At 37.5% G+C, this 285,833-nt stretch overlaps 28 protein-coding genes, 2 long non-coding RNA genes and 3 pseudogenes across 34 annotated transcripts; 17 read left to right on the top strand and 16 right to left on the bottom strand.

The window, feature by feature from the left end:
- Positions 1 to 112: 112 nt before the first annotated feature.
- On the bottom strand, positions 113 to 2,766 carry LOC103967709 (serine/threonine-protein kinase-like protein CCR4). The gene has a single exon (XM_009381006.3). The coding sequence runs from the start codon at positions 2,639 to 2,641 to the stop codon at positions 221 to 223; it is 2,421 nt and encodes an 806-aa protein (XP_009379281.2). The 5' UTR covers positions 2,642 to 2,766; the 3' UTR covers positions 113 to 220.
- Positions 2,767 to 18,494: 15,728 nt separating this feature from the next.
- Positions 18,495 to 23,571, bottom strand: LOC103967699 (receptor protein-tyrosine kinase CEPR2). 2 transcript variants are annotated; one of them, XM_048581570.1, is made up of 4 exons: positions 23,198 to 23,571; positions 22,991 to 23,078; positions 19,415 to 22,116; positions 18,495 to 19,098 (listed from the first exon to the last, which is right to left on the bottom strand). In XM_048581570.1, exons 3-4 carry the CDS (start codon positions 21,972 to 21,974, stop codon positions 18,686 to 18,688), a joined length of 2,973 nt encoding a protein of 990 aa, XP_048437527.1. In that variant the 5' UTR covers positions 21,975 to 22,116; positions 22,991 to 23,078; positions 23,198 to 23,571; the 3' UTR covers positions 18,495 to 18,685. The 2 variants fall into 2 exon arrangements, with proteins under 2 accessions (XP_048437527.1, XP_009379270.2); XM_009380995.3 differs by having other exon boundaries at positions 22,991 to 23,571.
- A 1,832-nt stretch (positions 23,572 to 25,403) lies between these two features.
- Positions 25,404 to 28,914, bottom strand: LOC103967719 (E3 ubiquitin-protein ligase RNF170). Its single transcript, XM_009381015.3, has 5 exons — positions 28,687 to 28,914; positions 26,778 to 26,977; positions 26,097 to 26,198; positions 25,850 to 25,901; positions 25,404 to 25,751 (listed from the first exon to the last, which is right to left on the bottom strand). Exons 1-5 carry the CDS (start codon positions 28,775 to 28,777, stop codon positions 25,639 to 25,641), a joined length of 558 nt encoding a protein of 185 aa, XP_009379290.2. The 5' UTR covers positions 28,778 to 28,914; the 3' UTR covers positions 25,404 to 25,638.
- A 2,215-nt stretch (positions 28,915 to 31,129) lies between these two features.
- Positions 31,130 to 33,686, top strand: LOC103967728 (carboxymethylenebutenolidase homolog; the record flags this gene model as incomplete). Its single annotated transcript, XM_048581757.1, has 3 exons — positions 31,130 to 31,433; positions 32,629 to 32,932; positions 33,031 to 33,686. Coding segments are annotated over 3 exons (1,146 nt in total), but the record flags the coding sequence as incomplete, so codon positions are not given.
- Positions 33,687 to 34,218: 532 nt separating this feature from the next.
- LOC103967737 lies at positions 34,219 to 37,335 on the bottom strand. The gene is made up of 3 exons (XM_009381036.3): positions 37,160 to 37,335; positions 35,523 to 35,665; positions 34,219 to 34,572 (listed from the first exon to the last, which is right to left on the bottom strand). The coding sequence occupies exons 1-3, from the start codon at positions 37,290 to 37,292 to the stop codon at positions 34,558 to 34,560; spliced, it is 291 nt and encodes a 96-aa protein (XP_009379311.2). The 5' UTR covers positions 37,293 to 37,335; the 3' UTR covers positions 34,219 to 34,557.
- A 1,308-nt stretch (positions 37,336 to 38,643) lies between these two features.
- On the top strand, positions 38,644 to 42,907 carry LOC103967747 (annotated as a pseudogene).
- Positions 42,908 to 51,463: 8,556 nt separating this feature from the next.
- LOC103967755 (patellin-3) lies at positions 51,464 to 54,399 on the bottom strand. The gene is made up of 4 exons (XM_009381059.2): positions 52,976 to 54,399; positions 52,463 to 52,587; positions 52,229 to 52,379; positions 51,464 to 52,144 (listed from the first exon to the last, which is right to left on the bottom strand). Exons 1-4 carry the CDS (start codon positions 54,287 to 54,289, stop codon positions 51,887 to 51,889), a joined length of 1,848 nt encoding a protein of 615 aa, XP_009379334.2. The 5' UTR covers positions 54,290 to 54,399; the 3' UTR covers positions 51,464 to 51,886.
- Positions 54,400 to 59,327: 4,928 nt separating this feature from the next.
- On the bottom strand, positions 59,328 to 63,809 carry LOC103967763 (annotated as a pseudogene).
- Positions 63,810 to 69,796: 5,987 nt separating this feature from the next.
- On the bottom strand, positions 69,797 to 77,672 carry LOC103967773 (26S proteasome non-ATPase regulatory subunit 1 homolog A). Its single transcript, XM_009381072.3, has 13 exons — positions 77,412 to 77,672; positions 76,408 to 76,477; positions 75,943 to 76,048; positions 75,561 to 75,672; positions 75,319 to 75,487; positions 73,858 to 74,321; positions 73,596 to 73,731; positions 73,258 to 73,503; positions 72,951 to 73,171; positions 72,550 to 72,808; positions 72,187 to 72,419; positions 70,531 to 71,050; positions 69,797 to 70,313 (listed from the first exon to the last, which is right to left on the bottom strand). Exons 1-13 carry the CDS (start codon positions 77,552 to 77,554, stop codon positions 69,981 to 69,983), a joined length of 3,012 nt encoding a protein of 1,003 aa, XP_009379347.2. The 5' UTR covers positions 77,555 to 77,672; the 3' UTR covers positions 69,797 to 69,980.
- A 9,066-nt stretch (positions 77,673 to 86,738) lies between these two features.
- LOC125476040 lies at positions 86,739 to 87,413 on the top strand. Its single transcript, XM_048581758.1, has one exon. It carries the CDS (start codon positions 86,739 to 86,741, stop codon positions 87,411 to 87,413), a length of 675 nt encoding a protein of 224 aa, XP_048437715.1.
- A 10,185-nt stretch (positions 87,414 to 97,598) lies between these two features.
- LOC103967824 (transcription factor bHLH80) lies at positions 97,599 to 101,318 on the top strand. Of its 2 annotated transcripts, XM_009381139.2 has the most exons (5): positions 97,599 to 98,029; positions 98,147 to 98,239; positions 98,392 to 98,457; positions 100,709 to 100,777; positions 100,969 to 101,318. In XM_009381139.2, exons 1-5 carry the CDS (start codon positions 97,610 to 97,612, stop codon positions 101,014 to 101,016), a joined length of 696 nt encoding a protein of 231 aa, XP_009379414.2. In that variant the 5' UTR covers positions 97,599 to 97,609; the 3' UTR covers positions 101,017 to 101,318. The 2 variants fall into 2 exon arrangements, with proteins under 2 accessions (XP_009379414.2, XP_048437534.1); XM_048581577.1 differs by lacking the exons at positions 100,709 to 100,777; positions 100,969 to 101,318 and adding an exon at positions 99,717 to 100,687.
- A 9,453-nt stretch (positions 101,319 to 110,771) lies between these two features.
- On the bottom strand, positions 110,772 to 112,637 carry LOC103967813 (UDP-glycosyltransferase 88F3-like). The gene has a single exon (XM_009381130.3). The coding sequence runs from the start codon at positions 112,456 to 112,458 to the stop codon at positions 111,016 to 111,018; it is 1,443 nt and encodes a 480-aa protein (XP_009379405.2). The 5' UTR covers positions 112,459 to 112,637; the 3' UTR covers positions 110,772 to 111,015.
- A 5,372-nt stretch (positions 112,638 to 118,009) lies between these two features.
- Positions 118,010 to 119,786, bottom strand: LOC103967800 (UDP-glycosyltransferase 88F3-like). Its single transcript, XM_048581578.1, has one exon. The coding sequence runs from the start codon at positions 119,681 to 119,683 to the stop codon at positions 118,241 to 118,243; it is 1,443 nt and encodes a 480-aa protein (XP_048437535.1). The 5' UTR covers positions 119,684 to 119,786; the 3' UTR covers positions 118,010 to 118,240.
- Positions 119,787 to 127,565: 7,779 nt separating this feature from the next.
- On the bottom strand, positions 127,566 to 129,274 carry LOC125476071 (UDP-glycosyltransferase 88F5-like). Its single transcript, XM_048581805.1, has one exon. It carries the CDS (start codon positions 129,214 to 129,216, stop codon positions 127,678 to 127,680), a length of 1,539 nt encoding a protein of 512 aa, XP_048437762.1. The 5' UTR covers positions 129,217 to 129,274; the 3' UTR covers positions 127,566 to 127,677.
- A 7,479-nt stretch (positions 129,275 to 136,753) lies between these two features.
- LOC103967781 (UDP-glycosyltransferase 88F5-like) lies at positions 136,754 to 138,656 on the bottom strand. Its single transcript, XM_009381086.3, has one exon. The coding sequence runs from the start codon at positions 138,401 to 138,403 to the stop codon at positions 136,961 to 136,963; it is 1,443 nt and encodes a 480-aa protein (XP_009379361.2). The 5' UTR covers positions 138,404 to 138,656; the 3' UTR covers positions 136,754 to 136,960.
- A 5,223-nt stretch (positions 138,657 to 143,879) lies between these two features.
- Positions 143,880 to 145,349, top strand: LOC125476005 (annotated as a pseudogene).
- Positions 145,350 to 146,594: 1,245 nt separating this feature from the next.
- Positions 146,595 to 147,365, top strand: LOC125476006 (agamous-like MADS-box protein AGL80). Its single transcript, XM_048581579.1, has one exon. It carries the CDS (start codon positions 146,595 to 146,597, stop codon positions 147,204 to 147,206), a length of 612 nt encoding a protein of 203 aa, XP_048437536.1. The 3' UTR covers positions 147,207 to 147,365.
- Positions 147,366 to 150,328: 2,963 nt separating this feature from the next.
- Positions 150,329 to 151,650, top strand: LOC125476092. Its single transcript, XR_007257427.1, has 2 exons — positions 150,329 to 150,375; positions 151,065 to 151,650. It is a non-coding gene; the product is annotated as an uncharacterized LOC125476092 (long non-coding RNA).
- A 5,431-nt stretch (positions 151,651 to 157,081) lies between these two features.
- Positions 157,082 to 160,760, top strand: LOC103967842 (FT-interacting protein 7-like). Its single transcript, XM_009381160.3, has one exon. It carries the CDS (start codon positions 157,542 to 157,544, stop codon positions 160,620 to 160,622), a length of 3,081 nt encoding a protein of 1,026 aa, XP_009379435.2. The 5' UTR covers positions 157,082 to 157,541; the 3' UTR covers positions 160,623 to 160,760.
- Positions 160,761 to 161,138: 378 nt separating this feature from the next.
- On the bottom strand, positions 161,139 to 169,552 carry LOC103967851 (threonylcarbamoyladenosine tRNA methylthiotransferase). Of its 2 annotated transcripts, XM_009381172.3 has the most exons (11): positions 169,273 to 169,552; positions 169,158 to 169,196; positions 167,629 to 167,720; positions 166,931 to 167,180; positions 166,621 to 166,740; positions 166,472 to 166,547; positions 165,212 to 165,420; positions 164,924 to 165,032; positions 164,197 to 164,289; positions 162,783 to 162,943; positions 161,139 to 161,877 (listed from the first exon to the last, which is right to left on the bottom strand). In XM_009381172.3, the coding sequence occupies exons 1-11, from the start codon at positions 169,459 to 169,461 to the stop codon at positions 161,320 to 161,322; spliced, it is 1,896 nt and encodes a 631-aa protein (XP_009379447.2). In that variant the 5' UTR covers positions 169,462 to 169,552; the 3' UTR covers positions 161,139 to 161,319. The 2 variants fall into 2 exon arrangements, with proteins under 2 accessions (XP_009379447.2, XP_048437537.1); XM_048581580.1 differs by lacking the exon at positions 167,629 to 167,720 and having other exon boundaries at positions 169,273 to 169,523.
- A 1,640-nt stretch (positions 169,553 to 171,192) lies between these two features.
- On the bottom strand, positions 171,193 to 176,858 carry LOC103967859 (CBS domain-containing protein CBSCBSPB3). The gene is made up of 14 exons (XM_009381183.3): positions 176,566 to 176,858; positions 176,210 to 176,378; positions 175,999 to 176,131; positions 175,670 to 175,840; positions 175,385 to 175,463; positions 175,157 to 175,270; positions 174,975 to 175,041; positions 174,739 to 174,844; positions 174,613 to 174,671; positions 173,769 to 173,875; positions 173,309 to 173,436; positions 172,306 to 172,388; positions 172,125 to 172,214; positions 171,193 to 171,661 (listed from the first exon to the last, which is right to left on the bottom strand). Exons 1-14 carry the CDS (start codon positions 176,712 to 176,714, stop codon positions 171,488 to 171,490), a joined length of 1,629 nt encoding a protein of 542 aa, XP_009379458.2. The 5' UTR covers positions 176,715 to 176,858; the 3' UTR covers positions 171,193 to 171,487.
- A 2,613-nt stretch (positions 176,859 to 179,471) lies between these two features.
- LOC103967866 (receptor homology region, transmembrane domain- and RING domain-containing protein 2) lies at positions 179,472 to 184,127 on the top strand. Of its 2 annotated transcripts, none has more exons than XM_009381195.3 (4): positions 179,472 to 179,867; positions 180,055 to 180,285; positions 181,579 to 182,016; positions 183,335 to 184,127. In XM_009381195.3, exons 1-4 carry the CDS (start codon positions 179,729 to 179,731, stop codon positions 183,910 to 183,912), a joined length of 1,386 nt encoding a protein of 461 aa, XP_009379470.2. In that variant the 5' UTR covers positions 179,472 to 179,728; the 3' UTR covers positions 183,913 to 184,127. The 2 variants fall into 2 exon arrangements, with proteins under 2 accessions (XP_009379470.2, XP_009379478.2); XM_009381203.3 differs by having other exon boundaries at positions 179,473 to 179,867; positions 181,612 to 182,016.
- A 3,236-nt stretch (positions 184,128 to 187,363) lies between these two features.
- LOC103967883 (phosphatidylinositol-3-phosphatase SAC1) lies at positions 187,364 to 197,869 on the top strand. Its single transcript, XM_018652432.2, has 16 exons — positions 187,364 to 187,623; positions 187,716 to 187,920; positions 188,009 to 188,174; positions 189,009 to 189,231; positions 189,682 to 189,758; positions 189,999 to 190,186; positions 190,304 to 190,401; positions 191,365 to 191,498; positions 192,302 to 192,436; positions 193,635 to 193,923; positions 194,472 to 194,593; positions 195,017 to 195,124; positions 195,289 to 195,501; positions 195,669 to 195,860; positions 196,334 to 196,445; positions 197,279 to 197,869. Exons 1-16 carry the CDS (start codon positions 187,492 to 187,494, stop codon positions 197,525 to 197,527), a joined length of 2,643 nt encoding a protein of 880 aa, XP_018507948.2. The 5' UTR covers positions 187,364 to 187,491; the 3' UTR covers positions 197,528 to 197,869.
- A 1,949-nt stretch (positions 197,870 to 199,818) lies between these two features.
- On the top strand, positions 199,819 to 201,140 carry LOC108868736. Its single transcript, XR_001954966.2, has 3 exons — positions 199,819 to 200,203; positions 200,490 to 200,703; positions 200,852 to 201,140. It is a non-coding gene; the product is annotated as an uncharacterized LOC108868736 (long non-coding RNA).
- A 418-nt stretch (positions 201,141 to 201,558) lies between these two features.
- On the top strand, positions 201,559 to 205,160 carry LOC103926888. Its single transcript, XM_009335773.3, has 3 exons — positions 201,559 to 201,704; positions 202,783 to 203,860; positions 204,595 to 205,160. Exons 2-3 carry the CDS (start codon positions 202,926 to 202,928, stop codon positions 204,893 to 204,895), a joined length of 1,236 nt encoding a protein of 411 aa, XP_009334048.3. The 5' UTR covers positions 201,559 to 201,704; positions 202,783 to 202,925; the 3' UTR covers positions 204,896 to 205,160.
- A 20,063-nt stretch (positions 205,161 to 225,223) lies between these two features.
- On the bottom strand, positions 225,224 to 232,915 carry LOC103967893 (ran-binding protein M homolog). The gene is made up of 10 exons (XM_009381225.3): positions 232,343 to 232,915; positions 231,493 to 231,639; positions 231,318 to 231,404; positions 231,124 to 231,169; positions 229,787 to 229,863; positions 228,545 to 228,707; positions 227,526 to 227,594; positions 226,700 to 226,759; positions 226,162 to 226,248; positions 225,224 to 225,904 (listed from the first exon to the last, which is right to left on the bottom strand). Exons 1-10 carry the CDS (start codon positions 232,711 to 232,713, stop codon positions 225,620 to 225,622), a joined length of 1,392 nt encoding a protein of 463 aa, XP_009379500.1. The 5' UTR covers positions 232,714 to 232,915; the 3' UTR covers positions 225,224 to 225,619.
- Positions 232,916 to 238,967: 6,052 nt separating this feature from the next.
- LOC103967905 (DDB1- and CUL4-associated factor 13) lies at positions 238,968 to 243,678 on the top strand. The gene is made up of 17 exons (XM_009381235.3): positions 238,968 to 239,173; positions 239,294 to 239,383; positions 239,504 to 239,615; positions 239,778 to 239,805; positions 240,106 to 240,204; positions 240,312 to 240,381; positions 240,471 to 240,505; positions 240,625 to 240,699; positions 240,807 to 240,902; positions 241,326 to 241,389; positions 241,529 to 241,582; positions 241,958 to 242,043; positions 242,167 to 242,227; positions 242,325 to 242,389; positions 242,547 to 242,652; positions 242,946 to 243,034; positions 243,200 to 243,678. The coding sequence occupies exons 1-17, from the start codon at positions 239,108 to 239,110 to the stop codon at positions 243,357 to 243,359; spliced, it is 1,356 nt and encodes a 451-aa protein (XP_009379510.1). The 5' UTR covers positions 238,968 to 239,107; the 3' UTR covers positions 243,360 to 243,678.
- An 815-nt stretch (positions 243,679 to 244,493) lies between these two features.
- Positions 244,494 to 251,485, top strand: LOC103967914 (O-fucosyltransferase 9). The gene is made up of 10 exons (XM_009381243.3): positions 244,494 to 245,156; positions 245,606 to 245,681; positions 246,255 to 246,322; positions 247,324 to 247,412; positions 248,200 to 248,397; positions 248,583 to 248,787; positions 248,898 to 249,065; positions 249,819 to 249,986; positions 250,161 to 250,351; positions 251,040 to 251,485. The coding sequence occupies exons 1-10, from the start codon at positions 244,785 to 244,787 to the stop codon at positions 251,218 to 251,220; spliced, it is 1,716 nt and encodes a 571-aa protein (XP_009379518.2). The 5' UTR covers positions 244,494 to 244,784; the 3' UTR covers positions 251,221 to 251,485.
- A 1,274-nt stretch (positions 251,486 to 252,759) lies between these two features.
- On the top strand, positions 252,760 to 254,571 carry LOC103967936 (transcription factor MYB8-like). Its single transcript, XM_018652447.2, has 3 exons — positions 252,760 to 253,042; positions 253,534 to 253,663; positions 253,743 to 254,571. The coding sequence occupies exons 1-3, from the start codon at positions 252,910 to 252,912 to the stop codon at positions 254,263 to 254,265; spliced, it is 786 nt and encodes a 261-aa protein (XP_018507963.2). The 5' UTR covers positions 252,760 to 252,909; the 3' UTR covers positions 254,266 to 254,571.
- Positions 254,572 to 259,312: 4,741 nt separating this feature from the next.
- On the bottom strand, positions 259,313 to 263,361 carry LOC103967942 (alpha-(1,4)-fucosyltransferase). The gene is made up of 3 exons (XM_009381280.3): positions 262,806 to 263,361; positions 260,137 to 260,310; positions 259,313 to 260,010 (listed from the first exon to the last, which is right to left on the bottom strand). The coding sequence occupies exons 1-3, from the start codon at positions 263,277 to 263,279 to the stop codon at positions 259,441 to 259,443; spliced, it is 1,218 nt and encodes a 405-aa protein (XP_009379555.2). The 5' UTR covers positions 263,280 to 263,361; the 3' UTR covers positions 259,313 to 259,440.
- Positions 263,362 to 264,245: 884 nt separating this feature from the next.
- LOC103967953 (protein disulfide-isomerase 5-2) lies at positions 264,246 to 267,617 on the top strand. Its single transcript, XM_009381289.3, has 5 exons — positions 264,246 to 264,476; positions 264,652 to 264,755; positions 264,851 to 265,221; positions 265,977 to 266,284; positions 267,000 to 267,617. Exons 1-5 carry the CDS (start codon positions 264,246 to 264,248, stop codon positions 267,315 to 267,317), a joined length of 1,332 nt encoding a protein of 443 aa, XP_009379564.2. The 3' UTR covers positions 267,318 to 267,617.
- A 13,803-nt stretch (positions 267,618 to 281,420) lies between these two features.
- Positions 281,421 to 284,381, top strand: LOC103967963 (3-hydroxyacyl-[acyl-carrier-protein] dehydratase FabZ). The gene is made up of 4 exons (XM_009381297.3): positions 281,421 to 281,761; positions 281,840 to 281,900; positions 282,168 to 282,312; positions 283,946 to 284,381. Exons 1-4 carry the CDS (start codon positions 281,554 to 281,556, stop codon positions 284,201 to 284,203), a joined length of 672 nt encoding a protein of 223 aa, XP_009379572.1. The 5' UTR covers positions 281,421 to 281,553; the 3' UTR covers positions 284,204 to 284,381.
- Positions 284,382 to 284,802: 421 nt separating this feature from the next.
- LOC103967973 (chlorophyll a-b binding protein CP24 10A, chloroplastic) lies at positions 284,803 to 285,790 on the bottom strand. Its single transcript, XM_009381306.3, has 2 exons — positions 285,534 to 285,790; positions 284,803 to 285,448 (listed from the first exon to the last, which is right to left on the bottom strand). The coding sequence occupies exons 1-2, from the start codon at positions 285,761 to 285,763 to the stop codon at positions 284,899 to 284,901; spliced, it is 780 nt and encodes a 259-aa protein (XP_009379581.2). The 5' UTR covers positions 285,764 to 285,790; the 3' UTR covers positions 284,803 to 284,898.
- Positions 285,791 to 285,833: the final 43 nt, after the last annotated feature.

A 285,833-nucleotide genomic window follows, 5' to 3' on the forward strand; every position in this document is an offset into this window, starting at 1 on the left:
TATATTAAATATATTAGCTGCAGACAATGTATTTGTATACTTTTCCTCCAATTTGACTTTGTTCTTGAATAAAAAAATAACATTCAAAGCTAAACCAGCAAATGCCAAAAGATTAAGGAAACAAAAAAGTCCAATATATGCATAAAATTTGGAAAAATGAAAAGAAAATGTATGGTTTTTGCTCAACAACAATTGACGATGCTGTCGCACCATTACATCGTCACGTAGATTCAGTCGTGGAACTGGAACGAGAGCGAGAAGGGCGTTCCAAAAAATAAGCCGACGCTGTTTCCAAGATACTTACAATGTAAGTCATGGATGGCCTGTTACAACCTTGTAAACTTACACAGTCCGCTGCCAAGTAGCCAACATATGCTACTGCCTGTATTTCAAACGGCGTTGGAGCTGCCATTCTTGGATCCAAAATCCGGTGTATCTCGTCGCTCACAATGTACGGCACGGCAAAATCAACAATGTTTCTTGGCATCCCGTTCTCATTTTTGTGTACTGCGTTGTAACCGGATAACAATTCAAGCAACACCACTCCGAAGCTATAGACGTCACTCTTGGTCGTTAGGTGTTGAAGCCTGTAGTACTCTGGGTCGATGTACCCAAATGTGCCAGCTGCACCAAGCGAAGGGTGCGACTCTTCATCCTCCGGCCGCATTAAAGACAGGCCGAAATCGGATACCTTGACCCCTAATGTGTCATCCAGTAGTATGTTGGATGACTTAATGTCGCGGTGTATGATTGGCGGGACTGCATACTCGTGCAGGTACTCAATCCCTCGGGCTGCGTCAAGAGCCACTGTGATGCGCTTGGCCCATGAGAGCAAAGGCGAATGTGGGAGCTTGTGGAGATGGTCATGGAGGGAGCCATTGTTCATGTATTCGTACACGAGTATTCGCTCTTTTGCATCCTCGAAGAATCCAAGTAATCGAACCAAGTTCTTGTGGTTGAGGCGTGAAAGGGACTCAAGCTCGTTTACAAAAGCGTTGTCGTTGTCTTGCTGGCGCTTTGTGCAGCCACCAACGTATGATGAAGAGACTGACGTCTCAGCACGCTTGATGGCTACTTGGCGACCGTCATCTAATGTGGCGTAGTAGACAGAACCGTAGCTGCCTGTTCCGATTTTATTTTCTTCAGAGAAATTGGAGGTGGCTTCGAGTAGTAGTTGCAGTGGAAATTCCTCCAAGGAAGCTCCATTGGCGCCCATGCTCACCACATGGCTTAGCCGCTTCTCTAACACTGGTGGCCCTGCCGTTGCAGCTGCACCTTGCTCGGCTTGTAATTGGGGCTGCTCATCCAAGGGACCCGAGTCATGAACACGGGATCCTCCAACTCTAGTTTTGCAATACTTGAACACAAAGAAACATACCGACAGCACCAAAGCTAAGAACCCAACACAACCCACTATAAGAAAAGCAATCATTTTTTTGTTCCACTTACTGCTTCCTGATTTTGATGGCGGCGATGGCAAGGGCATGGGCACTGGCAATGACACCGGCAACTTTTCATCATCATATTGACAAGGTTGGCAGACTTGATATCCTTGTTCACAGAATCTACCATAGCCTGGCAATGGATTGCTGCATGGTGGACATTCACTTGTACATGGACCCGGCTTCACATCACGTCCGAATACCAGGAAATTGTTTGAGACATCGAAAATTGGGTTGCCCCAACAATACAAGGAAAAGTTGGATGATGAAACTCCACAGAAGACGCTGCGTTTTGCTTCAATTGCAGTGAAGTAAGTACCTTTCAGAGTCTCAGGCAAACTGAAATTATTTTCCCCCCAACAGACAACTGTTCCATTAGGCCGGAGAGCACAACTACGGTTTTCTCCCAAGGCCAGAGATGTGAATCTCCCTTGAGGTTTCTCACCCTTCATTTCTCCCCAGCAATCCAAACTGTTATCGACCAATGAGATGGCACACGCATGACCGAAACCTGCACTCACTGCTTTGTAAACATTCCTGCCACCAGCTCTAGGCTCCTTCCCAACCACTATATAATTGCTTCCTAAGCAAGTAACCTTTCCGATTTGTGATACCCCGCATACAAAATTTTCTCCCACCGCAATGCTTGAAAATCCGTACTCGTGTCTACTGATCCTGCTATTGTGAAACCAATGCCATTGCCAGCATTGGAGGCGACTACGAGTACTAGTCGTCCCATTCTGAATAAGTCCGCAAACGTGAGAATTTCCGGCAACAAGTTGCGTGAGAGGTGGACCGCGGTAGATGCGCTTGTGGGACAAGTGCGTGCCATTAGCTGAGAACCTCCAGCAACTCAAAGTAGAATTAGTATTGGAAGAGGAAGAAGATGGTGGGGGCCTCAAGGCGCATAAGAAGCCATCTCCGGCAACTAGAGCAGTGAAGGAAGCAGAAGCATTCCTGTTGAAAGGAATTTGAATGCCGCCGCCTCCCCCATTGCTTCCACTTGCAGTTGTAGGAAACTTAAAACCAGTACAATTGAGAAAGGATTTCTCGTTTTGGGGATGTATGAGTGCACAGATTAATGTCTGATTAGAAGATTCAGAAATCGACACGGCGGAGTAGGAGAGTGAGTGCGGAAGGAAAGTAAGCAAGGAGAAGGTGATGAGGAGAAGGATTAAAGAATAAAAAGCAGCAGCCATGTCGGCAGAGAGAGATTTGATAGTCAAATAATTGGGGGGCGGATGCAGAAAATTTCATTGGAGAGGAAGGAGCAGAAGGAGGATTAGAGACATGGAATAGGTTAATTTTGTGGTGTCAACTTCAGTTTAAACGTGTAGAAGGTGGACGAGTAGGGGAGAGAAGACCAAGACCAGAATCATCACACGGTTTTGAGAGAGTTTTTGAGGACCAAAGACTAATTCTAGAAAGAGAGACCAGAGTGGGAGTGGTGGAAAAACCGGATTGTGTTTCCGTTACACTGAAAAATCTCTTCGAGCGTGTGAGTCAGAGACTCAATTACGTCTAACTCAACAAAGGATAGTCTTGCTTGCTAAGCTTGATCAAAATAGGAAAGCAAACTTAATCTGAGCTAGTAGAAGAAGAAGCAGGAAAGACTTTTAATCCTGCTAAGAATAGGACGAACAACTGTCAAAACTTAATCTTATTTACAAATAGGAAAGCAATAAAATATGAGAGCTGCTTGGTATTACAGTTGAATGAAATATTTACGTTTATAAGTGAGTAATTCTAACTTTGAATCTTATAAATGATGAGTTTGTAATCAATTTACTTTGATATAAATATATTAATGTATTTCTAAACAATCACATCTGAACAAACTCTATAATTTTGTTTTTCAACTAAATATGTAAAATCACGTCAACAAAACAAGCTCCAGCATCCTCTTCAAAGGTAAATGTCAAACTTGGTAGCTCATTCTCTCTACAAATTTACAGACCTCTTTCTCACTCTTCAACTTAAGTTTTTTATTATTACAAAATCAAATATTGTGTTACGTAGCAGACTTGGAAGAAGACAAAATTTTATGAATATAATGATGAATAAAGAACAATAAAATAATCAAATTTCAAAAGTCAATTGAAGATGCTTTTTCTTCTTCTTCTAATGTAGAAATCATACTCATAACACGCACGTTCACGTGTGATGAATTTTTAAACTTTACACATGGACAACATAAATTATATGACGTTGTTCAACACAAATTATGTGACGTTGGGCATCACACAGGAGCAAACTAAGGCATGTATATAATCTCTCTCTCTCTTGTCTAGTATAATCTGAACTATTGACGTTTCGGTTTTCCACTTGGAAAAGAATTGAGTGAGTTTTGCCACCTCAATTAGAATTTGGCTGCACTGTGTCACCTATGGTCTACCTTCCGCCTATTTTTTCCACCAAAAAGTTGCGCAAGTTTCGCAGGTCAGCCTTTTTTAAGGGTATTCACTATTTTGAGTTCTAATTTATCGGTACAAACTCTGTTGAAAGGGTTATGTGAGAAGTACATGCAATTCTTTGGAAGAAAAGAAGAATAAAGTGTTGTAAAAATTGTGAAAATGTTTACCTATATGCTTTAGCTAATAGTGAGGAAGACTTGAGAAGAGCTATGTTGTTGATATTTGAGGTTTTTCAAAGGACAATCATTTCATTTTTTGTAAACCTTCACGGATGTGGCTTTATATAAAAAGCACTCCATGTGTGATAACAATACACATCAAAGAAAAGAAGTGAAAGCAATAATATCATTATCTCTCCCTTCCTCTTTTTACTTGCAATCCTTTTGTGTTATAGTTACGAAACTAAACAGTGTGATATTTTGCACCCGTTTCGCTCTTGTCCCTAGCAAAGGTTATCTCTCTAACTTCTGCCTATTTATAACACGTTATCAACACGACTCTCTAACCTTAACCAGTTCTCATCTCCCTTCGTCGAAAAATGCTTCCTCCAAGGATTTTACTATTCTTCTTCCTCCTCTACCTCACTTGCTTGATGTACCCTCGCCAAGATCTGCTAGCACCGTGCCTGCTCCTAGTTCTCAAAATTACAATTACTTATATTTTTGATTTCTTGTTTGGTGTAGCTCCTGATTGCTAACCTAGTGTTTATTTATGTTAATTTTGCTGTGATCAAAGATGGTGTGATACAATCGCCCATCTTGAATTGCAGATTTAATGTTACTGCAATTTTAAGTGGTGCGGTATGATCGCCCATCCTATGCCATATTGTTTCAATGAGAGTGGTGCGGTACAATTGACATATATATGAAAGTCCCAGAAGGACTTAAGTTGCCTGAAACGACTAACAAACCACGAGGTATGCTCTCAATCAAATTAAGGCGATCATTATATGGGCTGAAACAATCTGTACGAATGTGGTATAATCGTCTCATTGAGTATTAGATCAAAGAAAGATATACCAACAATGTCATTTGCCCTTGTGTGTTCATTAAAAAATCAAATTCTGGATTTACTATAATGGCAGTATATGTCGATGATATGAACTTAGTTGGAACCCTTGAAGAGCTCAATAAAACTGCTGAATATCTGAAAAATGAATTTGAAATGAAAGACCTTGGAAAAACAAAATATTGTCTCGGCCTGTAGATCGAACATTGTGCTAATGAAATTTTGGTCCATCAATCAGCTTACATTAAAAAAATCCTGAAGCGATTTGGCATGGACAAGGCTTATCCACTCAGCACGCCAATAGTCGTTCGTTCTCTAGACAATAAGAAATATTCATTCCGTCCAAAAGAAGATGATGCAATGGTCCTTGGTCTAGAAGTACCATATCTAAGTGCAATAAGTGCTTTATTGTATTTAGCACAATGTATTAGACCAGATATAGCTTTTTCAATCAACTTGTTAGCAAGGTATTGCTCTGCTCTAACAATTCGTCATTGAAAGGGAGTCAAAGATATTTTACAATACCTTCATGGGACAACATACATGGGTCTCTTCTACTCAGAGAAATCCACAAATGACCAGATCCTTGTCGGATATGCAGATGCTGGTTTTCTCTCTGATTCGCATAAAGCCCGCTCACAAACTGGATATGTGTTCACTAATGGTGTTACATCAATCTTATGGTGCTCAACAAAGCAAACATTAGTTGCTACATCTTTCAATCACTCAGAAATACTTGCCTTACATGAAGCAAGTCGTGAATGTTCTTGGTTAAGATCAATGATCCATCATACCTGGAATTCATGTGGTCTACCTTCAAAGACAGACACTTCAACTGTCATTCATGAAGATAATGCAGCATGTGTTGCCCAAATGAAGGAAGGATTCATCAAGAGCGATACGACTAAATACATATCTCCAAAGTTTTTCAGTGCACATGAGCTTCAGAAAGCTAAAGTTATTGAAGTTAGACAAATCCGTTCCAATGAAAATCTGGCAAATCTATTCACCAAATCTCTACCAAAGTGCACGTTTTAGAAGATAGTGCATGGTATCATATTACATTGACTAACCAATCAGTTAAATTTGAAGAACGCGGAATCAAGGGGAGATACATATCAGGAGGAGCATCCATGATACATGCATGTTGTACTCTTTTTCCTTCGACTATGATTTTTTCCACTGGGTTTTTCCTATCAAGGTTTTAACGAGGCAACATAAGCATACTTCACACTATATCAACAATCCAAGCAAAGTTGTACTCTTTTTCCTTAGCTACGTTTTTTTTCCCACTTGGTTTTTCTGAGGAAAGTTTTAACGAGGCAACTGATGTTGATATGTGGGTATCCAAGGAGGAGTGTTGTAAAAATTGTGAAAATGTATGCCCACATGCTTTAGTTAATAGTGAGGAAGACTTGAGAATAGTTGTGTTGTTGATATGTGAGGTTTTTCAAAAGACATTCATTTCATTTTTTGTAAACCTTCACTGATGTGGCTCTATATAAAGAGCACTTAGTGTGTGATCACAATACACAACAAAGAGAAAAAGTGAAAGCAATAATATCAGTATCCCTCCCTTCCTCTTTTTACATGCAATCCTTTTATGTTATATTACAAAACTAAACAGTGTGATATTTTGCACCCGCTTCGCTCCTGTCCTTAGCAATGATTATCTCTCTAACCTTTGCCTAGTTATAACATAAAGTTAGTTGTGGGTTGCCCATTGCAATAAAATTTAAAAATGAGGTGGGTCACTCAATTCTCTCTGTCCGGGTTGAAATTTGCAGCTAGACCTAAAATACAGGTGCTATTGGTGTAATTTGCCTTTTATATTTTAACTTCTGCTGGCAACCGTTGGGACGAGATTGCATAATGTATGATGAAAATACTGTATTCATTTGATTGCGGATTATCGACATTCACTGTGTTATATAACTTGGAGCGTACTTCTGTTGGCTTCAGATTAATGGAAGTGTTGCCAAGGAGGATGTGTTTGCCGAAATCGACAGTGCGCTGACGAGACTTGTTGAGAAAAGAAAGGCGACTTCGGAATCTCTGGCGGCATAGAAGGTGTAGTGCTCCTATTCTCACAAGTTTATATAGTTCCAAGTCAGTAATTTGTGCACAATTTGGTTGTAGGGATATGCTTGCAATGTCCTGCAAAGGAAAACACAACTTCTACATGTCCTGTGGAAAGATCGGCCCAAAAAATGAAAATAAGTAAATTACACTCTGGACCACTGTTATTTTCAAGGATATCGTGAATCAAAATTGGAGTAGTATGGAGAAATATTGTTCTTTGTTTTTTTTCCATACAACGGTCGCGTTTATTTTAAATTTCTTAGAGAGAGTGGGTCAATCATAATTAGGTAAATTACATTAAAACTTTCAAGAATCATAGTTTGGTACGATTTTTTGGTAACATACGGGGGTGCACAACCTCAAAACTAGCCCAAAAGCTATAACAAACAAGGAGAGTCCTAGGGACGTAACATATCGTCAAATAAATTATATTGATACACAATAATCCGTATTATAACAATATAACTCCAATTTGTAAGGTCATCTGCAACTACGTTTTTCTTTTGGTACATGTTAATTAAACGTCTCATGTACAACCTAGTTGCATCGCTCAAGGATGTGAAGATAAGAACGGTTTAGGGCTTTGTTTTGTTCAAGTAATGAAGATTGAAAAGATTGGTAGCTTTATTTGTTTGGATGGTGCTATCCACACACCAATTTTTGTCTTTCACATACTTGTTTTTATTTCCCACACATTCCTTGTTATCTTCTCCAATCCATTCGATCTGATTGCCGAAAGGAGTGTGTGAGAGGTAACAAATGATGTGTAGACAGCACGACGTTGTTTATTTTTGTGAGCATTATATTAAGTATTTATTATACTTTCGCTTCCCTTTCAGTTTTAATTGATTAGGTATTTCTTATCAATTTATACTAAATATATTAGCTGCAGACAATGTATTTGTATACTTTTCCTCCAAGTTGACCTTGTTCTTGAAGAAAAAAATAACATTCAAAGCTAAACCATTTGGATGAAACAAAGACCAAGTTGAAGAAAAGAAGGGGTCATGGCTTGAAATCCAGTGGTTGCAATTTGTATATATATACAGTTTGCCTTGACTAACCAGCAAACGCCAAAAAAATTAAGGAAACAAAAAAGTCCAATATATGCATAAAATTGGAAAAATGAAAAGAAAATGAATGGTTTTTGCTCAACAACAATTGACGATGCCGTCGCACCATTACATCGTCACGTAGATTCAGTCGTGGAACTGGAAGGAGTGCGAGAAGGGCGTTCCAAAAGAAAAGCCGAGGCCGTTTCCAAGTTACTTACAATGTAAGTCATGGATGGCCTGTCACAACCTTGTAAACTTACACAGTCCGCTGCCAAGTAGCCAACATATGCCACTGCCTCTATTTCAAACGGCGTTGGAGCTGCCATTCTTGGATCCAAAATCCGGTGCATCCCGTCGCTCACAATGTACAGCACGGCAAAATCGACAAGGTTTCTTGGCATCCCGTTCTCATTTTTGTGAATTGCGTTGTAACCGGATAACAATTCAAGCAACACCACTCCGAAGCTATAGATGTCACTCTTGGTCGTTAGATGTTGAAGCCTGTAGCATAAGAAAAGAAGATCTTTTATTATTTCTTTCTTAATGAGAAAGGAATACAACTCAGTTTATATACATTTGTCTAATTAGGCTTAGTAACTAATTATACTTAATTTAATCTCTTAACACAGAGATTAGTTACAAGACTATTATAACCAAAAATTACAGTTGTAAAAGCTATTAACTATGTGGTATCCCTTTACACCCCCTCAAGCTAATCGGTGGAGCACCTAGAGAAAGCTTGGACCGGAGATAGTGAAACCGTGATTTGGACAGAGACTTTGTATGAATATCAGCAATCTGATGCTCAGTATTTACATACAAAACTATGATGAGATCTGCAAGAACAAGCTCCCTGATATAGTGATAATCAATTTCAATGTGTTTCGTACGAGCATGAAACACGAGATTGGAAGCTAGAGAAATGGCAGACACATTATCACACCATAATGTAGGAGTGTGAGAGAGTGGAAAAGTAAGATCTTTAAAAATTTTACAAATACATGTGATTTCGGCAGCAGTAAGAGCAAGAGATCGATATTCAGCCTCAATTGAAGATCGTGCAATCGTTGGCTGCTTTTTAGCACTCCAACTAATGAGATTTGAACCCAAGTAAACACAATAACTAGATGTTGATCTTCGATCAAAAACATAGTCAACCCAATCAGCATCCGAGAAGGCTGTAAGGTGTAGAGAACCTTTTTTAAACCAGATACCTTGATCGACAGAGCCTTTGAGAAACCGTAGAATACGTTTGACTGCTTGGAAATGATTATCTCAGGGGCAATGAAGAAATTGACACACTTGATTAACAGCAAAAGAAAGATTTGGCCGTGTCTAAGTGAGGTATTGGAGAGCACCAACTATGGACCTGTACTCCTTGGGATCAGACAACAGATTGCTGAGATGATCTAATTTAGCAGTGCCAAGTGGAGTGGCACAAAGTTTACAGCCTTCCATTTTAGTTTTAAGAAGGAGATCCATATCATATTTGCCTTGGGACAAGAAAATGCCTTCAGATGAGCAATGAACTTCAAAGCCAAGAAAATAGTGGAGAGGCCTAAGATCTTTAACAGGAAACATAGAACTGAGCTTGTGAATGAATGCTTGACAGGAAGAAACATTTGGTCCAGTGACAATGATGTCATCCACATATACTAATACAAACACAAGATGAGTAGAGGTATGCACAAACAACGAACAATCTGATTTAGAATTTGCAAAACCAGGGGAGAGAAGTGCATGACCCAGTTTGTCAAACCAGGCTCAAAAGGCCTGTTTTAAGCCATAAAGAGACCGATTGAGCTTGTATACAGAGGAAGGTTGAGAAGCATCAACAAAACCAGAAGGTTGTTGCATAAACACCTCCTCTTTTAGTGATTCATGCAGAAACGCTTTGCTAATATCAAGCTGATTTAGGAACTAATCATTCTGAACAGCAAGAGTTAATAAGATGTGAATAGTCACTGGTTTAGCAACATGACTAAAGGTTTCTTTGAAGTCAATACCCTCTAGTTGGTGAAACCATTTGGCTACAAGACGGGCCTTGTATTAATCAATTGTGCCATCGCGTTTGCGCTTAATGCGAAAAACCCATTTACAACCAAAAATGTTTTGATGAGGAGAAGAGGGGACAAGAGTCCAAGTACCTGTGCTTTGAAGAGCTTGAAATTCTTCTAACATAGCTTGATTCCAGTGAGCATGTTTGGATGCTTGCAGATAAGTAGTAGGCACAAAGTTATCCATATCAATTGGATGTTTGGTTGCAGAGAGCACTTTAGGTTTAAAAATACCAGCTTTGGATCGGGTAATCATAGGATGAGAGTTGGGGGGAATATTTGATGGAGTTGGAAAGAAAGAACTGGAGGACAAATGTAAAGATGGAGGGGGAGGAGAAGGTGGAGAGGAAGACGGCAGAGATGAAACAGGTGATGAAGGTGGGACTGGTGACGCTGTAGAGGGTGCTAGAACATGTGAAGAAATGGGAAATGGAAGAATGAAGGTTGAAAAAGAAGAATTCGAGCCTTGTGACTTTGAAGAAGGCAGAAGATTCAGTGCATCATGAAAAGGGAAGTGCCATTCATTAAACAGAACATGTCTTGAAATATAAAGGCGATGAGTTTGAATATCCAAGCACCGATATCCTTTATGCTGCGGACTGTAACCAAGAAAAACACAATGGGTGTTTTTGCCATCCAGTTTAGAAGAAGTGTACCGTTTAAGCCAAGGATAACAGCTGCAGCCAAAGACCTTCAATCTTGAATAATCTGGAGACTTACGAAATAGAAGTTCCCAAGGAGATTTATCCAGTTGAGAAATTGGTAATCAATTGATGAGATACAGGGCAGTTGTAAATGCTTCAACCCAGAACTGATGGGGAACTCGAGAAGAAGCCAAAAGAGTCATTGCAGTCTCAGTGAGATGCCTGTGCTTTTGTTCTACACATCCATTCTGTTCTGGTGTGTGAGGGCAGCTATATTGATGAAAAATACCATTCCAGGATAGAAAAGAATTGAACTGCGAGCTGGTAAATTCATCCCCTGAATCTGATCTCAAGACTTTGATTTTATTGCCATTCATATTTTCTACATAAGCTTTAAAGGAGACAAAAAGAGAGAACACCTCAGATTTATATTTCATGGGAAACATCCAGGTATATTTTATAAACTCATCCATAATTAACAAGTAGAACTTGTAGCCACTGACAGGAGGAATGGGAGATGGACCCCAAACATCACAAAGGAGCAATTCTAAACTAGTAGAAACGGAACTTGTACTAGAAGAAAAAGACAACTTGTGATTCTTGCCTATAGCACAATCAGTGCAAAAGAAAGATACAAGTTTGTCACCACTGTGAGCAAGATTATGCTTATTTAATATTCTTCGAAACATAGCAGAAGATGGATGACTAAGTCTTTTATGCCATGTTTGCAATGATTCTTTGGTACTGAAGAACGTAGAATGAGGATGAGGAACAGTAGAGAGACCATGAAAAGGATAGAATCTGTCCTCAACTGGACCGCGAAAAAGCGTCATCCCCGAAGAACGATCCTTGATTTTAGAACCATCAGAATCAAGGGTCAAGGAACAATGGTTATCTTTCAAGAATTGATAAGCAGAGAGCAAATTAAATTTCATCAATGGAACATGAAGAATGTTATTCAATCTGAAATTAGCAAGTGGTGTTGAGACTGTAGAATTACCAGTGTGATGGATAACCATACCTTGTCCATCACCAATATACAGATATGGAGACTGGATAGCAGAAATGTCATTAGTGATATCAGAGGTGGCACCCGAGTCCATCAACCAAGTAGTTAGAGATTGTTTAGAACTGGTGTGAGCACACATAACAGCTAACTTTGCAGGAGGAATTCTACCAGCAAAAGCAGGGTTCATTCTCTCATAACAATCCAGAGCTTCGTGATCAAATGAGTTGTAAATTTGACAAGGAGTTATGCCACCAAAACTATTGCGACTAACACCAGGATTTTAGCGATGGCCAAAGTTGTTATTATTCCTGTAATTGCCATTAAAACCCCCAGAATTGGAAAAGTGACCACGAAAATTGTTGAAATTCTTATGAGCATTACCACGGCGTTGAAAAGGACCACGACCACGATTGTTGTTAGAAAACTTTGGTGGAGGATTGGAGAATGACTGATGAGCTGCATAAGCTTGAGGAAAATTGTAGAACTGTGGTGTAGGAAGACGTGGAGGTTGAGACTGCGCAGCAAAAGCCTGAAAAGGCTCAAAAGCAGAAGAATTTACACCTTTTTTCTTGCGAAGCATAAAAACCTCCTTGTTGATCAGCAATCCATAAAGTTCATCTAATGTTGTGGTCGAAAGACGGAGCATGATTGAGTCGATGAAAGACTCATACTCATCAGGCAATCCATTGAGAGTAACAGCAATCAAATCATGATCACTGACAGGAGCTCCAGCAGCCATTAACGAATTAGCAAGGCCTTTAATTTTCTGCAAATAATCAGAGATAGAGAGATCGCCTTTGTGCAAGGAGTGAAGACGAGAACGAAGTTGATGAATGTGAGCGGCAGAGACTCCACCAAATCAATGCTCAAGATTCAACCATAGATCTCGAGCCGATGTGATACCAACAGTGAATGGAACTATATCCTCAGAAAGCGTAGAATTCAACCAAATCAAGATATTCTGATCTTTTTCATACCAAATCTCGAAAGCAGGATTCAGAATATTGTGACCAGATGCATCAAGAACATAAGATGGCGGACAAACTTCAGAGCCATCAACGATGCCGGTCAGTTTGTATCGTCGGAAAATCGGAGCAAATAGAGCTTTCCAAATGAGGTAATTATCACGCTTGAGCTTTGTAGGAACCATGCAGCTAATATTCTGAACATTTATGGAAGAAATTGACGAGATCGAAGAAGAATTAGAAGAATTAGGGTTCATTGGTGCAAAATTGGGGAAAGAATTTGCAGGATGAGAAGGAACAAATTCAGGCTGTCCAGGAAAGGAAGTTGAAGACGCCATGGCCGAAGATCAAAGAACGAAGACGATCAAGAGATGGTGGCGGTGGCGGTGGCCAAAGAACAAAGATCAAAGGATCGAGAGGTGGTGAAGTAGAAAAGGCTCTGATACCATACAAGAAAAGAAGATCTTTTATTATTTCTTTCTTGATGAGAAAGGAATACAACTCAGTTTATATACATTTGTCTAATTAGGCTTAGTAACTAATTATACTTAATTTAATCTCTTAACACAGAGATTAGTTACAAGACTATTATAATAAAAAATTACAGTTGTAAAAGCTATTGACTATGTGGTATCCCTTTATGTAGTACTCTGGGTCGATGTACCCAAATGTGCCAGCTGCAACAAGCGAAAGGTCCAACTCTTCATCCTCCGGGCCCATTAAAGATAGGCCGAAAACGGATACCTTGACCCGCAATGTGTCATGCGGTAGTATGTTGGATGACTTAATGTAGCGGTGTATGATTGGCGGGACTGCTTGCTCGTGCAGGTACTCAATCCCTCGGGCTGCGTCAAGAGCCACTTTGATGCGCTTGGCCCATGAGAGCAAAGGCGAATGTGGGAGCTTGTGGAGATGGTCGTGGAGGGGGCCATTGTTCATGTGTTCATACACGAGTATTCGCTCTTTTGCGTCTTCGAAGAATCCAAGTAATCGAACCAAGTTCACGTGGTTGAGACGTGAAAGGGACTCAAGCTCGTTTACAAAAGCATGGTCTTGCTGGCGCTTTGTGCAGCCACCAACGTATGAGGAAGAGACTGATGTCTCAGCACGCTTGATGGCAACTTGGCGACCGTCATCTAATGTGGCGTAGTAGACAGAGCCGTAGCTGCGTGTTCCGATTTTGTGTTCTTCAGAGAAATTGAAGGTGGCTTCGAGTAGTAGTTGCAGTGGAAATTCCTCCAAAGAAGCCCCATTGGCGCCCATGCTCACCAAATGGCTTAGTTCTCTAACACCGGTGGCCCTGCCGTTGCTGCTGCGCCTTGCTTGGCTTGTAACTGCGCCCATGCTCACCAAATTTTAATTTATAAATTCTCCCACATTATCATGTTTGTAATTGAAAATCCCAAAATTCTCTCACTCAGATTTATGCTTATATTCAAATTCAACATTATTATATTAAATCTGTATCTTCAAATTTAAAATTTACCAAAAAAATTTCAAACTTATTTTTTCTCCATGACCATCATATTGCAAAATTGTAACAAATGAACATTATATTGCTCTGAATGCAATTTTAATTTCATTGGGTACGTTCTCTCTCTTGTTGCATAATCCATGTACCCAACTTTTTTTCTATACTACCATTGTAGCTTTTTTCTTCTAAATTTTTTTGAACCCATATATGTAACTTTTTCCTATAAGATTTATATAGTATGCACCCTTAACTAATTTGGTATTATGGTTTGCTTTCATTTTTCTATTCTTTAATCATTTTTTACATTAAGAATTTATATGGGTACATTGTTTTTCTTGTTTTTGTCACATATGGGTTTTAATGTTGAAATTGTATATGGATACATTCTTGTGAATTACTATCATTGTACATGGGTACATTCTTATAGGAACATTTATCTTTTATCATGACATTCAATAAAAATAATAATTCTTTTCTAATGGTGGAGTTTGTTGTTTAATCCCATTCTTATAAGAACATTTATCTTTTATCATGACATTCAATAAAAAAACAATTATTTTCTAATGGTGGAGTTTGTTGTTTAATCCCATAAACGTTAAAGTTCAAATCTTATGGGATTTTATATCCCATTAATGTGGTAATTTATTTTATTTAATTGCTTTAAATGTTCGGATAAAAAAATTGCTTTAAAGGATGTCCATATTACAATATTTAATATAATGTTTAATTTAAAATATAAAATAATTGACATGGAAATTGATTAATGCTAATATGTTGATGTGTACAAAATCAAAGGACTTTGATCAAAATCTAAAAAACTAATAGGATTTCAATCAATGTATACTAGTGATTAAGGACCTCATCCAAAGTATCCTTTTATTAAAACTAAAAGAAAGCAATAGTGTTATATTTTGCACGTAGCAACTAATTAATTAAAATTATTAAGTTAAAATAAACTTGATGTTTTGAGCCAGAAAAATAGCTTAATTTTGGATTTCCTAAATTTTCTTGCCGGTATAAAAATAAATTATTTAGGCTTTGGATTAGTTTTGTTTTCTTTTTTTCAATAATCAAAAAGTAGTTTTTAGCTTATCTAGTAATATTAATCAAGCAGAAGGCATTCATAAATTGAGAAATTACAAAAATGAAGAAAGAATTAATCCAACAGAATCGAAAATAATATTTAGAGTTAACCTAGAGAGAGGTGAGAGATGATTAGATTAGAGTACCTGATGATGATAATCAGATCCAAGTGAGTGCTAGGTCATGTGGCGGAGGAATTAGCATCAAGTGTCGGCAGCCAATGCCTCATCACATCTGATGAAGAACCAGTTAACAACAGGTGGAAATTGGATCAAACAAACTGAATTAATTTGGTGAACAAATTATACAGAAGAGAAACAGAAAGAGCATGCTATGATATAACTCTACTTAGTGTTTGTTTGTTTGTTTGGGTGATGGGATATATGAACAGGTGTTGTGCATGCATATGGTGATGGTCCATGGATATGGATGGAGACTGGAGAGATGATATCTGACACTTCCTTCCTTACTACCCACATGTTTCTTGTTTACTAAGTTCACCACTCACCACACAGTAATCTTTCAGCTACCTAGGCACTAAATAATTATATGTGTGTGTGTATATATGTATGTATGTATGTATGTATGTATGTAGATGCCAAACCCAGGAAATTAAGCTCCAGCAAACTCTATAATTTTGTTTTTCAACTAAATATGTAAAATCACGTCAACAAAACAAGCTCCAGCAACCTCATCGAAAGTAAATGTCAAACTTGGTAGTTCATTCCCTCTCTACAATTTTACAGACATCTTTCTCACTCTTCAACTTAAGTTTTTTATTATTACAAAATCAAATATTGTGTTACATAGCGAGTTGGGAGAAGACAAAATTTTATGAGTTTCCAAAAAAAATAAGAAAAAATATATATATATATATATATATATATATATTTTATGAATATAATGATGAATAAAGAAAAATAAAATAATCAAATTTGAAAAGTCTATTGGAGATGCTTTTAGGTCCCTTCTTTTTCCAATGTAGAAATCATACTCTTAACACGCACACTCACATGTGACGAATTCTCAAACTTTACACTTGGACAACACAAATTATGTGACGTGGAGCACGTGTGAGCGTTGTGCGTCACACAAAAGTAAACCTGCCTATTTGTGAAGCCAAATAGTCACATGTGTTTCACTTCTAAAGTTTGATAGGTGTTCTGACACGCCTCAACCCCAATATCTTAATGATACATGGATGACATGTGCTGGCCGACATTCGAGAGTGACGAAAGCCATAAATATATGAATACGCAAGAATATAAGAGAACCTATAATTCAAAAGTCATATAACAAATAATAGTGATAGTGAATATACAAATGCTAGGAGACCATAATAAGATTCCGAATTAAAAATGAGGGCAACGGAAGGTCCAACAATCACAAATCTGAAACAAAAGATGCACAAATATGTCCAGAGCACACTACAACACGGAAGTACGAGTGAAGATAAGAAATCAAATTACAATTAACATAAGGAAATCATACACAAATGGAAGGTCACAAAGTCACTGGTAGGGAAATGCCTCGATGCTCGGGTTGTATTCCTCGTCACTATGTCCTGAGGGGGCGCAAAAACAAAAGGTGAGTGGACCATAATTGATACTAATACTAATAATACTCAAAAACCCAAATTCTTTCTTAACATAATAACCCCTTGTTTTGAGAACACATATAATACTACATACAGGTTTTTCTAAAACTCTAGCATGCAGGAAATGTTCGCAGCCGTAAAATCATCTCTGAAAATGATATCAAAGCGCCCGAAGGCAAAACCCAAAAATCTTATAACTCAAATCAATGATAAAATACTAAAGGTATCATAGTTGCCCGAAGGCATAACCTGTCCATCACTCGAAGGTGAAGCCGTACGACACTGGGTTACACCAGTGAAGAAACATGGTAGGCCCCATCACCCGAAGGTGAAGCCGTACGACTCTGGGTTGCGCCAAAGAAGAAACATATCTATATATATATAGCATAACACACCGACACTGGTTTCGCCAATGAAGTTGGGGGTATAACATAAGTATCCTCAACTGTGTCATATGGCCATAGACTAAATACCCGTGTTGTGTGTATATATCGTATGATAACCCACTAGATAATCACCGAAAACATATCTCGAAAACATATCTGATAAATTGGATCGGGTTAAGGTTATTGGGTCAAGGCTTTGGGCCGAGTTTAATGGATTGGGTTTGAGCTAGGATTAGCGGATTGGACCTGAGTTAATGGGTTACTAGATTGGGCCGGATGACAGGTTGGATTTGGGCCTAGTTTGGGTTGCATGTCAAATAAACCCGAATTAACTCGCGAGTCACCAGACCCATCGAAGAAGAAAACCAGGATTTTTGGGGATTTTGGCTGGGAAATTTCCCAGGCTCTAATTTGGGGTCAAATCTCCACCATTTCCAATGATTTTTAAACCCATGTGAAGCTAAGGAAGAAGAGAACTAGAGTTTACCAATTTAAGGGTTAACCATGGTCAGAGTTGGCCGTAAATTGGCTCGCAAGCCATTTGGTTTAGCCGAAAAATCTGGGAATTCGAAGAAAACAAGCATGCATGAATAGATAGTCCCAAACTCAACCCCAAATCATCACCAGACAAGATTTAACCCCTGAATATAAAGGTTAAACGAGAAATCTCACCTAGTATTTGAGGATAGAGCTCGAGGCTCTCAGCTTTAATGGTGGATCACCCTACGATGCTCCGATGTAACATGCAAGACCAAAATCGTGTTCCTTGAGTCTCAGTGATGTCTAATATGTGATTTTGGGGTTTGATTTGTGAAATGATTGATTAAGAGAATGAGAGAACTTGAGAGAATTTGAGAGTTAGAGAAAGTGAGGTTTGTAGAAAATGAGAAAGGAGAGAAAGTTGTCACGGGAGCAGGGGAAAGAAAAACAATGTGCCAGGTTACAAACCCAACACAGGGGTATTTTCGTAATTTTGTATGTAATTTTTTAAAATGGGTTGTTACATATTCCACGTGTTGAGAGTATGAATCTTACATCCAATAAATAAAGAACCTTGCACGTTCTTATATGAAACCAAATTACTCATATTACGAGTTAATTTCATGTTGAAATCTTAACTTTTTTCATTGAACAAGGTAAAATGACACACACACCACCACCACCATCTTTGATGATGCAAGGCAGAACACTATTAAAGTAATGTTAGATAGACCAAATTTGTAAACTATATGATGTGTCACAAATAAGAAATAAGCACGTTAATCAATACTTAAGTAGTAATGCAATCATCAACAACCACGTCAAATGATTTACAAAATTTAGTTTACAAAATTGGTCTCACTAGCATTACCCGTAAACATAATGGTACATTTACTAAGCATATATATGATTTTAAATTCTCTACTTGCATGACAAGCATTATAAAACGAAGAAATTAACACTACGTATCTACCTTTTGAACCTTGCAATTAGCTAGCTACTGCTAAAAGAGACAATTCATCAGTACTGGGTGAGAAATCCTTGACATTTTCGTCGTTACAGGTGTTGTTTCCGGACCTGAAAGTGCAAGGATCAGCAGCCGTAAGCATCTTTATAACATCCCGCATTGTCGGGCGCAAGGACGGTAGCTTGGTAGTACAGAGAACAGCAACCTTCAAGACCTTGATCATGTCGTCCTCGACACATTCATGTGCCACTTTATCATCTAGAATCTTAACAACCGCTTCACGGTCACTCAGATGCTTTGAAACCCAGTAAACAATATCCTTGCCTTCACCGTAATCCTCTTCAACTGGTCTCCTGCCAGTTACTAGCTCGAGCAGCACCACACCGAAACTATACACATCGCACTTTTCGTTCACTTTAGCAGTATATGCCAGCTCTGCAGGAAATTAGTTCAAAAAGTTTGAACACATGCAGGTTGTGAAGATTTTGGATACAATCCCAAGTGAATTAAACCGGCAAAAAAAAAAAAAAAAAATTAAAGCAGCATCAAATCTGGTGAGCAGATCAAAATTCTAGAGTTGTAGAAGTTGTCACCGGGCAATTGCTTAACGCGTGGTTGAAGCAAGAAACCAACGCTAACATATGCGACGTGACTAACAGGTTTCCGATACATTCTATAAGATACGAAGTATAATTATATATCATAACAATGGAAGGATAAATGTATGTGGTTTCGTAGATTTGAAACTCACCAGGAGCAATATAGCCATGTGTGCCGGCGAAGGAGCTGTAATCACAACCCTTCTGAGAGCTTTCTGCAATCTTTGCAACCCCAAAATCAGCAACTTTTGCCTCATAATCGTCGTCGAGCAGAATGTTAGTGGATTTAATATCTCTATGAATTATAGCTGGTGAACAATCATGATGCAGATAAGCAATGCCCCTAGCTGCTCCCAAAACAATCTTATACCTCTGGCACCAATCCAATTCGGGCTTCCCGCTTTTATTATCTCTGTGAAGCGCTTGAAATAAATTACCATTTGCCATGTACTCAAACACGAGAACACTAGATCCGCCCATCGCTGAACAAGCGTATAGCTTCAGTATATTTCTATGCCTGATCTTCCCCAAAATGTCCATCTCTGCGGTCAAAAGCTTCATGCCATCTCCTTTCCAGAGTTGTTTGACAGCTACCGTGCCACGACCTTTCTTCAAATCTATGCGGTAAACTTTCCCTGTACTGCCACTTCCAATCAAATTTTCTTCTTTCAAATCGCATATATCATCTGCATCTATTTCCAACTGGTGGAAAGACGCAAGTTTCCATTTCAGATCTTTCTCCTTCCCTGCTTCCAAATTATTTTCTCTGTCAACTGCCTCCCCAAGCTTGAAGTTCTTATAACTGACCAGCAGTAATCCAGCAAAAACAGCAACCAACGCCAATGCTATAATCGAGAACAAAACCAGTTTATTTTCAAGCACCTTTTTTTGATTCGGCTTTTCAGTACACATGTTCATCCCAGAATTTGTACGTGTTCTGGAATATTGATCAATGCAGAGTCCCTTGTTTCCATCAAAGGCTTTGTCTCCTCCCATGGTCAGAAGATCAGATGGTACTCTTCCGGATAACTGATTCCCCGACAAATCTATAGAACTTAGCTTCAGTTTCACCAAAGTTTCAGGAATCAAACCCGTGAGGTTATTTTGCGAGAGATTTAGAGAGTTCAAAGAGCTTATTAGTGATAACGTACGTGGGATATTACCGGTTAAAGAATTCGAAGCAAGATTCACGTCCACCAACTTATCACAGTATCCCAATTCTGATGGTACCGATCCTGTCAAAGAATTGTGTTCAAGATGCAAAGATGACAGCTGCTTTAGAGCACCAATTTCGGAAGGTATTTCACCGGAAAATTTATTACCACTGAGATAGAGCCTCTCCAAGTTTGATAGGTTCCCAAGTTGCGGAAGATTACCAGAGAAACCATTGTTCTGCAATTTCAACTGATTCAAGCTGGTAGAAAACCCAATGCTGGGGGAGATCTCTCCGCTGAAGTCGTTATCACTCAAGTCAATCATTGTCGCGTAGGGAAGTGACCAAAACTCAGCTGGAATCTTCCCAGACAAATTGTTCTGATTGACTCTCAGCCTCTCTAGAGATTTACATCGAACGTAAGAGTCTGGCAGCTCCCCAGAAAAATGGTTGCCCAAAGCAAGCAAGAATTGTAACCTGCCCTTTTCACAAAGAAACCTTGGGAAACCACCCGAAAACTGATTCTCGGATATGTCAATGCTTTCCAAAGGTGAGAATCTGCCAAAATTGGTTGGAAATTCCCCGGAAAATCTGTTTTCATAAATTGAGATTGCAACAAGGTGTTCCATATCGCCGAACCCAGCAGGGAATTCCCCGGAGAAATTGTTCCCGAATAACTGAAAAACCACCAAGTTCTTGAGATTTCCCATCTCCGAAGGCAACTTCCCATAAAACTTGTTTGATGAGAAATCAAATTCCCTTAGGAGGGTGAGATTAGCGAGCCCTGGTGGGATTTCCCCGGTCAAATTGTTTCGAAAAAGCTCAATCTTATTGAGTTTTTGTAGCTGGGAAATCGAGTTGGAGAGCTTCCCAGAGAGCTTGTTCTTCGACATATCCAACGTCTCCAATGCCTTCATTTTGTAAACAGATTCCGGAATCTCTCCTCTGAACTGGGAATTCCCCAGATGGAGCCAAGTCAAGTTGGTCAAGTTTCCAAGCCCCTCAGGGATTTCACCTTCATCAAATTCATTCTCCCCGAGCCCGAGAGAATTCAACGCAGACAGATTCCCCACCCATGATGGGAATGCGGCGGAGAAGGAGTTTGTAGAAAGATCAAGAATCTCCAATTTTCGGAGGGCAGAAAGATCCGGGATTGCTCCCACCATTTTGTTGCCAGTGAGATTCAAAGTTTTGAGATTGGCACAACGAGTCACTTGGGCAGGAAGCTTTCCTGTAATGTTGTTGCAAGGCAGCGAAAGTGTGCCGAGGCTGTCAAGAACACCAATGGCGGGCGAAATCTCACCCGAGAGGGACTTGTTATCAAGAGAAATTCCAATCACTTTCCCGCTAATCCGATCACAGGCGACTCCGAAGAAGTTGCAGGGCGACCCATCTGCGGTCTCTTTCCAGGAATCGAGAACATTCAGAGGGTCTTTGAGCTGCCTCTTCAACTCAAGGAGGGCTTCAGCTTCCGTTTCAGTTCCGACCGTTAGAGGCATGCATGGCGGGAAAAGCAAACAGAGGAAGACCACAGTCGGCAGCAGCAAGTACAATGCCATTGGAATGTAGTAATAGCTTGTAGTAGGGGTAGAATGGTCAATTAGAGACGACGGAGCTTTAAATTTGGCGACCACCACCACTACCCCATGCCGATGCCATTCTTTGAACTTGAACACGTTCCGAAGAAGCTTAAGGAAACAGCTGTGCAGAAAAAGCCCACAAGTCATTGTCCCTGACTGCGTTATCTTTTTAATTTATAATATTAACAAAAACGCTATTTTTACTATTTATTTATATCATTATTTGTCCTAACTTTTTAATAGAAACGAAACCAACATGTTTTGATGAACCTACGCGTATTAGAGAAATGGTACAAATGACAGTATAAATAGATGGTAAGTGTAGCACTTACTAATAACTTGGCTTTCTAGCCAAAATAAACCTGAAATTGACATAACTCATCACTTAAGTTCCTGAGATTTATCCATGCATTTGTCACACTATGGAGCAATGGTCGTTTTGGATAATTCCGCTAGAACTTCCGCCCTTTATTTGACGCTTTAAACCATTTATTTTGTATGAAAGTTCTAAACGTATTACGCTTGTGACAAGGCCGATATCAATACACACTGATTTTTAGTTTAGAAACTAAGGCTCCAATTGTGCCAAAATTCATGAAGCAATGCTCTAATTTCATCGAATTACTTACTTAGGACTTAACTAATTTACTAAAACTAAAAGAAAGCAATACTGTTATATTTTGCAAGTAGCAACTAATTAATTAAAGTTATTAAGTTAAAATAACTTGATGTTTTGAGCCAGAAAAATAGCTTAATTTTTTATTTCCTAAATTTTCTTGCCAGTATAAAAATAAATTATTTAGGCTTTGGATTAATTTTGTTTTCTTTTTTCAATAATTAAAAAGTAGTTTTTAGCTTATCTAGTAATATTAATCAAGCAGAAGGCATTCATAAGTTGAGAAATTACAAAAATGAAGAAAAATTAATCTAACAGAATCGAAAATAATGTTTAGAGTTAGCCTAGAGAGAGGTGAGAGATGATTAGATTAGAGTACCTGATGATGATGATCAGATCCAAGTGAGTGGTAGATCATGTGGTGGAGGAATTAGCATCAAGTGTCGGCAGCCAATGCCTCATCACATCTGATGAAGGACAAGTTAACAACAGGTGGGAATTGGATCAAACAAACTGGATTAATTTGGTGAACAAATTATACAGAAGAGAAAGCAAACAGAAAGAGCATGCTATGATATAACTTTACTTTGTGTTTGTTTGGGTGATGGGATATATGAACAAGTGTTGTGCATGCATATGGTGATGGTCCATGGATATGGATGGAGACTGGAGAGATGATATCTGACACTCCCTTCCTTGCCACCCACATGTTTCTTGCTTACTAAGTTCACCACTCACCACTCAGTAATCTTTCATCTACCCAGGCACTAAATAATTATGTGTGTGTATGTAAAACCCAGGAAATTAAGCAAATAAAAACGAGAAAAACAAGCGATACAGACAGCGGAAGGTGGAGGAGGCAGAAGAGATAAGCAAGGACGAGAGAGAGAGAGAGAGAGAGAGATGAGTAATAGTGTATCTACGTGACTGATGCGAGGGAGGGAGCCCATAATGGAGAGAGCAGAGACAAAAATGCTTTATGAGCAACATTTGGAAACTAGGGCCTCCTCCAAAATCACGAAAAAGTAATTATTGTTACATGATAAGAGGGAAATCTGGATCCTTTTGTGAGGATCACAGAAATCTATGAATCGCATACGTATTCGTTCATCGTATATCGTGCAATCAGAAATCATTTTGAATATTTTTTTATTTAAAATTAAACACAAACAGTACCTGATAAATATTAACCACACAATGTACGATGAATGGACACGATTTACGGATCCATAAGATTTTCAACAAAAGAATCCGGAGAGGATCCTATTGGATATGAGTGAAGGATTTTTAACCAAAATGGTATATGTGATTGAGAATATATAAAAGTAGTTCATGAGATTCTTCTTTGTCAATCATTTTAGTCATTTCTTGAAAAATATTCGTTAAATTAAGAATATTTTGTCAAACCAACCCCTTCACTTGAATTTTGTGGTTTCTTCAATTTAATGAAATTTTTTCACATAAAGATAAAAATGATTGACAGTGGACAATTTCAAAACCATTTCTATCGATTTTAATTTCAATAACCAAAGTGAGAAGTTGTGGGGCCCACATCACATTGAACTTCAACAATCTAAATCGTCTATTTTTCAAGTTGCACCTCTTAGATTATCCCTGCAAAATATTTGCCAAATTAAAAATATTTGAGATATCTAATTGAGTTCAAATAAATTAACGAACACTTTGTTCTATAAGAAACAATGAAATTTCATTGTGATAATTAAATAAGCAAATAATTTCGAATTATATTGAATTTTTGCAAGGATGATCTATGAATCGAGACTTATGATTGAGATTGTTGAACTTTGATGTAGAGTGGGTCCTCCAAAATAGACAATTTGGTTTTACTTTTACCTTTTTTTTTTTTTTTTTTGTACACGAATTCTATGAGCATTTCTTCATCTCCACTTTCTAACATATTTCCCTTATATCTCAAGTACAAAAATGCAAATTAAAAATGACTAAATCAAATCGTTACTAAACGAGTCCTTAATTATATATAAAAGTGTGACTTGGCGATTATTATACGGAAATGAGATATGCTTAGTAATTGAAATTCAACCCACATAAGATTTGAATTTAATTCGATGAAGCCAGTGCCGATACAAATTTGGAATTTAGATGCGACATTCCTACTTGGTTCGACATGGTCCAGCGAGACAATCATTTATAAGGACTTGTCATACAAGCATCTTCATACGTTAATGCACCGGTGTATCAGTTTTATGTCGTCTTTTTTTGTTAAATTAATTACCGACGGAATTTAAATTAATATTTTTATGCAAAAATTCAACATTTTTTCATCATTACAGTAATAAGCCACTTGCAGTTATACGTGTCTAACGGACAATCATTACTCGTCTTATCTTGTGTCTAATGTAGAATCATTACTCGTCTTAACGTGTCGGTATATCAGGTAATGTGATCAATAGTTATACCTATAAAGCAATTTCATTGTCACAGTAATTTCCAGTTGGAATACACCGAGTTATGCTTACCCTAAACCCGAGACCCTACATCCCCTAAAAAGCATGTGAACGCAAAATATTCAAGAGATCCGCTTTGGATGTCTATGTCCGAATTCGGCGGACCAAAAATCGAAACAACTCATCTTGAATTCTACAATCCTCGATTAGCCCATCCAACTGACCCACCTAATGCAAACCAAAGGTTTAGATCTCCCTTACCTTGAATGGCACAGATCTCTGGGGTAGCTAGCTCCAGACTTCGAGATGCGCAGAGGATCTCGATTTGCATTCGACCCTCAATGAACCACTTGGAAGCATATGCTGTAGACATCAGTAGGTACATGTTCTGATTTCATGTGTAAATCACAGTAATTCGGCATGAAATAGTTAAAAAATACAACTGAAACTACACTGAAATATATAGATGGCTTCCTTGTACATTCATATATTTCAATGAGGTGAATTATGTCCGGTTTTTCGACCCCAAATAACAAAAAAGTAAAATCCAGCTCCGTCCCTGTTTTTTCCGTGTGATTAAAAATTTCCATGGCCGCACAATTCAGGAACCTCCATGACGGCGATAGAGTACAGACCGATAAATGGCAGCAACGTGGAAGAAGACGATGAGCACTATGAAGAAATCGTCCAGGAGACCAGCTATACCAAATATTGCTACAAGAACACTCAAAACAAAGATTATGTATTAATAGTGCCACTTACTAGAACCACCCCACAAGAAAATTCAACCAGCTTGAAAGCATAAAAAACACCTTCCGGGATGAAGTCAAAAGGACTGAATAGGTACGCAGCACCCATTATCATCTGTATATTTAAGAAAACAAAATTTCCAAAAAGGTCAGAACTTCTTAACGAACATACAGTATACAATATACTTCAGATTAAAGATGAGATAAGTTCTCGCAGAATGTTATTTCCAACCATATAAACTGCATTAACATCTGCATGAGAATGCAAAATATACGAGAAGTGATCGCATACTTGTGTCAATTACTTAACTGAAATCCAGACACGAGCCCTTATAACAAGGGGAAGAGATCTATCAGGATTAATTAGTTCTCGCAGCAGCCTCCGCAGGAGAAAAGGAAGGTCCTGCGCTCTCTGTTGACAAGATTATTGAAATTTATAGAAACAGATTAGAAATGCAGGACATAACGATCTAATATTCTCAATCAACTATGTATTCTTTTCATGTAGTTGACAGAGTACAGAAACTGCAAATATTTTTCAGCAAAAAACATATCTGCGCATGTTCATGTGCTGGTGCGCGTGTGTGCGTGTGGGGCATGTGGGGGCTGTGGGTGTGTGTGTGCGTGCGCGCGCGCGCGTGTGTGTGTGAGTGCGTGTGCACGTGTTGTAGCTCTCACTACTCATTGTATTTCAATAATTCAACCGTCTAATTTTTCAGTCTTCCCTCAAAGATCATCCTAACAAAATATCACGGAAACCCTAAACTTTTTGACTACTAAGTGGAAGGTTTGTCACTTTTAGTGTTTTCTAGATGTATCATGTTTGTCTATTTTCTTGACTTGAATTAGATGGCTAAACGGTCGGATTTGTCTCATATTTTGGGAAGATGACCTTTGAATGAAGAACTCAAAAATAGACTGTTCGGATTATTGATATAAAATATGGACCGGGCCCCACAAGGTTATTTGATGGATACATATATTCATTTACCTGAATAAGACTTCTGGAATGACCTCCAAAAACACGATTGTACCTTTCAATCTTGCCTAAAATCTCCGCAACCTCCGGCCTATCAAGCTGCCTTGAAGAAGCCCTACGTGGAACCAACAAAGTGATGGGACGACGACATAGTGGGCATTTACAAGGGCGAACTGTTGATCCATGATCCCAAACAAGCATAATACAATTTCCTGAAGAAAGGGAGCCAACGATGCATTATTAGCTATTACTTTTTTTTTAATGACTACTCAATTTGGAGTTCAAGCCTTGTAGATTATATGTAATGGAATCTGATACTTGCATGTTCGTATATAGTAAGAGTCCTGCTAAGTCTATTATACACTCACAATGTTATACTTGATCCGTTATCTTACACAGAGTATGCAGTGTATACTAAATAGAACATCACACCCATTCAGTTTAGGTAATATAACAACAGTCGTACAAAAACTATGGAAAAATATTCTCAAGTAAGCATGTTGGGGACTTTGTAACCACTTTGGGTATCCATAGTCTGTATAATCTATTCAAACAAAACAATTTCAAGCAGAGATCACTTTTACGTACAATAGAAGCAGTAAACTTATCAAACAAAAAAAATCCTTACAGTGTGCATGGAAGAGGGAATTTTTAAGTTCCATGTAATTTTCGTTCAGAATGCGCTACAAAAATTACATAAAGGGACTTGAAAATCAATAGATGCAATAAATTTGAAAGTACACTTGAGAGAACTTCCAAATTACTCCTTGAAAGGTGTCATTTGCAGGTGTTTTAGTAGTACCTTTAAAGTGCTTAAGTAGTTCATTGATAGCATTCTTGTGATGCATTTTAACAATTGAGTATAAAATCCCTTGACACTTTGAAGGTCTCTCATCAAAACATAAGGTTAAAGCCTAAAACCTAAGCGCGGGTGATGTTCTCTAACTGACGCAGCACAAAATAGCATTACACCTCTACATGAATGCATGAATGAGTTAAGGCCCTGTATCATCAAGTTCAAAACATGATCATTTATACATATAAATATATATAGGCACCATGGGCATCCACGATTTATAACCAGACCTGGAATTACGCTAGGAAAAACTAGCTATATCAGATGTTAGTTAATAGGCACTATGGGTACCCGTGGATTATAACTAGACTCGGAATTGCCCTGATCAAGAATATCAAGTCCATTCTACTTGGAATGAAACGGACACTGGGAGCGGAGCAGGGATTTTTTTTTTTTTTTTTTTTTTTTTTTAACATACAAATTTCCTTTGCCACATTTTTACAATGCAAGTCTTGGAAACCTACACAAACGTGTTCTTTCTATTCACAGAACTCTGCAGAGTAGAATTACATGTACACAATGACATTCTGTCTTGACTTCTCTACATATCAATAAGAACAAGAGACTAATGATATCAAACGAAAATGACTATTATCGAATATCTACTGCGGTTTCTGAGCTCCATCTTCGGCCCTCTTCTTTGTTTTCACCAAACTTTTAGTTTTCACCAAACTTTTAAGTTAGCATAGGCTGCATAGCTAAGCTAAAGACTTGTTTCAACGAAAACGTCATAGATTGCTCGAAATAAACACCCAGTTTGGATTTGGATTATAAGTCCCTTCACTCTAAAGACCAAATGACATCGAAAGCCCGCCGCTGCTAAAATCTTCTGATTAATCAATCAAGTCTTTCAACACAAGCATGCTTAAACCATGAATCAATCGTATCAAAACAGGAACAAAAGCATGCTTGAGACAAAACACAAACACAAACACAAACAATTGAATGGAGAAATTGAAGACAAATTGGGTTTAGGGTTCTTTCGATTGCACCAAACCAATACCAAAATTGGTCAATTGTGTAAGCTAAGAAATAGGAACGAGAGAGAGGGAGGAAGAAAGGTACCGCAAAACCAGTGAGAGCAATTGGCCTGACAAGGAGTGTCGAAGTTGCCATGGCACACCGAACACAGATCGCCGCCTGGAGGGCCGTCCATTCCGATCTCGCATTCGCCTACCCCGCCGTTACTTCAATCCTTGGAAGATATTCTGAAACGCCCTTAACCATGACGTGCCACACAAAAGGATCGCCACGTGTCGCCGCCCAGGACCCGCAGTATCTGTAATCGTCACATTATTACACACGGATTGGATCGGAAATAAGGTTTTCTGATTTTTAATCGTATCAAAAGTTTTAAAGTGAACATTTTTTATATTTGAAATTTTCGGAATCAGAGTTTCTTCAGAATATTCCGAAATGTGGTGAACGAACTTCACACAAGCGTAAAATTATTTTAAAGTCTATATAATTATTAAATTAAAAAAAAAAAAAACAAATGAGACTTTGTCATACTGATGTGGTGTATGTTAAAGGCTTTCTTATGTCTAAGTTAGATTTAAATGTAGGAAATGAATCACAAACTATGAGTTTTTTGGTTAAGGAATAGTTATCTTATCATGAAAATGAACATGACTTTACATAGTCTAACATGAGCTTGATGACGAGAGATATAACGAGGGGCACCAATTAAGAATCTCATTTAATACCGACCCGTAACAGCATAAGTGATTATGACCTATGTATGGGGATATGAGTATGGTAAGCATTATCTTTTGAAGATCTTCCTAGATCTTTGCTTTGTCAACCCTTATCTTGCTTTATCAACCCTTCTGAACTGATCCCATATGTGGAATCCCCTTTTGAGCCTTACTCGGGCCTGCTAATCCCTAAACCCAAATTTGTTGAGCGGATATGGCCCAAATCTTCAACTTGATCTAAGTTTTTGCAAAATTTAATTGGAATATTGTTACTAGCTACTTATGGTGTGTAAAATCTGTTAAACCAACTGGTGATTGAAGATTGCTAGAGAAGCCTTAAATCAAGGCGATTGAAGATCGTTCCAAATTGGAGCCGCTAAAGATTGTACAAAATAATGTGTTTGGACTCACGCAGATATCCAAACACATCATTTTATACTATCGTTATTCTAGCATTTTTCTCCTTAGGTTTTAGTTCAACTAAAGTCGTTCTTATTTTTCTGCTGTAGTTCGTTTCAAGTTGTTCCGTTTCCAGCACTTTGATTTCCTAGTAACTAGTCTTAATTCATTTGTATAATTTGTCCAAAATAAATGAGATTGTTTGGCTCCTTCTACTTAAGGAGTCATTCATTTTTAAATGGTTGTGTGACATTATTTTATTATAAAACAAGTCACAATCAGAATGGTTCATCCGTTTTATACTAATCTAAAAATCATCTCTTGAAAAATCTATTCGATTGGAGACCATTTAGTGATCTGTTTGAGTCAAACAAATTGTGCCTTTAAGTTGTCTTGCCCGAATTACTACTTTACTACCTTGTTTTGCTTCCATGCTTAAATTACCAATATGGAATTAGTTTCACGTGTAACCCATTACAAGTAATGATAGAAAAACTAAATGTGTAAATAAAATTTTGTAAACTAAATGACATGGAAGTTGATGATTGGATTATTACTTAAGTATTGATTAATGTGCTTATTTTTTATTAGTGACACATCATTGCAAATTTAATTTACATAACATTACTCCTCATTATATGGTGGTCTCATGTAAAGCGGAGAAATTTGACAAAATCAAATAGAACTTATATTAAATAGTTTCACTTGTAAAACAACGAGAATTTTACTTTTGTGAAAGGAGTAGAATTCTCTCCTTTTTTTCTTTTTTCCCTCCCCTTCCCTCCCTACCTATTTGAACGGTCACGGTTAAACCACGTCAACATCTTATATTAATTTTTTATAGCAAACGAAAGACAAAATAAGAGAATGTGAGAGGGGGGATGGAAGGGGATGGGAAGAGGAGGGGAGAGAATCATAGTCCTTTGTGAAAAGGTTTGTTGATGACCCAAAATCTCGACAATATCAATGTTATTACTTAGGGTAGTGTTATCCATACATTTATTTTTACTTCTCACACATCCTCTCAATTTTCGACCGTCAAATTGAATGAATTGAAAAAGATCAATGACAAAAAATTACCAAAGATATGCGTGAGGTAAAAATGTGTGTGTGAATAACATTACCTAGGGAGCATTTTTGCTTACCATTATTGTGGTGTATATTCATCATCCTATTTATCACAGTTAGATGAGTTTGAATTTGAAGATTCATGTAGTGGATAAGCGCAAATCTCAAAATTTAAATTCATCTAACAGTAATAAATAGGATGATGAACATATACTATACTAAACGGTAATGAGCAAAAATGAACTCCTTCACCTATTACTTATCAGCAAGTGGTCGATGGCCCAGTATGAAATCCTTACAGCTTAAGGTAGGTCCCCCCACCCCACTAGAAGTAGGGAAATTAATTTTGCGGCGTACGTTGGTTTGAAGAAACAAAGATCAAACACAAGAGGAAGAAGTGTCGTGGAGCGAAACAACTGCAAGTGTTGAGGAAGGAAGGAAGAAAGGAAGATGAAAGATATGAATTGGCTGTTATACTCAACTGGAAGTGGAAGTGGGAAGCTACCAACGCCACAGCCGTCGTCGGCGGCTTCCATGTTTCTCAGAAACAAAACAAAAACAAGAAGAAGCAGCCTAAATCATCGATTCGATTTCCTCTCAACATTTTCTGCTTCTCCTCTGCGGGCCGCCGCCGCCGCCTCCTCCTCAGTACGTTCTTATTTACGTTCCTCCTTTTACTTTACACCTGTTTCTTCTTCTAATTAGATAGAGATGGAGGGACTTTGAATTAGTTTGGAATGCTATTATAAAAATTAGATGCGAGGACTCTGAAAATTACTAGTTGCTATACTTTTGAAGACACCTTTCAAGGTTTAATTCGAAAAGTGTAGTGCATTTGGAGAGTGTTTTAGTGGTATTTAAGTAGCTCACTGTTAGAGTTTTTTAATGCAATTTATGACTCGTTTGGAAGTGATTTTAAAATAATTATATAAAAAGGAAGTGAATTTTAGAAAAGCGCTTAAAGTGCTTTATGCTAGAAGTATAGTTATATGCTTCATCTATAAAGCACTTCCAAGTGCTTTTGTAATCCAAAATTATTTTCCATAAAAAAGCTTTCATTTATCTTAAAATACTTCCAAACGAGCCTTTAAGTTTTAAGTAAGGTTCTAAAAGACGCCCCGGACTAGCGCCTAGGCGCCTAGTTGGGGTCTAGGCAGGTGCCTATGCTGACTAGCTGGATTTAAGTAAATTTATTATATTTTGTGTATATAAGTGTTTGTTTATACTTAAAATATATATAATTTCTTCATAAACTACAAAATAGAATGACATATATATTATCAAGTATTGAAACATAATGAAAACATGAGGAACAATTATGTAATGTGTGTTCATTTTACTATTAAGCACGTCTCTTACAATTTATTGAAAAAATGAAATACAAGATGAAAGTTATCTATTTTCTATCTAAGTAAGTCGTAATCTAAGCAGGTGTCTAGGCGGATCTGGGCGGGCTAGGAGGGTGCCTCATCAAGTCTAGGTGCTCTTTCCTAAATTTCAAATGTCTAGGCATTAATCGGGATAGTGGCTAGCTGCCTAATGCCTAGGCAAGGCCTAGACGGTGCTAGGCGGGATTTTTAGGACAGTGGTTTTAAGAAAGCATAGCAGACTAAAGTTGTTGGGACTTGGAAAGTCCCTCGTCCAAAGATGGGAACTGAATTAAATCTACAAGAGGCTTAAGGTATCATTAATAAAAATAAAACTCTTCACTTTTGATTCTCTACATGCATCTTCATCATATGATTGCCAGGACAGCACAACTGCAGCCTGCTGCAGTTAGCTATTTGATTTTCTGTGCTGCTGTGCGTGTTGTTCTACCTTGACTGTAAAGTGTAAACCTCAGTTTATGTTCAGACGCAAGGCAACGCAAGTCGTTGGAGGTCAGCTGCAGCGAGTACAGGCACAAGAGTTGCTTGTAGCCTACTAAAAGCGGAAGACAACGTAAATGACGACGAAACATGTGAGCTAGTCAGTGGATTTGAAGTTTCAGTTGACGGCGAGGGTGTTGCCGGTACCATCAACGCTTATCTCTTCAAGGCAGTCAAAAACAATAACGGAATTGGGATACTTCTCTTGTCTGACATCTTTGGCTTCGAAGATTCATCCACCAGAGAGTTTGCATATCGCATTGCCTGCAACGGTTACAAGTAACTACATTTTCTTAACCTTAAACTGCCATGACTATATCTATGCACAATTAAGTAGTTCCTCAAGTTTCTTTTTTTATACGTACAACAATATGCAGCGTTTTACTTCCGGACCTTTTCCGCGGAGATCCATGGACAAAGGACCGCCCGAAGGTTGATTTTGAGAAGTGGATTGCTGAACAAGAAGCTCAAGGGGTTGCGAAAGACATTGCCGCGTGTGCAAAATGGATGGTTGATGAGTTTGCAGCTGCAGGGATCTCAAACAAGCTTGGCTTGATAGGTTTTTGCTACGGAGGTGGCAAAGTGATCGAGGTGTTGGCGCAGGACCAGGGCGCTTATTTCGGGATTGGGGTCTCATTCTACGGAACAAGGATGGACGACACATCTGTAGCTTCTAATGTGAAGGTTCCTGTATTGTTTATTACAGGGGACAACGACCCGCTGTGTCGTGTGAGCGTGGTAGAAAGTATTGAGAAGATCATCGGCAGGGGATCCAGGGTGGTGAGTTTCAAGGGGAGAGGCCATGGCTTTGCGCACCGACCTCAGTCGTTTGAAGAAGATGAAGATGCAGAGAAAGCTTTCACTTTGATGAGAAATTGGCTTGATGGCTTGCTTGCAATTGCAAATGCAGGTTAATTAGATATTGCTTAATCAAGTATAAATCCTTCATTACTGTATCTGTCTAATTAATCACAAGATTATACAAAGTTTATTAAAACCTTTGTTTTACATCTCATTCCTAATTCTTCGTTAATTTCCTCGTGTAAACCTTCCACATAAACTACAGTCAATTTGGAGATGAGATTGGTGAAAAATTAGCACAAATGTAACACCAGGTAGCATGTTCGCATGGTGTTACGAGTTAACACAGAAACGAGTCTATAATTCATGGGACTCTACTCGATCGGGCTCCCCAATTTTCCTACAAAGAATTGGCATGGGCCATAAACTACATGGTTCAACAATTGCTTATGCATTTCTTGTTGCTCGGAACACGGTGCAGCCCGAAACTGTTGTCACCAAGTTAATAAGAACCTGAATCGATTTCCACGGAAAATACCCTCGCAAGAACAGTCACGCGAGGTGAGCAAATAGCGTGGTAAATGATAGGCAGATGGTTCGACTGAAAGGCACAAAGCATGTCGTCTCACCAAGGGTTACAACCAACAGGAGGGTCTTCAACCATTAACAACATATTACTGATTTCAGTCTTCCAAAACCCTCGACATTGTCATATGAATCCATGTTTTCTTATGAACAAATACCAAAGCAGAATACTAATGAAGTGTTCAGCATCGCCAAGGACAACTACTAGGATTATCAGCAAACGACGATGCACATAATACATACTGATGAGTTTCCTTTCGTTTAGTCATCAAAGACACCAAACCCGCAATCGCAATTATTTTTTCCTTCCACAAACTAAGTTTGTAGAGTGACAGCATTACAGAACGAAAGGCAATAAATTTGTATTAAGTCTGAAGTGGATCAGGTGAAATCTTTATCAATCAAAAACAGCATTCGTACTACATATTCAAATCCGTAGCAGGCATAAACGCGACCAACAGTCAAAAAACCTCCTATTTGAATCCCAAGACTGTGGGTTAACTTGACTTTGCATAAACTCAATCTTGTCCGTCCTGAAAACAACAGTAAAAACGACATCAAATAACTTCCATGCACAATTCATCCCTTCAGTAATTGACTTATGTTCATCCTCAAAACAGAAAAGAGACCGAAAATGTACATTAGTTTCAAATAAATCAACATGCTGAAAATACACTAACTTCAATGGATTGAATTTTTCACTGCAACAAAACTCATTTTAATCGACATGCTAAAATCATACACTCTCCTGCAAAATGAGTATGAACCAAGAAATGAACCTACATCATTTATCACAAAGTACAAAGAAAAAAAACCTCCAAATGACAAGGTCGTCGCACATCAGAGATATAGTTTTCAAACAATAAAAAAAGTTGAAAATAATTATAGGATTTGAGGCTTAAAAGGAAAATTTTGGATGCTTCATTCAAATCGGTCTTTCTGTTTGGTTCATCAAGGAAAGAATTAGAAATTCACCGCAAGATGTTCACTAGGTGCAAGAGGAAACCAATGGAGTGAGTTGCAAATAGGTTTTCCAAAGCTACACATATTGAAGCTTATGAGCTCTAGGTCTCCTATGTACAAGCTACAGGCCATGGAGTAAGTACATACGGAACCTCACAGAGCTGCATCCTCAACCCAAGCAAGCACCTGATCATCCAGTTTTGGTGAGGAAACTTGAGCCCACGTGTCGAGAAATGAGTGAGAAAACATCCACAAGGGTGAAGTCAAACGAGTCAAGGCTCATGAATAGATGGAGGCACCCTCCTCCAGTAATGTGTTTTCCTTTTTCCTTTTCTATTTCTAAAAGATTAGTGAGTGTATATGTTTTGGTTTTTGAGTTTTATTACTATGTATGAAAAGACAGCCTTGCCTATCAATTGTTAATTTGAGTAATCTTCCGTTAAAAAGGAATGTTGGTGGAATAAATCAACGTTGTGGGGTATGAGTGGAATAAATCAACATCAGAAGAAATCAAATCTACCTGAGGAGCAGGATTCTCAACAATCTTAGGAGCAGCCGGCTTTGCTGGAGATCCCTCAAACAAATGAGAGCACTCTGTGTATGCAGATCCAATGCCCAATCCAGCACCAAAAGCTACAGAAGCCCAACGGGACACCGGACTTCCTAGTAAGACACAACAAAAATACATTTATTAATTCAAGATTACTAATTATGAGAGATTTAAAACATATATATACAGTTCAAATAAATGAAAGACATTGGTCACATGCGAAAGATAATTAGATAAAGCATCCAACGAACTAAATAACCTCAAAAGGGCTAAAGAAAATGTAGAATATATTATTACTTATGTTTTTATGCCTTTGAAAGTCAAATCATACCCTTGTCATCTTAAGAATTATGATACATATTACATAGACTTGGACAAGAATATTAGATGAAGCTACATGTCCATGTGTTCAGTTATTCTGTTTTTAAAAGATTACCAATGACATCGGAGTGTCTAGTTTCATTTTATCATGGTCAGGTCCTGTCACAGTAATATGGCAGGGAAATTGGTTGCATCTACCAAATTACTGGTATGATTTCTTTCAAGGTATTAGACAGGCTCTAAGTCAATTTCCATTAGAAGCCACTAAACATTGCTATACAGCATGCTTGGTTTTAAGAAAATGTGCAAAAGGAAATTATTTTGCGACGATAAAAGCAACATGATCGACCCACTAATATCCTGAACCTAAACTAAGAATTGCTAGAGATAGGATAAATGAGGACGGTAGACGTCATACTCAACATAGTTTCAGGCTGGCCAATGACCATCCAGCCTGGTTGCATTTAGTCTCCGCTTCAATGGAGATCATAAGTTCAAATCTCATGAATGACAGGACAGTTTATTAAAGGGAAAAAAGATAGCCTTTTGCAAATTTTTTCCTTTCATAATCGCCCCAATACCCTGAGGAATGGTAATAAACCAAATTAAAGCCACTAAAACACGAACACCTAACCCGATAAAAGAAGGCAACAACATTACTTTGACATTAGCCGCCAATGAATCATAATTTACATCACATTTAATGTTATCCAATTAATCAGTAAGCTCTATTCTACATAGAACAACATTGAGAAACATATAAAGTCGAACCGAAGAAAATAGCTGGAAATCCTAACCCTCCATTTGTCTGATGTCACAAAATACAGGAACATATATGCATTAATTCGGTCCAGAAAAGTACTAAGAATCGCTCGAGTTCATTGGGCATAGCCAGTTTGTACATATATATACATGTATGTATGCCTACGAACGCAATTTAAGGTTCCATGTAGGTCAATTCAATCAAGTAAATATGGAGTGTTCGTGTTCGTGTTCGAAATAATTTTGGGCATATTCCAAATTGCAGTGAAAAAGATTTCGCCTAATCATTCCAGCTAAACCCATCAATCATCATCCTACTAACTAACTAATCTTCCAATTATTTGCACATATACACACACACACATGCATACATATATATTCATATAGATATATAGATATAAATGTATACATAAATACATATATATATATATATATGGAAATTGTCTTGGAAATTGCAGAGAAGCAAAACGGAGAAACGAGAGAAATAAAGGGAAGGAAATGGGGAGAAGAGGAAGACAACTGACTGAACAAAAGGAGACCGCCAAAGGCACCACCCAAGGAGGAGTAGACGAAGCGCCGGATGGTCAGATCGAGACAGGCGTCCCATTTGGCGTTCACGTCGTACGGCGGTGGGATGATTTCTTTGTTGTCCGCCATTTTAGCCACCTGAATTTTCTGCTTTGATTCTTTTCTTCTCTCTCTCCCTTCTCCTCCTCTTGCTTTCCGCCTTGGTTTTGAGATTTTGTGTGATTTGGTTGGGGCTGTGTCCGTCGTCCGTCTTGGTTTCAAGCTGCACCCTTTTTGGGCTTTAGTTGCATAAGTACATGGGCCTCTTCAAGCACTTACAGTAAAATTGATTTTGGATTCAAAAGAATTCGTTTGAAAGAAGCATGCGCTTCTTGTGAGAAGCATTTAAAGTGCTTTTTTAGAATTTACTTGAATTTTTTATTAAAGATTTGTTCAAAAACATTTACACTAAAAACACTTTTAGTTATTTTAAAAATATTCCCAAACGAGCCCAAAGTAACTAAGCCTCCCCAAAATTTTACATCGTCTTCGTCGGAAAATTTGAATTCTTCAATTGTTGAAGCAATTTCCAAAACTCAGAAGTCCCTATTTTCATAGCCATCCATTCTGAATCTATGGAATTGGAATCAGATTTGAAATATTGTTGAATTCGTAGAATTGGATTGGATGGATTTAAAAAAAAAAAGATTGGATGGAATTGGGTTTGTAAATTTAATAGAGTTTTATGTAATTGGATTTGTTGAGTTTTCTATGTTCTTTTTCGTTCAAGTTAAATTTTGTTGAGATACACGGCGATGACGATTGGATTTTCCAGACGGGAGCATACATGAAACCATCTTCTCTGATTTATTTTATTTTTTATCAATAATACTTTGTTTAGGTGTAACGTGAAATGTGTAAGTAAGTCTAACTAGTATTAGATTTAATTTAACGATTTATATAAAATAGGTCGTCACAGGTCGAGAACCTTAAGTTAGCATCGTTGTATTTTTTTCAAACAATAAAATATGTATGAAAATATTATTAGATTAAAATCAAAACCTAAGTACCTAAGTATTATCCGATCTTCATTGGGCATAAGATTCCAGATTGAGCTGAAGCATCCGTCCTGACCGTGCAACAGACAAAACCAAACAAAACCAAACAAAACCAATAGGATCCTCTTTCCGGATCTTTTTGGTTAGAATTTTTGGAATTTGTGAATTATGTCTGTTTAACGTATATTGTGTGATCAATTTTTATCAAACACTATTTATATTTAATTTTAAATAAAAATATTTAAAATAATTTATGATCGCACGATATATCCGGATCCGGCGAGGATCCAAATTCGTGAAACTGTCGCTTCCGTTCCGTTTGTGTCTCTCTTTATGTTTTTGTCAACCGGTAAATTTTGTTAATTTAATTGTCAATGGGGTTCGAACTTACATCACGCTGTTACGTGAGGACTCAACGCCATTAGTGTGTTAGATGCCACTTGCTCCTTCTCCATTGTCATCAATATATCTTCCTTCTGCTTCTTAACAGTAAGCCCACCAAACTCCTCCTTTCCATCTCCTTCTTCAAAATGGCCGACGAAATCCCCAAACCAACACAACCATCAGACCAAGCACCACCGCCAAGGCCTCCCACCACTTCCAAGTTTGAATCACAGGCTTTGACGGTAGCTGAGTTTAAAGAAGACGCGCCCCCACCACCACCGCTGCCAGAAGTGGCAGAGTCTGGGAACGAAGAGGCAATTGCACTGTAAAACTTAAGAATGCTCAAGAGTTCACGTTAATTGCCTACCTCTTTAAAGAGAGGCTGCATGTATTTATATTGCATTTCAGATTACATCAGGGAAAGCAATCCCTATTTACAAGGTTTTTCAAAATTCAAAAATTACAACAAACTGGAGAAAAGATATATATCCAAGAAACAACAAACATTTGAAAGAGTTGTAACCTAAGCTAACTCTTCATGGATAAGAGTTTAGAGCGATCACAACTCCCTGAAGTCTTGGAAGTAAGATTCACACACTGACTTGGTCTATCATCCCCCCGCAAGCTAACAGGTGGAGGAACAACGGGAAGCTTGGAAACAAGAAGGTTGAACCTTGTTGATGACAATCCTTTTGTGAACAGATCAGCAACCTGAACTTGAGAACAAATGTAATTAACAACTAACTGACGACGAACCACCTTCTCTCGAACGTAATGGTAATCAACCTCCAAGTGCTTTGTCCGTGAGTGAAACACGGGATTGGAAGCAAGAGCAATTGAGGAAATATTGTCGCACCAAATTGTGGGTGTGTCAAGATGCAAGTACAAGTCTCGAAATAAAGACCTGAGCCACGAAATTTCTGCAGCTGTGTAAGCAAGCTGCCTATATTCAGCTTCAGAACTGGACCTACTAACAGCCTTTTGCTTCTTGGAACTCTAGGACACAAAATTGGACCCAAAATAAATACAGAAACCACCAGTTGAATGTCAAGTATCTAGATTACCAGCATAATCAGCATCAGAATAAGCCGTGAGATAAGTAGAACCAGGTTTGTAGATAAGACCATGATTGTATGTGGCCTTTACATACAGAGGAATCCTTTTTACTGCCTGCCAATGTGTAGTTTTTGGAGAATGCATGAACTGACATACCTGGTTCACAACATAGGAAAGATCTGGTCTCGTGATTGTCAAATATTGTAGGGCACCCATAACACTCCGGTACATCTCTGGATTGTTGTGTGGCTCACCATCATATGCACTAAGTTTGTGACCACTAGGAACTAGAGTAGAAATTGGTTTGACATCCAAAAAAATTGTACGTTTCAGCAAATCCAAAGCATACTTTGCTTGATTGAGATGCATTTGTTGACCAAAATAATTAACTTCGACCCCTAAAAAATAATGGAGTGGACCTAAGTCCTTCACGGAGAATAAAGTACCCAATTTCTTGATCAATCTCGACATATGGCAAGGACTATTCCCTGTCAATAGGATGTCATCTACATAAATCAATAAAATCAAATAGACCCCAAGGTGATTGAAAACAAATAAACTGTAATCACAAGTTGAACCGTGAAACCCTAGTTGAAGAAGAAACTCTGAAAACCGATGGAACCACGCTCTAGGGGCTTGTTTCAAGCCATATATGCTACGTTGTAATTTACACACATGATTGGGATACTGCTGATCAACAAAGCCAGTAGGTTGGCGCATATATACATCCTCCTTTAAAAATCCATGCAAAAAAGCATTTTGTACATCCAGTTGTCTTATGTGCCACCTTTTTGAAACTGCTAAACTAAGGACAAGTTGAATAGTGCTGTGCTTGACCACAGGACTAAAGGTCTTTGTGTAATCAATACCAGACTGTTGATGAAATCCATTGGCAACTAACCTGACCTTGTGCCTCTCCACTAAGCCATCTGCCCTTTTTTTGATCTTGAACACCCATTTGTTTGGCAATATATTCATATTAGGATGACAAGGAACAAGTTTCCACGTACCACAACGTTGCAAGGCATTAAACTCTTGGACCATGGCATCTCGCCATGTTCTATTCGATGAGGACTCATTTCCATTTAAGGAACTCACATCTCCACTGGAAAACATTGATCAAATAGGTATTGCTACATCCCCTGATCTTTTGTTTACTTTTCCTCGATCTTTGATTTCGTTCAAGGAGGAGAGTTACGTAGTGGCCGATCTCTCAGATTCAGAGAGGAAAGCTCTTCAAGAACTGAAGCAGCTCGTCCAGGAAGCTCTCAACACTCGCCAGTTCACGTCCCCAAAAGCTAAACCGCCACCAGCAGCACAGGTTTCCGAATCGGAATCAGAACCAAAACCAACCCATGAACCCAAAATGGAAGAGCAGCCACTGAACGAAGCAGAGGAATTAGCGAAAGAAGCTGCATTGTTTGTGGCTGAGGAAGTGTCCGTTTGGGGAGTCCCTCTTCTCAAGGACGAGAGGAGCGATGTGATTCTTCTCAAGTTCCTGAGGGCGAGGGACTTCAAGGTGAAGGATGCCTTTGTCATGCTCCGCAACACCATTCAATGGCGGAAAGAGTTCGGGATCGACGCTCTTGTGGAGGAGGATCTCGGTGATGATTTGGAGAAGGTGGTGTTTGTTCATGGGTACGACAGGGATGGTCACCCTGTGTGTTACAATATGTTCGGGGAGTTTCAGAACAAAGAATTGTACCAGAAAACATTCTCGGACGAGGAAAAGCGAACCAAGTTTCTCCGGTGGCGGGTTCAGTTCTTGGAGAAGGGTATTCGAAAGCTTGATCTCACTCCTGCCGGTATTTCTAGTATTTTTCAGGTCAATGATCTCAAGAATTCTCCTGGACCCGCAAAGAAGGAACTTCGATTGGCCACCAAACAGGCCCTTCACTTGCTCCAGGGCAATTATCCCGAATTCGTAGCCAAACAGGTGTTACCTAATAAACTTGATTGTTTGTTGATTCGGTATCTCTGCATTTTTTATATGTCTATGTCGAATGTTGAATGCTGATGTTTGTTTGCTTGGTTTGGTTGTGGATAAATCTTGTTAATGAAGGTGTTTATCAATGCTCCTTGGTGGTATCTTGCATTCTACACCATGATCAGTCCGTTCTTGACGCCGAGGACGAAAAGCAAGTTCGTTGTTGCAAGCCCAGCCAAAACCGCAGAAACCCTTTTCAAGTTAGTAGGATTATTCTCTATTGTCTATCATCTTATGTGACAAAGTTCTCATCTCATCCGATATCAAGAACGCTTACTTTGTCGAATGTTTTTTGGTTTGTCTTAGTTTAAATTTCGATTGGCGTATAATGCAGGTACATCTCTCCTGAGCATGTTCCGATTTAGTATGGTGGCTTGAGTGTCGATTACTGTGACTGCGACCCCAAGTTTACCATTGCGGATCCAGTTGCCGATGTTACAATTAAACCTGCAACAAAACAAACTGTGGAAATCATAATATATGAGGTTTGATTGCGATCTCTTTTTTTTTTTTTCTCTACTTTTATTTGATCCATGAACTGTACATATGCATTGGCCAAGTGCTAAATTATTATCCATGGCTCATCGGTTTAATTCATTCGGAGTTGATAAATTGCAGAAGTGCACCATTGTGTGGGAGCTCCGTGTGGTCGGATGGGAGGTGAGCTGTGGGGCCGAGTTTGTGCCCGAGGCGGAAAATGGATACACAATCATCATACAGAAAGCCACAAAGATGAGCCCAACCGACGAACCAGTGGTGAGTAACAGCTTCAAAGTTGACGAACTGGGTAAAATACTACTTAAGATTGACAACCCAACCTCGAAAAAGAAAAGACTTCTGTACAGGTTCAAGATTTACTCAGGAATTTAAATGAGGCTGCAGCACTTTAAACATATGTTATGCATTGTGCACTTTGGGCAGGCTGCATCATACTTGTTATTTTCCTTTTAAAAAAAAAGGACTGGCTGATGGCTTCGCCGCGGCAACCCTATCTTCTGAAGGTCGGAAAAACTCATAGTGGCATTTCATCCTTCCCTAGCATCATACTTGTTTATCATCATCCTTTTTGTGTTGTATTTTGTTAATTGGGTTTTCTAGTTACTAAAATTTACTTTCTCCTTGTAATTTTGGGTGGCTTCTATATCTAGTTTATGTTTTTCTGTTTAGAGTTGAACACTCGGAAACAAAAATTATAATTATATTGGGAAGAAGGCCAACAAATTTGAGAAAGTGTACTACTTTGGTAATCATTTTGTGCAATTTCCTTTTTGTTTTTTTAATAGGTTTTCAAAGGATGAGTCTTACGGACTTGGCTACAATACATTCACGTACCGAGTACAATTACCTATTAACAGTCACATATATGTTGTAATGACATTGGACGACAATATCTGACTGTTAACAGGTGATATTCAAGTAAATGTGAGACTAATATTCAATAGAAAACAACCACATGTGGAATTTGGGAGTATGCATTACCAATTGAATCATGAACTCCAAGCCAAGATAATACTAACTATTTATCAAATAAAAGCAATAAAAGCAAAAACTCAATTAAGGGATCAATAACAATAATAAAGAGGACAACGAAAATCTTTATTGGACTGGGATGGAATTCTCATTCTAAGAGGCTTGTTTGATTCATATTAAATCGTTCTCATGAATGAATCATTGTTATTAGTTGACGGTTACGATTAAATTATGTTAATATCTTATATTAATTTGTTTTATAGAGACAATAAGACAAAAAACAAAGTGTGAAAGAAGAGGAGAAGGGAGAATCCTACTTCTTAGCTAACATGACTAAATGCATAATAATTTCAAAATGATAGTTTAAAGCAGGTGAAGTTAAAAAGGAAAAATTAGCTATTTAGTACTACGATCTAATGGTATTCCACCTCACTTGTAAGTGAAAGCTCTTAGTTTCGATTCTCGTCAAAGGCGAACTTGAACCACATTATTACTAGCCCATTATAAGACTAAGCTCACCCCCTCCCCCTTAGTATAGTCAATATGAGGTTACCTCATATGGAGTAATTCTACTGCTACCCCATCCCCATTGTAAGACGAAACTGAAATCTTGTGTTGTTTATGCATTTACATTTTGAGATCATTGTCATGAGAAGCACTCAACTAAACCATCGAAAATCTCCATTTACTTCCCTTCATAATGTTGTAAAATAAGAGAGACAAATCCCAGAAAATGCATGAGAGTTTACCTAGCAGAATTGCTCTATGGAACTCAAATGGGTTTATGCATCAATATCATCTAGAGAGAGATGGAGTAAAATGGTAAAGTAATATTTCACAATTAGATTGTGGTGTGTAAAGTGTTCAAGCTGTGAGAATATTCAAGGGCTGAAGTTTGCCTTGAATATAAAATAATGAACCTTGTATATGTCAGGCATCAGGGGAAGGGCTTGAGTATACAACCGGTCGGTTATAAAAAAATGAAATCTTGTATATGTCAGGCGTCAGGAGAAAGGCTTGAATATACAATTGAGCATCAGGAGAAGTGTCTGTATAATAAAGTGGAAACTGAGAATTTAATTACAAAAATTAGGTTTAAGGGATGAACGGGAGTTAACTCATATTCTAAGGTATTCAGAGCCAAGTGGTATAAGCATGGTATGAGACGTGCAGGCTTGGATGCCTTAGTTATGTGTTAGCGGGATTAGAAGAGAGTGAGTGCATTCATGCATCTCAATGCATATATTTTATGTATTGGCAAGAGCTACTCATTTCAATTATTATTCTAGTTGGTACTTTTGTTATGAATTAATTGTGTATACTAATATTTTATTTCCGCTGCGTATTCAATAAATTATATGTGATAAACTCAAGCTTTTATAATGTAAGATTTGTTATATGATGTATTGAATAATCGTGCCAAATTATTTTAATTTTTCCACCATATCTTGGTTGTAGAATTTATTTCTATAGCTAAGATATGACTCACACCCTACCTCGTGAATAGTCCTTATTTCGTGGGTAGGGATGTGACAAATTTGGTCCTTCCGTTTACATTCACTTTCAAAATCAATCAATGTCGTCCCTGACAATCACTACCGCACATCAATGTGGGACCCACAAATTGCATAAAATGTTGAAACGTGGATTACACAAAAGAAGGGTTTTTATCGCAAATGGTCTCTAACATTGATCAAATTCCTCATTTTAGTTCCTGAGTTTCAAAAATAGATAAATTTGGTCCCTTTTCATTACTGCATATCAATTTAGTCATTCCATTAAAATTTCGTCAATATTTTTTTGTTAGTGTGCTGATATGGTCCCACTAATCCAATTATATGGTACCACGTGGATTAACTATATGAATACAAATCTAATGGCCTAGAACTTGTGTCAAAATTTGTGTAAAAAATGTGGTGCCACTAATCCACACCCCTATATAATACTATTATATTATATATTATACATATTATTCAGGTAGGATAGGACATATACAAATTGAGGACCCATATCCAAAATATATCCAAATTTTCATACCCCAATCCATTCTATTCGGGCAGTTATTCATGATTATCGGATTTAACAATTTGAATTGTCATCCTTAATTTTAAACTTAAGACATGTTACTTACAACTGAAAATGAATATCACTAGATTGTGTTAGTAAGTGACTTTAATGGCTTTAACTTTAACCATGTAGATTCTTTTAGTTATTACTACATATGGGCGAGAAAAAATGGTTTAATTATCACTAACTTTATTCTAAAATTGGTTTATCCATTTTTAAACTATGAACCCTATCGAAAATTTTGATACTTGGCGTTCAACATTGTTTGTTTGTGATAATATTGTATGATCACTTTTATGAGTTAGGGGACCCGGCAATATGTTTCATGGAAATACCTCTTTCAAATAGTTGGATTTGAGTCACTTAGTACTACTGTCTAGTGAATTCTTCTTCACTTATAAGTAAGAGGTCTTAGCTTCAATTTTCGCCAAAAGTTCATTTAAATCACATTATTGTTAGCCCATTCTCCCCCTAATGTAGATAAGATCGTTTGTTAAAAAACAAAAAATTGTTGAATTTGTGAGTCATGTGTAAATGTATCGTAAAAGGCAAGTAGTGGCGGTGCCTTGTTCCTTGTACTTATAGGGTGCGTTTGTTGCACCGGACTGTCTTGGACTGGACTAGCTTCAAGGACTAAACTGGACTGACTTAGACTAGACTAAGCTGGACTAGCTTAGTGAAGCGTTTGGTGCAGTGTCGGACTAAGTCACATACTATATTTTTTTTGCCATTTTTAATTCACTTTTGGATTAAAAATTAAACAAAAATTAATAATTAAAGGACAGTGAAGTCTGGAAATGAATGGACCTAAGCAAATTTTCTTTCCCCTTCCTTCCTTTAGCCTTCCTCATTTCTCTTCTCCATCATTTTCTCTCTATCAAATTATGCATTAATCTCTTAATTTTCTTGTTTAATTAAGAGAATTTGTTGGTTAACCATTTGCCAAGCCTTAAGAGATTCCAAAAAGAAAGGCAAGCCTTCCAATAACCAATTAAACCTGCAAATCCCAGAAAAAAAAAACCCAAAAACCCAAAACAAAAAAAATTACTGAGATTGCGAAGCAGTCATGGCGGAGACGACCTGGTCGATGAGGAGGCAAGCCGAAGGCAAAGCCAAAATCAGTAGCTTCAAACCCACGACCATGGCAATAGCGAAGCAGCGAAGGAGAAAAAGATGGTGGAGATGACCCAGTCGACGAGGTCTTCGTCGGAGATGAAGACGTCGACGAGTTCGTCATCAGAGATGAAGCCAAGCCTCAAGCTTATGCCATCGAAATCGAGGTCGGGGAGGTGAGTCAAGCAGGACGAAGAAGTTCTTAGCTAGTCCAATGGTTTTTGAGGGGTCACGCTAAGAACAGCTAGTGAGGTTGTTAGTGAAAGCGAGTCCTGGCTAATCCCATTAAAACTAGTCCAGTCAGGAAACAAACACGGGACTGGACTAATCTTTAGTCCAGTCCAGTCTAGTGAACTTTAGTGAGGGGAAACAAACACCCCCATAAGGCTTTACAAGTGTGATATTTAATCTTTTAATATAATTATAATTGCACATTGTTTATATATATCTCAAGTACTCGAAGAACTTAGGCTCCTATCCTTCATTTTTTTTTTTTAATTTCATTGATTGAAAATTTATTTTATTTTTAATTTTTTGTCAAAGTTCTTTAGTTTTTATTCATATTTACATGTTAATAGGATTTTTATCACATGTAAAAGTAGAGATAAAAACACTTAAAAATATTTGCAAGAGAACACAGTAGGTGTAGTATAAACGACTCAAGTAAGGTAGTTCTCCACAAAGATTGAATGATTAATTTGTGTCAAAATCAAATCTTCAAGTTGATATCGAGCTCTTCACAGCATAAGTTGGTCTGCTCATAATAAAATTTTGCAACTTCAGAGACATATTAACGAGAGAATATAAAAAAACAAAAACGAAGAATAACACAAATTTGAAACATGATACTTATAGTCACATAAACGTCATTTTCTCTTATCACGCTTGTAGTTTCTTAACAAAGAAAAAAGATGATGAGAAGACATAATATCAAATGTGTTAAAAAAACATTCAAATTGAAGAAACTAAATTTATACTTAGAAGAAGAAAAACGTAAACATAATTCCTTAAAAGCAAAATCTCAAACAAAATATATCACTTCAAGCGGATTTCTTGAATGGTATTTAGTAAGAGGTGTCTCGAGAAAATATACTAGTTACTTTCGAGCTTTACAAACCAAATATACTACTGCTTAAGTTTAACTTATTTATTATCGAGTCGAACATAGACTTGAGTTGCTAGAAGCCGTTTTGATCCGATTTAAAGGCCTATGTTAGCTTTTTTTTTTTTTTTGGTTGACATTGCGGCATAAGTTCGAAAGAAAATGAAGATTACAATAGAATATCATGAAACCATGAGACTCCAGCTATAATTACAGCTAGCAATCGATGACAAGAAGGAGGAATTTGTATAAAAAATACTGGATTCAAACTGCATAACAAATTCAAACGAGCCAAATTATCAGCAACAAAATATTGGACCTTAAAGGCCCATATTTTGGAGAGATTATGAGGAACCTATATGTGATAGCCCTTCAAATGAGAAATTTTTCATTGTGATCGGAATACAGATGGTATATCATATGTTTTTTCTATAAGTGGTAAAAAAATTTATTTTTTAAGGTATCAACTTTTTAACATACATATCTCATCATTTGTATAGTAACACGTGATTTACTATCTCGTGTTCTGGTTACATGGAAAAATCTCTCTATTAAAACATCAATATGATATGCCACGTAATATAGTAGGCGGTCTACCTAGTAATTGATGATAAGTTAAAAAAGCAATAATGAATGATACATGCTTAATTAATTAATTAATTAAGGTAGTGGAGAAAATGATTACAAACCAAGCGTGGTGAGGGTCCCAGCCCCAGGGAAGGAATCAAACATCGATGGATTAAGCTTACAAGCAAAGACTAAAGTAATAAGATCATTATTAAAGAAGATGTCAAATATGTTATATAGACATATAACAGTAATAAATAACATATCATTTACTTTAACCTAGATATTAAAGCTGAAATAGAAAAAAAGGCTAAGCTGACATGCATAGACAAAGATATGTCAAAGTTGAAACTGCCTTCAAATATGGTTTTTGTTATTTCCAAAGACATTCCACTTACGTTACCTTAAATTCTATCATATTTAAGTATTATTTTATTATTTTTAAGTGAGATGTCTTAGGTTTGATTCTTGTCAAATGCGAATTTGAACCACATTATTGCTAACTTATTGTGAGGTTATGCACATCCCACTTCCCTTTAGTATAGATAATATCGTTTGTTTCAAAACAAAAAAAACCCAACAACTCCCCAACTTTTATTATTTTTGTTTAAAAAAATAACATAAATGAAACAATAAATTTTAGCATATCAGTTGGAAGAAAAATATTAATAATATATCAAATTACCAAGTCAACCATCAAATTGAAATCTAATGTTTTAAATTTGAAATCTCATTTGGAGATCCTCTAACGCTTTGGCTTTGCATTCGTGCAAAAGTGATTGATTACTGCCTAAATTACTGTCAACTCTCACCCTCTCACCATTTTTCCTTTTAAAAGTAAACTAAAATTTATATTGTTTGAAAAAAAAAAAAACGTGAACAAAAATTTATAAACAAGCAAGTCGTAAATTATCTAGGTAATTGGGATTTTTTATTTTTTTATTGTTTAAACCATTCTTCTTTTCCCTTAGTGTAAATTAATGATATCACTTGATATCCAGTGTACTAAAAAGAGAAAATTTATAAACCAATGACGGAAAGGTATCATAAATGTTACCAATATTTGCAAGCCTTGTTCCCATGTATGTACCATCTATGACTGGAGAGCTAAGTGCAATTGTTGGCGTCACTTAATACTATATTTTAATAGTATTTCTTTTTATTTGTAAATAAGAGATCTTAAATTCGATTCTCGTCAAAATCGAAGTTGAACCATATTATTATGTCAAGCTCATTGTAAAACTTAGCTCACTCCCTCATTCATTAGTATAAATATTATCGTTTGTTAAAAAAAAAAAAAATATGCAATCACTGGTCCTCCTCTTGGTACCTCGATCTACGTACCTTTTTCCTTTCCCTTTTTTTTCTCAATGGTATCTAATATGCCGCCGCAATATGTTTATAGGGTCAAAATTGGAGGACTCGCGTCCTTTTTACACATCTTTTGACACACTTTCTTTTAGTTTTCATTTTGTAACTTTTTTTAAGAATTCGAACTGTTATATTTAAATTCTTCATTCATATACACCTATACAAATTCACAATTATTAAAACATCATTTATAGCGAAAAATAAATAAACGAATACGATTCTAAAACGAAACGCTAAAAAAATGACTACCATTTATTTAATGATAAATATGAATTCAAATTTTGGTAACTCCTAGTAGGGACAACTTTTGAAAAGGCCTTATAATTAGGGAATTGCTATTAGCACTCTAAAAATTTTATTTTGCACTTCAAATTTTATGTAATTAAAAAGAAAAATACATTTATCAAGAGTAGAAAATAAACTTTTTAAAGTACTAATTACAGATTTCTAAAAATAAATAGTTGAATCTTTAAAATATATTATGAAGTATACCTTAAAAAATATATTAAACTGTGTTAGAAAAATGTGCGTAACCTATAAATGCGCGTGCAATTTTGGCATTTGTAATAAAGGGCGGATCCTTTTCCACTAAATCATCTTCATCAATTAATTCGAAACCTTAAAATTTGATATAACGATTACAAATAGATGCTCATTTTAAAAATTATAATAACTTTAACCGTTGAATTAAATTTTAAGGATCTAAATTATTTGATGGGAAGAATTTGATGGAACGGACCCGTAGATGATCCTTTTTTGTAACAAAGGAGCGTGACATTAGTAAACAATTGTTGACGAACAAAATGGTCCAAGTCACTCCAACCTATAATTCGAATTGTTTGGTACCAAGATGTTTTTATTTACCTCGAAAACGCTGCCCAAGAAATCAACAAAGTGGTCCAAACTCTTGAGAGATTTTTTTGTGTAATCAGAACACGGGATAGTACACCATGTGTCACTATACAAATGATGATATATGTGTGTTAAAAAGTTAATAACTTAAATATTAAAATTTTCTATCACTTATATAAAAATACGTGTTGTACCACTCGTGTTCCGATCACAAAGAAAAATTTCTCCTAACTCATATTTAATTTTTGGTTTTTTTTTTTTTTTGGTAGTAGAATGGTTAAATAACGATTTTTTTTTTTTGTTATTAACCAAACGAGCTGTTATTAGTATTTTAAAATAGTTATCAAAGCAAAACATTGTAAAATAAAACTTCTAAATTTATGTTCATTGTTCTCAAAATATCAAAAAATCATATAAAATACATTAAATATGTCGTATGAGGGAGGGAAAGGGGAGAAAGAGAGGGGGGGGGGGGGGGGGGGGGAGGGGGGCTGGTGGTTTGGGAACGAAAAAATGTTGTCCTTTTTCATGTATCGTGAATTCAGGTTTGGAAAATGATTTTTAGTATTTTTTAGTCTCTCGGGGAAACCAAAAAATACTATCGATTACCATCTTTTTATGACAAATATGGTCTCATTGATAATTTTAAATGACCATTATATCCTTCATAAAAGGTACTTCCTATTGTTGCCTAACATAAGAGAGTAATTTTGCATTTTCTTCCGAAGAAAAAAAAACATGAGAAATCTTTCCTGTAAATTCTTTTTTGCACACCAAACGCAACCTTAATCCTTTCTCATTTCTTTCATCCAATTTACTCATGGGACGAGAAAAAGTTTGCTGCCAAGTTTAGCATAAGTAATGATGCATTTGCACGCACTGATGAGATTTTTATATGCAAATGTGTTGAAAATTCCTTTATACATGAATCACAAATTCGAAAAAGTTGAATTTTGAATAATCGAACCGTTTATCTTTTAGAATATAATTCATAGATAGATTATCTTAAAGAAAGTTAAAGTTTCACTATAAATAATTGGAAAACATGAAAAATCCAACTTACTTATAAGACCACACAATAAAACCCTAAACACTTAATCCAACCAACATATGATTACAAATATAAATAACTTTTGGAAGGCATGACCTCTAAGGAAAAACCTAATGACAATCAATTCGAATTGAACCGTTAAAAATATTACACAGTGAACCCCACAAATATACTGACAACAGCTGCAAGGACCAGAACTGAACAGATAAAAAACATAAAGAGAAGGGAGGGGAGGGGACCAAATTTACACAGAATCTATAATTTTACAGCCACATCACAGCAGACATAACCATATGCTGTCAAATGTTTCCCCCATCACAGCAGACAGCACATCAAAGATTCATCATCCATCATCTTTCACTATTGTTTACAATCCAAAAACTAAAATTACGACAAACCCCATTCACTAAAACAAATATGAATAAAAATAAAAAATAAAAAAACCTTCAGGCACATACAATGCAAGAACAAAAACAAATATCAACCAGAAGAAGAAAATAAATAAATGAACCCTGTATTTAAACATCAGACGAGTCGTTTATTCTGCTGCAGATGAATGTGTTTCTATTTGTTCATTGGAAGTGTTGAGAGCTAAGCAGCGAGCACCGGTGAAACGGAGAGAGAGCATGAATTAAGGCATAGAGTTGAATGTGTTTGTTTGCTGAATCAGATTACGGAGGGCTTGGTCTTGGACCTGTAGAGGAGCTTCTTCTTCTTCGAGCTTTGGTTATCGATGGTGAGCACAACCTTGCCCGCCTCGCCAATCTTGTAGGTGTTTGAGATCACCGGCTCATCCGCTGCTCCAACCTTCCTTGTCTTCTGCAAGATTATGGTGTAGCTGTCCTCCGCGCTTGGCACGAATTCAGCTCCATAGCTCACTTCCCACCCTAGTACTCTCACTTCCCACACCAAAAACTCCCCACACTGCACCAATACACAAACTTTTACAATTAATACAAACAAATTTACATAAAATAACAAACAATAATTACTAATAAGATAACATACCTCAGACACGGGGATTTCGACGGTGTGCTTGGATGCTGGCTTGACGGTAACCTCAGTGACAGGGTCCGATGTGGTGAATTCGTGCTCACCTTCAACACCTTCCTTGCTTAGCCCACCATACTTGACTGGCACATGCTCTGGGCCTATATATCTGCGTAATCATGTTTTCTCTAATTTAGAAATATTAATTACTAATTAGAGACAAATGAACTGAAAAGGACGGAATTAATTTACTTGAAAAGGGTATCAGCAGACTTGGAAGGACCAGCAAATACAAACTTGCTCTTGGTCCTCTGGGTCAGGAAGGGGCTGATCATCCTATTAAAAGCAAGATACCACCATGGCACATTGATAAACACCTTCACAAAATCAAACCCACAAAATTCGAGTTCAATTCACTTGATCATTAAGCACATAAATATTCACTCGGGTCATCAGGTGACCAAAGAATGCATGTCACTTACCCTCGGATTTGATTTAAAATATGAAGAATAAAATGAACATGCTTTTTAGTGTTATAAACTTCTAATATCAAATCCGATTAACCAGGTGAACAAGAGAATGAGTAAATGTGTCGCTCATTTTTGGATTCGATATAAAATATGAAAAATAAATAAACATGCTTTTAGTGTTTACACAATTAATCTGAACTCCTGATATCAAATCCGATTGACTAGGTGGCCAAGAAGACGAGACAATGAATATAGATGAAACAAATGAATTACTACAAGTAAATAAGTAGAGTACCTGTTTGGCTACAAACTCAGGGTAGTTATCTTGAAGCAGCTGAAGGGCCTGGTTGGTGACCTGATTGTGCTCCCTGTTGAAAAGCCCAGGAAAGTTCTTGAGATCATTGACCTGAACGATGGTCGAAATCCCGGTCGGATTGAAGTCGAACTTTCTGATGCTCTTCTCCAAGAACTGGATCCTCCACTTGATGAACTTGGAACGCTTCTCTTCGTCCGTAAAAGTATTCTGGTACAACTCCTTGTTCTGGAACTCCCCGAACACGTTGTAGCACACAGGGTGGCCTTTCTTGTCGACTCCATGAGTGAACACCACCTTGTCCCAGTGGCTTCCCAGATCTTCCTCCAGCAGCCCCTCGATGCCCCACTCCTTCCTCCACCGCACGGTGTTCTTGATCATGGTGAACGCCTCCTTCACCTTGAAATCCCTCGCCCTCAGGAACTTCAACAGAACCACGTCGCTCCTTTCGTCTCGCAGAAGCGGAATTCCCCATATGTCCACCTCCTCCGGTGCGACAGGTGGCTTAGCTGGAGCCTCAGCTTCTGCTTTGGTCTCCTCCGCAGCTGCAGCAGCGGGAGCGGCCTCTGTAGCAGCCACCTCGGTCTCTTTAGCTGGGGCTGCTTCCTCCTCTGCAGCCGGAGCAGGGACTACTGCGACGATGGTCTCTTCAATCGCCTCCACAGTCTTGGCGCCGTCATCATCAACAGTCTCTGTAACTTTCTCCACCACAGTCTCCGTCACAACCACCGTCTCTTCCTCTACTTCTGGTTTTTTTCCCTCTTTGGCTTCTTCTACTGCTTCTGCTTTTGCTTCTTCTTTGGCTTCAGTAACGGACGCGGAGGCTTCTTCCGTTTTGGGTTCTTCTTCAGCTTTGGGTGGTACTTCTTCAGTTTTCTCCTCCTCCTTTTTCTCCTCAGTCGCCGCCACCACAGGCTTCACCTCCTCCTTGGTGGGCGGCGGGGCAGTGAACTCGTGCTTGTTAAGAGTCTCCTTAATGAGTTGTTTCAGCTCGTCAAGAGCCTTCTTCTGCGGCTCAGGAAGCTCCCCGACAACGTAGCTCTCCTCCTTGAAAGAAACCGACTGAGCGATGACTTTCTTATCCTCGTCAGCCTTGGGGGCAGCTTTGTCCTCCACCTCCTCAGTCGTCGTCACAGCCGGCTTCTCTGCCTCGGCCTCCGGCTCTGGAACCGGAACCGCTTCTTTCTCGGTCACAGCCTTGTCCGCAGGCGGGGCATCAGCCACCACGACAACTTCCTCGGATGGTGGTGCTTCTGGCGCAGCTGCAGCCTCAGGCTTCTGGTGTTCCTCAGCCATATCAAATAATTAATTATCTAGAGAGAGAGAGAGAGAGAGAGAGAGAGAGAGTTTGAGAGAGGAGAGAGATGGGAGGGGGATTAAGAAGGGGGAGGGGGAAGTGGAAGTTGAGGGTGTTGAGGGGGGAAGAGGAGAGAGTGGGGAGAGGGGTTGGATGGATGGTTGTTGATGTTGGTGGTGTTGTCTATGCAAAGAACCAGTCTGTCAGACCGGTTCGCCAGCTAGTACACCACTTTGTTCTGTGGGGCCCACCCCTCTCCCTGTAAGTTTTCTAACTGTTGTTTCCTAAGATATCCAGTCCAATGTACTTTGCCCCAAATTTGTCTAAATGTCGATCTTTCTTCTTCTCATATGTCACTGTCAACCCTGCCCTCTTGTTCATTTTTATATTTTTCTCTTCTCATTCAAGTTATTCTATTTGGTGTGACAAGTTCAAATTTATTAAATTATTGTAAACTGATTCAATGGTTGGGAACGAATTTCAAATCTGTATTTAATACAACATGTTTTGAAGTTGATTTTTAGTATTGATAAATCATACAATGGCGATCAGAAAAAAGTTTAAATGCTTATGTAAATCTTATCAACCTTCAAAATAGTAAATTGACGTAACGAATCTACTAAGTGAGTTCCCTTTTAAGAAAAACCAAATAAAAAAAAAGTTGGGAAATTCTATTGCACTTTATGTTATATCTCTTAAGGGCAATCATCTAAGATTATTAAGAATCGGTTGTGATAAGAAGAAGGATGTCAGTTTAGTGATATTTATCTTTTTATTTAAAAATAAATAAAGGTACTACATCTGACTTTTATGAGCATTAATAATTTTGAAAACTTTAATCTTGGTTAGGTCATTATGTTTTTAGACTATGTCTACCTCCCCGATTTTGTTGTATTTAAAATTTTCAATAAAAATAGCCTTGATAAAACAATGATTTAAAATAAAATAAATTTCCATTATTTATGCTTTAAATCCAATAGGACCTGAGGTCGATGGCACTGCAATTTGTTCAATATATATGAATTATTATTTGATTTTTTTTAGAGGTTACCTTACTTACCTATATAAATAGATAAATATTTTTTTTTGTAAATTTATTATTATTATGAAGATGGAGAGTTCATAACTTTTACAATAATTTAGTAGATCAAAAAATTTTAAACCGAGGACGCATGAATATAAGTAAATAAATATTAAATGTGTGCATACATATTATTTAAAGAAATATAACATAATCTTTTAAGTGATAGAACGTTCTAATTTCTACCCTCACACCAAAGACATCAACCCTTCCCTTTCCACTTTGTTGAACAAAAGGGAAAAGAAAAGCTTTATCTTTCACTATCCTAAATGGATAAAGTCATCTTACGTTTAGTCTTTATAGGTTGCCGTTTTTTTTTTCTTTTTGCTTACAATTTTTAGTAAAGAAAAGCATTTATTTCAGTCGTATGAGAAATTTTCGAGTTTGAACATTAGTTTGTCATTACGTTACATAGTATTACTAAATCACGTGCATAAAATTAGCATATTAGTACTCCACATAATAATATACTAGCCGTTTTTTCTAAAAATAAAAAGTTGTGTACCACTATTTAATCATGGAGATAGATCCGTAACGCTACTTTTTTTAAACAACTTTTACATATGTTTTTAGGGTTTATTTGTAGAACCATATTCGTCAATTTTCTTTACTACAAATGAATGTCTAAATGTTTGGGATTTGTTTAATTTGTTGCAACGACGGTCTATGAATGATATTCTAAACGATGAGACGATTTGGATCATTAAAATACATTATGAATTGGATCCCACAAAAACATGTATACAAAATTGCGTAAAGAAAATGGTTTCATACATCCGCCCCCTTTAATCATTACAAAAATGTGAGATTAAAGCTTATTGATTTTAAATTAAAAACATAACATCATGGATCCGTCCCCTTTGATCATTGCAAAAATGTGAAATTAAAGCTTATTGATTTTAAATTAAAAACATGATAGGACTGTGAATTGTGAATTGTGATAAAAATGAACAAGGAAGGGCTGCTTTTTCTTTCCGTTTTATTTCTCTTTTGTTGGTGAATGCACATGCAATGCAAGGATGGAGCCCTTTAATCCTCAATTTGTGGAGAAAGTTGGTAGAGTCGCGACTAATTGATGCAAGGGCCCTTTTTTATATTTTTTTTAAAAAAAAAATCTTAAACATTAACCCAAATAAGAGAAATGTTAAGGGGCTATCTCAGAACTGAGACTTTCATAAATTTTCTATAACCTCATGTTTTAATACAGTGTTTTATAACGTTAACATAAAAATTGACGTTAAACTGTGAAAAAATAGAAAATCTATAAATAATCTTACTTTTAAGAAAGTTCACTTATCATTTCTATCCAAATAAAGAGATAAGATGATTGGGGGTATGGTTGTCACGAAATGATTCATTTGTCAATTCATCTCCTCTCACAATTTTCTTTCTCTTTCCCTTGAAAATTTTAATGATTTCACAAATTAAATAGTTCCCAAAAGCCGTCGGATTTTTCAAAACAATGGGCCGCGCACACAACCCACACAAAATGTCCCCTGAAATGAAATTTCAGAAGCCGCTAAGCACGTTTTATGAGATGTGTTATCAACATTTTCAAAACATCATTATACTCCTCTCTTATCTGACAATAACTTACATAAAACGAGTTTATTATAATTAAGAGGTAGATTTGAATTTTATAGATAGCGAGTCTGATGTCAGTTTATTTGTTATTTTTTAAGTTTGAATCTCGTGAATAATTATACAACAAAAATAATATGCTTACCATCATTTGCATTATCTCTCTAGTAAACATATGATTCACATGTGTTAGTAGGCTCTGCTAGATAAATAATACTGATGATGATACAAATAGATGGTAAATGTTGCATTACTCATTGTACACTATCAAGTGCAAAGTTTTTTTTCATATATTATTATATTATTGAATTAAAATGTTACGCGTCGATGAATTTTTTTTATCTGTCTGGTTAATCGATCTCATCGTCCTTTTACTAAATAAAGATACGATGTCAGGTGTAGGTTGCTAATCTCCTCTCCGGCCTCTCTAATTCTATGATAAAAAAAAAAAAAAAAAAAAAAAAAAAAAAAAAAAAAAAACAAGAAACAGAAATATCCCTCTTCCTCCTCTTCAAAGATTTTATTCCCTAAAGAATATGATGGCATAGATGACAAAGCTGTCAAGAAAGATTAACACCTCGGAACCTTCAGACAAAGGTAACACCGTGGTCCTCTCAGTACACGTGTCGCGTTGTTAGTAGGCGTTGATACCCAACAGGATCTTTTTCAGATTCATGAATCGTGTTCGCTAATCGTATATCGTGATATCAGTTTTTTTTAATATAATTAATGTTTAATTTTAAATAAAAATATTTAAAATAATTTCTCATCCGATATATGATGAACAGATAAAATTAATACATTCTTAAAATTCTCGTAAAGAGAATCCGATGAGAATATGGATTCCGTTGATATAACAGGCTGTCATAGGATCAAGAACAATGTCTTGTAAATTTTGTGTAGGTTTTTTTTATATTTTTAAATTTATTAGAAAATAATAAATATGGAAGGAAACCTTGAGAACATCGATCGAGCCGCCCGCAACGGATATACGTGGTGACGCCTTCTGCCAGAGGCAGTGCCAGTCTTGTCATTTTGGGGGCGTGGCGGGACCCCCTCCCGGGTCTATCAGTTTTGCTTCTAAAAGCAAGCTAAAGCCGTTGGCTGGTTGTTCTTTGCTGTCCCTTTCTTTCTTTTTGAATTTTAAAATCTTAAATTTTTTTTATTTCTTTTTGTCAACAAAAGAATTTTAAATTTGTTTTTTAGGTTTAGATTGTTTTTGGGAGATCGAATCTCCTGCACCGAAAATAGACGTGAATTCTCTGTGGCCGTAATCAATAATTGATACGTGTTAAATTTTTGAAACAAGCTAAGAAAAGTTGTTTTTGTAAGCACGTGTTAGTTATTGATTGAGGCCTACAGAGAAATCACATTCATTTTATGTGCAAAAGATTTAATTTTTTTATTTATGTATGGAGATTAATTTTACTTTGAGATGCTAAAACCTCTCACTAGAAAACAATTATTAGGGATTACAATATGTAGGAATAAGTTGGTATTGAATGCGCTATTTACGTAATTCAAAAATAAAACGTTTTGCTAACAAGTGAAGAAAAATATCATTAGACGGTGGTGCAATTTATTTCTTATTAACTTAGCTTCAATCACTTGAAACTTAGAATTAGGTCACCCAAACATGACTAAAAGTGCAAGTTAAGTACCTCATATAGTTGATGGCTTAGGGATTACAGGATGTGGGAGAATAAGTTGCTATTGAACGTGTTATTCAAGTAATTCAAATGTAAAATCTTGCTATCAGCGATGCAATCTATTTCTTATTATCTTTGTTTCAACCACTTGGAACTTAGAATTAGGTCACCCAAACATAACTAAACTGCGAGTTATGTAACTCAGGCTAAATAGTTGATGGCTTTGGGATGTTGACACTGTCTCCAATCTAGTCTTGATTGGGCGTCAACCATTAAATGCATGTGCCACTCTGCAAAAGATGATGTGGATTTAGTCCAAGTAAGCCGCCTAAGGATTATTTATGCTCGTCATTCTAAGGGATGATGATGTTCACTATTTATCATAATTGGATTAACTTAAATTTCGAGATTTGTATGGTGGATGGATACAAATATTAAATTTAAACTTATCCGATGGTAATAAGTAGGATGATGAGTATTACTACCACTGAAGGTGATAAGCAAAAATGAAAGCGTCGAACTAATGTTTTTACAATATTCAAGTGTCGAACTAATCAATTTAAAAAAAATGGTGGGTCTATATGGTTAATACGAGGAGTCTTGCAACGTGCCTTTTAATAAGGATGCGACTTTAGTTCTTGATAGTCATGTTTGAGTTCATATAGATTTTTGGACTATCCTATGTAATATAGCATCTTATTCAACCAAAAAAAGAACTAATGCAAATGCAATGCAACTTTTCCCTAGATTCCTCCATCTGGAATGAATTATACACAGTAAATTTAAAATCATACAGATTCGCATTTCAGATTTACAATCGACGGCTGTGATGGGTCGAACATTGTATTCAAATTGTAAGTGTATACTCCTCGGAATTTTGCTAAGAACAACGACAGAACTTACAGGGCGTGGGATTTGTAAATGTACGATTTTGCAAAGTAGAGGTAGACAAGCAATTGTACCACACTGATTCCACCAAGTAGCCAATAGAAGTAATCAAGATGTGCACGGTTAAGATTATTCGAAAACCAGCTACTTTCGCCTTCTAAACTGGTTGCGTCATCAATGGCGGAAATAAGGAAGCTACTTAGGAAGCTTCCCACGCCGAAGATGCTGAGATAGAGGGCGAGTCCTACACTTCTCAGTTCATTTGGCACCTGATCGTAAAAACACTCTTGCAGACCGACCATCGTGAAAAAAATCAGCCAGTCCGGCCAACAAGTACTGAGGAACCAACCACCAGACGCTCATTGGAACTGTGGCACTTGGTGTACCAAGCAGACCATAGTCTTTGGCAGTTTTGAGCCTTTTCATCTCAACTGGGGCTGCAATTACCATGGAAATAATAGATATGAACATCCCCGTTCCAATTCTTTGTGCAGAATTGTAATTCCAGAGGGTTTCCTGGTGTAAGCTCTAGCAGTTGGAACAAAAATGCGATCATAAATGGGAACGAAGATGACGATGGTAATGCTGATGAAAGTCTGTAGTGAAGCGGGTGGTATATCAAAGCCAGACATAATTGTTCTGTCCATGGTGGCACCTTGCTTGGTGAAGAAAGTGGAGTTCTGTGCAAACACAACAGCATACGCCAAGCATGTAACCCATATTGGAAAAAGCCTAAGAACAGCCTTTGCTTCTTCAACGTCAACGATGGTACACACCTTTCTGTTTTCCTTCAAATCATCCGGTGCAAGCAATGCTTTATCGAGGAACCTGTCAGTACATCACATCATAGGAGTTTCTTAGCTGAAATCACAGTCAGGTTGTGTGAGAGTAACTTGTGAATTAATGAGGGCAAGTTAATGTTCTAGACAGACTCGACTGTTCCTTTCTATAGCGAAGTAAATATGCTGACAGTTAGCTCTCTTACCTGAATTGTTCAGAACTCTTGTGAGGCAAGGTACCGCGAGATTTCTCTTCAGAAGTTACTGCTAAAGGAGTAGTTCGCCAGTTCCTTAAAGCAGCAACGAACACCTTTCCAATTCTTACAAATGGGCTTTCTTCATCCCCTTTACTGCTATACCGATATGTTCTAGTTCCGAGCAAGAAAAGTAAAAGTGCAAAGACCATTACAATACAGGGAATTCCAAAACCCAGAACCCAACTCAAATTGTCCTGTATGTAGGTCAATACGGTAAGTGTCATTGAGGTACCTGCGCATATACCAAAATACCACCAATTGAAGAATGAGCTTTTGGCTTTGCACTCCTCTCGATCTGACACATCAAACTGATCAGCTCCAAATGCCTGAACGCAAGGCTTGTGTCCACCTTGTGCAACAGCTACTAGATATAGGGAGAAGAAGAATACTACTTGGATCTCAGACGAAGAAAGCACGGCGGACAGGGTCAACAAGCCAAGTCCCTGTTTCAATTTAGGTCCAAAATGATAGCATTCAGACAGCAAGATGTACAAAGAAAACACTCAAACTTGCATCCCTAATTATATCTGAAGAATAATAACCAATCATTTCTTAGGAACTCTGTCCACCATAAGGAGAAGTAAAAATATCAATGAATCTGAAGAGTTTTCTTGTTTTACTCTTCTAAGTTCTTTATGCTGTGTTTTGAAACAACATCCCTGTAAGCCAGACCAAAAAAAGCGAGAACCGGCTGGGGGCTAAGCTCATGGGAAATTTTCCGTAAGGTGTGCATTACGCTGGACATTTTCTTTCCACAAAAAGTGCAGTCTTCGCGTTATTTTATTTTGTTTGATGTTTGAAACTATCCCAGTCCCAAAACAACATCATTTTGAGCTGGTTTATAAAACCAACATCATGCCTCTCCTCTACCTCGCAACATCAGCTCTCTCACCTCCCCCACACCAAACTGAGCTCACACTTACTCCTCACCCAAAATCAACTAATCAGGCCAAAGAAAGTTAAGATCAATAAAGCACATTCATTTTCTGCAAAACCTAGTGAGTTAGTAGCCAATTTCGAAAGCAAGATAAAAAAAATTCCATTTTGCTATGCTAGATAAAAGCCCTCTCCAACGGAAGTAGCAACCCAAGTAGCAAACTGAAAAAGTACCAACTCCCATGTCAAATATAAAGGGTGAGTTACCTATAACAAATCGAACCTCAAATGAACTTTTTTTTTTATTATTATTTTTATATATAATTATTTTATTTTATTTTTCTGGATTAATGTTCTAAATTTGAAGAAAAGATGAGAGAAAATCGGTTACGGTGGTTTGGACATATGAAACGAAGGCTTACTAACGCTCTGGTTAGAAGATGTGATTACGGGACAAAGGTTCAGGGCTGAAGGGGTAGAGGAAGACCTAGGAAGACTTTGGAAGAGACTCTAGTACTTGGACCTAACGGAAGACGTGGCACAGAACCGAGCGCAATGGCGTTCTAGGATTCATATAGCCAACCCCACTTAGTGGGAAAAGGCTCCCCACTTAGTGGGAAAAGACTTTGTTGTTGTTATTAATGTTCTAAATTTCTAATCACCTATTGGCAGACATGGATGGTTGAACAACTGTGTCTCTTCTTTTTGGCTAAAACCTTAAAACCTTCAAGAAAGCTAAATGGGAATTTGTTCCATTTGAATTGATGTACATGATTTCCATCTTTAAACGTTTCCTCCCTGCTCTTGACTCGAACCCATTTTTCTAATTTTTCTTCCTAAGAAAATACCCCCTTCTTGTCCTACATCATATACTTACTTCCTGCATGAACTAATACAACTAAAACATGTGGCGTTGTAAAGATTTACTAAACACCTACTATTTGGCATCCCAAATAGCTAAAATCTCGACTTAACCATCTTCCATTCAACTCTAATTAGTTATTTTTGACCTTGTTGTATTACGACGAATACAACAAGGTCAAAAATCTGATTCCAACTCCTTTTCTTGATGGCTAATCTCATAGCATCGTTCAATTCGCTTGGAAATTGGAAGTTGATTTTGTACATCTCTATTTCTTGAAATTAATTAACCATTTGCTTGGCTCCTCATGAATTCAAGCTTTAATTAATATTTTTTTTCGTAACTTACAAAATTACAAATCCAAATTACTGAAATGATCACTTTTCGGAATTTTATCGATAATGTCTGTCCACTATTTGATTTTGTTCACTTAAACAATTGACATTTGCAAATCCCAGCACTTCAGCTAATTTCCCAAAATATATTTCCAACAAATGGGGTGAATGTGATCAGTGTTGGATTTTTGGATCAGCGGACTTGTGGACCCTATTTTACCAACATCAATACTAGAGATTTTTCAGTGTGATCTGTATACGGGACAGTACACCACGTGTCACTATACAAATGGTGTGATATGTGCGCAAAAAAGTTAATAACTTAAAAAATAAAATTTTCCACCACTTCTATTAAAATGTGGTGTACTACTTATATTCCCGTCATAACTAAAAATTTCTCCACCAATACTATCTCCAACTTTATCACCTGCCTAATCCGTCAGATATAATGTTTTACTACAAAAAACCCCGATATTAACTAAAGTGGGAAAATCATATTTAAACCACCCACCGATTTAGGATTCCAACACCCCCCCTAACCTCATTTAGCGATTCCACCACACAGGACAATACGACCAGGATTAAGGCAACTTGGTCACGTGCCAAAATGTAGAGAGAGAGAGAGGCAAGTACCAAAATGTAGAGTAGAGAAGCAAAAACAACAGTGCGGTAGCGTCCAAGAAAAGAATCAGCGACAAAGGCTCCGAGTAAAGTAACCAACGACGCCGTTCCGTCCCACATGTTGACAATCTCAGCCGCTGTGGCGGTGGACTGCCCCAAAGGCCCCGTCAGAAACGTGATAAGGTTGGAGCAGATTCCACCGTACGCAAACGTCTCCGCCACCTCCACCCCTGAAAATATTCAGATCAAAACTTCACGACACTTATCTAATCATAATTTATTTATTACTAATCACCAATTAATTTAATTTAAGCTTGAAACAAAATTAATGATATTTGATTTGATTCGATTCAGTGCAGTGCGGTGCTCACCGATTATAAACCAAGCGGAACGCCAGCCGCCTAATCTGGATTTATGAACAGGGCGGCCCTTGTGGTCAACGGCACCGTCGACGACGTCGTCCAGTAGTGGGGTTTGGGTGTCCGGCTCCGGGGATTGGCGGAGTGTAGTGTCCATTGAGCTTTACTTGAAATGTGGACTTCAACGACAAACTCTGAACTCAACTGTTGGAAATGCATTTTTAAATAATATTGTTAAAATAATTAAAAACGTTTTTTATAAATATGTTTTTGAAATCAATTTTTTAATAAAAATACAAATAAATCACGTAAAAGCAAATGCTTTTTGAAAAAATATATTAAGTGGTGCATCGTGCAGTACGTCACTAAAAGTATTTTTGTGAACACTGAAAATTCTTGAAAACAAGAAACAAGAATACGTGTACAAAATAATATTTTTTATGTTTAATGATTTTGGGGTTACGATCTCTTTGTAATTTGATCATCTGATTCTATCTCCGTAAGATGTAGATTTATTGATCCAAGGGCCGTCGAGGCTTGATCTTGGATGAACAGTTGTAAGTTTCTTCAAGGGCTTTTGGGCTTGATCTTGAAGAATGGATGTGTGGATTTGTTTATTGATCCAAGGGCCGTCGGGGCTTGATCTTGGATGAACGGATCTTCAAGGGGGGTTGGGCTTGTTCTTGAAGAATGGATGTATATGTTTGTTGAGGTTGTTGATCCAAAGGGTCGTTGGGGCTTGATCTTAGGATGAACAGTTGATGAATGGATCTTCAAGGGGCGTTGGGCTTGATCTTGAAGAATAAGAGTTCTTCAAGGGCCGTTGGGGCTTGATCTTGAAGGAGGATTTGACGAAGAACGAAGAACGAAGAATGCTTTCTTGATCCTTCGGGATTTTCTTGAGAGCTTTAGAATTTTAAGGCTTCAAGGTTTTGGTGTGTGTATTTGTTGATGTTGTTGATCCAAAGGGCAGTTGGGGCTTGATCTTAGGATGAACGGATGATGAACAATGAACACTTTCTTCAAGGGCCGTCGGGGATTGATCTTGAGTTGGTGGAAGTTCTTCAAGGGTCGTTGGGGCTTGATCTTGAAGGAGGATTTGACGAAGAACGAAGAGTGCTTTCTTGATCCTTCGGGATTTTCTTGAGAGCTTTAGAACTTAAGGCTTCAAGGTTTTGGTGTGTGTATTTGTTGATGTTATTGATCCAAAGGGCCGTTGGGGCTTGATCTTAGGATGAACGGATGATGAACAATGAATACTTTCTTCAAGGGCCGTCGGGGCTTGATCTTGAGTTGGTGGAAGTTCTTAAAGGGCCGTTGGGCTTGATCTTGAAGGAGGATTTGACGAAAAACGAAGAGTGCTTTCTTGATCCTTTCTTGAGAGCTTTAGAACTTAAGGCTTCAAGGTTTTTGGATGTGTGAGGAGTATTCTCTTCCATTTTGGGAGTAGAGAAATGTATTTGTGAATTGGTTTTTTTCCTCTTGATGGAGAAGCCTATTTATAGGCTTTGAGAGTGAATTACCACCACAAAATTTTCCCACCCAAGCACTATTACCTAATTTTCTCACTTAATGCAATATTGAAATTGAAGTGGTCTAACAAATGGCCTAATTTTCCACTTAATGCAATATTGAATTTGAAGTGGTCTTATTTATGGCCTAATTTCCCACTTAATACAATTTTAAACTTGAAATGTACTTGCTTTGTCATTGCCCAAATGAGAAAAACTTGCTTTGATCCGTAATGGATTGAAATGTGCTTACCTTGTCATTGCCCAAATTGAGAAGAAAAACTTGTTTAATCATCCAAGGGTATTTCTTTCTATTTGGTTGAGTCACATGCCATGTGTACAATTTGTACGACACGTGGCGTATGCCATGTATGCCCTGACACGTCAAAACTTTAATACGTTGGTGAACATTTGTTTCACCGAAATTTCGATGTCTACAATTTTCAACTAGTTTAAAAGTATTTTCAAACGAGTATTAAGATATTCACCTCAATCAGTGCCAAAGTCCGCCATCATCTCAAAGCACCATTCTTGACCATGGCTTTCGCGGAGGGCGCGACTGAGAAATGTTTGGGAACAAGATTGAGCGAGCGGTTATTTTGTTTTTAATTTATTATATTAATTATAATGGTGTATTAGGGGAAAAGGAAAAATAATATTTCAAAACATTAATTTTGAGTAGAGAAGTCATAAAAAAAAAATGTAAATGCAGAAGGTAATTTGCATTCTTCTTATTTCGTAAATGTCTCCTAAGAACTAGACAACGATCTAAAATTTACATTTTTGTGACATTTTAGTTGCCAGATGCAATAAGAAGACATGCAATGAAGCTCATGAGACATTTTTGTGACATTTTCTTGTTTTAGCTTTACAGATTTTACATTTTTTGTGACATATAACGAAATATACTTTTTATTTCTTTGTTTTTTCCATGGGTCCACCATAGACTCTATAATCCCATTGGGTGGCTGGGTCATGATTCTGGTGGGTAGGGAGCTGGTTGAGGAACGAGAATCCTCTCTGGATTCTCTTCGCGAAATTTCCGGAAATTATTTCATCGTGTTTGATCATCATATGTCGTGCTTGATCATTAGTTTTTATCAGTTACTATTTGTATTTAATTTTAAATAAAAAAAATTTAAAATGATTTCTGATCGCATGATGACAAATGAACGGACACTATAAAATAATCACTGGAATTCTCACAAAGAGTATCCGAATAGGATCGTATTCCCTAGCAGGTTGTTTTTACAGGGGAAGAAGAAAGACAGGAGGTGGCCGGGGTGGTTTGGTAGTGGCTGCTAGTTTTTAACCTTTTGTTTTCATTTTGTAACCCTTGATTTTAATTGACGGTTTAGTTACAAACAAACAGCCAGCCTTGTGCCTACTCTCTCTCTCTCTCTCTCTCTCTCTCTCTATATATATATATATATATATATAAATATATACAAGAGCGGATGTACATTGGAAAAAAGATGGTCACAGTACCAATTGGAGGCCGAAAAATATGCATGTGAAGGTCCTCCGAATGTATAGTATAAATTCTTTTTGTGTCAACTAAATGTTTGATGTAATGCCTGATAAGAATATCTCAACAGCACTAGACAGGTTGCATCGATAACACTCGACACGTGCTCTCGATAGTACTCATCAGGTTGCATCAGCAAATGTCAATATCTATTGACATATCCACAACATTATTCGACTGACGACAACAAACCCCAGAAGTATTCTATGAAAAGCTTCCGTGAATTAACTACAATTTTTTTCATGCTTTGCGCTTAGTCTATTTATTTATTTTTTTTTTTTAACTGTAACATCAAAATCCCCAAAATTCAACTCGTGAATCCGCCAATGGACATATATCCAGTTGCCTCTCTCGCAGGCTGAGGACTGAGGATTGAAGCTCACAATGAAATGTGGAGTGTGAACTGATAGACACACGGCCATGACATGACCATAAGATTAAGATATGAGCTGCCTAAATTTAGCTTTTTTTTAATAATATATTTTTTTTCAAATGTACGTGTAGTGTACAACGTAAGAATTGAATGATAAAAACGTGATACACAAGAAAATTAATTAGAAACCCAAAAAATAGGAATTGGCATGAATCACAAAATCGTAAAATTAAAGTAACTTATATGACACACATATACTGTAATCGTGACGTCCTGAACCATTTTGTCCTCGCCCTCTGCTTTGCTCTTAACATGTTCCTCCCTCATCGGATCCGTCCAATTAAAGGCAACAGTTTTTGGGTGAAGTTGGGAACTTTCAATTAGACCCTTCATCTACCATTGTTGGAGATCGGGTTTGAACTTTCTTTGGCATTACAATTGGTACCCTCGTGGTCATCCGGCGTTGGGACCTGGGTGATATTGGGAATGCAAAGATAAACGGTGTTTAAACCATCGATATCGGTAGAAATAATTCAACATGCAAATTTGTGAAAATATCGTTGGATATTTCGATATCAATCTCAGTTGTTTTCGATAGAAATGAATCAAATGATGAAAATTTGTTCAAAAACATAAAAGTTTAAATGAAACTTTAGAGAATATTATAAGTCAGTTTATGTTATTTAATTAATATATTGAAAATGTCGACAAAATCCCATAAACTTCACAAACAAATTTTACCAAAAATCAACCAAAAAAAAAAAGCAAACAAAAATGCAAAAGAAGGAAAGCAGGAATGAATCAAGCCAAAAGAGCAGTGTTGGAATCATTATCATAGTCATGAATCTCATGATACAAGTCATCACTCTTATCGTCCCCGCAATCATACACAGATCCAACCAGCACCAACTGATCCTCCAAGTACCTCTGCAGCAGCCCCATCTCTTCTTTCTCCTCTTCCTTCACCGCCGCCGCTGCACTTCCACTGCCGCGTCCTTCTTCCCACCGGCGCATCCGCTCCTCTCCCTCGTCGTCGCCGTGAGACGCCTTTCTACGGATGCGGCAGCAGAGGCGCAGGCAAAGCTCGGCGAGGCAGAGAAGAGGAAATGGATGAGAATCGGATGGCAGAGGAGGAGAAAGAGGTAGCTGATCCGGCGCCATGTGGAGGAGGAGGACGCGGCGGCGAGCATGATCATGGGCGTGGCGTGGATTGGGAAAGGGAAGGGAGAGGTAGAGATCGTGCCCGTTGAAGTGTGGGAATCGAGGACTTTGACCTCGTAGCGCGGTAGCGACTGTGAGCGTGAGCTTCTTTGGGTTTGGATTTGGGTTTGGAAGCGTGGGATTGGAGTGCGGGATCACGATTCACATGAGTTGGGGGATATTTATACATGTAGGCGTCAATTTCGATAAATTTTATTAGATTAGATATTAGAATAATTAATGACAGATTCGAATCCACTCTTTCATGCAATAATTCAACATATTTCCATCATTATAATAAATGTTACTTGTTTGTAAATTGTATTTAAATCAAAAAATAAAGAAGAGATCAAAATTTTAAACCATTTGTTATAAATTTTAAGATGTGACGTTGCACTATTTTTTCTTAATAATTAAAAAATAAATTTAACCATTAACTGGCACACACTTATCTTAAGTTCTACTTGAGATAGTTTAGATGTGATCTACAAAATATAATTTTAGGTAAAAGATCCAACTTGAGTACTGCGTAGCATTCGATACAACGTATATTTTTTTTTTTAAATTAAATTTGTGGGTTTCTCAAAAATTGTAGGAGGTAACAAGTTTTTTATGGGACTCACCATTCAATTTTTTTTCAGTGTTAAATTTTTTTTTCGATACGATCAATATTTTTGTGAGAATATTTAAAAAAATCAAAGAAAGATATGAAAAGCGAGATGTCGGAGAAATTTTTAAATATCAGCTAAAATCGACAGATTTCGTGGATATTTTCGACATATTGATTAATATACGAGAAAATCTTGTATTTGTCTAAATCAGTATTTGACATTTCCTAAAGTATCATTTTAAAATTTTCACATTTTTATGTAAATTTCCATCAATCCTATTAGAAGCAACCGATAGATATCAATTTATGCATTGATATTTTCACAGATTGTCATGCTGATATTTTAAACGCTGATTTTTTTGCGACAAAGTGGGCACAGCATTTTTCTTTTTGCCGTCCTAAAAGTTGCAAATTACTGCACATTATGCCGACCATTGGCAAAAATAAAAAAAAATAAAAAAAACTACTTTATTTAGATGACACTCAAGGTACACACCTTTTGCTTACATGAACACCAGATTGATGCGCACGAAAATATTCATTAGAACTGTTATTCACACATTCTTTTTTACTTTTCACACAATCCTTTCAAATTCTAGCTGTCGATCAAATAAATTGATCAATAGACAAAAATTAACAAATGTATATGAAAGATAAATTAAGTGTGTGAATAGCATTACCCTATTCATGTCAATCCATATTTGAAAAGCTATCATTTTCATTAAGCAAAAAATCTTATTTGTTCATATAAAATTTGTTAATCAATTAGTGACTATGCAAACAAAAAAATAAACCAACCGTGTTAAGTCGGAAATTTAAAATTAATATTTAAACTTAAGAGGGCTAAAAGTGTAGGAACTCATATCTCGATGTAGTAAAATGTCAATTTTAAAGATCAAGGACCAGCCACTTAATGCTACGATATAATGATATTTCTCTTCACTTATACGTGTATAGTATAATATGTTCAAAAAAAAAAAAAAAAAAAGGTAAAGGACCGACCCTAAACTAGATGGGTGCAAAGTGTAACTCGTACACACCCCTGTTTAATTCTAGGCATTGATTCCGTTTGATTTATTTAATTTGATGGCTATAAATAAAGGAAAATGCGTGGAAAGTTAAAAAGGATGTGACTTTCGAGAAAATGCTCACTCAACTTTATATACCACACATTTGCCTCTCATTGATTAGAAGTGTATTCGAAGGGCTGAGGAGGCTGAGGTTCGTCGTCAACTGCCATGGTCGATGCAGAATCCTGCTGTCCAGTTGCTGATCCACCACCAGCCGCAGAAGTTGCGGAAGAGGGAGTGTCTGTGAGTGAAAGCACCTCGGGCTCAGTAGGTCGCAGGTCTCTCAAGAGAACAAACCCCGAAGGCGCTAACTTAATGGGCACGTATCTACTTTCTTCCAGAAATTTGATGTACTTCTCCTGAGAAGGAACCACCCTAGCAGGGTTGGTTAAAATCTCAAAAGAAGGCTCCGGCACGGGTTTCTTTTCTGCTGGGCCATCAACCTGCCAAAAGGAAGGGGGGGATTTTGAATTAATCAGAGGTCTTTTTTCTTCCAACAGTACCTACTGTTTGTGTGTATAGATAAGACGATGATTATGGAAGAATTTAAACAACTAGTATGTCATCAAACGAGCAACTTTTGAAAGAAACGTAAACCGTAAACTATGAACTCTCTGAAATAGCGTAAGAGAAAGGAGGAACGGGTGAGACAGGACTTACCTGCATTGAATCCCCATCCTTCTCACTTGATTTTCCTTTCTCAGTATTTGCACGGGAAGATGAAGCCTCCACCCCGGATAACTTTTCAGCATTTGCCTTCTGATCTGCTTCTTTCTTGGCCTTAGCTTTGCTTGCCCTTGCTGATGTTGACAGTACAGCAGTGGGGAGTTTTACAGCCGATGTGGTAGTTGGCACAGTCGTCGGTTTAGGATATTCAAACAGCGAAGGTTTTGCATGTGACATGAACTCAAACTTCGGCACTTTCAGATCGGAGTTCAGTCCTATCAAGGCTGTTGGCGAGAATGCCAAGCTTATGAAATAAATGAGGGGATACCAGTACCAAAACTGGCTGAAAACAGCAAGGCCAACAACTGCGGTGACCTTATCATGTTTTGTCTTAGAAAGTAATCTTATGGTCACATTCCTTCCACCAGCATTAAGAATTCCGGCGGCCAAAATTGCTCCCATTTTGCTCATGGTGTCCTCATGCTTATCAAGAATAATTTTCTCCAATTGCCGCCTATATTTAAAAAACAGCAGAACCAAAAATAAAACAAGCTAACTCAATTTTCTAAATTTCAGACATCATTGATAGTAAATGGATAACGATATCTTTGTCTATATATGACTCCATGCTGTGGGACTCAACCAGCATTACGGTCCAATGTTCTGAACACTCCCATTTTCTAGGTCTCCATCAAAAGATCATTCTTATAACTAATCAGCCAAACCAAAAATTGTTTGGCCATAGTTGTTGTACTTTTATGCACAAACGGAAGCGAATTCTAACAAAGTACCAATATCAACGTCAAGGAATTTCACTAAACAAACGGAGATTACAAAAGAGTGTTTAAACTCTCACAACCCAAATCCCACAAATTGACTCTCACCAAATTGCCACACAAAATACACTAACCCTAAGGTCCTATGTATAGTGCATAGGACTTAGGTTACAATAAGAATCCTAATAGGAAGTAAATACAAATCCTAATCAACTAGGTAATTAACAAAATCTCTCCACCAAGGAAAACAACTAAGAAGTCAAAATCCAAACCCAAATAGGACACCAAAACCAAATAGGCAACACAAACCTAATTCTTTGCATCATCCTAATTTTGAGCCATAAAGCCCAACAATAGTATCATCACACAACGATTTCAATGTTTATCAACCACTCATCTATTTATTTGACAGCAGCTAGATAACTGAATGACTTTCAATTTGGCCCCTTTTTTTTGAAAAGATGATATTGAATGGAAACCTAAAAAGTAAACGGTTCTAATCATTAGACCACATTGTTGCTGGACCTACAACGTTATCCCTAGAAATTGCTCATACAAGGGATCCCTCATATGAAGCTACCCCTACGGATAGACATACATAAGTATACAATCATCTGTCTGAGAATAAAGTGGTTAACAGCTTCCAATGCGGATATGCTTTCGGAAACCATTTTAACCATTTGATTATCACTGTGAGCATTGTAGCACATTATGGTTGCCTTATTTTGTCTAGATAGATAATTAATGATTTTCAATTTGGTAGGTTTTTCCTATGGTTTATCCTTGAAAAGAAAACCTAAGAAATAGACAGTTAAGATCATTGGCTTGCACGGGATTTGTGTTTTGAGAGAGAGAGAGAGAGAGAGAGCAGTACCTGAAAACTCCTACACGAGAATCACTGGCTTCACTAATCTGGACCATGACCATAGCCATTGCAATGAGAGCACCTTGGCGCACAAAATCAACGACATCTGAAGTCAGAGGCTCCAGCAAAGATATGGCCCCACTCAACCCAGTACCAGCACAGGAAATGCCTACTGCAAGAGCAGCACCATAACGAACATGCGGGTTGTAAGACTCAGATAGCAGGGAGACAATTCTAGGCGTCTGCAGTTCGCGCAATTTTGGAGATACAAAGGCATTATAAGAGAACAAAAAAAATAAAAAAATAAAAAGGGCAGCAGCATCAAATCGATTTGGATAGGGCATAGCAATGGACAAATAAGAAAGTACCAACCTGCTCGGGCTCAGAGTACAGCACAAACCCAAGTGCTAGAACAGCAGTCCTCCTGACATCATCACTCACATCAGACACGGCAAAATGCAGCAGCTGACGAATGGCTTTGTTGTTTGCTGTCCCACTGTAGGCCAATGCCAACGCATACATACCACCATAACGTAGTATAGGATCTTGATCCCTTGTCATCTGCTCAATTAGTGTGTCTGCTTCTTCTTCTCTTCCATATACTGTCAGGGCAATTCCCAGTGCTAACCCCCTGTAACATACTATACGGTTAGCAAGGACCCTGAACTTATTATCCCCACCACAGATCATAAATGATCATACTTTGCTCAATAGTATTATTAGGTAAAAGAATGCCGAGAGGAAACAACAAAAAATCACACAATTCTCTTTACCTGATGATCTTTTCATGTTGTGTCTCATATGCATAAACAAGCATCTCACTAGCCTTCTCACTTGCAGTTCCAACCATAAGCAAACCCATACTAATCCCAGCAGCTTCACCCGCAACAGCACTGTCAGTATACAGCACATTTTTAATGTCATCATAGATCTCTTCATCAGCAGTTCCTAAAGCTGATAAGCCAAGACCTAAGCATGCACCATGTTGAATAACCTGCGTAAAGAGATCCCATTAAAAAAAATTGGCAATATACCAAATATGCATAAAAAGATGTGATCGCTAATTTACAAAGTACATACCTCTACATTAGTACTACGTAGGCTATCACGAAGGAATTCTTTGATGCCCTCGCCATGGTTGGCATGAATGAGACCCAAAGCATACAGAGCACCACCTTCTGAGTATGGACTGCCGCCACCAGCCCCACCCTGGGGCAAGTAAGGTGCCATCAGAGATCTTCCTTGTTGCAAGTGGCCTCTATGAATAACACCTAACCCTGCTGTCGCACTGAATTTGGCCCAATTTGTGGCTCTGCTCAACCAATCCTGACAATTTAAATTGATGTTGTCAATATTGATAACAAAGAAATATGCCAATGGAGACAGTGGCGAAATGAAAAACTTGATATGTGCTTTACCAGATTTTCCCTAAGAAATGTGTCCACAGTCGTTCCAGCATGCATAATTGCATTAGCATAAATGGTTGCACTATGGCATACACTATTTCTCATCTCAACAGACTGCTTTATTGTCTTCAGAATAAGAAGATCGGACCTATATTCAAATTTCAAAACATTTAACGACCACTCAATTCAGAAGAAACAGAAGTTCTAATGCTTACATGAAAAAAAAAAGAAACACAACAAAACAAAACAAAAGGGAAGAAAACGGAAGCCTCACTTGTTATGACTGTACAAAAATTGTAGAGTCAACTGTATTGATTTCTCACCGGACAAAATTCCTTTAATTTTTGTCAGCCTCTCAGAATACATTACTTCTTTAGGATCTTCAAGCACACTCACATTAGAAGTAGAACCACCATCTGTCATTTGAACATCCTCTGGAGCAGAACTTTCATTTTGAGTAGCTTCACTGGCTTCTGGTAGCGCAGCTTCTGATGGCTGAGGCTTGGGAGGTGAAAGGCGGTTTCTCACACTTAAGAGAAAAGCTTGGCGTTCATTCTCTATGAGATCAAAGGCTACTTGATATGCCAAGAGCGCATCATCCTTGTTTTCAGAACGCAGAAGCTTTTCCAATATACTTGTGACACCTTCAGGTTCATCTAAGAACATGAGACACTGACAAATGCTCAAGTAATCTGGAGAAGGCAGTTTCTGATACACATTTACCAGAAGACGAAGTACCTGTAACAAAGAACCAAAGGAGAAAACAAAAAGTCTCACTCACTACACAGTCCCTTCTGTCAAAGTGTGAGAAATTATCAAACATGACACATATGGAAGCATAACAAAGAAAATGAGACACCAACAGGCCACAAAAAAAAAAAAAAAGACACAACATACTATTTTCTGAAAGCCTTTGGTTTTTGTTCCAAACCAGTTAAATCCCCGTCTTTCTCTAACATCAAGATTTAACTTTGGAGCAAGTAACCTGGAATACAGATGAAAGAAGAAAAAAGAAGAGAACACCTCTAAGATTTATAACCTAGCTTTCCTATGTAAGAGACATGTAATCTGTCCAATCTGGCATGTGTATCCATCAAACACCTCCAACTGAGTGCTGGAACACATTTCCTAATACCTTGGCAAATATGTAACCCAACTTTCATATACCAACAACGAACGGCCAAAAAGGAATTAAAACTCGTCTTCCAGGTTTACTACAAAATTGTTTGTAATTCTGTCCTAGTAATTATATTCCAACTCTTCCATGTATAGCAATTATATTCTAACTCTTCCAAATAAGGCTTTTTCACTCAAAACTCAAGATCCACTGGAACATCCATAACACCATCATCAGAAACCCCAAAGTGCTAAACAATTTTCTCCTATTTTAATTAACTCTACATTCTTTAAGCATAATACTAAATTAATATGGAAAAGAAATCTAAACTACATCATGAAAGTGCAAACACATGTTAAAGCTGTGCAATGTACTGTACTATCCATTATACAAACCATTGTAATACATGTAGTATCCATTATGCACACCTTTGTTATACATGTACTATCCATTATGCACACCATTGGTATACATGTACTATCCATTATGCACACCTTATGTACTATCCATTATGCACACCTTTGTTATACAAGTTAAAGCTATGAAATCACATGTCTTCATGTTACCAAAAGAATCAAATGTATCTAAAAGTTACAAGCCAATAAGGTATCATCTTACCTCACGTCTATATTCTCTAAGATTAACAAAGGAATGAGAGACATTTATGCAATATGACAGAGTTCCATGAACATTATCACTTTTTGTGATTGCTTCCTCAAGTATATCCAATCTTCGGCATTCAATTGCAATCCCCATAGCTTGGTGGTACTTTCCATCCACGATACACCTAAAGGGGAAAACAGGTAAGAAAACCAAAGGTCATGAAGAACTGTATTTAAAAACATTAGAGGCCTGCATACTTGTTCAGCATTCTCTCTACAATTGCCTCCAATCTAGGATCCACATTTGCTGCTTCAGCATTTGATTCTGCTGCCTTAGACTTAAGACTGGCATACTCGTCTATAGCTTTAGCTGAGGAGGAGCAAACAACCAAATATGTCATGTAAATAAATTGTGGTTGTGTATCCCCAAAGTTCCATGCAAATCCACTTCTAACAATACTAAATCAGAGATGGTGTTCTACTAGATCAAGAAGCAAAATTGATTATCTAGTTTGAGATATCTTAAACCTGCTTGCATTGTCCTTTCACAGTCTTCTAACCCTCAAAGTACATTGTAGATTGTACTCACAGCCGTCGCTTACAAAACCTAAGAGTATCATACTTAAAAAAATATGCTTACCTAGAAGAGTATGGACATAATCAGAATCCTCTGACACGTCAAATAACGAACCCGCTCCAAGGGCATAGGAAAGTGAATCATTAAGTTCACCCAAATAATAGAAAACCTGGAGTGAGGAAAAATATCATGTAAACAAAAGATTAAAGTAGTTAAGCTTACATTCCAGAAGAAAATAGGAATTTACACCCACAAATGAAAGAGAGACACACAAATTTCAAAGTTAACATGGCAGATTGCATGCAAATACTTAGTATTACTAATCCATTGATGTTTTTCAAGAATTTCTTGGCTGTTAGAACAAAAAAAATGCAACCTTATAAAATTCAGCCAAAAGGGTCCAGGTCGTCAATAGATTTTCCCAACCTTATTTGTTTGCAAAATTGCAACCAAATTGATTGATTAAAAATCACTTTCGAACTGCCACACTAATTTAAAAGGGAAGGCTGCACAGCAGTTGACTTTTACCTTTGACACAAGCAATGCCGCCAGTTGTCTTTGATGTTGATCAAACTCTTCATCTTCATACAAACTTTCTCTGAGAAACAGAAAGACATCATGATAAGTATTCACAATTGAGACAACAAAATACAAAGTCAAACAACAAAACCTTGTACGTTCACTATCTACCTAAAATATCATCATTTGAAACCTTATTCTGTAAAATTGAAAAGTTTCAAGGCCTTTACTTGTACTACCATTTTCCAAATACACTTAAACTATTTACTTATTTGTACATAAGCCAAAACAGAAAAACAAATAAGCATAGATAAATAAAAATTATGAGACAAGTTACAACATGGGCAACTTTATTTGTCTAATAATTTTATTTACTTATTGTTTGTTGCAGTATTATCAATTATCCGTCCACAATATAGCAGCTAACAAACTAATCCATATCAGCAACCATTATAGTTTTTACTGCATAGTTAATTAAGAAAAACTTAGCTGCATTTCTCGTGTCGATTGTATGATCAAACCACAGCCTTATTTCTCAACACTGCCTTATATGTACAATTCAACTGCCCAATGCAGATTTGAGGACAACGGAAACCCCATTACCTGCCTCCTTATAGGCTTAGGAGCATTATATAGCTTCCGCTACGCCCGGCATGATCTCAATTACTGCAGCCTACACAATGCTCACTTCCACCACCACCCACAAAACAATTGTAAATCTCCAACTTTGAAATTCAATCTCTTCGTCATTAAAAAAAAAAAAAAAAAAAATCCTTATTCTCTTTAACTGGAACTAAAAATTGAAACACTGTTCTCATTCGCACAAAATCGAAAACAAAACAAAATATTCGAGTTCACGCGTCCTTTTAGCTGCTCAATAATCCAAAATACACACACAAAATTCAAACAATTCCTCTCGGAACAAGCGAAACACGAACGCACCCCACGAGTCACAAGCATTCAGAAAAATATATAATGAAAACGAAAAATTAAATTAAAGAGAGAGAGAGTACATGACGGGGACGCTGGTGGAAATCTCGGGCCAAAAGTTGTCGACCAAGTTGTTGAGGTTGGACAAAGCGTGGAGCTTGAGCAAAGGATGGGACTCGTTCAGCATCGCTAGTAGCCCACCCGCCGAGCTCACCATAGTCGCCATAGCTACACCACCGCACACCGATTAACGCAATTTCCAAGGGGTTTCCTACGATTCGTGTTTATAGCCAGACGCAGATTCGAAACCGAAACCGAAACCGAAACCAGACACTGGAATAGTAGAACTACAGCGCACGTTAACTTCTTCTTCTTATTTTCTTATTTTCTTTTTTCTTTTGTATTCATGAAATTATTATTAACCCCCTGTATGAATTCTTTGTTACATTTCAACCCTCAAAAATTTCAAGAAAAAGAAAACACACGGGATCGACTAAGAGTTTGTGAGGGTGTAAATTACATAAAAATTCTTATTATGGGACCTACCATAAAAATGATTTAGGTAACCGGTGAAAAGGAAAAATCCATTTTTAGGGGTAACCTTTAAGACTATTTCCAACAATGGGTTAAAATCTAAAATTTTCCTTCCCCCCCTCCCCCCCCCCCCCCAAAACAAAAAAAAATCCACTTCAACCCATGACTTAAAATTAACCTAAAAACTAAAACTGTTATGGGGTCAAATACTGGCCCAATTTTAGGCCACAAATCAAAATGAGCCCAACCAACTGAGACTGAAACAGGGGCTGTGAAGCCCACTACCCAAATCAAACTCGCTTACGCACTCCACACGCTAGGCATTTGTTGCAGGGTGACAAACCCACGTGGGGTTGTTCCCCCAAGTCTCAAACCAATAAGTAGCCCAATGGCTACTTTTCTTCATCCAACGGCTCAATTTAAATGGGTCGTTGCTTGATCCAACGTTTCAGGTTCAAATTTTTTTTTTTTTAGTTTTATATTTATATATTTATTGAATCCAACAATTTAGATCGAATATAATCAAATCTAACGGTAAAAAAAAGTTTTAACGGTCCAAATTTAAATCCAACGGCTAAAATAATTTAAAAAAACTATTTAACTTAAAATTCAACCAAAAACTTTATATTACCTATGTATTTGTTCAAACATTCACACAAAACTCATTTTTCTCCTACAATTCTTTCAATTTTTCTTTCTACCATTTCTTCTCACTTCCAAATTTTTCAAGATGGCAAAAGAGCATGTTAGGAGTCGTAATTGGACCTTTGACGAAGATATTGCTTTATGTTTGGCATGGATTTCTGTTAGCGAAGATGGTGCCGTCGACACGAATCAAAATAGAAAGGTTTTGTGGGGTCAAATCGTTGATAAGTTCCAAGAAAACTCTATCGCCGGTCGAAGGGAAGTTGGTGGTGTTTATGATCGGTGGAAGATTATCAACAAAGCATGCACTTTATGGAAGGGAAGCTTGTAGAGAGCCATGATTGACATGCCTAGTGGAAGGGGCGCCTCAAAAATTATGAGTTTCTTTGTTGATATTTTAGTTGTCATGTACATAATAGTATTTTGCAACTAATTGTTTTTTATGTATTTGTTGCATATGGTGACCAAGTAATAGCAATTCACAAAACAAGAACTACACCAAAAAATCAAGCTTTTAAGTTGCATCATACTTGGAACATTCTCAAGGATTGTCTGAGGTGGGGAACCGATGCGAACCAACAATATGGAAGATTGTTTCATAGTGAAGCCCCACCCCCAAATGATGTCAATGAAGATGTGAATTTTGCCGACAGTGAAGGTGTCGAACAAATGAGCCCAACTTCTTCTTTTGCAAGGCCCCAGGGTAGAGATAAGTAAAAGGAAGTAAAGAGAAAAGGGAAGTCCTAAGATCCAATACGTGCACAATTTGCTAGCGAAATTGCAAGTATGAACGAAAACCATATCTCTCAACAAGAAGAATCAGCCCAAATGTGTTTGGCCATAAAGGAAGAAGGGGATAGGGAGCAAGAAAGGTTCGAAATTAATTTGATGATGGAGGACCTCGACAAATACACTTCAGAGAGGAAGAAATACTTACGTGGCAAGCAAAATGACATTTTATGAAAGAATGCCACAAGGAGTATATTTCAAGATGATGATTCATCTGAAGGCTATCACCCAAGTCCATCACCAAGTCAAGATGGTGGATATCATTATTAAGTTTATGAGTTTTCGATTGTGTTAAGTTTATGTAGTTTATTAATTGTCTTTTTTATTTTTATTTTTATTTTTAAGTTTATGTGGTTTATTAATGGTCGTTTGTATTAAGTTTATATGGTTTATCAGAATTTAAATATTTTTAGGTTAAAATGTTCATAAAATTAATTTATGATAGTCTACATAATATTTTTTTTTATTTTTTATTTTTGTAAAAAAGGTTAATTTGAAAAAAAAATAGCCTTAATTCATTCTTTGATAATCTTGGGCTAAAATTTTGGGCCAGAAGGGTTGGAGTAAAAAAGCTGTTTATAGGCTAAAACCTAAATTTTCTGGGCTAAATATTTTTAGGTTTTAGATCAGGGTTGGAGAAGGTCTAACCTAAAGGTAGAGGCAAGATATAGTAAATAGTTTTTATCACAAATGGTCTTTGAAATCGACCCACATTATTAAAATGAATACTGCAATTGAAAATCGATCAATATAGTGTTTAAGAAGAATTGTTGCAAATTAATGTGGTCATTCTGTCACAAGTTTGTCAAATATTCTATTATGTGCACGGCACATAACTAGATCCCACAAGTCTAATTAAATATTAATATGTGAATTAAAAATATTTAATAAAAAAATTGACACATCTCGACCTGGAATGTTCACATGTCCATTTGAATCGTGATGTGTTGGGCGACACCTGGAAGGTGACGAAGCCATAAAATAAGGTTGATGTATAAAAGTGAGAATAAATTTGAACTTTAAATAAATAAGCCAGAGTGAACAACGTGATTGGGTGGTAACCCTTATTACAAAACGTGAAGTTTAGAGTATAATGCTGAAAGATAAAAGTTGTCTCATCCATAAAGGATGATTATTTAGTACATAACCAGCCCACTTTGACCGAAGGACAGTCAACTACTTCCACTGAAACCTCGTACTCCCACGAGCTCAATCTCTATGTCCTGGAGAGGCGAAAAACAAAGGTGAGTGGGCCTAGAAAAATAAAGTTTTTTGAAACCTTTTTGAAAACGTGTAACCCCTCGCTGTAAAACAAGTATATAATTTTCCAAAGTAATAATATAATAATAACTAGTAGGGAACCAGTAGCACAAATGAGTTCAAGGATATAAGGTGCTACTATAAAATATCTCATCATCAAAACTCAAATAGCTGTCATAAGATCATAGTTTTGAAAATCATTAAAAATTCATTGCTCATTATCTATGTAGGCACACAAGACGTACAAAAAGTAGCCGCATGAACAGGTTTGGTGTATGTTTTACGTTCTAGTACTACATCATGTGAAGCTGGCACTACGTGCATCACATACGAGTCCAAACAACAAACCTAGGGACAGGCTGTCACCTAACTCTGGATCCAAAGCGAACATAAACGGTGCATGTGAACATACACGTGAAGTTAGTCATTGGCCCAGGACAATACAACTAACTAATAAACACCGTGTACATGCAACAACCTGCCCCAATTTTATTGGAACAAAGAGAGTATTTTCATGAAATTGCACCTTGGGCTAGATATTTTTCTTTTAAAATTGTTTTTGGGTCTTAATGGGTGCGCCAAGGGGCCACCCCTGAATTTTGTCCCCCAAGCCCAATTGCTCTCTCTCCCTCACCTCTCATGTTCTCTCTCTCTTTCTTTTTCTATCTCAGCTATCCCTCTCGACTCTCGGTGCTCTCTGCTCCCCGGTGACCAACGCTCACACACATACTTACACACATCTCTCTCTTTCTATCTCAGCTATCCCTTTCGACTTTCGGTGCTCTCTCTTCCCCGACGACCTACGCTCACACACATACTTACACACCTACAACATTAACAACAACACACCCTCATCACCACCTTTTGACTACGATGACCACTTAGGGCTAGACAACCATCTCTTCCTCTCTTTCTTGGCATAGTAGCACGATCACTGTGTTTGTGACCTCCGGCAAGTTTCTTGAATCTCCGACCATGGTAAGCACCTTAGACCTCTTTAGTTGTTGTTATAGGTTAGATTGGGTCTTTTTTGAGAAACTTGGAACGTTTGAATGTAGAAAATGCTTCGGGGGAAGCATTTCCAGTTTTGCGACTAAGATTAGAGGTTTACAAGCTTTTTTCGGCCAACTTCAACCACCTCTCGACCTGCTAATGGTACGAATCTCTTCCTTGCTTCACGGGCTTCAATTTGGTATATTGGTTTGCATGTTTTGGTCACGTTTCGAGGTTAAACGGAACATGGAAGCTCTAGCTTTCTCCTTCCTTTGAAATCCGGCCAACCTGACCCATCAGTTAAACTAGCCCAACTCATTAGGCCATGAACCTAGCCTAATTGTTAAAGCCCAAACCCAGGGCTTTCAGCCTTATCTAAACCCAAACCCATATTTGTAAAACCCTAACCCCAGGCCTTGGGCCATAGAACACCGACCCAAATAGGCAAACCCAATTTCTTTGAAATCCAACCCAAAATCCTTTGAAACCAGGCCTTTGGGCCTAGGACCCGTCGACCCAAAACTACCAGCCCAACCCAGATAGAATATTCTTAATGTTAACTTTTACGAAATTTAATCGGGACCCTTCTTAGGGTAATTCGACGTCCTGAATTTGTTTGTGATGTTCGTTTTCCCAAATTTAATCGTTTGAATAAAGTTTTATTAATTGGACCATTTATGTGCTTCGGTGCATTTAGTGTGGCGTTTCCATCTTCACTAGTTTGTGTGGCTCTTTGGCGGCGAAGTATCTGTGAGTGAACCCATTCTAAAATCCATGTTTTAATAGTAGAAATGCATACATGAAAAGCATGATTTAATGATTATGTTTTATGATACGTTTTATGAGATATTGTGCTCACTGAGAATATTTTGAATCACCACATTTTATCAAACTGATGTTCTTTGTAGTATATATGATGAATGACTATATACTGCTTATGAACACGTTTTTACACATTTCTTTATAGTATATATGATGGATGACTATATGCTATGAAGATGTTTTTTAGATATATGTACCTATGTTTGGAATGTAACATCCCACATCGTCCAGGGGAGTGGATCCTGGAAGCCTTATATGTATATTCCCATCTCTACCTAGCACGAGGCCTTTTGGGAGCTCACTGGCTTCGGGTTCCATTGAAACTCCAAAGTTAAGCGAGTTCGTGCGAGAGCATTCCCAGGATGGGTGATCCACTGGGAAGTTCTCATGTGAGTTCCCAAAAATAAAACCGTGAGGGCGTGGTCGGGGCCCAAAACAGACAATATCGTGCTACGGTCGAGTCAAGCCGGGGATGTGATGGGGGCCCGGGCAGGGATGTGGCATGGAAAGTGTATATTCAATGTTTTATGCTCATCTAGTGGTCACTGTTCTGCCTACGAGAGATATGAAGTTGGCTTCTGGCTGGGAGAAATAATCTCTGGCTTCGGGCCAAGAGACATGGAGTTGGCTTTAGGCCGAGAGAAATAATTTTTGGCTTCAGGCGTAAAGACATGGTAATTGGCTGCGGGTCGGGAGATATAATTATTGAACACCATAGGTTACTAGGATACCATTAGTTAGCACATTATATATGAGATATGTTTTATGAAGGTTTTATGGTATGTTAGGGTTTTCGGAAAAAACCTATTACTTATTATGCTATTGAGTTTTCATAAAACTTTGGGGGTTAGTACATTGATAACTGTTTTAGTATTATATATATATATATATCAACTTAGTCCACTCATATTTGTTTTGCGCCCTCTCAGGATTTAGAGTCGAGGCGTATAATCCCGGCGTCAAGGCAGTTTCGCATCGGCATCTTCGAGTCCCCTCGGTGTAGGACCTGCTTCTTTGTTCATTCAATGTTATATTATTTCCTTTTAGTGTTCTAGATTAGTTGTATGCTCTGAACACGTTCCTTAAATGCATATTCATTATATTTAATTTCTATAATTTTATTAATATTCATAGTTCTCATGCATCCTAATATGGCTTCGTCACCTTTGTGTGTCGGCCAACACGTGACTACCCTAGTGTTCGGGGAATATCAAGGTCGGACGTGTCAGCACACATGTAACAATGATTATAAATAAAGAATAAAGATGTCATGCCACATTTTATACTCGCAGTTAATAAAATATAAAGTGTAGAAAATCTAATAAGAAAATAAACATGGCATGTCACATCTTTATGTAAAAAACAATCGCAGGGTCGTAGCCGCCCAACCTATTCTGCTTGTGGTACTCCTCTGGGTGGTCTTCTCTTATATGGGAAATTACTATACTAATCATTAAACTAATAATAATTGATGCAAAACACCTAATTTCCCATTAGTTTGCTCAAAAATAGAATTTGGAGATAGTTGGTATTGAATTTGGAAAAACAGAGTGCGAAAACAGAATCAGCTTCTCGAAAAACTCTAGGAAGGGTCCTGGGCAATTTTTCAAAAAAGTCAACTTTAGTTAACTAACAGTCAACAGTTAACTTTAACGGAATATTCCAAGGAAATATTCCCTCCAATTTCAAAAAAAGGATCCGGGTTTTTCTTTTTCTTTTTCTTTGCTGCAGATTTTCGTCGGAAAATCTAGGGAGGATTCAAACCCTTTGTTTAGAGCCATTTCACAACCAAAGTTTGCCCATAATATATCAAAACAAAGCTTAGGACGGGAAAAATAAGATTATACCTATTTCAAGGCCAAAAGTTTGTCAGAGGTCATTGGAAAATGGCTTGAAAGAGACGGCCCGAGTTTGAGTTCCTCGTTTTCGTCGATTTCGAAGTGGATTTAGGCATGCAAGCTCAAACCTGTGGCCTAGGGCTAGTGGGAAGTTGTCTTACACCTTCAAACTCAACCACAACAACAAGGTTTCGATGGGTTAGCTTGGAAAAACCTACAACTCGCTGGAAAACATGGTGGGTTAAGAACCATAAATGTGTGGAAACTGGCATGCTTGCTAGTAAACTACACAGAAAAACTCAAGGGAGAGCTGGAGGGTTGAAATCTTGAGCTTACCATGGTCAGGGAAACTTCCATTTGTCGAAGTTTATCGAACGCCAAAACAGGAACCTTGTTTTCATCTGAGTGTGGCACCACCAAGGAGTTGCAGAGAGTCTTAGATAATTTTTGGGAGAATTTGGAAGTGTTGGTGGAGCTTTGGAGTGATGGTGGTGGTTGGCGCGTGTGTTTGAGAGGGAGAAGATGAGAAACGGCTAAAAGAAAAAGGAGGGAGGGAGGGAGGGAGGAGAACAAAGAGAGAGAGAGAGAACCGGCTAAGTGAGGGGAAAAAGAAAAAAAAAGTGATGGGGAGTATGATGTCTAATGGATTGGATGAGAGAATATGTTTTAAAAATCTATTAGAACTATTATTTTAATGGCACTTGCATGCCTTGAATTTCCATCTGAAACAAGTGTAGGCTTACACCTTGCACAAGGTCCCACTCACACACTCAAATCTAATAAAATATTAATTAAAACCAATTTGCTTCTCTTTAATCAAATTGATCAACTCATGCAAGTTTTTACACTGCATCAAGGTTGATTTCCTGTTCCACAAAGAACCCATGTAGTGTCGCACACTGCATAAGGAGAAAATTCCAAGATTTGACTTTGTCTTAGGTATTTTTACACAATTTCAAACGTAACTTTTCCTATACACGGGGCAGAGCCTTGGTTCATTGGGTTTGGGTCGCTCTAAGGCTTGGGCTTAGATGCAACGGCCTGAAGGCCTGATTTCGACAAAGATGATGCCAAAGCTTCCCCAGCTCCGGTCCACGCAAAAACACCGATCTACTTATGAACATGAAGGTACAAGAGAGGGGAAGAGGTTTTGTACCTGAGATCCAACGGAGAATGGACAAGGTGGCTGGAATCTCATTCGAAAAGCACGGGGCTCGCCGAAGAAATTTGGGTGCTTTTTAGGTGGCTCGGGCTTCGCAAAGACAAGTTAGAGTGATGGAAGGTTCATGAGGGTGATGGTGGTGGTGCGTCATCGTCGGGGGTCTTTATGGGTGTGTGTGGGTGTAGATCAGAGAGAGAGTCTAAGAGAGATAGATAGTGAAAAAAGTGAGAGAGAATAGTGAGTTAAGAGAGTGAGAGATCCAAGAGAGACTCGGGAAAGGAAAGAAAGGGATAAGTGAATTAGAAGGCTGCCACATGGCAGCGTGAGAAGAAGGGAAATCAAGATGGAGGGTCCGAATTAGATTAGGATAAGGGACCAAATTGCAAAATTCTATAAACTTTTAGGGAAATTGTCTTAAATACAAACATTTTACAGGTGGGGTTTCATAGTTTATTAGTTAGTTGTACTGTCCTGGGCTAAGGACTAGCTTCACGTGTATGTTCACATGCACCTTTTACATTCACTTTGGATCCAAAGTTAGGTGACAGCCTGTCCCTAGAATTGTTGTTTGGACTCGTATGTGATGCGCGTATCGCCAGCTTCATGTGATGTAGTACTAGAACATAAAACCTACACCCAGCCTGTTCATGTAGCTACTTTCTGTATGACTTGTGTGCCTACATAGATAAGGAGCAGTGATTTTCATAACAATGAATTTTTAATGATTTTCATAACTGTGATCTTATGACAACTATTTGAGTTTTGATGATGAGATATTTCGTAGTAACACCCTATATCCTTTAACTCATTTATGCTGCAAGGTTTCCTACTAGCTATTATTATATTATTACTTTGGGAAATCATATACTTGTTTTATAGCGAGGGGTTACACGTTTTCAAAAAGGTTTCAGAAAACTTTATTTTTCTTGGCTCACTCACCTTTGTTTTTTGGCCCTTCTAGGACAGAGAGTGAGCTCGTGGGAGTACGAGGTTTCAGTGGAAGTAACTGATTGTCTTTCGGTCAAAGTACGTTGCTTATGTACTAAATAATCATCCTTTACGGATGAGACAACTTTTATCTTTCTACACTATTCTGATTTATAATAAGGGTTACCACCCAATCATGTTGTGCACTTTGGCTTATTTATTTAAAGTTTAAATTTATTCTCACTTTTACACATCAACCTTACTTTGTGGCTTTGTCATCCTCCTGGTGTCAGCCAGCATATCATGATTCGGAAAGACACATAAACATTCCATGTTGGGATGTGTCAGTTTGGTATTAGAGCATGGTTGTAGTCGGTCTCATACTCATCACAAACGTGATGTTGAACACTAATCTTTGTTGAAATCTCTGATGCCAGAATATGCCTCATTGTCGAACTCGTATAAATGCTGTCTTCCCAGACTTCACGAATATTGAAGCAGCCATTGCTGCCGCCTTACCAAATGTTTTTCGTCCCTCAAACAAGAGTCTCATTGAGATCGTCGGTGGCCTCAAGGTGAAAAAATTATTTGGCTCTGAGGTAACTGAGAAGGCAGAAACATGGTTTAAGCACGTAAAGAAGACTTTCTTGGCCATACAGTGCCAAGGTAACTTTCCGGAAGAACAATGGGCACATACAACTACATGTTTCTTACAGGAAGAAATCAAGGCTTGGTGGGCTTATGAGAAGGATCAATTACCAGAAGTTGAAAATGAGGATTGGAAAGTCTTTAAGGCCCGCTTTAAGATCAAGTACTTACCGTTGGAATACCGAGCTCGAAAGAAAAGAGAATTCATTGAGTTGAGGCAAGGTAACATGACAGTGACGGAGTACCATAGAAAGTTTATTGACCTTTCTTGCTACTGGCTCATCATTGCCAATGATCCCTCTGATGTGCTACTCCAGTTTAAGAAGGGGACACGGAAACAACTTCAATATTTAGCATCAGGCACTCCATGCATTACCTGCCAAAAATTTTACGAGGGTTTGGTACGAATCGAGGAATCTGAGAATGGTCTGAACGACATAGTTGATGAGGCAAGTGGAAGCTCTTAGAAGAAGAATAATCGTGGTTAGTCTTCTTTCAGCCCTCGCCATAACTAGTCATTCAAGAGAAGTGGCTACAATTCCGGATCATCCAATGGTTTAACTTTAGCTCATCTTGCTCTGGGGGTAAATCCTGATAGAGTTCCCGATTCCATCGGTAGGGGAGCTCTAACAACTCTAGTCTTCAAAACTATTTTCGGTGCAACACTCGTCACTATAGTGAATGTAATCAATGAAGTAATGCATGTTACACTTGTGGGAAGTAAGGACACAGAGCCAACCAGTGTCCCAGAGATAGTAGAAACAACTCCCAGTATCCTTTCTTACCAGCCGACCCAATTTTTAGGTCAAGGGCCTCAACGGCAACCCACGTACAGTGGAGCCATCAATTACCAAGGAGAAATAGCTTATTATCTACTACTAATCAACCAGTATCTTGCTTCTATGGTTCCCTAGACTGGGAACAAGATGCAATATCTAAGGAATATGCCATAATACCAAGAGGGTGGACACCAGTGGTACGGTGGAGGTCAGTACCAGGACTTTGGAGATGCGTTTAACACTGATGGAGCAAATAGATGAAACTACTAGGGACGTGGGAATCAAGGATGAGGAAATCAAAACAAAGGAAATAGGGGAACATGCCGTGGAGAATCACAACAGATTCATGGTTATGTTAACAACATCACCTATCAAGATGCCCAGAATAACCATGACTTGATTATAGGTACGTTAAATGTTCTTGGCCACTTTGCTAGAATACTTATTGATACGGGTGCTACCCACTCGATAATATCCCATATATTTGCTCAACTGACCCCACCCCAAGGTACTTATAAATGGTACGACATGTGCATCACTATGCCGTGTGGTGATTTGTGCTTTGCTTAGTACGAGTATAAGGGATGCCCTGTCATCATTGCAAATCAAATCATACCAGCTAACTTCATTCCCTTAGAGCTCGTAGACTTTGACATGATTCTATGAATGGATTGGCCAAGTCAAAACTATGCCATGGTAGACTGTTGAAATAAAGTAGTCACTTTTTAACGACCGGGTTTGTCAATGGTCACTTTTGTTAATGAACACCGGAAGTTGAAGCATGGGCTTATCTCTACCATGAAGGTGAAAAGAATGTTGAAGAAGGGTTGTGAATGGTACTTAGTGTATGACTCGAGGATGTCGACTTGGTCAACCAGTTTCCCGATGTTTTCCCAGAAGATTTAAATGGATTGCCACCTGATCGGGATATAGAATTCAACATCGATCTAATTCCAAGTACTAACCCAATTTTCTTTGCACCTTACAGAATGACTCATGCAGAATTAAGAGAACTTAAGGCTCAGTTACAAGAACTAGTAGATAAGGGTTTCATCCATCCTAGTACTTCCCCATGGAGAGCTCTAGTCTTATTTGTCAGGAAGAAGGATGGGACGTTGAGACTTTGCATTGATTATAGGTAGCTCAATTGGGTAATGATTAAAAATCGTTATCCTTTGCCTCAAATTGATGACCTCTTCGATCAACTACATGGTGCTCGAGTATTTCCCAAAATTGAACTTAGATCTGGCTATTACCAGTTGAAGATCAAAAGTGAGGATGTTCACAAGACGGCGTTTTGAACTCGATATGGCCATTATAAGTTCCTTATGATGCCATTTAGGTTGACGAATACCCCAGCTGCTTTCATGGATCTGATGAATCATATATTTTGCCCCCTACCTCTATAGATTTGTCATTGTTTTTATTGACGACATACTCATTTATTCTAAAAGCGAGGTTGATCATGTTAAACATTTGCGTTTAGTCTTGAAGAAGCTCTAAGACAATCAATTGCACGTTAAGTTCAACAAATGCCAACTCTGGTTGAATTAAGTATCTTTCCTTAGGCACATAATTTCAGCTGATAGTATTCATGTTGATCCCCAGAAAGTTGCAGCATTGAGAATTGGGAACGTCTGCAAAATGTCACTGAGATACGAAGTTTCCTTGGTCTTACCTGTTGTTATCGACGTTTTGTGAAAGATTTCTCCACCATAGCTCTACCTCTCACAAAGTTGACCTGGAAAGGTGTCAAATTCGAATGGAATGATGACTGTGAAAATAGTTTCCAGCAATTGAAGTACTGCCTTACTTATGCCCTCGTTCTTGCTCTTCCTGACGATAGCGGTAACTTTGAAATCTATGGTGATGCTTCACTAATTGGTTTAGGTTGTGTGTTGATGCAACACATGGAAACTTGCATGCATGCTAGTAAACTATACAGAAAAACTCAAGTTAGAGCTTAAGGGTGGAAATCTTGGGCTTACCATAGTTGAGGAAGCTTCCGGCACCACCAAGGAGTTGCAGAGGATCGTAGATAATTTTTTGGAGAATTTAGAGGTGTTGGTGGAGCTTGGAGTGATGATGGTGGTTGTTGCGTGTGTCCGAGAGGGAGGAGATGAGAAATCGCTAAATGCCATTTGCATGCCTTGAATTTCCAGTAATGTTATTCATACCATGTTTTTGTACCACATTTTCATACCATCTTAAGTTGCATTTGATGTGGACAGCCATATCATTTAAATTAATCAGATTTTTAAATTTAGTTCATTATTTAATAAACTATTAATTAAGAAAAACTAGTTAATTAAATTATGATTGTGATATACGATGAGTTTTTCTCCTCATTTCCTTGGATTTTGTAAATTTTTCCAATGATGTGACTATACACATCAGATGTCACCTAAGGTGGTATAAAAATGTGGTATGAATATCATTACTCATTTCCATATGAAACAAGTGTAGGCTTACACCCTGCACAAGGTCCCACTCACACACTCAAATCTAATAACATATTAATTAAAACCAATTTGCTTCTCTTTAATTAAATCGGTCAACTCATGCAAGTTTTTACACTACATCAAGGCTGATTTCCTGTTCCAAAAAGAACTATGCAATGGTGCATGCTGCATAAGGAGAAAATTTCAAGTTTTGAATTTGTCTTAGGTATTTTTACACAATTTCGAACGTAACTTGTTCATTATAAGTCCAAATTGAATTTCGTATGTGGCTATGCATTCGTAAAAATAAGTACTATTCAGAAATAATAAAATAAGAGTGGGAAAGTGAAAGAAAAATTGAGGTCCACATGGACGGCTTACGTGGCATCTCAGGAACATTTTAGAAATTTCATTGTAACCGAGAATAAAATACATTAAATTTTGGGACGGGATGTCACAAAAATGATTTTTGGTATATTAAAAATAAAAATAGAAATTATCATTATCATCTAAATATTGTTAATTCATATATGAATATATAATTAGACTTATGGGACTAGTTATATACCATATAAGTACATAACAATTTTTTTTTTTTTTAATAAAATTGTGTCAGAATGATTACATGTATTTGCAATACCCATTTCAGGGTCTACGTTGATCATTTTTTAATTTTATGGACCATTTAAAGAGGGGTCAATTTCAAGGACTGATAAAAACTGTAACAACTCATCCCTAATTTTACAGTTTTATTAATTTTAAAAGTATGATTTTAGGAAAATGCCCTTTGAGGCGAAGTCGTTGACTTTAGTTGACCCTCGTATTAGGAGACGTATAACCCATTATGTTAACGTATCCGTGTAACACTCGTTCTTATGAATGCGTAGACACGAACGAAATTAAATTCAGAGTTATGACAACGATTCTACGGAATTTGGAATATTAGGGGGTTTTGGTAATTTTACGTTCGCGGGATATTTTCCCATTTTGGCTCTTTTGGCCTTGTCATATGAGCCACTAAGGTCCACATATGTTTCCTTGTTCCCTGGACCCCCTCTTCCCATCAATCTCTTTCTCTCATTTTACTCTCTCTCATTTTCCCTCCCTATCATCTCTCTGTACTTTTCTCTTATCTCTGAGCCACACACATGCATACACATATACAACAACAATAACGGCAACCCTATCATCATCCCCATGCTCTCTGCGAAACCCTTGGACTAAGAACGATGAAAAACCTCTTAAATATTTCTTTTCTCGCTGCACAATGGCTCCCCCACTGTTTAAGTTTTTCTCAGGGAAAGCCTTCCCTAGTTTTCCAGTGAGGGGACGACTCTTTGCAGGTTTTTTCCGGCCAACTTTGGCCACCACAGGATCCCAAATTGAAATCTAGCAAAAAACCCAGTTTTTTGGCAAACTTGCGACCTTCCAGGCCATAATCTGGCCAAACCACATGCAAGTTAGACATCGAGAAGGGTACCAATATGTTCGTCTCGTTTCAAGGTGCGTTTGTTAGTGGCGACCCCATCCTTTCTAGTTTGCACGGCTCTTTGGTGACAGAGTATCTGTGAGTAGACCCCTTCTCAAATTGCATGATTTTTATTAAAATACTAAGCTTGCATTCACGAAAAGCATGATTTCATAATTTTATGTTTTACGCATTATTTATGATTTATCGAACGTACGTTTTATGAAAGATTTTACGACCTATTGCTTTTACGCCTTTCGAGATATTATGGACTTGTGAATTTGGATTTATGATGATGATTTGAGCTAGAATTATGATGTTTGAGCTATTGAGCTCTGATGATATGATTTGGAAAGATTATGTTTATGTTTTTTGTGCTTACTTAGTGGGTAATCATACAAAGCATACGCACAACACGAGTGTCTATGTCCGTATGACACAATTGATGAGTAGTAAGATATTTATGGCATACTTCTAGCTTCATTGGCGAAACCAATGTTGCACAACTTCACTAGTCACAGTTAGTGTCGATGTGTTATGCTTTTTCATCTTTAGCGTAACCCAGAGTCGTACAGCTTCACCTTCGGGTGATGGAACCTACCGTATTTCTTCATTGGCGTAACCCAATGTCGTACAACTTCACCCTTGGGTGATGGTTATGCCTTCGGGCGACTATGATACCCCTAGTTAAGTACACTTTCTTATGATTGACGAAGGTTTTATGGAATTACCTTTAGGCGACTATGTTACCATTATTGAGCACTATTTTATACATACATGCTTTATGAATGTTTTATGGCATGCTAGGGTTTTCGGAAAGCCCATTACATATTATGTTATATGTGTTTTCAAAATAGGGGTTAGTATGTTCGAAAGAAAATGGTTTTCTTATTATTATTATTATTATTATTATTATTATTATTATTATTATTATTATTATTCAACTTTGATCCACTCATGCTTTGTTTTTGCACATCTTTCAGGACTTAGAATCAAGGTGTACGATCCCGGCGTAAAGGTACTTCCGCATTGGTATCTTCGAGTTCTCTCGGTGGAAGACCCGTTCCTTTGTTCGTACCATTTTTATAATATTCCTTTCATATTATTTTTTATTAGTTGTATGCTCTGAACACGTTCCCACATTCACATATTTTGTTATGTTAAATTTTACATATTTTATTTATGTTCGTTCTTTCTTCATAACTTGCATGCATGTTAAAATGACTTCGTCACCTTCGGATGTTGGCCAGCACGTGCCTATCCTAATGTTTGGAGGATATGGGGATCAGGGCGTGTCAAAAACCCTTTAGTAAATTATTCAAATCACCAAAACAATTTATCCCTGCTTAATAAGAGTTTCCAAAATAAAAAGAAATTAGTTTATAGAAACTAGCATATGCCCCACACTCTGTGTGTGAAAATAATTTTTATTTTTATTTTAAATTGGGAAGGAGAAAGGGAGCAAAAATGAATGTGGATTAAAGAGAAGTTTTCCTTTATATATTTTATTTTTCAAAATTACAGGATGTTAGGATCACCCTTGGGTGAGGCTTTAAAAAAAAAAAAAAAACTATAAAATTGAGTTTGTGTGAATTTACTTCACTGCCCATGATTTTGTTGTGTGGTAGAAGACAAAATTGTCTTTTTACCCTCTTTTAGTTGACAAAAGGAATTTTATTAATGTAGTTTAGATAAAATAATAAAATGGCAAAAAGAGTAAAATTAATAAATTATTATAATAGTTTCGAACTCTCCTTTTAATAATAAAAAAATTTCTTAAAAAAAAATAAAAATTAAAAGCTATAAAAGTTACAAGATAAAAATATGCCAGAAAAAAAACAAATTGCCATATGCGTGAGTTTGTGGCAATAAGCTAGTATAATAAAATGTAAGGAGTTGCCAGAATCAACCACATTTCACTATTTCTCCACCCACCTTATTTCTTCACCACTGTCAAAATTAAAAAGTAAAAACATCATTTTCCCACCCATTATTGTTTCTAAAATAATCTTCACATTTTTTTTAATTCTTTTTTAACTTTTCCTTTGACTATAAAAAGAAAAAAAAACTTACAAATTATTGTTTTTGGAGACCAATTATTGTTCTTGGAGACCAACACCCCCCAAACTGTAATAACCTATTCGCACTGACATGTGAATGACAACACTAAACATTCGATAAGAGAAGGTTGAATACTTTGTTAATATGATCTAGAAATTCTTTGTTAACATTATAGTCTGTGTGATGCTCGAAGATAATTATTATCTTCATTATGAGATGGATTCAAAGATGTGTAAATCCGTTAAAATGATTTGAATAGAGTCATCTCAGTGTCTCTCGTTGATTTATAATCTAGTCAATCGCGTTCTTTATACCTAAATTAAGGTATTACGACGTAATAAATTGGAATGATGAGTTGGAGGAAATAATTAATTAAATTAGTTAGGATTTAGGTTCAATCATCTCTAAAGGCGAGTTTAAACTAAATTATTACGATTAGCTTATTGTGATGCTTAATTCACTTCTTCATTCTTTAGTGTAGATAATGTCGTATGTATTAAAAAATTAGTTAATTAGTTGCTACTTAGTACCACAATCTAATGATATTCATTTTATATGTAAGTGACAGGTAATAGGTTCGATTCTCGCCAAAGGTGAATTTGAACCACATTGTGAGACTAAGTCCATCCATTTCTTTTAGTGTAGATAGTATCAATTGTTAAAAAAAAAAAAAGTTAATTAGTTATTATGAAATGCTTAATTAGTGGAAAAACGATTATACCACTCACTTATATTTAAAGACACGACAATGAAAATTAAAGAACGTAGGGAATAACCAAATAACGACCAAATATTAACAAGATAGCAAGTAAATGTCGCTCATTGAAGGGCAATTTAATCATTTTTCGGCTCAGACAATTCTACTTATGTACAAAGTGAGTCCCATTTTTGAAAAATCACAATCTTCCCCAACATATTTCAGCCGTTTGGATTCCACCCAACCCTAACAATATGGGTCCCCACCATTCTCACAAACACTTTAGCAAAGGAGGAATTTTGTGCTAGAAATACGATCTGATACACCAAGGGTTATAATATAAATAGTCTGATATTTGAGAAAATTCAACCACTCCACCCTACTGATATGGGTCCCCACTATTCTCACAAACCCTTTGGTAGAAGAGGTTTTTAATGTGCCGGAAACATGCTCTGATACACTAACTGTCATAGTATAAATATTCGGATACTTGAGAAAATTCAACCACTTATATAATGTACCGAATCATGTTTTAAGTACACTGAAAAATTTCCCTTCAAAACAGATGACAGCAAGTAAAAGGTCCACATCCAAAGCCAAAACAATAACTTTCTTTTTGTAGAATGGGAACCATTGCTGTCTCCTCTCCTTAAATTTGCCACAAAAAGCATAACCATATATACCCAACATAATTTAATATCTACCCAACATAATTTACGTCACGCGCCAATGTCACCCTCGTATCCATTTTAATCCATAAGTTCCTCCACGCGCTGTGTCTCGTCTGGGGCTTGCCAGTCTTTGTGACATTGAAGACGCCGTTATCGGTCCAGAACGATGACGTTGCGGCACTCCAGCCTTGCAGGGTCCGTGACCGTCCAACCACACGTATATGTGCAACCAACCCTATAAGTAACGTGCACGTCATTATTACTCATCATTCACCGTTGACTTTAGCAATCATACACCTTTTCCACCCATCCAACGGTCCAAAATCAAGGAGGAGCTACGGTTTGGAAAACAGATGTTTGCTATCATTTCATTTCATTTTCGCGTACTTGCTAAATCAAAGGCCGACAGATCTTTATGTGGTAGGAGATATTTATCAATTATTAGGCACTCAATGTTAGGGATAGATTTTTTTGAAGTTGTTTTAAAATGACTAAAATCGTTTTTATAGAAAGTGTTTTTGAAATCAATTTTTAGTAAAAACGTAAATAAATTATTAGAAGGTATTTTAAATACTTTCTACAAGAACCAATCCATAAACGGTACTTCTTGAATGAAGTATTTAAAGTGCTTTTGGATTTCAAAAACACTGTAATCAAAAGCACTTCCAAACAAACCGATGCCACATGCACAATAAAGGAGACATTATGTATTGGTATTCTACAATTTTTATTTTTTTAACAAGTGATATTAACTACATTAAGGGAAATGAGGTGGACTTACCCTCATAATGGACTAGCAATAATATGGTTCAAATTCTCCTTTTACGAGAATCGAACGTAAGATCTCTCACTTACAAGTGAAAACAAAATAGTACTAAACTGTATTACAAAAATGACATTCTGCAGATTTTAACACTCTTATATTGAATCAAACTCTTAACACAAACGGCTTCATGGACTAATTTTTTTTCGTAGTTATGATATATTTAACTGCTTGGCACGAATATTAATCATGTTTGTTTCCTTTTCCATATTAAACACTAACACTTAGACCATCTTGAACCGAAGAAAGGCAAAATGGCTCATTTTAGCTCTCTGATCCTCCAAGAGAATTAATATTTTAATAAACAGTGCATGATTATATTTTTTACCATCTCCAACTAATGGGCTAGAGAGCCATAGGTCAAACATAGCCCTATGACAAAAAACCATCTCCAATTGAGAGCCAAAGGGCTATAGTATGGAATGTGAAAAATTTGAAATAAAATGAAGTAAGATAATGTTCAATGATGAAAAATATGTGAGAAATGGAGTAGGAAAAAGAATTAGAAAAAAAAAAAAAGTGGGTTGGGACAAAAAAAATATCTAAAACCCTAAACCCTAAAGTGGTTGGGCAAATGGAAAAGAACAAAAAAAAAAAAAAAAAAAAAAAAAAAGAAAAAAAAGTGGGCTGGCCAGTTGGTTGCCCATTTGGTCCTCTTTTGTCCCGTGGGGTTCACGAGCCCTTTGGCCTAACTTTCGGTTGGAGACGGTTTTCGAGCTATTTTCAGCCCTCTGGCCTTTTGGATCCTTCAGCTGGAGATGACCTTATTTAAGATAAAACGAAAACATATAACTTTTAACCAAGAATGTTTTAGTTTGATGGATAAAGGCTTGCATATACAAATATATCACTACAGTGACATTATGTATTAATAAAATGAAGACATATATAAGTTTTGTTCAAATATATTTATTTTATTGACACAAAATTATAATGATGTACACATGCTATCTGAGTTATTCTCCAGCTAAGAGATTTCATTTTCTTGATTTGGTACAACATTGAAGAGGCAAGAAAACAAAAGTAATCAAAGTAAAAAGTTCAAAGAGAAAAGAGATTTTCAAAAGTGAGATTATATTCTCTGTCATTTCATAATTTTAATAAAATTTACACATTAATATTATAAAATACTAGTATATGGGTACACATAAAGTGTGTGAGAAAATTTTTTATTTTTTATTTTTTGAAATACAAAGAGAGAGGAAGAAAATGCGGAAGTGGGAACTTTTTTTATTTTTTATTTAGTTAGAGATATATTGGGATTACATGAAAATGAGATTTTGAAAAAAAAAAAAAAAAGCAAAATTTGATTGTATGAAATTATATTTATGTTCCATATTTCTTATTCATATTTTATTTTAATTAGAGAGTTAAACTGATAATTTTATAGAATTTTGATTAACAATGAGTGTTTTATTAATTAATATAGATTGTGAAAAAAAAAAAAAAAAAAAAAAGAAGAAGAGAATCCACAAATAGATACTGATCTGAGCCTGGCCATTAATTGTCGCTCAAGTACAAGTCTATCTTTTTCCTCTTTCCTTTCCTTTCTTTCTCTTTCTCCAAATATTGAAACCATCAAAAGCTCAGAGGGGAAAAGGAAGGACGGGCGGAAACAAAAATAGAAAATAATTCAAGCTATTATTATTTTATTATTAAAGGTACTGAAGGAGCGAGCGAGCGAGCAAGCAAAGAGCTGAGTCTGAGTGTCCGTCCAAAGCAGATGCAACGGGCGGCCGGCGGAAGCAGCGGCGGTGAAGTGAGTCAAGGAGGAGGCGGACTCGGGCGGTACAGCTCGGCCCCAGCCACATGGTTAGAAGCGCTGCTTGAAGAGGACGAGGAGGACCCACTGAAGCCGACACAGTGCTTGACTGAGCTTCTTGCCGGCAACACGCCTTGTACGACGGTGGATCCAGCTTTGTATGATGGTGCAGCTGGGTACCTTAGTCGACAGAAAAGCTCACCGGCTGATTTTAATGGCGGCGGCGGGGGGTCGGGGGGATATTTCGCCGGGTTTGGAATTCCGGCCCACCTCGACTTTGTGTCGCCGTCGTCGTCGTTGTCCCCAAACAGCCCTTCTTCCTCTGCTAATAAGAGGGTTCGGGAGCAACAGCAACACCACTTTTCCTCCGACACACATGTGGTCAGTTTTTTATTTTTTATTTAATGAATTATATGGTTATTAGTTTGTTAATCTAGTTTAATTAATTAATTAATTAAAATTAAATTTAGTAATCTGGATTAATTTGTGAAATGGCAGAAAGTGGAGGAAGGAGGATTGGAGGATTCGGTGGGTTGCAGGGTGAGGGCCAAGCGTGGTTGTGCTACGCATCCCAGGAGCATTGCTGAAAGGGTTTGTAATTGTTTCCATTAACTTAACTTAATCACTTGTTACCTACACACTAATTGTATATATTTCTCCAGAAATTTGAAAGGTGAAGGAATTTATTTATATTAATTATAAGATACCAAATTTAATTTGTTGGTTAATTTTTTATATTATAGGTCAGGAGGACTAAGATCAGTGATCGCATAAGGAAGCTTCAAGAGCTTGTGCCCAACATGGATAAGGTACACCCTTGAGGCTTGAACCTCCTTCCTATTCAGTTTATTTTTATCAATTTTTGTATAGTTTTAAGGCCCCGGTTTTCTACACATTTTAGTTCTTCTAGTCGAGAAATTTTCCAAATGTCTGGTATTCAAGCAGATACTTTACGTGTCATAAAATAAGTGGAGGGCCACAAAAAAAATTATATTAGTTACTCCACTTGTATTATTACATGTGGAGTACCGCTTGAATACCTGGGACTTGGAAAAATCTCTCCTTCGAGTCCTGCATCACTTACTTTAACCATGTTTTTTATGATTAACATTTGTGTCATGAATATTGAAAACTAAGTAGTGGTGAAATTAATTTAAACTATAGAATTGTATGAAAAATCATATCTCAAACAAATTTAAGGCTCGTTTTGGATTCTCAACTATTTAGATTTTAAATCTAGGCAATCAAATTTTTGTAGATTTGGAGTCTAGATGTTTGAATTAAACATTTTACAGCATAAGATAACTTACAGAAATGGTAACAGTATATGGTTGATGTATTCATTATTATAGCCATTGTATAGGTTTTAAATTTAAGCAATCAGTATCTACTTTATGATGAAATCTTAGAATTCAGACCCACGTCTATTCGAAGTTGCATCAACTTTCCTTAAAGGCTTGTGGGTCGATGCTTGTTTAAGGAGTGTATCTACAAGAAAATTATCCCAGATAGGTCATTGGGTTATGAAGGGTTGTTTTAATTATCTGCATCAATTTTAATGGTTAATAAACATTTAAATGATTTCTTGTTTACTTTCGTATTTTGCAACTCCTTTCTTCTCCGCTTTTTATTGAGATGCAAAGTTATCACGATATGCAGTAAACTGTAAGCATCCATTATATTTCAAATTACCATCAAGCTTAACCTGTAGGGTAACAAGTTAGGAATGTTACTGATAAAGATAATATCTTTTAGATAAAAAAAATAATAATGGTCAAGAAAATTACAATGAAATGAGAAAAGTACACTAACGCATTTTTTCCCACAGCCGACCCCACCTAGTGGGAAAAGGCTTTGTTGTCTTGTGTTGTTGTTGTAGAGGTCACGAGTACTCTTTGGCTTGGGGGCTATTTAAATAGAGTACTTCTATGCACGGTTATCGTTGCTATAATGGTGATGTGGTAGCAATACTTTTCATGCTTCAAACTGTAGTAATCACTTGAATCTTGTATTGAAGAATTTGAGTGAATGAAATTCTTTAAGAGAGTAGCATGTGAGCATTTTTCAGTGTATGGAACAAACGTCATGTGTGGGAACAAGTTGCATCGCTGCAGCCTGCAGTGAAGCCATAACAGTACAGTGATTATTGAAAAGAATATGTATATGTTGGTGAACTTAGTGTTATTTTGGCCATTGGTCTCACTTGCTTATGGAGAAAGTTATTTAGGGCGGCAAGGTTGACTTTTATGACTCCCTAGTCATGCGTACTTTATAAAAGAGAGAGGTTGTACCTTCGGTGGAGCAGAAAAGGTGCAAATATGATGGAGCTGATGGATTTTGAACATTTGTGTCTAAAGGAATGCTAGGATTTTGAAGGAATATGAGGAGAGGAGGTATCCCTTTCGTGGGAACGAGTGTGTTGTTTGGCATTATAGTGGGCTTCGGTTTCTAAATAGCTTAAATAAACACTTTCCTCATCCATTCGGATTGGGCTGTGGCTACAATTTATTGAGATTGTGGTGTGTGTTATGTAATTGCAACTTATTCAATTTTGTAACATCATAGGACTGCTTGTCCCATGGTAATGTAATTGTTTTTGTTTCATGTTTATTAAATTTTTACCTTTCATAAATAAACTTCGAACTTGAAATCCTAATACTTATAAAACTCGAGTCCCATTCTCTTGGTCACCTGGTGACCAAGGATACATGGTCACTTACCCTTGGATTAGATATTAAGGGTTGAGATTAGAACATTAAAAGCATATCTAATCCATGATATCGAATCAAAGGATGAGCGACCATGCATCTCGTGGTCACCAGGTGACCAAGAGAACATTTTTGTATAAAACTGTGTCCTTCCAACTTCTTAACCCTAGCATTTGTAAAACCATCTTAAAATTTTCTACAGAGAATAGAAACCGGAAGATATTTTGAATAACTTCAAAATCTGTAAATTGTGTATATGAACCTTGTCCAAACTTTTTATTTGTTTTGTGAAACTAAGCGGACAATAGCTTACAATTGTTTGGTGTGGTGCTTCTGTCGATTTTCTTTGCAGCAAACTAATACTGCCGATATGTTAGACGAGGCGGTGGAGTATGTGAAGTTTCTTCAGAAGCAGATTCAGGTATTATAAACATTGACCTTGTTGACGAAACTTTGTCAAAATGTATTGTTCCTCAAACAAGACACGTGGGAAAGATTTGAATGGAAAATGTATTGTTCCTTTCTTGCTCCCTCTTTTGAATAAGATGTTATGTCTGTCTCTGCTGTGTCATTGAAGGGAAGTTACGTAATAAAAAATTCGAAACATGGCAGGAACTTTCGGAGCATCAGCGCAGGTGCAAATGCACAGCTAAAGAATGACCAGAAGGTACCCAAAATGCCTCCTACTGTTTAGTGTAATTACTAGATATATTAATTTCAGCCAAGGTTCATCATGGCGGTGGTATGTTGATAATCATTTCTAAGAGACTTACCGTTGTAAGTTTGAGATATACCATACCTAGATTCCATGATTGTGCAATTAGCTGCTTCTACTTGGAAAAGTTCAATCGGTATGATTTTGGTATTCACTTCCAAGGAAGCAGATTATTGTTCTAGAATTGTAGTCGTACAATAGTATGACAGGATTTTTTATTTTATTCTTAACATGCTTCATTTATGCATCTGTTACGTTTAATATTGTGTATCTGGATATTTATATTCATAAAGTTTTCTGTTACATGGTGTGGAGCCATGATGAGGAGCTATATAATCAATAAAATCTCGTGAAATTCTCAGAGCTGTCATTAACTTAAGTTACTGTGTAACAATAGCATAGTGATATTGAGTTTTGATGTGTACGTTGTCATCGCGATAAAGGAGGATTCAGGTGAGAGAATATCGACTTGCATATGGCCTATAGTTATTTTGAATAAATACAAAATGATTTGCTGTTTATGTTAATTGTGCAGCTAGTTTACATCTAATATATATATATATATACACACACACACATACATACATATATATATATATATATATAGAGCCCAAGGAATTTCTGGATTAGCATTTTTGAGTTAAAGGTTCACCAATGCATTCAGCCATGATGCTTTAGTTTGTGAAACATATAATTTTGGAGCTTGATATACGGACGAGAGCGTAATTTGTTATCATTCTTGGATGATTTCTGATAATTTCGGCGAATTGCAACATGAACTTGTAAGACCATCTCCAACCGAAGGAGAGCCAGAGGGCTCGTTTTAGCTCTCTGGCCCTCAAAGAAATTAATATTTTAATGAAAAGTGCATGATCATATTTCTTATCATCTTCAACCGAGGTTCAAAGGGCCATAGGGTTTGTTTTAGCCTTGTTATAAAAAATCGTCTTCAAATGAGGGTCAAAGGGCTAAACATAATTTATTATTTAAATTTAAAAACTACAACTTATATTTAGAAACTACAACTTAAATTTAAAAGCTACAAATCTTGGCCGAAAAAAATGTCGTTAAATGTTTTTTTTTATGTTGTATAATTTTTATTTAATGTTGTTTCATATTGTTTGATGTTGTTTCATGTTTACTTAATTGAATTTAATGGCATGAAGTTATAGGGAAAAAAAATTTGAAAAAAAAAAAAAAAAAAAAAAAAGTTGGCTGGCTCATTTGGCCTTGCTAGTCGGCCTTTTGGCCATTTTTTGTCCAGTGGAATCCACGAGCCCTTTGACCTGACCCTCAATTGGAAACAGTTTTCTGGTCATTTTTGGCACTTTGACCCTTCGGTTGCAGATGGTCTAAGTATGGTGTCTGTCTGTTCTGATGGGTTTAGTTGAAAAATTGTAACTAAGCGTTGAGACGCTTTCAACCTGAATTTTCTTGAGAAGCTTCATCTATAATGTCAATTCCGCACAAAGTTTAGAAGAAAAACCAAAGCGGAATAAGAAATGTAGGATTTGCTTGATAACTATTTGGTTTTTAGTTTTTGCTTGGCAAAAAGAGTTAGAGCTATCCTGCTTATCTTTTGTGGTTGAAGCAGAAACCTTGGGTTGAAACTTACGATTAGATCTAACGAACATTCTGGTGGAAGATTCTTAAATTTTGATCAACCTACTTGGTGGAGAGAAACGACCATCATGCCGTCTTCTTTCACTGATGAAAGATATGTGGAGTTTAATGGTGAATGTTCGGGTTGCTCATATTCGTCATGCTTTGCGTGAAGCCATTGTTGCACTTGCAGATGGTCTAGCTTCTTTGGGACACTAGAAGTCGAAACCAAGTATTTTGGTTACAAGTTGCTGTTAGACGAAGTCAGTTGTCCAGCACATCACCGAAACCTGTGGAGTTTACTTTGGTTTAAACTTCTATCTTTTCAAGCCGTTCCTCGTTTATAGGAATGATTGGTATTTGTTTCTGTTGTAATCTGATCTTGTAGTTGTAATCCTATCTTTAGGATCTGATTGTATTTTAGTTGTTCACAACTTCTTGTATCTAGGGTTTTCAAACCCAATCTGTAATTATGGAAGTATTATAAATACATGCATCCCATGATTGATGGGGCATGCAATTGAAGGGAAACAAACTGTGTCTCTAGATTTTACATGGTATTGAGCCTATTTTTTTTTTTGTCTAACGACATCGATCCTTTTCTCCCCACGCTCCAATGGCTGACAACAATGTGACCCCCTCCTCTTCCCATACAAACCCTACTCCCAACTCCACTACCAATCCGTCCTTTCACCTTTTTTCCACTGTTGTTAACATCAAACTTGACAGAACCAATTACCCACTGTGGTTGGCCCAAATCCTCCCAATTCTCAAAAGTAGAGATCTGATGGGATATGTGGATGGTACCTTGGTGTCCCCGTCCAAGTATGTGTCTGGTTCAACAGCTGTGAATCCTGCCTACACTGCATGGGTTCAACAGGATCAAATGATCCTCAGTTGGATCAATGGATCTTTGACAGCGTCTGTATTGTCTGTCGTGGCAAGCAAGAGGACTGCTCGAGCCACCTGGGAAGCACTCGAGCAACGGTATGCTTCTACTTCTCAAAATAGGATTTTGTTTTTGTGAAATGAATTGCTGCAGACAAAGAAAGGTGATCTTCCTGTCGCGGATTACCTAGATCGCATGAACGCAATCGCTGACAACCTTGCCCTAGCAGGGCAACCTGTGAGTGATGATGAACTCGTTCAGATTGTGTTGAACAATCTCGGACCTGCCTTTGAGATGACTGTCAGTGCAGCTCAAGCCCGTGATTCACCAATCACATATCCTACCCTTGAGGCTCTGCTGTTAACCACCGAACGTCGCATGGCTGAGCACACTACTCCTTTGGTGGAATCTGCGCAGGTTAATGCCTTTGTTGCCTCTCGAGGACGAGGGTTTGGTCGCTCTCGAGGAACTGGAAGAGGAGCATCCTCATCCTTTCGAGGTACTTCTTTTAATCACCGAGGACCTGCACCTCGTAACAACAACAACACCAACTTCCGCACTCTGCCATGCAGTAGCGAGCGGGTTGGCTCTAATGGTGAGAGGATTGTTTGCCAAATCTGTGGCAAACCAGGTCATCCGGCCCTTGATTGTTATCACAGAATGAATGCTGCATTTGAAGGCAGAATTCCAGCGACCAAACTCACATCAATGACGTCTTCTCCAGTCACTGTCAACAAACAAAAGAATGGAACCTGGCTGCTCGACACAGGTGCCAACGCTCACATTACTCCTGATCTTCAGAATCTGGCTAACCCTAAAGAGTACAATGGTAATGAAACTATTGGGGGTGTAGGTAATGGATCTGGCATTTCTATCTCTCATAATGGTTCAAATACATTACATACTTCCACTTGCTCATTTGATTTACCTAACATTCTTCACTGTCCCACTGCCTCCCAAAACATTCTCTCCGCACATAAATTTACTTTAGACAACCATTGCTACCTACTGATTTTTCCTTCCTTTTTCCTTGTTAAGGACCTCATGACCCGGAAGACGCTTTTCCGAGGGAGATGTGAGAATGGATTATATCCATTTCCATGTGGCATTAGACAACTCAAGCATCCAATATCTGCATTTGTAGGGCTTCGGTGTTCAGTGAATACATGGCATGCGAGGCTCGGTCACCCTGCCAATTCTATCATTAAGTTTTTAATTTCAAATAATTTGGTACCAATTCATGGTCCTTCAAACGTCAATTTTTGTGAGTCCTGTCCCTTAGGTAAGAGTACTAAGTTACCTTTTCAATTGTCCGAGTATGTTTCTACGTTTCCTTTGCAACTAGTGCATTCTGATGTGTGGTGTTCTCCCATTATTTCGAAAGAAGGTTTTCGTCACTATGTTTTGTTTGTGGATGATTACTCTCGCTATTCTTGGCTTTTTCCAATGAAACACAAAAGTGAAGTGTTTCAAATCTTTATTCAATTTAAGGCCAATGTTGAAAAAATGCTTAATTTTCCACTTAAAACTCTTCAATGTGATGAAGGTGGCGAATATAAAAGCCGTGCCTTTACTCAATTTCTTGCTGCTAATGGCATTTCACAAAGGTTTTCATGTCCTAAACACCCTGAACAAAACGGCATTGCCGAGCGCAAACATCGCCATATTATTGAAACAAGCATAGTCATGCTGTCTAAATCTCACATGCCAAACCGATTTTGGTTTGATGCATGCTCCACGGCCATGTATTTGATAAATCGTTTGCCCACTAAACTTCTATCCTATGCGTCTCCTTATGAAAAACTTTTTCAAAAAAAACCAAAGTATGACACTTTAAAGGTTTTTGGCTGTCGATGTTTTCCTTGGTTAGTACCTTACATGCAAAATAAACTTCAACCAAAATCAAAACCGTGTGTCTTTTTAGGTTATTCACTGAATCACCAAGGTTACAAGTGCTTGGATCTGTTTACCAGGCACATTTATGTGTCTCGCCATGTCCTCTTCGATGAGGACTGCTTCCCTTTTAAGGGTATCACATCTTCTTCAGAAAGTGTCACCACTTCAAGTAATAACCAAGCCCCAGACTTATTATTAACTTTTGATAACCCTAGTTGCCCTAGTATGCATCAACCCCGTACTCTTAATCTGGTCGTACCACCTCGTGCCCAAGACGTCACTCCCACCCAACTCTCTATTGACATAGAACCCTGCCAACCTGATCCTCAATCTCACCCTCTTCCCATCCCACCCTGCTCTCCAATACCAGTGTCATCTCTTTCTGCCCAGACTATCTAACCCTCAAATGAGCAAGTCGATGTACCTTCTGAATCTGTGCTTCCTGTCACTGCCAGTGGCCCACACTATTCAATTACCACACGCTCCAAGTCAGGCATTCATAAACCCAATCCCAAATATGCTATGCATTTAACTGTTGACAAGTTCCCTGTTGAACCAACGTGTTTCAGTCAAGCTGCCAAGTCTCAGGAGTGGAGGAATGCCATGGTTCAAGAATTTAATGCCCTGCAGCGATGTGGAACTTGGAGTTTGGTTCCTCATCGTCCCAACATGAATCTGCTGCCAAATAAATGGGTGTTCAAGTTGAAGCGACGTGCTGATGGTTCGATTGAACGACATAAAGCTCGACTTGTCGCCAACGGGTTTCATCAACAGGCTGGTGTCAATTACAGTGAGACCTTCAGTCCCGTTGTTAAGCGCAGTACAATACGGCTTGTTTTAAGTCTTGCCGTGTCCAACAAATGGCCTGTCAGGCAGCTGGATGTGCAAAATGCATTTTTGCAGGAAGAAGTTTTCATGCGCCAGCCACCGGGTTTTGTTGATCAACACTTCCCTACCTATGTGTGTAAGCTTCAACGTAGTATTTATGGTTTAAAACAAGCGCCTAGGGCTTGGTTTCAACGGTTCTCCGATTTTCTGCTTGAACTTGGTTTTCACGAATCCAGTTGTGACTACAGTTTGTTTGTCTTCAGACAGCACGGTGTGTATATTATTCTTTTAATTTATGTCGATGATATACTAATCACCAGAAATAGTCCTCCTCAAATTTCCAGGTTGATTACGCGACTTGGTACGTTGTTTTCGATGAAAGATTTAGGTCATCTTCATTATTTTTTGGGTGTCGAAGTCAACTATTATGGGACTGCGATGCATCTGTGTCAGTCTAAATATGCCTTAGACCTGCTTTCTCGAACAAAATTTACTGAAGCCAAGCCTATCTCCACTCCGGTCTCTTCTGGACATAAGCTCAGTGCGTATGAGGGAGACCCGTTTGACAAACCTGAGGTATATCGTAGTGTAGTTGGTGCCCTACAATATATCACCATTACACGACCAGATCTGTCCTATGCTGTTAACCAACTGTGCCAATTTATGCATGCTCCCAAAACCTCTCACTGGATAGCTGTCAAACGGATCTTGCGATATTTGAAGGCTACGCATAATCATGGTCTTCTATATAAGCCTGGCACTACTCAACTCAGTGCCTTCTCTGATGCGGATTATGCAGGCAATCCAGATACTCGGCATTCTACGGGTGGTTTTTGTATCTATCTTGGTTCCAACCTTGTCTCCTGGAGTTCTAAGAAACAGAAGACAGTATCTCGGTCTAGTGCTGAAGCCGAGTACAGGCAGTTAGCATACACTGCGGCGGAGCTATCCTTGTTCCGGTCTTTATTCAAAGACTTGCATTTGCATCTGATTCCTCCTTCAATATGGTGCGATAATATCTCCTCCATTGCTCTGGCGTCCAATCCCGTATTTCATGCAAGAACCAAACACTTAGAAGTTGATTATCACTATGTCAGGGAGAAGGTTGTTCGTGGTCAACTATTGGTTCAATATATTTGTTCCCAAGATCAACTTGCGGACTTGTTTACCAAAGGCTTGTCGTCGTCTCGGTTTAAGTTTCTTGTCTCTAAACTTCCGGTTGTTCCACACCCTGTCAGCTTGCGGGGGGCTGTTAGACGAAGTCAGTTGTCCAGCACATCACCGAAACCTGTGGAGTTTACTTTGGTTTAAACTTCTATCTTTTCAAGCCGTTCCTCGTTTATAGGAATGATTGGTATTTGTTTCTGTTGTAATCTGATCTTGTAGTTGTAATCCTATCTTTAGGATCTGATTGTATTTTAGTTGTTCACAACTTCTTGTATCTAGGGTTTTCAAACCCAATCTGTAATTATGGAAGTATTATAAATACATGCATCCCATGATTGATGGGGCATGCAATTGAAGGGAAACAAACTGTGTCTCTAGATTTTACAGTTGCAACCAAATTGCGATTGTGATGATGTTCAGGCCGAGTGAATTGTGATTTTCTGTTAGTGGTGACATCTACATTGATACTATTCACGCTAAAGTGTTAATAAATTATTAAGTTTGATATTGTTGAAGTAGCTCAACTCATTGTTCAAGGTCATTGTTGAAAGAACATATCTTCCGAAAATCAACCAACGACTTAGTAACATCATCCTAAACCCTAAATCCTAACCCCTAACCAACGACTTAGTAAGAAAGAAATCCATCCTATTGGAAGGAATTAAGCTGATGGTCAACGTTACTACATGTTTGACTTTAGAAGATGATGAGGTGGTGCAGTCTGTCCTAAAATAGTTACCCAACTTTCAGGCTAAATCTCCCGCTAAAGATTTTTCTCATGTATTAGAATACAGTTGATACACCACATTATCGTATAAGTAGAGAGAAAATATATTTTATAGCATTTCTCCATTTCTACTATAACACGTTATGTATCAACTTATGTTTCGAGTACATCTCTTTCATAGGACAACAAAATCTTGCCGCTCTATCTCTTTCCTCCAATTGTTTTAGCACAAACACAAATTAGAGCATTTCCAAAGGAAATGTCAAAATTACCAAGTAGGCATACAATAATAAAAAATGACAGCAAACTCTCTTCAACCGATCCTTCAATTTCTTATGTGGTGCTGAGTTATTTGAAGGCAAAGTTTTTTTGACAGCAGATGTCAAATTCATTAAATGATTTTTTAATAGATTAATATAAGATATAATAAATGTTGTTGTATTTTTGAAATATTTGATTGGTTACCTTAATTATTGGACTCCACAAAAAGATAAATGAATTATTAAATGACATTATTATTTAGCATATCGGGTGAAGCAAAATATTGTACAAAGTGACAAATTGCCATATAAACTATCAACCATCATTTTGATGTTTAAAATTTGATATTTCTTTTGGAGATGCTCTTAAATGACAAAAAAAGCAAACAATAACTAATGAGCATGCAAAGACACAATAGTCCAGGAACTAATGGGAGGCCCATCCCACATTATTTCCACGCTTGAGCCTGGAGCTGAGCACGCTCATTGGAATACAAATTGTCGTTTGGTAATGTTAGGAACGATGGTTCAATTTCTAACTATTGTCATCTGGTAATATAAAGAACGACGATTTTAGAAGACAAAACTCTTCTAGTAATGCTAGAAACAACGGTTCAATTTCTAACCATCGTCTGGTAATATAAAGAACAACAGTTTTTAGAAAACCAATTGTTGTCTGATAACACTAAGATGGAAGGAAAACCAACTTTTTAAGAAATAAAGGTGATGGGACGACAATCCTATTGTCCTCGTACAGATACAATTTTTCTTAATTTTATTTTTTACTAAAATCCAAATGCAAATAAAAATCCAGAACTTGCAAAATTATGTAATGCTATTAACAAAGTTATCCAAGTTTCTGGTGGACGAACCATTCTCTCCCAAAGCAGCCACAGCCATCCTCCCAATTTTCTTGCTCCTCTCCCTAAGCACTCTCCCTTCTTCCGACTCCATCAACTCCCTCACTCTCCTCTCCAATTCCTCCCCGCTCACGAACCCATTTTCCTCATCTCTCTGCTCCATTGCAATCGCCATTGTCATTGCCATTTTCATGTCCGTCGATAGAATAAATTGTAGTTATGGTGCTTGAATTATGTCTGAATTGTAGCTTGGTCCCTCAACCAAAAATTAGATTTGGTATTTGAATTTGACAGAATGTGTAGCATTAGTCCCTCATGTTAATTTCGTTGGATTTTCCGTCAATGTGCTTACGTGACAGAAATAAATTATCAAATAATATTATTCAATTTTAAGAATGGAAACAAAACACTTTAAACTATTGGAATAAAAAAGGAGAAATGCTTCAGGAGAGAGAGGGGTCCATACCTCACAGCTTACCTCCATTCTCCCCCACTCGATGACATTCGCCCTTGTATCTCTCCCAACCACACGCCACAGCCGATCCCACACCATCGCAGCCCCACCCCCGACATTCCAGCCGCATTGCATAATAAATTATGCACCAAATGCAGCGGTTGGTATTGATTTTTGGGTTTAAAGTTCTGATTGGATTTTGAAAGAATTAGGTACAAGGTTTGGTGTGGACGGCAGCGTTGCTGGTGAAGGAGACAAAAGAAAGCTCTTTTCCTTATTTTATTTTTTATGTTTTCAAAATTTTCATATACTATTATTTTAATTCTTGATCCCATGTGCCCACCACATCAGCATATTGATGGAAAACTTAATAGTGTTAGCACGAAATGACTAATGTTACACATTTTGTCAAATTGAAGGACAAAATCTAATGATTTTTAGTTAATGGATCATAGCTACTGTTCAACAATAATTCAGGGACTATAGCTACAATTTACTTAAATATATTATGATGAATGAAATGAAAATTGTGATTAAATGTACCTAGTACATTAAAATTAGGAAGAAGAAGTGAAATAAAACATTAAAATATAATTAATAAATGAGGTGATTAAATGTATTAGGAAATGAAATTTAGACTTTAATCCTAAACAAGATTATAGTCTAAAAGTCATCTTTTCCAAGGATTAAAATAAAGTTTTCTATTGAAACAACACTAGATTCAAGTCTCAATGATCTTCAAGTCTTATACATACACAGTTTTTCTTAATCTTATTATCCGGATGATGCTAAAGAGACCAAATTTTTAGGCTATCTTTATAAACCACATTATATGGCAGTTAATAGTTTGACTTCCCCTTTAATTCATTAAAAAGTGGGTCCAAACATCAAATTGCCACACCATTTGGTCTACGAAAACTAATCTAAAAATTTGAATTCCCTTGTTGTAGAGCCTATATAACTGGAGAGTTATTGAGAGATGGGAATAGAGGTAGGGCAAATATAGAGAGAATTGGGTGAATTCTGAAGTGTATTTTCTCAAACCACTTTACCTTTATTTATAATAGCACATAAGGTAATTTCCTTACCTTTTAGGTATTACATGTTAAACATAACATTATCTAAAAGATAGGACATAATTCGAATAGGATTTAGAATTACACAATCAAATTTTTAACCAAATTAAAATTGCAACATCTCCAACATTTTCCTTATTTTTCAACAAATTCCAAATGCAAGTGAAAATCCAGAACTTGCATAATTATGTAATGCTATTCACAAAGTTATCCAAGTTTCTGATGGACGAACCGTTCTCTCCCAAAGCAGCCACAGCCATCTCCCCAATTTTCTTGCTCCTCTCTATAAGCACTCTCCCTTCTTCCGACTCCATCAACTCCCTTACTCTCCTCTCCAATTCCTCACCGCTCACGAACCCATCTTCCTCATCTCTCTGCTCCACCGCAATCGCCATTTCCATGTCCGTCGTCATAACATTCCTGTTCAAATGCTGCTCCGCGTACAGCGGCCAAGCTATCATCGGCACCCCAGCAACAACTGCTTCCAGCACCGAGTTCCATCCGCAATGCGTTACAAACCCACCAACCGATTCCTTCTTCAACACCGCCATCTGCGGTGCCCATGATTTTACTACCATTCCCCTGTCTTTGGTCCTCTCCAAGAACCCTTCTGGCAACACACTCTCCAAATCAAAGTCGTCAACTCCAAGGACCTGCTTTGTTTTCTCATCAACCGGCGGCTTCTTCACCACCCACAGGAACCTCTGCCCACTCGCCTCCAACCCTTTCGCTATCTCCTTCAGTTGAGCTGCAGGGAATGATCCCCTGCTTCCGAAACAGAGAAATACGACGCTTCGACTTGGCTGCTTATCGAGCCATGACAAGCAGCCCTCTTCAGCCGCGGCGGGATCGTTACCCGATACTTTTTCTTCGTCAATCAATGGTCCAACGTAGTACACAGGCGGAGTTGGCCCATCAGGAACACACAGGCCTTCAGCAATGGCCTGGAGGATGGCAGGTGGCTCGAGCTCTTCGAACGTGTTGACGATGATTCCTTTGGATTTGGGAAGATATGAGCAAAAGGAGAGGAAGTCCCAATAAGCAGGGTCGTCTCGGTCGAGCACCGGTTCGAGCATGTGTATAGCCTTCAGAGGAGATTTCCGTCCGGGGAATTCGAGAACGGTGTCGGTGAGGTCCTTTAAACTCTGGGTGGTTTGTTCATGGATCTTAGGGAAATACAAAAAAGCAGCCAGAGCTGCGGCACCAGAAGTGTAGAAGTAGTATGTGGGGATGTCGAATTCCTTGCCGATGGTCAGCGCGGAGGTGCAGGAGAGGTCGATGATGAAGGCGCGGACGACGGCGGATTTGGAGATGTCTTGGAGGGCACGGCGGACGTGGGGATCGTTCTGGCGAACGAAGTCGACCATGATTGCGGTGCCGCTGATGTTTTGGGTAATTTTACTGGTGACGCGAGGGAATTGGCGGAAGGAAATGGAAGGGTGGGAGTGGGAGATGCGGCGGATGTAGGCGGGGATGCTAGGGGTGTCGAAGAGGCTGCCGCAGGTGTAGAGAATGGTGATGGAGAACTTGTGGGTGCCGTAGCGGTGGAGGATGAGCTTGCCCAGCTCCACCGTGGAGATGATGTGCCCCATTCCTGGAGATGCGTACAGCACTACTACGTCTCCCATGGCCGCTGCTGCTGCTGATTTGTTTGCGTTTGGTGTTGGTGTGTTGTGCTTTCTGCTGAAATTATCTGATTTGATTTGAGAGAAAATTCAACTGAATAAAAGTCAGGAAAATTCTAACCGGCGCAAGCTCTCATCGAACCAAATTGTTAGAAGGAAACTAAAGTCAATCAAAACGACATGGAAGTGGGCCATAATTTGTTTGTGTTTTCCTTATTTTATTTTTCTTTGTCTTTTTTCTATTTTAATAATTACAGACTAATTTTAAAAGTGTTTAGTCGAAATAAAAGTACAGACACAACAATAATGCAGGCATTATCTTAATATTTATTGAGATTAAAACATTCAAAGCACATCCAACGATGGATAACAATTTTAAGAGTGAGTGACCATGCATTCCTTATTCAACAGAGAACATTTATGTACAAAACTCTTGTCATTATGAATTCTTAACCTTAGAATTTGTAAAACTATATTAAAATTTTGCAAAATGAATAGAAACCAGAGGAAATTTTGTCCGTGTCTTGCAAAACTAAGCAGACAATACCTTACAATTGTTTGGTGTGGTGCTTCTGTCGATTTTCCTTCATTCCTTGCAGCAGTCTAATACTGCCGACAGGAATGCTATCCTAAGGTCCGCTTTTTAAGGGCCTGTGAGGACCTCTTTCATTAGAGCTATAGGATTAATCTAACGGTACAAAAACTAATGGGTTTATATAATCCTTTTGCACTTAAACAAATTTGTTACACGCCATAATTAAAAAAAGGAGTCACGATCAAGAACCAAGACTGCTGCCCTTTGAAGAGGTCGAGATCTTCGCCCCGGATCGCCTCCAGGTAATTTTCCTTTCCGTTTCGCTGCTCAATTTTTGTCTCCAAACCAACGGATTCTTATGATTAATTAATAACTATATATTGTGTTCGACCCTTTTGGGAAGAATGTCAATGACCTACCCAGTCTTGCAACAACTGGTTATGGTATTGGTGTGATCTGTTTGCTTCATACCGTAGGAGTGTTAGAAAGGACATATTGTACGGAGACGCGCCCATTCAACCAAGTGAGAATGTAATTGCGAATGCAGTAGTACAAGTTGCAAAGGCACTAATTTCGAGTAGTGTACAGTGAATGTAATCATCTGTCAATGAATCTAGAAAGCTTGTCTAGCTTTTTATTGAATGGAAGCAATATTTATGTAAGTATGAAAAAAATTGGTTTGATTCCAATCTCAAATCATTTGTTAAGTCATTTGATTCTCAATCTCACTAAATTAGTATTTGAACAACTCAGTTTAGTTTTCTAAATTGGCTCCAAAGTCTTCTTTTTTCTTTCTTTAGGTGAACAAACAGAGGTCTTGTCTCTGTTAGCTTAGTTTCAAATTTAACCAAGTCATGTCTTTTAGCCACTTCCGATGAATGGTGCTATCGTTGATCTTATGCTTTCTCAAGAAAATTGAGGGTAATTTTTTTTAATATAAGTAGTACCAATTAAACAAATTTGAGAATTTCCTTATTATATTGGGATATACACCAAATAAATTACAAATGTTCAACATCTATTGAGTTCTTGTGATTATTCTAAGAAGCTTGAGATTTATCTCAAAGAACCATGGCACCAAAATATTAGAATCTACTTTTAAGAACATCTCTCCCTCTGCAGTAAATTGTAGAACTTAGAATCAACATCAGTGATCTGGCGAAGAAGATAGAAGTGAATTGTAGGATTAGAACCAACTAAATCAGTGCTATTATGCCAAAGTAATATATAATTGTAACTTTATTATAAAACACTTACCATGCATACCAACAATATGCGGTGTTTCATTTGGTACACATATTCTGTCATGAGAAGCTTCGGCATTGTGTATGCTTGATCTATGAAATATATACTTGATATATAAGTATACATAAACTACAATCTTATGCAATGATTGACCAAGCAGAAGTCAATTAAAAAAAATAAGAATTTTACATACTAATTAAAATCAAATAAATTATTACCCGTCTTCGGATATCGGACATTGTCTTATGGTGTGCCCGAGTCCTCCACATGCCTTATACTTCCTAGCTTTCCCCATTGCCTTTTCTTTGGAAGACTTCATTCTTTTCCCACTTCCCTTGGCCTTTACTTGAGCTGGTTCATTGATCATATGTTTTTGAAGTTTTCTTTTTGTTGGCACTTCTCCAACACCTAAACTGGAGCGTAATCCCTTAACTTCAATACGAAGTGATTTGATTCCTTTTCTTACAAGTTTAGTTGTTTCTTCCGTAAGGAATGATTCATCAATTAAGCATTGTGAAAGTTGAGATAACTGAATATGCCTCATCATTAATGACTTGTATTGCACATCTTTTATTTCCAATCCATCTCCATCCCAAACTCTTTCAGCCTTCACACTTTTGGTCCATCTTTTCATGATGTATTGGCTTGGCAAATCTACAACATGAATACTTCTAAGAAAAAAAATACAATATGTCTGCATGGAATTCCTTCGAACTCGAATTTTCGACAGCTGCACCTTGCAAAACTAGAAATTTTATCGTGAACAATACGTCGCAATGTTGAGCTTTCTGCATCAGCACGTATAACAACATAAACACATTCCTTTTCATCCTGCCTTATAGCATCACACTTCAAATAAGCAGTACTTTGAATCACTTCATCCTGAAACTTTAAAAATATTGTTTTTGTATATAAACCGCGCATCTCCTTTTCAATTGGAAATAATGTCTTCAACTTTGGCACTTCATTAACATCCACATGATTAGAAACCAACTCTTTATGTCTTTGGTGTCCAAGTGCCCTCTCAAATTGTGTAACAAAATCCCACAAAGAGTTGCGTTTTGAAACGTATTTCTTGAAGAAGGAGTGTCCACTTTCAACTCTTTGACTACTTGACATTCCTGCAGAAAATATATGCATGCAAAATGCAAGGACCCATTGCTCACGGAGTTTGTACATATGTAGCAGCCATTCATGATTCTCCAATGCACTATGTTGCATGCTTCCAACTTTCTTCATATTCTTCTATAGTTTCGGAACCGTATACACTAACGCTAAATTGTGGCATATAAACTGAAAGCATTGAGCCAAGCTTTTGTGGAAACTTATTCAACATTAGGACTTGAAAAAGATTGAAATTAAAAATAAAAAACTTGATGTTAGCTTACATATTGATTTTAATTCATGTTCTATTTTTGTTATCTAATGTGTGTTTCGATTTAATGTCTCCATATTAATTGTATTAATATGCACATTTTGCTGCTTCTAATTATAAATAAACCTAAATGTGAAAACAATAAAAGAAATTAGTGACACATAAGAAAAATATGTAAATACATAAGTGTACCAAAATGATTGTACAAAAATATATTAAATTGACTGCTTTGTACCAAAATATCTATACATAAATGTTTATACCGTAATACATTATAATGAACCTAAATGTATGCACGTATGTACCAAATGCCTATATTAAATTTTTGAACGCAACATATTATAATGAACCTAAATGTCTGTACCCAAATGTATTATATGAAATTAATGTATCTGAATGCCAATATGCAAATTTATGTACTGAAGTGCATTAACGAATTAATGTACCTAAATTTCTATATCGATGAATATACCGAAATATATATCAATGATTGAATGTCCCCAAATGAAGAACAAAAATTGTATCAGAGTGTATTATATAAAAACATTTAGTTTACTTAAATGTCTACAACAAAATATATTAGAATAAATTGTACCTATGGTGCTTGAATTATGACTGAATTGTAGTTTGGTCCCTCAACTAAAATTAGATTTGGTCCTTGAATTTGACAGAATGTGTAGCATTGGTCCCTCATGTTAATTTCGTTGGATTTTCCATCCATGTGCATACGTGGCAGGAATAAATTATTAAATAATATTATTCAATTTTAAGAATTGAAACAAAACACTTTAAACTATTGGAATAAAAAAGGAGAAATGCTTCAGGAGAGAGAGAGGTCCATACCTCACACCTTAGGCCATCTCCAACCGAGGGCTGGCCAGAGGGTTCGTTTTAGCCCTCTGGAATGAGCCCTCTAGCCCTCCAAGATTCTCTAAGATATTAATATTTTAATGAACAGTACAGAGCCATATTTGCCTCTGTCTCCAACCGAGAGCCAAATGGCCATAGGGCTCGTTTTGGTCATATCACAAAAAACCGTCTCCAACCGAGGGCCAAATGGTCATAGGGCTAAACATAATTTATTATTTAAATTTAAAAACTACAATAACTTATATTCAAATCCAATAACTTAAATTTAAAAACTACAACGATAACTAACCCAAAAAACCAAAAAAATTAGAACTTAAATTAATGAATGGTTTAGGTATTTATAGGGAAAAAAAAAATTAGAATTTTTAAGAATTAAAAAAAAAAATTGGCCCAAAAAACCAAAAATAAAAAATAAAAAATTATGTCAGTTATATTGATTTTTTTTTGAAGCAATCATGTCGGTTATAACCGACAGGATTGCTCCATTTTCTGGTCAGCCAACCCTCTAGCTCTCTAGCCCTCTTCGATTCTGTGGGGCCTTCTCAGATTCCACAACCCTCAAACCCTCTAGACCCCTTTGATTGGAGATGGCTTGACATTCGCTCTTTTATCTCTCCAACCACACGCCACAGCCGATCCCTCACCATCGCAGCCCCACCCCCGACATTCCAGCCGCATTCCATAACAAATTATGCACCAAATGCAGCGGTTGGTATTGATTCTTGCGATGAGTTTTGGGTTTAAAATTCTGAGTGGATTTTGAAAGAATTAGAGATAAAAGAAAGCTCTTTTCCTTAGTTTATTTTTTATGTTTTCAAAATTTTCATATACTATTATTTTAATTATTGGTCCCATGTGCCCACCACATCAGCATATTACCGGAAAACTTAACGGTGCTAGCACGAAATGACTAATGCTACACCTTTTGTCAAATTGAAAAACAAAATCTAATGATTTTTAGTTAATGGACTGTAGCTACTGTTCAGTAATAATTCAGGGATTATAGCTACAATTTACTTAAATATATTATGATGAATAAAATGAAAATTGTGATTAAATGGACCTAATACATTAAAATTAGGAAGAAGAAGAGAAATAAAACATTAAAATATAATTAATAAATGAGGTGATTAATTGAATTAAGAAATGAAATTTAGACTTTAATCCTAAACAAGATTATAGTCTAAAAGTCATCTTTTTCAAGGATTAAAATGAAGTTTTCTATTAAAACAACACTAGATTCAAGTCTCAATGATCTTCAAGTCTTATACATACACAATTTATCTTAATCTTATTATCCGGATGATGTTAAAGAGACCAAATTTTTATGCTATCTTTATAAACCACATTATATGGCAGTTAATGGTTTGACTTCTCCTTTAATTTATTAAAAAATGGGTCCAAACATCAAACTGCCACATTATTTGGTCTACAAAAACTAATCTAAAAATTTGACTCCCTTGTTATAGGGCCTGTATACCTGGAGAGTTATTGAGAGATGGGAAGAGAATTGGGTGAATTCTTAAGTGTATCTTCTCAAACCACTTTACCTTTATTTATAATAGCACATAAGGTAATTTCCTTACCTTTTAGGTATTACATGTTAAACATAACATTATCTAAAAGATAGGGTATAATTCGAATAGGATTTGGAATTACACAGTCAAATTCTTAACCTAATTAAAATTGCAACATCTCTAACATTTTCCTTATTTTTTTACCAAAATCCAAATGCAAGTGAAAATCCAGAACTTGCATAATTATGTAATGCTATTCACAAAGTTATCCAAGTTTCTGATGGATGAACCATTCTCTCCCAAAGCAGCCACAGCCATCTCCCCAATTTTGTTGCTCCTCTCTCTAAGCACTCTCCCTTCTTCCGACTCCATCAACTCCCTTACTCTCCTCTCCAATTCCTCACCGCTCACGAACCCATCTTCCTCATCTCTCTGCTCCACCGCAATCGCCATTTCCATGTCCGTCGTCATAACATTCCTGTTCAAATGCTGCTCCGCGTACAGCGGCCAAGCTATCATCGGCACCCCGGCAACAACTGCTTCCAGCACCGAGTTCCATCCGCAATGCGTCACAAACCCACCAACCGATTCCTTCTTCAACACCGCCATCTGCGGTGCCCATGATTTGACTACCATTCCCCTGTCTTTGGTCCTCTCCAAGAACCCTTCTGGCAACACACTCTCCAAACCAAAGTCGTTAACTCCAAGGACCTGCTTTATTTTCTCATCAACCGGCGGCTTCTTCACCACCCACAGGAACCTCTGGCCGCTCGCCTCCAACCCTTTCGCTATCTCCTTCAGTTGAGCTGCAGGGAATGATCCCCTGCTTCCGAAACAGAGAAATACGACGCTTCGACTTGGCTGCTTATCAAGCCATGACAAGCAGTCCTCTTCGGCCGCAGCGGCATCATTACCCGATACTTTTTCTTCGTCAATCAATGGTCCAACGTAGTACACAGGCGGAGTTGGCCCATCAGGAACACACAGGCCTTCAGCAATGGCCTGGAGGATGGCAGGTGGCTCGAGCTCTTCGAACGTGTTGACGATGATTCCTTTGGATTTGGGAAGATATGAGCAAAAGGTGAGGAAGTACCAATAAGCAGGGTCGTCTCGGTCAAGCACCGGTTCGATCATGTGTATAGCCTTCAGAGGAGATTTCCGTCCGGGGAATTCAAAAACGGTGTCCGTGAGGTCCTTTAAACTCTGGGTGGTTTGTTCATGTATCTTAGGGAAATAAAAAAAAGCAGCCAGAGCTGCGGCACCAGAAGTGTAGAAGCAGTACGTGGGGATGTTGAATTCCTTGCCGATGGTCAGCGCGGAGGTGCAGAAGAGGTCGATGATGAAGGCGCGGACGACGGCGGATTTGGAGATCTCCTGGAGGGCACGGCGGACGTGGGGATCGTTCTGGCGAACGAAGTCGACCATGATTGCGGTGCCGCTGTTGTTTTGGGTAATTTTATTGGTGACGCGAGGGAATTGGCGGAAGGAAATGGAAGGGTGGGAGTGGGAGATGCGGCGGATGTAGGCGGGGATGCTAGGGGTGTCGTAGAGGCTGCCGCAGGTGTAGAGAATGGTGATGGAGAACTTGTGGGGGCCGTAGCGGTGGAGGATGAGCTTGCCCAGCTCCACCATGGAGATGATGTGCCCCATTCCTGGAGCTGCGTACAGCACTATTACGTCTCCCATGGCGGCTGCGCGTTTGGTGTTTGTGTGTTGTGTTTTCTGCTGAAATTATCTGATTTGATTCGAGAGAAAATTCAACTGAATAAAAGTTTGGTCTCATCTAACCTGCGGAAGCTCTCATTGTACCAAATAGTTAGAAGGAAACAAAAGTCAATCAAAACGACATGGAAGTGGACCATAATTTGTTTGTCTTTTCCTTATTTTATTTTTCTTTGTATTTTTTCTATTTTAATAATTACAATTGCCAAGAGATATACATCCACAAATAGCTTAAAATAATAAAAATCTAACTCAGACAATGATCGCAGTTGAAGGAAGCGTTTAAAGTTTGACAAACGAAAAGATTGTTATAAAAGAAAGGGAAAGTAGTCCATTACAGACTAATTTTAAAAGTGCTTAGTCCAAATAAAAATACAGACACCACAATAATACAGACACCATCTTAATATTACAATATTGTAGTGAGATTAAAGCAGTCAAAGCATATCCCACTGTCGATAATAACTTCCAAGAGTGAGTGACCATGCATTCTTTATTCACCAGAGAACATTTATGTATAAAACTCTATGTCTTTATGAATTCTTAACCTTAGAATTTGTAAAACTATCTTAAAATTTTGCAAAATGAATAGAAACCAGAAGATATTTTGTGTACATGAATTTTGTCTAACTTTTCATGTGTCTTGCAAAACTCAGCAGACAATAGCTTACAATTGTTTGGTGTGGTGCTTCTGTCGATTTTCCTTCCTTCCTTGCAGCAAACTAATACTGCCGATATGTTAGATGAGGCAGTGGAGTATTCCAGTTTCTTCAGAAGCTGATTCAGGTGCCTCTTTTGAATAAGATGTTATGTGTGTCTGCTATGTAATTGAATGGAAGTTACATACTAAAAACTTCGAAACATGGTTGGAAATTTCGGAGCATCAACGCAGGTGCTAATGCATAACTAAAGAATGACCAGAAGATACCTGAAATGCCTCCTACTATTTAGTGTAATTGTTGAAATATTTTATATCGACCGTATCTATGAGAAAAGAAGAGTTTAAATAATCTAACCCCACTTCAACTAATACTGAGGCTATTTGTGATAACGTCCTGGATCGTGCATGTAGTAATTATTAAGTTGGAGACAATATTAATGTTCTTGGAAGTATATAGGCGTAAGAGTGCCTTACCTAGATTCCATGATCATGCACTTAGCTGCTTCTACTTGGAAAAGTTATGATTTTGGTTTTCACTTCCAAGGAAACAGATTATTGTTCTGGAATTATAATAGTATGGCAATATACTTTGTTCTATTTATTCTTAACAGACTTCATTTATGCATATGTCACGTTTACTATTGTGTATCTGGATGTTTATATATTCACAAAGTTTTTTGTTACGTGGTGAGGAGCTACATAATTAATAAAATGATGCTTTAGATTTTCACCTTTACAATTCATGATTCTTAGATAAAAACTCATCTCCATATAAACGTCCAATAAAAACCTAAATTTAAAATCTGCAGTCACATCGGAACGCTATTGACCTACTAATATAATTTATTTACACCCATGCCACTTTCTCAAATCCTTAAATTTATTCCAAATTAAAAGTTGTAGAAAAAGTGAAATAAAATATATGAAATGTTGTATTGCATTAAGTGTATCCATATCATACCAAAAATTTACCTTTTTGTGATATATATATATATATATATATATATATATATTGCATTAATTGGGAAGTAAATTAATTTGTTCCAATTATTAAAAAAAATTATACTAAATCCGTATTATATATTTTAAATCAAATAACACTTCTCTAACTTGTAGGTAAATTATTTTTCATGACACACCCCGACCGAGATCAGGGCGTGCTGGCCGTCACGTGGAAGTGACGTAGCCATATGCACGTGCGGAAGCTAATAAAAGTAATATAAAAGTACGAATAAATAAAACTAGCATACAAACGATAAAAGTAATGAGTGCTAGCGTAAATGAGACGCTAAGTTCAGAGCAATAAGTCTACAACAGTCCAAATTAAAATGACTCGATAATAGTGCACCCGAAGGTGACCATACATCGGTGAGTGTCTGTAAGAAATGCCGGGACGCCTTCTGGGAAAACCACTGAACTTGCAAAGCAACTAGAACCTGGAGGGGCGCAAAACAAAAGCGTGAGTGGGCAAAAACAAAGCTCTTTGAAAACCATTTAATAAAATACATTTTAACCCCTCGCCGTAAAACCTGTTTACTTCCCAGAAAATAAACGTATGTACGTATACATAGATATGCCAAGTCATGCTAAAAAATATGCCATGTCACAGCCTCATAAAGAAATGCAAGTGCTCAGGTATAAATCACATCAATAGCATATAATCTGGCAGCCGGAGTCACCTAACGTGACCTGTACGGCTGCATATGTAAATATAGAGCTCAGATCTCAATCACTATATCTGAACCTGCCCACGAGTCGGAACCACCTAAAGTGGTCTGTACAACAGGCCTGGGTGTAATACATATAAACGCTCTAGTGCTACGATCACGTGAAGGCTGTGCGAATAATCGCGGGTCACCTACGAGTCGGAACCACCTAAAGTGGTCTGTACGACAGGACTGTGCACCTAACTTGGATCCAAGCTGAGCGTGTGGTGCGGGAGGTGAACAACACGTGAAGGACTGTGCCCTACTCTGGGCGGGAGCACTAACACCGGGGGTGCAGGTTATGAGCTCTCTAAGTATCTCGAATCACTACTGAATATAAACGTGAATACCACTTACCTGACACTTACCTGTGCGTCCACAGCACCAATATGCATATGAATATGTATGTCACTACTAATGCATGCAATGATGCATAAACGATAATAATATGGTGCATGGCATAAAACAATTAACCCTTTTTAAACAATTTCTGGGAAAATAAATGTATATAGGTATATATGGAAAACCAAAAGCCCACTCACTGGTATGTGGAAGGGTCGTAGCCCTCCTGCCTCAAGTGAGCACGCTCGTCCTCGGGATACGTATCACCTATATGCGAAAATACTATAAAAACATTAATTATAAAGCACATAACCTTCCCTTCGTAATAACTTCTCATACATTGCTCAAAATGGACAATTGAATATACTAACGTGCTCTACACAACCTCAAGAACACACCCATATTTTTAGAAAAATTTTCCACCGCTGCACGCGCCGGCCACGCGCAGGCACGTGCGGTGCACACGGACGGCGTCAACTGACGCCGTTAGGAATATTACGTCAGTTTTGACAGATTCCGTTAGCGGTGTCAGGAATATTCTGTCAGAATTGACGGAATATTCCGTCTCCTTCTCCGGCGCCGTCGCCGGCGCCGGAAAACTGGAAAAACTTCTAACTTCGTTTTCTCACTCGTTTCTTAACCATTTTTCCCGATTCTTGAACCAAAATGACGCCTAGAACTAGGAGAACACAACCATACCAAATTTAAAGGCTAAAACCTACGAAATCTCACCTGTCACCAAACTCCAAATCCGGCCAACTTCGAACAGGACGATCCCGACGTCCACTTCCGTCAAACGAAGTACTCCGAGGCTCCTTGGGACACCACCAAGCTACCTACAAGCTTCAAAATCCCAAAAACGTGCTAAATAAATTTTGCATGAATAGTACTCAAAACTGCCATTGTCGAATCGACGTGAAAATGACGGATTTCTCACCTGAAAATGGTACGACTAGACTCCCACGAGCTTCACGATCTCGACTGTGACCTTGGTTTCCTCGATCTGCTAAGGTTTGAGGGGTTTTGGGTTTGTCCGTACGTATTCAGAAGGAAGAAGAAGGAATGGGGTTCTCGGGAGGAAGACAGGAAAAAGAGACAGAGGGTGAGGGAGGTGACAGTGTGTGTGTGTGTGGCCCAACACATGCTACACCACACAAAACAACCAATAACGTAAAAGAGACGAACTAGGGGCAAAGTTGACAATTCACACGTACGTTTTCGATAAATTTCGGGACGGGATGTCACGTTTCATGTATTGTTACATATATTAGGCACATTTTATTGTTAAATAAATATAGGTATGACATAATATTTTTCAATATAATACATCAAATTACATTTCTTCTTGTTATGGGTAAATTATTCTTCATGTATTAGTGAAAAAAAAGAAATTATATTACACATAGGGTATAATATTTTGTGGGTAAATTATTGGAAATTAATTTGTAGGCAGGTAAATTAATTTGTTCCAATTATATACAAAAATATATATACTACACCTAGATTATGTGTGTGTGTGTGTGTGTGTGTGTGTGTGTGTGTGTGTGTGTGTGTGTATATTATTTTTTTTTAAGAAAACCTAGATTACATATTTTGAATCAAATAACATTTTTGTATACATAGTAGGTAAATAATTTTTCATGTATTATTACATATATTAGCCCATTAGGGACATTTTTTGGTAAAAATATACAAAGTAATATGTATATGATTGTTTGTAAGTTCCAATTCCTAAGTTTATGCAATATTTTGTTGTTGGTATACAATATTTTGCATAATTGGAAATGAACATTTCAAATAGTAGGTACGTAAATTAATATGGTCTAATTATATAAATACACACACACACACACACATATCTATCTATATATATATACACACACACACACACACATATTTTGAATCAAATAACATTTTGGTAAATTGTAGGTAAATTACTTCTTCTTTTTTTTATTTATGTATTATTACATATATTAGGTTTTTTTTTTTTTGTAAAAATATATATATATATGAACTCATAATGCCAGATACATAGAATTAAGCCAACAATTCTCATATTTGATATTAATATGCAATGAATTTTTTTTAACATTAATGTCTTATTTTTCTTTTTTTACAAAATCATTAATTCTCTCCTTACAATCTGCATAGAATTAAAGAAAAATTAATGAAAATGTCTTGAAAACTATGAGTCTTAACGATAATAAAAAAATAAAGGATAAAGTGAATAGTATCAGGATTGACTTTTTAATGTAAAAATGTAGTTTTTTTGTTAAAGTAAACAATACTAGGAGCTTTTTGTTAAAGTTCCCTAGAATTAATTGTGCACATCAAATATGCAATTAGGGTATTTTAGGCATCTAAAAAATGTAAAATGTGTAAAGTAATATGTAATTAATGAATAATTAATGAATTCACTTAGGTGGATCCTAGTTACTGGGTTTTTTTTAAGTAAAAAATTATGTCGGGTTTTATATGGAAAATTTTGAATTTAAGAGGTTAAAGTTATATTTTCAGTTAATAAAATCTCTTGTGGAATTCTCATAACTCATTAACTTCAGTTACTGTGTAGCATAGTGATATTGAGTTTTGATATGTTGTCATCGCGATAAAGGAGGATTCAAGTGGGAGATTATCGACTTGCACATGGCTGATAGTTATTTAGAACAAAATTACAAAATGATTCGCTGTCTTCATCAATTACGCAGCTAGTTTATATCTAAAAATTTAGAGCTTAGGGAATCATAGCTAAAAATCCTATGTTCGAATCCTTGCAATTGCAACCTGTGTGTGGAATGTAGGCTCTCTAGTGGGTAGTGGTGAGAGACTGACGAATAAGGGAGAGTGGTAGGATATGGAAAATTGTAACTAAGCAACGAGATACGTTCAACCTGAATTTTCTTGAGAACCTTCGTCAATAATGTCAATTCCGCTTAAAGTTCGGAAGAAAAACCAAAAGAGAATAAGAAATGTATGGTTGCTTCACAAGTTAACTATTTGGTTTTTAGTTTTTAGTTTTTACTTTTTGGTTAGCTATGAAAGGCAAATACGAAAGAGAAATGGGAGATAAACAAAGGAATATATGATGAGTTGTGGGAAGGATGCGGAAACCTTGGGATTGAAATTTGGGTCAAGTATTTTGGTTTAGTGACCCTCAATTGTCTGTTGCTCATAAATTTTGTAGGAATTCAGGATCATGATCCTTGTTTTAATAAGAAAACTTCATATGCTTTTCATTTGTTACTCGCAGGTCACAACCAAATTGCGATTGTGAATTGTGATGATGTTCAGGCTGAGTGAACTGCGATTTCATGTTGGTTGCGACATCTGCATTGGTTTTATACACTCCGAAGCATTAATAAGCTAGTAAGTTTGACAGTGTTGAAGCAGATCAACTCATTGTTTAAGGTCATTGTTGAAGGATCATCTCTTCCGAAACCAACCAACGAATTAACCAACGACTTAGCAAGAAAGAAATGCTTCTTATTGGATGGAATTAAGCTGATGGCCAACGTTACCACATGTTGTTTGACTTGAGAAGATGATGAGGCTGTCCGCCATAGAATAATTACCCAACTTTCAGACTAAATCTCTCCACTAGAGATTTTTCCTATGTATCGGAATATAATCGATACACAACGCCATTATATAAATAAAGAAAGGACATATTTTTTACTCTTTTTTTATTTATTTTATAACACATGATGTATTGACTCAAGATTCGGTTACATCTCTTTTGACAGACAACAAAATCTTGCCTCTCTGTCTCTTTCCTCCAAAATGTTTGAGCACAAACACAAATTAAGCAACAAAAAAAGCAGACCCAAATTAATGAGCATGCAAAGGCACAATAGTCCAGGAATTAATGGGAGGCCCAGTCCGGCATTATTTCCACGCTTAAGCCTGGAGCTGAGCAAGCTCATTAGAATATAAATGGTGGTCTGGTAATGCTAGCAATGATGGTTCATTTCAAATTATCGTCTAGTAATATAAAAATGATGGTTTTAGAATACAAATTGTCGTTTGGTAATGTTAGGAATGACGGTCTAATTTCAAACTATCTTTTGGTAATATAAAGAATGATGGCTTCGTATTTCAAACAGTCGTGACACACATTTGGCAGCCACATGACATATATGTGGTAGCCACGTTAGCACTTAACAGATGCATGGATGGAAAATGTAACAGATGTATTATTTTGAAATAAAATAGTACTTAAGGTATGAAAGTGAAATATTTTGAAGATGTTGTAAGGAATTGAAATAGGGCCAAAACCTGAGGTATAAAAATGTAATTTACCCTCTCTTTTTTTTTTTTTTGAAAATTCAGGTTTTAAAAAAAAAATTAAATTTTTTTTTCTGCCACGTGACACACATTTGGCAACCACGTGGCATATATGTGGCAGCCATGTCAGCACTTAACGGATCCATAAATGGAAAATGTAACGGATGTATTATTTTGAAATAAAATAGTACTTAAGGTATGAAAGTGAAATGTTTTGAAGATGTTGTAAGGAATTGAAATAGGCCCCAAACTTGAGTATGAAAATGTAATTTACCCTTACTTAAATATATTATGATGAATGAAATGAAAATTGTGATTAAATGTACCTAATAAATTAAAATTAGGAAGAAGAAGAGAAATAAAACATTAAAATATAATTAATAAATGAGGTGATTAAATGGATTAGGGGATGAAATTTAGATTTTAATCCTAAACAAGATTATAATCTAAAAGTCATCTTTTCTGAGGATTAAAATGAAGTTTTCTATTAAAACAACACTAGATTCAAGTCTCAATGATCTTGAAGTCCTATAGATACCCAATTTTTATTAATCTTATTATCCGAATGATGCTAAAGAGACCAAAATTTTAGCTATTTTTATAAATCACATTATATGACAGTTAATGATTTGACTTATTCTTTAATTCATTAAAAAATGGGTCCAAACATCAAACTGCTACATTATTTGGTCTACAAAAACTAGTCTAAAAATTTGAATTTCCTTGTTGTAGGGTCTATATAACTATAGGGCCTATATAACTGGAGAGTTATAGAGAGATGGGAAGAGAGGTGGGGCAAACATAGAGAGAATTGGGTGAATTCTAAAGTGTATCTTCTCAAACCACTTTGTCTTTATTTATAATAGCACAGAAGGTAATTTCCTTACCTTTTAGGTATTACATGCTAAACATAACATTATCTAAAAGATAGGATATAATTCCAATAGGATTTGGAATTTACACAATCAAGTTCTTAACCTAATTAAAATTGCAACACCTCTACCATTTTCCTTATTTTTCACCAAAACACAAATGCAAGTGAAAATCCAGAACTTGCATAATTTTGTAATGCTATTCACAAAATTATCCAAGTTTCTGATGGACGAACCATTCTCTCCCAAAGCAGCCACAGCCATCTCCCCAATTTTCTTGCTCCTCTCTCTAAGCACTCTCCCTTTTTCCGACTCCATCAACTCCCTTACTCTCCTCTCCAATTCCTCACCGCTCACGAACCCATCTTCCTCATCTCTCTGCTCCACCGCAATCGCCATTTCCATGTCCATCGCCATAACATTCCTGTTTAAATGCTGCTCCGCGTACAGCGGCCAAGCAATCATCGGCACCCCGGCAACAACTGCTTCCAGCACCGAGTTCCATCCGCAATGCGTCACAAACCCACCAACCGATTCCTTCTTCAACACCGCCATCTGCGGTGCCCATGATTTTACTACCATTCCCCTGTCTTTGGTCCTCTCCAAGAACCCTTCTGGCAACACACTCTCCAAACCAAAGTCGTCAACTCCAAGGAACTGCTTTGTTTTCTCATCAACCGGCGGCTTCTTCACCACCCACAGGAACCTCTGCCCGCTCGCCTCCAACCCTTTTGGTATCTCCTTCAGTTGAGCTGCAGGGAATGATCCCCTGCTTCCATAACAGAGAAATACCACGCTTCGACTTGGCTGCTTATCGAGCCATGACAAGCAGCCCTCTTTGGCCGCAGCGGGATCATTACCCGATACTTTTTCTTCGTTAATCAATGGTCCAACGTAGTACACAGGCGGAGTTGGCCCATCAGGAACACACAGGCCTTCAGCAATGGCCTGGAGGATGGCAGGTGGCTCGAGCTCTTCGAATGTGTTGACGATGATTCCTTTGGATTTGGGAAGATATGAGCAAAAGGAGAGGAAGTCCCAATAAGCAGGGTCGTCTCGGTTGAGCGCCGTTTGGACCATGTGTATAGCCTTCAGGGGAGATTTCCGTCCGGGGAATTCGAAAACGGTGTCGGTGAGGTCCTTTAAACTCTGGGTGGTTTGTTTATGGATCTTAGGGAAATACAAAAAAGCAGCCGGAGCTGCGGCACCAGAAGTGTAGAAGTAGTATGTGGGGATGTCGAATTCCTTGCCGATGGTCAGCGCGGAGGTGCAGAAGAGGTCGATGATGAAGGCGCGGACGACGGCGGATTTGGAGATGTCTTGGAGGGCACGGCGGACGTGGGGATCGTTCTGGCGAACAAAGTCGACCATGATTGCGGTGCCGCTGATGTTTTGGGTAATTTTATTGGTGACGCGAGGGAATTGGAGGAAGGAAATGGAAGGGTGGGAGTGGGAGATGCGGCGGATGTAGGCGGGGATGCTAGGTGTGTCATAGAGGCTGCCGCAAGTGTAGAGAATGGTGATGGAGAACTTGTGGGTTCCGTAGCGGCGGAGGATGAGCTTGCCCAGCTCCACCGTGGAGATGATGTGCCCCATTCCTGGAGCTGCGTACAGCACTATTACGTCTCCCATGGCAGCTGCTGCTGCTGATTTGTTTGCGTTTGGTGTTTGTGTGTTGTGTATTATGCTGAAATTAGCTGATTTGATTTGAGAGAAAATTCAACTGAATTAAAGTCAGGTAAGTTGCATATGCTCTCATCCAAACTTTTTGATGAGAGCATACGTAATTTACCTGGTAGGTAAATTGCATTTTTGTACACGGTAGGTGAATTACTTTTTTTATGTATTATTACATATATTAGGTTTTTTTTTCTTTTTTTTTTTTTGTGTAAAAATATATATATGAACTCATAATGCTAAATACATAGAATTAAGCCAACAATTCTCATATTTGATATTAATATGCAATGAATTTTTTTAACATTAATGTCTTAATTTTCTTTATTGCAAAATCATTTACTTTCTCCTTACAATTTGCATAGAATTAAAGGAAAACTAATGAAAATGACTTGAAAACTGTGAGTTTTAACGATAATAAAAAAATAAAGGGTAAAGTGAATAGTGTCAAGATTGATTTTTTAGTGTAAAAATGTGATTTTTCGTTAAAGTGAACAGTACTAGGAAATTTTCGTTAAAGTTCCCTAGAATTAATTGTGCACATCAAATATGCAATAGGGGTATTTTAGCATTTTAAAAAATGTAAAATGTGTAAAGTAATATGTAATTAATGAATAATTAATGAATTCACTTAGGTGGATCCTAGTTACTGGGTTTTTTTTTGTAAAAAAATTATGTCGGATTTCATGTGGAAAATTTTGAATTTGAGAGGTTAAAGTTATATTTTCAGTTAATAAAATCTCTTGTGGAATTCTCATAACTCATTAACTTCAGTTACTGTGTAGCATAGTGATATTGAGTTTTGATATGTTGTCATCGATAAAGGAGGATTCAAGTGAGATATTATCGACTTGCATATGGCTGATAGTTATTTTGAACAAAATTACAAAATGATTTGCTGTCTTCATCAATTACGCAGCTAGTTTATATCTAAAAATTTAGAGCTTAGGGAATCATAGTTAAAAATCCTATGTTCAAATCCTTGCATTTGCAACCTCTTGTGTGGAATGTGGGCTCTCTAATGGGTAGTGGTGAGAGGCGGACAAATAAGGGAGAGTGGTAGGATATGGAAAATTGTAACTAAGCAACGAGATGCGTTCAACCTGAATTTTCTTAAGAACCTTCGTCAATAATGTCAATTCCGCTTAAAGTTTGGAAGAAAAACCAAAAGAGAATAAGAAATGTACGGTTGCTTCACAAGTTAACTATTTGGTTTTCAGTTTTTAGTTTTCACTTTTTGGTTAGCTATGAAAGGCAAATACGAGAGAGAAATGGGAGATAAACAAAGGAATATATGATGAGTTGTGGGAAGGATGTGGAAACCTTGGGATTGAAATTTGGGTCAAGTATTTTGGTTTAGTAACCCTCAATTGTCTGTTGCTCATAAAGTTTGTAGGAATTAAGGATCATGATCCTTGTTTTAATAAGAAAACTTCATATGCTTTTCATTTGTTACTCACGAGTCACAACCAAATTGCGATTGTGAATTGTGATGATGTCCAGGCTGAGTGAATTGCGATTTCATGTTGGTTGCAACATCTGCATTGGTATTATACACACCGAAGCATTAATAAGCTAGTAAGTTTGACAGTGTTGAAGTAGATTAACTCATTGTTTAAGGTCATTGTTGAAGGATCATCTCTTCCGAAACCAACCGACGAATTAATCAACGACTTAGGAAGAAAGAAATGCATCTTATTGGATGGAATTAAGCTGATGGTCAACGTTACCACATGTTGTTTGACTTGAGAAGATGATGAGGCAGTCTGCCATAGAATACTTACCCAACTTTCAGACTAAATCTCTCCACTAGAGATTTTTCCCATGTATCGGAACATAGTCAATACACGACGCCATTTTATAAATAAAGAGAGGATATATTTTTTTATTTGTTTATTTATTTATATTATAACACATGTTGTATTGACTCAAGATTCGGTACATCTCTTTCAACAGACAACAAAATCTTGCCTAGGTCTCTTTCCTCCAAAATGTTTGAGCACAAACACAAATTGAGCAACAAAAAAAGCAAACCCAAATTAATGAGCATGCAAAGGCACAATAGTCCAGGAATTAACGGGAGGCCCAGTCCTGCATTATTTCCACGCTTAAGCCTGGAGCTGAGCAAGCTCATTAGAATATAAATTGTTGTCTGGTAATGCTAGGAATGATGGTTCATTTCAAATTATCGTCTAGTAATATAAAAATGATGGTTTTATAATACAGACTGTCGTATGGTAATGTTAGGAATGACGGTCCAATTTCAAAGTATCTTTTGGTAATATTATAAATTTGTGAACTTGTATATTGTATTTATGATAATATTGGCACACAAGGCAAGACCTTTATACAAAGCTGATAAGCTACTCTAAGTAAATAGAACCTATAATCAAGCTAATTACATTTACATCCTACAATCACTCTATCACAAGAGTTGACAATTCCAGAAGCTGTAATCACTCTCAATCAAATCACGTGATTTTCTTTCCTTTAACACTCCCCCTCAAGTTGGAGTGTGAATGTCAATCACACCCAACTTGCCTAGATGTGCATGGAAAATAGGCGCGCGTAATGGTTTGGTAAACAAGTCTGCAACCTGCTCCCCTGTCCTAACATAGGAAGTTTTGATTTCTCCTTTTTGAACTCGCTCTCGGATTGTGTGGCAATCGATCTCGATATGCTTTGTACGTTCATGATACACCGGATTTGCGACTATGTGTAAGGCGGCTTGGTTGTCACAAAATAATCTTGCCGGCTGAGGATGGTTGACAAGCAAGTCTTCCAGTAAATATCTTAACCAACTTAATTCACAAGTGGCTACAACCCTGGACCGATACTCCACTTCTGTGGATGAACGGGCTACTATAACTTGTTTCTTGCTTTTCCAATACACTAGTGACTTTCCAAGAAAAATACAGTAACCGGTCACTGATCGACGTGTAATGGGGCAACGAGCCCAATCTGCATCACATTAACTAGTTAAATGTAATTCACTTAGGGAAGAAAACATCAAACCTTGCCCAAAAGCTCCTTTAAGGTATCTAAGAAGTCGATACACTGCATCAAGATGGTGTCGTTGTGGATCTTGCATAAACTGACTCAATGTGTTGATAGTGTATGCTATTTCCGATCTTGTGATGGTCAAATAAATCAATTTTCCAATTGAGCGCCTATACGCCACAGGTTCATGAAGTGAAGTGCTTCCTACGGGTGTAAGCACCAAACTGGCCTCCATTGGAACTTTCATAGGTTTAGCACCAAGTAACCCAGCCTCCTCCAATATGTCCAGTGTATATTTCCGTTGGCATATTGTGACTCCAACTTTCGAACGTGCGACCTTAATTCCAAGGAAATATTTCAAAAGTCCAAGATCTTTAATTCGAAATCGACTGCTAAGGAAAGCCTTTAGGTTCTTGATTTCTGTCTCGTTGTTGCGTGTAATCACCATATCATCAACATATAACAATACAATAGTGAGCGAAGTACCCTTGACTTGAGTGAACAGAGAATAATCTGCCTTAGATTGGCAGAAACCAATGTCACAGATTACCGAAGAAAATTCTCAAAACCAACTTCTGGACGCCTGTTTAAGACCATACAAAGATTTGTGGAATCGACACACAACATTCTCCCCTGTCGACGACAACCCGGGGGAGGCAACATGTATACCTCTTCTTGAAGTTCTCCAGGAAGAAAGGCGTTTTGGACGTCCATTTGATGTAAAGGCCAATTGTGGACAGCAGCCACAGTCAATAAGCAACGCACGGTAATGAGTTTGGCCACTGGTGCGAAGGTCTCCTTGTAGTCGATACCTTCACGTTGGGTGAAGCCTTTGGCCACGAGACACGCTTTGTAGCGTTCAAGAGTTCCTTCGGAGTGGCACTTGAGCTTGAAAACCCATTTGCAACCAATGGGTCGTTGTCCGGGCGGTAGTGGAACAAAACTCCACGTTTTGTTGTCTTCAAGAGCTGTGATTTTGGCTTGCATTGCTGTAACCCAGTGGGGATTCTGACAAGCCTATTCATAGGTAGTAAGCTCCACCAAGTGTGAAATATGAGAAACAAAACGTTGATACCCAGGAGACAAGCAAGAATAGGAAACATACTGATGTAGTAGATATCTCGTGTTGGACATGGATGGTGAGATGGGATCCGTGGGTGTGAGCAAGGTTGAATGATGAGCCACATAATCCTTGAAATGAGTAGGGGGTTTGGTGGGACGAGTAGAGTGACGAAGGAGTGCATATGGGGAAGGTTCAGGTGGTGTGTAACTGTCGGTGGTGGCAGGTGGAATGGGAAGGCTCAAGTTGGGTGAGGAAGGCTCGAGTGTGGTGGAGATAATGGGTGGTGGAGGTGGTGAGGAACTCTCAAGGTCGGTCGGGGAAATAGGAACCTGATTAGGTGGTGAATCAAGCACCATGGGAATTGAGTCAAAAGTGGAGGTGATGTGGGTATTGGTATTTGTGCCGTGTGTTGGGTGGATAATGGGAATAATAGGCATGTCACTTTGGTCAATGGTGGGTGAGGTTGTGTAAGGAAATATATGTTCATGAAAGATGACATCTCGTGAGGTGAAGATTTTGTGTGTGACAAGATCATATACCTTATAACCTTTTTGGCTAAGTGGATAACCAAGGAAAATACAACGACGAGCATGGACGTCAAACTTAGCGATGGGTGTGAGGTTGGTGGCATAACTAAGGCATCCAAAAACTCGTAAGTGGGTATAAGTAGGTGGTGTATTATGCAAAAGTTCGTACGGAGACTTATGGGAGAGCAAGGTTGTAGGTAGACGATTTATGAGATAACAAGTAGTTTGGATACTTTCCCCCCAAAATTTTAAGGGTAAGTTGGCTTGAAATCTAATAACATGACCAACATTTAAAAGGTGCCTATGTTTACGTTCAACCACCCCATTTTGTTGTGGTGTGCAAGGACAAGAATTTTGGAAGGAGGTGCCACACGAGTCTAGGTAAGGACGCATGGAAAGAAATTCACTCCCATTATCCGCACGAAGGGCTTTAAAGGTACGTTGAAATTGGGTTTTGACCCAAGAGAAAAAGGACTTTAATAATGTTTGGGTGTCAGATTTGAAATTCATAAGATGTACCCAAGTAAAACGAGTGAAATCATCCACAATAGTGAGAAAATATCATGCCCCAAAGTGTGTTTGGTGTCTGTGAGGGCCCTAAATGTCACAATGAATTAAATCAAATGGTGCGGAAGTTTTAATTTCACTATTATGAAAGGGTAAACGAGTTTGCTTTGCTAAAGGGCAAACTTCACAAATGTGTTTGGAATCAAACATTATTTCAGTATTATTCTTGCCAATGAAAGTAAAGGTGCGGATGATGGGTGCCCAAGGCGCCGATGCCACAACATAAAAATCACCCAGGCCAATCACCCTCTTCGTAGAGCTCATCAAAATGCTTGCCCAGGCCAATCACCCTCTTCGTATCCATGTCCTGCACAACATAAAAATCAGGATAGAACGTCACTATACATCACAAAGCTCTTGTCAATTTACTAATAGACAACAAATTGACGTGGAACTTTGGTACATAAAGAACTTTATCAAGAGATAACTCATGTGACAATTTTATAGAACCAATCTTTTTTATTTCCGCTTGTCCCCCATTTGGTAAGCCAACATAGTCATGCTGAGCATCCATGATGTTGTGTGTTGGTGGTGAATGAGATATATGGTCAGTTGCTCCGCTATCAACAATCCAATATAAAGTCGAATGTGGGTTTGTTTGTGCTATATTGCATTTAGGCAAGAAAATACATGTTGCATTTGCAAGTGGTTGTCCATTACCGTTACGGAGCATGGCAATGATTTGATTATATTCATCGGTAGTGAACGTAAGACCATCAGAAGCTTTAGTCTTGGTGGTTGTTGCAGGATTGATAACCTCGACATTGTTAGCTGCTCTCTTATTCTTGGGCTTCACATTTTTTCCATGCCATTTGTGTCCTTCTGGGAACCCAATAATGTAATAGCAACGATCCACCAAGTGTCCATTTCCGTCGCAGTAAGTACATTTGAGTAACTTACATGAAAACGTGTTGGAAGTCTTGCTATGAGATGACGACGCATCAGTTCGCTGAACCTGCATCGTATGGGAGTTTTTCCCCATATCACGACAACTGGCCACATCCATCTGTCGTTCATGTTGGAGAATGAGGCCATGAACTCGACGTGTATCAGGTAGTGGGCTCATCATCAGAATTGAGCCTCGTATAGTTGCGTAGGAGTCATTTAATCCCATCAGAAACTGCATAACTCTCTCTTTTTCTTCCTGTTCAGCAACTCATTTCAAGCCTGTACAAGTGCAATCGAATGGGTCATGATAGGACGCTAACTCGTCCCATAAAGCTTTCATCTTCGTGTAATAAGTAGAAACGGAGAGCTGCCCTTGACGATTCTTGGCAATTTCTTGTCGAATCTGGTAAATCCTCGAGTCACTACTCTGGGAGAATCTGTCTCTGAGGTCATTCCAAACTGCGGTAGCAATTTTAGTGTACATGATGTTGCCGGCTATGTCGGAGTGGACTGAATTCACAATCCATAATGTAACCATGTCATTGCATCTTTTCCAGGCTGCATACTTTGTGTCCAGGGGTGATGGAGCCTTGATGGTTCCATCAATGAACCCAATCTTGTTCTTTGCGCTGAGACCCATGCGCATGGCACGGCTCCATTGCTCGTAGTTGTTTCCATCAAGAGTTTTGGAAACCAGAACAAGTCCAGTGTGATCTGAGGGATGTATTGTGTACGAGTCTGAGAACTCCATGAGATTCTCATCTGGTTTCTTGTTTTCGGGTTTGGTTGGTTCTGTCATGGTATTGTCAATGATATTTGTGGGAGAGATGTAGAGATTATGGAAAGGCTATGGTGGTTATGGTGTTTGTGGTGGCGGAAGCGTGAAAGAGTCACCAAGATTGGTGCTCTGATGCCATATAAATTTGTGAACTTGTATATTGTATTTATGACAATATTGGCACACAAGGCAGGAACTTTATACAAAGCTGATAAGCTATTCTAAGTAAACAGAACCTATAATCAAGCTAATTACATTTACATCCTACAATCACTCTACAAGAGTTGACAATTCCAGAAGCTGTAATCACTCTCAATCATATCACGTGATTTTCTTTCCTTTAACAAATATAAAGAATGATAGTTTCATATTTCAAACAGTCGTCTGGTAATGCAAGGAACAACATTTCAATATCAAACAACCGTCGTTTGGTAATATAAAGAACAACGATTTCATAATACAAACGGTCGTCTGGTAATGCTAGGGACGACGGTTCAATTTCAAACTATTGTCGTCTGGTAACATAAAGAACAGATGGTTTCCGAATACAAATTGTCGTCTAGTAATGCTAGGAACGAGAGTTTAATTTCAAACTATCGTCTGATAATATAAATAATGACGGTTTTAGAAGACAAACTCTCGTCTAGTAATGCTAGGAACGACGGTTCGATTTCAAACTATCATCTGGTAATATAAAAAACGATCGTTTTAGAATACAGACGGTCGTCTAATAACACTAGGAACGAAAAGAAAACCAACTTTTAAAGAAAATTTAGGTGATCGGACGACAATCCTATTGTGATCGTACAGATACAATTTTTCTTAATTTTATGTCTTGCCAAAATCCAAATGCAAATGAAAACCAGAACTGCATAATTATGTAATGCTATTAACAAAGTTATCCATGTTTCTTGTGGACGAACCATTCTCTCCCAAAGCAGCCACAGCCACCTCCCCAATTTTCTTGCTCCTCTCTCTAAGCACTCTCCCTTCTTCCGACTCCATCAACTCCCTCACTCTCCTCTCCAATTCCTCCCCGCTCACAAACCCATTTTCCTCATCTTTCTGCTCCACCGCAATCGCCATTTCCATGTCCGTCACCAGAACATTCCTGTTCATATGCTGCTCCGCGTACAGTGGCCAAACAATCATCGGCACCCCCGCAACAACTGCTTCCAGCACCGAGTTCCATCCGCAATGCGTCACAAACCCACCAACCGATTCCTTCTTCAACACCGCCATCTGCGGTGCCCATGATTTGACTACCATTCCCCTGTCTTTGGTCCTCTCCAAGAACCCTTCTGGCAACACACTCTCCAAACCAAAGTCGTCAACTCCAAGGACCTGCTTTGTTTTCTCATCAACCGTCGGCTTCTTCACCACCCACAGGAACCTCTGCCCACTCGCCTCCAACCCTTTCGCTATCTCCTTCACCTGAATTGCAGGGAATGATCCCCTGCTTCCGAAACAGAGAAATACAACGCTTAGACTTGGCTGCTTATCGAGCCAGGACAAGCAGTCCTCCTCCGCCGCATCTGCATCATTACCCGATTCTTTTTCATCGTCAATCAATGGTCCAACGTAGTACACAGGCGGAGTTGGCCCATCAGGAACACACAGGCCTTCAGCAATGGCATGGAGGACGTCAGGTGGCTCGAGCTGTTCGAACGTGTTGACGATGATTCCGTTGGATTTGGGAAGGTGTGAGCAAAAGGAGAGCACGTCCCAATAACCAGGATCATCTCGGTCGAGCACCGGTTCCATCATGTATATAGCCTTCAGGGGAGATTTCCGTCCGGGCAATTTCAAAACGATGTCGGTGAGGTCCTTGAAACTCTGGGTGTTTTGTTCATGGATCTTAGGAAAATACAAAAAAGCAGCCAGAGCTGCGGCACCGGAAGGGTAGAAGTAGTATGTGGGGATGTCGAATTCTTTGGCAATGGTCAGCGCGGAGGTGCAGAAGATGTCAATGATGAAGGCGCGAACGACGGCGAATTTGGAGACGTCTTGGAGGGCACGGCGGACGTGGGGATCGTTCTGGCGGATGAAGTCGGTCATGATTGCGAAGCCGCTAATGTTTTGGGTAATTTTAGTGGCGACGCGAGGGAACTGGCGGAAGGAAATGGGAGGGTGGGAGTGGGAGATCCGGCGGATGTAGGCGGGGATGCTAGGTGTGTCGAAGAAGCTGCCGCACGTGTAGAGAATGGTGATGGAGAATTTGTGGGGGCCGTAGCGGTTGAGGATGAGCTTGCCCAGCTCCACCATGGAGATGATGTGACCAATTCCTGGAGCTGCGTACAGCACTATGGCGTCTCCCATGGCTGCTGCTGCTGCCGGTTTGTTTGCGTTTTGGTGTTTGTGCGTTGTGTTTTCTGATGCAATTATTTGATTTGATTTGAGAAGATAAATTCAATTGAATAAAAGTTGGTAATTCCGGGGTGCTCTCATCCAACGACCCTTGACGCCCCGGATAGTGACTTCTGCTAAATCTCTCTTCCGGCTAAAGTAATTGCACCAAATAAAGATAAAGAGAGGAACTGCACTACCTCACCCCACCCAACCCAACCAAACCAACTTTTTAGAAGAAAATCGAAGTAATCATAACCGAAGGGAAATCGGAAGTGGACCATGATTTGTTTGCCTTTTGCTGTTTTTTTCAATATAGTCATGAACAATAATGTATACATCGTGATAGAATGAAATGTCTAAATTATCCATATAACATCACAATACTATATTGAGATTAAAAACATTAAAAAATATCCAATAGTTGATTTCTAATCAAAGAGAATGATCAAGAATTCCTTGTTCATCAAAGGTGACCAAGAGAACATTTATGTATAAAACTTTATCTCTTTACGAATTGTTAACCCTACAATTTGTAAAACGAATGAGGATCCTCTTCAAATTCTCTTTGTGAGGATTCTCGTGTCCATTCATCGTATATCGTGCGGTCAGTTTTAGTCAGATACTATTCTATTTAATTTTAAATAAAAATATTTAAAATAATTTTTAACCGCACGATGTGCGATGAACGTACACGATTTGAGAATCCCTAAAATCCTCATTATTGTAAAACTATCTTAAAACATTGGACAAAGAATAGAAACCAGAAGATATTTTGTGTATATGAATTTTGTTTAAACTATGCATGTGTTTTGCTAAACTAAGCGGACGGCAGCATACAATTGTTCGATGCGGTGCTTCTGTCGATTTTCCTTATAGCAAACTAATATTGTCAATATGTTAGACGAGGCAGTGGAGTCTTGTCAACTTTGAAACAATCAAGGACTTATTGACTTCTCACCAATTAAATAAAGATAAAGAGAGGACCTGCACTGCCCCACCCCACCCAACCCAACCAAACCAACTTTTTAGAAGAAAATCGGAAGTGGACCATGATTTGTTTGTCTTTTGCTGTTTTTATTTTTTAAATATAGTCATGAACAATAATGTATACATCGTGATATAATGAAATGTCTAAATTATCCATATAACATCACAATACTATATTGAGATTAAAAACATTAAAAAATATCCAATAGTTGATTTCTAATCAAAGAGAGTGATCAAGAATTCCATGTTAATCAAAGGTGACCAAGAGACCATTTATGTATAAAACTTTATGTCTTTACGAATTCTTAACCCTACAATTTGTAAAACAAATGAGGATCCTCTTTGTGAGGATCCTCGTGTCTATTTATCGTACATCGTGCGGTCAGTTTTCGTCAAATATTATTCATATTTAATTTTAAATAAAAATATTTAAAATAATTTCTGACCGCACGATGTACGATGAATGTACACGATTTGAGAATCCCTAAGATCTTCATTCTTGAAAAACTATCTTAAAACATTGCACAAAGAATAGAAACCAGAAGATATTTTGTGTATATGAATTTTGTCTAAACTTTGCTTGTGTTTTGCGAAACTAAGCAGACAGCAGCTTACAATTGCGAAACTAACTTTCCCACGTTCATACCTAATCACATGTTTAATCGAATTTGGTCACATGTTTAAGAAACATGATTCAATTAACTCATATTCGAGGACAATATCGATAACATAATCCATAACTAAAACAAATACCAAAGCTGAATCCAAGAACATATAAAAATGTTCACGAAGTAAATGGTTTACTAAGGGGATTTGGCCAACAAGGTCATCCATGTCAAAATTCTATTTTTCCAATGGTGTTCGGTGGAGCAAAATTAGTCTCACATATTGACTACAAGAATGATATTCCTCAACGACATTGGTAGGGGCGTAAACAGGTGCATAACCAATGATTTATTCCATCGAGAGTATATTTTACAGGGTTAAGGTTCGTATCCTTAATTTTTGAAGATTTACGTCTTAAGTACCAAAGATCATGCTTCAGGCGTGTGCCACGCCTTAATAGGCCCTGATTCTACCATAGGCCTTGATAATAAGCCCTAATAACGTGTTGTAGGTCTAATTCACTGAACCATATAAAGGACACAGAGAGGGGGTGCGGCGACATAGAGAGAAAGAGAGAGATGTGTAATTGTGAGGTGTGTGTTATTCCACCCCATTGTGTCTTTATTTATAGTAGTAGGGAAGGTAAATTCCTTATCTCAATAGGATTACAACTCTAATAGGATAATATATAGTCTAAGAGATAGGGTAGAATCTCATAAGGATATCCCAGATATGATGGGATTTACACGATCACATTCCTAATCTAATAGGACGGCAACAATTTTACTAATTTCAAAATGTTTCTGTTTTTATCAAACAATAGATTTTGTTAGATTAGCCACCGACGAAGTTCAAACACATGCTATCATGTAAGGACTCAACACATTTCCACCATTATGATAAAATATCACTTCCATTTCAAAAGTGTCTAGTCAAAATAAAGATATAGACATGTCCAATAACATGGACAACATCACGATAGAATAAACTGTCTAAATTATCCTTTAATATATCACAAATACTATATTGCGATAGTTTTGTTACAATATGTATATTGATATGAGGCATATATTGTATTGAAGGATAATGTGGATAGTGTTGATACGATGTCTATAGTATTAGTATATAATATATTTGTTGTATATATATTCACAACATTGTTATAATTTCCAACACAAACCATGCTTTGTTGCTAATAGAAAAGAAGTAAGTGCTGCTAAAACTCTATCACAAATGAACAAGTATCCGGATATATAATTTCTAATTTCAAATATTAAGACATGTGTTCATTAATGATTGGTTTTTCAACAATACTTGTAGCTTTTCTTTCAGCAGCGAAACATGATTCTTTCAGCAGCGAGTTGTAGACGCTCCTCGTTGCTCCATTCAATTTGCAAACCCATCTCACCAACCACACAAAGATATAACCTAAAAGAAATGACAATTAGTTAATACATGCTTCTCAAAGCAAGAATTAGAAGCCAAGCTAACATTTGAAAACGGATTTGGATCCCATCCCGATCCTCTTTGCGAAGATCCTAGGGATCTTCACATCTTATCTGTTCATCATGCGAACATAAATCATATTAAATATTTTTTTTATTTAAATTAAACACAAATAGTACTTAACAAAAGCTGATCGCATGATATATGATGAACGGATGAGACGTGAGAATTGTTAGGATCCTCACAAAAGGATCCGGAGAGGATCCTCATCATTAATAATCCACCAACCCTAGCCATCACCAATACAACTCTACCAGGCAAGAGAGACCAATATCAGATGAGCTAGTCGACCATATCTACAAACCCACAACAAAATCTATCAAATGAAGAAAATGCCTATTTAAAAATCTATCGAATCAAGAAAATGCCTTGTACTTCCGTATATATGTTGGTCCTCCAAGAAACAAATAATATAGAGAAAAATTAAACCCCGAATTTATTCTCTGAGCTTGGCAGCGGGTTACAATCCGTCTTTTTCCCCGAAACCTAACCGCCAACTGAAAATTCACAAATCTGCAACTTTTATTCAAAAGTTGTTGTACCATCTTCACCAATCTCGAAACAAGAAATCAATACCAACCCAAGAAACCCTAAAACAAACCTACCCTACACAATCACAGATTCGTCGCGATGGCCGGAAAAAAGGCAGGAGGAGGCATTCCTATCTATGTCAGACTGGGTCTGAGTCGTCCAACATTAATGCCATGCCATTTGCGTTCAAACTGAACGACACAAACTTCAAAGTGTGGTCGAGGATGATGGAGGTTCATGCTGCGGGCTTGGACAAGCTTGGATATTTGAATGGAAAAACTCCAAAAGTTGATGAAGGAGATCCTGGTTGCTCCAAATGAGTCACCGAGGATTGCGATCATACGGTGATGGCTGTTGAATGTTGAGAGTTGTCTCACATCGGTGAGGGACAAAGTTTGCTACGTGTTTATATGATCTTAGGCTACTTTCCATATTGCCAATTGGTTTTATGGTGGAACCTCAATTTCATCATAGTATCAGAGTAGGTTGTCCTCGTGTGGAGCCAAACGGTTACACGCACTCTACATCACCGAGTTGTTGTCCACGTGTAGGCTTGAAAATTTGCCACACGAGCGGGGGCGTGTTGAGAGTTGTCCCACATCGGTGAGGGACAAGGTTTACTATATGCTTATATGATATTGGGCTACTCCCCGTATTGCCAATTGATTTTATAATGGAACCCCAATTTTATCATGTCCAAGTATTACGAGTTGTGCTGTGAATAGTATTTATTACATGATTGTTCACTTTTGAGTCAATATGTAATATGACAATAGTACACTTTTTTTTTTTTTATGTAAATTGGCTATCTAATGAGAAGAATTGTTACTCTGATTTCTTTCTCAATCTCTCTTGTTTGGCCTCTCTATTTTCTCTGTATTCTCTTTGATTCTATATTTTAGGTCTAACATGTTTTACTTTCTTGAAGTGTGACGATTTTCCTGAAGAGTTGGATAAATGTGGATAAATTTGATGATAAGAGAAAATTGATTATTAATACACTAACCACAAGATAAAATTGACCAAAATTAAAATTTAGAGAGAAAAATCAATAGTTGAGTACAAGTTCAACGGGAAATATGCGAAATAGCCTTACAAACTTGTAAGGCCATCTTCAGTTTTTTCTCTTCAAAATATCTTCTTTTTTTTTTTTTAATGTATAGCCTCAAGTATATTTTTGAGAAGACGATGATTTTTCTTCTTTCAATGATTATTCTTCAATCTCCAAGTTGATCGTTTTTTTTTTTTAACAACAAACAAAGATAGAATCAATTTTATTATAAAGGGTGTAGGTTCCGTATTACATTAATATGATAACTTTTAATTTTCTTAAAAACTGTAACAGTGAGGTCCAACATATAATGAAATAATAATTTAACACATATTTTGACTTGAATTTTCTTTTTTTTTTCTTTTTTTTTTTTTTTTTGACATCAGCGCTCAAATACAATCTTTGGGTCCAATATATAATAAAATAATAACTTAACACTTATTTTGGAATGAAATTTTTTTTACATCAACCTTCAAATAAAATTTTATATTTTATATTTGACATTTTTGTTGGATATACTCTTAACTCACTTAAAAGCTCGCTTGCTAAGCCATCTCCAACCATAGAGGGCTAAACCCGCCAAAAGTTAACATTTTAAAGACTATTTTAGGTTAAAATTTTCAATTCCGAAACCATGACTATATTTTATTTTCCTTCATATTTTATTACTTTTTGAGGCTACTTAGCCTGATTATTTTAACTTGATTCCCTTTAACCTTTGATTTGAGACTGATTTTGTAAATTTTAGGCCAAAATGTGACCAATATGTTGCCTGAACCCGCACCGTTTCCACAGCAGTGCTCTCAAGTCTCAACTTTGCCATCCCAATAGTTCTCTAGACAATGTTGCCTATACGAAACTTGACCAACACGCTACCAAAACCGGGTCTTCACTCCACGGCAAGCTTGCTCACGCCCACATTATCAAATCTTCCTTTTAACCCCTGTATGTTTTTGCTCAACGATCTTCTCCACTTCTACTCCTAGCTTAGAGAATGGGACAGTGCACGCCACTTGTTCGATAAAATGTCTAAGCGGAATCTCATTTCGTACAATTCCTTGATTTCTGGTTACCACGGGCGGGTTTGTTTGATAAGGCATTGGGTGTTTTTAAGGAAGCAAGAATGGCTGGTTGGAAACTTGATAAGCTTACGGTGTCTTGAGTGTATGTGGTCAAACCGGTGATTTTGAGTTGGGTAAGCTGGTTCATGGATTGACAGTCGTCAACGGGTTGGACTCAGAAGTTTTTCTGACCAATTCTCTTATTGATATGCACTCCATGTGCGGCCAGGTTGATCATGCCAGGAATTTGTTTTAGAGTTCGGATAACTTGGACCATGTCTCATGGAATTCCTTGACTGCTTGCTATGCTCGAATTGGTTCTAATGAGGAAACGTTGACAACTCTGGGAAGTGCCCTTAAGACGTATGCAAAACATTTGACAATTCAGGCCTATTTAGGAAAATACTTAATGGCTACACAGTCAAACTGGGGTTGGACTTGGATGTTCTTGTCAGCACGGCAGTGCTTGATATGCAAAGACTGCTGGTTTAGGTGATGTGATACAAATATACAAATTCATGCCTTCCGTAATGTTGTTTTGTAAAATGCCATGATTGCGGGGTTCCTTCAAATAGAGACCTTTTCTTATGGACAAGCAAACAAAGTGTTCAATCTTCTATCTGAGATGCCAAGGATAGGAATCAAGCCATATACATTACCTCCTCAGTCATATTGAGAGCTTGTAAATTGGTTGAAGCTCAAGTACAGGGAACAAGTTCACACTCAAGTCTGCAAGTCCAACTTGCAGGGAGAAGAATTCATTGAAGTGGACTTATTGATTTCTACTCTATGTTGGGTTTATCCAATCATGCGTTGAGATGCTTTAACTTAACTCCTAGGCTAGATATTGTCTCATGGACATCCATGGTTGCAGGTTATATTCAAAATGGGGAGATTGAGAGTGCATTTGATTTATTTTATTGACTCTTGTCATCTGGAATGAAGCCTGATGAATTCATAGTATTAAGCATGCTGGGGGCGCGTGATGATTTGGCCGCAGCAAGATCTGGAGAGCAGATCCAAGGATATGCTGTAAAAGCTGGAGTTGGGAATTTACTATTGTTGAAAATTCACATAATGCATGTATGCAAAATCTGGAGATATTGATTCTGCTAATTTGACCTTTACAGAGATAGAAAATGCAAAATCTAGACATATTTCCTTAAATGTTTAGACAATTAAAAATTTTAGCTTTTCTTCATCTGTTATCTGTTGTATTCTTTCATCCTGTTTACTCCTCCAGCACTTTCCTTTATGATTGAAAATGCTAGGTAGGGAAGAAATTGGACTGCTTGGTAGAGAAACATCTGACCTGGGAGCCGTATCATCTATGCCAAGTAACTTCTACTAAATGTATTAGTTTTTGTTCTTCCTCGTTTAGATAACACAACTTTACTCAAAAGTCCTAAACCGGAGAATGGTGTTTTCCTTAAGATGCCAAATCAGTTGCAACTCCTTCTATGAAAGTATGATTGTTAAAAAGAGGGTCCATACTGTTTATACAAGAATTGGACATATTCATGGTTGTGGTTCCTTAAAAGGTTGGAGGACTAACATTCAAGCGGTTAACTTCATTTGTTAAAAGCCCCTAATCTTGTTACCTTCAACAGTTGGCTAATGATGGAGACGCTTGTTGGAGATTGATCTTGAAGCCAAGCAATTGACCTTGGATACTTAATATCCATATTTCAGGTAACTTTTATTGGCCAAGTTAGTTTGTATTCACATTCTCTATTTACTTTGGACTTTGAACTGAACTCTTTGATGGTATAAATTCACCATATCTTCACTTCAACAATTCACCATGTCATCTAGTCCCTTGATGAAGTAAGTTTTATTGGTTGTTAGGTAACAAGCCAAACAAAAGGAACTTCAATGCCCTTTTTATGTTGAAGCTTCAGTGTTTTTTTTGGTCAACAGTTCAATGTCTTTTTTAGCCAGCAATCTTATTTTGATTTATTTGATATGATTTTATAATTTTATCGGATTTTTAGGATGCAAAACCAGCATGTAAGACTTGTAAGAGTTCCGCTTAAAAATGAAAACAGAACTCCTCAAAACATTGTCAAAGTTTTTGCAGCGGATAACAACATTATAAACAATTCCAGATTCGACATGAAGGTATCGTGTATTCTAAAAATGCACTAGGTCATGCAAATAATTTTAGTCGTATGCTGAATATCATTTTAGAAGGTTGTTTATTCTTAAATGAAATACATACGTCATTGTCCAACTGAATTCGGTTGACAAACTAAATGCTGAAAATCTTGTTTAGAAATCCTATTCAATTATATACCATACTTACTCTTTCCCTGACCAATTATACCTATATCCGTGAAGATGCTACAAATTAAGAGCAAGAATAAATGGGGTTGACTCCTTGCAGCCCCCGAAGTTCTTCCCTTTATAACCATCTCCAATGCAACTTCCGGAAGGTACCTGTTGCTTCTTTGTATTCTCAACCATGGCTAAAAATAGGACTAAGCGTGAATTGATTTCTCATGAACCAAGCAGGAGAGCAACCTTCAAAAATAGGAAGGCAAGTTTCTTCAGAAAGCTGAATGAGATCACAACTTTATGTGGTGTTATTGCATGCGCTGTTATTTACAATCCTTCTGATACCAAGACGGACGTGTGGCCTTCTCCACAAGAAGCATTTTATGTGCTTGAAAAATTCAGGAATTTATCTGAAGAAAGGCGAGGCAAGTTCATGGTGGATCAAGAATCCTTTCTCAAGAACAATATATCTAAGCTGAACAGACAATTGGAAAGAGCGAGATTTAAGAATCAAGAACTTGATGAGAAGCTACTTTTGATTGAATACCTAGAAGGTAAGAATTTTCTTGATCCTGGTCGCCTTGAAAGTTTGAACGGACTTGATCAACAATTGGATAAAAGAATTGATTTCATTACTAATAGGATTGAGTTCTTAGAGGGTCTGAGGGGCAACCAAGTCGATGCTGAACTCGATTCTGATGGGATGGCGGTCCGTGGTATTAAAGGGGGAGTCGTTGGCGACAACCAAGGTTAATTTATTGTCTGTTGGGGGAAGTAGTAGTGCAAGCCATTCAAAATAAATTGTGAGCAGAGTGTAGGTGTTGAATGTTGATGAAACAGGTATCTTATTTACCTACAATTGCCTGAATGTACTTTTATTTTTGTTTACCTGAATAAACGCAGTTTTTGTCTATCGATTACGGTCGCAGCAGAGGTGTTTTGATTAAGATAATTATCACTTTCATATGTAATTCAGACAGTAGTATGACTCCTTTCTGCTCTATGTATGGATTTTATTTTCTACCCTTCTGTTTTCTTTCTTTGAGAAAAGGGACTGATTGATTGATGGCTTCGTCATGGCAGTCCACCCTTTTGGGGGTAGGAAAGATTCACGAAGACATTTCAACATCCTTTGACCACCATCGTCTAATTCATCAGGAATTGAACCCAAGACATGCCTTGTAGAATATGAGTCTGAAATTTGTCCACAAATCACTAAGCCATCCCTTGATGGTTATTTTCTACCCTTCTGTTGCGTCCATGAAACAATTTCATGATCATGGATTATGCTTAATTATATACTACCGATGGAAAATATAATAGCTTTTAAAGAACCACGAGCTTTTAACAACCATAATCTTAATACAAGGAAGGAGTTGTAACTGATTTGGCTTCTTAAAGAAACCACCATTCTCTGCTTTAGGACTTTTTGAGTAAACTTGTGTTTTCTGAACGAGGAAGAACAAAAGGGAGAACGAATGAGAAACCCAATTTTTGGGCCATTTTACTCGTTAGGACAAGGAGTTTTCAAAATTCTCAAAATGGGCCTGTAGAACTTCAACGAGTACCATGTGTCGGCCATGAAGTGGTCCATAAATAAAAAGAAAAATTAATGAAAATGACTTGAAAATTTTGTGTTTTAACGAAAATGACAAAAATGTGTTGTAAGTGAATGGTACCAAGTTTGCTTTTTTAAAATAAAATTTTGATTTTTCGTTAAAATGAATAATATCAAAACTTTTCATTAAAATTTCCAAAATAAAAAGATATATTGATACAAGCGTCAAAAGATTCCAACTCGGACATTCAAAAACAGTAGACACTTTAAAAATAGTGACAACTACAAAAAGAAGAAGAGATTCACTGTACGTAATTAATTGTACTCATCTGTGATCGAAGTTGCCTCGTACGTGTATATATGAATGCTCTACATCATTCACACACACAGAAAAACACAACACGCTTCAACATAGAGAGCAACCGACCTGCGATGCATTTAGCCTACTTGTTGTGCCTTTCAGGGTCCATATGTTGCGGGTGATGAGACTCGTATTGTTCTCAGAGGGTGTTGGAGCAAGATTTCCTACAAGAAGAAATACCTCCATAGATATGTTAACCGTAATCTTCACGTTCGCCGAATCCTTCTTTGAGGTGTCTCAAAATAGTCTTCCTCTTTCGTGGCTTGCCTAGGTGGGGTACCAGCAAAAGATACTCTAACGCTCAAGTCAAGTTGATTGATTTCTCTTCTCTGGATTCTCTCAAGTTATCCTCATGTGCCTTGTTCTTTGGCTCCTTTACCTATTTATAGGATTGCATGCTTGAGGATCAAGCACCACGACCAGTCCTCCTTCCCCACTTCCTTAGTGGTCATCTGTCATATGACTGCATGCTTTAGGAACAAGTGCCACGACCTGTTGCCCTCTCCCACTTCTCCTCTGTAGTGGGGTAGTTTTCTAGGCACGTTCCCTTGCGTCCGTATATTTCTTGTGGGCTTTTTACCTTTCACAACACTTTCTCCTTGGATGATTGGTATTGGCTGTGAGTCGAAATCGGATTTTATCCTCCCACAGTGCCCCCTTTTTTCCTTTTTTACTCATGTGAAATAGGGAAAAACTGAGTTTTTCAATCTCATGGGGCCTTGAAACTACACTCTTTAAACCAAGCTAAACTTGAAACACTTTTTACTAAGGCCAAATTTGTGAAAATTGTTTTTTCTAAGAATAAACTTACTAAAGGTAAATTTACTGAAGTCCTCACTTCGTTGTGAGGGCTGACATCTTCCCACAAGGATTTTCGAACGAGGATTTACGAACGAGGACTGACAAGTGGATTTAGAGACGAGGTGATTTTCGAACGAGGAATGACAAGTGGATTTAGGGACGAGATGATTTACGACCGAGGACTGACATATTACAAAAATGAACTGATATCTTACGAACGGTGACTGACAAAATTTGACTCAGTAGGTTGTCTGACAAGCTATATATGTATATATATGTATATGTGTGTGTACCGATTACATAAACCACCATCCCATCTTGTTGAACTGACAAAAGCAGCAGCTGCAGTACAGAAGCCTAAAAGCGCGTCCCTCTCGCCGAACACGCCTAGTCTGCACATCCATCTGCTTTTATACAGACACACACGCATACATATATATTGACACTGACATCGACACTAACTTGCTTTTCTATATATATATATACATACATACATACATACATATAGACATACATGCATTCCGACCCTGACTTGCTTCACTATATATAAAGATATATATATATATATATACACACACACACATACACTTTTGCAGACATCACATCCTTGCCAGACTTGCACACCGGGCTATCTATCTAACTACACACACATATATAGGATTTGGATCCTCTCCTGAGCTCAGTATCCTGAACCTACTAAGCAAATCATATGAACCATTGAATTTTGATCCAACGACTACAAATAGAATGTTCTTTAAAAATTATAATAATTGTACCTGTTAGATTTTGATCCAACGACCTATATTATTTGCTCAGTAGGATCAAGATGCTGAGCTCAGGAGAGGATCCAAATCCATATATATATATATATATATATATGTGTATGTATGTATGTATGTATGTATGTATGTATGTATGTATGTATGTATGTATGTGTGTATGTATGTGTCTGGGTACCTAGGCATACATAGGCACACCTACACGTAACATCTACGTGCATATCTCTGTGTACCGACATGCGGATCTCTACGTACTTTTCATATATTCGTATATATCTCTATGCTCACATGCACATATATAAATTTATATATATATATATATATATGTCATTACCTTAGGCTTCTCCATCCCTTTTTTCTTCACTTCCTTTACTCAATTCCTCCACCAAGCATGTGGTTTCTCAAGTGGCCTCTTGGCTTACAGGTAACTCTTTATTTCAAACCCCACTTGCGGGAATACTCCACATATTCCTCTTTTATCTTCTCGAATCAGTTTTGTCCGACGAGTCTTCCATTATGTTTCTCATGTCGAGATGTACACCTTGGTCTAAATATGGTGGCACTCCACCATGCTTTGAAATCGTCCCAGATGACGTGCACCTTAGCCCACTTTCTGCCGGAGCCGACATGCATTCGGGCTCCGGTATCCCAGCTGGGTTTACCATTTTGTCTCCGGACCACCTAGGGGCCATTAGTTTCCCGCTCCACCCCATGATTCATCTCATCTTATTCTTCACAAGCACCCACCCTATGCAACTGAACCCAAACTCTTACTTGATTATGTCAACCTTTCTGGCATTGGGTCTGAAGCTAGGTGTATCCTTAGGTTTTAGAGATTTCCTCTATATCTTCGACATGACTACCATTAAGGGTGAAACTAGCTTCTTTGATTTTAAACCTAGATATCGCAAGAAATTCTTGTCATTGGCCCCCTTAAGAGCCAGGGATTGGAAGAACTGCCCACTTCTAATTTCGGGGAACTGGAAGGCTCCCGAGCTGTCTCAACTACCTATCCCTTCTACTTTTGGTCCTAAACCTGGTATATAAATTTACCATTGTTATTAGTTTTTCCATAAATATGCAAACATTTCTTACCATGAGCTTCTTTCGCAGCTTTATCGGATGGTCCCGAACAGATACTCTCCAAAGACCGAAAATGTTGGCTAAAGAGGTTTGTGACGAGGAAGATATGGAGCTCTAGAGAAGTTGCTAACACCCTTACTCAAACCACCTCTTTCGCAACTCCATCATTTACTTCCCGTACGTGTGACCGACTCCCGAACGGAGAGCTCAGAGGAAGAGGACGAAAGAGAAGAAGGAGAGGAGCCAGGGAAAACGGACACGGATTCCGACTCGAATTATTCTCCTACGATGGCTTCTCCACCTTCTGACATTCCACCGCCCTGCTGCGTCGCATCACCTCCTCGTGATCTTCATGTGCCTAGAATTGCCAGCAGGTTGGATAAACGTCCTCTGGCGGATAGGCCTAAAAAGCCTAGGCGTGGTTTCGTGGAGGGTTGGTTGTTCACCCGTTGCACCCAATCCAACCATGTATGGAGCAGTTGTGATTAGTGCTTATTTTCAAATGCACGTTGAAAGTGTATTCCTCAATTTTAAGATGTAACTTTACACGTATTTAAACTCTATTTGATTTGTATTACCAATCTATTACTTCTCCTTTATCCTAACTAGTTAAGTCCACGTAAGATTGTTACGCTCGTCGTACTCCACGACAACCACCTTGTGCCCATTTTTCACAATGATTTCCTGATCCCTAGCATGTTGCTGCTGATGATCGTCTTGCCTCTGCTTCTGCTGCTGGGTCTGACCATTTGGTAGGCTTGCAGATGGAGGCCACACGCCAGTGTTGAACAGTGAACTCACAACAAGGAACAGAGCCACAAAGTTCATCATTCCGGGTTATTTGATCTTTTGGTATAAATACGAATAATATGATGATTTCTTGCTTTGAAGATCACAAACAATTTCGAGAGGGTTTTCTTTGTTTGCTCAGTGTTTCGAAACAACGGTGGGGTAGAGAGATTTTGCAGTGTGACCGTCATAAGGAAGGGGATGGTATACCACGTGTCATTAGATAAATAGTAGGATATGAGTGTCAAATAGTTAATAACTTAAAACATAAAAAGTTTCACTACTTACATAAAAACACATGATGTACTATAACAATTAAAAATTTCTTGTGGGGGTGAAGGATGGGGGGTGTGTACGAAATTGGTACCCGTTGTTGATCTGCGACGTGGTGCTTGGCGGCTTGACATGCGTTGCGGCTGAGTGAGTGACATGTGTTCACCTGCATGGCCACAGCGGATGCTGCGTGTCAATGGTACAATGCTTCAGCTATTGGCATGGCTTTACTTCTTTCCCTGTGTTCCTATCTTGTGTTTATAATGGGTGCCTATTTTCTTAGACGAGAGAGTTTATTCAAGGGCCGTGCTACACTAAATTTGTGCAGCAAATAATTTCGCACAATGACTATATAAATTTATAATATAATTTACCACAATTTTCATTAAATTTGTATAATCCCTTTAATAGAAGTAAAGCCTATTAACATATGTGGGCCTTATCTTTATTACAGGAACGATTCAAATGTAGTATGAAAAATTAGTAAGAGTATCGTTTTTGCTAATCAAATTTCAACTAAAATTAGATATAAAGAGTAATTATACACTTACCACATATATACACCATCTCTCTAACGAACGAGACCCACCAACACATGTGGGTCTAATTTCAATCACATGAATTAATGCAATTATTCGAATTTTTAGATATTCAAAGTTTGCACCAAGAAGAGGAATAATGTTTTCAAAGAATGGTCACATAGTATAGATGGGTATACTGATGCAGATTGAACAGGTAATGTTACAGACATACAATTTACTTATGGCTATTTCACATTTTTATTTTTAGAGGAAATTTGGTTCCATAACAAAGTAAGATGTAGAAAGTGACTGTTGTACTAGTAAGAAGCTGAATATGGAAGAATGACAAATAGACTGAATTTTCTGGTCAAGGAGTTTGGAAACGCTTGTATATGTGTTCGCGCGAAAAACTAATCCCAAGCATGGGATATAGAGCAGTCGCACCCTGCCTCCTCCTCTCAAACACAGATTAACAGAAAAATAAAAAAAATAAAAAATAAGACCGCCCTCTCTTTGTATATAAAATCTTCTTGCCTTTCTAATCCGGAATTATAGTTCTGTAAAAAATGATTTATATATAAACAATATTAGGTAATACTCATATACCATCTCTAACTGAAATGATTAAATATAACGTTTAATAATTTATTAGTTTTAAGTTTATACTTAAATTTATTAGTTATTTTCTTTTTTTCAAAAAATTTATTAGTTAATTAATTAAATTACTATTGAATATTTTAAAATCCAATCGTCTAATCAATTATTTTAAATAGCTAACCTCCAAAAAGTGGTAAGAGAGGCCACATTTGGCCACCGAATGTCCAGACCAAATAATATCTTTGTGAACTCTATAAAATTATAAATTCTGAAACAAATCAAGCTATTTTTTTAATTTTGAAGCTTTGACCTTCTGGATGACATTAACTTTATGCTTCATTTATTTCAAAGCAAATATTTAATTAGGTAGCCACGGTCAAACCACCAGATGTGACGTTTTCTCCAACAACCTGATATGAGCACATGACCAAATTGAAATTGTATTGTATTTTACTGACACCAAAGTATTATGCCAGTGAAACACAAGCCGCTCGTCTTCTCCCTCTCGTACATATCACAATTGAAACATGCATCCTCCATAAAAATAAAATAAAATAATAAACATACGCATATATCTAATGCGTAATTCAAACATTTGGGCTCGATCACCTAATTCTAACTATTGTTTGTATTATCTATTTAATAAAAATAGGATTTACTATAATATGTAAATATTATATTCATTAAATAAAATATACAAATGATAATACAAATAAATGATAAAAATATCATTTTAGAGAAGTTGTGAAAATGCTCTCAGTCACCTTTTGTGTGGTTTAGTGGCATTAGGAATGGACAAAATACTCATAGATATGGGTAAACGCGATTACTCATCCATTTAAAGTTAAAGCTTACGGTTATAAGTAATCGTTTAGACAAATAAACAGTTAGGATATAATCGTTTACACGTGAAATTTAAATGGATATTTATAGATATTATCTACAGTTATAATGGATAAATATAACTGTAGTATTTTTTATCCATTTATTTTAATATATGTAAAAATGAAAATATATATATATATCGTTCGTAAATGTAGGAACATTCGCTAACAATCAGTTCTTGATATTTTTAACTGTTAGTTCTCTAACAATATCTTTAATTAGTTCTTTAACAATAAATTTAGATTAAAAAAAAATCTTTAATTAGTTATCCAACAATCAGTTGTTGATATTTTTAACTGTTATCAATCAGTTCTTGATATAAACTCACAATTATATGGATCATATGATTGAAGAGCAGCTTGGTTATAGCAAAAAAATATGTCAAAAATACATGAATTTTCTTTCCAATATGCTTGCTCACGTGAGAGCTATTTTGTTAGTAGCAAATCAATTCTTAGCAAATATATTATATTATCTTTATTGGTAACAGTTAAAAATAAACTCAATTATTAGAATTGTATGAGGATTTAAAAGATTAAAATACGAAAATGCATGCTAAATATACCTATAACGGTGTTTAATTGTCAAAAAAAAAAATTATGACAAATTTGTCTTTTTAAATTTTCAAGATGTTAAAAAAAAACATGTGAATGGGTGGAAAAAAGGGTAAATGGGTTAAAAAAAATTAAAAAAAAAAAAAAAAGGTAAACGGGTTAAAAAAGAGGTAAAAGGGTAAATGATTACAGTTAAATGGTTATGGAAATAGATATAACTATTTAGGCAATTACACAATGAGTAAATGGTTGTTGAGGTATGAACGTAAACGGTTTCTAAGTAAATAATTGCGATTACCTATGTGCCATAATCATTGTTCATCCCTAAATGACATACGTCCTTCTAAAGCAAGATCAACTTAGCATTGAGATTTTTTTAATTTAAATTGTCCTGGAAACCATTTTTTTGTAGCATGATTTCTTTCCTATAGTATAAATTCTACTTTTTCTAATCAAAAGGAAAGTTATGATGCTGCTGGCCTTTGAGGCCACAAGACTTCGCAACAATCACAGATAGAAGAAATTAATCAAAAATAATGGATCTGCCTAATTCCTTGACACGGAGAGATCCCAATAAATAAAAAGGCAACATTGCTTTGGGCAGAAGTGTGTATGTTTCCATCGCTTTCACTAACAATTATTTTTGCATTGGCTTTTTAGTCAAAATATTATTTAAATTATTATAACTCTTTATTTTGGTATTTAAGATTCAAAATCGACAGAAGTAGTTACTAAGATTGTTTACCATCAATTATTTTGGTTATTATGTAAAAACTCGTCCATAAATTAAGAATATTTATGTCAAATGAACCCCTTCACTTGAACTTATGATTTTTTTAATAATAAAAATTTTTCACAGAATAATCAAAATGATTAACCGTAAACAATTTTAAAAATCACTCATATCGATTTTAAATCTCAAAAACAAAAATAAAAAATTATAACAATTTAAAAGATCATTTTGACTAAAAAAAAACCTTTTTGCATTTCTTCTGTCCTCCTAAGCGCTGTCTCCATCAAACCCCACCATTGCTTTAAGTCCATCTCTCACTCAAAAGTAGCAGTGGGATCTATACCTACATGGAGCCTATATGAGTAGTGGAATACACCCATTTCATAAATCCATGACAAGTGCCAAAATATCCATCACTAAATATGTTATGTACACATGAACAAGGAAATGGAATATTCTATTCCTACATATGGTCTAAAACAAGGGAAGATATTTCAATGTATTTGAAACACTATTCCGTATTATAATATAATTGGTTAGACATTGAACAATATATATACTCTCACTTATATTATAATACATAATCTACCGACTAATATTCTGGATGCATGCTACTCATAAAGAAAATATGGTTTATATTGACAATTGTGACTTTGAATTAGAAATTATGGATCAAGTTGATATTGCTATCAAAATGTATTGTCAAGATTCATGTCGACTACCTTTGCCAAACAAGAGAGTCATGACAAGTAAAGACTACTTTTCTTTGTATGATTAGACAATCTCTCTCCTAATTTCATAAAAGAGGGGAGATATTTAAATGTATTTGGAACACGAGTTGATATATTACGTGTTATGATATAATTGGTTAGACATTGAATAATATATATGCTCTCACTTATATTATAATAGATAATCTACTGACTAATTGTAACATCCCACCCGCTGGCTTTGTGGGCAAAATTGACTATCTTCCGTCCACTTTTGGACTTCGTGGCAGGTATGAAAGTTGTTCCTCTTTTTGAGATCTTCATTTCTGTAAATTTGGTATCAGAGCCAATCCCTGCCCAGATGTGTGCCGACGAGAACGTTGGGCCCATAAGGGGGGTGGATTGTAACATCACACATTGTTCAGGGGAGTGGATCATGTAAGCCTTATATGTATATTCTCATCTCTACCTAGCACGAGGCATTTTGGGAGCTCACTGGCTTCAGGTTCCGTAAGAACTTTGAAGTTAAACGAGTTCGGGCAAGAGCATTCCCAGGATGGGTGATCCACTGGGAAGTTTTCGTGTGAGTTCCCAGAAACAAAACCATGAGGGCATAGTCGGGGCCAAAAGCGGATAATATCATGCTACGGTGAAGTCGAGCCCGGAATGTGATAGAGATCCGAACCGGGATATGACACTAATGTTCTAGATACATGCTAAAATTACTCATAAAAAAATTATGATATATATTGTGCGACTTTGAATTAGAATTATGAATCAAGTTGATATTGTTATCAAAATATATGGTCAAGATTCATGTCGACAACTTCATGTCGACAACTTTTGCCAAACAAGAGAGTTAAGTCCAGGATACGCAAAAAATTCCTCTAGAACGATTGAGAGTGGATTTCTGGTTGGATAGTGCCGAGAGAGTTATGACAAGTAAAGACTACTTTTCTTTGCATGAATATACAATCTCTCTCCTAATTTCCTAAAAAGCACAAACGTTCCCACCGGTCACCACCAAGCAGCAGAAAAATTTACATCAAAAAAACGTTTACATTTTAAACGCAGTGAGTTGCAAAAGAAAACATTTTTAGGGAAAATGATATCATACACGAAAAAACGCATTTACATTCTTTTACGCAGTGATTTGAAGAATTTTTTTTATTACAAGTGATATTATACACGTATTAATACGAAAAAAAAAAAATATTAAACTCTACATGTAAGGAATTGCAAGTAAAATTTTGACGACCCAAGACAATCGACTTGTCATTCTTTCTAATGTTTGTCTCTTACCTCATCTCCAGCACCACCGCCAACTCTTCCTCTCCCCCACCACTTCTGTCTTCTTCTTCACTCCCACTCCTTCTAGCTACCCTTCCATTTCACCAGACAATATTCTCTGAGCTCTGAGCTCTCTCAACTCCGCCAAGCTAGCCATGGCCAATACTAAACTTGTAGTGGAAGTTCACGACGCAAGCGACCTGATGCCGAAAGACGGCGACGGTTTTGCGAGTCCCTTCGTGGAGGTAGACCTTGAAGGGGAGCGGCAGCGGACTCAGACCAAGCCAAAAGACCTCAATCCTTGCTGGAACGAGAAGCTCGTCTTCAACATCAACGACCGTTCTCACCTCCCCCGCAAGACCTTCGACGTTGTCGTTTACAATGACAGACAAACTGGACACCATAAGAACTTCCTCGGCCGAGTCAGAATCTCCGGCGTCTCTGTCCCTTTCTCCGAGTCTCAGGCCACCATCCAACGGTACCCGCTCGATAAGCGCGGTGTCTTCTCTCATGTCAAAGGCGATATTGCCCTCAGAATCTACGCTGTTCAAGATTACATCAGCAATGGCGACTTTGCTCCAACACCAGCACCAGCATCAGCACCACCTACACTAAATGATGGATTTGTTACTACTAGTACTGGTGGTGCTGCTCATCCTCCTCCGCTGCAGGAAATCAATACTAATAGGATCGATGAGGAGATTCATCACCACCATTTTGGGGGAGAGAAGATCAAGATGAAGAAGGAAAAAGAAGTGAGAACTTTTCACTCCATAGGCACTGGGATGGGTGGTGGCGGCGGCGGCGGCGGTTCTTATCCTCCTCCTCCTCCAATGAAGGCATCCACCGTTGAAACAAGGACGGATTTCGCTCGGGCGGGTCCTGCCACGGTTGTGCACATGCAGCAGACTCCGCCGCAGAACCCGGAATTTTCCCTGGTGGAGACAAGTCCACCATTGGCGGCGCGGCGGTACAGAGGGTTTGGAGTGGACAAGACCTCGAGCACATACGATCTGGTTGAGCAGATGCATTACTTGTACGTGAGTGTGGTGAAGGCAAGAGATCTTCCAACCATGGATGTTACAGGAAGCCTTGATCCTTATGTGGAGGTGAAGCTTGGCAACTACAAAGGGGTGACCAAGCATTTGGACAAGGACCAGAACCCTGTGTGGCACCAGGTTTTCGCCTTCTCGAAAGAGAGCGTGCAATCCAATTTGCTTGAAGTCACTGTCAAGGACAAGGATTTCACCAAGGATGATTTCGTGGGGAGGCTACATTTCGATCTCAGCGAAGTCCCCCTTTGCATGCCGCCTGACAGCCCTTTGGCTCCTCAGTGGTACATGTTGCAGGACATGCACGGGAACAAGGTCAGAGGGGAGCTTATGCTTGCTGTTTGGATGGGGACTCAGGCCGATGAGTCCTTTCCCGATGCTTGGCATTCCGATGCACACGACATTAGCCACGTCAATCTCGCCAGCACTCGATCAAAGGTTTACTTCTCCCCCAAGTTATATTACCTTCGAGTTCAAATTCTGCAAGCTCAGGATCTTGTTCCTTTGGATAGAAACCGCCCTTTGGATACATATGTCAAGGTACAGCTTGGGAACCAGCTGAGGGTCTCAAAGCCTTCCCAAGTGCGTACTATTAACCCCGTTTGGAATGATGACCTCATGCTCGTGGCCTCCGAGCCTTTCGAAGATATCTTAGTTATATCAGTTGATGACAGGGTTGGTCCTGGAAAGGATGAGATATTAGGGAGGGTGATTCTTTCGGTTAAAGACCTTCCGCAGAGAATTGACACTCATAAGCTCCCCGAGCCGATATGGTTCAATCTCCACACGCCTTCAGCAGCTGCTCAAGAGGAAACTGAAAAGCAGAAGGAGAAGTTCTCAAGTAAGATTCATCTGCGCCTCTGTTTAGACGTGGGTTACCATGTTCTAGATGAGTCCACACACTTTAGCAGCGATTTTCAGCCGTCGTCCAGGCACCTGAGGAAATCAGGCATTGGAATTCTTGAGCTTGGGATCCTGAGTGCCAGAAAATTTCCACCTTTGAAGGGAAATGAGGGTAGGACTACTGATGCATACTGCGTGGCCAAGTACGGAAACAAGTGGGTACGAACCAGAACGCTTCTCGACACTCTGACTCCTCGCTGGAATGAGCAGTATACTTGGGAAGTTTATGATCCATATACTGTAATCACCATTGGTGTTTTCGACAATTGCCATATCAACGGAAGCAGGGAAGACTCGAGAGATAAAAGGATTGGGAAGGTGAGAATTCGATTATCGACTTTAGAAGCTGATCGAGTTTATACGCATTTCTATCCCCTGCTGATGCTCACACCCTCGGGTTTAAAAAAGCACGGGGAACTTCAGTTAGCATTGAGGTTCACTTGCTTTGCTTGGGTTAACATGTTAGCTCAATATGGAAGACCATTGCTTCCAAAGATGCATTATGTCCAACCTATACCTATTAGGCACGTTGATTGGCTCCGCCACCAAGCAATGCAGATTGTAGCAATGAGGCTAGCCCGTTCAGAGCCACCGCTCAGGCGGGAGGTTGTCGAGTACATGTTAGACATAGACTACCATATGTTTAGTATGAGGAGAAGCAAAGCCAACTTCCAGCGCATAATGTCGGTTCTTAGCTGGGTCATGACTGTCTGCAGATGGTTTAATGACATTTGCAACTGGAGAAACCCGATCACAACCTGCCTCGTCCATATCTTGTTTGTGATATTAGTTTGCTACCCAGAACTAATATTGCCCACAATTTTCCTCTACCTCTTCGTGATTGGCATGTGGAACTACAAGTTCAGGCCAAGGCACCCACCTCACATGGATGCTCGGCTTTCGCATGCAGAGTCTGCCCACTCGGATGAGTTGGACGAGGAATTTGACAGCTTCCCCACGAGTCGACCCCCGGACATTGTGAGGATGAGGTACGACAGGTTGCGTAGCGTGGCGGGCAGGGTGCAGATGGTGGTTGGAGATTTGGCAACCCAAGCGGAAAGAGCACAAGCATTACTAAGTTGGAGGGATCCGAGAGCAACGGCAATCTTCATCATCTTCGCGTTGATCTGGGCCATGTTGATATACGTTATTCCGTTCGGGATTGTGGCAGTGCTGTTCGGTGTCTACCTTCTTCGGCATCCACGGTTCAGGAACAAGATGCATTCTGCACCAGTTAATTTCTTCAAGAGATTGCCATCCAAGTCAGATATGCTACTATGAAACTGAAGCTAATTATCTGGATTATCTGGATTCTTTGTATATTCGCCTAATTCTTGTGAAGAAAAGGTTGTTTAGTAAATAACCCAACCAAATAATAGCAGGAAAGACGATGCCATAATGTGCTTTTTTCTTGATCAATTCTTGAATATGCACATTGAAATTTTAATAAATATGCAAGTGCTTTTCTAGAAAAGCACTTAAAAGTGTTTCACAAAAGAAACGCACAACATGTGTTTCTATCAAAAAGCACTTCAATTGCTCTTTTGAACTCAAAAGCACTTTATATCTGGCAAACATGATCAGAAGCGCTTTGGTGATCAAAAACCCTTTTGGTAAAATCTGAAAACGCTTTTAATTGTTTCAAAAGCATATTCTAACAGGTTGTTTATCGCTACCTTCCAGACTGCTGTTTCCATACTATAAAGTAAAAGCCAATTCGAGTAATACTGGTCATCCCTAATCAGGTTCAATCAATAAAAAGTAGCTCCAGATTTAATTACAAGCGAAGAAAAGCACTTGAGAGAAAAGCATGATGACTTATAGCCGTTATGTTTTAACTTCTTCCATCCAACAACACTCTATATCCAACATTAAAATCATTCCAAAAATAATCTATCCTTGAAGATACAGGCAAGTTCATATGGCATTTTTTCCATGAAAATCTCGCCAAAAAATGGATTAGTACAACTAAATTTCTCTAATTAGACGACATAATCCTAAAGCCAAGATGTACCAGTAGCGCTACAATTGTCACGAAGCTCATGAGCATCCCGCCTACAAGAGCCCTATCGACAAAACCCCAATCACTCAAAGATCCTTGGGCTTGCTCTTGCTTGTTCTGGGATCGCAAGCCAATTTCATCCTCCACCTGTTTCTCAACATGGTTCTTTCGCTTCCTCAGTAACCATCCAATCGGATTTCTACTGTTCCAGTGTTCCAGCAGAACGGTGTTCTTTGTTACAGCACATTCTTCCGAGGTAGCCTGTCCTCCACAGCTTTCTGGTCCACAGGCACAAGTTTCTGGCGAAGTTAAACACGCGCAAGTCTCACAACTGTTGGCACCAGGGAAACATTTCTCCTGACTACGGTTTTCATTTGTTGAGGCGGGTTTATCGTTTATGTGAGGGATGGTCTCAATCACTTCTCCAAAAACCGACCACCTTCCCACCGATGTTATCTTCACAATTGCTGAAGTCCCCAACATACTTTCTGGAGCGGCTACAAGAACCTGCACGTATCCCTTTGTATGGCCAACCTAGGGCAAATAAAGAACATAAATTGTAAACATCACTTCAGTTCTATCCTCGATTGAATAGTTGTCCTAAACCCAAAAACTCTTTGGCTAACAATGGCCATCATTGTGTTATAGACCAAAAGATAAATGGCAACAAAATTGAAATAATAAACACTGCGTCAACACATAACATTATGAGTTATATCATCGAGAGACATAAGACTGCAAATTGTAAGTCATCCTTGCACTTCGAGAAAATATAAACAAACAAACAAATGTTTGTTCAACTCAATTGTAATGAAATGTAGATCCAAAGATCAACACCTTTATTATTAAACATTAAACTGCATTTTTAGTTTCTTCAATTATGCATGCAATTAAGTAATAACTCAAGTTTATCATTAAACAAAAGGCTTAGTTATTGCTAAACACCCTTAAACATAAGCACAATGTCTGTGTCACTTTGCCCCCTGAAACTCAAAATGTGTCATCTTATCCCCCAAAACGTCAACTTCGTGTCTCACTTTGCCCCATTTCTTTCTCAACTCTGCAAGAAATCCGTTAAGTCCTCTGATGTGAAATGAGTGGGGCCCACTTAATGCTGATGAGATTGCCATTTTATTGCTACATAATCTAAAGCACATATGAGAGAGTTGATGGAATGGGGCAAAGTGACACGGGAAGTTGACATTTGGGGAGTTAAGTGACATTTTGAATTTCAGGGGGCAAAGTGAGACTAATTCAAAGCAAAGCGTAGAATTACTCCAGATACCTGCTTGAATATCATGTTTTATTCCATAGACAATACAAAAGAAGCCAGCCGTTTATCCCCAGCACAACATTAACTGACATGATATATATAATACCCTAGGAAGAGACAACTTGTACAAACTACAATGTTACAAACAAAGAGCACATAAACTTACCAAGTGAGTTCCATCAGTCGCAATATCAGTTATCCATATTCTTTCCACCCTGCCCTCCATCCCAACATATGGTGCGAAAGCTTCAAAAGCAGAAGTCAATTCACGACTCCTTTTCTTCACTACAGTACTGGGGACCTTTTTCATCCTTGCAGCAGGTGTTCCTAAATTTACAAACAAGATCACAAAAGCTAATTACAAATCTATGTATTAACTCATTGATTTCTGTAATATAGTGCACCACCTAACTTATCATCCTCACTTTCTGTTAGAAAGATTTTTGTTCCAAAACCGAAGTACACCAGTTTTGGTATGTAAATGTTATGGAAATTTAACAACGCCATCAAGTGGTTAAAACAAATCTATAGGAAAATCTGTATTTATTTTTAATATGTACTAAGGAGACAATTATACATTAGAAAATGAACAATCAGAAGGGAAAACTGGTGGTCAAGAAGACCACACAACACCAAAAAGAGGAAACGGGACAGCATAAAGAAAAACAAACTAGGGAGAACTAAATCCCTCCCACAAGCAAATTAACATGAAGCTGCCTACCAATCTCACCACATTTCGAGAAAGAAGAAGCTCTGAACTCAATGGAGACAGATCCCCAAAGAGCCGACTAAAAACAAACTTTCCACCGTAACACCACCATCGCCATATAGCTTTGGACTTCTTGCCCTTCCAAAACAATTTGTAACTTTCACAGAGAAAGGATAAACAATCCCTTGACAACCCAACTAATAATATGTTTCCATTAAAAATTTGTAGCTACCTTATCATACAGGCAGGATTATCTGTATATTAGGCTGTCTTAGGTTTTAGCGATGGCATATAGATTGGCAATAAAGACTGGGTTTACCCAAATTTTCCCTCCCTCTGTTTCTCTATCTCATCTCTTCTAGCTCTCTGCCCGCTCTCCTCCTTTTTCCCCATTGTTCTCTGCCCCCTATCTTCTCCTTTCTTCCCATTGTTTTATTCTTTTTTCTTTATTCCTATCTTCTCTATATCTGGTCCTGCATACATTTGGGCACAGAGCAATTTTTGTCCGGTTTGTCCAACATTAGTGACTATTTGCCAAAAAGTGATAAAGCACTCCAAATTTTGAAGAAACTAATTTCTACAACAGTAGTAGCCAGGAATTTAGTAATATCACATTATACTCATCCGTCCGTAATTTTATAAAATATTCTTCAAATCAAATCCATGTATACTTTTTCTTGCTTATCAAACTGAGCAGGGGATGCATAATGTCACATGGTCTAAAAACAATAAACTTTATTGTAAATTCATATTATATCAACTTCTCATATATGGACAATGAAAAATGTTGATGCCATACTTTAACCATTGTGTATATGCATACGATGCCCTTTACGGCATCCCAAAGTAACTTGACCAGAAATTATCATACCTGGTCTAGGATAAAACTGCGAAATATGAACTTGAGAGAACTTGTACTCTTTAATAAGGCTAAGAGTTTGAGTAAAGTCTTCATCCGTTTCACCTGAGAAGCCAGGAAATAAGTGTAAACTCCTCCTGTAATGTTCTCTGGATTGCTCAATGCAGAGAATAAAGTAATCAAATCCCCCAAATTACCCACCATATCTCAAAATATAGAGATACGAAGAATATGTTATTGTTAACGCTGTTCTTGGCAAGCTAAATTTAGCAGCTGAGAGTATACTGATTACTCGCTGATTAGGTTATTAGCAACCAAATATTATCAAACATGTTTTTTAAAACTTTACAAACTTGCCGTTATTATCTATAATGTCAAACCACCTTAATTTCCTTTAATAAAGGCAAGAAATAAGGAAGAACAGGGGAAGCAATTCCTTCAAATTAACCAAGTAGGGGAAGCATTGGGAAGTAAACAATCACTAAGTTTACCACCAGAAATCATTTATATCCCTTTCATGCTAAGTTTATCCCTCAACATTTCCAACTTAATCTTAGTGCTTTATCTTGCTTTTTGAATTTGCTTTTGGAGTGCCACCGAGTCACAATCTTAAATTGAAATTTAGAGATATGTTACATCAATAATTGATCAACAAAGAATGTGGGCATAAAACATTTGATCTTTGTGAAAAACAAAAACAAACAGGAGCCACGACATCAGAATCAAGCTACTCACTGACCAGGAAATCCACATATTATATCAGTCGCAATCTGCATCCCTGGCACAAGCTCAGTTAGGGTATCTACCACAGTCTTGAACTCACTTATAGTATATTCCCGATTCATTGCCTGAATGAATAAGCATAGTTATTTGAATAAAGCAACCATAATGTAATCGGAAGTCTAGGTTTGTACATTTGTTAAATGTTAAATCCGAAGGAAGATAAAGTAAAGGATACATCAAACTTAGCTATAAGAAAATGGACCAATCCATGAAAAAAGAGAGAAGAAAAAAAATTAGGACTTACAGTCAAGACTGTATCACTTCCAGATTGGACTGGTACATGTAGAAATGAGTATACACATGGATGACGCAAAACCTCTGCTATTTCCTTCAAGTGCTCCAGAATGAATGGAGGATTCGTCATCCCTATCCGTAACATTGTGCTTGCACTGGGGGGGAGTTCTGCGACAATTGCATTCAATAAAATTGGTAGATTGACCCCAATGTCACGACCTGCAAACATCAAGGAACCGATTATTAATAAACTAAACAATGGCCTAAACAACATTTTGACTTCTTTTTTCTTTAAGTATTACTTTTTTGGTGTGTCCTGCCAGAAATGATTTCTCCTCCAACATCCAACAAACAATATACTAAAACTGTGAAGATGTCAACGCACATGACCATGGTATACTTATTATTTACTCTATTTTTCTGTTCAAATATACTTTACATGTTTAACATAGATCTCAACCAACCAGATCAACATTGCAGTTTTGAGATATAAAGCCCGAAGATTTATAGTGATTATTTGGAGATTATCTTACAAATTCTTACACTGCAGAAAGACAAGTTAAAAGAAATTATAAAAATTCTTACAAACTAATTAAGTATATAAATAAAAATTCAATGTTTACATAGTTGGGTCAATCCATCATGCTTGCAAGAATTCTTCACATGGATGTATAAATCACTCAAACCAAATACCTCCAAAACGGAGACAAAGTCTCCCCGGATCAATGTTTTAAAAGGCTAAGGCGTGGGCAAGGCGTTTGATGGATAGCCCTGCCTAGGCGAAAGCCTTAAGGCATGAGGCGAAGCCTCACGAGACCTAATTTTTTAATACATATTTTATACATATTTTATACATATAAAAATATAATAGTCACAAACTATTTTAACTCACATAACCAAGTTTAATCAAGCAATCAAATTAATCAATTTCAAACATCTACTTAAGTGCCTATTTATATGAGAGTTTTGGATAATATTTGGGTGGCATAGGTAGTCTTAAAAATAGAGAAATAAGGAAAAAAATATAACGAATTTTTTAAAAAAAAATAATATAACATTAAGAAAATAATAATCCAAATAAAAAGATGTTTTCTTTTCTACGGCCAATCATGAGAATGTTCAGGAAAATAATAAAAACAAAAACAAAACAATGCTTATCTAATATATATCTAGTATTCCAGATAAACAAGTACTTCCACAATCACTAATCAATCAAGCTCAACTATAATCACTAATCAATCAAGACAATAGAATTATAACAAAAAATTACCATAAGCACCAGTATCTTCACTGCTCAACCATATTTCCTTAACTCCATCAGCTACCACAGATTTTACACGTCCCACCTGCAGTGCTAAAATTCTAATTAAACTGGAAACAGATATAATATTTAAGAAAAACCAATGGCATGATACTTACAAGGCTATCAACAGTATAACTTCCTAAATGACCGCGAGCATGCTTTGTCTTGCAGTAAGTGCAAGCACCTAAACAACCAACATTTATGGGAAGAATCTCAACGAACTTGTTTTTCCTCACCTGTGGAAAAAAATTCCATTCAAATACCCCATCTCTAGACTAGTTAACAATATAAGGTAGAAACAGAAACAGATGGCAGGAGTGAAGAAAGCAAAAAAAAGTGCTTGAATGGGTAACAATCAAAGAAAACTAAATTTTAGAAGGGACAACATAAAATGCAAACACCATGGTACAAATCTCCAAAACGCACCTTAGGGAGGTCAAGTGCAGGCAATGTCTTACGGCTCAAAAGGCGCACCTCATGACCTTTCAAAGTCTCTTCAACGATTTCAACCACACGATCAATTTGCTGGACTCCTACAATACTGACACCTTCTAGCTCCTTTAGATCTCGACTTCCTTGTGGCACGCACCCAGCCACCACCAGGGGCTTTCTTGCACCTTTACCTTTTGCTATCAGAGTGTCCATGGCAGACTGACTTGGAGATTTGACCGTGCATCTACATCAAGTAACAAAATCAATACATGGAGAATTATGAGTTAACAGATAATAAAAGACATCTCTCATAAGCATGTACTTACATAGATGTTAAAAAAATGGACAAATTATAAAGAGTATCGTAAACAAAACAAAAAAGCCAACTTCAAAGAGAGAACTTCAGTATTAAAACATGTGCACTCAAAGATAAGCAAGGCAAGCACACATATGGAATAGTTGACTTAAATATAGGAATAGCATTTAAAATAGGTCTACTAAAGTTCAAAAACTACAATGCCACAAATTATAAAATACGTATAAAACTCTAGCAAGTGCCAAAATAATGTCCCAAGGACTGAAGCACTAAATACTCCCTAACTTTGACTTTAAAATATAATTACTAGATTGTTTTCAGGGGTAACGCATGACCAGATCTAACAAAAAAATGAGACAAATAAAAGAATCCTCACGTATTTATGAGCCACAGGTCTGCCTCCTCAGGATTGTCACTTAATGGATACCCGAAAGCTGAAAGTTGACCAGCCATATATTCACTGTCACTCTGCCACAACAACAAAGTGCAGGGGGGCGAAAACAAAAATGAGAAATTCAATGCATTCTCTAATGAATAGAAAATTTAGGAAACAATTCCAGTGACAAGACCAGATCTCATGCTAATATAACATTATGGTCAGTCCACTGTCTTTTTATAGATGGGAAAATAAAATGGAAAAATACGGTAAGTAGCCCATCAGTACCATCAGAAAGGATGCAAAATCCAAGGTAATAGAACAAAGGACTTTAACACTCCAACCAAAAAAAGAAATAGCCTTTACCGCCATATAAATCCTACTTGTACCCTCAATGACAACCTAAAACTTGATATCAATAGATCCATTTGCAATAGGTTGATAAGAGAGGATAATCAGCAAATAGCTGATATGGAAGATACAGATCTACACAAACCTCTACCAGCAAATCTAATTGGATACACCTTTATTTCATTGAGACCTATAAAAGCAATGCAGCCATTGCTAGTTCTTTACTGAAGCCCCAGTTGACGTCATGCATTTCGTAAGTGGACCATTTATCGATAGGACGTAGCCTGTCCACCCAATGGCTTTCCAGCCAACGCTAATGATCACTTAACATTCCACTAACTTCTATATATTTAATTCTAAGAAATTAACCTAATATTACTCCCTCAAATTTTGATGTTCTCTAATCTTTTGAGCCCCTTCCAGCACTTTTTATAGATGAAACAATATATTCAGTTACTCCGTTTCACAATAAACATATGGAAACTGCTTAAATACCCAACCTATGTGCCTACTTTTGTTTTCCAACCTATGTGGCACTTGATGAGCACACCTACATCATTGCATTGGAAAACCAACCACGTAACAGAAGCCAGTGGGACAATTCCATGAGCATCTCCAAGGGGCTAGGCAATGGCCAAGGCAAACCATATGTACCTTGCACCATCACCTTTTACCGTCTCCAATGGATGACATTCGCCTAACAATTTGCCTCATCCGTTGGAATGACAGATTTCTGATTAGTCAAATGTTGAAGGCAAAGTACACATTTGCCTAGACAATTTAACTTGTCCCTTGTCATAAAAAAAAGTAAAAAAATAAAAAATAAAATAAAAGAAAGGATGGGAATAAAAGTGTAGCATTCTCATAACAGTCTTCTCTTCCAATGGGACAAACCCTAAACCCAACCCATTTTTTTTTGTATTACATTTACATATTGTTTTCATTCCATCATTCTTTCCACGAACCGCATAAACCTTTCAATTTGGCTACCAAACCCACACGGTTGAACCATTCCCCACAACTCAAACTTAACAAAAACCGAAACTCGGCCCCTAATTATTGAACTTGAAGCTAAAACTAATACTATATAGTTAAAATTGTAGAGTACAATTGGTAATTGTTAATACTAACTACAGAAAAATACTGGAACGGTAATAGAAGAAACCCTAAAGACGGACCTGGTTGTGTGAGCATCCAAATGTTTTGATATATATAGTCTGCCAAATGAAAAAAACAAGGTTAGGAAGAAAGCCATCTTCAGAGAGAGAGAGAGAGAGAGAGGGGGGGGGGGACCTGAGTGCCAGGGACTTTGGGAGAGAGAGGAGCGAGTGGGTCTTGGATTTGAGATAGCTTGGCGTTGGTATTGCGGCCATTGGGATTGGGTTTGTTCTTTGGGTTCAATCCCACGGTGTTTATCGGCAGACGAAAACCGGGAGGAGCTCCGCCGCCGCTCCCAATCAACAAATCCTCTATGTCCTCCATTTCCTTGGATCTCTGCTACTGTTGAAGCTTCTCACTTCAAACGCAGTGACGACGGGCAGGGTGAAAGGTTATGTAACACTGCTTTTTATTTTAACCCGCTAAAAATTGAGTAATACTGAACTCACCCATGTTTTATTTTTTGGAGTTAACTTAGCCCGTAAGTATTTTTGGAAGGCTAAATAGTCAAAATGCTCTCTGAGATTTGTATAGTTAATAGAAATGATTCTGAGATTGAAAATCAATAGAAATGGTCCATAAAGTTATCCACCATCAATGATTTTGGTCCTTCTTTTAAAAACACTTTGGCAATTTTCAAAGCTTCATAACTCAATCGATTCTTAATCAAATTCAACCCATAATATATCAAAATAAAGATAGGAAAGTGTAGAACAAGATTATACCTATTTGTAAGGCTAATGGTTACGGGGATGGCCGGAAAATAGCCTAAAAGGTGACTGGTCCGCAGGAAAACTGGAAACTGGGTAAATTTTAAACGTTCATAACTTCTTCAATACTCAGCGAAATTGAGTGATTCAACAACTAAAATCATACTTCTCAACGAGACGAAGATAATGGTACCTTTCTTGATAGCTAACTCGCCGTGATTTGGCCGAAAAACGGCTCAAAAGTGGCAACCATTATCTTTGTTTCGTTGCAAAGTATGATTTTCGTTTTTTAATCACTCGATTTCGTTGAGTATTGAATAAGTTATGAACGTTTAAAGTTTATCCAGTTTCCGGTGAATTTTCCAATTGTCCTTTCACACTATTTTCTTGTCATCTCCAACAATCATTGGGCTTCCAAATAGGTATAATCTTGTTCTACACTTTCCTATCTTCATTTGATATATTATGGGTCGAATTTGGTTTAGAAACGATTGAGTTACGAAGTTTTGAAAATTGCCCAAAGAGTTTTTAACGGAATAACCAAAATCATGAATGGTGGACAATCTCAGGAACCATTTCTATTGATTTTCAATCTCAGACACCATTTCTATTGATTATGTAAATATCAAAGACCATTTTGGCTATTTAGCCTTTTTGGAATTAACTTGACTTGTCTATTGATGAGAAGAGTTTCTCAATATAATTTATTATCGATTTATAGAATTTCGTAATTATAATCGATACTGTTTATATTAACATTATAAATATAATATATGTAAAAAATAATAAAACAAAAATTGTTTAGTCATCAAACTATATAAAAACAATAGCAAGATATAGTATTGTTTATATTAACATTATAAATATAATATATATAAAAAATAATAAAACAAAAATTATTTAGTCATCAAACTATATAAAAACAATAGCCATATATAGTTACAGTTAGTTGACTTAATTTTTTGCAAAGTTTTTTTTTTCTATTTTTTTTTTTAAAAGGGAATAACTTGTGACAAGTCACGGTTATTCACCCATTCCAGGAGCCAGAAAGACTGACAGAGACATTTTAACCTCACACAATCACAAGTCTAGCTTCCACACCAACAATAGGTTTTGAACCCAAGACCTCCAATTTTTAATTTAAAGAAAGCCTCGCAATCCGTCATTTACTACTGGATCACCAACTAGTGATTAATTTTTTTCAAAGTAATTTATAATATGAACAATTTTAACCATAAACAAGTTAACTTGATACAACACGATCCCTACCGCATAACAGGTTAAACGCAATTTGCTATAATTGGTGTGAGCTTTTTAATTTTTCAAAAGGAAATTTACAGATTGATTGGGGGTCAAATTCTCTATTTTTTTTCTTCCTTGCGAACGAAACGCGATCCATTTCCACAGTAATATCTGTAACAAAAATATAACGATTTTCCGGTCATCGCCTTCATCCGGCTCTTTATGTTTAACCTACAATATGCATGGATTATCCTTCTGCCTTCATCCGGCTCGTGTTTCGAGTCCAAAATGTTTGGTTTCCTCAAATCCTCTGCCACTGAGGTTTGGCAGCGCAAGGCAGGCTCTTGACTACATTTATGATCGATCCTAGTATGTTTTCTTTACACAATCGACATGCATTACAGGTTCGTGCGCTTCAAATAGACCAGCACCCCAACGCCAGTTAACGCAACAGCACTTGCAAGAACTCCGGTTTGCACAGTCGTCCATCTGCCTTTTTGGGTCATCGTTGTTCCTGGCTGTGATATGCTTGGGTGGCCAGAATCAGAGAAGTCCAGATGCAACCTTAGAACCTGAGATACAGAGGAGGTACACTCGAGGAATAAACCATACAGCTGAAAAATGGTTACAAGTATAAACTCCAACACATCCCAAAATAATTACACATAAACTCCGACCCACCCCTTTAGTGATCTAATCCTATCACGAACAATATGTAGAGGTACAGCTCCTCAACAATCGAATTCAACAAGCTACATAAACCTGGCTCGCTGTGTCATATCCTCCATTGAATTCCGGTATAATTGTTAAAATAAACACTCAGCCCTTCACCCCCAAACCTATGAATATAAAAGTTTCTCAACTTCAAACCGTTATTAAATGACTTGTATCAACATATCGTCCACAAGATATTAACAACCAGATGGGGGGGGGAGGCAATTATGAGTTTAAATAATAAAATAATTGCTCCAAAATGCTTAAAAAAAAAAGCCTTAGAAATCCAGTAAATGAGCATAGAGTTAACATTTATACTACCTTCAGTCCCACTCCTCGAGCATGGCTGACTGCGCTAATAAGATCATCATCAGTTGCAAGTAGAACTCTGTCACCATCTTCGTCTTCAAACTGGAGGAAAGAAAATAATTACTAAAGTAAACACTGTGAAGCTTTGCAGCCCAATAAATCAGATGAAACAAAATTAGCTCAAAGTTTTAACCAAAATGTGAGGACGATCGAGATCATTAGCAGCACCAATCCTTTTCATGATAGCAGATACCAGCTCATCTAAATTTTCCATGCCTGGAGAATAAACAAAATAAATAAATAAATAAAGAATAAGAAAAGGCAAAACATAAGGTCATTGTTGGTTCAACTCTGGCGTCGAAACATCTGGTCCACCAAAAAAAAAAAAAAAAAAAAAAAAAAAATTTCACATCCATCAACTCAGTCACAGAGCTCTCCCCACCCAGTGCTCATCTAGCCCGGTGTAAAAACCAAACCACGGAGACACTACAGAGCGAATTCTATGCCACAACTAATACCCCCGTCAGACCAAGTCCACTCATGTAAGCTTCCATTAATTTTCCCATCCCCAGATATAATCATAACCCATTGGTCACTAAATAAATGAAAATCAAGACCCCAGTTTTCTAGACACTATTAGTAGAGGTGGATTATGATCGAAGGCTTCCCCCTATTTTGTAGTTTATAACTAGCTATCAAAACAAGAGGAAAAAAGAAAATATACTCCCCAAAAGAGAAAAAGACAAAAAAAGCTATAAAACTAAGGGTCAGTCTAACTGTCACGTAAACCTTTGTTTGTCTTGGACAGCACTCAGTTGGCCTATTCTTTGCTTATGTAGATTCCAAATCTATGACACCTGGATTAACAGATGCCACATAACAAATAAGAACTTTTTATTCTAAAGAAAGACTTAAGCTTCTAAATTTAGAGAGGTAAAGGGTGAGCAACCTGGCATCAATTTGGCATCCATGTAACCAAAAGATAGACTCATAGACTGCATTGTAAAATGATAAGGATAAACTTGATTGTTTGACAACGAGGGGCGCAATAGTTTAACAATTTGTACCCAACTCTATCCTTTCACTGAGCAATCACTCCACAAAATATTCATGCTAGGAATGGTATATATAAGTAATCAAGCAAAATGATAACAAAGTATGCTTGCAATGATTTTTGGCCTTCAACCACCACTCACCACAATTAATTCGATGCACTCGACCCCTAAGATCTTCAAATTTGAAGGCAAATGAATTCCCAAGACCAAGAGAAGGATAAGAAAACTTTCCATCTGCCCCCTCAGATGCCATCAGTGCAGACATTTCACTGAAAACGAAAGACCCTAATTATGGTTACTGAATAACCAGGTTATCCAAAAACAGAATCAGTGACAAAACGAAATCACAGCATGCATTTGTGCAGATAATTTTTCTTTTCCATAATTTTCCTAACGGAAGACGTGACACAACCGCGCGCAATGGCGTTCTAGGATCATATAGCTGACCCCACTTAGTGGGAAAAGGCTTTGTTGTTGTTGTATAGTTTTCCTAACCTCCAAACTTCCGATCAAATTAGTCTCACTTCAGCACTAGATTGTTTAAGTCAGTAGAAAAATTGTGTAAGTGAACAAAATACATATATTAGCAAGTTTTGAATACCTTTGAGTATCGCAATCATCAGGTGGCTCCAAAGCAAGTGCTGAATCCCAGAATTTTTGCATCATTGTGTTTGCCATATCATTAACAGTTCCTGAGCTATTTTCAACCTAGGAAAGGAATAAACAACTACTTAATCAATTTATCCTTGGACGCTTTACAAAAGTGATAAATGAGAACATCCAAAGGGGCTTTTAGATTCAAGCCTAAACAATGCAACTATCATTAGAATTAACCCAAGTTTTTTTCTTCCTTGTCAATTTAGGCCAAATTTGCATTTATTATTTATGTCTCAAGGCTAATTAACCCTTGAAGGTAAATAATGGAAACAAATTAAAAGTCCTTCAATTTAATGCATTTATAGCACCCAAATTTTGAATTCAAGTTTCAAACATTTATGGCAAAATTTCATAACTCGCACGCACCAAATAAAAAAACTCAGAACAAACTACAGTACATGCACATAAGACACATATAATCTACATAAGCAAAAGATAAAAATCAAGAACTTACATGGCAATCAAGGAGGAAAAGATGCATGTAGAATTTGTAAACCATATAAGGAACGAAATGGAAATAAAATAAAATAAGACAACTATGAGAAACACACTCATAAGACATGTTAGACGAGCTTCTATCACAATTGGAAAATTAAAAACTAAACCAATAGAATGCATTGAATATATATTATATACTGGGCAATCCCATCCCTTAAAAGTTCAATATATTCTGCAATGTCAAATCAACATCTTTCATATCCAAAGGCAAAGGAAAAAATGAAAAAAAAAAAAATTCTTCACTCTGATGAATAAGGAACACATCTAAACCATAACCAGGATGACTTTACCATAGAAATTGCCGCATGAGTTATCTGCAGAACATCCACACAGGCAGCAACGCATCCATCTGCACAAACAGATGTCAATACACCTTATAAACAGTAAAAATATGTACTATAAAAAGTACCACTCACCTCTGTCTAAGACAGGAAGATGTAAGAACTTCCCTTCATGCATTATATGCAGTGCATCAAGGATCGTTGTCTCTAACGTACCACACTCAGGGTTTGAAGTCATTACCTAAACAAATTATTTGGATAGCACAAGTTGATTCATGTTTGTTCAAGGAAGCTTATTTCAAAAAAGGAACAGAGCTATATAGTTAATTCTAAATATAGAATAATCAAACATTCGATGGTTTAGAGGAAACCTTTTCCACCAAAGTCAACTCAGGAGAGAGATTTTGCGCCACAACTCGCATAAGGATATCCTTGGAACTGCAGTCAGTCAAAAGCAAGCATCATATAATATTCATTAGAGAGGACATACAACATCCAAGAATGGCATCTAACTCCAAATGTTCATAAACAAATATAAAGTAAAGAACAATACGTTAGTATCCCCTGAATCTTGTTGCCCATTACAATTATAACTGAATTAACCCGCAACTCCCGCATCCTTTTTGCTGCAACATAGACAGGATCCGATGGGGAAACAATGGCAACCCTGAAATCATAGAGCTACAAGCTTGTCACAAACCTTAAACAAAAATTGAGCCAAAAGTGATAAATTGCATCCTCCCAAAAAGACCAAATGGCAAGTCACACTAAAGAACTGTACTTCGTATTTTCACCAATGATGGTTGACAAGGATGGCTTGAACATTCGATCCCTCAAAGTTTCTAGAAAAGCATATGGAGCTGCAATACATGATGATAAACAGAACAGAATAAGTTAAATTCTAACAGATGTATCAAATGTATGTACCAAAATAATAAACAAATAGGCTCTGTTAATACAGTGCCCATTCACTATAAAACAGAGACTTTTGTAAAACTTTACTGTAGGAAGCAACTTCCAATCACACTCAAGTAATTTAATAATATTGTCATACATTAATACGAACCAGAAAAATTGGCTCCCATCTGGCGTTCAACTCCTTCAACAGCAGCAGCAATGGCACTCCCCTGCTCTGCCGCTTTCTCCAATCTTGATATAGCATCATAGAGACATTTTGTGATATCTAACAAGGCAATAACTTCACCACTCTCTACGACAGGGAGATGTCTGAATTTACCTGTTAACAGATAAAGAAATGAAGTCGTCCGCGTTGCCCAACGTAGCCATGATAAATGAAGATTTAGATGCAAATTCTTAGACAACCCCACTTGCAGACACGAATAATAAATTAAAAAAATACCAAAAACTACAACCTTGTTAGATAAAAAAACTAACCTTGGATCATTTTCTGAAGAGCTTCAAGAGCTGATGAATCAGAATTAACAAAAATAGGATTCCTCGTCATGATCTTCGATACAATTGTCTGCTCCGGTCTCAGCCCCTCGGCAATCACTCTAGCAGAAATGTCCTGAAAGCAAAAGTACCATAAGCAAAGCGGATACTCAAGAACTCACAAGAACAGCCAACTATGAGTTATAACTTGAACCTTGTCCGTCACAATTCCGGAAAGCAACGCATTTGAATCAGTTAAGAGCACAGCATCCACACGGCGAGCCGCCATCCTCCGACATGCATCGGATACTGTAGTCCCCTCCGGAATAGTTAGGGCTTTCGACAATCTTAGCTTCTTCACCGTCCTCTCCCCACCACCAGACCTTTTAAATGTTAAAATTAAAACACCATTTTCGGTTAAAAACTAAAGCTAAGTTTTGCAGACCCCAATTCTCAGGAAACCCAAACTTGAAATCAACTCAACTATACAAACGCAAGACAAATTCTCCAATAAACCATTTTCTCGGGAAACAAACAAAGAGCAAACGAGAAAGGACAAGAAAAACTTACGAAAGGGGAGGAGGTTGAGGAGGAGAGGAAGGTTTGGTGGCGGTACCATTAGAGGTTCCGTTCTCGGGAGGGGCCGATTTCTTAACCCCGGCGGAGGGGCCGCGTTTTTGGCTGAGACTGGTCCGCCTCACACCCACTTGGCTGCTCATCTTTCTCTTCTCTGCGATTATTAGGGTTTCTCTGGTTATCTGAACTGCAGAAACCCTAATTTAGTTGCAGTGATAAGAGAGGGAGACAGAAAAAGGGAACCCTCCCCTCTCTCTCTCTCTCCTTTTCTTTTTGGAATTAAAATTGGAGCGAGACAGAGTATTGTTATTTCAATGGAGGCAGATTTTTTGCCCTTTCAGTTCCCGTGTCCAGTTCTCGTGTCCTTCGTATCTCCGTATTTTCTGTTTTGTGTGGTCACAATTAAGTCACGTTAATATTTTATATATTTTTTTATAGAGATAATAAGATAAAAAAAGAATAATAATATAAAATATTGACGTGATTTAACCGTAATTATACGATGGCACGGAAAGTGAGAGGGCAAAGCCTCCATTTTCAATTCCCACCGATTTGACAGTTCAAATTAAACATAGAGGATAATTTTGTGGTGGCCAGAGGAGCAGAGAAAATCGATTGAACCGGACCAATTGATTTGATTCGATTTAGTATTTGAAATTTAAATTAAGCCACACAATATTTGAATTAATAACTAGGGTTGGATAAAATGACTGAAAAATCCGAAACGGAACTGAAATTTACCTCCGTTGAGACCGGGGCATACCAAAAACCGAAAAGCCAAGAAAGACGAAAGTTTCGGTATGGTATTCGGTTTCCCCTGACCATTTATTTGATAATGCGTACCGAACTGAAAATATTTTTAATATTTTATACTATTTTTAAAAAAAATGATACTTTAAATGGTATAACTGTTTGGTTTTATGGGATTTAAAATTTCCGTTAAATCGATAGAAGTAATCTTGAAATCGTTTAACATCAATTATTTTAGAAAAATTTTCGCTAAATTGAAGAAATCACCGATTTAAGATGAGGGGTTGATTTGACAAAAATATCATCAATTTAACAGGAAATTTCTCACATAATAACCAAAATGATATATCGTGAACAATCTCAGAAACCACTTCTATTAATTTTAAATCTCAAAGACTAAAGTAAATATTTATATCAATTTTAAAAACCATTTTAAATAAAAGGCCTTGAAGCAGATAACAAAATTTTTAAAAGAGGTAGACGATAAAGACTAGGGGTGGGCACGGACCGGGCCCAAATTTGGAGGGACCAGACCGGACCCATTTAAAAAGGAGACGGGGCGGGGCGGGCCAGGTGTTACAAATCTTATCATTGGAACCGGACCTAACCCGGCCCGTTTCAAACGGGCTGGTTCGGGACGGGTTCATGAGTCTTTTTTTTTTCCTGTTTGGATCGCCTCCTGAACTTCAACTCGGTCTCCAACATTAAGACCCTCATCTGCTGCCGCACCGTTTCCAAGCGATTCAACTCATGCTCCACCACGGTTATAGTCTCCGGCTTCATTTGCTTCACCACTCATAGCACATTCTCAATCGTGCCGGGTCGGGCAGTAGCTTGTGCAACCCGAAGACCAAGTTGACCGCCATAGGTCTCGTAGAAGTGCATCTGCAGCATGTCGGAGAAAGAGTGGTCGATCGACAGCTAAGGGTAGACTTTGAAGATTCAAGGCTAGGGCTTCGGCGAAGAAGGTGGCGACTTTACGCATAGGGCCTGCTTGTGAACCTACCAGGCTGCCAACAAAGGGTTCTGATCTACAAAATCACAAAGCAGAAACATATATAAAGAAGAGAAGAGATGGCGGTGCGTACCTCCTGAGCGGTGAGTCATGGCAGCGAGAAAAACCTAGGGATTTTTGAGTCGGCAAATATCAGGAAGATTAACAATTTCGAGGAAAGAAGAGTGTAAAAAACTATTAGCCTCCCAAAGGCCCTCAATGTTCGGTGGGCCTCAAATACCAAACTTGTTACCACTTGTTGGTGGGCCTCCAAAGGCTTTGGCATGAGTGTGTAGAGATTTAAACGGTCCAGGCCGGGGGCCCATTTTCTCCAATCTTTAAAACCGGCATGCCCCATTATTTACCAAGAATCACCCCAGCCCCCCCTGTTTTGTATTTATAATTTTTGGACCCGTCCCGTACCCGCCTCGAACCGCATGGATCCGACCCGACCCGTGGGTCCATAACCTGTTTGTCCACCCATAGTAAAGACGATTTGATGACCAAAACAATATAATAAAAGGACAAATTGATGGTTTTGAAATATAAAAAACCAAATTGATGAGTTGACAAAATATAAAAAACAATTTGTGATTAAAAAAAAAAAAACCTTTTGTTACAATTATATTTAGAATAAGAATGTGATTTTATAAATCCTATTATATCTAGACATATTTTTTAATATTCTCTTTAGTATTATTACCCTATTAGAGTTGTAATCATAAGGATTTAATTTATCTTACTACTACATAAATAAAGGTACAATAACATAATACAACACGCGTCTTACAATTAAATGTCATTGCCACCACCCTCTTTCTCTCTTTATTCTTTTAGAATAGTTCAGTTAAATAAACCTACTCTACCTTTTTGTTAAATAAGCCACTATAACTTTTTGTTTAAAAAAACTAATGAAAAAAGTTTAAAAACTTTAAATTTTAATGATAAGAACAAAATAAAGGATAAAGTAAACACTAATATGATTAATTTTTTAACATAAAAATATGGTTTTTCATTAAAGTAAATAGTATTATGATTTTTCGTTAAAACGTCTTTTTTGTTTTTGGTTCGAAAATCCTTTATATTTAACCAATCAATAATGCACACACAATAATATGGATAGGCAGTAACTGGGGTTCCTGTAAAATTGAACCAACCCTTTTTATGTATAAATCAATCAGCTATCAAAAGGTTTCTCTCCTTTTTTTTCTCAGCTGTTGAAATCAAATCAGGAAATTGCAGAAAAGCATCAAAGTATATAAAAAGGGGGATTTTAGGGGCTTTGTGGATCAGAAAATGGATTTCGTTAAATTATATTATCAAATTTGCTTCCTTGTTTGTCCTTTTCCCCAACTGGTTGAGAGTTAAATTATCCGAATTGGTGACACTTTAGGGTTTTGATCGGGGGGATTGATGAGCACTATGAATCTGGCGGTGGTTCTGGTGGCGGTGGCGGTGGTTCTGTTCGGCCGATTTTTCATCACCAAGGCCAATGTGGTGCTGATGGGGAACAACGTCACTCTCTCTTTCGACGACAAGGAAGCTACTTTTGGTGAGTTTCTTTTGCTTTTGCTTTTTTCTTCATGTTTTAATTTCTGTTTGGTTGCTAAGAAATTGCGGGAAACAAGAGTAGCTGAAAGTTAAACCAAACTAATAATTCTATGCATGTGTGTTTGTTTGTTGTTTTCCATGTTTGCGTTTTTGTTGATTTTTGTGGTGGACAATGATGTTAATTACAGCTCCGGAGGTTAAGGGTTCCGGGGAATGCGGAGTATTGTATTTGGCAGAGCCTCCTGATGCGTGCTCGGCATTGACTAATCAAGTCCAACAAGGCACGAATTATAGCTCCCCCTTCGTTTTGATCGTAAGAGGAGGGTGTAGTTTTGAGGATAAAGTTAGAAGAGCACAAAAGGCCGGCTTCAAAGCTGCAATTATCTACGACAATGAAGATAGCAACATCTTGGTTTCAAGTAATGACCTTTTCCGATAACAATTTTTCACGCTTAGTGTTTTGATTTGTCAAGCTCCATATTTTCCAGCAATTACTCACTGATCAATGAAAATTAACGGTGTTGTTGGAGATGTAAACAATACACAAGTCTAGTTGACCATAAAAAAAACAACACACAAGTCTGTCCATGCCTCCCAAATGGTCACAAGCTCCTAAGTAAACCACTGTCTTGCTAGTTATAACTCTGCTTAGGTTTATTTACTTTTTATCTATTCGAACTAGGTGTTTAAAAACTAAAGTTAGAAAGACGATAAAATAATAGCAAAAAGTTTCACAGGAGGAAGATATTGTAAAAAACTGTTTGAAGGTTGACTATTATGTTTGAATGATAGATTCAGACTTTGTTAATTTTATACACACACACACACATATATATGTGTATAGTTTTTACATTTCTGTTCAATGCCCGAAAGGTTTACACCTCAATCTACTTCTTTTCGTAGTGGTGAAGAACCTTCTCCCCCAGGTAATTTAAGAAGAGGTATTAATCAATTTACCCCCTGAACTTGTGACCATTGGCCAATTTCCCCCCTCAACTCTCATAATTAGTCAATTTGCACCCTACTGTTATTTTTTTTAATTTTCCATCTATTCTTCTGTTAAGTAGGTATCCGCATGACTGCCTTTTAAGGGCAAAAAAAGTCAATTTGCACCCTACTGTCATTTTTTCAATTTGCACTCTACTGTCATTTTCCGTTAAGTAGGTTTCCCTACACCTTACCAGAGGTAGACAAGGCCGAGGGAGGAGGCGACGGGGGTGTGAGCAGCTGTAAACTGCAAAAGCAGCATATCAAATGGACTGGGCTGCAAACAGCAGAGGAGGGAGGCGTTGGCGGCAGTCACGGGCTCAACATCGAGACAAGGAAGAAGAAGAGAAAGTTCTAAGAAAGGGAAGAAGATTGAAGGTGTAGGGAAAATGACTTTTTTGCCCTTTAAAGGCAGTCATGCGGATACCTACTTAATAGAAGAATAGATGGAAAATTCAAAAAATTAACAGTAGGGTGCAAATCGACTAATTATGAGAGTTGAGGGGGGAAATTGGCCAATCCTTACAAGTTCAAGGGGTAAATTGATGAATACCTCATTTAAGAATACATAAATGCAGTAGAAGATACACAGACTTTCTTCATGTTCTGAGATTTGTGTCCATATGTTAATGTGCGTGCACTTTCTAGTCTATTTTTAATTTTCTCTATACCCTCCCAAGTGGTTTAAGTTTTAATTATTTATTTTATTTGTTCGCCCTTTCTAGAAACTGTAATTCCCTTTTGTGTGGAAAATACAGTGGCAGGAAGCTCAGCTGGTATAAAAATATACGCCGTGTTCGTTTCGAAAACTTCTGGTGAACTACTAAAGAAGTACACTGGACTTACTAACATGGAGCTGTGGCTAATTGCAAGCTTTGAGAATACAGCATGGTCAATCATGGCAATCTCTTTCATTTCATTGCTTGCCATGTCTGCAGTGCTGGCTACTTGTTTTTTCGTTCGCAGGCATCGAATAAGACGAGAGAGGCCTCAAGCTTCTCGTGTCCAAGAATTTCATGGGATGAGCAAACGCTTAGTAAAAGCAATGCCAAGTTTGAAATTTACCACTGTTTTAGAGGACAACTGCACATCAAGCACATGTGCTATATGTCTTGAGGACTATAACTTTGGAGAAAAACTCAGGATTCTGCCATGTCGCCATAGTAAGTTTCTTTTTGTTCCGCCATATAAAAAATATTGTTCCTTGCAGAGCTTTTTTGTATGATTGGTTGGCTTATGTTTCCTGCATTAGCATTTTAATGCATCTATGATAGCTACTCTACTAAGTTATGCAAAATTTTATTCGTTGGTCACATTTGATTTCTCACTTCATATAAACAAAGAATTGGTTTCTCATTGTTTCCCAATTACCAGTATTCAGAAGTTGCGTTATTTTTGGGACTTCCAACCGCGCTTGACCTGGTGGGCAGGGTGCCACAAGTTGTGCTACTTTTTGGGATTTTAAAGTCACTTGTCTATGCAAATAAATCATATAGGATCTCAGAACTTTGTTTTGTAGAGGAAAAAAGAGCTTATTGATGCATCCTTTACAAGGCTTGAAATCCTGATTGAATTTTTGGGCAAATATCTATTGTTGTTTGAAGTACAAAATAGTGGGCCACTAGGAGAGACCCACGTGGGGTTTGAGACAGTGGCACATTAGCTTGTGGTGTTCAATTTTTGTTTGGATAACGTATTGTGAAAACAATACTTTGTTATTTAAATGAATTTGTATGCTGAAAGGTCCAAATTTGGTCCTTCCCTCCAAGAACTTTGCTTTATCTTAGACATATAGTCAACAGAGTGCTGGTTTGGTGATTAAACTAGTCATAAGGAGCATAAACTTGGCATTATTCTGGAGTGGTGAGAAGTGTTAAAAAAAATACGATACACATTTCTGCAGATTTCATATTCCTTGAAAAATTTATGTATTTCTGCCAGATATTGCAGCAAATGGGACTTCTGAAGTTCAAACCTTAAATATTATCTTAATCAGTCTCTAAATTCATATAAGTGGATGCAAACTGGTTTATTTGCTGCACTCCACATTATAAAAAATCATTGAGAAACCAATGGAAGAATCATATAAAACATCTCATTTGTTTGATGTTTACTTCATGGTATGGCATTACAAATCCTATCCTGCAAACTACAAACTCTCGGTAATGCTTGTTGTTATGGCAATTAAATATTTGTTTATGCTGAAAATTCAGATACCTTTCCAGTAGCTTTAGAATGTTGTTAGTGGTTAAATTTGAATAGTGATAAAATGTGAAGTAGTTGCGGAGGTAAACTTCAAGAATCTCCCACTTTGATAACCTGCTATGCTATTAACCTAGCCTAATGGAAGTTGTTCAATGTCAATGGAGCTTGCATACATAATGTAGAATCTTGAACAACTTTTCTCGTCAGCTGTATATTGACTTCAATAATTATTTTGTAGTATGCATATCTCACTGTCACTTACCCGGATTTTGACAGAGTTTCATGCTCTCTGTGTGGATTCTTGGCTTACTTCATGGAGAACCTTTTGTCCAGTTTGCAAGCGTGATGCAAGAGCTAACACGGGTGAACTACCCGCTTCAGAATCCACACCATTGCTTTCGTCCGGCCCATCCTCCATGGCATCTTCCGTACTTTCATCTATGAGATCATCAATAGCATCATCTTCAGCAATACAGATAGGACCATCATTGTCACGGAACCCTTCATTGTCTCATTCTCACTCTTACGCTAGCACAGGTCACATTCAGCAGTCTCTTAGGTCCTCCTATCGCCAGTCCCCTTCTATTAGTGCAAGCAGAAGTTCAATGGACCTCCGAAATGCCTCGTCTCAAAGGTCCCATGTTTCCTATTTTGTTTCACCCCATTCCTTGGGTTACCCAACCTTATTACCCCCGAATTCAAGATACATGTCTGTTGGACACATTCCAAGCCCTAGCAATGCATCACCAAGCTACATGAGCTCTTCCAATCATCGACCGCATCCACTACATTGTAGTGAATCAGCTGCAACGTTTTCTCCTTTTTCTTCTGCTCAATCTCTTCCTGAATGCTGATCAAGACTTATGAAATAGCTCGAGAGGGAGGTGAACCAAGATGCTTTTCTCCACTCTGACCTCACCTTGTTGCAGTATCGTGATTGAGGTCTATGATGTGAATGCTTGCTGTATGCTAGAATTCACACCTGAAATGTTTCTTGTTACCACCTCACATGTATATTAAACTATGTATATAGTTTTAATTTGCAAGATGTGTTTATGGTTCAGGATCATATATCAGATGTTTATCAGTCGCAAAGTCAAAGAGTGAGTTGTGGTGTGCATTTGATAATCGGCAATGGTGGATACGATTAGGGAGCGTTTGGGATTTCTTTCCAGAATGACTTATGTTTAAAATTTTGATCATCAAATGGTTTGGTAAAGTTGTAAAAAGCTGCTTTAAAACTTAAAAACTTACGGAGCCTGCAAAAGCACTTTAATTAAGTGACAGTCCATATCCCTCCAATTTTGTGTTTTATCTTTACTGAGTTTGGTGTAGCTTTCACTAGTTAGCAGTCGACTGCAGCTGCAGACCTCTATGCTCTCATCTGAGAAATTTTATTGCTAACGGTGACTACCCGCTCATCAAGTCATCACTCATCTGTAAGTTTATATATCTCCTTACAATTTTTTACTTTTGGATTTGGAAGCTCTCAATTTTTTCTCAGATTAGGGCTTTAACATTACCATGAGAATAGGGGCATTGTCTTGACTATGAGATAGGGGCTTTGTCTACTTCAAGATTAGATAGATTACTTCTTATTAATTGATGTAAATTTCATTTACGTATTTCATTTCAGTTTCTATCATTTAGATCATGTTTGCTGTGCGATTCACGTATTCCAGTTGCTAAGTTTGTTTGAGTATTCAGAATTGATTATGTTGATAAGCTTAGTTCTGCCAAAGGTTTTATGCTGTGAATGTAGATGGTGCACATCTACATGTTTCTGTTATAGTCTTTCCATATCTAGGATTCTCTTACTGATTATGTAAGCATGTAAGTAAAAATACCATATCATATACAAGGGTTTTGTGCTTGACTCTGAACTGTCATAAAAGTCTGCTATGCTGATAATCGTAACTCAAAAATGGTTTGAGAATATGTGTTTCTGTCTCTAAAGATGTGCTGGGATTGCTGTAACTAGTACCTAACTATTTCTAGAATTCAAATTATACACTCAAAATCTAGAGTTACTGCCATTTACATCTTCTATGTCTCGGATTTTTGTTTTACTAATTGCCGTTCCAAGGTGTGCTAGGCTTGCTCCAGTACCTTTTCCTTTTTCTCGTCTAAAAACTGCATAACACTGATACATATGTATGGATTGACCAAGTCGCATGGGATCATTACATTTTGTGTCTCTGTTTCATTCTTAGGCAAAGCTTTATATATGAAGCATATACACTGATGGAAAAGGAGTAACGATGTGGAAAATGGATCCAAAGTGATGGGTATCAAGGAAGCGGCGGCAGGAAATCGTCGTGGCACATATCTTAAGAAGAAGGGATTGGAAAATTCAAGGACCAACTGCACTAAGAAGACAGAAAAGAATCCCAAATTGAACAGAAGTCTCAAATACGGATACTTTGGTACTTACAAAGTTTCACGAACTCGTTGCGATTCCAGGCTTGGTTATGTTAAAGTCCATGAAATTCCTTCGAGTGGTAGAAGGCTGCAACAAGATCTCTGATGCTCTTAACGAGATATTTTACAGGTTCTCTCTCTCTCTCTCTCTCTCTCTCTCTCTCTCTCTCTGTGATGGTCCTCGGTCTTTTTATATCATTGGTTGTAATTCGCAGTTGACTGTGCATTGTTTATTCCCCATGCCTTGACACTATGGTAGTATTTTAGGTATAAATTACACCACGGGCACTATTCGTACCTCCAGGCCAGAGACAATAGACGCAGCAACTAGCATCCCATGAAGATCTCTTTGGCAGGGAAAGGGTTCAATTTGGAAGCTGTGATGAACGTGAGTTTATCGTTGATTTCGGACCCTAGTTCAGTGTGGGGAAAACAATTGTCTTCCAATGATCAGCCACGAATCAAGTCGAAGACAGAGCGCGGCGATAATGGCGAGGCAGGACCAAGCAACGGGCTCATTCTAATGGATGGCGAATTTGATACCAAATTAGGCTGCCTATTGTGTGGTTTAGCCGAATTCCATCTCTCCTATTGTAAAAATATCAATGTACTAAAAAAAAAAAACTAATGCAACCGCACATTTTGCAGCTGATTATTATTTGTCTTAAATGTTGCTAACGTTATTAGTATTATTTTGTTTTTATATACAACAATATTTTGGAATTCAAATATGAAAATGCAACTCATGTTATGAATCGTACATGATTGTCATGAATAAAATTTTTTTTTTAGTGAATGAATAAATGATATTTAAACACGCAAAATTGAAATATGACTTTAGATTTTTGACAATTGTAAAAAATTCCTGGCACCAATGATTGTAGAAATTTTTTAGCGTGTGGACAGTTTGGTATAAGAAGTGTCATAATACAATTGTTTAGATTTTTTTTTTTTTGAAATTATGTCTAATTGTATAATTAGACTTGGTGTACAAAGCTGTATTTTTTGGTCACTATGAAAGATCTCCTCACAATAGGGGTTGGTATAAACACCGCCAAACCGGAAAAACCAAGTCAAACCGTGATAAAAAAAAAATCGTAAAAAATTGCATTGACTAAAAAAGTCAAAATCGGGACAAAACCCAAATTGGTCCTGCTCAAACGATTCTGGTTTGGGGATAATGAGAACCGAAATAACCAGACCGAACTGCTTTTAATTTAAATAATTTTTTATTATAATTTATAATTAATTGATTGATTAGGGCTTAATGTTAATTTTGAAGTATTTAATGGGTGGTGGGTCAAATAAGAGATAATATATCACATTTGGAGAGACCCTTGTTTGGCTGTTGTGTTGTAAATTGTAATTAGCAATTCTTGTTGGTTTTAGGGAACGAGAGGAAGAAACAGATTCGCTAGTAAGTAATTGAGATTTGATCAAGTTGTGCTACCGTATTAAAACAAAAACATTAATTTAATACTTAATTACGCTTAACTACATAATTCGCTTGAATTTGTGATTAAAATGTGTTTGGTATTGAAGATAGAAGATACGAAAGTATATATATCAGGTCCCTTAACAAGATGAATTCCTATTTTTTTTTTTTTTTTTATAAAAATGCAGACACTTTATTAACCGTTGGATTAATTTTAATGAAATTGTGTGGTTGAGATTAAATAACAGGACATACAATCTCAACTACACAATTTCATTAAAATCAAATTCACCGGCCAATGAAGTGTCTCTATTTTTTTTTTTTTAAATAAGGATCCTTTTGTTAAATAATTCGTATATATGTATGTATATATTTATTTTGAACAGTAAACTGATATGAACCGAATGAAACCGCATAAACTGAATCGTATAATTTTAATAATAAATTTCAACAGATTCGCATCGAACCGAACTGTCTGACAAATAAGCAGAACACACCTTTCCAGCTTCCAAATCGAACACTATATATACATTCAACCGAAACCGGCAATTTCCATTTCCTCCATCCGCAGGCAGAAATGGCGAAACCTGACAAGTCGAAGCCCAATATTCCCCAATACGTCCGTTCCTCCGCCAAAGTCCACCCCGACTTCGATGCCGACCCCAACTCCTACTCCCTTGAAAAATTCAAGCTCTACGAGACCAGACAGGTAACCGATTCTTCACTCTCTCTCGCTCTCACCAATTCAATTCAATTCAATCCAATTCTTCATTCTCCTCCAATTGACGCTCTCAATTCCAGCGATTTTACTTGATCGGAAGCGATCGGAACAAGCGGCTCTTCCGGGTCTTGAAACTCGACCGCTCGGAGCCCGACGATTTGAATATCAGCGAAGACCCGGTTGTGTACTCGCCGCAGGAGATCAAGAGCCTGCTCCAGCGAATCGCCGAGGGCAATCGCGCCACCGGCGGCCTTACTTTTGTCACCAAGGTTTACGGGATCGCCGGTCAGTGTCTTTGACCTCAAATTTACTTGAGGTTTATGAACTACCTGCTTGTATGTTTGTATTTACTCTTTGTATGGGGTTTTGGTAGGTTGCATTAAGTTTCTGGAATCGTATTACTTGATTTTGGTCACCAAGCGTCGCCAAATAGGAAGCATATGTGGTCATGCGATTTATAGCATAGAGGAGAGCCAGTTGATTACTATTCCGCACGTCACGATTCAAACTGATGTTGCTCATTCTAAGACCGAGTTGCGGTAATTTTCTCCTTTGTTTTCATGTTTCTCCGTTGTCTGGACTGTTAAATGATAGCATAAATGTGGCAGAGATATATTTGGTTTGATTAGAGATATACGGTCACTGGGTTATTTAATTGTATAATCAGCATGGTCTCTCACCGTGGTTTCATACATCAGGCTTGCATACTACCAAGAGGCCACAAAGAGTACCAGAAAGAATAAGATAGGAAGGGTGAGGTTACCCAACAAGGGTCCCGACGGTGTGAAGTTTTATGGGGCTACTTAAGTCATTACACCAGTGTTCCTTAACACATGAAAGAAAGAAACCCTGACTTATATTTATTAGTGCCCTGTTAGAGGAGTGAGAGAGTTTGCTTCAGGGGTTTACCTTTATTTGCTTAGATGGACAAAGTCATGGTTGTACAAATATACTGTTCACGAATGACACTGCTAATGATTTCTCGTATTGACTACGTGGAAGTTGGATTGGGAAGGGGTTAGGTGACCGCCAATAACTTAGTATAGTAAATGGAGAAGGGTGTGAATTTGATGTTAGAAAGTTACTGGCGAAGCAAATGCCATATGCTGTGGAGACCTTTAATGTGAGAACTATGCAGTTAATCTGTGATCATTGGAAAATGCGTAGACTTCTGTTTTACTTAATATCCCTCTTGTGGAGGGGCTTAAATGAGTGTTCCCTCCATTATTTAATTGTTTCATATCTAAAACGGAAAAATATATTGCAACGGTACTCTGAATGCTTAATTTTACTCAACTTCATGGTCACCAACTAATATACTTTCTAGTTCAACTTCTATAGAATTTACTTATATTTTTCTTTCTTAATTGTAGGTACAAGAAGCTTCTATCCAGTGTTGATTTAACCAAAGATTTTTTCTATAGTTACTCGTATCCTATAATGCAGAGATTGCAAAAGAATGTGTTATCAATGGGCGAAGAAGGGATGCCGTTTGATAATATATTTGTATGGAATGCCTATCTAACACAAGCTATTCGATCAAGGTGCAATAACACAATCTGGACAATAGCATTAGTGCATGGCCATTTTAAGCAGGTATGAAACACACACACGCAATCCCTCTCCCTCCCTCCCTCCCTCTCTCTCTCTCTCTTTCTCTCTCTCTCTCTGTATGTGTGTGGTAAGGAGATTGTTTTGGTTAGTGGAACCCATAGACAGTTTTAGCCGGCCGAAAGGGGCATTGTTTTAGACTTACTCTACATTTTAACTGATACAATTTGGTTATACCATATCTATTCTTTGTTGATGAACTTATATCTTATGTATTTACTTCCCATGCTACATATGTATTTACCTTGTGCCGAGGGATTTATGAGTTTAGGCTTTTTGACTGATGCTTTAGGTGTCTGATGGACTGGTCGCCCATGTTTCTTGTATTTCTTTATGTTTTTAATAGATAAAACTTGTTTCTTCTTTGAAAAGAAAAACTTCTTAACTGAAGATGTTAAATATCTTGATTAAGTTTATTTTACTTCGTTATGGCAGATTAGGCTATCAATCTTTGGTAGGGACTTTAGTGTTTCTCTGGTCTCTAGACGCTCTCGGCATTTCGCAGGAACACGGTATGTGGTAGTTTGAATATCACACCACACCATCTTCATTTCTTCTAATTATTCACATAGCTGTCCACATGGCAAATAAAAACAAAAGTAAAAAATTTTCAGCTATACATTTTTCTTTAATTTAAAAAAAGGTTTAAGTTTTTTGTTTTGAGGGTGAAATTTCACTGGTATTAGCTTTGGTAATGTTTTGAGATACAGAAATTTCTTGTTGTATTAAACATGTTTTCGATTGTGTTGCAGTTACTTGAAAAGGGGAGTGAATGATAGGGGAAGGGTTGCAAATGATGTTGAGACAGAGCAGATAATCCTCGATGAAGAAGTTGGCTCATGCAAAGGAAAAATGAGTTCTGTTGTCCAGATGCGTGGCTCGATTCCCCTTTTCTGGTCACAAGAAGCTTCAAGACTTAGTCCTAAGCCTGATATTATATGTAAGAACACATTCATATTAATTGCATTCGTACTGAATCATATGCTACATGTCACATACATTGTTACAAGGGCCATTGGAATTAATCATTTTTTGCATGTTTTTATTCTGACTTTAGTACAGAGATATGACCCCACATATCAAGCTACCAAACTACATTTCGAAGACCTGGCAATGAGATATGGCAACCCAGTTATTGTGCTTAATTTGATCAAGGTTTGTTTATTTCTAAATGCCTTCTGAACAGATGCTGGGACGACGTTTATTGTTAGTCGTTACTCTTTACTATTACTGCATGTGATGGGACAACATTTTTATGTGTTGGATGACCAATTACTATTTTATTCTTCTTGTTTTCGTTTTAATTAAATGGGGGTGGGGGATTCAATAAATGTGCAATTCAGATCATTATGAAACACCCCTTTGTTTCATTATGTTGTACCTTTTCCAACATTGGGAAGGGATATACCACTAGACCGAGAGCTAGTTGGTTATTGGATATTTATCATAAACAACCTATGCAATTTTGTCAGCCAACCTATGTAAACTCCAATAAACTAGTAGGAAGAGAAAGAAAACAAAACTAGAAAATTCTGACAATGATGCCGAAGTTTCTGGTTAATAGTTAAAAGTGAGGTTTTATAAGTCTTCCTGTTGTATGAGAGAAACATTAGTTTAATGTGCATCTCTTCTGCAGTGGCTAATATTTATGTGATAGCTATTGCCACATAGTAGATCCTCTATTTAATAAATTTGGTTATTAAGAATGAGTTGTAGCTAGTTGAGGATTGTATAAGTATGGTGTAATATTGCAGGGCAATATTGAAGATAGAATGCATCTCTTGTTTCTCACATCTCTCTGATGTTCAGTCTAAGTTGACGATTTTTTCTGTGCTTCTGATCTACAGTGATAAAGTTTTCTACTTGTGTGTGTGTGTGTGTGTGTCATAGGGAGGTTGCGGTTACGAGGATGTTAATTGGTAAAAATATTTTTGGTGCCAAATTCTTTTCTAAGCACTATTTGAGTAATAGCCTACTCTGGATACATACATACATACATGCATACATAGAGATAAATATTTTGCTGGCATTACAAGTTAAGCTATATTTATTAGTTGCCCATCATGCAATTTTTTTCTTCTTATTTTTCGTTTCATGTGTCATGCAATTTTATTGTAGACTGTCGAAAAAAGGCCTCGAGAAATGATGCTGAGGCGTGAGTTTGCAAGTGCAGTTGGGTACTTGAATCAAATATTTTCGAAAGAAAACCATCTTAAATTTATTCACTGGGACTTTCACAAGTTTGCAAAAAGGTAACCAGTTGAATTTTCATTTTCCTTTTGTGTTTTGTTTTGCTTTTTTTGGCGAAGTGGACACAGACACACACCCCTATGATACACAGATAGATATAGGATACATGATTACATACTATACAAAAGGTCTCCTAAAACTAGAATAAGGATAGGGGAATTAAAAAAAATGCTGTATCATATGTATATGTGTGTGTGTGTGTGTGTGTGTGTGTGTGTGTGTGTGTGTATTTATGAGAATAGGGTAAACTACATCCCTATCTGGTGTGGTGCAGGCTTGTTCTATGTTTTTCTTGTCTTTTATGGTTGGTTGCAATCATAAAAAAGTATGAAAAGCATATTCCCCTTTTTTGTTTTGTCAAAAACCAGTTAGCACAATTGAACCAAAATTCTTTTTCCTTTACATGAACCATTATAGGAGCCCCACACAACTGAAATAAGACATACGCATAGTATTGTTGGGGAGTGGATTCTTCTTCGAGACCTAGAAATTCTTTACGGAATTGTATTGATCCATTTGGAGTATTTGATACGTATAGGGCCATATTGGTATCCAATTCTCCATATAAAGAATGACTAATTCTGTTTCATAGGCTTGCAGATTTGTATATATATTTGTTATGTCTATGTATATATCATTTACATAGTTATACATCATTTTGCTCCCACATTTTTACCTTGCTAAGAAGTAGACTTATTTAGCAATAGATATCTCTGCAATGCTTTCAATTCAACCATCTCTACCTGTTTGTGTTTATGTTTGTTTTCTTCGGTCTAACCGTTCTCTATCTTTTCTGCTTCCAAAGCAAGTCTGCCAATGTTTTAGCAGTTTTGGGTGCTGTGGCAAGTGAGGCACTTGATTTGACTGGTTTTTACTACAGTGGCAAACCTAGTGTTGTTAAACGGAGGCTTAATCAATTAAGTCAGACAAGCACGGGAAGGTATGCAATTTTTTATGTTGGTTTCTTAGTTCTTGCAATTGTTATTGGAATCATGTCATAGATATGAATCACAGTCCTTTTTGTGTTGGGAAAATAAAATGAAGTTGTAACACTAGTTGTACAGTTTAGCCTAATTTCTGATTTCCATGCATATTTCTGGTGGCATGTCTATTAATAAGAGTTACAGTTCATGCATGCTATATTTTGAAGTTACACCCTTTTTTTCCAATTCTTTCATGCTGGTTCTCCAGTAAACAATGCACAATTATAAATATTGAATCATTGATACACCCCAATATTTGCTGGTTCAGTGATTTGCTAACTGTATTCTCAAGATTGGTTCCAGATCTCCATTGCACTTAGATTGTTATCCTTGAATCAATTTGTATCAGATAAGTTTTAGTAGGCAGACAAGTGCCAGACATCCTATTGAGGAAACACAATCTTGCTTTACTGCGAACTCCTTACTTATAGGGTTTGGTTGGGAGCACTTCTATACGGAGTAATGTACTTTTGTTTGTACTGCTTTTATTAGAAATTTAGAAGCATTTAAAAAACTCAAGTGCTTCATGCATATTTTGTTGGAAGCGCTTCCACAGAAAACTTATAAGGTTCTTAAAGAAGCAGTAAAATGCTTCTCTAAACTCAAAATTGTACCTGTTTATATTTAAGTCATACACTTTAGAAGCACCTTTGGTACTGTTCAAAGCACGCCCGAACACATCTAGTCCTCCATAACCAACATGGATCCTGATATAACCCAATTGGTGCTGGTTCAGTTCAACAGCTCAGTTGGTCATTCCATCTAAGGTAGGATATGCAGAAATTAGGTGCTATGGTGCAAGTGAGCGCCAAATTTTTGTTCCAGGGAGAATTAGGTTTCTTTGTGATACAATCTTCTTGCTTGTAGGACCTGTTTGGGTGTTTGTAAAACTGCTTTTGTTATAATAAGAATTGTGTACCGCTTTTGTTAGAGCTTAGATGCATATAAAATATCCCCATGACTTCTGAAGTGTAAATGTTTGGCAAGTAAAAATCCTTTTTATATTGTAAAATTTCTCTATGTTACATGTTCTCAATTTTTTACCACAGATAAATATGATTAAAGGTGATAGTTTTCGCATTATCTAAAATTTTAACATTTCAGTATGTTGGGAAGCAGTAATGAAACTCTAAATTCTTCTGTTAATCGGGACAGGGAATCTGATGTTATTCAACAGAAGAAAAATGATAATTTTAGCGGTGAACCACCACATTTTCAAAGCGGCGTTCTGCGCACGAATTGTATTGATTGTTTGGATCGTACAAATGTTGCCCAGTATGCTTATGGCCTTGCAGCTCTAGGCCGCCAACTTCATGCAATGGGTTTGACAAATCTGCCCAAAGTGGATCCTGATAGCACTATTGCTGCAGCTCTCATGGATATGTACCAGAGCATGGGAGATGCTCTTGCGCAGCAGTATGGTGGCTCTGCAGCTCACAACACTGTATGTTCTTACTTTTCTTCTTGGGTTAGAGTATGCATATTATCAGTTGCTTGATGTGATAGATCAACCTCTATAATTCTAACGCAAAGTTAAAAATGAAAAAAAACTCTACAACTCTAATCAGATGTCCACTGAAAAAAAATCACGTCAAAAACCAATGTGTTATAATTGTGGTGAAATAAAAAGATGAATATAATGCTTCTGATAGACGGACATTAGGTGAAGATCATCCTTGATTGGGGAACCTGAAAGACGGTTCGGATCATTTCACCACATTGTAGGGTGGGTGTTAACAATGTGGTCCTCTCAACTTAGGTTTTTCTTGAGAAGTTTATAAAGACATATAAACAATAATAGTATAATTCATATAGTGGACAAGGAGTCCACCTTTTGAATGCAACCTACAACAAATATTTAATATATTTATGTTTCTCTGTGTGTATGTGCTTGTGTATGAAGTGTGTGCGCACATGCGTATAGATAGATTTCAAATTCATATTTATCTTTATCTTTTCTTCCTGAAACCTTTTCCTTATAACGAATGCTAGGTATTTCTTGAGAGGCAGGGAAAGTGGAAAGCTACAACCCAATCAAGAGAGTTCCTGAAGTCTATTAAGCGATACTACAGCAACGCTTACACTGATGGTGAAAAGCAAGACGCCATAAATTTGTATTTGTTCATCTCTATTATAGTTTCTAATGAAATTTATTTTTCTATTTTTAAGTATTACCTGCTCTTTCCTGTAGCAACAGATGAGACTTATTACCTACGATCTCCATCAATTCAGATAAAATAAAATATAGAGATTGATCTCGATCATTAGCTTCTCCATTCTGCATTAAGAAATAGATGCATCTCTGCATATGTGAAATCGTTTTGTTGCTGCAGTAGTTGTATATTGTGTTTTGAATGTCTCGAGGAAGTAGTAACTTTATGTTGTTTTATTTTCACATTGAAACGATGTTGTATTATAGTATGTCATATTATGTTGTACTGTATTATATCTCACTGTGTAGCAATTTACTATACAATGCTGTATTGCACATTGTTATAAAGGTTCTAATACCTTGATGTTTTTGTGGGTTTTACCAGATTTTTGGGTTACTTCAAACCACAGGAAGGGAAACCTGCTCTCTGGGAGCTGGATTCTGATTACTATCTTCATGTATCTGGAATTGATGACCCTCTCTTTGATGTGTGGTAAATCTCTATGTATCTAGAATTGGTGACCTTTGCACATGTCTATGCACCTTGTACATCTACAATTACCTGTCCCAATCGGTTTTTCCAAGTCTTCTGTAAAGTTAATGTTTCATTTTAATCTCCCATTTTTACAATAAGATTCTTGATTTTCAACTTTTCAGTTCACAAGGAAATGATACACGCTTAGGAGGAATGGGAGACACTCTTGCCCCTATTCCTGCTTGCAGAGAAGATTTTTTGAGGATGAAGTTGACATCATTTGATAAATTGATTGAAAGGACATGTAGTTCAATAAAGGATGTTAGACTTTGTAGTGAACCAGATCAAAGACCAGGCGGTAGTACTGCAAATTCAAGTGTGGCACCTGATGCAGCGTAATTATATTCAACCTAAGCAGTTTTTACCCCTATGTTTAGCGTCCTATTGTGATTTGATTATTCATCTGTCTTTGGTTATCCTGTGCACTTGAGAACCAAGGCAAATTCTTCGTAGTAGTTACTGAACATTGGAATTCTTTTTTCTTTTTGTTTTTTTTTTTCAGTGAAATACAGTTGAAAAGCCCAAATTGGCTTTTTGGCCAGAGAAAATACGAAGAAAGTGGCTCTGCACCAAAAGTTACTTCACATGAAATTGGTAATGGAGGATCCCATAACAAGACAGGGGTTGATGGATTTTGTGACTTGAATTGGCTTTCTTCTGAAGCCGATGATAATGAGGAGGATATCTTCCAGAGGTATGCTATATGGAAATGCTTTTACGTTGGCACAGGAGGAGAACCTCCCATTTTGCTTTTTCATTTGCATAAATATCTCCAGAAACATGAAGGTGTTCTGCATTTCTATGTAGATGGCTTATACAATGTTGTTATTACCATAACCTCTAATATAAGTGGGCTGCTAACCGAGTTAAGGATAATAAAAGAAAGTAACTATGGCAGAAGAAATTTTGATAATGGAGTAGTTTGATCTGGGTAATTAAGATGTTTTGGAACTCTGTGTTACTATTTGTTGGCATCATCAACAACATCGACAAAAAGATTTACATATACACAGAAAATCTGTTGAATCATAATGTTTCATTTCTTTATTCCATGTTTTCCAGCAATCTGTAGCCATATACTTAGTTTCATATAAAAAGCCTCTGGGGTATCCTATATTCCTATGGAGTGTATTTGTTGATCATGTATTTCTCTGCTGCGATTCCAAGGTACCTTTCAATGACATCAGTAGATGAAGCCAATGGGTGGTACGGTGGGACACTGCTAGGTGATCAAGATGAAAGCAGTGAGATATATAAGCACTATGCTGAGTTATGTCAGGTATAGTACTTCTAATTTTCCAAACATGGACAAGTGTGGTATATCCTTTAAACTTTAAAGTCTGACATAAGTTTGTGCAAAATAATGAATGCGCTTTTTTCTGGTCTTTGTGTTCATTAACTTCATTCTCTGACCAGAAAATTGAAGAAACATAATTATAAATTTCTTTCTGTAGGTGAACCCTGTAGGTTAACATTTTAGTTAACGGATAGGTCTGTATGCTGCACATGGGAGTGTACCTTTTGGGCATAGTTCAATGAAAGGAAACAAAGAAAAAACGCTAACATGTGTAGAAACAGTTAACTATTAACTCCCTGATTTCTCTATTGTTGTTTGGTTACGAGGTTTAGGGTTTAGGGATCAAGGATTGGGGCCTAATCTTGAGGTTTGATTTGGGGCCCATGCCAGTGCTCTAGGATTTGCGTCTGTGATCTGTTATTGGATTCTGGGGTACATGTTAGGGTGGTTGGGTTCGATGTCCGGATCCCTGGCTTGAAGCTTTGGTCTGCGGTCTGTAGTTCAGGGTTCAAAAAACACCTACTACATTGAAATCCCTGCATCCTGAAATGGGATTTTGACTCTAAAATCCATCTATAGAAGCACAATTATCATGTCAGGTTTCCAAACAAAATGGCATTGTTCACCACCGATAAGACACCTTAAATCTCCTTCAAATGCACTATAGTAGTTTTATATCTTGGATGGTTTTCCGATATTTCGTTGAAGTTTGACACTTGTATTTTGAGCCTTTAAAAAATGGCATCGTTCACCTACTTTCTCACATATGTGGTACATTTGATTTTATTGATATTGTGAAATGCTGCAACGTGCAGGGCCCTGGCATTGAGCCTTTAAAAAATGATGGTGAAATGGAGAAGCACTATGCTGATGCTCTTCATATGGGAACAATTAACATTGTAGATGATGCAGCTGTTGAGGTAGAGATGGAAGCCGCCCTCAAGGAATACGACCAAATTGGTAGTGATCTCGGGAGCATCCCCGCATCGTGTAAATCGTTAGCGGAAGATCCGAGCTGGTTGACGAGGTGGATCATTGGTGAAGAGAAAGTTGAGAGGATTTGAAGAGAGATATTTGGTGTTGCGTATAGTTATGATTTTTGTTTCTTCCATTGTTTCTTAACTATGAATGCAAAAGAGGCAAATATTTTTGAGTATTTATTCTGGTTTTCAAATTTGGAATTTTACTGGGATTTATCATCTGGGTATCCTTTGAATTAGTTGGGTTTTTGAGAAAAGTAGTGGGTTTTGTTGATTAAGTGGTTAACTTGGTTATACTTCTAAATTGGGTTCGAATTAGGGTTTTCGAAATGTTGCTTGCTTGCTTCGTTGTTTGGAAAATGGAGACACTGACTTTTTTTTTTATTGCATTTATGGAATACAAGGAACTATGAACTTCAGGAACTACCTTTCTGGATTTTGTTCATAAGGGTCATTTGAATTTTATACTTTCTTTTTTTTTTTTTTCTTTTTTCGTTTGCATTTTTTAGGCAAGCAAAATGATGTAAACTGGCGATTTATGGTGGCTTTGGAAGGGTGGACTTGCTCTTATAAAGTTCTGAGAGACAAACTGCTTTGGAGCCAGCAGCACTTGGGAGCACTGAGAGCAGCGGCGTCTCTCTTCTTCTATATTAGGAGAAATTATTAGATAGCACAGTGTTATCATGTGGCACTGACAGCTGGTAGTACCCATCAACAACAAATGCATGATAAGTGGCAAAGTTCACATCTTTGGCTTCCAGAAGAAGAACCAAGCGTCAAGCTTTGCGCCCTCCTTCCCCCGCGGGAGTCGATTTCAAGTTCAAAGCTGAGAAATTCCGACTCAAAAGTGTGCGATTTCTTCATTTCATCAGCAATGGCGGCCTTTCGCTCTCTTTCAGTAATCTCACGTCCTCTGTTTTTAGGGTTTTGTTTTTTCAGAAATTGAAAAATGCACCTTCTTTGATCATTAAACACGCTAGGCACATTAGGTTTCCTCTTTTTTGTCCATGTTTCATGGAATCGCGTTTCCTTAATTTTTGGTTTTTTTTTTTTTTTTTTTTTTTTTTAAATTTAATTTAGTTTTTAATCTTTAAAAGAAGAAGCAAACTTGATCAACAATGGCGAAGATGGTTTCTGGTTTCAAACAATCGGAGATGAAGTTTGATGGTTCCCTGCTGCAATTGAAGGATCTTTTGGAGAAGATGGGTTCCGTTCGAATGTGCTTCAGAACCAATTCCATAGGAGATCCAAGACGGCATAACTCAGATCGGAACTCACCCGATTCAAGGAGGACGAACGGGGAAATGAGCTGGAAGTCGAAGTTGTGAACTGTCAGTGCCACGTGGTACTGTATCATCTAATAATTACCCACAAATATCAGTGCGACTTTGAGACCCTTTTGCGAGCAGTTATATCCTGCATCAGGATCACCATATTGTGGTTTGCCAAAATTGCTTGCCAAAATTACCAAACCAACCCCTAATCCCTACCAAAAATGGAGTCCGCCATTTCTTGGATGCGAAACCGAGACCTCCAAGAAGAAGATGGAGATGATGGCGTAGTAGTTAATAACCCTTTTCAATGCCGCCCCGACGCTACTGAAGTTGAAGGCCCCTTTGTTGTCGCTTCTTGAAAAGCTTACCCTGAGAGAATTAGGACAATTAAAAGTTGTTTCCAAGTCTTGGAACGATCTTGCGTCGTCGGAAGCTGTCGGGAAGTCCCTCTTCCACCACGGTGGCTCCGCCTCTATGATCTATAGATGGGATACACAACGTCATTTCATAAAATTCACCGGTGAAGATAGTGATTTTGCTGTGAAAAACCCAGTTTGACTGAGAGAATATTTCAAAATCGTAGGTTCTCGTAGAGGCTTTCCGCTTGGAGACGGAGAAAAATTTACTCCTTTGGAATCCACTCAACAACAATTTCATGCAGATCGAAGGAATGGACGGCACAGCGGCTTATGGCTTTGGTTTTCATCTAACGATTTCTTCCTTATCCGATTTCAAAGATCCTAACTTTTCAGGTGTTCCGATCCAAAATGGGTTCTTGGAGCATTTCTTCTGTATCTGATTTTAAGTTTATGCTACTCCCTCCGTTCGGAAGGGTTATGGGAAACATTGTCTTTTGGAGGGGTAAATCTGTGAGCTCGAGGGTTTTGTGGCTTTTAGTGTCAAGAAGGGCACCATTTCAATGCTTAATTTACCGGCCGGCAATAGCGGTATCGATAGCTTGATGGTTGGCGACGTGGGGACTCATTTTTGATGAATGACTCAATTTGTTAAAAATATGGCGATTAGAAGGAGATGGTGATGGTAATTCATGGGGATGGACTACCAAAGGCGTTACCCTAGTAGAACTCATTGGTAGTCCATCCCCACGAATTACCATCACCATCTCCTTCTAATCGCCATATTTTTAACAAATTAAGTCATTCATCATACTGACAACCAAAAAGTGACTTCCCACGTCGCCAACCATCAAGCTATCGATACCACCACTGTCGACCGGCAAATTGAGCTTTGAAATGGTGCCATTCTCGACATTAAAAGTCCCAAAGCCTTAGAGCGTTAAAGATTTACCTCTCCAAAGGACAGTATTTCCCATAACCCTTCCGAACGGATGGAGTACCATGAACTTAAAAGCAGACACACACGAAATGCTCAAGAAGGAACACCTGAAAAGTTAGGATCTTTGAAATCGGAGGTATCAGTTTCAGAAGGGGCTACTATGACAATCTGAAACCGACAGGGACTGAGGGTGAGCCTGGATAATTCAGATCACAATAACCTAAAACACAAAACTTGTAGTATTACTGTGATACTACAATGACATGCAGTAGGTTGTGTTTTTAGTAAATCTCTATGTACCTGGAATTGATGACCCTCTCTTTGATATGTGGTATATTTCTATGTATCTGGAATTGATGACCATTGCACGTCTATGCACCTTGTACATTTACAATTACCTGCTCCAATCGGACTTTCCAAGTCTTCTGTAAAGTTAATGTTTCTGTTTAATCTCATCTTGATTTTCAACTTTTCAGTTCAAAAATAAATTCTACGCGCTTAGGAGGGTTGGGTAACACTCTTGCCCCTATTCCTGCTTGCAGAGAAGATTTTTTGAGGATGAAGTTGACATCCTTTGATAAATTGATTGAAAGGACATGTAGTTCAAATAAAGGATGTTAGACTTTGTAGTGAACCAGATCAAAGACCAGGCGGTGGTACTGCAAATTCTAGTGTGGCGCCTGATGCAGCGTAATTATATTCAACTTAAGCTTTTTTATCCCTATGTTTAGCATACTATTTGTGATTTGATTATTCATCTGTCCGGTTATCCTGTACAGTTGGGAACCAAGGCAAATTCTCGTAGTTGTTAACGGACAGTGGAATTCTATATTTTCAGTGAAATACAGTTGAAAAGCCCACGTGTAAAGTCTAACAACGACACTTGTCCAAAATTGAAGTATAGTTTGAGCTCTTGGCAAGGAAATTTGAAGTTGAAGCTCGGCAGTTGTGATTAGTGACTCGTAGCAGAGTTTATTTTTTTTCCTCCGACGATTGCAAATTTTTCAAAGAGCAATTAGATAATCCATGATCTTTTTTTACTATATACTTACCATACTAATATTGTTCCTTTCACCGTGTAATTTGATCCTTTGTCTATTTTTTAAGTCTGTCCTAAAATAATATATTTACTAAAAAGTATGTCATTATAATCCTAAATATCCTGTAAATGTCTACAAGTAATGTGTCGTAATTTAAACATTGAGATCTACATTTAATTACTATACTATTGTGGCTATATTTATCTTTACGGCCAGCCAAATTTGGCATGTGACAGATAAAATACAGAAACCTTAATTCCTTTGATCATTCACTTCCAAAATTGTCCGGATATCTCCAGCAATGCGCCGAGTCTTACTCGGTTTTCATACTAATTCCTACGACCCCGCCTCTAAAATTAGCATGTACCAATTAATACAGACAATCATCATACACGTACGTTCGTTCTGCTAAGATACAAAAACAAAAAAACATTTGCTACGTGAAATAAAAGGCAGCAGATATGTCAACTTCCACATTCAACAATTAGACAATATTACAATCTCTCTCGATCGGTGCGTCTCTTTGGAATAATGGTCATGAGTTGTGTTGTTCCTACAGTCGTCGTCTTCTCCTCTACCACCTGCTCCTTCTGTGTATGTGACTCCACAACAAGCATGCCCTGCACCTTAATCATCCCTTCTTCTCCTCCTGTAAGTCCATTTATTTAATTTCTATATCTCAATTATATATAGTTGTCTATATTAGTTCATATACTTATGAAAGATCAAATGATATCGAGCTCATTACCCATCCTAATTCTGTAACCATTTCTTTCTGTTCGGCATATGGGTTGTCTAGAGATTTCATCTTTCATGTTTACAATATTTGGCTTCATTTTGAAGCGAAACGATAGCAGTTTTATTAATGATAGTAAGAATTGATACAAACATTTCATACACTCGTTAATTCCTTTGAAGTTAGTCTTCGATTCGGTCAGTCGAGGAAATACCATCATCTTCTCAATTCTCATTGAATTTCTTGCTTTTTGCTCAATACTACCACCTCTTCCAGTCATGCTTTAGCAGCAATAAAAATATATTTTCCAGAATCATCAACTCCCAACAATCTCCGGAATGCCTCAATGCCTCATGAAATCAGGGTTTCGCAGTAATAAGTTGTAAATTAATTATACATAAAATTAACTGAAGCAAACAAATCTGAAAACAGGCCTAACCATCGGATTGTCGAGGTTTGAGCTTCTACGTTTCAAGTTTGCACGCTGATCTGTTTACTTTGTCACATTCAACTCTCGGGCTTTTCGGACGCGTATTCGTTTGCTTTTGTTGTACTTTTTCCATCTGGTTATTGTTTTTGTTTCTGGCAAAATCACTAATTTAGTATACTTTGACCAAAAATAGTAACACACAAGTCATGCACTTTAGACCGTTGATCGGGATGACCACGATGTGATTGAATCAAATCAATAATGCACAAGAATCCCATTTCTGGGATTGACAGTGATTGAGACAACAAAAATCATTGCATGCATGCATGCAAGACATGAAAACAGCAACGCGTGGTGCAGTCTAGCAAAACCACGCTGTAGGACGCGTCTACGTACTCCACACAACGATCTAATGTGTTATATAATTATGGAGTAGGATTCTCTACACTCCTAATCTCTCTACCCTTCCATTCCCTTATATTTGAACAGTCATGATTAAGCCACATCAACATTTATATTATATTAATTAATTTTGTTTAATAATTTTTTTTTTTAAATTCCAGGTGATTCAGCTGATTCCTGAATAGACCCAGTTACCCTTGACGACATATATTTTACCTAACTGGCCCTTGTAATTTCTAGACAGTCCATACCTATCTTGATAACACACTTGTAAGTCTCGCATGTTTTTTCCCAATATTACAGTATGCAGATCCCCAATCCAAGTCGGATCACTAACAGTCTCATAGATTCTAGTCCATGCCAATCCCAATCCAAATCGCAAATCCAATATTCCTATCCTCTAGAATTTAGCCTCAAGCCCCTCACAACTACTTTTGAACCCCAAGAAAACCCTTCTCTTAGTAGAAGCTGCTCCTCCACCTCCATTGATACAATGATCTCCGACTTGTTTTCCCCGACCTCCCCGTCCTCCGCCTCCTCCGACTCACTATTAATGTCTGGGGACTACCTTGGCATGGAGTCCTGTGTCGACGTTCTAAGTGACGATGAATTGAATTTTAGTAGCTGTCATCATGATTGTTATAGTCAGAGAAAAGAAAGGTTATGTTGGGCGCGGGAGAAGGAGAAGAAGAGAACTTATGAAGAACTTCCACCTCCACTTTCGTTGCTGGCGCGTACGGAGAATCTGCCTTCTCACATGCCTTGGGTTTTGAAGAGGCATTACACCACCGATGGACGGTTGATTTTGACGGAGGAGAAGGTTCGGCACCATGAGTACTTCAGGGCCCATAGATCCAATGGGCGCCTTAGACTACAGCTTGTCCCTCTTGACGGCCAGGTTTTGGTTCCGCCAGTAGTTTGTTGTGATGATGATCATGATGAGGAGGAGGTGGATGATAATGATGGGTACTATTGTGACAATCATGATGTGCTCTACGATGACAATCTCGATGCTTATGATGGCGACGATGATGCTTATGATTACGATTACGATTGTCATTGTGATTATGATTATGATTATGACAATGACTGCAATGGTCTTTGTCGTCATGGTGATGTTGAACAAACAATTAAGGTTGCCAATTCATCAACTGCGTCAGCTGGGAAGTGTCGCAATATTAACACTACTGTGAAAACAGAGTCATCGTGCATCTTGGGAGTGCTAGCGCCAGCGATCAGGTATGTTCACAGTTAAGGCATGCAATTTTAATCCTCACTTTCATATATGTAACTCATGAGCTCCCAAAATCTAATGATATTTTTAAAAATATTGAAAAGCAAGCACACCATCAGTCACATGTATGAAATTATGGTGTGTTTGCTGCTCATTTTTTTCTTCATTATATGCTTTTACGGACAGTTGAAAAAATAGTCATTTTGCACTCACGCTCATGGAAGAAACAAGAGAGGGAGGAGATTAGTGCCTCTTGATTATTTTAGAGTGCTAGTTACAATCACTTCGTTTAGTTGTCTTCCATGAAATTCCATGGGTTGTCATGGCATGCTAGAAAATTAAAGCTACCTAGGTTACTTTGCAACTGTATGTTTGATTATCGTTGGATATTCAGCGGCGTATATATGAAAAACTGTATTAAATCTAAACTATTGATTAGATTTATTAATTCTTGCATAAATTTGTGGTTTAGGCTTAAGCATCTTGTGCTGCCAGGGATTATATGATCCTAATTGCATTTCTTGCACGTTTCTTTACTGTGGATAATGCACTATGAATCAAATAACCCTTTCTTAGGTTTTGGGTTTCTAACCATCAAGGCCAAAATTCTTGTTTCAAGAGCATTATATACATGCATATTCTGCTGTACATAAAATATAATGCATATCAAAATAAATTGAAAGTCTTAAATTTTCATCCTTGAAATTGAATGGATTTTAAGAAGTTTCTGAATTTGCAGATGTGTGAAGGGCAATACAAATGGATCAAGGAAAGGCTTTCTGGGGCAAGCTGGATTTGGCGGCCTATTTCGCGGCCATGCTGGTCAAGTAATGATCAGCGCTTTTTGTGACAATATCGGAATCTCATTTACTCATAGGGCTAAACTTGCAGCCTTCATCTTTGCTATGATCATAGCTTGGGAGAAGGGTTGGTTACGCTATGGTTGGATACAAATTCTCAGTTGGTCCTATCTCTTTTCTCTAAACCCCTTTCTGCTCTTTGGTCTTTGTGTCCTCAGTGGGGACATTGATGTTATCTAATAAGCCTGCATGATCGATCTTCAGAGTTTCTCATTTAGAAAGAATGGCAATACATGCGGTGGCTGATAATCTTGCCAAACCATGTGTTGGTGGGATAATACTGGTTTTTCAACTCCTGAGCCAGGGATGGAATTGCTCATTGTATATGGTTCTTTTCGTTGCCTTTAGCTGTACTCAAAGAATTTTTGAATCATATAGGTAGACCTGACATTCGTGTCGTGCTTTCTGTTTTCATGTCATACCTGATATCTTAACGGATCGTGTCGTATAACACCCGTTAAAATAAACGGGTAAAATGACCCGATCTGAAATCGACCTGATAATGTTAAGAGGTAATATGACCTGACCTGTTACACGTTAAGTAAAATATATTTTAAACCAATAAATAATCAAATGAAAAACATAATACTAAATAAGTATATACATACCATATTGTCAAGTCCAAAACATAAAGACGCATTTTTCTTTTAAGTATATTTTCGCTTACCTAAATTGATTGATCTAGCTTTTTTCTTTTCAAGACTCGTATTTGTATTGCCTATACATTCGCTTCCAAGATCTCGTTCTGTTCCCATTATAATTTGCACGGACTCCTCATCACTAAGGTTTACTGAATCTAAATCTCTAGCATCCATTGCTTCTGAAACAAAATGGGTATAAATTAATTAATAGCTTAATTAATTAAGTAAAGTCTTTAATAGTTTTTTAATTAATGTAGAAGTGTAAAAAATAAAGAAAAAATATATAAACACTTGATCGTAATGATAAGCTTTACAACTTTCATGAAGAGCTTAACTTCGAAATTCGCCACTATAATCATATAAATCATAGATCAAAATTTAACCGTTGATTGTTGTTTACATTTACGCTTCATTGTTCTTATCAAATTTTTTTTTTCAGATTCTCTTTTTTGAAAATATGATCTATTAAAGGATGCAGGAAGATGAATGGTTTGGATCGTTGATATTATATTCAGAGTTTTACAGTTGGTGAAAATATTGCTTGGTGTTTATAAAGTTTATACAAACTATATGACATCAACTCATATTTCAGTTAACCGTAAATACCGAAACGTGATATCAAAGATCTGAACCATTCATCTTCTTACATCCACCAGATGATCATGCTTTCAAAAAAGAAAATTTTAAAAAAGAAATTCAGTAAGAAGAATAAAGCGTAAATGATAATCGACGGTTAAATATAAATTTAAGGTTTATGGATTATAGTGTTGGATTTCAAAGCTGACCCCTTCATGAAAGTTGTAAAGCTTGTCATTATGAGTGATTGTTTATTAATTTTTTTTTTTTACATTTTTTACACTTCTACAATAATTATTATTAATTTTATTAATTTTGTCACATCCCGCCCCGGGCCCCCACCACATCCCGGGCCTGCTCCACCACCGTAGCACGATATTGTCTGTTTTAGGCCCCGACCACACCCTCACGGTTTTGTTTCTGGGAACTCACACAAGAACTTCCCGATGGGTCACCCATCCTGGGAATGCTCTCGCGCGCTACTCGCTTAACTTCGGAGTTCCCATGGAACCCGAAGCCAGTGAGCTCCCAAAAGGCCTCGGGCTAGGTAGGGATGAGAATATACATATAAGGATCACTCCCCTGGGCGATGTGGGATGTCACAATCCACCCCCCTAGGGGCCTGACGTCCTCGTCGGCACACCACAACCAGGGTTAGGCTCTGATACCAAATTGTCACATCTCGGCCCAGGCCCCGACCACATCCCGGGCCCGCTCCACCACCGTAGCACAATATTGTCCGCTTTGGGCCCCGACCACGCCTTCACGGTTTTGTTTCTAGAAACTCACACGAGAACTTCCCGATGGGTCACCCTCGTCGGCACACCACGACCAGGTTTAGGCTCTGATACCAAATTGTCACATCCCGGCCCAGGCCCCCACCACATCCCGGGCCCGCTCCACCACCGTAGCACGATATTGTCCGTTTACGCCCTCACGATTTTGTTTCTGGGAACTCACACCACGACCAGGTTAGGCTTTGATACCAAATTGTCATATCCCGGCCCAGGCCCCCACCACATCCCGGGCCCGCCCCACCACCGTAACACGATATTGTCCACTTTGGGCCCCGACCACGCCCTCACGGTTTTGTTTCTGGGAACTCACACGAGAACTTCTCGATGGGTCACCCATCCTGGGAATGCTCTCGCGCGCTACCCGCTTAACTTCGGAGTTCCCATGAAACCCGAAGCCAGTGAGCTCCCAAAAGGCCTCGTGCTAGGTAGGGATGGGAATATACATATAAGGATCACTCCCCTGGGCGATGTGGGATGTCACAATTTTGCCCTCAAATAAAAAATATTATTCATGAGGGTTTGGAGGATTTTAAAAATCTAAACGATAATGTAAGTATAACCATTATCTGCTCATGGAGGAATAATGATGAATCATGACTGTTTATATATTCTTTCACATTTTTCAGACTTGTATGTATGTCTTCTTAGTTCTTGCCTATACAAATATTATACTAGTTTATTTTAATTTTGGACAACAACATGTTAAGTAAAATTTATCTTAGTAATGATAATAAGGAACTCTCATAATAAAAATAAATAATGACTAAAACTTTTTTTTTAAAACTTATATAGAATAATAATACAAAACTATATATTTAATATAGAATATATTGTATATATTAATATGACTATTGTATTTTATAATAAATCTTTTAGTAATTAAACTTTAAAATTATCAAAATAATTTTTTTCTTAACAGATCGAAACAAGTTACCCACATGTTACCTGCGTCACCAAGGTCGTGTCTGAGATTTTGGAGGCCCTGTGCAAAATTTATAAAAGCGCCCCTCCTTTAGATAAGTCTTAAAAAATATAGAATAATGTATTGACGCTAGAAAACAATCACTTAAATCAAAACAAAGTTTAGCACTCACTGATTGCAAGTTTAAAAATGTCATTAATAATAAATAAAAAGAGCTACAAACATAACGTTCACTAAATAATCAAAAGCAGTTCAATCTTAAACAACCAAACAAGAAAACAAACTTCAAAAACTCTAACTTTAAAGTTTCACTTGAATATGTAACATTATTATATAATAATATTGAAAAAATACCGTCTTTTATGGTGTATTATTGGTACTCAAAATATTTTATTGTACTCTAAATTTTTTTATTTAGAAAGAAAAAAAAAATTACGTTTATAAGGACTGTAAGATAAGATTTTAAAGTACTAACAAAATCAATTTTTGAATATAGAACATTATTTCATAACAAAACAATTTTAAATATAGAATATTATTACATATAAATATTAGGTGACAAAAATTTTGGGGGCCCCTTCAAATTTGGGGCCTTGTGCGACTGCACCTTTCGCACCTCCTCAATGCCCCCTCTCCCCGTGTATACCCATTAAGAATCCGTTATTAACAGGTCACCCGATAATGATCCGATTAGTTATTGTGTTGATCCGAAATCCGTTATTTTTGTGTTGTGTCACTGTGTCGTGTCAGAAACTGCTAGGTCTACATATAGGTATATATTCAGAGTTAAAAAGATGGGCCTATAGTCTTTCCCAGGGTCAGCCCTAGGGGCAGGGCACCGATTGCAAGGGCATGAGCCCCAAAATGAGAGAGGGTCCTAAAAAAATTGATTTTATGTGTCTCAGTTTTATTAGTTCAGAAAGATTAAAGAAGTGAGACTGTAATAGACTAGTGTGATGATGATAAAGATGGAGTTTCTCGCCAGGAGGCAGCTCAGCCCATTTTATTGTTGTTTATTTTTTTTCAATTGGATTTTTGCTGTGATTAATTTCTAGTTCTTTTACAAGATTTTGCCTCTAAATTGGTTTTAGTTCAGTGATGGAACTTATTCAATGCTTCACTTCAAGCCTCAAATTTTTGCAACAAACTAATCATCGTCATTGGCTGCTGCTGCTTCTGTCCTCCTCTTCATGGTAATTGTTTAGTGACCTTTGATCACAAGGACCTCAGTTAAATGATATTGGTCCCTTTCACCCATTGTCAATCCGTCTACCTGTTATGCTTAAAATGGTGTCGCATGTGAAGGGTCATGTTTAGAGTGCTCTCCCACTGGAAAAAAAAAAAAAATTAAAATCTTGCTTGTGGAGTAAATGGTTTTGGGCCTTTACATGCATAGCTAATTGGTTTTGGGTTGGTTACTCATGTTCTAATACTTATGATTGGGAATTCGGCCGTTGATCTACGCTTGCTACTATTCAATTGTATCTCAAAGTAATTTTTGGACCTTTTTTTTTTTACAAGAAACGATAGTATAGTCTTTCATTAACCAACACCAAACAATTACAGAGTGTCATTGGGTACAGAATTCAAATAGTGACCAATAAATTGATCTGGAATGAATTTGCACAAAACAGACAAATAACAGTAAACCCCTAGTAGACACCCACAAGCATAACCACATAATCACCAAGTGCACAAGAACTACCAGTACAAATCTGTCACAATAAATGATAGTCGCAACAGAGAGATACCAATAGACACAACGGTCATCGCTGAATAGCGAGGCCACAAAAAGTCATCACGAAAGTGCAAGACCACGTCAAAGTCATCATTAGCTGACGAGACTCACAATACACAATGCACAAAGACAAAGACCAAATTAGCCAAAACACCAGCGCCATCGCGGTGCACAGGGGCGAGAAGAACTACACTACACCGAGAAAGGATTCGATGTACAACTCATAACAAGGGGAATGAGGCACTCATGCCAAGGCCACCTACAAATTCCGGACAGTGGGACGCTGGCGTCCACGCACAAGCCGAGTCGAGCCGCAACGAGACGTACACACCAAGCTCCCAGACCAAGCCGATCCTCTAGAGCTGAGGAGCACCGAAGTTGGAGAGGAGGGTGACACCACCATGGAATTGAGTTAACAATGGATGATTCAACCCACCTACAGCACAGATCTAAACCCTAGACCAAGAAACCGATCGCCAAATCAAAGAAAATCTTGAAAGGGCATGGCCCGGGTCAAGGTATAGGGCATAGATCCAGGGATATCTGCACCCAAAATGGTGGGAGAGAAGCAAGGGAGGGGAGAAGAGGAAGGGAAAGGTCGGGAAGGAGGGGTCGGCGTGAGGAGATGAGAAGAAACGAGAACGGCGAGGAGTGAAGGATGGCTGAGATGGGGAAGAGGGGGGAAGAGGAAGGGAGGAAGAGCTAGGAAAGGGAGGGGAGAGGCTGCCACAAGTCCCCAGCCATTGCCAGAGGTCGACGGCAAAGGAGTTAACGGCTAGGGTTTGGTGGAAAGAGGGAAAGCCTTTTGGGAAACCCCGCTTCATTAAAAAAATAAATAAATAATTGGACCTTGAATATAGTGAGTCTTTTTGTGGTCTTCTCTCAAGTAGAGATGATGCATGATCTTGATTAATTTCTAGCATGAAATTCTGTTTGTACGGGATATGGATTTCTATATTCATAGAACAACCATACCATTGTCAAACAAGTTTGAACAGTTTGCCAAACAAGAAACAGTTGAGAGCATCAACCCACATCCGGGATAGGAGACCTTGCATGTGCTTATAAGTTATAAGTAATTGGGTCACTCTCACATTGCCAATTGGTTTTATGGTGGAACCCCTTTTTCTGATACAATTGTGGTCTACAATGTTGTTCTCCAATTTTGGATTTGGGTGCCTTATTGTGTGTATATACACTCATAGATGCTTTCTGAAAAATCTATCTCTATCATTTACCACAAGAAACAATGTCACTTATGCGCGTGCCTCTCATGTGCATTACTTTAGCACAAGAAGCATTCAGTGGACGCATCAACTAAGATTTAATTCATTCAATGACAAATTTCGAGTGGAGATGAAAGAGAAATAGAAATACTCATAGAAGCAAGCAATCTTGCCGCCACAGACACAATGTAACCCTAATTTTCTCATTCAAGCTAAGCAATTCTGGACTTGAACAAAAGACCTCGACCGTGAAGTAAATCATCGCACCCACAGTCCAATTACGTGTCCAAGGTCTTTTGCTCTTCTTGGCATTGTTTTGGCACAAATCCTTTTGGTTCTTGAAAACAAACCGTTTGAGAAACCATAAAGAGAGTACCAAAAGCACAACTTATAATCATCCCTCTCTTGTGTTTCTATTGCTCAGGTATTATCTCTACATTTTATAATACTTTGTGATCACGTTCAAGAAGACCATTCATTTCTAATTTATATTGCTTGTTTTTTTTCTTCTTTCATTGGGGTTCTAAATTGATTCACAAAATTTGAAATCCTAAGAACATAAATGAAAAAATAAATTTTTAGGTTACTTGCAAAAGGAACATTGCAAACCGAAAGCAAGGTGTAATACTTGCTCTTCGGGAATTCATTTTCTTTGTTGAGGAACATTGCAAAATGGGTGCGGGAAAAAGAGATTTAGTTTTTTCTTCTTGGTCAAATGGAAGCGCAAGTTCAGAAAGAGAACTTTTTTTGTTGATTACATTGGAGAGAATCGATTTATGTACTTATTAATCCTAATCCACTTCCTCATCTTCTTGTTTAAGATTCTTTCTGATGTGCATATCAGCTGAGGATTTTCTTTTGATTTGGATATTAACATATGTCAAACCGGATTAGGAAAAGCAAAGTTTGATTAATCCCAGCAGCTGTGCTGTGCACCAATTCTTTGCATGTATGATATTGGTTTTTGTACTGAAGTATTTTATACTCCGGGATACCGTAGAAAATAACACGGTTTACTTGAACATTACATGCATGGCTCTTGTATGTGCTGCAAGAGTCATGTGCAAGTAAACCACAGGTTCAATACAACATTGATTGAAGGGAAAGAGATAAAATATACGTGTCTCATAAGCTGGCTGGTAAACAAGCCAAAGAACAGACCTGGCATCAAACATGGAAGCCAGAGAATACAAAACCAGACAAATTCAGTTATTGGACTTCTCACTTCCTGATCTCCTGTGCATCTCTTCCCTGCTGTCACAAAAGGCCCACCAATCACATTATAAACGGCAGTGCGGTCAGACTCTGATGTGCTATTTCCTGTGCCGGTTACAAACCACTAGACACCATGCCATTGCAGGTGAACCCAGCCCTCCGCCGAGCCCAGAAAAACAGTCGTTTCTTTGCATTTTTGCTAGATTGGAAATGACCTTTGCGCCCATGGAGAACGTGTCGTGCCAAAGCGGGGACTATTGTAAAGCCACGGGGCAGTTGAGGTAACCTAACTTGGTTAATTGCTGAGCCTTCTCCTTTAAAGGGTTACCAACAGTGGAGACGGCACTGCAACTTGGATGCTCTTCACTTTGTATAGAAGAGGAAATGGAGTGATTGAATGTGCGACCGGTGACAGAGTAAGATTAATATATGCCCTAATCTTCATTATTTCTCGTCTCTTCTTGCATATATATTTTCCCCACAATGATGCTTAGTTGGTGATTCTCTGTCAACCATATATTGCATTTATGTGTCACACAAAAAAAAAAATGTTTTTGTGTACATGTGTAATATATATATATATATATATATATATATGTCTGTATGTGTATGTATATGTATATGTATATCAAATCACATAATTTGTTTATATATACTACTAATAAGATTATAATTTAGATAACCCATCTGGCTGATTTCATTCCATTTGTTCAAGTTTTAAAACATTCAATAAAACTTGATGAATTTCATGAAAAACAGTTGTTCTTGTTCTAATCCTCTTGGAGCCATATATTTATACTTTTAGAAAATATTTTTCCCTGAACTGTCGATATTGTTGGATTAATTACTAAAGTTCAGTGTATGGAAATAATTACAATTTCATTTATGGTCTAAAATTGCAATGAATTAAAAGGTTTTTATTCATTTTTTTTTCTGGCAAGTAAATCTTCACAATTACTTGAAGATATGATTTTGTTCTTCCGTCTATTGTGCTGAGAAACTAGATCGACGATGTTTACCTGCCCAAAGAATAAGGAATCTAATTCATTCCCCATGAGAAATTTTTCAATGTGTCGGAAACACGTTGTTGTTTACCAAGTGTCATAATACAATTGGTCAAAAAAAATATTTTAAGTTTTCAACCAATTATATTATGACATTTGGCGTACCGTTCTTGGCACACTGAAAATACAACTACTATAGACGATAAAGCTATTGTCCTTTTCCAATTGGATAAACCCCTCCATATAATAACAATTAATCACAAAAATATATCCAACAAAAAGATAAGAGTATCAGATTGTTACCATAGCCATTAATCACAAAATTAATCTGATATATCTCCATCCAATTATTTGATTATTTGCAGATTAATTACTGGTTTCGCGAGTGATTTCTAGAAAGCCACAAGTTCTACAGTCCCATGTATTCGTCGAGTGAAAGCTATTTTTCCACTGCTAAATCCAGCATGTCCTCTCTCTTTGGTTTTGTGCTGTGGGCATCATCTAAGTTACCATTATTTCCCGTGCATAGCCCAAAAGGATTTTCAACCAACCAATATTTCCAACTGGAACTGGGCCTCAATACCCTGGCTAGTCAAAACCCCCCTCGAAATCTAGATCATCATCACCCCCACATTGTTCACAGCTTCATGGTTTCATCACCACTGTCGTTGCCGTCACGGTGGCAGCCTTCTTCTATGTTCTTGGATAGCACAACATCATGGTCGTCCTCTGCAATGGACGACCTGATTGGGACGGATAGCGGTGTCCCAGTCATGCTAAGCCCAGAACAAAATAAATTGTGGGTGGAGAATGCGGCAGGATCGTCGACGATTACCACTCATATCAAGCGGAGTCGGACTGATACTGGTCAAATATGTGATCGGAGGAAAAAGGAATACCCACCGCCAATACCGTTGCTAGCACAGACAGGGAATTTGACATGTCGTATGCCCTGGAGTTTAACCAGACATTGCTACAATGGAAGGCTGGTCCTCAGAGGAGAGAAAGTGAAGCACCAAGAATACTTCGAAGCCCTCCGTGAGAATGGTCGGCTTGTCATCAACCTTGTACTTCTAGACAACGTGAAGAGCGAGGAAAATGAAGAAGAGCTCGAAACGGAAGAAGACCTCCTATTCAGCGAAGAAGTTGATGCTGGTGAAATTAAGGCAGAGCGACTGGATGATGATGAGGATGAGGAAGATGACGACAAGGACGATGCTGAATCTGGCAACAATGTGGAGAAGGCAGTGGCTGTGGTGACATATAATTCGGTGCCTCAGCCTCGTTTGGGGATGACAAGCAGGTGTAAGAGGTATCAAAATCTATCCAAGCATTTCAAAAGTGAAGGTGCGATGGTGGACTTGGTAGAATCGTCATCATTTGTTTCCTTTGGGAATGAGAATTATCCCAACAACGCTCAAGACACCAACACTTACTTTGCACAACCAGATTCGGCTCCTGTTCGTCCCTTAATGGTTAGTGTTATGTAAGCTTTTAACAAAAGCAATTATAGGGTATGAGGTAGCATAGAAGAGAGAGTCATATAGAGAACACAGGAGGCAGGACCAACGTTGGTTGGATTTTTGATAATAAGTTCTCTTCCCAATATTCGATAGCTTGTTTAGGAGAAGTACAATATTCACTTATATATATGTGTGTGTTTATATATATAAAACACACACACACACACACAACAAGATTATACTTTGGAATTTGGGCTAACGAGTCATAAGTCAGCCCTTGCTTTCACAAGATCTCTCACTTACTAGTTGATAAAAATATCCCTCATCGTAGTGCTAGTGATAAATGTGATCAAAAACATAAAGACAATAGTGTTAGATGATGAAGTAGAGTCTATAAATGAACCCGTTTGACTGGACGACATAGTGTTAGTACGAGAAATTTTTATGGATATTAGGAACACAGGTCATGTGGTGTACTATTACACTTGTTTTCAACAGACGATATGCATGTTGTTAGATGGAGAAATATTTATAGATATCAGCAACACAAGGTGTACTATTACCCTTGATAACCCCGTTTGGAAATGTTTCTTTACGCACACTAGCACCTGTATTGAACTCGCATCACAAGTCCCTTTACTACGAATCTGAGTAAGAAGAGAACAAGATACAATTGCAAATGGATAATACTTGAATCCCATAAGGAAATACACATATCTCGTCCCTCGTAAATAATATAACTTCATCATATAAATTCCGTAATCGGAGCTATTTAACTTCTTAAGCTTTATTTAAAGATTGATCTTAAATTAACAGTGTGGTACCATGTAACATATTCACAGTATAGAGATGATTTTCAAATGAAAATTAAAAAATTGAACGATTCCGATTGTGGAAATTATATGGTTAAGATACCTTACTAGTAAGGAATAAACAAGATTTTGCACCTTCAAAAGAGATCTCGAAGTAAGGTATATAGAATTACAGAAACCGATTCCCTTGTACTTCTTACTTCTACAAGGCGAGAAAGATGTGCATTGGCCCAATACTATCCAATCGCAAATTCCAACAAAAACAATTTGGAATGCATAAGATATGTGTAGGGATCGTTTACATTTTAACATGGAGATGTTAGTGCATCTTATCTCGGTCAATCACTCTTACTTTCTTCCCCGTGTCCTTTCTACCCGACAGAGTCAAAGCTGCGTATTTTACGTTTTCATGATAATTAAGCAATGTATATTTTATTAAAATTGCAGTGTTTGGGTATGGATACTTTTGTGCTATTCCATTTACTATCCTATTAATATTTAACAAACCATAAACAAAGCAAAAAAGAAAACCTCTATGACCCTTGAAAACTATATAGAGAATTTAAAAATTATATATTAGATGATGATATTGATAAGAGTTTAGAGCTCAGCACACATCACCACCATAAAAGTTTGGGACAAGGATTTTCTTCTCTCTTTTTTCCTCCTCTTCCGTTCCCTCCTGTTTGAATGCTCAAGATTTCATCTTTGTAAAGAGAGAAAGAAGAAAAAAGGAGAGAGAAAAAGAAAAAGAAAAAAACCGTGAGAGGAAGGGAGGGAGGGGAGGGGAGAGAAGCCCCATCCCTCTATGGTTATGACAGTGTGAGGACCCAGTAATTTCTCAACAGAATTAGTTCCTCTCAGCTGGTATAATTTTTAACTCAATATGCTACTTCCACGTATGCATATAAACGGCTTTGACTGCACTCAAAAACTGAAACCTAAGCCCGTTATTGATGGAGTCTATCTCCTCCCCAACTTGAATAAATCTCAAAGAGGTTGGAATTCCTACTTCTGAAAGCGTTAATTTCTAAGGATAACACACTTCGGCAATATATCTTTTCGTTCAGGTTTTGAACTTTTCGTTGCTCTTCAATAAGGCAGAAATTCAGGTATTCTTATTGTCATATAATTTGATTCATCTGTACCATATATACATACATATATATATAATAGTTAATCAAATTATTCTGAAGATTAGCTACTACTTTAGGATAATATGATCCACTGCATGTATCAGTTCATGAATTAGAGATAATCTTTTAATTATATGAATCTGCCTTTGTTGCACATGAACAAGATGTGTAGATTTTGATTGTTTTTATTTTATTTTATTTTCATTCATTGACGGAGGAAAAATTCAAACTTGAGATCTCTTCTTGATTATTTAAAGGAAGCAACACTAGACCGGCCAATAGCTAGTTTATTGAAGATGAATCAATATGTATTGCACACTAGTAGTTTTTGTTCATTATTGGATGGCTACACTATGGTTTGTAGTTACCACCTTACTTAGTTGCCTTCAATCATGGTTGTTGTAAGTATTGGTTGTAGTTATCATCTTACCTAGCTAATAGGTAAGGCGACACTGAGATTTTGGGGCCTTGTGCGAGACTCAAATGGGGACCTTTGAAAGGTCTAAAATTTCATAATGTCAACATGAGAATTAACGTTAAACTATGAGGTAGTAGAGAGTCCATGGTGAGTTTCAATTTTAAGAGAGTCCCTGTATCTTATTCCTTAATAATGCTCTTCAAATATTAACATTTCTGCCATGTACGTAAGTATTGGAAGTTTTCCAGTGGTTATTAGGGTTCCTAGTTATTAGGATGGTTTATGCTAACATTGGATAATAAAGGAATTGTTCATGTAGTTTTCTTTTGGGTATTAATGGTTCCCTAGGTGGTTAATGATCCTGTTCTTATGTGATTAGCATCTCGATGTATAGGAGTCTTAGTTATCAACTCCTTAATTAATGTTGACAACCTCTTTGCTTCGTTTTTTTAGTTTTTCCCAGCCGGCTATATAGCGTGCTCTCTTTGTAAGATCTCCAATTAATGAGAAGAAAACCTTGAAAATCAACATGGTATCAGAGCAGGAAAAATAACCTGCTTCTGTATTCCTACCATCTAATCGTGTTCATCTTCTGGTATGGCGGAAGAAAATTCTTCTTTGTTTGAAGCCTAAAATTGTCAGATACTTTCCTCCTCGAACATGTCTGAGATGGATGTCAATCCGAATCAACGATTAAGCTCGGTCTTGTTAAACGAGTTTAATTACTTACCCTGGTTGAGAGCAGTGAGTCTTGCCCTAGGTGGAAAGTCCAAGTTAGGGTTCATAAATGGATGCATCAAAGTTCTGATGCTTCCTCACCAACTTATGAAACCTTGCTTTGCAAGGATCAACTAGTTATGTCATGGCTCCTAAATTCCATGGAACGTAAGCTAGCTGAAATATTCAGTTATTCTAAATCATCATTCAAGCTATCGGAGACTGTCAAGGAGATGTATGGCAGTCAGAACAACACTGCACGTGCGTTCCAATTAAAGAAGGATATTTCCAACCTGTAACAAGAAGGAAAGCCCTTTGTTCAACTTCTAGGCAGCATGAAGGGCATGTGGAATGAGCTGGAAATGTATAGGCCTCATACAACTGAAGCGTATGTGCTACTAAAAAGGGCAGAAGAAGACAAGATATTCCAACTCTTGTCAAGTCTAGATTCAGAATACGAAGACCTACGAAGCCATATACTCATGAACCCCGAACTACCTTCCTTCACCAGTGTATGTGCAACCATCCAACGTGAAGAAGTACGAAGGAAGGTCATGAACATTGGCTCAAAGACCAATGTAACAGAAGTAAGGGCCTACCTGACCAACGAAAGGAAATACAAAGGGAAGAATCCATACTTGAAGTGCCAACACTGCAACTATACTGGTCATGTTTAGGAAACATGCTGGATTTTACATCCAGAATTAAAGCCGGAGTTCATGAAGGATAACAAGGGCATACAAAAGCTGAACCGTGCCACACACAGAGCTAACAATGCATCTGCCTCAACCTCACATGGGTCTGATACACTCAAGAGCTTCACAGCAAATCCGGCTGCACTCATAAATGAGTTTGCAGCGTACCTTCAAAGCAAGAAAGAAGGGAATAAGAGTGATCAAACGGTCATCTTTGAAGATGGAAACTCAACAGCCTTGCTAGGCAAGTTCGCTGGCTTCTTGGCAAACACTCAACACATGCCTCGAGATGACATGCAAGGTATCATGACTGCTTTCAAAACTGCTCTTAATGTAAATATGATGCATGATTTTTGGATTGTTAATTCGGGTGCCACAGATCATATGACCAATCATGTCTCTAAATTTCACAAGTTTGAAAATTTTTCAAAACCTTCTCAAGTCTTAACTGCAAATGGTGAGAGTTCCAAAGTTTTAGGCAAGGGAAATATCAACTTAATGTCGGACAAAATTGAGTCAGTAGCCTTATATGTTCCTTCTTTTCCATTTCAACTTCTATCTGTGGGAAAAATCACCAATACCTTGAATTGTTTAGCCATCTTCTCTCCTCATAATGTCATTTTTCAGGATTGTCTCACCAAGAAGATGATTGGTGAAGGCTTTTACCTAGATGGTCTCTATTACATATCCAAGAGCAGTCCCAAGGGGTTTCAAGCCAAGTCCAATCCATCCCAAGATTGTCAATTGTGGCATCAACGTCTAGCTCATCCTTCTCAACCTGTTCTGTCAGCTTTGTTTCCAAACCTAGGGAATGATTTAATTTCATGTGAAACCTGTCATCTATCTAAGGCCACTAGATTACATGTTAACTCATCCTCATCTAGGACTATTAAAGTTTTCAAACTTGTTCACTCAGATGTATGGGGACCAACGTTTGAATCCTTTGATGGTTATAAGTATTATGTAATCTTTATTGATGATTTCTCTAGAGCCACATGGTTGTACCCTTTAAAGTCTAAGAGTGAAGTGATGGAAGTATTTAAGGATTTTCATAATCTGGTTAAGAACCATTTTTCCTCTCAAATTCAAACTTTAAGATCTGACAATGGCACCGAATACATGTCCCATATCATGTCACAATATTTGAGCAATCATGGTATCATGCATCAAACAAGTTGTGTTGGCACACCTCAACAAAATGGTGTAGCCGAAAGGAAAAATCGTGACATACTGGAAAAAACGAGAGCATTGATGTTACAAATGAATGTACCAAAGAGATTTTGGTCACAAGGAGTTATGGCAGCTGTATACATCATCAATAGACTTCCTAGCCGGGTCTTGGAGTTTAAATCTCCCCTTGAAGTCATGAAAAGAAGGAAAATTGACCTTTCTCATCTTAGGATCTTTGGTTGTGTCTATTTTGTTCATGTTCAGTCACACCATCGAGATAAATTGGACCCTAGAGCTTACAAATGCATTTTTCTTGGTTATTCATCAACACAAAAAGGATATAAATGTTATGATCCCCAATTGAGAAAAATAATTGTATCCAAAGATGTTTGATTCCATGAAGCTAACCCTTTTTCAGCAAGTCCCTTGAAACCACAAGTCAGGAGGAATGTATCTTTGATTTGCTTCCTCTACCAAGAATTAGGACTCCAGATGTTTTAAATGAAAGAGGTTCTAGCCATGTCAATAATGATGAATCCTCTACACTACTCACTGAAGTCAACAATGAAGGCACTCATCCAGATGGTTCCATGCATGATGATGACAACAGCAATCAAGAAAATCTGCAAAGTGTGTCTGATAATTTGAACGAGAGTGAGACAACTCTCTCAGTTCCTCGACGCAATCCTCAGCGTGACAGACAACCTCCCACAAGGTTTCAAGATTTTGTCACATATAAACTGAGGCATCCAATCTTCAATTACGTCTCGTATCAAAAGGTGACTCCATCCCATGCTGCCTTCCTTAACAACATTTCAAGTCACAGTGAGCCTCAAAACTTTCATGAGGCTAATAACCAAGTTGTGTGGAAAGAAGCAATGCGAGATGAACTCAAAGCACTAGACCAACATAACACCTCGAGCATCACCAAACTTCCAAAAGGAAAAATGGCAGTGGGTTGCAAATGGATCTATAAGATCAAGTTCAATTCAGATGGTTCAATTGAAAGGCATAAAGCCAGGCTGGTGGCTCGAGGATTCACTCAAACATTTGAGGTGGATTACAAAGAAACTTTTGCTCCTGTTGCAAAAATGAACACAGTTAATGTTATATTGTCTGTTGTCGTCAATAAGGGTTGGTCCATGTACCAAATGGACGTGAAGAACGCCTTTCTACATGGTGACCTTGAAGAAGAGGTCTATATGAGATTGCCACCAGGACACCCTCAAAGCCAGGAACCTGATTTGGTGTGTAAGTTGCACAAGTTGATTTATGGATTGAACCAATCGCCTCGAGCTTGGTATGCTAAACTAAGTTCAGTTCTTCACAGTGTTGGTTTCAAAAGGAGTAATGCAGATTCATCATTATTTGTTCGCAATGGAGCTGAGAGCAAATTAGTTGTGTTGATATATGTGGATGACTTAATAATTACAGGTGATAATGCTGCAGAAATCTCCACACTCAAACAGTCACTTCAACAAAGATTTGTGATTAAAGATCTTGGGGTGTTGAAGTATTTTCTTGGAATTGAAATGGCATCTTCTCACAAGGGATTATTTCTTAATCAACGAAAATACGTCATGGACCTACTCAAGAACATTAATATGAGTGATGCTAAGCCTGCACTTACCCCTCTCGATAGCAAGCTCAAACTTGACTTGGGAGGCACGCCACTCTCGGATATCAGCTCCTATCAAAGGCTTGTTGGTAAACTGATCTACCTAACAATCACCAAACCGGACATCTCCTACTCAGTGAGTATCGCCAGTTAGTTCATGCACTCCCCCACCATCGAGCATTTGAACCTTGTAAAGAGGATCTTACGTTACTTAAAAGGGTCTGTTGGTTGTGGCATTCTCATGACAAAGAATGACAACAGTCAAATCATGGGGTACTGCGATGCAAATTGGGCAGGCAATGCAATCGATTGCAAGTCCACCACTGGTTATTGTACCTTCGTTGGTGGAAACTTGGTCACGTGGAAGAGCAAAAAACAAAATGTCATCGCAAGATCAAGCGCCGAAGCTGAATACCGTGCAATGGCCTCAACCGCGTGTGAGCTGATATGGCTAAAGGGACTTCTATGTCACTTAGGTGGATTCACAACTCAACCAATGACCTTATTCTGTGACAACCAAGTGGCCATGCACATCGCATCAAACCTAGTCTTTCACGAGAGGACGAAGCACATTGAAGCCGACTGTCACTATGTCCGTGAACAAGTCCAGTCGTAGGTGATTCAGACACGTTATGTAAAAAGCTCCGATCAGCTGGCCGATATCTTCACCAAACCGTTGGCCTCCCATCAGTTTCAAAGGCTTCTCTCCAAGCTTGGATCCATCAACCTTCTGGATCCAGCTTGAGGGGGAGTATTGGAAGTTGTCCAGTGGTTATTAGGGTTCCTGGTTATTAGGATGGTTTATGCTAACATTGGATAATAAGGGAATTGTTCATGTAGTTTTCTTTTGGGTATTAATGGTTCCCTAGGTGGTTAATGATCCGGTTCTTATGTGATTAGCATCTCTATGTATAGGAGTCTTAGTTGTCAACTCCTTAATTAATGTTGACAACCTCTTTGCTTCGTTTTTTAGTTTTTCCCAGCCGGCTATATAGCCTGCTCTCTTTGTAATGATCTCCAATGAATGAAAAGAAAACCTTGAAAATCAACAGTAAGACTGGTGTGTTTGAGTGCTGGTGTATTGTTTATGATCGGGTTCTGTTTACGTGTTAGTGAGAAGCTACAAGCCTATCAACTAATTCTCTAAATCCCTATGGAATCTTTTCCTTTTTCAGGTAAGATATATATAGTTGCCCGCCATGGATTCGGTTAGAGGACAAGGAGGCATCCAGATGTTGCTAACAGTTGAACAGGATGCTCAACAAATTGTGAACAATGCTAGAAACTGTAAATGCATTCTTATGCTAATTTCCGCAATTAACATTCTCTATGTGCCGGAGATTTATCAGTTTGTTATTTTTTCCTTTTAACTCTTGATATGAATCCTCCAAAATAATTTTACGTTCTTCAGCGAAGATGGCACGCTTGAGACAAGCTAAAGAAGAAGCTGATAGGGAAGTGCAACTCTGTCGCACGAAGATGGAGGCTGAGCACCAAAAGAAAATTGCAGATGTACTAACTAGTCTTTCATCAACTACCCAAATGTATCAGCGTCACTCCATTGTTTCCCCAAAAAAAAAAAAAAATCCTTTTTGTGATGAAATAATTAGCAGCATTATGATTCATACCAACATAACACACGCATAAGGGTTTTTGAATTAATTTGAGATCCTAATGATTTGATAAGTTTCTCTGATTAGCTTTAAAATTTCTGCAGACAAGTGGGAGTTCAGGATCCAATGTGAAAAGGCTCGAAGAAGAAACTGATACGAAAATTAAGAACTTGAAGGAGTCAGCCTCAAAGGTCCAATCGGATATCGTTGGCATGCTTATTAAGTATGTCACAACAGTGAAAATTTGAACAGTCTGCGGGTTTGTATATGATAACTCACTAACGTCTGTATTTAGTCGACAACTTCTCAGTTCTTCCGTTAATTTTTTTGTTCTTTTTTTGGTAAAGAGTTCTTCCATTAATTTGTGTTTTTGGGTTGTCTTCCTATCCAGTCACAATATATGTGTGGACAGCAAAGCGAGAGAACCCGGAATAAAGTGCATAACTAGTAGTCCGGCCAATGTTACATAAACAGTCTTGGTGCATGTTTGTGAAGCATGTCTTAGCTTGCAGCAGTTGTGAAAGACTTCGAGAGAACGTCAAGAGAAAATTATTATATTTTTTTGTCTTGTACTTGAGCGATATTCTAATAAATATAATTTAAACTACAAGAACGGAGATTCGAATTTGGGTAAAGAGAGAGGAGCGTACTACTCTAGACAACTTTTCTAAACACAGCCTAGGTCTATTAATAAAATAGTCCAAGAAATACTGCCCCCTTGATATGCAGGACTAACAAGACTAGTAAGATTTTATATGCCACCCAGAGAAGAATATGGAAACTGTCCTCATAAGTTGGAGAATTTAGATGGATTATTTCTAGGAGGTTGGTGGCTAAAACTTATCCATGCTAAGCCTGTGAGATTTAAAAATGATGGGACTAGTTTTTAAAAGCTCTACTCAAACAATTTTTACTAAGAATTAATTTAAAAAAATATTTTCTTTAAAAGTATTTTCAGTCATCTAAAAGCACTTCTCAAACGATTTGATAAAGCACCTATTGTTGTAAACTAAATTTTAAGATTGGCTGAGAGAGACAGGGAGTCAGGGACGGCAATGAGAGGGGCTTTGGTGTTTTTGACAATTGTATTTCACCCTCTGACCTTATGTCTTTATTTATAAAATCACGATGACTTTCTTGCCTTACAAGTAATATAAAGCCTTAAATATTTGATCTCCAATCCTTTTGAGATTCCTACTTTAACTTTACACAATCACATTACTAAAATAATACTACTTACAACACATACAACGAAGATATGAACTATTATTTATCTATAAAGGATGTTTGAGTCATTCCACACCATTATCTAGCTATGAGAAATAATTAACATCATTATGTACGTATAACAAAGATACAAAATATTAAACATTGTTATCGGCATGTGGCTACGTGAAAACGACTATGTCCACAAGAAGGGTAATACTAGGGAGAATTATTAATTAAATGTTGATAAACGTGTTTATTTTCTATTAGTGACACATCATTTAGTTTCCAATTTTGTCTCTCTAACATTACCCCACAATAGCGATGAAAACGCCAACTCCTCCACACATGCCCTTAACTTATTTAGTTGCATTCATTTGTACATGGCTTATATATGTATGCAAGATAAAAAAATATGAAGCCTCATCAAATCGGGTCATTGTGCGGTGACACTACTTGTACACCCTTAGGTCCAACCCTGCCGCAATAACAAATCATTTTCATTAGTGAAATTTCCTAAATAACACTAATCACATAAGATATCGTACTCAGCTTTTAAGGTACCACTTGCTAGCATGGTTGCATGAGAATCGGGGATTTCTTTTGCACATGATCTTTTAATTTTGTAAGTCGCCCCCTTACGTGGGACAACCACATAATTGAGGATACATGCAGATAGGGGTGTACTATCTACACACCTCATTTTACTTCTTACGCATCATTGATAATTTCTGTTCATTGATCTTCTTCAATTCATCTGATCCAACGACCAAAAATTAAAAAAATGTGTGAGAAGTAAAATGGGATGTGTGGATATCACACCCCATGCAGATATTGTTTCCAACTTGCTTTTTATCATCGAAGAGTTCTATTTACACCCAGAAATTACATCTTTAGACAACCATAAAATTGTTGCATTTTTTTAACGACCATAGTCCCAATTTGAAACTATAGAATACCCAACTGAGTTCTAAAAGAAGAAACATTTCTAAAAATAAAAGACGAAAACAGAGAAGATGGGCGTTGGAGCATATTGATGAAAGAAAATGGTTTCACCATTGAAAGTGAGACGGTTGACTTCCTCTTCCTGATTAGTTGTACCTTTTTTTTCGATATCAATAAATTTCCCCCTGTACCATTGAGGTTTTCCAAAAAAATGAAAAAAAAAAAAAAAAAAAAAGAAAGGTGACCTCTTCCATGTATGTTTTACTTCCAAGGATTATGAGTTGTGGTCGCAAATAGTTAATCCAACAATAGGTGATTATTTAACATTTTTGTGGTAATTTCTTCTCCACCGTTGAATTAAGATCAAACGGCGATTGACCACAATCTGCGTCCAAGAGAACGGGACTCCTGTTGAAAATATTTTATTCCCCTAGGGAAAGAAGCCATGTGCTGCAAGGGTGGCTCCAAATTATCACAAAGGAAAAATGACCACATGATTGCTTACCATCCCTACAAAATACATCATTTTCCCTCAGGGAAGAGCACTCCAATTCTTTGGTCACGTTCTTGAGTCTTAAAAACAAAACCAAAAAACGGAATACCAACTGTAACCACTACAATTTTGCTCAACAAGTAATTCACCATCCTCGGTTTCGTTTCCTGAGTACTTTCCTAAAAGTCCAATGGAGCAACAAGGTAAGTTCACAACGTAAATTGAATCTATTGAAATCTAACATGTAAACGTTCCCAGAAGCCGGTTCAACTGAATTTCTAATTCGCGGGTAAACGGTGGGTTACAAACTTACAGAAAGAGAACATACCCATTCTATACAAGAAATTTAGTATCATTGTGGCTCACGTAAACATTATTGGGCGCCTCTATACAGTATGCTCTGCCGGATGATAAACCAGTCTGTTCAGTTGGAGATGTGGTTCAGAAAATGGCTTATGTGCATATGAACAGACGGAGACGAGAGGTAGAGAATAATCAGCTAGCACCTAGCTTTCTTACTACTGTTAAGTACTCTCTGCAGATGGAAGACTTCGCCTTGATCCCCACTCAAAAACCTTCTCTCCAAACAGCAAGCAGTAAGCTGCCTGAGTAACCTCTCCAGATATGAATGCAAGCCACCGTGCAAAGAATCTTTCAGGTTGGGATTTGTTGACAGGATCATTGCATTAACTGTGTCTGCTACAACTTCACGCTGAGACTCTTCAAGCAGATATCCAACCGATGATTCCCGTGGCCTTTCGTACGCCAGCAGTGCAACACAGTCCTACAGATAGAGGTGTTGTAACGATGATAAACATTAAATTTCAATGATAAAAGTAAAAGGGTCTAGTTCTAATGTGGTGCTTCCAAAAGAAGCACCAGAGGAACATGTAGCGACTGAAACGCAATACAACATGCAGATTAAAGAACACCATTAATATGAGTTTGCCAGTAGGTACTGTGTTTTTGTACCTCATTGGTCTTCCATATTTTCTAGAAATACATAAAATTAAAAAAAAAAAAAAAAAATTCTTTTATTACCTGAACTAGGTCCTCAAACAGCGGCAAGCCAAAGAACTTTGCCAATTCCATCCTCCCATATTTGACAGCCTCCTCCAGTGCTCCGACCTACATGACAATTTTAAGTATCGCAAGGCAGGCCAAAGAACTTTTGTCATATTCATGTAAGATCACCAAATGGCAATCAGATGCTCTATAAAATAAACAAAAACCTCATATAAGCCAGACCTAAAAGATGTCAAGCAAATAATGCAGGCTGCACCTGTTATTTGTGAACACTAAATCTAATGCGCCATTTGTTAACACTTGAAAGTAGTATAATATCTAGCCATCTGAAATGAAGTTACACAGTTCAATCCATGTTTCTAAATCGTGATTTAATGGTTTCCTTCAACGCTTAAACACTGAATGTAACAGGTATGCAAGACTTTCTTGTATCCTTCCAATTCATTTAAAAAAATAGCCCACAAGTATTGTCATGACTTTATCCGTAATATTCATGTTTTAATATATCTGATGTGATACTAAAGCTAATCTCATGCAAATAGGGGAAACATACCCGAACCAATTCAATAAACTTTTGACAGTGGAGCAGAAAGCACGTAGCAGATTTATCATCCTGCAGAGAGCAAAACTTAAGTCATGACCTTAACAAAATAAGCATTATGACCAAAATTAAATTAAAAAAAAAAAATCAAGCATTGATCCTAAGATGGTTAAGGACAGTAACTTCACCAAATAGCACATAAGATAAAGCCAAAATTCAAAACCACATAAATAGCATTGCTATACACCTATAAAAAGTAAATTTATCTGTGATCCATAAGGAATTCACTGCATAAGCATACGAATAAAAGAATCATAAAATGTCAACATGTAAACATGCCAAATATACTGGAATTCGTAATTATGTTAAGAATTAAGAGTAATCAAATTTATTTTTTTGGTTAGCTAAGAGTAATCAAATATTATCACAACCTTCAACTGATTTTTTTTGCTACAAACAAAAGTTGGTTTAATTAAGACCAGATGATCAAACATTATATTAATTATTAGCAGAAGTACTTTATTAAATTGAAAACATAGAAATTTGAAACTATGAGCCTCGTGTATTTTTCAAAACATTTTCTGCAAAAAATAAGACACCAATTTGTAGGAAAAGAATACAAGACACACAATTACAGACATAGAAATTCACATGTTAAGTAGGTAAAACACGAGATCTGCAACTAACTGAAACAATTAGGATACACTTCAACCCTCTCAAACACATGCTTTACAGAATTTACTGCATGTGCCAAGATCTGTTCAACATCGAGAGCAAAGAATTACATAAAAATAAAAATGGCCACCAAAAGATCATTTTGAAATATTAGACAGTCTACCTGAACAATTTGGGGATACCATTCACGGAGTTTACCAAGAGCAGAGTCGATCTCCCCATTCCTAATGAGCTTCATTAGCAAATAAAACTGGTCAGCCAGGTGCAACTCTTATACTAAAAAAAATTAAGGGCTCGGAGACTGAGTACATACAACAAAGGAAAAACAAACCAAATAAGAAAACCATATATTGAACTGATTCTACAATGCTCCCCGAACTCCCAAGCAGACAGTTTCATAAGACATCACTACAAACATTTCTTTACTATCACATCAAAGCCTTTAGAATTATTTGATTAAATTAATTTTCTATCCAAAATGTCATCCAATCAAGAGACTCAAGGTAAGAGTAAAAGAAAAGGAAAGATGCAACATGTGAGTGATTGGCATACTTTACACCCCTACAAAGCAGATTGGCTACGAGAAACACAAGCAGGTAAATAAATCTTCAAAATGAATTGGGGAAAAAAAAAAGAAGATACTATCATAGGCTGATTTCAAGCGAACCCTGACGAACACATGAACATTTCACATGAAACTATTGTATACAGAAAAGTTGTTTTAACCATGTAATAATGCAACATCTTCAATTACTTAAACAGGAAAGCACTAAAAGCACCCAAAAAAAGGCCTATGGCATATCTCATCCGCATCATCATTTTGTGTCAGTGTAATATATCAAAAAAAGAGAAGTAAATCTTTTGCAACCAGAGATATCATGAATGTTGCAGTCATAAGAAACTGCATCTAGCTTATAACACTCAGTCAGGTAAGCATCAATTCTATGATCATCAAGTCCAATGGAGTTGTATTAATTATTACACATCCCCAAATATAATACGTACACTTTTTTTTTCTGGTTCCTTGTAACCTTTAAGTTTATCCAAACAACTGGGATTCCAAAACTTTCATGCAAATATTAAAGAAGCTCAGGACTTCGTCCCAAACAAGAAAAGAAAGCAGAACACTATAGTAGTCAATCATTTAACTTTAAAGTGATTGTAACTGAAATAAATCAATACCTGTCTAAGAGCCTTTCTCTCATTTAGTGCAAACAGAATGTCCTGCTCATCAAAACCATTTTCTTGAGCTATATGTACTGGAGGAACAGTACTTTTACTAGCCATGTCAAATGAATTGAGCGTATCTTCATATCCATAATGTAGTAAGTAGGAGCGAACAATTCTGGTCAATAAAGCATAAATAAATTAACAATTGACGAATAAAATTTTAAGGAAACAATTTTTTTTTTTAAATAAATACACGGTAAAATCATGACAATATCGATTCCCTGGTAAACCTCCATACTGGTTACGTTGCTAGAAATATAAGTAACTCACCAGATCATAAACCTAGCATCCATCAAGTTCAACTTAAAATAGTGAATTCATATTGATTAGCAGAATAGACATGCCTAAAAATAGTGAATTCATATTGATTAACAGAATAGACATGCCTATGACACCAAGTATTCTTACTTGCAGCCCATGTAGACTGCAGGAAATGCAACTTAAGTATTAAAGAAATTATTGACTCAAATTTCAAGTTACAACCTCAGTAAACACTACAAGGAGCTTGAACTGTTTTTCTACCAGACGTACCCCATCCAGCAAAGTTCAAGATCTCCGGGAAACCTATTGCTCCTTGATCCAGCACAAGCTAGAGTTGTTGGGCATTCCCGGCCCACCAACCCAGTGCTTTCATGTCCACAACCAGCTAAAGCTAAAGTTCCATTAAAGAGCGTTTTCATGGGGCTCCTCAGGGAATTTCAATATTAACTGGGGAGGCAGGTCTGAGTTCTACAAATTGTCAAGGTTATCAATGCTACATTTTATCTTACCAACCCTCAGAACACAACCACCTATAACAACCTGAATTGTCTAAATTCCAAATTTATTTAAAATCTGGTTGAAAATTAAGTATCAGGGACTCAGGACAAGGAGCAGAATGATGACCTAAAAGAAATATATAAAAAAGATTTGGGTTGTGTTAATCTAGCTACAACTATCACTGAACTGTGTCTAATCCCTCAGCTACAATAGTACAATTTAAAAAAAAATAAAAAAATAAAAAATCTAAATCTAAAACTAAATCAACAAATCATATATTAATGTACACGAGAGAAATTCAAATTTTAAAATCAATTACAGTGTCTATTTAACAGGTGACATCAGATCATTCCACCTTGAGGTATATCATATATGACTAAGACATAATAAATTAGATGCCTTCATTTGAGATATCAAGAAATAATGTGTACTTACTGATGACTAACATTAGTCGGCAAAGAAATTTTTTCAATTGACATTTGTTGTTTCATCCTCTCTTGCGCTTCAAATTCCTAAGTGGATGTTAAAATTAATTTCGATTAGACAACATGATATACAAAATATTGAACAAGTTATACTACTTCAAAGTAATCGAATCTTCACAATTATAACCTGTACAATCCTTTATGAAATAGGACTTCATGAAAAGCATTATATATAACAGAAATGAATGAGAGAAGCAACAAATCAGTGCTCATTCAGGAATCCATAATCCAACATAAGTATTGAGGGTATCTGTTATTTTTCCACTTAAGAAGCCCTTTTCCTTGGCCTATACTTTCATTCATAATTTATTTTCCACTTAAGAATTACAATGAAATAATGAATCAACATCGTTACGAGTCCCCTATCCACTACATGCAATCAATGAACCAAATGATCCCTCATTTTATTTTTTTGGGAATGATCCCCCGTTAAAAAAATAATACAAGATGGTTTTTTATACCCTTATTCTCACATACTTGCCCCTTAACTTGATCAAACAACAAAGTTCTTAAAAATCTCAAAATGAAGGGCCAAAAATTAGAGAAACGAAAATGAATTCAAAAGTCAAACATCCGTTGCCACAACCTTAAGGTCCTGTTATCTCGCATAACTGACTCTTATGAATCCTAAGCTCATGTTGTGGAATAAATATCATAGGACTGTGTGGTTATGGGTTGCAACTATTTCCTTCTGTGTCTTTGGACATGCTGGCAAACCACAATCAACAGCGCAGTTTTTCTTATTCCAGTTGATTGATTTTTCCATGAACAAGAATCAAAAGTTGCTTGCTTTATTTAATTGCAAGAAGGGACGCCAGTGGCGTTTTTACTCATTCCATATATCTGAAAGACAGTATGAAAATTCACTCCTAAGAGAAGGAAAGCAACACCGCCAAAGCTTCTAGGTTTAAAAATCCACATCTTGTGGGTTTGGTAACCTATGAGAAAGCAAAACCCAAAATTTATTCTTAAAAGTTATAAAGCACGCCATTGGGAAGCTATTCACTGGGCTAGCGTATGATGGACAGCTAAAGAACACAGAAGTGTGAAAAGGCTTTTGCCTCTTTACTATGGTAAAAAGGTTTATGCCTATTTACTATAAGACAAATTGGACCTTACAAAAAAAAATGATTATCATTTATCTAAATCAGAATTTACGGTTGAAATTTTTTATAGAGGTACGACAACTGATGAATAATTGATTTAGCGAAGACCAAAGACACAAGGCATATTAATTGAATCATATTTCTTTGAAATAAAAGATAAGCAATGAAAAGTATATCTTGCCTTAAGATCAAACGCAAATGGTTGCTGTCCAAAGTTAACGTGTACCCTGCAGATTAAAATTAAGCACACATCTGATAACATGAAAACATGAATCTGAACCATCTGAAGCTGCTGCGTACATGCACAAGCAGTTGGCTAATTACAAAAGATGAACATCTAGAAGAGCTAAAATATTAGAAAAAGATACCACATACTCCTCATTTTGGCTGTGTACAGCAATGGTAGGAAATAAGGGGCCCTTGATATCCTTGGGCACTGTTCCCACCACAGCACCATTTTTACTGGAACCAACATGAACGAAACAAGATCACATTAAACACCACTCTAGTCTCAAGAGAAGAAACACCAAACGAAGTAGACAAGTCTTACGTGAAAAAGAATTCCTGTGAATCATAATTGATACCACCTCCAACTATATCCCCAGAGGTGTAGGTTGGGCCAAACGCTTCTCCTTTTCCATGTCCCCGATAAAGTAGTCCATCATCGCCATGATAGCCACAACTATTTGCCTCCCATCTGCTTCATGGAGGAAATAATTAACACAAATATCATGACTAGAATAACAGAAGTTACAGAACTTGCCAATTAAAATCATAGTTTTCAAATCTCACAAACAGTGGAAAACACAATGCAACATGCAGAAAACAAAATGTTTTCCTCCTTTGGTTTTTCCTTCATTTCCTCCCTTGGGTCCTCCCCAGAAAAAATAAAAATATGGCAGTGGAGAAACAAACTCCCCAATTCATATCTCAACTTTTTACGGTGAGGGTTTGTATCGTTTTCCACCAATTGATCACAAAGTACACTATTATTATCCAATTAGGAACACACAGTTCACACAATCAAAGGTCAAAACAAATGCGCAACATAAAACTCATCAACGATCACTTATCTGATAATAAACCCTATGTACATTGACCTTCTACTAGCTCACCTAATTAAACATAATCAGAAAAACCGAAATTAAACTTCTCTCCCATAACATCATAAGAAGATCTCTAGCTTGCAAAGTCCCAGTTGAAGATTAACACAAAATACCACTTTAAATTCCTATTTCGGTTCTTTCTGAACCTACCAGGTTTCTGAAACACCAAGAAATCCACCAACTTGAATCCACAATTAAAACCCCCAAAAACAAAAATCGACTAACAACTGTGACAGTTAACTTTCAATCATTTTCTCAGAAACCAAACAGACCCAATCAACCAAGAAGCCTCACCCGGGCTGCCTCCGCATCTTGAAGCTCTCAGAAGTAAATCCAATGGAAATCTGGCCCTTGGTCCCAGCATCCTTGACATAAATCTCGAAGTAGTAGACGAGCCGCTTGACCGGAGCTGGCTTGTTAGCCTGAACTACGCCGACGTCGTGGCCGTGAAGATTGACGCTGGTGTACTTGGCGGAGAGCTTATCAGGGGACACGACGATGAAGCCGCCGGAGCTGTTGATGGTGTTGAGCTCCGTGGGGGAGTCCTCGTCCTCGTCGGTCAGCCCCCGAGCAGAGGCGAGCCGCGATTGCTCGAGGAACCACAAGCTGAGATCTCGGTCGCCGTGGTGGTGGTTGGTACTGTTATTGGAGTTGGCGGTGCTCATTGTTTGAATCTGAAACCCTAGAATTCAACTACCATTTGGTGGAAAATCAGAGCGGAACGAAGAAACCTAAACCCTTTTCGTCGATTTGGGGGACTGAAGGAGGGAGGAGAGCAAGAGATATGGGAATGATCTGTTACTGCCCGTAGAAGGAAAGAATCAAGAATCTTTATTTATTTATTTTTAACAAACAATGAGCTTAACCTCAGTAGACTAAATATTAATATACTTCAAATTCGGTTTTTTATTAGAATTGAACTTAAATCTCTCACTTATTGTTGAAAAATAATACCAATAAATCATCGTACTAATTGATTTTTTTTTTTGTTCGTTTTATTTTTCTTTCAAATTATAATTTTTCCCTTTTTTCAAGAAACTAGAGTCCTACAAACTCACTGTTCTAAACAACTCCCTTTATATATAGGCTAGGCAGGTGGTCAATGGCCTAATTGTTCTCTAGGCGTTAGGCGTCTTAAGTGCTTGGCGCATAGGTCGAGACTCTCAAATACATAGCTGTTATTTTGCAGTTTTTAAAAAAATTATAATTATTTACTGTTTACGATGTTTTCAATATATTCTAATACTTTATATTGTATATGTCATTTTATTTTGAAAGTATGTATTCCAAATTCCAATAGTAATTAGGTAATTTTTCAAGTATAAGTAAATATTTATTTATATGTTATATAATAAATTTAATTATAATTAAAATATTGCCTAGGCCCTGCTAGACGCCTAAATGTTAGGCCCGTGCCTTCCGTCCGACTAAAGCTAGTGACTTTTAGAGAACACAAACTAAACTTACATTTTCCATCCATAAACAATTAATGAACTTTCTTTAATCATAAGGACATGAGGTAGTGTCAATATCATAATGAATTTGAAGTTTGGACACAATTAATGTATCGTAATTAAATTGAAGTTTGATGTTACTGGCAATTTTTTCTTCACAACCGAAAATTACGAGAAAATTGTTGATGGTTTTAGGATGAAATACTTGTCACTGTCACCAATCTTCAACCTAATTATGACATAGCCACCATCCAAACTTCAATTCATGTACGACAATGCCGCCACTCCATAGTTTATCTTCAAATTATAACAAAAATTTAAAAGAAATTCCGGTTACAGATAGGATAGTTGAACCTGAAAATGACTATTAAGTGTTTTTCATTAAAAATTTGTCGTCTGAAGCTCGTTCCATTACTTCTTTTTTTTCATGACAAGCGTGTGATCTCATTTCCTTAAAACTTCTTAGGATGAAATGGATCAAATATATATTACATGCATGAAATAATCTACATCTACACAATCTTCAAAATAAGTTGAGTTTACAAAAGCGATTCTAGTTTCAGTCATTTAAAAACATTTCCAAACAAACTTCATTGTCATACTACCTTTTTTATACTGTAAGAACCTTATATTAGCAGGAATCATCATATCACAAAACTCAACTACATATCGAGAACACTAAATTCTCTAATCCACCTAGTGCTAGCCAGCAAACTTTTTCAACCAAGTATGCAGCAGCTCCGGACACTAAGAGCTTGTTTGGTATCCTATTTGAAATTTTTTATAATTTCTCAAAACATTTCTTAAGAATTTTTCTTGAAAACAATTTTCTTTAAAACTCAAAAACTTGTTTGGTATGCGATTTAAAAATTTTAAATTTTACAACTTAAATTGGACAAAGAGATCTAAAAATAGAGGGTTGAGAGAGAAAAAGGAGAGAGGGGGAAAGAAAGTAAAAGATAATTGGAGAAAAGAGAAAGAAGTGAGAGGATCGGAGGAGATAGAGAGGAAAAAGAAGAGGAGTGATAGAAAAAAAAACCGAGAAAATAATGAGTGCGGATTGGAGGAAAGACGAAAAAGGTGAAAAAAAAGGGAAGAAGGGTAGAGAGAAAGAAGAAAATAGAGAAATAGCTTTGGAGTGAGAGGGGAGTAGGGAGAGAAAAAATGAGTTTAAGTTTAAAAACTCATTTTTTGTGTTTTTAAAGAATATACTATATTTTTTAGTTAGTCTTGAGTTCAATTTTTAAAAACAGTCATACCAAACAAGTTTTTAAGGCCTAAAACTTAAAAATTGTTTTTGAGTTTAAAAAATTAGATTCAAATATAATACCAAACAGGCTCTAAATGTTTCTTCACACATTTGCTGGTTTCTTTCTTACCATACATTTCCAAGCATATTTCCTCCTCCCACCTTACTCCATTTTTTTTATTTTTTATTTTTATGATATTTCGTCCCTCGTACTTTTGTAGATCCTTCAACCAGCTCGAATAATCCCTCCCAGGTTTGCAAGCAATGAAGTCCAATAACTCCTCTATATCAGATTCCCGGGAGCTTCCTAGTAAGCGAGTGAGGAAAACCTTCCCGTTGCAGATTTCCTCTGGTTTCTCTTCAATGACAGCACTAGATTCCGTTGCGCACCTCATGATACATGCGTTTTTTGAAGTTTTTGCTACCTCGCTTTATCATCTCTTATGGGAGCTTGTGAGGGAACTGTTAAATAACAAGGGAAAATTGATTTAGCCTTGAAGGCAGTGTGACTTACTGTCAACAGACCAAGCAGTACCAGTTCGAATAGAAGAGATAACCAACATCAAACCAAAATAATCAATTGAATTGATTTATTCAAGTGATAGCAAGTGGTCTTCCAATATATAAAAAAGGACGACCCCAAGCCAACTAGCCCTCGTTTTGCGAGGGTCAGAGGAGGAAAGTCTGTCGTACGTAGTCTTATTCTTACTTTACAAAGAAGCTGATTCCATAACTCAAAACCGTGATTTTTTAGTCACAAAGGAGCAACACAATAGTTTGTCACAAGTATTAACAAATAACTTAAATTAATACAAAACTATTCTATATGGTGCACAATAGTATTTTGTACCTCAAGTGAAGCGTTTGAATTTTCTAAATTTCTATGCAACTCCTTTGATAGATTTCTTTTTCAGCAGGCCCTGCAAAGTGGAACATATGCCATTTGTTTAAATGTACACTCTCGGAGAAAGCAAAGAAATCCAATAGTTCAAATTTGCAGGAAATTTTATAAATTTGAGATCAACTTCAATGGTTGAGCTAAAAGCTAAATTTTTTAGCCCATAAAATTTAGCTTTTAGCCTAAAAATAGTTTTTCTGCTCCAATCCTTCTGGCCTAAAATTTTAGCTCGGGATTATTAAAAATGAACCTAGGCTATTTTTTTTCTTAAATTAAATTAAAAAAAAAATTATATGTAGACTATCGTAAATTAATTTTATGAACATTTTAATCTAAAAATATTTAAATTTCGATAAATATTGAAAAATCACTAAATTTTCCATAAAGCAAACCTTTAACTTTCACCAATTTTTCAACCCTGGGCTAACTTTCAATTCACCAACCGTTCAACACCAAATTTTCAATTCATCAACCATTCAACACCAAACTTTCAACTTTTACTAACTATTCAACTTTCATCAATCATCCTCTATATAAACATATGTTTAATATTAGTTGATCACACAACCTTTCAACATTTAATCATCCTCTATATTCACCAATCTTTCAACTTTCAAAGAGTTTTTGTTCCCTAAAAATTCTCAATATCTCATCAATGGGTGGTAGAAGAAGGTATAGCATGACAATGCAGATGACACAAAACCAAGCAAGAATTGAGATTGAGGATGCAGAATTGTTCAACGCCGAAGCTGAACTTGTAAACTCATTTATGCAATCTGAGCACCATGCGAATCTAGCAATCGTGGTTCTGTCATGGGGCGTTCATTTGTGTAATGTGTATTATGTTGTTATTTTCTATTAATAAATCTAAGTGTCTTCTTGTGCAAATTATTTTGTCTAGTACGTTGGATAAATTATTGAATGGATGTTGAATTATTGAAGGCATCTATTCTACATCAAAGTGTGGAATAATAAACACAATAATTATTGAAAACATCTAGATTAATAGAGACAATAATTAATAAGACATATATTTAATAAAGTACATAAACCACATAAACTTAATACAACTGATAACTCATAAACCGCATAATTAATAAACTACATAAACTTAATACAAACGACATAGACTACATAAACTTAATAATCATATCCACCATCTTCACTTGCTGATGGACTTCGTACAGGACTTGGGATATAGGGTTCAGAGGATTCATCATCTTGAAATATACTCCTTGAGGTAGACTTTCGCAAAATTTCCTTTTGCTTACCACGTAAAAACTTCTTCCTCTCTGGAGTGTATTTGCTAAGGTCCTCCATCATGAAATTAATTTCAAACCTATCTTGCTCCCTATCCGAGATTTCCTTCATTTGCAAAAGCATTCGGGCTGTTTCTTCTTGGCGAGCGCTATGGGTTTCGTTCAATTTTACAATTCCGGTAGCAAAGTGTCCACTCAACGTATCTTGGGACTTCCCTTTTCTCTTTGCTTCCTTTTGCTTATTTCTTCTTGGGGGCCTTGCAAAAGAAGGAGATGGGGTCATTTCATCAACACCTTCATCTCCGACATTTGTTTGTGCGGCTTCACGTTGAAATAATCTTCCCCATTGTTGGGCCGCATCGGTTCCTCACCTCGGACAATCCTTGAGGACGTCCCAAGCATGTTGCAACTTAAAAACTTGATTTTTTGATGTTACTCTTGTCAACTTGATTTTTTGATGTTACTCTTATCTTGTAAATTTCCATTGTTTTGTCACCGTATGCAAAAAATGCATAAAAATAATTAGTTGCAAAATAATATTATGTAGATGACAAATAAAATATCAAGAACAAAACTCACAATTTCTGTGGCGCTTCTTTCACTAGCCATGTCAACCATGGCTATCTCCAAGCTTCCCTTTCATAAAGTGCATGCTTTGTTCATAATCTTCCACTGATCATAAACACCACCACCATCTTGCTCGCCGCCATTGCAGTTTTCTTGAAACTTTGCAATGATTTTATTCCACAAAACCTTCTTATTTTGATTTGTACCAACTACACCGTCTTCGCTAACAGAAACCCATGTCAAGCATAAAGTAACATCTTCCTCACATGTCCAATTACAACCTCTAATATGCTCTCTTGCCATGTTGAACAATTTAGAAATGGAAAGAAATGGTAGAAAGATAAATTGGAAGAATTGTAGGAGAAAATTGAGTTTAGTGTGAATGTTTGAACAAATACATAGGTATTTATAGAGTTTTTTGGTGAATTTTGAGTTAAATAATTTTTTTTAATTATTTTAGCCGTTGGATTTAAATTTGGGCCGTTAGATTTTTTTTACCATTAGAATTGATTATATTCAATCTCAGCTATTGGATTCAATATATTTTAAAATAACATATTCTAAAAAAATTAAATTTGAATCAGGACGGTTGGATCAACCAACGATCCTTAAAGCTCAGCCTTTGGATTAAAATTATAGCCGTTGGGATGATGATGTTGGCCGACACACAGCTGACAGCGGGGCCCACCCTGTCAGGAAAGCCTTGCAAGCCAACCACGTGGGGTGCGTTGGAGCGTGGGTGGGCCGAGACTGGCCCAAGTGCCAGCGCATCCACTCGCATGGAGGGTGTGGGGGTAATAAATGGGAAGATTTGACTTTTAGCCCACCATTGGAGTTGGTCTGAGGCGAATAAGAGTATTATTATTTATTTATTTCTAAAAGAATAATCTCTATTAATTAATGAAACGTTCTTTGTCAACCAAAAGATGGTGAAAGACTACTTAGTTTTTTATCACACATAAAAAATGATGGGCAATAATGTAATTTCACAGGTCCAAATTTTACTGTTTTTTATTGAAACCTTACATACAGGTTATGTTAAAATATATCCAATATTTAAAAAAAGAAAAAAAAAAGAAAAAAAACTAAAAACAAAAACCTCCCACTTCCCCTATGTTCTCTCTCTCTCCCCCCCCTCATTCTCATTTTCTAAAAAAATATGTTCATACACACAAAGTCTGTAGGCAAATGCTAGTATAATAAAAAGATTCTAATTAGAAACCACTATAGGATGACCCAATGGTTGTAGACGAATTACAAGCCCAATTTTTGGGTTCGATTCCTACCGCTAGTGAATCGTAGCCGGAAAAGACTGAAATGCCTTTACGAGACTTTTCAACTTAGAATGATGGATTGATGTGGCAAAACCATTAGCTAATCTCCTTTTATAAATGAATTTATTAAAAAAAGAAGATTTTAATTAGGTTTTGAAAGAGTAAACTTGTCATGTGAGTAGGAAATAACAGCATCCAATGCAAATAAGAGCAGAACCAGGGTTTTAGGCTGTTTGGCGGCTCTATTCAATCTTGTCTAGGGTTTTAGCTTCAACTCCTCACTCTGGTTTCTCCCTCCCCAATTTATACAAAGTTAGGGTTTCCAATTCTGCAAATATCATAGCAGATCCTGATTACGATGAAGGTGAAAGTAATATCTCGATCCGCAGATGAATTCACTAAAGAACGAAGCCAAGACCTCCAGGTGAGTTCCCCCCCCCCCCCCCCCCCCCCCCCCCCCCCTTCTCTCTCTCTACTTAGTGTTCTTCGTCGCTCTTTCTCTCCCTAAATTCTGAGGCTAGGGTTTCTGGTTCGATTTCCACAGAGGGTATTCCGTAACTTCGACCCCAGCATCCGAACCCAAGAGAAAGCCGTCGAGTATGTCCGGGCACAAAACGCTGCAAAATTAGATAAGGTGTGATTTGGGATTGATTTCAATTTGATTTTGATTTTGATATTTGGACTTTGAATGCCTCGAATAATTGTGCATCTAAATTTGTTTGAATGTTGTTTGTATTTTATGTGGGTAATTTAGATTTTCGCGAGGCCGTTTGTTGGAGCAATGGAGGGACATATAGATTCCATTTCCTGCATGGCAAAGAATCCAAACCACTTGATAGGAATATTTTCTGGTTCAATGGATGGAGGTACTTTGTTTCCTCTAAAATTTTCGAATTCCTTTCGTCACTAATTTATCCTTATATTAATTTTGGTATTTGCAAAATATAATATGGTACTAAGTTTTTAGAGTTTGAATATGTTTGAATTTCTCTACCCCTAATTGTATTCATGTGCATTTTTTTTGGCAGAAATTCGGCTTTGGGATCTAGCTTCCAGGTGAGTTATGATTTTTTCATGTGAAGTATTACATGAATTGATTGAGACTTGGACCTGATGTCCCTGCTTTTGAATCATTATAGATATATTCCCTTCAGTTGAGGGATCCCTCAAATGAGCTTACTTGAAGGGAAGACCTAAAAAGGATCCCTCAAGTAAACTTATTTGAGGGATCCCTTGGCGGAAGGAGACTGTAGATATATATATATATATATATATATTTATAGATCATTTTGTCATTTCCATACCATAAATACTTGGAATTTACTGTATTTGCTGTAATTATTGAACTCAACATAGGCGAACAGTTGGTCGGTTTCCTGGTCATAAAGGTGCTGTCCAAGGTTTAACAGTATCTACGGATGGGCGTGTTCTTGTGTCTTGTGGAACTGATAGCACGTAAGGCATAACCTCCTTTGTTTATTCCCCTGCCCCTCTACAAACTTAAGTTCTTGTACCGTTAATGAAGATTTGTCCATGATGAAGTCACTATCTTCCCTTTTCAGTGTTAGGCTTTGGAGTGTACCTGTTTCTAATCTTCTGGAGGAAGATGCCTCATCCGATAAGTCTGCTCAAGTATTTGCCTTCCTAATACTGTCACATGTTTTTTGAATGAATGTGTAGTCCACATTATACCTACCTAACTGGTTATACATGATTCGCAGCCACGGGAAACTTATGTTTGGAAGAATGCGTTCCGGTAAATTTCTAACTGAATTATTAGAGATGACACTTTCTAGTTGATCTTACAAATTGATTGATATGTCCTATGATTGTCAAAGTTCCTAAGATTTAGGTTTACATTCTTCTCATTTGAAGGTCCGTTGATCACCAGTGGAATTCTGATCGGTTTGCTACGGGGGGAGCTGGAGTAGATATATGGAACCACAACAGGTTTTGATCTGGCATAGTTATTCTTTTATTAACTAAAGAAGATGATAATTTTTTTATCCCTCATAAGTGGACAATTTTTTTTTATTGTTTATTGTTTTTATGCATAGGTCTGCACCAGAGCAGAGTTACCAATGGGGCACAGACACAGTTGTATCTGTTCGATTTAATCCTGGAGAGCCCGATATCTTGGCAACATCTGCAAGGTATGTATTGATGCTTGTAGATAATATATGTATAATAATACTAGTAATAAAAACTTGTACGGTAAACAGATTAGATACCATGTGCCTACTCATTCTGGTGTTTGGTATCGGATACCTTGCTTTCTAATTTTAGTATTCCGTTACATGTGGTTTCGGATACCTTGCTTTCTAATTTTAGTATTCCGTTGCTTGTGTTTTATTTAATAAGAATGGAACTAATATAATACTCTTGGAAAACAAATGCTTTCGTGTAAAAGAAGGTTAAGCTGTAATGATTGTCTGTTACAACATAATTTTTTGTTTTTTTATTTGTTCATACTGCAACAATTTTATTTCATCTTTCCATATTTGTTTGCTTCTTTTCTAACAAGTTATATAATATCGTATTTTAGGAGAGAAAGTAATATATGATTTCTGTTGCAGTGACCGCAGCATAGCACTTTATGACTTGCGCATGGGAAAACCAACATCAAAGTTTATAATGAGGGTATTGATACCAAATCATCGATGTTCAGCTCATCCCTTCAATTGTTTACAGTTTTGGTTTTAAAGTTTTGAGAGCTAAGAAAATAGCAATATTTGTTGGTCTCTTAATGGTATTTCTAACTTGCATTTTATTTTGACAGACAAGAACCAATTCCATTTGTTGGAACCCAATGGAGCCAATCAACTTCACTGCTGTAAGGATGTAAATTCAGAATTTTTTATTTGTTATCTCTGTAGAACATAAGGGATTTGCTCCAGATTATCTTTGTGCATCCTTTTCATTGTTTTAGGATGTTTAATCATCACATATGAGTCTAAGAGTTGAATTCTGGAATAAAACTTTAGCTCTACCAATGCAACTTGGTAATATGATCTGTAGTCATTGTAAAAAAATCTTGTAATCATTTGTTAGCAAAAAATATTTTACTTTTGATTGTTACCCTTATTAGTAGTTTTGGAGAACAAGCCTATTAGCACACCAATGCTCAAATATGTGGGCTTTCTTCTTCCTCGTGTAGCATTTTCTTATTCTATTCCGTGGCGGTTCTAATCTGATTCCTCAATTATAGGCAAACGAGGATTCCAACTGCTATAGCTTTGATTGTAGAAAGTTTGGTGAAGCTACGTGTGTTCACATGGATCATGTTTCTGCTGTGTAAGTTTAAAATTTTGCAATTGGAATATTTGGATTTTTTCCCCACACCTCAAATCCATTTTTCCTATAGTATATTTTAGTATGGAAATTTTGTATACCAAACTTCCATTTTTTACCCCTCAGGATGGATATTGATTATTCTCCAACTGGTCGAGAATTTGTCACTGGGTCTTATGATAGAACTGTGAGTTCCCTTTTACATACAATTAAATTCCATTTCATCAATGTTTGTGTAAATATGGCCTTAGTCCTTTTTTAAAAAAAAAAAAAATCCTTTGCAGATCATGATTTTCCCGTATAATGCTGGTCACAAACGGGAGATTTATCATACGAAGAGAATGCAAAGGTTTGACTTTCATGCATTCCTTCTCTCATTTGATTGCTCATATTTATTGAACCTATGCTGTTAGCTTTCATATGCCAATCACGTCACTATAGCTTTATGTTGAGTCACTAACTTCGATAGTCTGACTCATGTTTCCCTCTTCCTGCTTTTTATGTAGGGTGTTTTGTGTCAAGTACAGCTGCGATGGTAGTTATGTTATTTCTGGGAGTGATGATACTAATCTTAGGCTTTGGAAGTCTAAAGCATCAGAACAATTGGGAGTTGTAAGAAATGTCCTTTTTACCTTGTCTTTTTGTTGCCTTTCGGGTTACAGCACGACTTTCACCTTGGGACTTGGGAGTTATTCTTCCATTGCCTGTTTCTGATATTCACTCATTACATACTTGTATATTACATTTTTAGCATGGTTTTTTATTTCGTTGGGTAAATTTCTTCTTTTTGAAAAGAAAGAATGCATAAATTGGTTTGACTACGGAATTTTGTTCTTCCATGCACGCTATCACCAATATAGGCTTGAAACTCACAGATATAAACTTATAATTATTGTCATCTGCAGCTTCTTCCAAGGGAACAGAAAAAGCATGAGTATCATGAGGCGGTCAAAAACCGCTACAAGCACCTTCCTGAAATCAAGCGTATTGTGAGGTATAAAAGGATGAGGCCTGCTGTTATTTGTTTGTTTCAGAGAACATGGAATTATAATCGTTATTTCTTGTTAAAATAATGAATTGTATTTTGACATGTAAAATGGTCAACCATTTTTAGTCTGTATTTCTCATCTATCTGTTGTTGTGAATGGTGATTGTGCAGGCATAGGCACCTACCGAAACCAATATACAAGGCAGGTAAGCAAATTCGTGAACAAAATGAATCTCAGAGAAAGAAGCAAGAGAAGAGGAAGGCGCACAGTGCCCCAGGAAGCATCGTTGAAGAGCCACTACGGAAAAGAAAAATCATCAAAGTCGAGTGAACAGTACGTGCAGGTTAATGTTGGCAATCTGCTTCTGCATATTTATGTTACGCGAGGCTGTGAGCTCTATACCGGTGCCTTCACAGAGCGACTTCCCAATCAGCAACCCTCACCATGGACGTGGTGCGGTGTCTATAGAGGCTTTAACGGACTATAGTTTATAGAGGTTCGTTCTAGTAACTCTTAAGTCAATGCAGTCCAATTCAAATTCAAAGAGGAATTTTTGGTTCGTGTCCCCGTGAAATCTTTCGTGTTACGGAATTTTGTATCAACAGTTATATTTTGTATCGAAATGAAATGGAGTCATATAGTTTGATTAGTTACAGAATTGGTGATTGCCCTGGGTAGGTAAAAGTTTTTGAATTATTAACAATTACCGGAGCATGTGTATCTTGCTTTTTATCTCCCTGAGTTCTCACTTACGGATCCTCGGTGCAAAATATCAAAACTAAATCTGTTTTGGAAACGATTTTCCTTTATTTTTATTTTTATAAAAAAGTGATTTAGGTTATATAATTACAAAAAATTAGAAGTACATATAATTACAATGTGGAGTTACCCACCCCAAAGGATGGTTTGGTGTTTAACTTATAAGCTAGTTGGAGTTCGAGCAGTTACACTAAAGAATGGAAAATCGGGTTAGCCACGTAATAAGTTAAAAAAAAAGAAAAAAGATTAATGATTTTGACACCGCAGTTTATACTTTCAGCACATAATGACTCACAAAAATCCATCAGCATTTCTCAATTTGGAAAACAGAAGATTAAAAAAAAAAAAAAGAGAATGAAAAGAAGTGTACTATATTTCACTAGCTAAAGGCTGGAAATAGATCATTTTCTAATCTCTTCTATAAAAGCTACTTAATCAAGTGATTCGGGTATTTAAAATTTGATACAGAGGACATTTAAAAATGTTAATAACTTTAACTGTTTGATCAAATTTCAAGGGCTCAGATCACTTGATTAGGTGGCTTTGGTGGAAGAGATTAGGATAGGAAATTCCTTTAAAAATGATAATAACTTTAACCGTTAAATCAAATTTAAAAAACTTGAATTACCTGACTAGGTAATTTTGATGGAAGAGATTAGGAGAGGAGCTCTTTTCCAGAGGGCCACCCGAAACCACACCCACACACCCACTCACATCGTCATCAAGTCAGAGCTGGCATCTCCCGCTCCCGTGATTGCAGCCAGCCGCTGCCCCTCCCACGCGCTCTCCTGTATTATCTTCTCTCTCTCTTCCCCAATAAACCTCACCTCCCACGCCCACTCTCTCATGCCACGTCGTCATTTTTCAGTACGCCGGCAAAACGTACCGGTGTTCCAGGCAGACTGAAAAATCTCTCCTCCTCCTCGGCTCTCGCAATCAGATATCGACTCCCCTCTCTCCCCAATCTCTAGAACCCTGAGTCTCCCCTGCTCCTCAATGCACGGCTACAGCCGGCTCGGCAATTCCCGACCCGCCGGCTCCCCGCCGTCCTCCCCCCGCTGCCGCCACGGCCGCAACAAGAACTTGGGCGCCGGCCGAGGGCCCAAGCAGAGCATTGTGGAGAAGGTTGTGGTGTTGCTCATCTCAGTCGTTTTTAAGCGCCGAGGCGTGCTTTTGTTCGCGCCATTGTTGTACATTTCGGGGATGCTGTTGTATATGGGCTCGGTGAACTTCGATGTTGTTAGCTTGAAGAATGCGGTTGTTGTGGTCAGTAAGCGGTCGCCTCCGGGCTCGGTGTATAGGAGCCCTCAGGTTTTTCACAAGCTTTGGCCTCATATGCAGGCTGACAGCAATCACACTCACAATTTGGTGAGTGAATTCTTGCAAACTTCTTCCGATTCGATTGGGTGGAGGATTCAAAATGCACCATTTTGTTTTGTTTATGTAAATTCTTGACGAACTGAGCATTTGCTAATCTATGTGCACGCTTGTGTGTTAAGTTTGATATGCATTGCTGTCCACTATCTATTGTTATGTATTAGGGTCTACTGATTTGGGTAATTTTATCTGACTGTGAGTTACTAATTTTGAAAAAGAACGCATAGTTGTTTGATCTGCATATGGAAAAGAACCGTCTGCTCATCAATCGAATCACTTGGTATAGAAATTTACTGTCTTTATATGAAATCACTTTGATAGGTAGCTCTTTAGGGAAACCTCTTACGGGGGTTCACTTGGATAGTTAATATTGCACTTCTGCGAATTTGATGGTTATAGCCAATGTGAACTGACAGTATGCTGATATGAAAACTGTGCAGTTGATGGCAGTGTGGAATTCAAAAGTGCGGCGGCAAGTTTGGAAGCCATGTATTAGCAACGATACTCCAGAAGAAGGTTTGGGTTTTTCATATGATAACAATTAAACTGAGAATGACGTATTTAAAATATCTAATGGATACATTTATCATACTGGCTACCCAGAATTTTCTTATTCAAACTCACCATGCGGGGGGTTTTGCAGACTCTCTTGCCAGTACACCCTATACTACACTTTCAAATTGTTTAGGGATGATGCTTCAGATTTAATATGGGTTGCAAATGCCAGTAAGAGTCTATCACCACACATACTTGGTAAATGGTGGAGAGGGTGCATAAACAGGGTTTGTTCAAAAATGAAAACACCCTGCCACCTGCTCTTGTGTGCACGCAACTATACACAAATGTTTTCCAAAACATTATACTTCAGCTACACCTTTTTAACATCATGTTTATGCTGTGTGGCAAAGTACTTATAAAAAATTGTTTGAAACAGAATATGGTATGTTTTCAGTAAGTCAATGTGGCAGGAATTTTAAATCTAAATTTCAGTTATCCTGATTTTTGGAAGATAGAATGAATAATTATGTGGTTGTTAAAAACTAAATGAATAACTAACTGTTGTTTTTTTAATATTTGGACGGGTTACAGGACTACCAAAGTCGAATGGTTTATTTATAATTGAAGCAAATGGTGGATTGAACCAACAACGTTTATCGGTAGGTGTGATTACACACAACTGGAATTCATTTTCTTGATTGGTATGGCTTTGTTGATTTATATCAATCTTTCTTGATTTGGGTGGCTGCCATGGTTAGGGTTTGTGATCTATGCGTTGTAGTTGGATTCTTTTTTTAATTGGTTGGGTTGCTTTGAACGTCTTTTGTCATTGTTTTTGTGGTTTTGATCGTTGCATAAAGATATCAAGCACCTGAGAGTAATTGACAGGCAAAGATGTAGAGTTCACCTCAAAATTTAATTTTTTACAAAGTGAAAGCTATACTCCAAGATATGGCTGAAATGTGTTGTTTGGGCAACACCAAGGAATTTTGTCTAGTTTTCCTGGGTATGAATGTTTTGGCTTTTCAACTAGGCTTGACACACACTCACGTGTTTGCAGTTGTGGGGTTGTAGACTGCTGATTCTATATATACAATTGAAAATGAAATGAAGGATCGGACATTTTTCTTGTGCATTGCTGTCACGTAGGAGAAACAAACTGTAGAGATATATTATTGTGTGTGAAATTCTGTTTTTCTTTTAACATGATATATTGTTGGACTGTCAATTGTAACAACTTGATTATCAACTTGTCAACATGTCATGCAATATTGCTTTTTATATTGTTAGACACACGCAACACATGCATATATATTGGGCTGTGTTCTTTTGCTAGATGTATGGTATGTTATCTTGTTAAACTTCGAAATTGGACATTTGAACAAGAATCTCCATGATCAATAGTCTAGATGTCAGTCTGCCAACATAACATGCTGCATTGTCCACCAAACCTATATTTTCCTTCATATATGTATGTATTTCAACTCACTTATTTGTATGATATTCCTGCGAGACCAAAGCCATCCGTGTTATTGTAATTTACAGAGTGCATGAATTTCATGAATAGCTGACAATAGTAACTTGTGTCAAAAACATGTCTTGTGCATCTGATTTTTCCTTTTCTTTTTCTTTGACAGTTTTCTTCATGACTTCATTATAGATTTGTGATGCAGTTGCTGTGGCTGGACTATTGAATGCAACGCTTCTGATTCCAATTTTTCATCTAAATAGTGTCTGGAAAGACTCAAGGTGATTACTAAAGTTATTGTACCATTAAGATTATGATCTTCATCATGCTCAGCTCCATTACCACTTACATTGAGATTTTTATTTTATTCGTCATTCTAAATAGTTTAGCATGATTCATTCAGAAAATGTATAACTAGGTTAACTTAGTTTCTGAATCAGCCACGACAAGTTGACAACTGCTAAAACGCCTTATCTGAACTATTTGGTTTGATATGAATTACCAAACTTTGGCTGATGCATATTTTGAATAAAACATTAAACTTAGCAAATGGGAATTCTTCGTTTGAAGTTGTTGTAGGCCGCAAGTAAGGGAATTATTTACTATAATTCTCTGTTTTTCCTTCTCCATTTTCTTAAATGAATTAAGTTTAAAATTGGATCATAGTAATTATGTATAGGTGTTTTTGTCCTTACCAAGTTCATGTTAAAAATTATTAGTTACTTATGGCTTGGGTTGTAGCAAACTTCATATAGAGGGAGAGCTCAAATGTGACCCTCCTTTCCCCCTTCTTTAGACCTTGGTCTTCTTTCAGCCAAAAAGATAACACCATTAATGGCTTATAATGGATGTAGTTGACAAAAAAGGGCTTGCATGTGTATTGGATACAACATACAATTTGACCTGGTAACCTTTTGATTGGAGCATGGTTGTCTCGCAGGTCCTAAGCTTTGAAATCTGACCACTGAGAATATATGTCAAGCATGGCAGTAAAAATTTAAATTATTGAAAACTTGTCATGTTTTGATGTTTCAAGGTATTGACCATTTTATTTCCTACTTGTTGCAGTCACTTTGGGAACATATTTGATGAAGATTACTTCATCCATGCTCTCAGAAATCAAGTGAATGTGGTTAGGGAGCTCCCAGGGGATATACTGGAGCGATTTGACAATAATATAAGCAACATTGTGAATCTGAGAGTGAAGGGTTGGTCAAGTTCAGCTTATTATCTTCAAAAGGTCCTCCCAAAGTTGGAGCAAATGGGGTATGTCATATGTGCCTTGCCTTTATTGTTGTTTCTAGTTGGTCTTTCTCCCCTTTCCTTTCTTTCTTTCTTTCTATATCTATATTATGATGTGTTTTACTCTTTAATTCTTTACTTTTGAGTCATGGGCTTGTGTTACATTGTATGTGACAGCTATATATAGTTTCTCTCAACCCATGTTGCAGGGCTGTGCGCATTGCACCTTTTTCCAACAGATTGGCTTATGCAGTTCCTTCAAAGGTCCAAAGGCTTAGATGCTTTGCCAATTTTGAAGCACTGAGGTTTTCAAGTTCTATAAGAATGCTTGCAGATAAAATGGTTGAACGAATGGTTAAAAGTAGCTCCCACAGTGGGGGAAAATACGTTTCAGTGCATCTTCGGTTTGAAGAGGTGTGTAGTTTTTGTTATCCTTTAAAATGAATCATTTCTGATTTTTTCTGTGACTGTAATTTCTTTTAAATGAACAATTTATAAATTTTGTTTTTATCTCTTTGTCAAAGGACATGGTAGCGTTTTCGTGCTGTGAATATGATGGCGGGGAGGAAGAGAAACGCGAAATGGATATTGCTCGAGAAAGAAGTTGGAGAGGAAAATTCAGGAGAAGGGGTAGAGTAATTAGGCCAGGTGCAAATCGTGTGGATGGGAAGTGCCCTTTAACTCCATTAGAGGTATAATGCTATTCTTTCTATCCATTTCAATTTAAGCTGTGAAATCATGTCCGACCCGGTTATATATAAAAGTTCTGCTACTTGGGCTTTTGAAAAATATTTTAAAACTTCACATTCTGCACTCCAGACTTTATATATTTAGAAAGAAATACATTTGTGAGGAGTCCACAATGAGATTTTTGGAGTGCCAATAACAGTTCCCTAATTAAATTTCTTTGAAAAAAAAAAAAACTCTTGCTCAATGTTCTAATATCGTTTGCTGATGTTTTCTACTTCTGCTACTACAATTAACTACTGTGAACTATACCAACAAAAGAAAACACACTGGACTCTTATTTTTTGGGTATGAATGAAAATCTGATTGTTCTGAAAGATTTTGGAAGTTAAGAGGGCTTGGAGATTAGTTTAGATATATTGCGTCTCTTTTGCTGGACGGTGGTTTTTGGTTTTGGTGGTGGTGGTGGTGGTGGTGGGAAGAGGGCTTTGGCTGAGGGGCATGGGGACTTTTTTTTTCCCTGAAGGTTTTCTATTCTGTTTAAATAAACAAAATGTTAATGCCACATCATCATTATTATTTTGACTAATACATTTTTTATTGATTTTTATTTTGGATGAACATGGTCAAATTTTGTCCAATAGCTGGTCTGGCCATGGCTGGACCAAGTACAGAACAGACAGCTAAAGTTCATAATAAGCATTAGTATTTGAATTGTTTCTCAACCTTGGTGAGTAATGAAGTATTCGGTGCTGTAGGTAGGAATGATGCTCAGGGGTATGGGGTTTGACAATGCCACTTCAGTATACATTGCAGCAGGAAACATTTATAAAGCGGAGAAGTACATGTCTCCTCTTAAACAGATGTTTCCACGCTTGGAAATGAAAGACACATTGGCAACTACAGAAGAACTTGCTCCTTTTAAGGTATTGTTTGGGTGCAATTACATCTCCAATTAAGTACGCATCAGCTTCAAACTAATGCAATTTTTATCATACCATTTCTGCAGTAGGGTCCATTCACCTAAATTTGCTCCTTTTGGTATAAAAATAGACTTAGCATTAAGTTAATTTTTTCAATGCTAAATTTTTCTGATGTAGGGCCATTTATCTAGGTTGGCGGCTCTTGATTACACGGTTTGCCTCCACAGTGAAGTATTTGTTACCACTCAGGGAGGAAATTTTCCCCACTTCTTGATGGGTCACAGGCGGTATCTCTATGGAGGACATTCAAAGACAGTCAAGCCTGATAAAAGAAAGTTAGCACTCTTATTTGATAATCCTAGTATCAGGTAACGTGTGCTTGAAATGTTAGTTTAAAATTGATTTCATCTGTTGAGTTTCTAACTTTCAAATAGTATGGATTCATCCACGTAACCTAAAACATGCGCATTGGTACCTACCTAAAAGAAAAGGACCACATTATTTAACACTCAGCTGAGTATAGGTTGTCTAAGGACACATCTTTGCTTTCTCTGTCCTTCTACATTTTAACTTGTGCATGTTGCAGAAGTTAAAACTCGATTAAAATGCAAAAACAATCTTAATAGTTACACCATTTAAACATTTTGTTTCTCTTTTTGTCTTTCTACATTTTGGTATTACCATGCATTACACCTTCCAAGCCCAAAACTAAAAACTAAAAACTGAAAATGAAATGGTTATCAAACGACCCCTTTTCTGTTTGACCTTTGTTAACTCCAAGCACCTTGGTTTTCTCTGTAATGGGTTTGGTATGGTTGTCGTAAACATGATATATCAAGATTTACCTGGGAAATAAAAAGGGGCATGATGGATGTTTAAAGCATAGAACAACAAATTTACCTATCAAACAAAAATGGGGTAACAAATGATATTTATAGACAAACAACATGAATGTAATTTGCTTTGCTTCCACCTAGTGGTCCTTTGTTTGCACTAAAAAGCATTGTAGAAAAACAACTTAAGCATTCTTATTCATCCGTATTTCTTATATTGCAGATGGGAAGATTTCAAACGGCAGATGCAAGACATGCTTCGCCACAGTGACCAGAAGGGTTTTGAATTGAAAAAACCCAGTGCGTCGCTGTATACATTTCCCATGCCAGATTGTATGTGTAAAGAAGCAGAAGCCACAAATATAAGCGGTAACTTAATTAACACAACTGATTTGAATACATAAAATTATTCTTTAGGGTTACGATTTTTGTGTTCACCTGTAATTTTATTGTATCATTAAAAATAACGTCGTTCAGTTAAGTTGAGAAATTGTTCTTTCAGTTGAGTGGAGGGGGAATGTATCCTAAGGTCTTGATTCTTTCGGTTGATTAACTCTGCCCAATCAATAGTGTGTTACTCAATTCATTGTATATGTACAATAACAGATCAAGGGAAAATTCTTTGTATCTATCAAATCTTCTCCTTTATAGATATGCTTTGATTCGTTATACTGAGGTACTATCCGCATCTGGTGCTGCTATTTTTTGTTTACAACTTCATATGCTTTCTTTTCATACACCCCAACATCAGCATCTACATTTGCATGTTCTGCATTTGTGTACATTCGAAATCTGCATAGCTTCGGCATTCGGAATTTGCATCTGCATCTGGTTTTGTCGACGTTCGGAATCTGCATTGCTTCTACACCTTCGGCATCGGCCATCTAGATCTAACTTCGGCATTTGCTTATGCCTAAGTATGTAATCCATCTATCTGTTTGCCTAACATAATCTGTATCTACATCTGCTTGTCAATTTTCTTGTTGGCAAACTCATGTTTTTTACCATGAGTTGAAATTTATTCGTTTATTTAGGAAGTTAATTTTGGGTTTGATTTGATTTTGTATTTAGATAAGACTCTTGGCTAAAAGGCAAATAAGCCCCTGGATTAAGACACCAGGATAAGGAAACCTTAGCCCACAGGAATTTAAATTTTAGGTGGCAGGGGCAATTATGAAATTGTCCAATGGAGTGTGTTTTCATTTTATGGAGAAAAGTTTTCATTTAACGAATTTATCTTTCGCGTTATTTTTATCTTATAAATTAAGTGAATTAAAGTGATAAGTGAGATACGAATAATTAGAGTATTCAATCTTGATAGGAAGATCTTTTTCCACTTTTAAATAACTCACAAATTATTAATTAGAAGTTTTTATATAGTAAAATGAGAATTAAACGGGTTAATCTGAACTAAAGTAATGTACCACTCGAGTTGAAAAGCCCTAACTATAAATCGGAGAGCTTCAAATTAGTATCACGTTGTAAAAAGAAGAAATGTAATTGGAGAAACAAAACGCCCATGGGGAAGAATATGAAATGTTTGATTGATTTGAAATTTCGAATCACGCTTATATGAGTACCTATCAACCGTTAATAGTGTAATTCCATGTCTAAAAAGTTCTTAAAAGGGAAAGATGGTGTGAATTGTGAATAGGAAAGGAGAGCCCACAGGGGGGAGGAATGCGACGTAAAAGTAGAGCTACCTACCAAAATGGAGCCATACCAGTAACCACTCACCACTCGTCTCTTTCACCAACTCGGTCAAATCCTTCCTCCCCACCTCATAAATCAAACCCTCTGACTCTCTCTCTCCTCTCATATCAGTAATCTTTCTGTCTTCTTACATATATCTCTTTCTTTCTCAATATCCACCAAACCAAAACTCTCTCTGTCTCTGTTGCTTCTTCTCCCTTTCACCTCTTTCAAACAAAACACCACAAAATCTCTCTCCTTTCCTCTCTCTCTCTCTCTCTCTCTCTCTCTCTCTCTCTCTATATATATATATATATATATATATATATTTATATACACATACATACAGAGTCACTGTTGTAGCTGCTGTTATATTGTATCTGATTCACAAGAAGAAATAGATGGGGAGAGCACCTTGTTGTGAGAAAGCTCACACCAACAAAGGGGCATGGTCGAAAGAGGAGGACCAGCGCCTCATCGACTACATCCGCCAACACGGCGAGGGCTGCTGGCGCTCCCTCCCTAAAGCCGCCGGTACGTAAACTCATCCATCTATCCAACTATTCATTTTCAATTCAATATTCCTCTATCTAAAAAAGGTGTGACTCAAGCCAGCAAGCTTTCCGCTTTGCGAGGGTCGAGGGTCGGGTGAGGAATGTCTATCGGATATAGTCTTGTTTTTATTTTGCAAATAGGCCATATTTATGACTCTGAATTCGGAACTATTCGATCATAAAGAGGCAACCTTTCAATTGTGTCAGGACTTTCTAAAAAGGATTACTAATCTTTAATTTTTCGAGAAATCCTTCATCAGTGGTTGTGAATGACTCCCAATCGTTTCGACCTTGGTTCCGTATGAACAAGTCAGAAAGATTGAGAAATAGAACCATCATTCTCAATAGCCATGAGATGATCATCTTAGGGTGATACTTTTGTCGACGGATGCTCCTATTACATTTGTCCTTGATATTCCTCTATCTATATCATATAATTAATTCAGTTTTTCTTCATGTATGATTTTGTAGGGTTGCTTAGGTGCGGCAAGAGTTGCAGATTGAGATGGATAAACTACCTCCGCCCCGACCTCAAGCGTGGGAATTTCACGAAGGAAGAAGATGAACTCATCATCAAGCTTCATAGCTTGCTGGGAAACAAGTAAGCAACCAGATCACCCAGTTTTTTTTTTCTAACAGAATAAATCATATTGATTTGTAATTGGACTGTGTTTCTGTAGATGGTCGTTGATTGCGGCGCAATTGCCGGGAAGAACCGATAACGAGATCAAAAACTACTGGAACACTTACGTCAAGCGAAATCTCATCAGTCGCGGCCTCGACCCTCAGACCCACCGCCCGCTTAACCAAGCAACAACCGCCACTTCCACTGCTCCCGCCTCTCGCTTGGACTTGAGAAACCGTCCTCCGCCGTTGTCCGTGGTGTTTGGTCATAAACCCATCAACAACCACAGCAAAATTGAATTGTTGAAGCACCCCAAGATGGAGCAGGAGTGCTACAATTACAATATAGAATCGGAGGCCAATTGCTCCACCGCTACCGGCAGCGGCACCACAACCGAAGAAGACCAACAACAACAGCAGCAGAAATACAAGTGTGGTGATCTCAACTTGGATCTTTCAATTGGGTTAGAGCCGTTTCAGTCCAAACCAACTCGGGCGTCGTCTGGGAACTCGGCCGAGTCAAGACTACATCAGATCATAGTTCCTCCCAATAGTAATAATAATCATCAGTTTTTTTAAAAAGGTGCAGTCGTCGGTGGTGGCTCAGGCGGTGTGTTTGTGCTGCCAGGTTGAATTTCAGAGCAGCGAAGCATGCAGAAATTGTCAGTGTAGTAGTAACAATGGCTTCTACAGATTTCACTGACCTGCTTTGAATTCATAGCGCCATTTTATTATATATTTTCTTTTTCTTTTTTCTCTTCATCTTAGACACACATTTGGAAGAACAATTATCATTTGAAAATCCAGATTTACATATGTTTGAATTAGATTTCTCATGTTTGGCTCTTTAAGAGCAACAGATGCAAATTTAACATTTACATCTTCCTTTTTTTGGAGATTTATCTACTCCTCTAGCGGGAAAGAATGTCTTATATGGAATACGTATCGTGTTCTCTTATGTGTAAATTTTTCTTTATATGACATAATATTATTGTTTTGAGACGTCACTTAACGGTGTACTCGTTTTATGCAAGTTGCTCTTATTACATGAAGCTATATTATGTTTGAAATTTCATTTAGTTATCTCTTTTAACTAGCGAACCCCACTTCTGAAAATATGTAAAAAAAAAGAGGTAATTTTTTATTTTTATTGTAACACCAAAACATGTTTTTTACATGCCTTTAAATGTGTTCCTTGAGCAGATGGCCGTTGCATCCTGGTATTTGTTCGATCTCCACCGATTATTCTTACCCCTAATAACTATCCATGTAATCCACAAAACGCTATACTTCTTCTTAAAAAATTAATTATAAAAGTTGTTGAGAGATGATAATGCCAAGAATGACTCAAGTTTGGTCATTCAATATTGTTATTTGTATATGCAAGATTGTCCTACTACATCTACATGTGCATTTGACTCACACACCACGTAGTGCGCAATAATTTCGGTTCAGGTAGTACTAATGTCTCTCTAGTGAGCTGTAATTTTCGGTTAGACTTTCATAACATCAAATCATATATAGGGGCTAAGTAACAATTAACAAAGATTATTTCGACGGAAATAACATGGCTTAAAGAATTAATGTTAGATCAGGTCAAAACTGATACTTGCTAAACTTAGCATACAACCTTCTCCTTTATAGTCTTTCCAACGCGAGCCTAAGGTGCCTAGCATGATCTTGTTCACTCTTAGAATACATAATTAAGTATATCATCGATAAAGATTATCACGAATTTGTCCAAATAAGGTTGGAAACCCTATTCATCAAATCCATAAGTGTTGCAGAACCAAAAGGCATAACAAGAAATTCATAATGACCATACCGTGTTCAGAAAATAATCTTTTGAATATCCCCAACACGAATCTTGAATTGATGACATCCCAATCTCAAGTCAATTTTAGAGAAAATTTGAGCTTTTCTCAACTGATCACACAAATCATCAATCCTAGAAAGAGGGTATTGATTCTTGATTGTCACTTGGTTCAACTGTCGTTAACCAATGCACAACCGCATGCTCTCATCCTTTTTCTCCACAAACAACACAAGAGCACCACATTGAGAAGTATTTGGCCGCACAAAACTCTTGTCAACTAACTCTTGCAATTGAACCTTCTATTCAATCAATTTAGATAGTGCCATTTGATAAGTTGTGAGAGATATCGATCAATTCCAAACTTCCAGGCAAGAGATCAATAGTGAACTCAATGTCTCGATCTGGTGACAATCCAGGCATATCAATGCATACCATTTCATGGAACGTAAAGTTAGTTATACTACGTTTATAATTATATATATACAAAAGGATCCAAAGTGTTATTCATAAGACACAAAGATTTAATAAGCTTTTTGTTCATCAAAATGTTAAGAAAAAAAGTAAATAATAATAATAATTCAAATGAACACTTGGGACGAGAAAACAGATGAGTGTTATGAAACATCAAATAATCCAAACTCAAAAGGATTATTCGACGTTACATAACGTCTATCCGTTAAGAAATTGGGTCCCAGTCGTTAGGATTTCGTGGGAAGAGGAAGGAAAAAGGAAGATGTTGTACATGTGATATGTTTGGAAGGTAGGTAACCGATCTCCTATTAAATAATAGGAACTCTGCGGGAAAGAAACAAAATAAACTAAACAGTTGGTTAGTTAAGGGTTGGTAGTGGTGGGGTGAGTCAGATCACTGAAGAGAGAAGATGTTGTTGCAAATTTGCATGTGCACTAAGTTTTAATAATGATCAAACTGAGAAAACAAAGACTCAGTCCACAATCAAAATGATTTCTTTAAAAAAAAAGAGATAAAGTTGGTGGCTTGGTCATGGTTTTGGGCGCTAAAAAAATTAACAGAGGTTTACATCAGCGATAGAAATCGAAAGCAAGACGTGTGGTGTGAAATATGGATTTAGAATTCGCTCACAGTTACTGAATCATTTCAGGCCAAATCAAAATGATCAGTTAAGTGTCTCAACTACATTTTAATGCCACCCATTGTGATACATAAAATAGTATATTTAATCATCATCTATTGAGATGAAATTATTATTCATACACACCTTGTTAATTTTTTTGTTATTGATTTTTTTTCAATTTATTCAATCCGATAATTGAAATTTAAAAGGTGTGTGTGAGAAGTAAAAATAAGCGTATGAATAGCATTACCCTCAATTAATTGTCAAATTGGGTGATATATTAAAATGTGTTGTACATAATATAATTATCATTATTGTAAAATTAAATAAAAAATTTAATTTGATAATGAGTTTGGTAGGTGACGCTCAATAACTGAGAAATGATTTCTCAACACAAAAAGAAACAATGCAACCGCTCAAATTGCAGTGAAATTCAGCCGTTCATTCCTCGTGCCCCGATTGACTTTACAACCTAGAGAGAGAGAGAGAGAGAGAGAGAGAGTAGTATACGAAACCATGCAACCGCTCAAACCCTAATTTTCTATTTCTTATAGGTTCGTACTTAACCTCGTCCATCAAACTTTCCTCTACGCGGCCAACATCAGCCTGCTTTGATTCAGTGCTCTCAAATTTTCTTTTATTTATCCAATATTATATAAAATTTATAAGAGAATACAAGCAATTTTTTCATTTAGACTTTTTTGTTTTACTTTCTCATCCAGTAATATTCTTTGACGATAAAATTGTTTATTTTCTACCACTTAGTATTACGGTTTAGTGATATTCATCTTCATTTGTAAGTGAAAGGTTTTTAAGTTCGATTCTCGTCAAAGCCAAATTTGAACCATATTATTATAATATTATGGCTAGTTCATTGTGAGACTTAGCCTATTCCCCGTCCCACAATGGACTAGCCTATCCCCCATCCCATCCCAAATACTATCGTCTGTTCAGGAAAAAAAAACCGTTTACTTTTAAATTACCTTTAAAGATCATCCATATGGAAATGACAAATTTCGTTTAAAGTTGTTTAGTCACATGGGCAAAGCCACTAAGGGACTAGAATAGTCTTTGGTCCATGTACCTTTTTTTTCTTGCAGTACTAACAGATGTTGTTGCTGCATATCAATCAAATACTTTTAAAATTCAAGTGTGTTCTTAATACAAACTTTTTTCGTTACAGGCTAGGCTTCATTTTTCTCTCCATCTCTCTTATGGTGGCGCATTCTTCACTTCCCCTTCTTATTATACCAACTTTTTTTTAGCTTTAACTTATATTTTAAATGCTTACACTTTAACTCATATTTGAGTTTCTAGGTTTGTACAATATTTTTAGTTCTCTCTATTGAATTTAGGGTCTTTCAATTTCTATGCAAATTACTCCAATCTCTCATGGTTTAATTTCAAATTACCTATGTATGTGAAAAGTCCCCCATACGTGAAATCCTAACTTCACCGTTGTTTAGTCATCTAATAACTATTTAATAAATAGATAGAACCATGTTTTCTTTTAAACACCAAAAGTTTGACAATGTTAGTAGAGAATTTTTCTAGAGCTGATCTTTAGAGGGTATTTAAAATGTAAATGATTCTAATTATTAAATACGTAGAATGAAAATGAAAATAAAAAAGTTAAAAATGGGGAGAACGCGATCATTCCTATTTATAAGTAATATATCAAAGAAAGAGCCGCAACTTACTCATTTCCAAGTGGTCTTTGAGCCTTTGAGACATGCACATCAATGACTATGAGAGAGAGGGAGAGAGGGAGAGAGTGCAATTGCATGGTTGGTAGAGGTTGGTACGAGAGGTGATGTTAGAAAGGCCAACCACCTTTGTTCCCCTTCGAATTCATCAAATCGTTGGACACTTTTGAGGCCACTTGGTACTTTTGAGACATGCACGTCAAGTTTTATTCTATTTTATTTGAACATTTTATTTGGTAAGTACGTGTCTGTGTTGTAGAAAGTCGGGGAAAAGCCACGTTATGTGCACCTAAATCTTTTGGCATTTGGCTTCGATACATACGACACTGTCTAATATATGCCAACTCTCGACAAAATTAACGGGCATTTGGTGCCCACTCTGAATGGACACTTAATCATTTAATCATCTAACCATACGTTAGGATTGACGATAATTTGATAAATTAAAAGGTTTCAATATATATAGAGGATGTTGAAACCTAACATTTCTAGGAGAAAAATGAATGATTAGGCGAGATAACTACACATAAAGATTTAGTTATTGGACTACACTCGTAGCCTTGCTCACCTTTCGTATGACACGGGTGGAAAGAACCAAAATTTCAAAGTAAGGTTGTCAAACTATAAATTAGCCTACTTCTTTTTCCGCTGAATGTGAATAGAAATAATCAAACTCTCAACAGAGTTTGAGTCCAACATAGCGACTATTAAGTAAGATAATGTATAAAGAGATAGAGATAGGAGAGGAAACACATAATGTACGTGGTTCATCATATTTTGCGTTACGTCTACAAGAATAAAGGAGTTTTCATTAATAGTGCTAAGTTTTCATGATACAAAGGTTTACGCATAATCGTGATTCAGCTCTAATCGCGAGAGAATGATCTCTCTTTATAGTGAGGAGAGTCATCTGTTTTCGTCCGCGGTCGAGGGAAAATTGCCCTAAACAGTAACTAAATTTGAAATTGAGGCAAAAAAATAGTGTGCCAAAACTGGTTTTGACCATAAAATAAAGCAAATGAAAAATGAGTACGTGTTAATTTCTTTTATAATAAATCCCAGTTTCCTTTTCTTTTCTTTTCACTAATACATCTATCAGCAGCGCTTGTATACAATTTATACATAAACCATAACAAATTCACTTGGTTCTTCCATTTCTCCCACCTTTTCTGCTAACAGCTTCGCAGAGCCTGCATGGTAATGTGTCAAGGCTCAATGCTCGCGTTTTAACGTAATTCGCCATCACCCCGCATCTTCGCCAGGCATGGTACTCGGCATACGCAACTGGGTCACTGGCGAGGGACTTCACGTAAGACGCCAATTCCTCCAAGCTGCTAAATTTAGTGCCATCGATTATCGAATGGGGAGGAACAAAGTCCCAGACATTAGGGGCACCAAAATAGATTGGAACTGACCCAGAGTCTAGTGCATAAAATAGCTTCTCCGTCACATAACTCTCTGTCATTGTGTTTTCGATGGCAAGAACAAACTTATAGTGAGACATGGCACAATGTAAATGATCCCACCATTTTTGGGTGACACTACTATCACTTGCACACTCGGGGTAGAAAGAAAGGGCCATGTCCAAGCCGCCGACGTTGTTCAAGCACTTGCCAAATGAATGGTGGGGTAGTAAGCTGAGAAGCTTGTGGGCAAGCTTATTTCTTCGAGGTAGACAGCGCGATGATGACCAATAAACAAGTGTGTCCTTCAAATAGAATTCCAGATGAAGTCATGTATATATTTGAAAATGTACATCATGCGACAGAGAGATGAACAGAAATAAGTATAACAGTATGAAAAGAACACAGAAAGAACAGAGTCAAGTCCTTACTTTTTCTTTATAAGGAGACATGTGATAATTTCGACCATTGTGAAAGAGTGCACCAGCATAGGTGGACTGCACATCATCTTCGGCGTGATAACTTATAAATATATCCTCAACACCAGATCGCTTCCTGCCAGCCTCAAGATCCATGTACACACGAAGTGGATCTCCAGTGCGTCTCTGACAGAACCAAATTTTTTTTAAGGAGAATGGAGTAGACCTCGACAACAACATACCAAAACAATGTACATAGATAATGCGCAAGATAAGGCTGTAGCAAGATTACTACCCAGGTTAGCTTTCTAACCTGGTACAATCATTTACAGAAGAAGGAATGCTATTGAATTAAATGAAGATGAACAAAAATATAATGCCAGAAAAGGAAGAAAAAGAAGTCCAAAACCAAAGTAAGAAATGAAATATGAAATAAATAAGAAGGTTATTTCTATTAAAGGCGTACACCCTTATCAAAATTCCCCTTGCACATATCCAAAGCATCACTTTACCCCCTGCTTTTGAAATTTAATCACTTTCCCTCCCTGGACTTTCACATTGTGTCTCACATTACTCTGGGTATGATGGAATAGGGAATGAAATCCAGATGAAAAGTGCCATGGTTGCAAAAGCAAGGGCTAAAGTGATCGCCATGTGCACCTAATTCGCCTCACTGGGTTATGTCGACCCCACGTGACACTTTTAACTTCATAGCATGAGACTGCCACTTACAGCTAAATCACTTCACTGCTTTATGTCCCCACATGTTACTTCTACCGCTCAAGTGATCAAACCCCACCGATCACGTAAGTTTCGAAGATCCTCTTATTCGGCTCTACCAAATAACCCACAAGATTACATCACATCTCAGCCAACAATGACACACATCAAATGTTGATCCCAAATTAACTTTGCTTTCCTCAACAGTTTGCTTCATAAGATCAAAGCACAGTAACTACTAAAGGTCCAGATATCTTTCAACCTCATTACATACATTCAGAGAAATGCTGAGCATAGTCATATCTCAATCGTGCAAGCTACATGTATGGGTATCCGCGTGCAAGTCCCCCATTAATAGGTAATCGAAATTGATATTTGCGCATATGTCCTTAGCAGGAGTATAGTGGGATGAAAACATCAAATTGATGATAAAAAAATTCTTAGATAGCAAGCACTTGCTCCCAAGTAAAAGAAAGATCAGTAAGGCAACCCTTCAGCTTATACAATACAGAATTTACAAAAGTTTCCAACCTACTGGGCAATTTTTTCTCCTTCCAATTTTACGAATACGACTTGTATTTCCCATGAGAAAAGAAAAAACAAAGTATACACTTCCAGTTTTGAAGAATGTATTTCATTCTTCAAATTTTAGAGAACGTATTTATCATTTATATAATTTTATGATTGAGACATTAATTTTCCTAGAGTATGAACATCTTATGGTAAATCAGTAGTTTCCCACAGTGAAGTTACAAAGAAGGGCACTTGAACAAAAAGACTTCCTAGAACACCACTCATCTAGTCTGATCAAAGCATGATACACTAAGAACGCCCCATCTAGTGCTGTAATCCTTTTTTCATGTGAAAAGGGTTGGGCCTGTAATTTCCTATACGAGTTACAAAATGCGGTATAAACACAGAAAACAGGATAAATTATCTAGTTCCACTATAGATTCACAAGCGCACTCTTCAATCTATCATTAACGTTCTATTGTATGATGAATCCCTCGTCTTCTGGGACAAAGTAAGAGGAGAAGCCTAGTTATCCTAGTGTATTAAACAAGGAAAACATTAGTAAAGCGTTTGCAGAACTCAAACTCCTATTGCGTTTACCAACAATCAAAAGAATCCTATAGCATAATCGCAAGCCAATGGAGAGTGTCATTATAAACTGTTGCCTACAAGCACTCAAGGGAATTTACATAGCGCTACTGCAAGTATATAATGGAAGTGCAAAGTGCTAACGCAAGGCAGTAACCATAGTGGTCTAGCTCCTTTCCCTATCTTGTAGTAGTAATTATATTTCTTCTTTCCAAGTAAAAGAAGCAAGTAACTCTTAAATACAAGTTGTTTATTCACCCTGGAAAATTTCCATATAGGAGCTAATCATGTAAAAGCATGAACCACAAGAAACTGAATACATATATAGCTCTTGACCTGCATCGATTATAGTCCTTTGCTCCTCCCTCCCATAACCCCAACACAGAAAAAATGGAAAGGCCGAGTCTTCTTCCTACTATCTGTGGCAGATAAAAAGAGGAACAGCGTGCAGTCAAGCTACCACACCAGTTCAATCTCTACCCATTAGACAATTTAGGTATTTTCCTTTTCATTGCTGGTGTGTTTCTCAACAATTCCCCCCAAAATGTTTGGGAAAAAAAAAGCTCAAAGAAGCAACATTCCAAAGGCGAAAAATTGGGGCATCATTTCGACCTCACGGAAAATTTCCTAGATCAGCCACTGTATACAATACTTCTGTTTTTAACATTCCATTTCCATATGCTCACTCTATAAATTAGTACTTAGGAAGAAATTCCTTCAAGATTTAACCACATTATATCAATAATCATGATCTGAACAATAACTAGCTAACCATGAACATGTAGAAACACACACACATATATAACACGAAGAAATCGAAACCAATTACTGCCCAACATTAAGAAAACAAAATGGAGTACCTGAAGGGGAGGTGTAGTGGTCTCAAACAACAAAGCATCAGGCTTGTCAGCAAGAACAGAAGATTTAGTCCACAAACAGCTCAACCCACACGGGCACGAATACAAATTATCCAAATTATCAGGAATCCAAGTCCACCCTTTCACCAACACGCTAACATGCTCCGGTTTCGCCTCCCCACATTCCGATTCCCCGCGAATTTGCTGCAGAGAAGAAGAGTTTTTCGGGAACAGCTGCTGCTTGTGCTTCTCTTTGAAACGGGGGCAACCCACCCGGGCATCCCACTTCCCGAACGCGCCGATCAAATGGGTAAACGGGTCGGGTGCAAAATTGGTGAGGGACGGACTGGGATCGTTGGTGGGTTGCACTGAGGTCGATATAGGCGGGAATTCGAGGAAGCTGCAGAAGAAGAGGATGAAGAAGGCGCCGCTCATCATGAAGGCGATGGTGAAGGAGTTGAAGGGCTTTAACTGCATATTACCGGCGGCAATTTTGGCAGTTGCTCCTCTCTCCCCTCTAAAGAGAGATTCCAGAGTCAATTTAAGTCAAAGGACACGTGTGTCACTCAACTAAACAGAGCACAGAGAGGGCCCTTAAGCTTTGGTTGCAGAAGATTCGACCTCCTTTTCAATAACATTCACCTTTAACGGTGTATTTAATTAGAATTTTAAAAGATTTTAATTTTTTTTAATGAATGATATTCAATCAACAGTGGTAGGTGACTATATGAAATTTAAAGTGTATTCAATCAAGATTTTAAGATAATTTATTAAATGCTTAAGAATTCGTGTGTATTTAATTATGATTTTAAAGAAATTTATAACATTTCAGATGTATTCAATTAGAAATTAATTATAGAGAAATTTGAGGGAATTTGAGAGATTTCGTAATGTATGTTAGGCATCTACAAATTTGACATTCCTATATGAGATTTTAAGGGAATTGAATCAAATTTTTATATAGAATATGTTTACAAACCAATTAAATTCTATAAAAATTTATGAATGTATAAATCCATTAAAATCTTTCAAATTCCTAATTGAATCCTCTCGATATTATTGATGTTTTCATAAAAAAAATAAAAATAATAAGACAAAGATATGGAAATGGGTGAAGTGTAACTTCAAGTGATATCAACCAACTCTTAAACTAAAATCAACATATATCGTCGATATTTCTCATCAATTAAATATAAAAAAAAAAACTCTTATATTTTTTCCAAGCTAAAATTTAGATCATTTTAAATTTTTATTATTTTTATTAAAAAACAACCGATGTAAGTTTCAATGTAGCATTCATATTTCCACAAATTTGTAATATCGATATTTCGATTCATAATATTTTAAACACTGCATCGCCGTCGTCCCCGACTGAAAAGCTGAAATCCTAAGCAAAAAGGAAAAAAAGACTGTAAAACTGAAATCAAATAAACAAGAAAGACGATGGGGAGGATGATCGGCATGCGCGTAAGGCCGTTGTGGTGTTGGGCGCTTCTGATATTATTAGCAGCACTAGATTCGCCGGCGGTAGCAGCGGTGTCGTCGTGGGCGGTGGACGGGACGGTGTTGGAGCTCGACGATTCCAACTTCGATTCCGCCATCTCCGCCTTGGACCTGGTCTTGGTTGATTTCTACGCCCCCTGGTGCGGCCACTGCAAGCGTCTCTCTCCTCAGGTCTTCCTCTCTCTCTCTCTCTCTCTCTCTCTCTCAAATCATAATTTTCAATAATTCTTTAAGATCCCATCTCCATCCATCCATGATCCATCCATGTTAATTTTGATGATTAATTAACACATGTTAATTAGGATTTATTTATTTATTTAGATTTTAATAAATTGAATTTGTGTAGTTGGATGCAGCTGCCCCCTTGCTTGCTGGGTTGAAACACCCAGTAGCGATTGCAAAACTCAATGCTGACAAATTCACCTCTGTAGCTCGAAAATACGAAATCGAGTATGATCCTGTTTCTTCAAATCCCTTTTATGTCCATTACCAGTCAGAATTTTATTTAATTTTAATTTATAATTTTGTTTTGATTATTGGTATAGTGCATTTCCGACCCTCAAACTGTTTATGCACGGTGTTCCGATGGAATACAATGGACCCAGGAAGGCGGAATCGCTCGTTCGCTATCTGAAGAAGTTTGCAGCTCCTGATGTTTCCATACTTGAATCAGACTCTGCTATTAGTGAATTTGTCCAAGCTGCTGGCACTTACTTTCCTATATATATTGGTTTTGGGTTGAACGAGTCTTTGGTATCGAAGTTAGCCATAAAGTACAAAAAGAAGGCCTGGTTTGCGGTTGCAAAGGATTTCTCCGAAGATGTAATGGTGTTGTATGAATTTGACAAGGTTCCTGCTTTGGCATCCCTTCATCCAACGTATGATGAGCGCAACATCTTCTATGGCCCCTTTGAAGGTTAGTTTTTTTGTGGTTGATCAGTCCTTGTTCTCAGCTAAGTATATTGAAATATGTATTTTGTACATCAATGTGACCTTTTTATGAGTCATAATGATACATCACATTGCAAATTTACAAGCATTTCTTCAACTTGCATTGCTTATAGAATCCGTCTTTTTGTAAGGAAGAATACATTTAGACATGAAGTCATAGGTGTGGTTGAGTAAGCTTTGTGAGAGTGCTTTTCATGCCATTTTGTTAGCACCCTATTCTTGCCTTAGTCACTTTTATGCTTGAGATGTGGACAAAAACCCATTGCTTGTGAAGTCCTTCCAAATAAAAATAAAGGACGCACCTTCTTCAAGCGAAAGCTTCTACTTTAAAAATCAAAGAGGTAAGATGAGGGTAATAGCCCCCCGCCGCCCACACCCCCCTCCCCAAAAAAAACAAAAACAAACACAACCGTTCCAGACAAGATAATAGCGTTTTGTATCCTCACTTTAGTTTATTTACCTATTAGATTTGATTATGCGGAGACAATGGCTATCTGTTTATTAAGAGTTAGACACATGGTGAGTTTAGAAGTTGCCCTCAAATTTCATTCCAAAGTTAAACTTTCTCTAATGTGAGCATACCATTTATGCCATGGTGTTGAAGGAAACCTTCATTAAATGTTTTGTAAAGCTCACCGGTCATTTAGTAAAGCTCAAACATGAATCATCTATCTCTAGCCATCTTCTTTGTCTCTTACATTTTATTTTTTGAATATGCAGAGGAGTTTTTGGAAGATTTTATAAGACAAAGTTTGTTCCCTTTGGCCATGCCCATAAACTATGAGACATTAAAGTCATTGAGTGATGATGAAAGAAAAATTGTTTTGACAATCGTGGAAGATGAGGATGAAGAGAAGTCTAAGAAACTTATCAATATTTTAAAATCAGCGGCATCTGCAAATCGGGACTTTGTATTTGGTTATGTTGGGATCAAACAGTGGGAAGACTTTGCTGATACCTTTGGAGCCAACAAGAAGACGAAACTACCAAAAATGGTTGTCTGGGATCGAATGGAGGAGTACATTACAGTAAGTAATTAGTTAAGACATATATGTTCTTTAGATCTCCATGCTAAATTTTGGTGAATCTATGTTTCATATCTTCGAGTAGATAATTTGTGATCGTTGGTGCCGTATGATATTCATTATATATTGAATTTAGTTTTGATGAAAAATTGTGATTGCTAATGGGAAGAGCGTTTGCTTTTGGGGAAGATGTTTGTGAAAGGTTAATCCTCTTTCGTCTTTATTTCCTTCCTTGTAGAGAGCCTCTTTGAACAACAATTCCACCATACCCACCTTAGCCTCCTTTTTATTGATGGGTTCCATTTCTCAGAACAACAATGCTACAATCCACCAACTGATGTCCCCCCATAGTACATAGATTAAATATATAAAATGGAAATATAAATTAGTGGCATGGACATGCAAAGAGAAAGTCGTTTTAGGTGAACATGGGTATGAACTCTCTCTCTCTCTCTCTCTCTCTCTCTCTCTGGATTTTCATGATTGGACAGGTGCTCTGTAGCTCTCTGGGCTGATTTTAACTTTGGTTTTTCTTTGGGTTTTTGGTTTCTTCTGATGTTTTTCTTGTTTCAGCACGTCTCATGTGTATTAATGTTAGGTTTGCCGCTTCAAGATTTCCTTGTTTCAGCTATTTCACTTGTATTTTTGAGACTTTTGCTGCTTTGGATGGTATAAATTCAAAACATGTAATGTTCCTTAACGTTATTTTGTAAAATAGGTAAATGGGTCAGAAAGCATTGATGAGGAAGATCAGGCATCTCAAGTCTCGCAGTTTATACAAGGATACAAGGAAGGAAGAATAATAAAGGAAAGAATTGGCGGTCCATCATTTGCGAGCTTTATGACTTCATTTATAGGGATTGGAACTGTGTACATAATCGTTTTTGTGGTTATAGTAATGATGCTTATTCGATCAATCAATAAAGAAGACGACGAATCCCCTGTGGCTCGTACTGGAGATCAGGTTGATCGCGCTACAAGCTCAACCGTTGAGGCCGAAAGCAAAGAGCACAGATCTGGAGAAAAGGAAGATTAGAGTTGGCCTTTTGGACTTCTAACCAGATCTGATTGGGGTAGCTGCCAAAGAAAAACAAAGGAGTTTATTAAACGCAACTGTGCAGTGTGCCGGAAACAGTGTGGAGTATGAAACATATATGATTTTGTAGAGACTAGAGGGCGATGAATTCCCGCGCACTGTTATGCGTACACCTTATAGAAATTCAGCTTTTGTGTTCACATTATCTTGGTTAGATTCTATACGTTGTATTGTCTTACTTTGAAGAGCACAAATTTGTGCCGAACCATGATAAACACTGCGTCTCTTTTTCCTTCTGTATCTGCTGATGCCGCCAGTCATTGTCCAAGCAAAATTGCATTGATCTTGTTTGTACGACATACTTCACCAATCTTGAAACTACCAAGCACCGGTCAACTTCATATCTTCAGGGACTCACTGAAGGAGTCGTGTTGACGGGTATGGGTCAGCTAGGGTAGGTTGTTCAAACCAGTTAACAGGTTGAAATAAAATTAGGAGAATAGGAATGTATACTACAACAGTAAGTGGAAGTGGCGCTAACAGCAGCCCCTTTCACGACGCTACCGTCTTGCTTTCTGATCATGGATGCCAACTCCATCAGTCGGTTTTTGAGATTGCTTGTGGAGTTGGTTTGCGAATCAAATTGACATTGGAATTTGGAATCATTAATCGGTCATTTGGTCTTTTTGCAAGGGTGTTAATAGATTTTGATCTTATGATTCTTTCGTCGTATTTGATTGAGTGGAACAATGATGGCCTCACCACTGTTCCGATCAATCCGCATTTGGGACGACAGAGGAACCACAAGATCAATTTTCTACCAACACCCTTGAAAAAAGGCCAAATGATCAATTTTGCTTCAAAACGAAAAAAAGTTCTTTGTGGTAAAAGAAAAATTAAAAAAAAAATTTTGAAAAAGAGGGATTGGTATGATGATAGCGAGTAGTACTAGGTTTCGTCGCTATTACTATACCAATTAATAGCCAAGGTCGTTGCTACTTTACTAGCGACTGGTACTGAAAATAGTCACTACCTAGTAAGCGACAGTTCTTGTGCACTATTGGTAGGGAAGTACCAATCGTATTCTTTTCTATTTTATTTATTTATTTTCCCCTTTTTTTTTCTTTTTTCATTGAATTTTTTTTCTTCCTACGTTACTTTATCTAGATTCAAATACCTTTAGATTTATATCCTTGTCTTCGAGTGTTTTGACATTCTTTTCTATTTTATTTATTTATTTTCTGCTTTTTGCCTTTTTCATTTCAATTTTTTTTTCATACATTATTTTATTCGGATAACCACTATTAAACTCAAATACTTTTAAATTTAGGTTTTAAATCATTGATTTCAAGTGTTTAAATATGAATCGTAATAGATTTTGTATGGAAAAATATATTTTGAATAACATAAATATGATAGTTTGTCGTTATGGTAGAGAAATAAAATAAAATTAACTAAAAAAAAAAAGGAGGAAACTTGAAATAAGTCCAAATTTGTAAGCAATTACTAGATATAGTCCAATTTTATTTAATTATTGATTTAAGTCCAATGACTCATTGTCCACGTCATTTTATTTTCATTTTTTGTCAAAATTACCCCTCTATTAACATTATCCCTTAATTCTAGATTTACTTGTATTATGAAATTAATTTTAATTGATTATTTATCTTTAAATAATCCCCTACTTGTAGAATTAGTTCTAAAGTATATCTCTTCTTCCATAACTCCCATATACAATTTGTGTTGTGTTCTCTGATCCCCTTCCTTCTTGTTCAGTCTTCTTCTTTCAAGCTCTTATGATTTCTTCCTCCTTTTTGAAATACAAGGTCACAATTTCTAATTTTTTTTCAATGGTATAGAGCTTTGATATGACAACCCGTTCCAAATTTTACGTTTTTATTTTATTTTAAAAGCGTGAATTTACGAAATTGCCCTAAAGGCAAGGACTTTGACTTCCGTTGACCATCGACTTGAGAGATGTAGGACTTATTCTTTTAGCATATCCTCGTAGTACTAGTTGGTACGAACGTATAGGCGAAAGCCATTTGCGAGTCCGGATTATAACGGTATAGTTACAGACGTTCGAAATTGGTTATTCAAGGTTTAGTTTTAATTAAATTAAATCCCCACTTTGTGGGGTGAAGCCAAATCAGAAATGAGGAAAGAAAGAAAAGAAAAAAAAAAAAAAAAAAAAAAAGAAAGGGAAGTGGCCTTCCCGTCCACCCACACCCACCGCAAGCTCCCATTTTCCAAGACCGATTCCGGCCAACTCCGGTGGAGTTTTTCGACGCCACCACCACCATCTTGAAGCTCTCATTCCCCTCTAGAAAACCCACCCAAGAAACCACGGTATGTGGCGCTTTGAGGCCACGAAAGTCGACGAAAATCAACGGTGCTTCGGCTACTCTTTTTGATTTTCCGGCAAATCGGCAAAGTGATGGCCGATGCCACCACTTGTGCTTTGTAGCCCATCATCCCAAGAGAAAAACCCAACCAACCTTGACCTCGTTGGACCACTGTAGAAGACGAATCGACATCGGGAAATTTTAGGCACCCGTCGACTTTGTGGGCAAAATTGACCATCTTTCGTTCACTTTTGGACTTCATGGCAGGTATGAAAGTTGCTCCACTCACTGAGATCTTCATTTCTGTGAAGTTTGAGAATTTTTGGAAATAGTTGGATTTTCCGGCGAGTCGAGGCGGCCGACCGCCACCTGCGGCGGCGCATGGCCAATGGGCCACCAATGCTATTTTTAGGCTATGTCGAATGTCTTGAATCCAGTTTTGTTATTTGAATGACATAGGTTGATCGTTGGAACCTAAATTCGTTACAATACGTTACTTGATGAAAATGTAAATCGACGATCCGACCGTTGGATCATCATCAAACTTGGATACATTATAATAAGTAATATTTAAAGATCATAGGAATTTATGGATCGGGAATCCGATGTACGGATCTTCCTGAATTGGATTTGTAAGTTAGTAAAATAAATGTTCACGTCCACTTGGTTTTGGGCAAATGGCAGAGATCCAACCGTTGGATCGTAATGAAATTTTAATATGTTATTCTAGAAACATATTGTGGATCGTTGGGAGTTGTGGATTGGAAATCTGATATGCGGATCTTCCGGGTCGAGTTATACAGGGTTGTAGACCCTATCGTCGATCTTTGATCGACTGTTGACTTGTGGTCAATGGGTCTCAAACTATTTTAGAATGCCCTTGAGGTTGTGTTTTATGTGAATTACGTATTCTACTGATAAGAGTTCTGAGATGTGATTCGATAATTGGTCACGGGCACTAATCATTCAGGACGTCTCGAAGCGTGCGCTAGAGAATCATAGCGTGGACTCCATGTAAGTGGATCTTTTCCTTTTTATCGTACGTATTATTGAGAGTTCTCTCGACACTTTTAAATTGATTAGGTATATTACCTTCATATAATTATTGTGAATGCTTGAAGTACTAATATGAACTACGAATGGCTTGATCCCTGTTTAGGGTATGTAGGCAGTCTAACGAGACGTTAGATGCAGCCATAATATATTTGAGACAAAAGCCTTATTTGGGAAATTGAGTAAAGCGAAGGAAATTGGTAAAGGCAAGTTTTAGTTTTGTGAATTAGTTAGTTAAATTAGTGTTAATTGGGTTGTTATGGATAATTATTCCTGAAAATAAGTAGTTCGAGAGTAGGGCGTTATTGATTGTACATTTCACACCGTATTGTATATAATTGAAAATGCTACGACATGGTTAAGTATTAGATTGCTTCATGGTATATCCATATGTATATTACTTGCACATAATTATTGGGAATGCTTTCAAGTGCAAAGGTGAACGCAGGACACTCAGGTAAGTTCAGGTGAATTTATGATATTAGTTGAATCGATGGAGTTATAGCATGACTACATTTATGTGTTAGGCAACTCTGATACTGTTGTACTGGTTACCATGAGTTGTACATGTTATATTGAGATGCATAGAGAGCTCATAACCTGCACCCCCGGTGTTAGTGCTCCCGCCCGTGGTCAGGGCACATTCCTTCACGTGATGTTCACCTCCCGCACCTTACGCTCACCTTGGACTCAAGGTAGGTGCACAGGCCTGTCGTATAGACCACTATAGGTGGTTCCGACTCGTAGGTGACCCACGATTATTTGCCGAGTTTTCACGTGATCGTAGCACTTGAGCGTACTTATTACACCCAGTCCTGTCGTACAGATCACTATAGGTGGTTCCGACTCGTGTGCATGGATGTTTGATGAGCTATAGATTAAGTCGTATAGGTCACTATAGGTGACTCCCGACTTGTATACTAGCATTGATTGATGAGATATGGATACCTGCACCCCGGTGTTAGTGCTCTCGCCCATGGTCAGGGCAAAGTCCTTCACGTGATGTTCACCTCCCGCACCTTACACTCACCTTGGACTCAAGGTAGGTGCACAGGCCTGTCGTATATACCACTATAGGTGGTTCCGACTCGTAGGTGACCCGCGATTATTCGCCCAGTCTTCACGTGATCGTAGCACTTGAGCGTACTTATTTACACCCAGTCCTGTCGTACAGACCACTAGAGGTGGTTCCGACTCATGTGTAGAGATGCTTGATAAGATATGGATAAGTCGTACAGGTCACTAGAAATGACTCCCGACTTATATGCTAGCATTGATTGATGAGATATGAATACAGTCGTACGGGTCACGTTAGGTGATTCTGGCTGATGTATCATTTTATATTGATTAAGTTCATTTGGCCTACTTGTTAATGCATTGTAGAGTCTATGGACATGGCATACCCGTGGTTTTGACCATTTTTTTATTAGCGTGGGTGGATATGTTGATATATATATATATATGTAATACTGTTCTATAGAAAACGATAAGGGATTTACAATGAAGTGTTATTACTGTTAGAAAGGTAATAGTTTTGGGAAGCTTGGTTTTATTGCTTACTCACACTTTCTGTTTTGTACCCCTTCAGGTTTTAACTGCTGAGTTCGTATCAACAAAGATATATGGCTAATCTTAGTATTGGTGGCTACATTTAAGGGTATGATTCTTACCCACACTACTGTACCTTACTTATGCTCTGACATCGCGTGTGAAATGGGTTCGCTCCCACTCGTAGCGCACTCTAGTATTTAAACACTTTTAAATTCAAATTTATTCACTTTTTATACACTATCACATTTTATAGCTTCTTCACCTTCCAGGTGTCAGCCAACACAGCTCGATTTGAGGTCCTAGTGGACATTCCGGGTCGGGGTGTGTCATTTGAAGTATGCCAATACACCAACAAAAGGTGCGTTGATGTACGTGGTTGATTTTGATTTTGTAGCATCAAATCTTGCATCTTCCTACTCGTCATCCCCACCAGGTCCTCCCACAATAGCACTAGTTAGGTCGTTTTGATTGGGAACATTGCCATGAAAAATGAGTTTCATGCGTGCACTGGTAATTTCTTCCTAATTTTTAGTTTGAACTTGGATTATACATATTTTTCTTTTCAACCTTTATAGGAAATGCATTGCTTTGTTTATCTACTTGTATTATATATTTCTGTAATGAATCTATTTGTATATTTTGTTTATTCTACCTATGTTATAGATTAATTGTATTTTATCTACCTATATATCACAAATTTTTCTTTCTCAAATTAATTGTGTTATCTACCTATACGGTATTGCTCATTAGTCTATTTATATCACATATTATTTTGTGTTATCTATCTATACGATAGGTTTTTATTCATAGTCTACCTATATCATAGATTAAGGGTTGTGATTTTCACACACCCTTAACTACTTTTCCCACACCCCTTCATATTTTTTAATACTTAATTGGTATCCTACTATTTAATCTTCCATATATACCCTTCCTACTTTTTGATGGTAATTAATGAAGGATTAAATAGGAAGGGGTATATATGGAAGATTAAATAGTAGGATACCAATTAAGTATTAAAAAATAGGAAGGGGTGTGGGAAAAGTAGTTAAGGGTGTGTGAAAATCACAACCCTAGATTAATTAATATTATCTACCTACATCACAAATTTTTTATCTACCTGGACAACGTTTCTTTTAATTTTTGATAAACTTATAAGATTGGTTGTAATGTGTTTTTAAAATGATTTTAATTAGAAAATGGATAGATAAAGGTATTTGAAGATTCAAAATTTTAAAATTTTAAATTCAAAAATAAAGAATTTAAATATTTTTTATTTTCAAGGGGCAAAATAGGTGTAATAAAAAATCAAATAAAATTGGACCTAATCCGAAAATAGGTGAATTTTTTGGACCTGGATCAAACTGCCCAAAAAAAAAAAAAAAACTAAAAAAAAAAAAATTGAAAAATGAGGGATCGGTATGATGCTAGTGGTTGGTATCAAGTCCCATCACTACTTGATAGCGACTGTTATCATTGACAGTCGTTATCTGGCTAGCGACAGTTTACGTGAACTATTGGTGGCAAAGTACCGATCGTATCATTTTCTATTTTATTTATTTATTTTCAGTTTTTTCCTTTTTCTATTAAATTTTCTTTTCTTCCTATGTTACTGATTTAGATTCAAATACCTTAGATTTGATTTATATTCTTGTTTTCGAGTGTTTTGACATGGATTATAGAAAAAATTTCACCGAAAATACATTTGGTAGAACATGGAGATGATAGTTTAGTGTTATAGTTTGGTGTCAATGTGGTTGGAGGATGTGAGGTTTTTACCACTGGTTTCAGAAGCTTGGATTCAATTTCATTTAAATGGTTGTCCTCTATTTATTCTTTCAGCTAAGTTATAACTCTTAAGGGTAAGTTAAAGAGTTAGAACTGAGGCTCATTTGGGAAAGTTAACTCAAGTATTGATAATTCCTTGCAGAACTATGATCAAATTCAAAATGAGATTGCTAGACTTGGTCCAAATGAGGACCAATTATCTCATGAGTCTTTGGCTCAAGGTCAGGCTCATGAGACACTTTGTATTCAAGAAATTATGTTGAAAGACAAGTCTAGAGTTCGTTGGTTATCTATAGGGATCAAAATACGAAGTTCTTTCATTATACGGTTGATTAGTGAGTGCTTGGTGGTCAGCCAGAATGAGCATGGTGTGGCCTATTTTGGCTAGGGTTCCCTCGTGGACTGAGCCTTGAACTTATGGGCGAGAAAGCCTTAGGGTTTCGCACGTTAGGGCTTGCGAAACCCTAGCTCCATTTTGAGCGAGGTGAGGTGCCATACTTAAGTGAACATGAGAACTCGTGGTGGCATCAATGCTAGGCATCGCAAGGCTTATAGTGGCGTCAGATGCTCAGATTGCGCTTTCTTTTGCGGTGGTGACAGTTTGGGAGCCACCGCTCTTTGCAGTATGGCGTAAGGCAATTGTGGTGGCGAGACATGACCTGAAGGTTGGGTCGTGGGGATTGGTTCCAATCAAGTGACGTATGGCACCAAATTCTACGGTGGTGCTGTCGCTGCTTCGGTGTTCCTGCTTAATGATCTTTGTGTTTCCACCGTTCTTGAATGGAAGAAGAAATTGGAGACAAAAGTTCCGCGTTTGGAGTTTTGCTTTCACTCAATTGGATGAAAAGTCGTCAGCGTTTTTCAAGAGCTCTCAATGAAACCACCAATTTGTGTAAGCAAATTTCCGCCCCAGATTGAATTGACGAAAACCTACTCACACAAAGAAAAGAGAGAAACAGAGTTAGACTAACACCGGTGTGGTGTTAGCTAAATGGCCTCTGATGCCTAAGTTAGAAAAAGTGTACGAAGTAATAAGAGTATGGTAAGAGTTCTTGATTACTAGAATAAAGTGGCTGACCTTGGTTATTTATAGAAAACTAAAGAGTTAACCCCATCGTCTAGGTTTGTTGAACCTATTAGTGAAGTGTTACTTTGTCTGCACACCAATGTAGGAGTATTCCTCTTAGATTCCTGGAAAATGCCTAAGAGAAACTTATCATGCTAAAAGAATGACAGGTAAGCCCATTACATGTAAGGGTAATCTGCGCAGGCAGGGTGGGGATCAACTTGGACCATTAAGTAGAAAGTTGAGAAGGAAATGGCCAAAGACTTATTTTAGCTATAACTTTTGTACTCTACACAAAATCTTACTTTACCTCTACACTCTATTTAGTCTCACTTTACCCAATGTGCTTTTCTTTTGGGAACGGGATCATCTCTGGATCCCTTCCACCAAATCCACCAAATCAACAAATCCAGGCCCTTGAAATTTGATTCAACGGCTAAAGTTATTATAACTTTTAAACGGGCCCCTTATTTTTAGCCGTTGGATCAAATTTCAAGGACTCAGATTTGTTGATTGGGTGGATTTAGTGGACGGGATCTGGAGAAGATCCCTTTCCTCTCTTTTGTGCTCCACTTTACTTCATTTCGTCAATTGAGTTTAACAGAGTTGAAGAAAAATGTTAGTGTTACTTACATGGCATATGTTCTTTGGTCTTTAGCATTGTTGAGGAAGGAATTTGGGGTAACTTTGCCTCTAATATGAAAACGAATCGAATAATTCAAAGAGCACCTGCATTGTCAACAAAACTAACGCTTCCAATCTAATTGCTGAAACAAGATAAAGTGAGACATAAAAAAAGAGAACAAACTAAACTACAGACTAAATTGAGATTTTATGTAATATATACGTGGCATAACATAAAAAGAAAAAGAAAAAAGAAACAGCAAACCATGATCAACCTAAACGGGCCATTAGTATTTTTTTTTGGTTAACAACCATAAACAACTTAACCGTTGAAATTAATCTGAGCTCTCTCACCAAAGCCCATCAATCAATTAATCCAACTTCTTGAAATTTGATCCAACAGCTACAAACAAGGGGGGCCCTTTAAAAGTTATAATAATTTTAGCCGGTGAATCAAATTTCAAGGGTACAAAATAATTGATTGGTGGGCTTTAGTGGGAGAGATCCGGAGGGGATCTCTTCCCCCTTTAAAGATCATCCATATGGAAATGACAAATTACCTTTAAAGTTGTTTAGTCACATGGGCAAAGCCACTAAGCGACTAGAATAGTCTGTGGCCCATCATGCCTTTTTTTTTCTTGCAATACTAATAGATGTTGCTGGTGCATATCAATTAAATACTTTTAAAATTTAAGTGTGTTCTTAATCCAAACTTTTTTTCGTTACAGGCTAGGCTTCACTTTTCTCTCCATCTCTTTTATGGTGGCACGTTCTTCACTTCCCCGTCTTATTATACCAACTTTTCTTTGGCTTTAACTTATATTGTTATGCGTACACCTTACAGAAAATTCAGCATTTGTGTTTACATTATCTTGGTTAGATTCTGTATGCTGTATTGTCTTACTTTGAAGAGCATAAATTTGTGTCGAACCACGATAAACACTGCGTCTCTTTTTCCTTTTGTATTTGCTGATGCCACCAGTCATTGTCCAAGCAAAATTGAATTGATTTTGTTTGTACGACATACTTCACCAATCTTGAAACTACTAACCATTGGTCAACTTCATATCTTCAGGGACTCACTGAAGGAGTCTTTGCTGACGAGTTTGGGTCAACTAAGGTAGGTTGTTCAAACCAGTTAATAGGTTGAAATAAAATCAGGAGAACAGGAATGTATACTACAACAGTAAGTGGAAGTGGCGCTAACAGCAACCCCTTTCACAACGCTGCCATCTTTCCTTCTGACCACCGATGCCAACTCCGTCGATCGATTTTTGAGATTGTTTGTGGAGTTGGTTTGCCAATCAAATTGACTTTGGAATTTGGAACCATTATCGGTCATTTGGTCTTTTGCAAGGGTGTTAGTAGATTTTGATCTTGTGATTCTTTCGCCATCTCAAATACGGATTGAGTGGGACAATGATGGTCTCACCACTGTCCCGATCAATCCACATCTGGGATGGCAGAGAAACCACAAGATCAATTTTCTACCAACACCCTTACAAAAAGGCCAAATGACCATTTTTTTTTTTTTTCAAAATGAAAAGTTCTTTGTGGTAAAAGAAAAATTAACAAAAAAAATTTTGAAAATGGGGGATTGGTATGATACTAGCGACCGGTACGAGGTTCCGTTGCTACATCTATACCAACTATTAACCAGTGTCATTGCTACTTTAGTAGCGACTAATTTTGAAAATAGTCACTACCTATCTACCGACAGTTCTTGTGGACAATTGGTAGGAAAGTACCAATCGTATTCTTTTCTATTTTATTTTATTTTTTTCCCTTTTTCCATTGAATTTTTTTTCTTCCTACATTATTTTATCTAGATTCAAATACCTTTATATTTATATCCTTGTTTTCAAGTGTTTTGACATGAATTTATAAGAAAATTCACCGAAATAGAATTAAACATAAAATTTCTTTATTATAATGAAAGATGATGATAACTTCAAGCAATCAATAGTATATCAGAGCATATTTAAAGACAACAATTAAAATATGAAATGATCGTCGTCTCCATAAAATTAGTTAGTTTATGACAATTGATGAAATGAAATCAACTGCTTGAAATGCTCCCAATCCTTCTCTTGCCCTCATAATCATCAGCGGTCGTGGCAGCAACGGGATCAACCACTGACTCGTTCTTGACGGAAATGACAAGCCGATAGTTGATGTCTGCCACCACCTGAGTGTCGCCCCAGATGAATGGGCGATGATCGATAGCGTAGTACCGATCTTTCCCTATTCCAACTTATTTATTTATCTTCTGCTTTTTATTTTTTTCATTTCAATTTTTTTTCATATGTTATTTTATTAGGAAAACTAATAAAAAGTCCTAAAAAACTTTAGTTTTTAATAAAAATGACAAAATAAAAGTATAAGTGAATAGTACCAAGAATGACTTTTCAAGGTAAAAATATCATTAACATTAAAAGTGAACAGTATGAGGAATGTTTCATTAAGATTCCCTATTTTATTTGGATAACCACTATTAGACTCAAATATTTTTAAATTTAGGTTTTAAATCATTGATTTCAAGTGTTTAAATATGAATTATAATAGATTTTTCACAAAAAAAATATATTTTGAAGAACATAAATATTATAATTTGTTGTTATGGTAGAGAAATAAAAAAAAAATTAAAAAAGTTAAAAAGGTGATCGGTATGATGATAGCGATTGGTATCGGTTTGCTTCACTATTTTGCTAGCGACAGTTGTGAGTAATAGTTGTTACTTAAATAGCGATAGTTCTGAATAGATATCGGTATCAAAGTACCGATCGTATCTTTTTTATTTTATTTATTTATTTTCTGTTTTTTTCTTTTTCCATTAAATTTTATTTTCTTCCGACTTTACTTTATTTAGATTCAAATACCTTAGATTTGGATTTATATTCTTGTTTTTGAGTGTTTTGACATGGATAATAGTAAAGTCTTCACCGAAAATACATTTTGTAGAAAATGAAGATAATAGTTTGGCATCAATGTGGTTGGAGGATGTCAGGTTTTTACCACTGGTTTCAGAAGCTTGGATTCAGTTTCATTTAATTGGTTGTCCTCTATTTATTCTTTCAGCTAAGCTACAGCTCTTAAGGGTAAGTTAAAAAGTTAGAATTGAGACTCGTTTGGGAAATTTAACTCAAGTATTGATAATTCCTTGCAGAACTTGGATCAAATTCAAAATGAGATTGCTAGACTTGGTCCAAATGAGGACCGATTATGTCATGAGTCTTTGGCTCAAGGTCAGGCTTATGAGACACTTCGTATTCAAGAAATTATGTTGAAAGACAAGTCTAGAGTTTGTTGGTTATCTATAAGGATCAAAATACGAAGTTCTTTCATTATATGGTCGACTAGTGAGTGCTTGGTGGTCGGCCAAAATGAGCGTGGTGTGGCCTGAAGATAATAGTTTGGCATCAATGTGGTTGGAGGATGTCAGGTTTTTACTGCTGGTTTCAGAAGCTTGGATTCAGTTTCATTTAATTGGTTGTCCTCTATTTATTCTTTCAGCTAAGCTAAAGCTCTTAAGGGTAAGTTAAAAAGTTAGAATTAAGACTCATTTGGGAAATTTAACTCAAGTATTGATAATTCCTTGCAGAACTTGGATCAAATTCAAAATGAGATTGCTAGACTTGGTCCAAATGAGGACCGATTATGTCATGAGTCTTTGGCTCAAGGTCAGGCTTATGAGACACTTCGTATTCAAGAAATTATGTTGAAAGACAAGTCTAGAGTTTGTTGGTTATCTATAAGGATCAAAATACGAAGTTCTTTCATTATATGGTCGACTAGTGAGTGCTTGGTGGTCGGCCAAAATGAGCGTGGTGTGGCCTGAAGATAATAGTTTGGCATCAATGTGGTTGGAGGATGTCAGGTTTTTACTGCTAGTTTCAGAAGCTTGGATTCAGTTTCATTTAATTGGTTGTCCTCTATTTATTCTTTCAGCTAAGCTACAGCTCTTAAGGGTAAGTTAAAAAGTTAGAATTAAGACTCGTTTGGGAAATTTAACTTAAGTATTGATAATTCCTTGCAGAACTTGGATCAAATTCAAAATGAGATTGCTAGACTTGGTCCAAATGAGGACCGATTATGTCATGAGTCTTTGGCTCAAGGTCAGGCTTATGAGACACTTCGTATTCAAGAAATTATGTTGAAAGACAAGTCTAGAGTTTGTTGGTTATCTATAAGGATCAAAATACGAAGTTCTTTCATTATATGGTCCACTAGTGAGTGCTTGGTGGTCGGCCAAAATGAGCGTGGTGTGGCCTGTTTTAGCTAGGGTTCCCTCGTGGACTGAGCCTTGAACTTGTCGAAGAGAAAGCCTTAGGGTTTCGCACATTAGGGCTTACGAAACCCTAGCCCCATTTGAAGTGAGGTGTAGTGCCACACTTGGGAGAACATGAGATGTCGTGGTGGCATCGGTGCTAGGCACCGCAAGTCTTATAGTGGCGCCGGATGCTTGGATTGCCCTTTCTTTTGCGGTGGTGACAGTTTGGGAGCCACCGCTCTTTGCAGTGTGGCGTGAGGCAATGGTGGTGGCACGACAGGACCTGAAGGTTGGGTCATGGGATCGGTTCCAACCAAGAGACATATGGCGCCAAATTTTGCGATGGTGATGTTGCTGCTTCGGTGTTCCTACTTGATGATCTTTGTGTTTCCACCATTCTTGAATGGAAGAAGAAATTGGAGACAAAAGTTCCGTGTTTGGAGTTTTGCTTTCGCTCAATTGGATGAAAAGTCGTGAGTGTTTTTCAAGGGCTCTTAATGAAACCACCAATTTGTGTAAGCAAATTTCCGCCTCAGATTGAATTGACGAAAACCTACACACACAAAGAAAAGAGAGAAACGGAGTTAGACTAACACCGGTGTGGTGTTAGCCAAATGGCCTCTGATGCGTAAGTTAGAAAAAGTGTAGGAAGTTATAAGAGTATGGTGAGAGTTCTTAATTACTAGAATAAAGTGGTTGACCTTGGCTGTTTATAGAAAACTGAAGAGTTAACCCCCAACGTCCAGGTTTGTTGAACCTATTAGTGGAGTGTTACTTAGTCTGCACACTGATGTAGCAGTATTCCTCTTATATTTTAGGAATATGCCTAAGAGAATCTTATCATGCTAAAAGAATGACAGGTAAGCCCATTACATGTAAGGGTAATCTGCACATGTCGCATAGGGATCAACTTGGACCATTAAGTAGAAAGTTGAGAAGGAAATGGGCAAATACTTATTTTAGCTTTAACTCTTGTACTCTACACAAAATCTCACTTTACCTCTACAGTCCATTTAGTCTCACTTTACCCAATGTGCTTTTCTTTTGTGCTCCACTTTAATTCATTTCGTCAATTGAATTTAACAAAATTGAAGAAAAATGTTAGTTTTACTTATGCTTTTTGGTCTTTAGCATTGTCGAAGAAGAAATTTGGGGTAACTTTGCCCCTAATATGAAAAATGAATCAAATAATTCAAAGAGCTCATGCATTGTCAACAAAACTAACGCCTCCAATCTAATTGCTGAAACGAGATAAAGTGAGACACAAAAAAAGAGTACAAACTAAACGACATACTAAATTGAGATTTTATGTAATAATTACGTGGCATAACAAAAAAAAAACAAAAAAACAAAAAAAAAGGCAGCAAACTATGAACAACCTAAACGGGCCCTTAGTATTTTTTTTGGTCAACAACCATGAACAACTTAGGAAAGTCCGCCGTTCTCATAAACAACCTCGTTACTGTCGTCCTTCGTCGTAAATGCCTCCCCCTCCATTCACTTTCTTAACACGGAGACAGAGATCACCCCTCCTAAGCAATGTCGACCGCAGCTTCCTCCACCTCCTTCACTTGCCACTCCCCGCTCCTTCCCCGCCCAAATGCTCCATCCCGAATCTCTGTCGCCGTCGCGATTCCCAGGTGTCTGCCGCCGTTGCCGCATTTGAAAACTAAGAGGAGGAGTTCAACCACCACCTATTGCTCCGCCGACGCTGCGAAAGATAAAGATTCCACCCCCATTGAGCTCAGTAAGAACTGAACTGATTTTCTCTTTTCTGTTCTTTGATTTCTTTGATGATACCCCACTACAACTTCCATCTGTGCAGGATATGAGGCTTTTCCTACCGTCATGGACATCAATCAAATTCGTGATATTTTGCCTCACCGGTCAGTGCCTTTTTCTGCACCATTTCCTGCGAAATTTTGTTTCTTTTTCAAATAAAAAAGGGCGACCCTTGCGAGGGTCGGGAAACGTCTCTCGGATGCAGTCTTACCCTTGCAAAGAGGCTGTTTCCACGATTCGAATTTGTGACCTTTCGGTCACAAAGTAGCAACCTTTCCGTTGCGCCAAAGTTCGCCCTCGGTTTCTTCTCCAAATCATTTGAATTAGTTTGAGTCTACATTTTGTTTGATCGGGTTTTGGTGGTGGTTTAGGTTTCCGTTTCTGTTAGTGGATAGAGTGATTGAATACAATGCTGGAGTTTCAGCTGTTGCAATCAAGAATGTCACCATCAATGATAATTTCTTTCCTGGGCATTTCCCCGAGAGGCCGATTATGCCTGGTGTTCTCATGGTTGAGGTAATCCTTTTTTTCGTTATCAAACTAAGCGATAGGCCGCTCTTTACATGCATTATCCTCAAACACTTCAAATAATAAGGTACATTTGTGTGTGTGTGTTTTGTATAAGTATATATTAGCAGAAACATGCTTGCATTAATAGAAGCAGGTTATGAAACTTGCAACATAGGGACATGATTTCCGCTAATCTATCTAGGGTACTGATCTACAGCTAACGAAAAAAATAGCAAGATTAGTGATATGTTAAAAGTGTAAAATTAATAGTGAATGTTAGAGAACTCCCGTGCAAAAACACTCATGTCAAGTTGTTGTACATGGTCCACTCTGCACAATTTTAAGCCTTTTCTTTTTCCTAAATCAAGGACATGTCAATGCTACTGAGATGGTGTCGCTGAGTGGCAGTAAGATGAAAACATGGGAGTAGATTTCACTTTGTATGTGTTTTAACATGTAGTTATTGTAAAAGATAGAGGACATTTGTGTAAATACCATATTTACACGACTTGTTGGATACAACTGAGCGGCTAACTTGTATTGGCATTCTGTATAATGTTTAGGGATTGCCTGGTGGCTATGCCAGTTGATCATCAACTGAAAAGTTGACCAAGTTATCTTAATCCCATCTAGTTCGTATAGGATTCCAGGATAGTTGCAGATTTTCTTAATCCGAACTAGTCAAGAACTCAAGATGGTTCTGAATGGCTCAAATTGTAGTCCTCGGAAAGATATTTCCCAGGGTTATATTCTTATTCGGGGTGTTGTCATTTTGTCCTTGGACGGGAAGATGACATTGAATTTAGGGTGGCTGGGTGAAAACTCTTTACAGAATCTATTTCCCAGGCTTTCTGATATATCTAAGGTTTCATTATAAGACTATTTCTAGTCTTGTGAACTCTGTTGAAATATCCTTGAGTTGGGATTTTGGCTTTTGAAAGATTTTGGAGCGGGTTTCGAAACTAGAGCATGTAGATTGGAGTCCTATAAATGAAAAGGAAGCTTGGTCAGAACGATCGTTTGAAGGAAGAGTTTGCTGGTTTCAATAATTGAGTGTGGCAGTAAGAGATCATCTGGACTGGACAGCATTTATTTGGCAGTTTTTAAGGATTGAAGGGAAGTGGTTATGGAGGATTTCAACGTTTCCACGAGTCCTTGCAATAGAGTTGTGAATTATTATACTACTTTGACCTATATAATTCGATCCCTAAGAAACCTTGTTGTGAACGACTTCTGTCCTATCAACTGGTCTGGTTTATGATGCGTTATTAATGTTGTCTTGCATCCTCTCTTCTTGATAGAAGCGTCTGTGCTATCCAAGATTCTGGGGTTTTTCTTGCAAGTTTTTCTGTCTTTCTATACTCTCTATAACCCAAGTTATCCCAGCTTTGGTCCTTGCAAGTTTATAGTTGTTTTTCTTTGGCTGATAGCTGATTGCAATATGGATTCATGTGATGTGCTTCAGAATACAATGCCGTGCGCTAAATTATAGCACATTGCAATATCAATTCATGTGATAACATCCTGTAATCTTAACAAAAAGATAATGCATATTGCTGCAGTTGACCAAGTTTCCCGTTAACACTTGGCTGTTGTGTTTAGATTAGTAATGATACATGTCAATGCTTGTTGTATCTAGGCAATGGCACAAGTTGGTGGCTTGGTTATGCTACAACCGGAAGTGGGAGGTTCTCGTGACACTTTCTTTTTTGCTGGAATTGACAAAGTTAGATTCAGGAAACCAGTGATTGCCGGTGACACATTAGTGATGAGAATGACGCTTATTAAGTTGCAGAAACGCTTTGGAATCGCAAAGATGGAAGGCAAGGCCTACGTTGGAGGTGAAGTCGTATGTGAGGGAGAGTTTCTGATGGCTACTGGTACCGGTGGTGACTGATCTCAAATTTTTCGATAATTTCCTTGCTAAAATTGGTTTCATGTATTCTTCACTTGACTCGTACTATTTTTTCTTCTCGCTTTATTTTCTAGAATAATACTTGGCTACTCAAAGATGAGTAGGAACTCCTACTCAAAATTCTTAGTATTTTAATCACAGAGCTTTGTGTTTATAATCAGAACCATTCATACAATCAATCACACTGTAAAGATCATCTCTGCAAACAATAAATTAAAACTAAGGTCGTTTAGTCAATCTATTGTAGCAAATACATAAACGGTTTGTAATACTTTTACTAATACCGTTAATTTGTTTTTAAACACTTTGATAACTAAACAATCTTAGTTTTAATTGATTTTTTTGGGCAATCTTTATAGGGTGATTTATAATATGAACAGTTCTGATTATAAATATGAACTTCTACAAATTGACAACGGACAATTTTGAGAAGTTTTGAGTAGGAGTTCTTACTTATTTTTGTGAGTAGCCAAGTATTGTTTTATTTTTTATCCGCTCTTGCGTGTAAACGTTTTGGCAGTTTAAATTGTGTTTAAGATATTTTTATGGTTAATTCTTGCCATGATTACGAAGACAAGATGTCGTTAACGACACTCAAGTAGCAATTAAATTGAAAAGGATAAAAAAAATTGGGTAATTAGTTATATCTACATATTGAAAAGTAAATGCCAAATGGTTTACAAGCCAAGAGCACCAAGGGGCGTCTTTCCTTGCCCAGCTTCGAAGTAGAAAATGAGCATAGCCACCATAGCAAGCCTTGCATGCTTAATCTCAGCCAGTTTCAGTCTCTCCAACTTTTCGCTGTCTGGAACGTAAACCCCGTCCTGGATGGAGCCGGCGAAGCCCAAGGGGTCGAAGAACTTGCCACCCGGGTAGCCTTGCTCTCCGGTGGCGTTGGCGAAGTTCTCCGAGGTCTTGGACCAAGGTGTGGCCCACTCGACGGACTGGGACTCAGGGTTGTAGAAGTCCACCCATCTCTTGCTTTCCACCCATCCCATGAGCAAGAGCTGAGTGCCGAGCAGTGAGCCGAAGGAGAAGGGTGAGATGGCACTGGGGTCAGCTCCGGCTTCGAACCATGGGATACCACTCCAGGCCTGGCCAACAAAGATGCCAACGACTGCCGCCATTGCCCACCGGCCGTGGATGAGCTCCGCCTCTCTGTACCACTTGAGGAACGCCGGGTCCTTGCCTAGTCCTAGTGGGTCAAAACCGTAGTCACCTGGAAGCCTGCACGCGTATATCAGATCAGATTCATACATATATCTGTGACAAACTTAGAATTATAATGTGGATGATAATATATGAAACTTACGAGCCATCGAGCCACTCGGGGTCGATGAAGTTGCCGCCGCCTTTAACCGCCGGGATCCAAGACTTCTTTGCCGCAGCAGCAACCACAATGAACCTCTTAGGAGTAGGAGAAGCACCGCCAACCCTGCTTCCAACGGTGGCAGCAGAGAGCAAGGCCTGACTTCTCTTGCCTCCACATAAGAAGGCTGCCGAGTTCAACCCGTTGAGGACTGCACCAGTGGTTGCCGCCATCTCTCTCTCTCTCTCTCTCTCACTAAGCAAAAACAGAGACTCAGAGAGTTTTTCTGGTGGCAATGAATGT

This window comes from the organism of the source record quoted next, unplaced genomic scaffold, assembly GCF_019419815.1.
Source record: "Pyrus x bretschneideri cultivar Hongxiangsu unplaced genomic scaffold, Pyrus_bretschneideri_v1 Contig17, whole genome shotgun sequence".
NCBI classification, from domain to species: domain Eukaryota; kingdom Viridiplantae; phylum Streptophyta; class Magnoliopsida; order Rosales; family Rosaceae; genus Pyrus; species Pyrus x bretschneideri.

Bases quoted from the DNA above. Each gene is read 5' to 3' on its own strand.
- LOC103967709 (XM_009381006.3), bottom strand. From the start codon at position 2,641: ATGGCTGCTGCTTTTTATTCTTTAATCCTTCTCCTCATCACCTTCTCC.
- LOC103967699 (XM_048581570.1), bottom strand. From the start codon at position 21,974: ATGGCATTGTACTTGCTGCTGCCGACTGTGGTCTTCCTCTGTTTGCTT. The intron at 19,099-19,414 runs GTGAGTTTCAAA...AATTTCCTGCAG, and splicing joins ACATGGCTATATTGCTCCTG to AGCTGGCATATACTGCTAAA.
- LOC103967719 (XM_009381015.3), bottom strand. From the start codon at position 28,777: ATGGACGGCCCTCCAGGCGGCGATCTGTGTTCGGTGTGCCATGGCAAC. The intron at 26,978-28,686 runs GTACCTTTCTTC...CCCTTTCTTCAG, and splicing joins TTGCTCTCACTGGTTTTGCG to GAAATTGTATTATGCTTGTT. The intron at 26,199-26,777 runs GTAAATGAATAT...TCTTGTCAACAG, and splicing joins ATTCCAGAAGTCTTATTCAG to AGAGCGCAGGACCTTCCTTT.
- LOC103967737 (XM_009381036.3), bottom strand. From the start codon at position 37,292: ATGGCGGACAACAAAGAAATCATCCCACCGCCGTACGACGTGAACGCC. The intron at 35,666-37,159 runs GTCAGTTGTCTT...GTGTCTTACTAG, and splicing joins TGGCGGTCTCCTTTTGTTCA to GAAGTCCGGTGTCCCGTTGG.
- LOC103967755 (XM_009381059.2), bottom strand. From the start codon at position 54,289: ATGGCTGAGGAACACCAGAAGCCTGAGGCTGCAGCTGCGCCAGAAGCA. The intron at 52,588-52,975 runs GTACTCTACTTA...GATTTTGTGAAG, and splicing joins CTGAGTTTGTAGCCAAACAG to GTGTTTATCAATGTGCCATG. The intron at 52,380-52,462 runs GTAAATTAATTC...ATGATTACGCAG, and splicing joins TCTGCTGATACCCTTTTCAA to ATATATAGGCCCAGAGCATG.
- LOC103967773 (XM_009381072.3), bottom strand. From the start codon at position 77,554: ATGGCGACTATGGTGAGCTCGGCGGGTGGGCTACTAGCGATGCTGAAC. The intron at 76,478-77,411 runs GTACTCTCTCTC...TCTGTTTCTCAG, and splicing joins TCCACCAGCGTCCCCGTCAT to AGAAAGTTTGTATGAAGATG. The intron at 70,314-70,530 runs GTAAGTCCTGTC...TCCTTTTGGCAG, and splicing joins AGGATGGGGATTCAATGCAG to GTTGATGGCCCAGCAGAAAA.
- LOC125476040 (XM_048581758.1), top strand. From the start codon at position 86,739: ATGCCTCATTGTCGAACTCGTATAAATGCTGTCTTCCCAGACTTCACG.
- LOC103967824 (XM_009381139.2), top strand. From the start codon at position 97,610: ATGCAACGGGCGGCCGGCGGAAGCAGCGGCGGTGAAGTGAGTCAAGGA. The intron at 98,240-98,391 runs GTTTGTAATTGT...TTTATATTATAG, and splicing joins CCAGGAGCATTGCTGAAAGG to GTCAGGAGGACTAAGATCAG. The intron at 100,778-100,968 runs GTATTATAAACA...GAAACATGGCAG, and splicing joins TTCTTCAGAAGCAGATTCAG to GAACTTTCGGAGCATCAGCG.
- LOC103967813 (XM_009381130.3), bottom strand. From the start codon at position 112,458: ATGGGAGACGTAGTAGTGCTGTACGCATCTCCAGGAATGGGGCACATC.
- LOC103967800 (XM_048581578.1), bottom strand. From the start codon at position 119,683: ATGGGAGACGTAATAGTGCTGTACGCAGCTCCAGGAATGGGGCACATC.
- LOC125476071 (XM_048581805.1), bottom strand. From the start codon at position 129,216: ATGGGAGACGTAATAGTGCTGTACGCAGCTCCAGGAATGGGGCACATC.
- LOC103967781 (XM_009381086.3), bottom strand. From the start codon at position 138,403: ATGGGAGACGCCATAGTGCTGTACGCAGCTCCAGGAATTGGTCACATC.
- LOC125476006 (XM_048581579.1), top strand. From the start codon at position 146,595: ATGCAACTTCCGGAAGGTACCTGTTGCTTCTTTGTATTCTCAACCATG.
- LOC103967842 (XM_009381160.3), top strand. From the start codon at position 157,542: ATGGCCAATACTAAACTTGTAGTGGAAGTTCACGACGCAAGCGACCTG.
- LOC103967851 (XM_009381172.3), bottom strand. From the start codon at position 169,461: ATGGAGGACATAGAGGATTTGTTGATTGGGAGCGGCGGCGGAGCTCCT. The intron at 167,181-167,628 runs GTGAGGATTCTT...TACTTGATGTAG, and splicing joins GACCTGTGGCTCATAAATAC to ATGCACGGTCAAATCTCCAA. The intron at 165,033-165,211 runs GTAAGTCCTAAT...TTATTCATTCAG, and splicing joins GAAGTGATACAGTCTTGACT to GCAATGAATCGGGAATATAC.
- LOC103967859 (XM_009381183.3), bottom strand. From the start codon at position 176,714: ATGAGCAGCCAAGTGGGTGTGAGGCGGACCAGTCTCAGCCAAAAACGC. The intron at 175,464-175,669 runs GTTCGTATTAAT...CATGTATTGCAG, and splicing joins GATGGGAGCCAATTTTTCTG to CTCCATATGCTTTTCTAGAA. The intron at 172,215-172,305 runs GTTAAAACTTTG...TCTTTCCTCCAG, and splicing joins TCGATCGTCCTCACATTTTG to TTTGAAGACGAAGATGGTGA.
- LOC103967866 (XM_009381195.3), top strand. From the start codon at position 179,729: ATGAGCACTATGAATCTGGCGGTGGTTCTGGTGGCGGTGGCGGTGGTT. The intron at 179,868-180,054 runs GTGAGTTTCTTT...TGTTAATTACAG, and splicing joins CGACAAGGAAGCTACTTTTG to CTCCGGAGGTTAAGGGTTCC. The intron at 182,017-183,334 runs GTAAGTTTCTTT...GGATTTTGACAG, and splicing joins GATTCTGCCATGTCGCCATA to AGTTTCATGCTCTCTGTGTG.
- LOC103967883 (XM_018652432.2), top strand. From the start codon at position 187,492: ATGGCGAAACCTGACAAGTCGAAGCCCAATATTCCCCAATACGTCCGT. The intron at 187,921-188,008 runs GTCAGTGTCTTT...GGGTTTTGGTAG, and splicing joins CAAGGTTTACGGGATCGCCG to GTTGCATTAAGTTTCTGGAA. The intron at 195,502-195,668 runs GTAATTATATTC...TTTTTTTTTCAG, and splicing joins AGTGTGGCACCTGATGCAGC to TGAAATACAGTTGAAAAGCC.
- LOC103926888 (XM_009335773.3), top strand. From the start codon at position 202,926: ATGCAGATCCCCAATCCAAGTCGGATCACTAACAGTCTCATAGATTCT. The intron at 203,861-204,594 runs GTATGTTCACAG...CTGAATTTGCAG, and splicing joins GTGCTAGCGCCAGCGATCAG to ATGTGTGAAGGGCAATACAA.
- LOC103967893 (XM_009381225.3), bottom strand. From the start codon at position 232,713: ATGAGCACCGCCAACTCCAATAACAGTACCAACCACCACCACGGCGAC. The intron at 231,405-231,492 runs GTAAGACTTGTC...TGTTGGTTCCAG, and splicing joins TCACAGGAATTCTTTTTCAC to TAAAAATGGTGCTGTGGTGG. The intron at 227,595-228,544 runs GTATTGATTTAT...TTGCTAATGAAG, and splicing joins AGAGAAAGGCTCTTAGACAG to CTCATTAGGAATGGGGAGAT.
- LOC103967905 (XM_009381235.3), top strand. From the start codon at position 239,108: ATGAAGGTGAAAGTAATATCTCGATCCGCAGATGAATTCACTAAAGAA. The intron at 241,583-241,957 runs GTAAGGATGTAA...CCTCAATTATAG, and splicing joins AGCCAATCAACTTCACTGCT to GCAAACGAGGATTCCAACTG. The intron at 242,390-242,546 runs GTTTGACTTTCA...CTTTTTATGTAG, and splicing joins CATACGAAGAGAATGCAAAG to GGTGTTTTGTGTCAAGTACA.
- LOC103967914 (XM_009381243.3), top strand. From the start codon at position 244,785: ATGCACGGCTACAGCCGGCTCGGCAATTCCCGACCCGCCGGCTCCCCG. The intron at 245,157-245,605 runs GTGAGTGAATTC...AAAACTGTGCAG, and splicing joins GCAATCACACTCACAATTTG to TTGATGGCAGTGTGGAATTC. The intron at 247,413-248,199 runs GTGATTACTAAA...TACTTGTTGCAG, and splicing joins AGTGTCTGGAAAGACTCAAG to TCACTTTGGGAACATATTTG.
- LOC103967936 (XM_018652447.2), top strand. From the start codon at position 252,910: ATGGGGAGAGCACCTTGTTGTGAGAAAGCTCACACCAACAAAGGGGCA. The intron at 253,043-253,533 runs GTACGTAAACTC...ATGATTTTGTAG, and splicing joins CTCCCTCCCTAAAGCCGCCG to GGTTGCTTAGGTGCGGCAAG. The intron at 253,664-253,742 runs GTAAGCAACCAG...GTGTTTCTGTAG, and splicing joins CATAGCTTGCTGGGAAACAA to ATGGTCGTTGATTGCGGCGC.
- LOC103967942 (XM_009381280.3), bottom strand. From the start codon at position 263,279: ATGCAGTTAAAGCCCTTCAACTCCTTCACCATCGCCTTCATGATGAGC. The intron at 260,311-262,805 runs GTACTCCATTTT...TGGTTCTGTCAG, and splicing joins CCACTACACCTCCCCTTCAG to AGACGCACTGGAGATCCACT. The intron at 260,011-260,136 runs GTAAGGACTTGA...TTCTATTTGAAG, and splicing joins TGTCTCCTTATAAAGAAAAA to GACACACTTGTTTATTGGTC.
- LOC103967953 (XM_009381289.3), top strand. From the start codon at position 264,246: ATGGGGAGGATGATCGGCATGCGCGTAAGGCCGTTGTGGTGTTGGGCG. The intron at 264,756-264,850 runs GTATGATCCTGT...TTATTGGTATAG, and splicing joins GCTCGAAAATACGAAATCGA to TGCATTTCCGACCCTCAAAC. The intron at 265,222-265,976 runs GTTAGTTTTTTT...TTGAATATGCAG, and splicing joins CTTCTATGGCCCCTTTGAAG to AGGAGTTTTTGGAAGATTTT.
- LOC103967963 (XM_009381297.3), top strand. From the start codon at position 281,554: ATGTCGACCGCAGCTTCCTCCACCTCCTTCACTTGCCACTCCCCGCTC. The intron at 281,901-282,167 runs GTCAGTGCCTTT...GTGGTGGTTTAG, and splicing joins CGTGATATTTTGCCTCACCG to GTTTCCGTTTCTGTTAGTGG. The intron at 282,313-283,945 runs GTAATCCTTTTT...TGTTGTATCTAG, and splicing joins CTGGTGTTCTCATGGTTGAG to GCAATGGCACAAGTTGGTGG.
- LOC103967973 (XM_009381306.3), bottom strand. From the start codon at position 285,763: ATGGCGGCAACCACTGGTGCAGTCCTCAACGGGTTGAACTCGGCAGCC. The intron at 285,449-285,533 runs GTAAGTTTCATA...ATACGCGTGCAG, and splicing joins CCCGAGTGGCTCGATGGCTC to GCTTCCAGGTGACTACGGTT.